This window comes from Scatophagus argus, chromosome 6 (assembly GCF_020382885.2).
Source record: "Scatophagus argus isolate fScaArg1 chromosome 6, fScaArg1.pri, whole genome shotgun sequence".
NCBI lineage: Eukaryota > Metazoa > Chordata > Actinopteri > Scatophagidae > Scatophagus > Scatophagus argus.
In genome coordinates, this window is record NC_058498.1 from 16,482,426 (window position 1) to 16,734,544 (window position 252,119).

Consider the following 252,119-nt stretch of genomic DNA (forward strand, 5'->3'; position numbering starts at 1 on the left):
TTTGGTAGCCAGATTGTCATACCTCTGATTTCATCTTTGGTTTCAGCAAACACTCTCAAAAGGCAGACTCACCTTCTCCAGCGTGTGCCTGGGTCTGTTTGTGTGTGTGTGTGTCTGTACGAGTGCAATATAAGCCACCATCTCCAGACGACTTTGTAAACTTAAGTATATACAATGTAAGTGTCTTTGCATTGATTGTGGCCCTTCCTTGGCGCTGGGGACAAAGACAGTCAAACATTGTAGTACAATGGAGCCATGGGCGGGGGGAGGATCACCTTGCAAACAACAACATGGACTCCATTTTGATGTCAGTGGCAGTTAGGGGCATTCGTGTAAGGTTGTAGGACATCAGTGTGACAAAACATGGGGCGCTGTAGTGCTTCACTCTCTACTGTACTCAGAGTGACTGTTGGGGGGGGGGTTACTCTGCCTGCTGTGGGCTCAGGGGAGGGGAGGGAAAAAGGTCATGGAAGTGTGAGCGGGAGTGTTTAAATGTGGAGCGGAGGTTGAGGGTTGTACACTCTGACCCAGCAGCAACGATTAAGATTGGGGGGGTCAGGTGTTTGCATAGTTCTCTGTGCAAAAGCCACCAACCGGAGCCATTTTTATTCCTCGCGGCTGGTTACATCATCATTAGATTAGCAGGAAATCGTGGTGGGTGATGGGGAAATATGGTTTTTGTTCCACAGGTCTTGTTTTCTACTCCTGCAGTGCACTACAGTGTGGCAGTAAGAGTGCAGGGTGAAATATGACGGCCTGAGGGAGGGAGGGAACCTAATGTGTTTAAGGAGTGTCATGTAACCGCGTCTACCTTTAACGTTGCAGTCAGATTTGGCCCTGATGAGATGCGAGATGGATGGAGATGGAAAATGGAGGGTCGGTGGGGCAGTCGTTTGGCAGTCGGGCACTACAGCTTGTCACATGCCAGAGAGCCTCTTTTCCCTTGACTTTGTTCTTCCTGTCCTCCCCTTCATCCTCCCCACTGGCCTGCCCTCTCTCTACCGTTTTTCTTGTTTTGAAACTGATTGTCTTCTACCATCACAAAGACACTTGGTTCTGATTGATTAACAGGTAACAGAAGAGGGAGAGCACAGTGTGACTGGGGGTGTCTACATCAGTCCCATTGGTAACCTTTGATCCCACAGTGAAATGACACACGTTGCTGTTTGACAGCACGTGTTGACAACATTTCGGGTTGGATTATCGGTTGCCAGGTGGTTCTGCGGTCGGTTGGTCAGTCAGTCAGTAAGAAATGGTTTCAGATTTTCGCATGACAAATATTGCAACCCATAGCAAAGGAACAGAAAAAAAGAAACACTTCCACATAGATACGAATGAGCACACATACACAGACTGAAGAAGAGCATGTAGACAGACGTACAGGTATATTCAAGGCCGCTCAGGCCTGTGTGTGTCCCTCTGATTAACTCCAAGTAAACAGCCCGTCTTTGGAAAAGCAAGACACACATTTCAGGACCCGAGTAAGGACCACAAGCTGAGGAATGAAGATTGAATGCTATTGATTGGGAGGAGAGGAGTTTGACCTCCCCCAGCACACACTGCCCCCTACTGTCTGGATTTATATACATCAAAGAAACATGGGGAAAGGGGAAGGGTTGCAACAACACATGCACACAACCAGTGAATCCAACAGTGACGGAAATTCTAAAAACAAGGACCCCTCCAACGCCTAAAACCCAAATCCTCCCACCCCCTTTTCTTGTTGTTTTGGTAACCAAAATATTCCCCACCCCTTCTCCACCCACTCCCAAGTCTTTCCATCCTCCTCCTCTCCCCCACAAAATCACAGGTCATTCCTGTTGGTTTCTATACAGTTATACAATATCCATGCACAAAAGAAACAAAAAAAAAAGCGCACCTTCTTTTCAACAGGAGGTGCTGGTCTTTAATATTCTAAGAACATCAGGAGCACTTGAACACACCCAGGAACCTTCAAAAGTAACTGTGAAATTGTTTGGTTTTTTTTTCTTTTTTTCAGAGAAAAGACAACTTAAAGGCAGAAGAAAGCTAACGATGAGTAAAAGGTTATTCCTCCTTTGGTTTAACATCAAATTTTTGGTTTAGAATTCAACCCAAATCATAATTTTTGTAATTTTCTTTCTTTTTTTTTCCTCTTTTTTTTGTTTTGTTTTTCTCCTTTAAATGTACCTGCCTTGGAGAGAGCCTTGAACTAAACATCTGAAGTGAATAGCTCTTGCCCCTCTCTCTCTAGTCTAGCCTTCTTTTCTGTCTCTTCTTTTCTCATGTAACCCTCCACAGAAACATTCACAATGTCTTTTCCTTTATGAAAACAGTAAGTACATGCCGTAGCAAAAACAAACAAGAGAACGTACGAGAAAAATGAGCAAACAAATAAAAGGAATTTTAACAGTATAAAGCTTCAAGTCACAAGTTCCAAAACTAACTATCATAGTATCATAGTTTCATAATCATTGTTATCATTAGCAGTATTATTTTTCGTCTAAATTACATAAAGTTTACATGAAAGGTTTTTGAGGTATTTCAGAATTAATTGTCAACACATGCCTACCGAGTCTTAGCACTAGCCAGGGGGAAAGGTCGACTGGACAGACAAGGTGGAGGGAGGACAGAATTTGTGTCTAGAAACTGTCAGTGAGTCTTCCACACTTTTCTTGTGCAGCCTCTGTGCTTGCACGCAGTGGAGAGAGAGAGAGAGTGTGAAACAGACATTTAGTGGTAAGATTTTATAACTACAGCCCTCGGAGCGCTTAGAGCCTCGGCCTTACTACCCCCCTCTTTCTCTGTTACACAAAAATATCTCTGATGCGAGAGAGGTATAGTGGCTGAGAGTCGAGGCGCAGCGGGCGGAGAGAAAAACATAAGAACACAAAGGCTGTGAGCTGCTAGAAGATCAGCTATGCAGTAACAAAGACTGACAGATTAAGGAGTAACATATAATTTTGTTTCAAATAAATAGTGAATAGAAAATGTTTTATAGACTTTCTACATGATAAAGTGCTTGTATTCTAGTGTATCAAGGTGGAAAGTCAATATGGGTGAAAATGCTGACACAGCCCCCACTCTGTGTCCCTCTCTTTAGCCCCCCTTTCTGTCCATCCAATTATGGGTGCATTGTCTGAATGTGAGTGCATGTTTGTATATGGGTGTGCAGCTATATGCATGCACCCTCCTGGCCGTGTGTTTGTGTGTTTGTGTGTGTGTCCAGTGCAGTCCCACCCGTGGTTGAAGGGAAAAGGCACTCAACTCTGTCTGCAAGGTGGCCACCTCCTCCTATGTGGCACGATGCAGTCCGACTGCGCTGTTAATATGAACGTGTGTGTGTGTGTGTGTGTAAGATTCTTGGTGCGTCTGTCTGTTAAAGTTGTGGGCAAAGGGAGGGGGGGGGGGGATTTTTTTTTTCTTTTTCCTTTTTTTTATATGGGAGTGTGTCCCCCTAGGCAGTTTGGGACCGGTAGGCTGCAGTATCTTTGGTATTAGTGGCGGTTTCACAAACCACTCAGCTTAGTGAGGTAGCCACATTGGTTCTCACTACAAACAAATGTCATTTTGTCAGCCTAATACCTAGAGCTGAATTTAGCTATTTGCCTTTGCACAATGAACTGTATACCACAAATCGAGCTCATCATCCTTTGGCGACGTTAACTCACTGCTTACAGCAACGTGAAGTTAGTCAGTACCCCTCAATCAGCTCCTCCACAATGACCATCTCTTATCTAATCTGCACCGCTAATCTGACTACATTGTTGGAAATGCTACAGTTGCATCTTAAGACCATATAGATAACTACTGAGTCCCGAGCTTTACCCCCACCCACCCTCCAATCAAACACAGAGAATCAGCCAGGACATTTGGAGGTCATGTTTTGTCCCCTTCTGTTTTACCCCATTCTTGGGGCTCAGCTTAAAGGGGGCTGAGAGTGCCACAGTTCTGACATGAAATGCCACGAGAGAGAGAGAGAGAGAGAGAGAGAGCGTCCGTCATTTATTCTTCTCTTCAGCAGCTCCCTGTTTTTCTTTTTTTTTCTCTTTCTCATGGGAAATGTCTCGTCTGAGTCTATATTCACACAGAATGCAAAAAAGAAAAAGATACATCCCTTCATTGGCCTCGGTCGTTGCATCCCTCTTTTTTCCTTTTAAAAAGTCCTTCCTTTTTTTGTTTCTGATTTATCAACAAGGTGCCTTACTTATGCACAACAGAGCACAATAGTAACAAGAAATAGAAACTTTGTGTCTATGGTACTAATTAAATACCCGCATCAATATAGAGAGGAAGAGAGAAAGAGAAGGGGGCAATGGGATTAGAGGGATAGAGGAGGTAGAGAACCAAAGATAGAATGAAAGATTTTTCTTCTGCTTCAAAATGTGTCCAGTTATGTGTTGGAGACATTTCCTTTTGTATTTGTAACACACACACTGCATGTGTGGTATCTTTGTCATTTGAGGTTTGGTTATTGTATGCCTTAAAATCTGATTCTTTTTTTCGTTGTTTTACTAAAAAAAGTATATTTTAATTCAGTTAAAAGCTGATTGTTGGTTGCTTCGGCACACACTGCCCGTCGTCACCGTAGCGTGTGTGAACCCTAGTACCATATTCTTTGATTCGCATTAAGGCAGTAAGCATTGGCACTAATTACTGTAGCATTTTGACAGCTGAGTGTGGTGGTTAGCTTTGGGTTAGCTACTGTTAACCCTTGCGTGGGAATAACCAAGACATTTGGTTTGAATCACATGTGGTGACAGCTTTTTTTTTTTTTTTTGCAAACAGATGGGTTGGAAAAATGATTTGACAAAATGTGAAGCCTCCCAAAAATAATGTAATTTAAACCTCCAATGCACCTCAAATGTGTCTGTCTCATTAAGCCTTTCTGTTACTTTTTACTCTGTTGTACTTTTCCGTCCTCTCTTTGTGTAATTTCTGTACTTGTATTTTATGGATTCTTTGAGATTTGGATCGGCTAAAATAAATCCCTGCCTTTGCTAAATCCCTGCGTTTTCAGCATTCAGTTTAACCATCCCCCTCCTCCGGCTTCACCAGTGCTGGTTGGATGAGGAACAACAATAGGATAATGGTTAGCTATTGATCTGCCTTCAAAGAGCTGTGAGGGTCTGAATGTGTTGTGCCATGACTTCTCCTCTGCATCTAGTGGCTCTTCCCTTCCTCTCCTCCACTCTGAGCCCCCATTGCTCTGCTGGATACAGGTCTCTGCTCTTGACAGCAGGGGGCACTGTTGCTCTGCCAGTGCAGGTAGGACCAGGGAGAGAGAGGTATGCTGCTGCTGCTGCTGCTGCTGCTGTCATGAGGCCTTTGTGTCCCCATCTCCAGTGGGTTCCATGTGCTCCTCTTACATTCTGCTTTTCATATGCAGCTGTAATGTAGTTGGCTGGATGCCCGAGTGTGTTGTTGTTGCTTGGTTCTCAGTTATTGATCAGAGGAAAAGCTCCCAGCAGAACAAAGAGCATGTCCAGACATCTCGCCCGCCTCTCCTGTTGGTCAGAGAAACACAGACTCTAGGCTCAGGCTAGGAGTGACAATGACATGTCTCCCTACAGGCCTCCAACATCTGTGCAAAAAATATAGACCTGGGCCTGGAAGACCTGAGTATCTACTGCCGAGCGTCTTGAGTTTCACCTTCAGAAGGGGTCAAGGCCCCGCTCTCTCTGTCTGCATCGATTCATTTTTCAATTCATTAGTTTGCCGTATGATCAGGCTGAGCTGCTCTCTGAAATGGCTGGCCATCAGGGAATACCTTTGGCTGAGGAATGAAGGAGACTACAGGAGGAGGGGGAGGTAGAGGCGGAGAGTTGGAAAGCCTTGTTGTTTTTTTCATAGGCTGCGTTGTTTTCTTTATGACGGCCTTGTGTGTGCAGGATGGGGCTTGGATAATAAGGCTATGTGCTGTTCTGTTGTCAGATTTATTGCAGTTCTTTTCGCCCTTGTTGCTTGCGTGTGCCGGCGTAGAGAGGATGTGAGCAAGAGAGAGAGACTGAGGAGGCGACACAAAGGAGGTGAGTTGGGAGAAAACGCAGAATCAGTGGCTACTTGGGTGGTGAAGGAGGCCAGCGTACATGTCTGGTACCGTCCAACAAAAACATCAAATCTTTGGTGTCTCTTTACTTTAGCAGATGTCATAAAAATGATTTTCTTTCCAAAAAAAACAAAGACAGAATCAATGATTGTCCTTGTGTGAGTAATGCAGAGTGGACCTGACTTCACAGTTCACCTTTAGATTGCGCTTGTTTCAGGTGAGCACTAGAAATTCTGACTGACTAAAAAGATGATTGCATGGCACAAAGGATTTTTCGGGCAGAGGATACATTCAGACGGTCCAGGCCAGGTAGGGTTGTTATATAGACAGGTTTCACAGCCAAATTCCCATGTTGCCTGTTGCTCCAACCTGGTTCCCCGGCCCTCTGATGGTCCTCTCCTCCTCTCAGGCCTTGGAAAAGGTGGTGGCGGATGTGCCCGGCTGCCCGGGGCTGGCACCATGGTCATCGTGCCAGCGGTCCACGCAGCGGCGCCGTGCATTCATGAAGAAGTTGCTGACGGTGCTGAGCTCCAGGCCAAGCTGCTGGGAGATGGTGATCTGCATTTCCTTGGATGGACGCTTGTTCTCCTTGAAGATGGCGATGAGTGTGCGGCGCTGCAGGTCAGTGAACACCAGGCGCTGTTTCTTGGGTGCCGTGTTGCGGTCCTTGTGTTGCTCCTGTTCTTTGCGCTTGCAGGCTTGGTGTGGATGGCAGCAGTGGGAGGGATGGGGATGAGAGTGGGAGGCAAAGAGGGGAAAGAAAACACAAAGCAAGGTAAATATACAAAAGTGACTTATTTACATGATTAAATAAGAAAGACAAAAGGTGGAGGGAAGTGAAGTAACTAAATGTATCATTAGCCAATATTTAAACACATTAAAACTAGTTTATACACCAGCAGAGATTCTACAGCTCCATCTCTATTGCCATATTAAAGTTGATTTAAAGCTAATCCATGCCTCCTGCCCAGTGGGAATATTCCTTCCATCCTGCAGAGTGCAGACAGGGAGCCAGCCTGCGGTGAGAGAAAGATGGGGTGAGGAAGGGGGTGGGGGGGGGGGAGTGGGACTGGCTGTTGCCTGCTAGCTGGAGACACTGCTGTTTGATTCAATATTAATGCAGTTTGAGTCGCAATGGGGGACTGAGTGACTGTTGCACAAAAGTAAGCATTTTGTGTGTGTGTGTGTGTGTGTGTGTGTGCGTGTGTGTAAATGAGAGACAGAGGAGGGGCAGATGCAGAGAAAGAAAAGGTTGGAGAGAAAAGAACAGAAAAGGTGGAGTAGTAAGACAAAGTGTGTGCAATTGTTTGTGTGTGTGTGTGTGTAAGAGCCAAGGAGGGGAGCTGAGAAGAGGGAGGGAGGGGCGGCGAGTGAAGGAGAAAGAGAGAAAGAGAGATATTGACCGACTTTGCTGTAGGAATTGGGGGGTTCTCTGTAGGGACTGAGGTCAGAATCCCCCCCCCAGCAGGTCTACAGTCTGCTACTTCAAACATAGCCCACTGGAGCCCACTCTATTGAGCTCTGAGAGGGTATTTATAACCCACTGCTCCCCCCCACCCCCTTCCCAAACACAAACACTCGAGAGGTGCATGCACCGGCTGCTACAGCCCCTTCCCATACGCAGGGCAATTTTCAAAAGAAAACACACCGAGGGTACTCTCTCACTTTTGGGAAGGGGTCCGAGGGAGTGGTGGGGTTGTAGGCAGCAAACGCAGAAATGAATAGTTAATAGAATGTTGTATTGTGGCTAAGCGTGTTGTAACTCAAAGTGTTTGTAAGAGACGAGTGAAAAGAAGAAGACAGGTGCGGCGTGAAGGAAAAAAAGCAGAAACGGCACCCATAGGTGATATAGCAGTGTGTGTGTGCGTGTGTGTGTGTGTAAGGTTAAGGCACCACCTCTACAGCCACATGTTCCCCTGCTGGCTGGGGATCGAAATCCTGCCAGAACGGACTGTGTGTCCCTCTCAGCTTCCCTACTGTCTCAATAAAACAGGAGCAAATTGGAGGGAGAAAGAGCGAGAAAGATGCCATCCCTGTGGGGTCTCCACCTGCTGCCGTTGGTATTGTTTGATACTTTCATACTCGCCTTCAATAATGTCTCACTCTCATGCTGTGTGTGTGTGTGTGTGTGTGTGTGCGCGCGTCTTGATGCATTTAAGGATGGACTTTTTTTGTGTTCTACTTGTGTGTGCGCATGAGGAGTGTACATGATGTGTGTGTTTGGGGTGGGGGTGGGGTGTGTGTGTGTGTGATTATGCTGAAGTGGCTGGAGCCAAGCAGTGGCGCTGTGTGTCTAATTACAGTGGAACAGAGCCCATTGATCAGCCATTGCAGTCCAATCTGTTTACTACAGCTGTCTAACCTGCACACGGGCCCATCCATCATATTCATATTTCACATCAACACTGCAGCTGTATATAGTTTGTCACACAAACACACACATGCTAATATGCCACACACAAATTTGTGTAAATGCATGCTTGTACATACAGTGTGTATATTAACATTTCATGTGTAATGCTTTGATTTATTGTAGGATTAAGGGTAGTCATGGTGGTGATGAGGAAGAGGAGGAGGAGGAGGATGTCAATTTGTTATTTGGACTTCAAGCTGAAATTATTCACATTGTCACACTGAGTTAAGTGTTTCTCTTTAGAGAAGTTGCTCTATGGTGGTGACATAACAAGCACTTAAATGTCTTTACGTGACACTAACCTGCAGCCACATACTGAATTACAAAATTTTTAATCCAGCATTTCCAGGGACAAACGTTGGCAGGCTGCCTCATGCGATGGCTTTATTACAAAATAGATTCATCAATAAGACAACATCGTCTATGAAAACACTTGCCGGACAGAATCCGCTACCAATATATGATTGTCTTTTTTTGAATTGTTTTGATTACCTATAATCTACACTTTCAAATTGTTCTACAAAGTGGTCAAAATCTATCTCAGCACATAACTGACAGTCTGAGATCATCTAAAATAAAACTAAAACACACTCTAGTTGCTAAGGCCGCTTAAAGTGATTGTAACTGGCAATCAATATATTAAACTGACGTTTTTACAAAAACATTTGCATCCACAAAACAACCACCTGAGCCAGTAACTTCAGAGACACATCAAGCGTAATGTTTTAACTTTACAGTAGATGTGCACATGTGAGGATGCTCTACTTATTCCACATTTGTGGGACTTAACACTGCGTCAGCTCCTCACTGAAGCCGCCACATCTGCTCAGCAAAGACCCGCCATCCCCTCTGACTTTTACTTGTGTGGAAGAGGATTCGTTTCCCAGCAGGACGGCGAGCCTGCACATGTACTGACGGCCTGTTTTGAAGACCAAGCGGGAGCAGCATGTAATGCTGCCGTGCGCTGCTTTACCTCCACAGTCGCCAGACCTCAACATCACAGAACATTACGACAGCGTACAGTCTCTGGGATGCTCTAAAGCAGCGCTGGAGTGATGTGGATTCTCGGTGATTATTGTAAAAACATTACACATTTAATAAGCCTTACGAGGTGTTCTTTTTGTTGTTGTTGTCTACAGATATATTTCTTTTTCTGACACGTCTGACCTGCATTAAGTAGTATTAAATATAACTTAATTAGTGTGCAGTAACTGCTGTTTTTATATCAGACCTTGCTTTTGGAGAAGCTTACCCTGTTTTTCCTTCTGGAGCAGCACAGTTAATATGCTGCATATGGATTTAGTGTTATCTCAGTATTCAAGTTCCTTTTATTTTATGCAGCTTCCAGATGGCCTGACTGCCTTTACTACCCTGCAGTGTGTGACCTTTGTCATCTCCGGATTTATCCACATGTGACCTTGCACAGGTATGTAACCACACACTGGCCTTATGCCTTAAAATGTGAAGTGTTTGATTCTGCATAAATACACTTTTTTGTGCCTATTGTAATGTACACGGTCCAAGTGAAATTAACAGGTAGAAATATTTTGTCTTATTTTACTTGTTTTTTTCTAATTTTGTGAAAGCAGAGGACTTTTTTTACTTTTCACAAATACTCTCGCTGTATTCCCAGTGAGTAAAATCAACACGGATATATCTAGTTACAGAAAGAGGACTCTTCCAAATCTGTGGATGGATTTGTATTTAAGCGGTCAATAAATCTGTGGGGTAAATGCTTGGGAAACTCACAACATTTACATTTTTTTAGGACTTTATTTGCTTCAAATCCCCAAAGATCAAGATTAAAGAGGGGAAAATCTGACTTGATATCCATAAGCGCTGTCCTCCTGTGCTCGAGAAGCACTTCAAAAGTGAGCCAGTGTTTCTGTCTTTAATGTCCCTCCACAACAAGCTCAGACAGTCTCAGCTTCGCCCTCCACCTCCCCGCCTTCTCTCTCCACCGACTAGTCACGTTCCTCCACCCCATCGACCGCTTGCTTTTTGCCGTTTCGGTCGGCAGGTGTCGCTCTCGTCGTGGCCCGGCTGCACGGGGCGCCATAGTGCGCTGCCTTTGCTACAGGCGCTGGATTTAGTAATCAATATCGATCGATCGGTGAGGAAGGGGGCCCTGATTACTGAACCAAGCTCAGCGTAGAAAAGAAAAAAAATCGATCATTGCAGCTTTTAGAGCTACAGTAGGCACCGAGCAGAGAGACGGACATAAACTCATGCACAAAGAGCAACCGGACAAGAGCAGAAATCCTGGTTTGGTTCTGAGTGTTTTCTGAGGTGCACACCCTGCTGCTGCTGCTGCTGCTGCTGCTGCACGGCCACAGAGAAATGTGATTTCTATTGCTCGCTACGTGGAGCTGAGAACAGGAGCTGACCTACTTTGAATGGATCCCTCAGGCTCACCACAAACATACCAAGACTGATTAATGTCCATCCTTGGTTTCATTGTTTTACTGCTTGGCTTCACGTTTTTATTTACTTCTAATCCCGTCATATTATTTCCCCATGTTAATGTCCACGAGTGTCAGTCTAAGGGCCCCGTGAATCCACTCTAAGGGCCACGCAATGTTTTTCTCTTAAACTATCAAATTCTTTAATGAGTGATGATTTTTTTTTTCCAACTTATCCTTTCTGCTCGGGTGAAAATGGTGTAACTTAGACCTATTTCTCTCCCACTGATGACATTAATATTCTTCGCTTCACGACAAACCAAGCGAGGTTAAGAGAAAGGCCCTGGGTGTTCAATATCGATCGATAGATTCGTGAATAATTCGTGTGTGAAATTCAGTTCGTCCAATTAATTATGCCTCGGAGGAGGAGGAGGAGGAGGAGGAGGAGGAAGAGGGTGGTGGTGGTTGGTGGTCACGAAGGGGTGGAGAAACGAGAACACACCAGGAAGGAAAAGCGTGATGATCCGGTTTTCTTCTTGCGGACTAAAAGCCTGAGAGGAGGGGGGCCACAGGAGGAGCCCGAGGTGAATGATCATCACCTGTTTCTGTCCTGTGTGCGCTCTTTACGGCCGTCTCAGGCCGCCTCTGTTCCTGCAGATGTGAGTCCATCTTGAGCATTAATCATTTATTGATCATCGCTGCCCTTCCTGCTCATAATGAGAAAGTCAAACGGCCTAATATCGCGCCTGTAGTGGTGTATGAAATTATGATTACGCATCTCACATGATTCCCGCTCTTTGGTTTCCAAACAGTCCTCTCGGTGTGAGACGCACTCCAGAAGCCCTGTGTGTAAAGTATAGACCGGGGTCAACGCCTGCCGATTTAATTAATTTACCAATAAACATGTTTACCGGTTACGGTTCGTCGCGTTTACACACACAGACGCACACACACACACACATTTCATTGTTGAAAGAAATCCTGTCCTCGCTAATAGTTTTTGCGGGGCCTTTTTGCTTGTAACTGCACTCGTCTCCAGATTGTATGAATGGACAGTTTGATGTTTGGGCTTCACGTCTGTTTATGAAGTAACGTCTGTTCTGCTTCTCACGGGCTGTTGCCCTAAAGATTGATAGCAGCGTATGTGTCCGCACGGCCCTGCGCGGTGCACTGTGGCATTTATTTCACTCTGGCTGCAGGGCAATGCCAAGCTCTGTCTCTCCCCACCTCTGTCTCTCTCTCTCTCTGTGTCTCTCTCCCTGTCTCTCCCCACCTCTGTCTCTCTCTCTCTGTGTGTCTCTCTCCCTGTCTCTCCCCACCTCTGTCTCTCTCTCTCTCTGTGTGTCTCTCTCTCTGTCTCTCCCCATCTCTGTCTCTCTCTTTCTCTGTGTCTCTCTCCCTCTATGTCTCTCTTGCTGTCTGTCTCTCCCCTTCTCTCTCTCTCTCTCTGTGTCTCTCTCTCTGTCTCTCCCTCTCTGTCTCTCCCCCTCTCTGTCTCTCTTGCTGTCTGTCTCTCCCTTTCTCTGCCCCTCTCTCTGTCTCTCTCTCTCTCTGTCTGTGTGTCTCTCCCCTCCTCTGTCTCTCTCTCTATCTCCCCCTCTCTCTGTCTCTCTTGCTCTGTCCGTCTCTCCCTCTGTCCCCCCTCTCTTTCTGAGTCCCTCTCTCTCTCTCTCTCTGTCTCCCCCCTCTCTTTCTGAGTCCCCCTCTCTGTCTCTTTCTCTCTCTGTCTCCCCCCTCTCTTTCTGAGGCCATCTCTCTGTCTCTCCCGCTCTGTCTGTCTCTCCCCCTGTCTCTCTCTCTCTGTTTCTCTCTCTCTCTCTCTGTCTCCCCCCTCTCTCTGCCTCTCTCTCTCTCTCTCTCTCTCTCTGTCTCCCCCCTCTCTTTCTGAGGCCATCTCTCTGTCTCTCCCACTCTGTCTGTCTCTCCCCCTGTCTCTCTCTCTCTCTGTCTCCCCCCTCTCTTTCTGAGGCCATCTCTCTGTCTCTCCCACTCTGTCTGTCTCTCCCCTGTCTCTCTCTCTCTCTGTCTCCCCCCTCTCTCTGTCTCTCTCACTCTCTCTGGCCAGGCCAAAACACTTCCAGCTCAATACCCCTTAATGTAATGAGTGAGAATTGGTGTTAATATACTGATAAAGCGACACAATTTGTTTGTTTGCCTTCTCAGCTGCGAGGCATTTCTTCTCCAGCACTTCAATAACACTCAGCCTGAACTCAGTTACACCCTGAACCAGCTCGCCCACATCCCACCTCAGCTGAGTCTCAGCTGCCTGCCTGCAACATTTTGCTTTTTAACCCTTTTTTTTTTTTAGATTTGATAGATCACCTATCACATGCCACGCATGCGCTGGAATTTATCCTTTTATTTATTTTTTTATTTTTTGCCAAATTGAAGCTATATATATAAAAAAATCCAAACAAACCAGTTTGATGTGCTCTCTCTCTCAGTCAGCTTAAGATGCACAAGATGCACCTGAGAAATATAATTTTATTCAGCTCTGTTTTCACACCGACGTGTTATTAGCAACCCAGTGGTAAACTCAAGAAATTGCGTAGTGCTAAAAAAGAAAATCAATAATCAGTAAAGGCTGCAGCCTGTGATGATCACGCTCCTTATGAGGTTTTAGATAATTAAATGCACTGAGCCATTGAGAGAACCGTATGAGTGAATTTTAACGTGCATCATCATCATCATTATTATTATTTTTTCGCCAGTTTAATAGCAGCCCTGGTCTACATGTGCCACTTATTTGTTTGACTGGCTCCATTGTTAGAGTGATACTCTTATCTGCGATTATCATTGATTCCATTCGTAATTGCTTTGACCAGTTATGCGTGATGTAGCGTTAATGATCATGACGCTTTATTTTGCAGAGGCAGCCGGGCCTCCGGTTCCATTTCCCACAGACAACAGGTGTGGGCCCGCTGTGTGCGCTTTTCTGTCACTTCTGAAATCATAGGGAGCGTCTTCAGGCCAATCAGGCTCCAACTGAATGAGCGTGTGTGACTTCTTCAAATAAATCAACAAAGTAAAAATGGGGAGGAAAATTAGTACAATTATTTTTTTTTAAAAAAAAGGGTGAGTAAATAAACTATTTAAATTCAAGTACAGTTAATTCACATTTAACCTCCTGGTGCGGCGTGGAGGAGGATGGAGAGGCTCTGTGGGCGCTCAGTAGTCACGCATGTGTGGGGTTCATGCGGATGTGAACACCCGTGGCTGCACTCAGACTCACTTTAAGCTTCTTTTAATTCGCTGAGTAGAGTTTACAGACTTTTTTGTTATAAAGCTGCATAAATCTGCCAGGGACTTATTTATAGCGGAGCACAAACGAGGAATTAAAATTAAAAGAAAGTAACTGAACTAGTTGAGGAGGATGCCTCACGATTATCACCGCCTTCCTGCCCTGTGGGACGATCCGGATATCCTAAGGTCACTTGGGTCAAACTTTACCTTCTTCCGTATTTACGTCAGGGATGCTGAGATATACACATCTACACCACAGGATTTTTAAAAAAAATCGAAATACGTTCATACTCTTCAAATGTCAGTGTCACTCCTCTGTTTTTTTCTCATTTGTCGCGGGAGAATCAGATAAAACTGATCTGCAGTCAGATCATGCTGTTTACTCTCCGCCGGGACAGACAGGTTTTCAATATGCAGGAATTTTCTAGATTCAATACAATGCAGTTCTTACTCAATCATGTGAAGATGTTTTTGAATCCTCTTTTATTGCGGTGACATAATTGCATTTACATGGTTTATTTTCCCCGGTGCTAAACAAATCATATTAGATTAAAATAAACAAATCGTGTTTATTATTCTGTCACACGTTAGTCACGTTTACTTAAGGGCTTTTCTTTTAAATTACAGCTTATTATAGGATTTAATTTCTCAAAGTAACATTTGTCGCCGTTTACAAACCAAACTTGTTAAAAGAAAGTTTCTAATTAATCTGTTTATTTATTTGTTTCAGGACAGCTCTAGATTTGCCATTATAAATAATAAATACGTACGTTATATAATGTAAAAATTAATACATCTAATAATAATAATACAAAAAATTATATTTGAAAATTACATTGTTGAGATTGCAGTCTGTAATAAATGTTCTTTTTTTTCTATCAAAAGAAAAATCAACACACACACACGCACACACACACACACACACACACGCTTTGCACGTTTGTTTTTTTTTTTTCAAACATTCAGAAATCCTGAGAAATCTACCTGAACAAACAACAGTCAGCGTTTTCCAATCGGCTCATTCCCATTAAAGCAACAAATTAAACAAATTATTAATGTCGACCACGCAGCAGCGTGTTCGTTATATTTAATAACGTGTAATATAAAGGCTGTGTGCGCTGACATCGATTCATTCATCAATTGATTTCACAGTCGTTTTGTTCCTTTGTTGATCTGTGTGGGGTTGCCCAACCGGAGTTTCGGGTTACATCTGTGGGCACGATATGCTCTGAGTGTGTGTGTGTGTGTGTGTGTGTGGCTTTGCGGTTTTGTTGTGATCGACCCTGTAGAAAGACCTACAGAGGTTCCGTTCAAGCCATCTGTAGGCTGTTGTTTCAAAAAGGCCCGTCGAGCTCCTTACCTGCTCTGTTCTTTTTCACATGACTCAGGCTGAGATGAATCGTTAAATCCAACGAGAGGCCAAACGGCTGCGTACATTTCCAGACAGCATTGCAAAAATAAAAACACGTATTGGCTGTTAAAATCTTCCTTTTCCCAAACTCGTAATGGGACGATTTTTTTTTACTGTAAGAAAAACAAAAACAAATGTATCCCATTCTTCATATTCTCTCCGATAACTGCCTTTTGTTTTGCTTTTAAATTTAAAACAAAAATAAGTGGTTTAAGATCTATCAAGTCTTAACACCTAACAGGAGATTAAATGGCTTCTTGCTGTTTTAGGAGCCTTGCAGTGTCCATTTGGATCCGTGCCTTGTCTCCCCTTTAATTGCGTGGACAATGTCCTTGCCTTGTATTCTTAGACGGCGCATTAAACAAGCCATTATCGAGCCTTTAATAACCGATGGCCTGTCCGGGCGTCAGATAAGCAGCCACTGTACATACAGCTGATTCAAATCCACTCGGACAAATATGTACCCCGTTACTGATTCCCCAAAGTATCAGACTGTGACACGCAGTCCCGAGTTTCCCCGAGTGTTGACATCTCAGGTAGCTGCTCGGTAAAAGCACGAAGGTGTCACCATCATCATCATCATCATCATCAAGCTGCTGGGATAAAGCAGGTTAGACGAAGAGGTGCCTTTTTAAACTAAATATTAGGGCTGTTTTTATGTCAGCTATTTCAAAAAAAACCCCTCTGTATTTCGTTGCAGGAGTCGCAGGGACAGGTATGCATATGAGGAGACAGACCCAGTTTTTTTTGGGGGGGGGGGGGTTACGTAACAGCGGAAGGAGCTCCTGATGTGCTTTGGTCAACATTTTAATTGCACAACAGCCGCCGTGCTCTTTGGAACCGTCACTAGCTTCGACTCTTGCGTCGACCCCTGCAGATTGTGGCGGGTCAAAAGCCACCACAGTATGATTTGTTTGCTCATCAGGCATCTTCACACAGAGACCCACAGAGCCACCACGACACGTTTTTTAAAAAACAAAGCATCTTTGTGCAGGCAGGTTGGCTGACGGATCCTAACTTTAATTACGATATCTGAAATTTAGACCCTTTTGTATTTCGCCTACAAAGTGTGTGTGCGTGTGCGCGCGTGTGTGTGTGTCGGGGGGTGCCATTAACCCTTTGATGCTAGCCGCGTGCATTCAGTCGACTCTGCCAGCAATTTGATTTAAAGGTCATTCTCTCCTATCGATCCGGTTTGGCGAGGGGGCGACGGAGTAGCGTAGGAATTGATCATCTAAAATAGAAGAGACGGTATTCGAGACTGTACAGAGTCCAGACCTCTGCTGCATTTATAATTGCTAAGCACGCCCCCCGTGTGAATTGGAACGAGGTGTGTGTGTGTGTGTGTGTGTGCGTTAAAAGAGAAGTAGGTGAAGCTGTGGTGGGAGACAGTGCAGGCTGCTGCTAATCTGATTTCTATTAAAATTACATTATTTTGAATAATAAGGTCGACTTGGTCAGAGCAGTGTGTGTGCAGGACGGAACAGTGTGGGTGTGGGATGTATAATGAGCGAAAAGAGGTTAACCGTCTGTGAACTTTAAATCGTCTCATGCTGCTAATCCGTCTCCATCTCCGAAACAGAACCCAAAACCCCTACGATTTTCAAGTCAGCATTTGACTGTTTTGACCACCGAAGCACGCGGCGAGGCGTGCAACAAGCCCGCGCGAGATCGTGCGTTTATTAGTCATTCTGTTGTGTGTTTTTGAGGGTGGGCTGTTAATGGGAGAAATGGTGTTGCATGGTGGAGATGGAGGGGGTTGCATGGCTGCATGGCGCAGCTCCAGAGATGGAAAGCAGAGGCCGGGGAATGGAAATCGATACAGATTCAGGGCTCGCCAGATCGGCCTGAACAATGTGGCGCAGACGCACTCTACATCCCGATCACATACACACGGGAGAGAAGAAACGGGGAGGCGACACGTACGCAGGCTGTTGCTGCTGCTCTGATGTTGTCCTGTGTTATGCAGTCATGAAAGTAGTGGGGAGAAAAAAAAACCCTTCAGGAAGATGCAGCCAGCTAGTTGCAGTCGTGGGGATGAACAAATTCATAATGTAGGGTTTTTTTTCTTGAAAGTCCACAGCTGTATATAACGTCCCAGGATACGGTTCATTATGGATATTCATATCAACCCACGACGTGAAGGTTTATGTTGATTTAAGTTGGGCTGATTGACTTTACCCTCCACCACATGCAGCCAGCCTGTACATCGCCGGATTGCAGATAATGATGCAAGGCGTGAGATGTCATTTCATCTGGAATGAGCTACGCTGAACCCGGGATTTTAACAAAATAGCCTCGAGGTATAACCTCAGAAAATGACTGTTGCTCTCCCACCAGAGGATTTCAAAGGCGATGCTTGTACATGTGTGTCTCAGTACTTACAGCACACGTTGCTGCTGTGCTTAACGAACAACGAGGCTCTGAAACCGCAGCTGCCCTGTTTACCCCCCTATCTTCCCCTCACACATCAATTATTAAAGAAGAAATCGATCATTTCGCAGGCTAACATCAAGCCATCTCTTCATGAAAAAAAAAATCCTGTTTTAGATTAACTCGCATCAATCACATCTTAATACCCTACCCAATTAAACCCATTATCCTGGTTTAAATGACCAAAGACGAAGCACCAACCCTGACTATTTTTGTCGCTCCAGAATATTTTGGTGATCATCCCAAAAATAAATAAACACGACCTTAAGTTTGTATCATGAAGCGTCCAAAAAAGAAGGCAGAAATGTCACATTTAAATGGAAACCCCGGTAGGCTTCGTGCTCGACTGGAAAGTAGAGTGCAGGATGGGTGGTGTGATTGACGCGATTGTGGATTGTAATATTGATCGATGGATGGAAGCTGCTGGATGAAATGATGGTGTTTAGGGCCTACAAGAATGCTATTAACTATGTATTGGTAAAACTCCAGTTCACCACCTTGAACTGTCCTCAAAACACAGAGGAGATGCTGCAGCTCGGTGTGGACGCGTGTTTCAGCACCCTGGACAGCGCCTCGAGGCTGACCTGTGAGAATAAACTATGTGCTTCTTCATAATAAATGCTGTGCAGAGAGAAATAATAAAAAAAGAAGAAGCAGGCTGTAACCTCCTGTAGGTAACATAAGAAGATAAAGCTATGATAATTTATACCCCTTTTCTTCTAAGATGTTCTACTTTAGCGTGCATGTGGGTATTGCAGTGATACGGAGGGGAAAGGGCGCAGTGTGGCGCGGATGGGGGATGGGGAGGAGTACTGCTCCGGGATTTGGCCTGTGTAAACGGCGTGCAGTCCATTGAAACATGAATAGAGGCCTCTCCGCCTCATTCTCCACAATGTTTTTCCTCCGTGTCCTGTGGGTCTTGACCTGCACACCCCGGCAGGCACGTGCTCAGGCCATTCAAATGGTAATAAACCAACTGCGCTTTTTTTTCTTTTTTTTGAGGGATGCCATGGCATCGCAACACCGTCACACGGAGCACTGAAGGCGCAGGGGAGGATGTCTGCTACCCCAGTGAGAAACATGTACGTGTGCTTCATGTTGCTGCGAAAGAGCGAGGACATTTTTTTGCAGATATACCAAATGTTTTGTGATGTATTTGATTTTTTGTGCGTGTGTGTGTTTCTCGTCCAGCATCCAGAATGACAGCATAACCCAGAGGCTGATTGGACAAACGAGTCAGAGTGTATTACACACAGCAAATGGAACGCGATTACAGCAAAGAAAAAAAGGTATGCAGTCGCGCTTTTAAATAAATAAATAAATAAACAAACAACAGCTGTCCTATTTCCCCCCTTTTCCGGCTCCCCCATCACCACCACCCTCTGCTCCAGGGGAGACCAATGGGAGAGAGTGCTGAGGCGGGATAATTGATAGATGCACTGGCTATCCTTATCGATCAGGGCTGTATTGACCCGACCAAATACATTGAGATGGAGTGTGGAATTCAACACAGATGCAAAGACGAATTGTTTTCATCGTTAATGCGATCTTTAAATGCCTCCCAAACCTCACTTTACCCGCGTCTTTCTTACTTGTGCAGCTTTACAATGAAGCTTCCTGTTTATTTATACAGTAGCCGACAAATGCATTACGATGCCGAGAAAATGTATAGGAAGACACATGAAGGTTAAAGCTTTTTTGCAGGGTCTGCATATGAAGAACACAATATGTGGGAAAGCCTGTGGGTCTTTGCCCTGGTTCCATTAGGAGATGTTAAGCACGAAGGGCACCCCCCACCCCACCCCCCCAATAAAAAAGCGGACCTGTCTTTGCTCCGTTTTTCCTTCCAGGGCTGGATTGTCATGTGTGTGCTCAGACACTGGCATTTTCACATTAGCTAAGCAGGGCAACTGCATTGATTTGTGTGACTGTGATGAATTTGGAATAGTAATTTGAATTTATTGATTGATGTGGCCGAGCGAGTGTGGCCCAGCCTCACTTTCAGCATCCCTTCCCACCCCCCAACTCCCACTCCCAGCCCACATGCGCGCTGAGGATAATGGTGATTTTAAATGCAATAAGTAAAATGTTGCTCCTCGCATTTACATACGAGTCCTTTGTCATTCTTACCTAACTGGATTTTTCTCTGAGACCTATTGTGACGGCAGGTTAATGCACAACACACAATAAGCGCTGGAAGTCTGCTGATTCAAGGAAGAGAAATAAACATGTATAATCGATATGAATAATAAATGTAATCCAGAATAGGATAATTAATATCATCTGTCGCCACTGGATCAAATTAAGATAAGAGTGCAACCTTAATTTCCATTCTACAACCAAATACACAAACACACACCTTACATATTTAGGCTACCGTGGGCCTGACCAACATTTATGCAGTAGGTGTGCACTGCACAGGACTGTGCCACTCCAACATGTCAATTGGATTGTGAGGGGGGGGCGTTTATCCTGATGCCGGGTGTGGAAGATATAAAACCCCTCAGCCCAATTAGCTTTAACAGCAGTGGCACTTAAAGAGACAATTGTGGAGTGTTTAAATCTTTATTTACCAGAACCCCAGTAAATGCGCAAAGGAACAATTTACATGCCATTAAGTGCTTTTCAATAGGGCATTGACTGGAACTAAAATATGCCACTATATCTGCTTAATTGAACCGTTCGCTGAAATACGACGCAGAAGAGCTGATTGACGTTTGGGAGCGCAGCACGTCCAAACAGGACCTTTACACAAACATCAATGAGAGGGGACCTCTCAGTCACATCTCGGTTATAACACCACTGCGACGTCTCTCGTTTTCATTTGCACCCCGTTTAGCAGGTGGTGAGTGTGAGAGGGTTTAAAGGGAGCAGGGATGGGAGTTCACATCACAGCGTTATAAAAAAAAAAACAAAAACAGAAGAAAACGATGGATGAAAAATGATGAACCGTTCAGAATGACAAAATGGACAGACGGCGAACATTTGTGAGACAGTGTGTCTCTGACTGAGCCGTCCTGTCTGTTATCACGTCCTCACGAACCACAGCAGGCTAAACAACACGGTTTCTCAGTCTCTGAAAACAGGCCCGAAACCAACTTTAGAGACAACATATCCCAGAGTGCAGCGGAGACCACACGGGCCAGAGAAAGACGCATCTGTTTGTGTCTCTGTCTTTCAGCTCCAAATCGATCATTTATCAGTGTGCTACTCTGAAAGAGGACGCCTGGACCTGAAATATTGATCCACAGGAGGTCATGCTCCCCCGACTCTTTGGCCAGGCCTCAGACGATCCTTGTTTGCGACGACGCGCTTATTTGACAGGAGGAGTAACAGACTATTACGTCAAGTTTGTTTGATACAAACGACTCCAAAGTAAAACGAAGGATTTGACTGGCAGTGATCTCAACAAAGTGTCATTTGATTTACTTTTAAAGTAAAATCTGAGCCATGTGATCAATTTTGGTCACATCCTGCTTTGATTTCCTTTGTTTGGTTTCTTTCTGTGTGTGTGTGTGTGAGAGAGAGAGAGAGAGAGTGAGACATGGTGAGAGGGGTGTGTGTGTCCATGCTCTGCCTGTGCGTAAAACCTCTATATGTGCATAAGAACAAACACACCTGGGCGGACTGTTTTTGCACCTTGTCTGCTTTTGGGAAATGCTTCCTCTCTTTTGTTTATAGGACCTCCAGTGTTGCACAGTGTCTGTTTATACTGTCATGGATTGTAGCATCAATCAAAATATAGATTTCCCCCAACATTTAACACCCCAACTGTCGTGATGAAGTTTTACTCGATACAATCGACTAATAACTTCTAGTAATGTCTGTTTGAGCAGCTATTGACAGTCTCGCCACATTGACTTCTAATTGATCCCTCCACATCACTCAGATTGGGAGCTGTCTCCTCACTCACCTGCAAGCCTGAGCGCCGACATCCGCTGGAACTCGGGCTCCTGGAGCCACTTCCACATCCTCCTGAACGTCTCCCGGCCAGACTTGAGTTTACTCCACGGTTTAGGATTCCGCAGCAGGTCAGACAGAGTTCCCTGGGACCGGCACAAGATCCTCTGAGCAAAGATGGCTTGAGGGATGCTGTAGCGCTTGAGCTCTGCCGTTATTCGCTGTGCCACCTCCTTGGTGTTTATCTCCTCCACCTGCCCTGACCCGGCTCCCTGCCCGCCTCCCACCACCGTCTGCCTGTCCCGGTCTGACAGCATGGACCCGTTTGCCTGAGAGTGCGGATGGCTGTGATGGTGTATGCCATTCAAAGATGCCATGAGCCCGGCCCCATGGCCCCCGAGACCCCGGGCCAGGTGCTCCTCGCCTCGGGACAGCATGGCTGCGTGGGACTCGAAGCCCCCCGAGGAGATCATCTTGTCGTTGGAGAGGTGAGCTCCGGGACCGTAGGCGCTGAGAGTCTGCTGGGAGCTGTGCAAAGAGCCCAGGCCGTTGGACAGAGGGGACAGAGGCTGCCCCATGCCGGACATGTCTTTGGGGTAGTGGCTGTAGAGGTTACCCATAGAGGCGAGGCTTCGGTCGTCCCTCATCAGGGTGAAGCTGCCGCTGACGTTCCCGGCTGCGAGTCGTTGGTGCGCCGGATGATGGTGAGCATGTGGGTGTGGATGGTGAAATTTCTCCGAGACGGTGGATATGGGGGGCAGGTGCTGCAGCGGCGTCAGCGTGGTGTAGGTGCTGCTCAGGCTCATCCCGGAGTCGCACGACATGGTCATTGCCGGATGCAGGGGGCCAGACAAAGCGTGGTCTGTGCGGTAGTCCCCTGCTCCCTCCAGTATCGAGGCCATGCTGGACACCATGGCTGACCGTCCGTGCGAGACCAAGTTCCGATGCGACGCCGACGACTGGCGCGCGTGTGGGGAGTTCATTAAGTCGCTCGTTTGATGGGAGTGAGATACACCGTGCAGATTTCCAATGTTTTCCATTGTAAGCTCCATCGTTGAAAAGGATCTTTATTTCCACCCCTCTCGCCACTCTCTCTCGCTCTCTCCCTCGCTGCTCTCCCTCTCTCACTGTCGCTCTATCTCACACTCCTTCCCAATAAAATTTGAACGATTTCAAAGCCAAGCCATTGATTGTAGTTGCCTCTCTGCAGTCAATCCAGCATGGTTTTAAAAGATCGGGTCCCGACCGCCACACAAACTGCGCCGCAAACCTCTGCTCAGTGTGCGTGAAGGTGCGTCTGCCCGGATTTCTCTCGCCGTGGAGCACCTTCCCCTATACCCAAAGCGCTGCTCTGCTCTCTGTGTGTATATTGACGCGCCCGCGCTCATGTTAAGATGAGACCGAGCCTGTGCGCATGTGCGCGCCCCCGCGGCGTATCCTCGCACTCGCGCACTCTGTCTGGGGCCAATCTGACGTCACTGGCCCCTATGTCATGGGGTTGTTCGTGTTGCACACTGGACCTCAAATTCCTGGCAAAGATTGCATTAGACACTTGTTAAGATAAAACACAGAACTGCTATCCTCTGCAGTGTGTGCAACATTTACACTCAGATGGATAAGGAGGACTCGCGTCTTGTTTTCTCTGATAAAACCGTTTGACGCGGCGCCAGCAGCACATGTGATGCCTCTGTTGAAGGTTAAACATTAATTGACATGTGTCACATCGAGGCTCCGAGTGTGATGCGAAAACCACAGCTTCTCCTGAAGAGGTCACAGCTCACATCCTCCGCCTTTATTCTTCTTTATTCATAAATTTAAGATGCTTCTCGATGCCCGCTGAAAGAATTATTTGTAGATGTAAATACTTTAAGAGTTTAAAACATGAGATTCAGCTTCGGACGGCGCGGTTTGACCTTTGACACGTTTCAGTGATAACAAGCCTCCCAACGAAATCACATCCGAGAGCAAGTAAACGGTCAAATCTTACCGTCTTGCCGTTGAGCTTTCACTCATAACTTTTTCTGACAAGTTATTTTCCCTCTTCCTTCAGCAATTGTTAGTGAATAAATCTGTCGAGTTTCATTTCATCGTAGCCTCTAGGCTTTGACCCCGCTGGCATCTTTGCTCCTCGGATTCAAACTCCCTCACAGGAACTCTGCGAGAGTGTTTCGTTCCTTAGCCTCACAAAACTTCTACACGAAACTTGCTGCTCGCTGACGTCAATCCAGGTCAGCAATCCATCAATGTCAAAGTATGTATGGATCAGGAGATGCATCGATAGGTTGGTGCCTTTTGCAGGAGCCCGCAATATGGATGCGATATACAGCAGCACGTCGAGATCGAGGAATTGGTTCGTGTAAAAACAGGCTAACGAATAAGTCACGGCATTTTGGGTGTAAACTGAGCGTGCAAAGCTGCAGTGAAGTTATTAAAATGACGATTTAAACGGCGAGTAAATATAGCTTTATTTATCCCAGGTATTGCTTCCTGTTACGGGGTGGATGCAATGTCACAAGCACCTGCAGGGTTCAGCGCAATATGGCCAATATCCCAATATTCAATTTGTTAGAAGGGACAAGATAATGTTTCAGTACTCAACCTTGATTAAGTGAAGTAGTAGTTTTTGCGGTGTAATGTGAGGTGCTCCGTGCGTGTTTGATGCGTGTAACCAAAACCTGATGAGTTCACACGCATGTGGTCTTTATTGCAAGGTTGTTTTGGTGTGTTATGTCATTTCTGAGTGACACATTAGAGTTCTGTAAAACCGTAGGACAAAGGAAAAGCGACAACATCAACACCTCTGTGACACAGTGGAGTGTGTCTCTGCAAGCGTGTGTGTGTGTGTGTGTGTGTGTGTGTGTGCCCTCAGTAGGCCTTCAGTTGCTCTGTAAACTACGTGAACGGTGTTAAGTGAGAAGCCTTGGCATTTACACCGATGTTATGTAAAAATGAGGCCATTAAGATTTCGACCCGGAGCTGGGGGCGAAAAATAGCCTAACAATCCAGGAAGTGGCAACACTAATCATTTGCAAATTGCATAAAAAAATGTCCCTGACCAGTGTTTACCAACAGTTAGGTCAAGGCCATCCATAACTCCACTGATGAATTGTGATATCAGTGGCCTTGGCACGCTGCTCCTCTCCCTCCCAAAAAATAATGACCCTAAAAACTGTGTCTTTGCTGATTGCCAACGGGGGATGGTGGCTTTTGGCTTGTGCCATCAGGAGAACGGCAGTGTCCGCTTGGGTTAATGTCCCTGTATTGATCCCAGCAACCACTGCTATCGAAAATGAATTACCGAAGCCCGCACAGCAGCGAATCCGTCATCTGTGCTCAGCCAGCCGGCCAGAGCAGCTTATTGGTCGCGGTGGTGATGGATGTTAACTTTCATTGCCGGCTCCCTGCTCCTAATTCACCGGGGTTTACAACCCAAAACAACGCGGTGAAAAGTTTTATACTTTCACCAAGAAGTTGTAAACTTCACATCAGCCACCGCACTCTCTCTCATTTCTTTGTGTGTTTTTCTGCCGGGCTGCCCTGCACCATGCCTGGTCCTGAAGAGCAGGGTCAGCAGGGCGCGGGGAGCTGATCGGTGTCACATTTTCAGTCAGTGTCGTTCTCTTCCGTTTGATGCATCTTGCTCAGATCGTTCATTCGACAAGCCAAAATAAAATTTGAATACAAAGTAAACCCAGCTTCAACCACCCAACCCCAAAAAATCCATGAGTCCGCCTCGAGCTCAGTTTTAATTTGTATTTTAATGTACTGTTTTCGAATAGTTAAATAAGCATATCCTATGGCAAGTACAATATGAAATATTAACCGTGTCGATATCTGCGGTGTGACTGAGGCGATGCCGCAGAGACACGGTGATTTATTTCATATTAATAACAGCGGGCGAGACGATGGCCTCAGCACCACGTTGGCATCGACTTTACATACACACACACACTCACACACACACACCACCTGCAGTGATTGTGCAGCAGTCGTTTTTGTGTGTGTTTTAATTTATTAGTTAATAATAAAACATCTTACACCAAAAAAAGTTATAAGAGCGTATTTTATAATATTTAATTTCATAGGACTTTGATAATTCAGTTTCAGTTTGTTTTCAAGTTACTGAGTCCCTCACCAGGAAAGTCTTTCAGGAGGCCCAAAGCATTTTGTTTTTTATCTTTAAGCACTGCTGTCGTTTGCTGATCAGCTAATCAATGCTGAACCCGGAGCTTCGCTCAATGCATTTCTGAAGGATCGATGGGGCCAAAAATGCATTCAGCTCAAATGTTTTAAGCCCTGTTATGAGTCTGACCCGTCTCAACTGGCAGTTTCGTTACCGGAAACGACCGCAGAGCAGTCAGCTGAAAAGTTTCCAGCAAAAGCTTTTCATTGGCTGGGTAGTGCAGACTGTAAAAACAAATTATCATATAATTATAATTATTATATATAATAATAATAATGATAATTATGGTTGTTGAACGTGTATGTGTACGTGTATTTTTAAAATAATACTGAAAAAATAGTTTTTTAATTCTACGTAGGAGCACGTTTTTAGCACCAGGAGCCCACAATGAAATTTTAACTTCATCAAAACGTCCCTTGTTATTGCAGTATATGCACATGAACCACAGCGTGTGAATGCGAGGGTTTTCCACTGGGCCAACTCTGCCGTACAGGCTTGTCTATTTTCCCAGGAATCACTCGATAGAGACAGACTAATCTTTTCATGACTTCTTGAATGACTCCGCGGCTGATGCATCACGCTTAATGTATTCTAAAGTATATTTACTTGAATCTGGCTATTGGCAAAAGTTAAGTAGCAGTGTTTAGTAATGTCGCATTGATCAGGCCTCCCATCCCATAACACACACACACACGCACACACACACACACACACACACACACACACACACACACACACACACACACACACACACAGACACACACACACTGTTTTGGCCTAGTTGGGGAAAAACTCACAGCATCTGCCTTGTTTGCCTATGGCTCTGCTTTAAGTAACTAACTGTGTGTGTGTGTGTGTGTGTGTGTGTGTGTGTAGGTGTGTGAGGGCTATATAGATAATCATGACTATTCTTTTATTCTTAACACCAGAGATGTCCAGTACAGTGCGGAAAATAAGCTGCAACTTGGCTTACACTAAAACTTTTAATTTATTTCATTTTTCTTTGCGGGAAGCCTGTTTGCTGTGTTGTTTTTGAGAAGCTTAATGTTGTCAGTTTATTTATATTTTGTTGTTATAATTTTTACTGTTACTGCACCTTTAACTTACCGCTTAGCCTTCAGATATTTTCCGCACAGTTTCAACAGGCTACAGGCCAGTTCAGGGTCACCGTGCGTTTTGAACGTTGCCCGTTTGTCCCGTTAAATCTTCAAACTGCAGCCTTCTGTTAAATCTGCATGTTTCGCCGTCAGAGCTCCGGGCCACATTTAAAAGGCCTAAATGTTCAAAAAAAATAATGACTTGCTCATTGAATCGCTGCGTTTGTAAAGCGTTTGCCTGCGGTTTGTTAAGGAATTAGTGTGTTGCCACAGATTATTATTTAGGCGCATTTGCATTTGAAAGCGCCCAGCAATAGAGGACCGTAGTGATCAATAGACCTGGTGCCATATCGATCCATCCGCAGTTTGATCGATTGGCAGAAAGAATTGGGCGCACATGTCTTCTCTGCTCTTGGATGCACTCAAAATAAGAGACAACACACGTAGAAACATAGACGCTTTTTTAAAAATACAGCAGGCCTCTAAAAACATTTAGGACAACAGGTGCCACATGAGCCTGGCATGCACTGCAGGAGATCAATAATCAACAAAGTGAGATGTGTCGTCATATATTTCTATCAAAAATAATTTGATTTAATGCTTTTGGATATATTGGCCTGTTGTAAAGGATTATTTGGGGGGAGAAGCGGCCAAAACGTGCGTGTTTGTTATTAAAAGAAAAAAGACATTTTGTTTTTTTGACATTTTATTTTGTTAGTTTATTGTTTGAACGTATTTCCGCCTGGTTCTGTGACGTTCACAAAGCTATTTTGCTTCACTGTTCTGCCATTTGTCAAATAACAAATGTGTTCAAATAAAGCGCGTCTTCTAATTAATCGAATCGAAAACAAACCCAGTTTGAAACAACAATTTTAAAATATATTATTAATATTATTGGTGTTCAGTCATAAGGAGTCATTGAAGTCCTACAGATTTATTTAGATTTTGTTTCGTTATGTTAACCATAACCATCACTCAGGTGTGTTCACATGATGTCACTGCAATCAATGGAGCTACTAATCACAAACACATTCAATAGCCCATCGATCCCATTGGGCTGGATTACTAAATGTTATGCGGATTAACTCGCTTTTTCACTTTCTTTCGGACACCTTCAGCTGCTGCAGGAGAGGCCTCAAAGTGCCAGCGAGACGTTTCACGGTGCTGACAGCAGAAATGATAAGAAAGAATAAAACTGGAAAATCAAACCTGTTAAAGCGGAGGTTTTGAAGCCCGTCTGATATATAAAATCTATTATTTTATTTTTTTATTGTGGTACATTTAAACAAATTTTAACTCTCAAAAAAAATAAAGTGAAAACAGGAAGTAGAATTATAAAAGACTTATGTGTGAGTAAATAATTCTATACTCTAATTCCCCAGTGTACACTCAATTGTAATTGTGCTTTATTTATTTATTTATTTATTTTGCTCTTTTGTTTTAAACATATCCTATAGATTCACATATTCTGTATAGATGGTTGTTTCAGAACCAGTTGTATATGGCAGATAGATAGACAGATAATCCACATAACTGACAAAACCTCTCCTTCAGATTGATCTGGAAGACTGCAAAGGAGTGAAACAGCTTGGGACTCATTTTCACTGTTTTATCTTGTGTTTACAATCCATCAACTGATGGTCTGTGTTGGATTGACGATATCAGTGCAGTGTAACAGTCACCCACACTAGTGTGTGTGTGTGTGTGTGTGTGCGGGCGGTGAGTGTGTGTCGGTAGGATTGTGTGTGGAAGCATATGAAAATAACTCACAGTTCATGTGGTAGCAGTGGAAATGTTTATTTTTATCTTACATCTTATATGGTCTTGTAAATTTTGGATTCTACGCACACACACACACACACGTCTGTACTTCTGTGCATTTATGTTCTGGATTAAGGTGATCCCAGACTGTAACGTGGATGTATATGATTCCAGCTCTGAGCCGAGGCCCCTCATATCTGTACATTCATTCTGCTTCATGGATTGTAGATTAGAATGATTATAGATTGTAATGTGTGTGTATTATCTCACAAGCTAGTTAAGAGCGTTATTCATTGTTCTTCTCCCCCTGCCCTCTGAGTTTTAAACCACACAGCTTTTTCCCTTCTTAAGCACTGCTAACGCTGGATTTATTAGGCTTAAAGAATAGCCGACACATCTTCCTCAAAGGGGATCAGACATTAAGTGTAGATCAAAAGGATAAGGTCTTAAAAACAGAACAATGCTTCTTGCACAACGCTTATTCTTATTCCCATATGCATGTTAATCCAGGGATTGTACGCAGACCACTTTAAACAGCTTTTTGTTTCACATTTTATTCGTGCATTTGTGCAGAATAACAATTCTCATGACCACTGGGGTTTATTACATTCCCTTAGATTTTACTGTATTAATTTTGCACCAAAATAACACTCTTGTTTTAATTTGTAGTAACACAAAAAGTCTTTGTTATAGTTCTACATTGTTTCAGAGTGACAGTGCTGCAATCAGCAGACGTGTCTTGTTTAAAAGAAAGAGAGAAAAAAAAAAGTAATGTTTATGAGCAAAAATACCCTGCAAGTTATTTTTTCTTTCTCTGTCTCTCTCTTTGGTTTTTCTCTTTGTGTTGTGTAGACCCAAAAAAGGAGGCATAGATAAATTTAAAGTGCAGGCTCACACCAGCATGCGTTTGTGTTTTCACAGAGACGGCTCGCTGTATGAAACAGTGACACAGCTTCAGGGAGAGTGATGGGCTGCTCACTCGGATTTGTAACATCCACATACACAAAACAGAACCAGTGACCTACTACTAGTCATCCTGGCTCCCATATCAAACATTTTTCAGTGTGTTACAGTTGCAGTGAAAAATCCCTCTGCCTGTATAGTTTTGTTATCTTGTAAATATATATATATATATATATATATATATATATCATTATCAGCCAAGCAGTAAAACCTCAAACACAGACTATGAAAGGGAAGCATGTATCAGTCAGAATAAATGTGGAGCCAAGTACAGTTGGCTTTTGCTTAACACCCCCCCAGCACCACCCACACACCCATACACGCCCCACCACCACCACCACCACCCCATCCTACCCCACTTCCTCACACCCACCCACCCCTCCTCTGGTGAAACTCCCACCCTCCACACCCGATAGAGCACCCGTTGCTAAGCGACAGAGGGAGAGATGGATTGAGGAGACATAGTCGATCAATTCTACAGAGAGAGAGGGAGAGAGGAAGGGAGGCAAGGGAGAAGGTAAAATACAGAGGGAGAGAAGAGGAAGAAGAAGAAGAAGAGGAGGAGAAAGAGAGAGGAGAGGAGGGGAGGACAGAATGCAGAGTGATTGCAGTCGTATGGAGGATCCAGTTCTGGCTGAAGACGCTCTTTTGAAACATCTATCTTTGTTAGCTATATCGTGCCTCCGAAAATAAATCCATCTCTGCAGCTGTCCACCCTTCCATCTTTGTCCAAGCGCTTTACTAAAATACTTTTATCACTACAAATTACAGTCGGCACAAACAGCCTGTGTTTAATATTCCCTCACTCAAAAGAGAGTTAATTGTATATTGCATGCACTCTTTCTCTCCGGGCTCCCTCTCTTTCTCCATTAGTCACTGCTGCACACACACACACACACACACACACACACAGACACACAAACACTCACACTCACAAACATGCAGATGCCCAGCACACCACATGCCCCTCTGAATGTGTGTGTGCATGCACGCAGAGCTGGGTGTTGAGCGCATCGACTGAGTATCGATCCCACCACTCACCTCCCTGCAGTCAGCTCTTGTCCTACATAGCATGCCCTGTCTGATTTCTCCCTTAATGGCTTTTATCCAGCTCCAATCTTTATTTAAACTGAAAAGTAGGAATTAGCACCCACTTCTAGCCTAGTCTCTCTTACCTTTTCTTTTCACTGTCATCTTGGAGTGACTATCGGCAAGTATCGGTCCATTGACCCCTCTCCCTTCCTCCCCTGGCTATGACTGCTTTCCCACTCCGACATGTGCAGTACAGTATGTTTACTCGCGCTCCCCCTGGTCTCTCAGCCTTTGCTGCTATTTCTCTATGTGCTTCATGTGCAGATAGGATGCTGTACATTGGAATGAACCTGAAGATTACTTGTATAATTGATTAACTGATTGATTATTCCTTCGGATATTTTGCTGTTTCATTGATTGAGAGTTTGGTTTATAAAATGTCAGAAAACAGTGAAGAATGCAGATGACAAGCTCAAGGCGATGTCTTGTTTTTACCAGACCAACCGTCTGAAACCCAGTGATATTTCATATGCAATCATAGGAAATAAAGAAAAATATGAAACCTTCATGAGAAGACTGGGAGAATGGAAGCAGTTCTAGGCTTGAAAAATGAAATAATTGTTGCCTGTTATGTTTCTGCCATTCACTAATAGATTGAAAACTACATGCAGCTTTCATGAAGTTGGTCTGAAAACAATAAACACATGCACATATAATTGTTGAAGGAGTTGAAATCCCTTTCCTGTGCAATTGTAATGTTGGTGATGAGGCACAGTCCTCATTCTGTGCAGAAATGTAAAGTTTAACAAAGCTTGCACAAGATAAATACAAAATGTAGAGCAAATTCTTTCATGTGAGCACATATAAGAAAGAGTTGAATCCATGCTTTATTCACTGCAGCTCTAGCCAAATGCACACTGTGTTTCTGGGTTACCTGGATTAAATCACTGGTCACTTGTAAATATGATGATGAGGCAACTCAGGTTGTGTTTATATCCTCACCGTGGATTGTCAACAGGGCAGCCATCACAGCCCTCAAATGAGCGGCATTTATTCTGCGCAGACTGCTTTTCGTATTGATGGCCTTTCCTTATTGTGATCAGCCAGCCACAGCCTGGGGAGGAACCCTCTGCGTGCCGTCATCCCTTTCGATTTCATTTGATTTGTAGCTCATAGAGGGAAGTGATGGGAGAGACTCTTATCTTGGCTGAGCAGAAACAAGCCGTACCAAATAAGACACATCGGACTATCTGTGCTGGCACACACAATGGGGATTAATTGATCCCCTAATACCACAGATAAATCAATTCCTTCCTTCCCCCCTGAGCTCTCCGGCCAATTGGACGGCCCCGCCATTTGATCAACAGAGCATCTCTAGCCAATAGGAGGAGGGTTGGAGGTTGACTGACAACACCGCAGAGGTGAGCCCGAAGAGGGGAGTCCATCAGAAAGCCATTGGCAGTGGTGTAGTCAGAGTAGACGGCAATCCACAGAGAAAAATGCACAGAGGTGGAGCATAAAAAGGTTTTAATAGCATCACGGTGTTGTTGTGCAGGAACTCTGATTTAGTGCTCATTTGCAGATGTGAAAAGGAGACAAAGAGCAATAAAACTCCACACAAGTGTGACAACCAAACACCAACATGAGATGAGAGTTCAGATGACATCCTCAGAAACTTCATCAACGTGTCTTTTTGCAGCCATCTTACTGCCAGCTCCACAGAGCTACATCTCTGGTCAAGACATCAGCCATTTTCTCACTGTTACCCCATCTTATCTCCACCTTCGTTTGATCCATCTCCATTAGAGTCTCCCTTACACAGCCCACCACCACCATCATTCTCACTCTTTCACTCCTTTTGTATCTCTCCCACCCCGTCTTTCTCTTATCAGCACCTTGGCATTTCTGTCTTTCCCACAAACACTGTTTTCCTCATACAGCTCATATAATAACAGGCTAAAAATATGCCTTCTTTTTTTCTTTCCAGTATTGATTTTGCCCGTAGCATTGTCTATGGAGAGAGAGGAGAAAGACAGAGGGCGGGAGAGAGAAATGAAGTAGAAACAACTGGAAAAAGAATTACTGTCTACGCATGTGGTAATGCTCTCACCTTTCCTATATTACTTAAGTGGAGAACCACATTCTACTTCAGTGCAATGCCTTTAAATTAAAAGGTAACTGCATTTGCTGAAGTCCTTTCTCAGCTGCTCAGCCTTCACACAGCACCAAAGTGCTCCACACACTGTACGCATTTAATAATAACCCGCTGAAATTAGAGAAACCTTACCATTGCAAATTTGTTCCAGATCAGCTTTTCAGGGAAAATGGTTGGCTCTTTTGGCACTGGTGTGTAATGGGAATGGAGAGAGTTGATCAATAGGCTATTGATCGTAGCTGGCCAGAGTCTGGGGAATTGAGAGTGAGAATAGAGGGGAGTTAGGGTGGGGGTTGGCTCCAGGTTGAATTTTCAAAATGCTCTATTTCAGAGATGACAAATAGTCTATTTGAAAAGAGAGAGACAAAGACGGAGGAGAGCGTCATAAAGAGATGGAGAAAGAGCCTCTGCTTGTTGTGCTCTCCGAGCAGAGAGCTGAGACCTCCCCGTTTCCCAGAAGTTACAGTATTTTGGACGAGAGCTGCTGAACTACAAAGACAAAGGGAGCAGGGACTTCTCATGCTACAGCGGCTTGTGTGTATTCTGGCTAGAAGGGGGAGGGGGGAGTATTGTAAAAACAAATCTGTCAGATCTAGAAGGCAGTGCTGTAAAGAAGCAAACAGACAGATAATTTACACCAGAAACCTGCAAGTGATATTACGTTTAACCTTATCAAATCTAGGCTCAAGCTACAGATCATTTCAGTTCTGAAGCTGTGCCAATATCTGATTTCTTTTGCCTCGTCTTTTCACCAGTTTTAAAAGTGAGACCTATCAGATCCTGGTTTTAAACTCTAAGGCACCCACACAACCATCAGATGTAAAGCTAATGTGCAAGCACAGTTAAATCATCCTCTGCTATAAATGAGACATAATAAACCTGAAACGTGAGTTAAACCTCAAGCTTGGAAGGTAAGCTGCACAGTGGCAAGGCCGTGCAACCCAGAGTGGGGCACTTTATCCCCATCTTCAGACACGCAAGAGGCTAAAAGAGTACACAATATCAATATCTAAATATCAAAATCACTAAAAATCCTAGCTGGTGCGTATAGATGCTGTAAGTATTGCAGTTCATGTGTTCATAAAGCATGTTATTTAAGCTACATGTGAGTTAAAATGCAGAATTAGCCTCTTTCGAAAGTCAGAATAACCACGTGCAGTCATCCTTTAAATTTCCACACGTTGATCAGCAGCTCAAATACTGGCAGGCAAAGGATCTTTGTTAGCATTAAATTAATTTCTCGCTCAATCATGACATGAATGTCAGTCACTTGAAGTCTCTCAGAGCTATTTCTTTAACCTTTTTTTAATATCCCAGCAACGCTGTGACAGCAGTTGCTTACGTTGTAACAGAAGTGAGCAATAAAAGAAAAGGTACCAAAAGAAAGGACATTTTCAGCTAGCATGCCTTTAACTTTGTTTCACTCTCATGTTAACTTCTTTCACAAGAGACCAGAATAGTTTGTAATCAAAAGGGTTCATGAGCAGGAGGCAGGTTAGTTTAGGTCTTTCACTTTTAGGCACAAAAAGAATGTACTTTTAATATATGTCTGACAGACAAAACCCAAAGTTCAGCTTATGAATTTTTCAGCCTATTTGCTGAATACTACTTTCAACCGGGAGAACAGAACCACATAAATGACTTTGAGCATCATGTTAAACACACGTATACAGGCTTGTAAAAAGGGGGAAACAAGCATTACTTGTGAAGGTTGCTCAATTCGACTGCAGGCAATGGAAAGCAGTTAGGGCACTAGTCTGTAAACACCCCTGAGAGGAACCTATATCTCAGTAAAAATTCAGCTGTAAATAATGTATTGAATGCAAACTTAGGGTCCACGGGGAGACATGGATAGGCTCATTACTCTTTTAGTTTGCTGGCCTTTTACATAGTCTGCGCAGCTCTCAACAATCAACTCCAGATGCTCCCTCTCTCTGTTTTGATTTACAGATGCTTTTACCTGCGGATATTGTTATGGATGTAGCGGTATTGTTTTTTTATTTTCTCCACACTGCCCTGAGGTTTGAAGGCTGTTAACACATGCACCCACCCACATGCTCTGTGCCCTCGTGTGTTTGTGTGTGTGTTATCTGGTTATCCGGTAGTCGAGGTGCATATGTGGCCTACGTCTGTGTGCCCTGTCCCGGACGCATTGATCTCGAAGCAGGATGTCAAACATTTTAGCGCTGATCTTGTCCTTGTTATTGCCCCGCACAACCGGGTTGTTAATGCATTAAAAATCGTTTGTCCCTATCTTTCCAAACTTATCTCACCCTACTGCCCCGAGCAACACAAGAATACCCCTCCGTTGTAACATACACACCAGTGCCGCCCCTCCTCCCTCCACCTTCTGTTTCCAACCATGTCCTTCCATCCTCTGTCTCAATCAATCTTTACGACACCCGGTTGCATCTCTCTAATGTTTCCGGACTTGACCGTATCCCCGTTCAAAAATTCTTAATTAAGCCTGTTCTGTATGTTTACCGTTGGGCAAATTACAATCTGACAGGGCTAATAAAACAACACTGGAGCGAGAAGGCCGAGAGGAGCACGTGCTATGACCCTAACCTCTTTCACTTGTCTCTATCTCCACCTCACCTTATCTCCCTCCATCCCCACCTCTTCACATCCGCCTATTTTCTACCTCACAGGTTTTGAGGAGGAAAGGGAGGGGATGGGAGAGAGTAGCAGTTGTTTGGCACCAGTTGGTCAGGGTCTTATATCCACCGCTGTCAACGTGACTATTTGTATTAAATCCTCACATGTCATTATGCTGACATATCTTGGTAAATACCACTCAGCCTTCTTGCTTCTCATCTCTGATTATTAAGATTCATGAACCTGCCTGCCTGCATGTCAACTCTTACAGATATGAGTCATATATCTATGCTCACATCAGCATCTTTCTTCATTTAGGTATTGACTCATGCAGTGTTCTCACATTCTACGATCCATAGCCCACACAGTGTGTCTATTATATCTCTATTTCTGTACAGTTTTGTCCGCTCACTTGAGAACTACCATTTGCTTTATGCTAAAGCATGATGGAGAGGGGAGGCTATGTCACAAGGACCTCTTCAGATGCTTGGTCTAGTGCTGAACACTAGGAAGCATAAAAATAGAAGGACTGAGCCCAGCTGCACCAAATAAAGCGACTTTAGTCTTTCGGCCAAACACATACACAGTGTGTAGCACCACAGGAGTGATGCAAGGAAATCAAATGCCAAGCAGAAGAGTTTTTAAAGACTTCTGCATCCCAAAGCCGTACATCACAGTAATTCTCCACAGGATTTGAGCATGTGGTGCGTTAACACTGGAAATGTGATCAAATGCACAACAGCAAACTCAAACTAGACAGTATACATACTAAATACGGTTGAAGTTTGGGTGTGCTGGCAATGGAATTGAAGGTCAAAGAAATGGAGAAGCTGCACTCAGCCGGGAGAAACAGAAAATAAAATGAGGTCAGCTCAGGAAAAAGAAAAATAAGAAATTTTTCTGACTCTTTGGGAAGTTTAAAGGAGAGTGACATTCTTAAAGTTGCATTTCCTGATAATCTAGTCCTGATCATCTTTGACAGTAGTTCACCTACATCAAACTGTACAAAGAGCACATCCACTAAAGTACATGAAAAGGCTGGGAAGACTTTCACATACAATGAGAAAAGGGCTCTGTTTAAATTACACTTGCTGTATGCTTACTGTCTAAAGAAGGACAAAACCAGAAATTAGAAGAAATCGCACAACTCTTCATGAGTTACATACATGAGTGTTGTGTCCAGCTTGATGGTCCACACACAGATGAAGCCTGACTGAAGCAGTGTTTCAGTGTGTGTGCATGTGCATGACAGCGTATGTCAGCGTGTGTGTGCTCTGCCATTCGTATGTTACACTACACCACCTGACAGGTGCAAAGCCCTGTGGGAAGGCACTGTTGTATCTTACACTTGGCTGAACATATACAGCACATCAGAGGTGTAACAAATCCATTCCTGACTGCCAGAACCTTTCAGAGAGTTTCTGAGCCTGTGAACAACACATCTTCAGGTTTCCACACCTCAGAGCGGATGTGTGTCTGACACACAGACACACATGAAATGTAGCCTCACGCAGAAGTGTGCGTGACTTTGAGGGAAATAGTGGGTATAGACGAATCAGCAGTGTGTGTGTGTCTCTCTCACTCTCTCTCTGCACGTATGTTTCTATGTGAAGCATCCGTGTCTCAATGGCGTCTTTAGAGTGGTTAATCAGAGGAGAGGTTGAGGAGAGTGTCAGAGTGTCAGGCTGGCTCCGGTGAAGAGTCCTCGAGCCCTTTCTCTTTCTGTGTTGACACCTCTTAACCTCAGTCTATCATCTCTCACACTCACACACTCCACTTCTATTGACACTCGCTACCCCGCAGCTCTCCAAAGACCCGAGGAGAATCCACTACAGTGATTGTCCGTGTGAGAGGAGCCTCGGAGCCTGCAGAGAAGAAAGGATTATATAATAATGTGCTAACATACAGAACAACAACATGCGAGCAGCTTTAGTGGTTTGTTTGGTTTCTATGTCTGATGTTTCTGGATGGGAAAAAAATAGAAAAAAGAAACAGAGAGAAGGATAGATCAACACAGTGAAGAAATCTGTCAGCTCTTGACAGAACATGCTGAATCCTCACATGCGTCAATTTGTAAATTAATCTCTCCCTCTTTGTCTTCTCACACCAGGAAGCGTACAGGATCTGTGTCCACTACTGTCACTGGCTAGTGTAAGTGGGGTCAGGAGATCGGGGTCAACCGAGAAGAGGTCAAAGGTCGTGGAGCAGTGGGTCTTGTTAAAATACCTTTTAGCCTCCTTCAGGGATATTATGTAATGGCTCTGGGAATAGGTTAGGTTGCAGGTTGACTGTTTTGTGGTGGAGACTGGATGATATATGTGTTCTGCTTTATGCCAGATGTATATTCATTACCCTTTTTAAAAAATCAGGATGCAAAGGAAGTGCTGGGAGGTCAAGAGGGGTGACGTGCAAGAGGTCACACATATGCGTTTATTTGCAGTATCTTTGTTTTGGAGGATGCATCTTCCAGGAAACGATCATCTTATATAACACCTCAGAAGGTTCTCAGCTCGTGTACTAAGATGAAGGGGTTTTTCCTTTGTGTTGCTAATTAAAATCTTCAGAAGCTTCTCTTGTACAACATGTTTGTCTTCGTGATCTGTCGCACAGGCTCGCCCTGAAGAATCCAACGAAAAACTGGGTTGTGCTGATCAATATATTGGAGACATTTGAACATCAATACAACGAGCGTGCTGCTGTCTTCAATCTTAATTTTTAATATGGTGATAATAAGTGTATTAATTTTCATAACTTTCATTCAATAGCCTTGGAATATGAGTGATGGTGGCCCATTTTTTGTGCAGTGAATATGCATTTCTCTCCTCCATGTTGCCATTGATCACTCCACTGTGCCCCCCCTCCCCCCGCTTTGTCCTCCAGTCTCTCCCTCTTTCCTTGCCCTCACACCACTGCACTGTAAAATTCATCCTTATTCCCCATTTCAGCAGGCTAACTGTGCGCACTACCTTTTATCAGTCCAGAACTGTTGAATTAATAAATTGATATTGACGAGCTATCAGCCGGGGGGATAAATTATTTGGGAGCAGAAGGCTAGGGTCACATGACTTTTAGTACCCACGATTCTGTAATTATTCCCCATGAGAAGAACCAGAGTATGGTGCATTGCCCCCCACCCCTCCTGCTAGAAATGAACAAACATGAACACACACACGCACACACTATCACATGAAGAACTATAAATATCCTCATGTACAGTGGATTGTTGGGGCCATGGGAATACTGATGATCATTGCTGCTATCATAACCGTCACGATACAGGACGTTAGCCTACTGGAGATTGCATTTTATCATCACCATTTACACCAAACTGAAGAAGGGAAACCTCGAACGTGTAGCAGCATTGAATGCAAACTGTACAGTATCGAGCCTTTCCTTACTGTGAGCACGGCTACCTGCTAAGGTGCAATGCAAAACAGTGGGATGAACCTGCAGGAGCTGATGATCGCGCTGTGTAACAAATGCAAATGAGAGGTGCAAACTGGGAGGGAGGTGAGCGCAGCAGATGAAGGGGGCAGCGGATGTGTCAGAGTGCCAATCATGGAAGTGCTCTTGTTGCCCTCCGGCCATCGCTGACCTTTTGACCCTGGCCATGGCCTAAATGTCAAAGGTCACCAACCAGGGTCAGTGCGGATCACTGCAGGACCCTGGCCAGGGATGCATTGCCATGGCAACGCTCTGCTCACTATAGGAGGAGAGATGGGGGTGTTTTGCATTCTGTATGCTGAAATCATGCACACAGAAACACATACACACACACATGCACACCAGGTTGAATCACATCTGTGCTTTTTTTTTTTCCACTGGAAGTCAAGATACCCCCAGTTGGCTTCCGGTGAACTAACACACAGCTGGGCGAAATCCAAAGATGCCTGGCATGAACGCTGGCTTTTCGCATCCACATTACTTATTTGGCCTGCTACAGTAGCCATATTTTATCTACAAATGTAGCTGCACAATCAAATATGTTCTTGGAAATTCTTTAGGTGAATGTGTAATAGCAGATAGACCTGTGTAATATTTCAAATGTAGCCTACACGCTGCATACGATACGATAGGTGAAATTAAAGAAAACCTTACCACATATGCACTCACATTAAATGGTCGAAACGGTGCTGGAAATATTCGCATGCGCCTTGCGTCATCTAGTGGTGGGATCAGAGCGCTTCCTCGGCGCTGCTGCTCGGCTCCTCGGTGCGGCGAAAGAGGGGGGAAAAAACCCCACTAGTTTGCTTTTGTCTCCGGGGAGCTCCGGTCGATGCCTCGTCCCACCATATGTCTGATCACAGCTGCCAATCAACAGGTTAACGCGACCCCGGGGAGGCAGGCACTGGTGGGGCGAGATCAAACAGTGGACCTCGGGGATGACAGATGCAGATGGGAAAAAAAAGGCAATAAAACATTGCTTCAAAGATGGCAACGGTGCACTAGGAGGCAAATTATTGTTAACAGTAATCTGCAGAATAGCGCCTCGCATTCTGATCGATTGACTATTATGGAGCCTTTGAAGCTGAGGTAACGCCAGGCTATTGTTCATGGTGGGACACAACCAGAAAATAGCAGCTGGTTTTGGTTCAACTATAGCGCTTCCTAAGCCTTAAATACTACTTACTTCTATGCAATCACGCTTTCTAATAGACTTGCAATTTGGACTGCTCCAGGCTGCGGGCCTATTGAGAGTTATTCATACGTTCAGTTGCTGCGGCACCATGATGAAGCGGACATTTGTGAGAGGAGGGCAAATAATTAACTGGATAAAGTCGAAGAAATAGCCCTGCTGAGTATTTTATTCAAAAACTTACATGCTTGTCCATTAATTAACATATGCCTGTTTGGTGTAGACTGTTTTAGGATGTATTTTTCCATTTTATCATGATCAATTATTGTTATATTTTTAAATTTTTTTTGTATTTAATAGTTGGCAAAAGCAGAACGGGTATAACGTTTTTGTCATTCTGTTTTACACTTTACAAGTAAAATATAGCGCAGAATTTAATAATTAATCTAACTAGATCGAAATGAAAGAGTTGCACAGACACAATTTAGTGCCACAAACCAAAAAGATTTGTGCTTTACACTTGAATGGTTACCATTTTTTAATTTTTTTTAAAACAGTTGAATTGGTGCAAGTAAGCCTCTAAAAACAGATGAGTTATTGTCTTAGAGCTTTGCAGCTCATTGCTTTAAAATCAGGTCTCAATATCAGCCCGATCAGCTAATTAAAGTGTAGGGTTTAAAGTGTTTAAAGACATATCATTCAAATCATTTTAAAATTTAGACCAAATCCACAGATGCTAAATCTAACAATTCAATGTTTCTCTAAATCCTCTTTAAATGGTTTCCATCAAGAATTCACATGATCAAGTTTTCAGGAAATTAAGGCTATAAATTAAAGCTTTGTCTCATGTTATTTGTATAACTTGTGTGAGCATGACTAACAGTACGCCATGTTTTAACCACTGAGTGAAGGCAAAAGCAGAGATGCTAAAGATTCTGCGACTACAGCAAGTTTCTCAGTTCATCTTTATTTAACAAGGGACTAATTTGGTTACCGGTAAATCATTTCTACAGCATCACTAACGCACTACACACAATACACACAATATCAGGCACAAGCTGAAAACCAAAGCATTTTCCCCCCTTTTTTCCCTGTGTTTCTCTTTGATCTGCTTGCTTGTACAGGTTCAGCCTTCATCCTATGTTGTGTGAACTGCTGTATGTGGAGTCTGCAGTCAAATCAATGAGATACATGTTGGCTAAGGGGAATCAGCTTTGGAATGCTGCTGTAAATGTATTGTATTAAAGCACAGCCATAATGTTTCATGGCCATCTCAGCAGGACTGATCTGCTTACCTCACTCTCTGCTAATCAGGAACAAATCTTTGTGCCCTAATCTACGGCCCCCTGCACCCTTCCGCCCATCTCATTAGATTAACAAAATGACATATGAACACACACACACACACACACACACACACACACACACACACACAGCTCACGACCTTAATTTCATTCTGCTAGAAATGTACTTATTTGTGATTTTGCTTGTTGGATATTAGAGATGTTACTCACAGTATTAAACAGTTTGTGTGTGTGTGTGTGTGTTTTTCACAGGAAAAATTTCTTAATTTCAAATTTCTATTTATACAAAAAAGTATACGTTCATCCAAGAAAGCTCATCTCTCAACAAAATTCACAATAGTTTTGTTGTTTGAATAACTGATGTGTACAGTTTTTCTCAGCAAGTGTTGTAGGAGTTTCATGTGTGTGAAATGTGAACTCTTGCATGTGTGTGTGCGTGTGTGTGTGTGTGTGTGTGTGTGTGTGTGTGTGTGTACAGCAAACATATGCAACCAAATTAAAGCCTTAAAGCTGGTGAATTGAAGAGGATTTGATGCAGAGAGCAATTCATGGGAATTAAGCAAATTAGGTCTCCAATTAGCTGCTGACATTGAATAGGAAGATTTGGTGAACAAAAATTAATTAGATGGATTTGTCATTGTTATAATGAGCATCGCCAGAAAATAACTGCTGTGAATAAGACACGCTCACTCACTCGCGCTCTCTTCAGCTTTATCCCTCTGAAATATTATTGTCTGTTTAGAATCTAATTTCACGTCAAATATTGTCTTATTCAAATATTCGATAATTTGCAAATCAGAAGCCCACATGAGTGGAGACAAACAAACTTCAGAAAAGTCAATGTATGACCTAATCCTCTTAGGCTGCGGACTGTGGATGTAAATGCCAACCTTTGCAAGTCAGAGAGGAATTTCACTATTGATGTGAGAGCCGGACAGGTAAAAATTGACTTGATTCTCATTATGACAATATTTTGGAGTCATCTTATAACGGAACTGCTCCTGCTTTAGAAATCATTTTTAGGGAGTCCCTTTATGATATGTTGCTCTTGTCATTTCTTGTCAAGAAAGAAGAAAGAAGAAGAAAACAAGCCACATGAATCTTAACAATAATCTTAACCACCTTAACAACTGTATTCATTTTGACACTGACTTCAGTGTGAAATTTAGTTTATATTTCATTATTTCAACAGTAGTGTGTTTCTGCCTCAATTGATTATTTTTCTGAACAAATAGAGTCCCTAAAAAGCCCTCCCACTTCTCTCCAATAAATCAGTGTCTCCTCCCCTCCCTCTCCCCCTGCCTCCTTCCCTTTCCTCTGCTTCCTTCATCCCTGACCTCCCGTGGTCCCCCTCTTTCTGCAGCAGCATTTAAGGATTATACTGTGTGATAAGCTTCCCATTTCTTGAAACTATTTTGGATTGCTCAGATTATCTGGCCTCATATCCTCAGGAGTCGGCTTTGGAAAGCCCGACTTTAGTCTCTTTAGGCTGAAGATTTTGCATCCTGACAGATTTGACTAATTAGCATCTAACTCTGGGTGGTATTTTAGCATTGGGCTCACTTTTAGTGCTTTCTGCAGGCAAAGGCAGGTGTGCGCATGCACATAAACACACACACACACACTCATACACACAAAACACAACAGACAGCTGATTAAAAACACCGCATGGTATTGAATTCAGTATGATTTAATGAGATTACAAGAAAACATTGTGTGCGGCTTCATAAGATTCATACATTTTATTTAATCACTGGACACCCTAAAATCAGTTTACCGTTAGTTTGCAGAATATAATGTAATATTGTCCAACTCCACTCTCATTGTCACATCACCTAATGGCATATGCGTTTGCAAATAACACCCTATACCTCCAAAACACAAACTATTCACTCTCAAGGTACAGAGGCACGCAGGCCAGGGAGGAGCCCCGCTTGTTGCTGCATGCCGCTGAACCATGGCCAGTAGAGTCTGGGTGCCAAGCAAGGCAGAGGGAGTGTTTGGACCTGAGGACAGCACCAACAGGTCACTCTGTGGGGTCGGACGTTGGCATGGTGGTAGGGGGAGCTCAGGGAGGAAAGGGAGAGCTGTGCTGCCACCCGGCGAACCCTTCGCCGCGCCCTCCGACAGTGGAAGTCCCCCTTAGAAAAGTCCTGGTAGTTTGAGGGGTGAATCGCCCAGAAGTGGCCCTTACCGTTGTCACTGCGGCCTGCTTTGATGAAGCAGTCGTTCAGGGACAGGTTGTGACGCACGCTGTTCCTCCAGTTTTTATCCTGTTGCAGCAAGGGAAGAAAAGATGATTAAAAGATGAAAACTAAGTAAGAGTTCAACAATGGGAGTCCCCAATTGAAAAAATAACTTAGGTGGCTGTTAAGTACCACTGATCCTCCTCAGGATGTCACATTGTCCTGTTCTTGGCAGGATGTGCGATAGCGTGTCAAGACTGTATATGATCGCAACGCCCTGAGTTACCTTTTTAGCACGTCAAACCAGTGATCAACTTTAATCCATTAGGCTACGTCCAATCTGTTGTTGCACCTGGTAAAGGCAGAGGCGGTTTGCAACCTAGCAACAGGATTACTTTATTTGTGAATTCGCCAACAAGAAGATCATCTAGAGTCCCTGTGAGCACCTAATTGCCTAAACACTCAGACAGATTACCTGTGCCAAGTAGGTCGCTTCATTTGTGAAAATGACTGCCACGTTATTTTTCAGCGACAGAATGGAACACGCTGGCGACTTTAGACGAGACACAGTTTCTCGCTCATGGTTACCTTACCAGTAGGTGTGACAAGTTCATAGAGTAATATGGTCCATTTCATTTGAAAACAGTCCCAGAAACCCAGTGTATGGTAGTTTTTAACCTCACAAAACCACAAAACACCCAATTTGACATTCTGAACTCACAACAACAGCTATTGTTTTCTCACAGTGATAAATACTGTTTGCTGATCTCTGCCTGTCAGGTAAATAGAAAGACAGCAGGAAAGTGATGTGGACACACCTTACTCTTGAAGTACGGGTAGTGGTCCATGATCCACTGGTAGATGTCACACAGCAGCAGTTTCTTCTGCTCTGACGCCAGGATCGCCTTGGAGATGAGTGCAATGTACGACTGGTTGGGTTTGTCCGTGGACTTCGCTGGACTGCTGCTGGTAGCGGTGGTGGTGGTCACTTCCTCCTCCCCCTCCTCTTGTTGCTCTTCATCCCCCTCCTCTTCTTGGACTCTCCTTTCTTCAGTCTCTGCCTCTGACCTCTGTACCCGGTCCTCCTGTAGCTCAGAGTGAATCTCCACCTCTTTGGGTTTAGGATTCTGATGATTTAGCATGTTGTTCGCTGTCTGCTCTGCTGTACGACTTCCTGTCGCTTCTTCTTTAGGACCTTTGACTCCTTTATTGAACAGAAGGTAGTCAATAGTAAAGCTCAGTCCCAGCCTTTCTCTGCCTCCGCCACGGCTGCTTCTGTCCTCCATTGTCATCTCTGAATTAGGATATCTTAGACTCATTACAGAGGCTTTATTGGTTCCAAACTGGCTGTTGAATAAGTATCAGGTGATAAATGAAAAGTGTCTCTTGCCGGAGTCTTCTCAGAATTTTTCTGCGGCTGAATTTCACAGCATAGCCATTTTCTTGCAGGACCCTTCATAAAGTGAGTGCCTCAATGCCCCTCGCTTCTTCCGCCGAAGTCTTACTGTTGACAAGATCACAGATAAAGATGAGCCTCTCACCTGTTGTTAACCTTGATGGGCTCACGAGCGACACAATCTCGACCTGTGGAAATGACGTCAGCCTATACGACTAAATACGGATACTGCGTTTAGTAACAAAGTGTAATTAAATGTTTACGCCTCTCCGATAAACCTGATCAAACTACAGCCAGCAGCCTTTCGCTCCTGAATCAAAGAGATGCGCTTCAGAGTTGTGAGGGTCACTCTATTTATATGACTGTGAATTTATCCCTCACAGAAAGGGGCAAAGAAGGCACAGGGGAGGTCCAGGTAGGGGGTCTCAATTGAGGCGGATTATTTTTATTAACCTAAGCAAATCTTTGTAATTACGGGAGATTAAACACTCAAGATTTAGAAAGACGTGGTGTGCAGAGAATGGATGCTGTAGAATCAAAGGCCTTTTAGATACCAGTGTTATCCTGTTTAAGTTGTTTTGTCCATGTGGATGCTGTTCAGAGAATAACTTCAATTACCAAAGAGCAGTAATTAATGGGTCGAGTTCAGTTATTTGAAGACAAAACACATACAGACTACTGTCCTTTTTTGGAAAGAACACAAATATATAATAAATAATTTATTCCCTGTTGTGGACATGACCCATTTTTAATTTGTTTCTCCATTGACTTCCAATTCTCCAGCTTTTATAATAAAGGAGACTTCTTTGTTTTTTCCCATTGGGAATATTTTCAAAAGGTTTTGTCATATAGAAAACAATACAGTTGATATATAATATAATAATATAATAGAATTTTAGCTACCTTTCAAGATCCATCACAGAGATCAAAATGCCTTTGCACTACTACACTGTGTAGAATTATATTGTTTTCTTTCTCTGAGATTAATATTTTACTGGCTTATTTATTATATATTAAGACTCTTCTACTGATTTTATCCAGGTTTGATTAAACTTCTAAATTTTATCATTTGTGCTGTGATTGTAATGATGTTTTAATGTCAACAGTGAATTGAAGTTGGGTTTTTTTCCCCCTATGATTTAGCTAAAATACTCTTGACTTGTTGATGTTGTTCATGTTATGATACACAGGTTAAATATCTACACACCAGACTTCTGTAAATTACGTATTTGAAAGTTGACATAAACTCTGGATTTCATCTTCACACACAGTTGATATGACTGACATTTTAGTGATTGAAATTTGTACGATGGACAGAGTTCTTAAAATGAAGAGAAGCCAAGGGAAGCAAAGTGGTTTTGACCAACTAAGAGGTTTACTAAAGCACCTAGTCTATCTTAAAGCATAATTTCATTTAACCACTTGAATCCTAGCGTGCCCAGAATTCATCTTTAAGTTTCCCATTAGATCAATGTCACATGAAACTGAGAATTTATAAAACTCATACTCACAAGACTGCACACATATTCTGTATGTCTTTTTCTAGGATTTCAGTGAATTTGTGTCACATTTTCAGAGTATGAAAAATCCAAGATGCTATTTACAGAGTTGTTACATCAACAGGATAGAGATAACAGTAAAAGTATCTGGAGGGCTCTGCTGTGTGCTTTGTTCTGTCAGTTTTAATGGGGGAGTGAATTAACATCACTCACAGTCAGGTGAAATCATGGACCATATTGCCCTCTTCTGTTTAAATAATAGAACATGTAATGCATACTCAGAGGAGAGCACTACGCTGCCTTTACAGCAATAAAGCTTTCTATTGTCATTAACTATATTAATTTATATGTATATATTCTTATGTTCTGTCAATCATAAAAAATTACAATTGTAAAAATAACAAGCTGTATTATAGAGAACATATCAACCTCTAATTTGGGCCTGCTTTTGCGAACTATTTTTATATTGGTTTATGAAAACAACCAAAGCTATATTTCTTCGAGCCTATTTTATGTATAAATTATACATTTATAATTAAATTACAAATTACATTTTCATCAAGGAAAAGAATGGCAAGGCCAGCTGTTCTTTTGAATACACAGCATTGTTTTTATTGACGTTTCACATCCAAGTAAAGCCAAAACAAAGCACACCATGTTATTACATGATACTGCAATTCCTTCAATTGATTTTTGTGTTTCCATGAGGCTATTCTTTGCCACATATGAGGAGCTTCTAGAAAAGCAGGGCTGGATCAGCACAGGGAGTATAAATGTGTCCTCGGCGTACTTATTTCCCTTTTCCTAACGGTGTGACACAGCATGGTATTTGTGTTTTGAACAGGTTATGGCTGGTATATTCTCTGACGTTCAACTGCGTTTCGTTAATTACTCATTTTAATTCAATTATGAGCATACCTTAGACAAAGCATTTACTCCACGTCTTATGGCTGGATGCAGAACCTGAAACGGAATATTTTGCTCGGACGGGAACTGAACGGACCATGCGACCTGGTCCACTTGGCACCCCATACTTTACATCCACGTTGAATTTAAACCGCATGTAAGACACACGTCTACAAAACCTCAATATTATAAAACTGAAACATCACGGGTATCAAAATAGTGTCTCATGTGGTATCATTTATGGACAGTGAGGCCTATTTTGGAAATGAGACCTGTCTCTTAGTGATTTTAAAAAGTTGCACTGTAACTTTAAAGCATTGTGGTCCCGCCCATTTTATATGCAGCGCTCGGAGCTCTGGCAAAACCCGTACTGTGATTGGCTGAGATTACCTGTCTGTCAAAGCTTGCCCTGAGTTTCATTGGTGAAAGACTAGCCGTCGTCTTTGACTCTCGCGGTACTGCTACACGAAGATGGCGGCCGAACTGGTGGAAGCAATGGCAAGTAGAGCTTGGCTAGCTTTGGTTTGGTGGGAAACGGGTGCGGGGTTGTGATTTGAAACTCAGCCCAGTCGTAGGGAAAATGGGGGCTTTGAATGAATTTAGTAAAGAGTCTGTAGTCTTACGAATGTGGCGTATTACATTCCCGACGAAACGAACTAGCTTGTGCAGCTAACGCAGCTAGCCTACTGGGTAATGTTAACTAAGCAAGTGCGTTGGTTTAGCTAGCATCACGCTGGCTCTAAAGGAAGCCACTGAAAATGAATGATGTGAACATAAAAACACTCGGGCGTTTGTTGTTAATGCGTTTCCCGGCATCTTACAATTTGACGTTATCTGGCTTACAATATATGCATGGAGTTAGCCGTTTAGTTTATGGAGCTGTGCACCTGTCAAAATGTCCAGTTGCCATGATTGAATACCGACGGCTCAGACTGCCCAGGAGCTAGCCAGTAGTCAGCCTATTATCGCATACTACACTGATAATGTTCACGTAAGGCTGAAGGAGCTGCAACGTTGTTGACCCATTAGCGGCATTTTTGCCCAAGATATCCATCGGCAGCCCAATGGATAGCCGCGTTGTTGTAATTTTAAAAAAGACAGAAAGCAGTTGGGCCACTGATGCCCAACTACCCAGTGTCAGACAAAGCTCAAGTTTGCTGTAGATGGCTCAGTTTTTTCAAACAACATTCCTTTACCCTGCAGTCAAGTTCGCATCCTCTGTGCCTCTGTCGCCTCTTAAATAATGATCTTCACCTAGGCTGTATAATTTGTCATATGTGCCCAGTTGTGCGATAAACGATTTTACTAAAAGAATTATATAGATATGAAATCTGAACCCATCATGCGGAGTATATAGGCATGTGTAACATTCGATCATTGGGCTGCTTCTACTTTCATTCAGTGTATTACAAAGGTAAAGAGATGTGTTAGATATAGTCTGTCTTTTGCTCAAAGTTTGAAACTGTTGGATAAACGAGTTGAAATGACATGAGATTCAACAGTCAGTCTGTGGGAACTGATTCCTAACATGCTGCCAATTAGTAATGGGACATACGTCAACTGAAGTCCATTTTATCTGAAGTGCAAAAGTTGATTTTATTATTTTAGTTTTTCATTTAAAGTGTATTCAACCTAATGGAACTGTACATAAATCTTAGCAAACATGGAAACACTGCACAAGGCTAAAGATCCCGGTCTCTCTAATCTGTAGCTTGTATCATATACTTTTCAGTTATTTGTGGTAAAACTTTTGTGTTTCCTCTTTAAGATATGACCTTAAGTTTTTAAACACAGTTCACTGTGTCAGTGGGTTGTTTCTGTCTGTGTGCGTTAGATGACCGTAAAGCGTGTATGAACTGCAGTGAAATGCAGAGATGTGGCCTTAAGTTTTAATAGCTGGTGTAGATTGGGGTTTCAAAAGTTTGTTTAAGGGTACATCATTGTTGCAGAATGGGATGATGAAAATAGCTCAGGCATAATGTAAGTGGTCAGAATGAGGAGCAGTGTTACTTCTTACTGTATCAGGCCAATTACAAGTCAGGTCCAGGCTTCTATCAGATTAAAGTGACTAAGGACAGCAGTTAATTTTAGCAGGGATCAAACTGTTTAAGCACTGCTGTGTCATGTTAAATGCTACAGATGAAGTTTAGATAACTGTGTAATCTGTCAAGGACAAACTTGGTAGTTGTGTTTTGGCAAGAACTCAGCATTTGAATTAATGGATTCATTTTGGCATTTTTTTCCTTTCCAGACAGAGCATGTATAAGAACTTAATGCACTGGAGGAATTCCAATTTTATAAACATAATGTACTGGAATGTATTTTCCACCTTGGGTCACACAGGTAGACAGTAATCTTTTTCTCTCACAGCAAATGATGCTTCTCAATTTCAGGCTGTGAACACCATTGAGAAAAGCTTTAATAATTTAGGAAAGAATAAGATATTCTAAGCTGTGACTTGGTCAAAAGTAGAAGAAATCCAAATACATTAGCACTGTGATAGTAAATACCTTTACATTTGAATCAAGTGTATGTTGAAACTTGGCTCTCAAAGTGAGTCCAGACTAGTAAGTCTGTGGCATTGTCACTCAGACTTCCACTTTACAGACTTCATTGTCCCTGTATTGTGTTTCTCATCTTTTTGTCTTGTCTTTCCTTTTTAGAACATGGTCAAAAGTTTTCGGGTCTCTGACCTGCAGACGCTGCTGGCCTCAATGGGTCGCAGCAAAAGTGGGCTGAAACAGGACCTGGTGGGTCGTGCGCTGAGGCTAGTGCAGACTGAATACAGCCCAGAGCTTCTAAAGAACGTCAGACAGCTCTATGAGTCGCGCTTCCCCAAAACATCTGGCTGGCTTGCAGCACGGCGTCCAGACAGCATCTACTCATCCCTTAGCTCCTCCCCCACTGCCACCTCTCAGGGCGCAGACTACCTCAATGGCATTTCCAAACCAATCCCCACACCTGCACCAGAGGTCAAACTGGTGCCACTGCCCTTCTACCAAACATTGGAGACACTGTTGCCACCAACAGAGCTAAGTACGTGTGTATACAGTTTAATCTGTCTCTGTCCTTTATATATATTTTCTCTGTCTTATTATTACATGTTGTATCCTTGTACTGTTTTTATGATGGGTTTTCTCTGCACATGTTTACAGTTGCCCACAACAACGAGAAACTGCAGGACAGTCAATGCATATTTGAGTTAACACCGAACCAAGCAGACCAGATCAGAAATGCAAGGTACAAATATTTCTCCCCATATTTTCGCTATTATTTCTGCACTAGTTTACGGTAATTAACAAACTCTTTACTGATGTTCATTTTCATTTGTGACCTTCTACTTTCGTAGTGAGCTTCGTCCAGGGATCAGATCAATCCAGGTGGTTCTTAGGTAAGTTCTCACTAATTCTCATTGAAACGTAATGTACATGTCACAGTCGTTTAACCTTTTACCTGTAATGTGCTCGTTCTGCCAAAACTGTGCTATTAAGCAACTACTACTTTTCTCTGTTGTAGAATCTGTTACACAGACTCCATTGGTGTTCAGGAAGACCAGTATCCTCCCAACATTGCTGTCAAAGTCAACCAGTCCTACTGTCATGTTCCGGTGAGTTGCTTAATTGCTTCACTTCTCTGAGAAGAGCCACACCTTCAGAATACTAACATGACCAAAGCTTGGCTGCTTTTCTGTTGTGGTCAGAGAATATCCTCAGTCGTTACCATAAGCCGTTTGTTTTCAAATACAGTCAGTGAGTCACTGTCTTGAGTTTGGGCGGACTTGCCACCTCGTTACAGCCAAACTAGCACCATAATGTATGTAGTGATGGATTGGCCATCATAATGTGGATTGATGTTAAATGAGGCAGGAATAAATAATATCCAGGAGGGTTTATTGTGGTTCAAATTGGGCCTTTGGTAGTGACTACACTGGACAAGTAAGCACGATCACTCTGTGTGTAGTTGGGGCTAAATGATATTCTTTTCGAATTTTAAAAAATGAGAGAGAGACTTCAGTATAAAAATCTACAGCTGGCAGTGTGTTTGTGGCGTACAAACAGAATTTATGTGCTGATGTGAAACTTAAACATCCAAGATGAGTGTTTTGCAGGCAAACTGTAAAAACAACATTCAAAAACCAGTGTTGTGAAAACAAAATTTGATAGGGCTAACCCAAATGCGTCAAAACCCATCCTTGAAAGGCACAATCATTCACAAGCAAGGATGGGGTGAGGTTCACCACTTAGTCCAACAGGTTAACAACAAGAGTTTCTCAGCGCACAACTGCGACTAATTTAGGTCGCTTACAATGCCAAGCCACATTCTGCACGCGTAACAACAGTGGGGGTTCATTGTAAAAGAGTGCGAGCACTAGACGGGTCTACCTGCAGTCCAGACCTGACTCACTTTGAAAATGTGTGGTACATTTTGAAACACAAAATACAACCAAGAAATCCCCAGACTGTTGAGTAACTTAAGTTGTATATCAGGCAAGAATGGGAAAGAATTCCACTTTCAAAACAATTGGTGTCCACAGTTCCCAAACACTTGGTGAGTGTTGTTTGAAGAAACGATCATGTGGCATGTACCTCCGTTCCAACTTTTATGAAATATGTTGCAGGCGTCAAACTCAGAATGAGTGTGTAATTATAAAAAACAGGGTTTATTAGTTTGATCATTAAATATCTTGTGTTTGTACTGTATTCAGTTGAATATCAATCAAACAGTTTGCTTTGCATTCTGTTTTCATTTTCATTTGACTCAGTGTCACAACTTTTTTGGAATTGGGGTTTAAATAGATTTTTATGATATATAACCCAAACTTGAGAAATGGCAAATGTCAGAGCATTGTTTGCAGCCAGTCTGTCGATATTTGAATTGGAAACTGTTCAGACCACCTCGGTGACATCAGCTGAGTCCTCCCTTTTCATGCGTGTGCAGGGTAACTGGATAAAACCAAAGGCCCAAGCCTTTGGTTTTAACATGTGCCGAGGTTGAAAGAGCTTTTGAGTCAGTGCTGTTATCTTCTGTCTAACTCAGCAACCTTCATGTGTTTAGACAGATGAAATTTGTCAGGTCATAACAGCTTTGTGGTTGGTTGCAATTTTTTTTTGCTTTGAATATACACAAATAAATACACATAAGCAGCTCCACACGCAGAGCGCAAAAACATTTTCTCGACTGTCGTCTAACATCTTCATGCAACCTGCGCTGCCTCATGGCTTCAAAAGTGACTGCATAACTACCACAATCACAGGCAACTAATTACTCTTTTAAACTGTTTCGAAGCCTGCATTCTGATGTGTGTCATTTTAACAAATTACTCCAAAACAGTTCGGTTAACATAATAGACAGTTCACATAATTCTTTTGCATTTGTCTGTCTGTGTGTTCACAGGGCTATTACCCCTCGAATAAGCCTGGTGTTGAACCCCGTCGTCCTTGTCGTCCTGTGAATATCACTCCCTGGTTGCATCTCTCCAATGCCACCAACAGAGTCACCGTCACCTGGGGAAACTTTGGCAAGGTCAGAGTCTGATGCTGAATGTCATGTTTTGGTTTAGCTCAGGGCCGTGGTGGCAATGGGGAAAACATGGCAGCACACATTTCTTTCACTCAGCAAATCTGTCCAGCCCTTCCTGATAGATTCCACAGTGCACCAGTGCAAGCTGGGACATGTAGTTCCCTGAGTGTTTCATGGGTCCGTGTGCATGGTGTAACTGAAAAAGAAAGCTCTCGAGGGCCAAGAGCTGAACTACATTAATTAGCTTCTTGACTGTTGTCTCCACAATTCTGATCACGATAAGTAGCTCAAAGGTTGATGAAGACACTCAGTCCTGTCTGCAGTCTCTTATTAAAAGCTCTGTGTGCAGAATATACGCCATAAGTGCATTAGTGCAAGCATTAAACTTGCCAGACAACCGATCAACTCTGCTGAGATTTTAGAAGAATGTTTGCCCTTAATCCTAAAACTTTTTTGTAACATACTCTCAATGTTTAGGGAACTATGAGAAAGACCCAGGAGATAGTTAACATTCTTTAATAGAAAGAATTTATGTTTTTGACAAGATGTGTGACTTTTGTATTGGGCCCACATAATGTAAGAAGATGTCTTAAAGCCTTGTGACAAGTATCTTTTGACTTGGGTGTGAGCTTAACTAACAGACGTGGGTGGTGAGACACCTCATTATATTCAATTCAGAATTGATTCTCGGTTGAATGAATGGATAAGGCATAAGGCACTGTCAGTCTTTGTCTCTGGTATACTGTGTGACACTGAGATACAATATGAAACATAACTGGCAGATAAGATAAATGGCCTGTAGTGTTTTCATTTTAAAAAGTTAACAGCATTAATTTATGTATTAATTCATTTGAAAGCACCTCGCAGTCTCCTGCCTGTTTGAGAGTAACAAATGGGGTAGAGGCGCAGTGCTCCACTGTTTTGTTATTTGCATTATGTCTCCTGCAGTGGAGAGCAGCCTCTGTGCTACCTCGTTGGCCCCGGGGAAAACCATTGCTGAGCAAGTGTAGAAGCAGACTGAGCATTGAGTTAATTTCTTTACTGCGGAGTTGGTTTAAGTTGTTAAGAGCTTCATTGTGTGGTGGTCATCTGGACTCATTTGTTACTACAGGTTGCTACTCCACACATGTTGGTCTTTAGTCAAGATGAATTACATGATAACTCTAGCATGTTCACCCTCACAGTTGTGCTCCCGTTTTTTGGTTTTTTTTGATCCATCACGTTACTAGCTAACATTTACAAAATGAATTTTCCTGTAATTCCAGATACTTATGCTGGATGAGGGGTCAACATGGCCTTGCAATGCATTGACTGAAACCCTGAATTACAGTTGCATAGTCAGGAGGCTGATTTGCCTTTGTTTCTTCTTCAAAAAAGCTTAGAGTTTAAATCCTAATAACTTTCTCTTACCATAATAAATGTTGTCTGTTTACATTTTTTAAGTGGTGGTTCACTATGTGTATGTATTGTACTTTAGATATGTAGCCTTTTGAAATAAGTGCTCCCAACCTGCTTGTCTTTTCAGCGGTACTCTGTGGCAGTGTATTTAGTGAGGGTATTCACTGCAGCAGACCTCTTCAGCCAACTGAAGCTCTGCTCTGTCGAGAGTGCAGAACGCTGTCGTGAACGCAGTAAGTGTTGCAAGTGTTGTAAAAAATGTGACTTTGAAATACCGCAAATAGAATCAAAACCACAAAGTGTCACTTCCGTTTTGCCTCTAGAGGTCATCACATTGATCTTTTTGTTATCCGTTGTGTATTAAATTTTACATATTACAAATATATTGGATTAAACTATTATGCCATGTCATGATATTTTGTCTGTTTTACTCATAGTCCAAGACAAACTACGATTTGACCCAGAGAGTGAAATTGCGACCACAGGCCTTCGGGTTTCTCTCATCTGTCCAGTGAGTACATCATCCTCACATTACCTACCTGCACGTTTGCTGTTTCAGTCGTCTTGCTCTGTCAAAGATCCGTAAGTGTTTGTCCTACTATGAACTATGCTTCTCTCTCTCTCTCTCCCACTTCCCAGTTGGTGAAGATGCGGCTCGGTGTACCTTGTCGAGTTTTAACTTGTGCCCATCTTCAGTGTTTCGACGCAGTCTTCTTCCTGCAGATGAATGAGAAAAAGCCCACATGGACTTGCCCTGTCTGTGATAAGCCCGCTCCCTTTGAGCTGCTCACCATTGATGGGTAAGGAGAAAGAGACATGCTCTGGCTCCTCCAACCCCTACACTGTCTTCCTTTCAGTCAATATTTAAAATTTGCACTTTGTGTAATTTTAGCTATCTGCGTGTGAAGCCAGCTTGGAGGGACATTATTCAGGCTGCACAGATGTTGAGGCTTTTTAAGCACTCTTGATGCAAGTTAAATCACGCACAAATCTGCTGTGTTTTCATTGTAACAAGTTTGAATGTTTTGTGTAGCACGAGAGGGTTTTGTCTGATATTTGTGTTTGTACACCTGCTGTCAGGTTGTATTCCAAAATTTTTGATCGTGTATATTGATTTGTCTGTTGATTCTTAAAGAACCAACTTTTTTTTCTTTCATTTTTTTCCCCCCACAGTACTCATTGCTGCAAGTAACTCAAGACACCAACAGTGATTTATTGACACTGTAATGTGCTTTATCACTGTATATGTTCAAAATGTATATCTATAATCAATCGGGTAAATGAGTACTGCATTTAAGCATATTTTATCATTTCCTTCTCATATTTTGTTACTAAGGTTATAGTAAATTCTCTAAGATATTTTCATCTCCCCAACCATTTGGGCGTGTAGTTTCCTGCAAATTCTTAGAAACTGTCATGGGCACTCCCTTACATTCACAACAACTGAATGCATTGTGTGGCTTGCGTTCAGTTTGGCTTTGAGGCATATTTTCATTCCTTTTTTAGATTAAACTCGTGTGAAAGTCCCCTCTTTAACTTATCACTCAAGGTTTCACTATCATTAGACTAATTAAAAGTATATAGAGTGCTGTTTATAGGCAGAGAAATTTGAATAATGAAAGCAGTTCTCAGTTGATGAGGAAAAGCCTATGACTCAAGCTTATTTTCTTGATTTTTTTTTTCTTCTTCTTTGAATAATGTCTTGTTATTCTGTGAAAATGGTCAAGATCATAGAGATATGGTTAACGTGGCAGCAAAGTAATTTGAGGGTTCAGAATGAAAGACGCGACCTGCAGAAAAACAAAAAAAAGTAAGAAATTCAAGCCATGCAGACCTGCTGGGCTCTGGCAGTTGAGCTCTAGTTGTGTGTTCTGTTCCTTTTTATGGTGTGAAGTGTGTTTTGTGAAGCAACTAACCAGCAGTGCTTGTTTCAGACTCCTATCTGAGATTTTGAAAGAGACAAGCGAAGACATCGAGGAGATCGAGTACTTGACTGACGGCTCCTGGCGACCCATCAGAGATGACAAGGAGAGGGACAGGGAAAGAGAACGCAGCAACACACCAGAGTACCCTGTTGTTGATATATGTAAGTGTCGGTTTAACCTCTTGTTACCTCTTGAATGGATTTTTGTTTTCTTTTTCCTGCATTTGCTTGCTGATATGAATCTTTTTTTAAAATGGCCTTTATGTCTGTAGGCATTCCTGAAGCAAACGGTCATTCACCAGCCCACAGCAGCACCAGTCTTACCGGCAAATCTGGAAGCGGTTCCGTGGGGACGGCAGGAGTCACGGGAGGCTCCGCCGTGGCACCGGGTGGTGGGGCAGTGGTAGATCTGACTCTTGACTCCTCCTCTGAGGAGGAAGGTGGCGGGGCAGGAGGAGACAGTGAGGACACTGAGGACAGCGCCGACAGTCCTGCCCCAAAGAGGGGAAGATACAACTACGACAAGGACCTGGTCACTGCCTACTGACCCCGTAGCTCTGTCCCCTCAAAGACTGACACACATACACACACACACACACACACACACACACACATACACGCACACACACACACAGAGGCACGGGGCTAAAACCTTGAGGACAGGAACACAGTAATCCACTAGATGCAACAACCCTCCCTTATGCCCAAACATCAGAGCCTTTCAGCAGCTCTGGTTTATATCCAGACAAAACAAACACACTCAAACATGCACTGTTAATGAATCTTCAGTCTAGCGTGATTAGGATTCCTCTTTGTACTGTACTCCACTGGAAGCAACTCTAACTCCTTTTGGCCAACCATCACCTTGCAGTGAATATCTGTACCGTCCTGCCTCGACGAAAGTGACTGAATGGATCGAGCACCCCCACCACCACCACCATCACTACCCTCACCCCTCTCCCCTTCCTCCTCTCTCTCCAGACTATTCCCTGTCTACCACCACATCTCCCTCTTTGTATTTGACTTGGAACTACAGGCTCTTTTAGCCTTGGGCGTTCAGTGTTTGCATCTCTGATTTTTGTCACATTTGTGACGAACAGGCAAGTTGAAAATGGAAGCTCGTCAGAAGTGTTTTGGTTAAAGGTCAAAAACAACTAGTGGAAAAGAGCGTGATTCATTTGGGGAGAGGGATAAGGCAGAGATATCTGGAGTGTGATGCAAATTTAAACCTCTCCCATTGTGTTATTATTTCTTTGTTCAGAGAGTGAATTCAAAGCTTGAAATGTTTTTTCAGGAATTTATCCTTTTAATTATCAAAGGGCAGAACACAATACTGGCCTCAATGTGTGATGCTTTCCATTTTTATTTTGTCCTTAGATAAAGAGAACCTACCTCAGTCATAAAAACTTAGCAGACTGACCAGAGACTAGCTTAGAAAGAAGAGCAGGACAGAAGAATTTGAGTCTCTCTGAAGCCAATTTTACACTGGAGATTTTGTTTTCCTACATTTTTTGCTTGTTTTATTTTTATTTTTTTATTCCATGCAGCTCTGTTCCCTCTACAGCAACAAAATCTTCAATGGCGAGTGAAGTTTATGGGTAACCAAGTTAGCTGTAGGTGTCAGCGAAGCCAAACATTATGGGTGGATCTGTGTCACTCTGTTCAACATCGCTGCAGTTATCTTGCTGTAACAGGATTATTTAGGGTTTGTATATGGGCAGTGCGTATGGAAGTAAGCATTACGATGAGTGTATGGCAGCTGTGCCAAAGCTGATGTGTTTTAAGAATTCACTGACAGGATCTGGTTATGAGACTTTGGTGCCTTTTTTGTTGAGTGGTGAAGATTGGAGCCCGTTGTTTTAAGGCTAGCTGAGCTGGCCAACCGATGAGACCCAAGTCTGAGAGAAGGTGTTTAATTTCATTTTGGATTCTTCCTTAGATGATTTTTTTTTCTCCCCCTGTAGAGGAAATGGACAGAGAAGCAGAAACAACTCTGTGGTAAAGGACAGTTATGGAACTAAAGTGCTGTCATCCTTTTCCCCTCACATTTTGGTAGAAGTACCGTATTTATTTACTTGCATCACATTAGCAGTCGTTTGTAATAAGTCTACACAATATTTGGCTGTAGTTCTGTACAGATGGGAGCTATTAGTTGCAGAAAGCAGGACACCTCTGCTGTGGTTTGAGTGTTGAGTTATAATTAGTCTGCGCTCATGGCTGTGCTGTTGATGAACACTCCTTTTCTTTTCCTCTGAACGAGTCCAGCTTGGGTCAGAGCCCCATTCAGAGTGCTCTGCTGCGGTAAGTTCAGCGTGTCTGACACAACGAAACTTAATGAAGTGTCAATAAGTGCAACCCCATCAAGCTTAAAGGCATTGATTGGATTACAAATGGTCCTGTCTGGAACGAGTGGAGCTGCTCCAACCAACAATCCCCCTCAGCCTCCTTTCAGTGTAGATAAGGTCACATCTATTTGCTGGAATAGAATTGGACTTTAATTGCTACATGCTGTAGGCTTACAACTAATATTCCTCTGCACCTGCACTAGTATTGTCAGTATGTGATGGCTGCTCCTCAGATAAGGCTCAGTGGGCTGCATGTGCAGGCTTTAGGTTTTATCTTCAGGAAGGCCATCAGCATTTGCTTGAAGATGAGAAAAAGGTTGTTGCTGTGTTGCCAGAGCTGTTTGCACTTTCATCTGATACTTCATCCCAAGTTTATGGCTTATTTATTTTGAAGCCATCGTGTAGTGAGTATTAATCATAGTATCAGTTCTCCCCAGCTGTCTCATGTATGAGAATCAGAAAATTTCAAACTGGAAAAGCAGCGGTCCTGAGATGTTGAGGGGTTTCCCTCTCTCATCATCCCTTTGTTACGGTCTGATCACCGATGAATCCGGTTTTCTTTTACCTTGCTCAAATGCACAGAGAAATGACATCCACAGGTTGATCCGGGGCCTCACTGATAGGGCTGATGACTGGGGGGAAAAAAGTGGGTCAAGTAAAATCTGATCTTCCATTTTTCTCCTTTTGACACATTAACAAAATCAATACATGGATGAGAAATGTTGGAGAATCCATGCAAAATTTATTGATGGCACTTTGCCTGTAATAGATCTGAGTGTGTCCCCGAAACGGATCCTTGGTGTAAGGTGTTATGAAGCAAAATAATATAAAGAAATCTAATACCTGTCTTGAACTCAATTTGTATTTTGTAAGTAGCTGCTATACACATAAAAATGACTTTGTTCATTGGTTGATTCAGTAGAAGGTTATTATTTGAACAGATCTCCTAAACTTTTGCCTTATGCTTAAAGACGAGAGGTGGTGCAGGTTGCTTCTGTGGATCTGAGCCAGATGAGTTTGCAGGTTGTTTGGGAGCTGGAGAGAGCTGAGGTTCTGGTCTTTTTGTAGTGGCATTTCTTCATCTTATAATAATGCATAAGGTAGCATGGGCAGAGGCTTACAATCCATGATGTAAATGTTTTGTTTGTTGTGTTTTTTTATATGTTCATATTAAAAGACAATAAAATTTAAATAATATTTTATTAAGCCTTGAATCGCCTCCAGTTGTTACTATAGGCAAACAGACAATACGATGCTGTTGACTGCAGCAGCACCTGAAGCTGATGGGCTGGGAGGACTGGTTAAGGTGGAGATTGTTATGTCCTGTACCAAAATCTCAGACCTGGGGACACATTTGATGCCTGTTGAGGATAAAACTGTAAAATTTAAAATAATCGTATTCTAACAGCTGTTATTGACGTGTGGAATTAATTAAAATCAGTTCTTAAAAACGTGTCTTCCATTGTTTTTATTTTGGAAAAGTGTCTGTGTTTATTCAGTCGTACAGGATGGGATCCAGTGGGACAAATGCATCACATCTTATTTCTAGCATCGATGTCTGCAGGTGATCTGAAATGTTAGCATCCGCCTCAGCAAACAAATATGTCCTGCATAAACTAATGTTCAGTGAAAATGAGTCCCTAAAGCATCTTCTCGGGGTCATAATTAGCTACAAAATACTAAGCAGATGATTTAAATGTTGAGGCTGATCAGCGTATTTGCAAATGTTAAACATGTCTTTGTCACAGCAGACATTTGGATGTGTCGTAGCAGGAAAAGAAGGTGTTACTTAATAAGATTAAAAATGTCTCTATTCCGATAAAGTGTCCCCTAAATCGTTACAGTGAGCCAGAAGCCACAATACCAGGACCCTGAAACTGAGGCAGCTAAATGGAATTCAGCCATAGTCAAGTTATTGCTTGTTTTTTGTTTGTTTGTTTTCTAACTGTGACCTGTCCAAATGTCTTCAGTGAAAGAGGCCTACTACCCAACAACATTATAGATTGTTTATACACCTCGTCTCATCTGGGCTAAACTGGGATTAATAATAGCTATTATACACACTGTATATTATAACAATCCAAAGGGTTTACAAAGGTCATAGTAAATCAATTTAGGTCCTGCATGCCGCAGGCTTACTGATATTCTGATTATTATCTTACTGATATGAGAAGGCATTTGGGTTAGTGGTCTATGGCAGCACCTTTTTGATTTGTCCCGTTTGTAACATTTATGCTTACTGTGTCAGCTCAAGTTAAAGTTGAGGAAATATAGAGAGGTCAATCAATTACACTCTACAGGGCCATGTTTGGGTAAAGAAACTGCTTGCAGTTAACGCATTGCTTGCATGAACATACTCGAGGATTGAACGTGAATAAAGATGACACTTGATATATGCCATGATAACAGTGACATGATTTACAGACAACATCATTATGAGAATGGAGAAGTACCTATGATGATTTATGTGTTCATAGGACCACCGCAAAGAAAGGTATCAAAGTGTTTATACTGTAATATGTAGCTTCATCTAAATACTCTATAAGACACATCCAGCATAGGAAAGTTTACTAATGTAGATAACACATTAAATTGAGATTTTAAGTTCACTGGTGAAATAAGCTCACCACAGCATCCTTTAGTAGATGTGTCAGTCATGTCACATGATGTTCATCAGCATATGAAGTGCAGTTTCAGAGCACTTTAAGTACTTTATTTAGTATGTTTATTCTTGACCATGGAAACAGCAGTTGACAGAATAATGCCCACCACAAGGACCATTTGCAGCTGGAGCAGATTTTTTTTGAAATTGAAGATTTTTTAAAATATGAAACTTTGATCAATTTGTTGTGGCTTCCTGAGCATTTATGCTCTTGACAGGAATATAAAGGAGTTTACTGTATATTATTAAAAAAATAATCATCACTTGAGCCTGAATAGAATTACTACAGGCTTTGATCATAATAAGCTCAAACAGGCCCACCATAAAACATTATTTTAAATAATTAAATAAAGCAATACAGTTGTAAATAGTGTCTTTTTTTATTCCTGAACTGAAAGTGTTACAGATTTCCTTTTAATCCTATCATCTTCAATATCTATTGTAAATCGTTAGTTCCTGCTTTTTACCACTGGGTGGCAGTAATGCACTTCGCAGCTTGTTTACTAACAGCCATTAAACACATAAGAAAGCAGCTGGGGGTATGTTATGGTAAAACTGAGCTTTCACCTCATTAAAATCAGCATACCAGAGGTGTTATCGCAAACTACAGATGTCACACATCTCCCCTGACATTTCAGCATCTATCGTATCAACTTGTCAGACGGTCTCACTCTCGCGCTATTTATGAGGGGCTCTCCCTGTGGGTGTCTCACAGGTCTGATGCTGCAGCTGCTGCTTCCTGTATTGAAGCACCACCAGCCACAGAAGCGAAGCCCTCTTCGCTTCACAGCCCCACACCCCGAACTGAAACACGGAGGAATTTGTTGCTCGCTCGTGTTGTCCTGCGGAGGGAAGCCAGCCGAATCGTCTCCCCGTGTGGCTGCCGGTAAAACTGTGGCGGCCCTTTATCTTATGAAAGCTGAGAAACGAGTGGCTGCACATTAGGACTCAGACACGCAGGGCACGATTTTTCCAGGAGCTGTTGCTAGCTAGGAGCAGCTAGGCGGCTAGTGGCTAGAAGCAGCAGGTAGATAACCCAGAAGAAGCTGAAAAATAGAAATGCGTTTACTCAGAAAGCTATAGATGCACTGGAAAACGACCTGACTTTTAAAGAGCATCTCGGCATGGTACTATTTACCGAAATAGCGGACTGACATGCTACCGAAAGTACACTAACTTTGCTAACGTTAGCTAACCAAGTTACTAGCCATTTAGAGCTGATCCTGTTGCATTTTCGGACTTGGGTTTCGAGCAAGTGAAAGGCTAGATTAGCACCTTCCTGGTTCACTGCAGGTTATTGCATTATTTGAGAAAGTCGTTTAGGGTAGTTATTGAAATGGCTCCCAAAAGAAGACCGGTTCCCCTGAACATAACGCCCATTGGGGAAGGACAGGCCACCTCCAACACCATTGATGCTGCATCTGAGTGAGTAGCACTGGAATGAGTTAAAATGACATGTGCCGATGTTAAAGAGAATGTCATCCCCATTTACAAGCACAGTATAATGCGTCCCATTTAAATAGCTTTGCTAAATGCCTTATCATTTCTCTCTCTCTCTGTGTGTGTGTGTAACCCTGCTGAACTAACGGTCTCCTCCCCACAGAGCCAACCTCGAGGCCTTACAGAAGAAACTGGGTGAATTAGATCTGGATGAACAACAGAGGAAACGACTGGAAGCCTTTCTTACCCAGAAAGCACAGGTTGGGGAGCTGAAGGATGAGGATTTTGACCCCATATGTGAGTTGGGTGCTGGAAACGGAGGCGTGGTCAACAAGGTCCGCCACAAACCCTCTGGTTTGGTCATGGCTCGGAAGGTGAAGATGATTTTTTTTGTGTTATTTTACAGTTGTTTGTTTGTTGATTTGTTTTTTGTAGGTGAAGTGTGACAGGGAGCTGAAGTAATACAAATTTTTGGGTATTTTTATGCGCTTTAGAGTTTATTATGGTACCATAGCACTGATGTTCGCTTGGTTTGCTGCACCCACGTCTGCATGGAGCCCCAACAACTTGCTGGGTGGAGAAAAGCATCCTGAACGACCCCCTAAATATGTTATGGCCACATAATTAACATACCAGCTAAACTTTGTGACTGACAACATACAGAGAGAACGTCATGTGTAAGGATTAGTTTGTAAAGCAAAATTATTGTATTTACTGAAACCAAAATTAAGCCAAAATAAAGGGAGTCTGGAGGAGGAATGAAGGCAGTGTAAGCATTGGGCCATAGGACCTGGAGCTTCCTCCCTTAAACTGTCAAAGTGCATGAACTAAACTAGCAGTCAGAGCTAAGAAAACTAGATTACCAAAGCTCCACCCTCAAAGGAAGTAAACACAAAATACAGTACAAAAAAGACAAAATTATTAGATGGTCAGTAGGTGTTTTCTGCTAGAGAGAGCAACCTGCTGGTCAGTAGCACTAGAGAGACAGAGAGGAGACATGAACAGAGTGTTTAGCACGCCGTGCACCACAGTTTGAATGCAGCAATAACAAACGCATCAAAACTCACCTGCAACAATGTACAGTTTAAAGAGTTAAGAGCCTTAAATGTGAGCTACAAATAGTTTGGTGAGACCAACACCAAATGGAAAAGAGAATAGCTATTGGATAAAACATCTGGGTCAATATATTGGAATGTGACTGATAAATTATCTAGATACATATCTTTGAGGTCAGTTACAAGCAGTTCCTCAATCACAAACTTTGTTTTGTTTTGTTTTTTTTAAACAAAACTCAATGGAAACCTTATCATTTCAAATATTTCCCTGTTTTTTTTTTTTTTTTTTAATTGTTTGGTCACTTAAAGCTGTCTTCACATAGTGTTGTGTGTTTATGGCAGGTGTTTAGTCTGTGTTCCCCCGTTTGGATCATAAGACAGAAAGTTACTGGGCTCCATGCAGACGCTGTAGCAGCAACTCAAAACAGGCATTAGCTTGTAGACTGTCAGGCTTCTATGTGTGCGTGTTGACATGCCAATATCTCCTGAAAATTCTACAAATAATGAGAAACAATTTAGAATTATTCAGACTTTGTTAACGCGGTTATTGCCGTCTTTAAAAGTAGTCATTCTTCTGTGACAGTTATTGAAAGTATTTTTTTTTAATGAGAAACAATGTTTGTTGAGCTTGCCAGCAGAGCGGACAGTCAAATTAGTCGCTTTTGTATTTATGCCACTACATCCTAACTGAGTTATTTTGAGATGGAAGGAGGTCAGGAGTAACTATTTGTGTTGTGTTGGTCAGAACAGCAGTTTATGGTCTCTTTCTGCCTCCCCCTCAGCTGATCCACCTTGAAATCAAGCCTGCCATCAGAAACCAGATTATCAGAGAGCTGCAGGTGCTGCATGAATGCAACTCCCCCTACATTGTTGGCTTCTATGGGGCCTTTTACAGCGATGGGGAGATCAGCATCTGTATGGAGCACATGGTGAGAGACAAAGGCTGCTGGCAGGGCCTACTACCAGTGAACATAGGATTGATGTGTTTGAATATCAGGATTTTGTCTTCCACTTCCATTGAAATGGAATGTTGCAACATGTCTCTACAGGATGGTGGATCCTTGGACCAGGTCCTGAAGGAAGCCGGAAGAATCCCAGAAGAAATTCTGGGAAAAGTTAGCATAGCTGTATGTAGTTTAATAATTCTTTTACATTTTAGATATTTTGTTCCTGCCCTTTCATATGCTTTTTTTGTTTGTTTGTTTTTTTAAGAAATCTTAAATTTCAAAGAACAGTTTATTAGATTTTAAAAGTGGTTGAAGTTTAAAATTTCCAGTGAAATGAGGAGTCTCAAAACTTGCTACTATTCATGTATTTGCAAATACACTGCTGATTTGTGGGTGTGTGTCTGTTGTGGTTTTGCTTAACTAGCTGTCGTGCATGAGTCACAAACAACAGGACCTGCTGTATTGTACTCAACTCTTGCATCAAGTCCAAATAACCAACTGTAATAATGGAATTACCTAAATAATGTGGTTTTTAATATACCTATAGAGGAACAGCTTATTTTTTTATGTGTATGTATATATAAATTATATATCTATATGTATGTATGTATATGTTTTTTTAATGTTAAATGTTCTCTCTTGTTTACAGGTATTGAGGGGATTAGCTTACCTGCGGGAGAAGCACCAGATCATGCACAGAGGTATGGGTGTTGTCTAGTCGCAATAAGTTCAATTGATCTCAAAATCCCTTCCGCAGCATTTTCAAATCACTGCAGTACAAGAGATATTGAATGTGTAGTTTACAAAATCACACGGTGGGTGATTGACCAACAGCATTATTGGACTTAATGATAATGACGATAATGATGATGTGGGGGTGTATATTTGCACAAAGGTGTGGAGAGCAGTGGTGTGCACATATGTTTGGTAGTAGTGCTGTTCATTAATATGCACAATGCAACATACAGGATTTATCACACAAGCATTTTTTCAGTTATTTGCCATTTCCTGTGAAATGCTTTCATAATGAATAATACTAAAACCAGAGTGCCGTTTTCTACCCGAGGAGTCTTTGACTTCAGATATCCCAAGATGACTAACATTTTGATGATACACCCTTTGTTTTTTCAGCGTTTTTTTAAGTTTCTAGTGTTAAGCACATGACAATAACCTTAGTGCAACAGTTAAGCAATGCCATGGGGCGTTAGACTGTTTCATTTCTTCACTTTTATTTATTTATTTATAAGACAGCACACTTCAACGTTTCTCTAAATGTGCTAATGTTAGTCAGCTGACTGACTGCAGCCAGGTGTTTTAAAACCTCTAGACTAATTAACTGCCATTTCTTTGTTTTTAGTAGGTTTTTTAGTACAGTTTCTTGGCCACTAGGTAGTTAAATAAATAAATCTGAAATATATTAAACATTTTGGTTGTTTACAGCTGGTAAGAGCTATAAAATGTATAGAAATTCCATATGAGTAACCAATTAGGGCAACTCTGTCATGGTCCGGATTGTCATCCTCATTTAGAAATAATATAATGTACGTAGATGTTTTTTGTGAACATTTGTTGTGGGTAATATAATGATTCCCATTCCTTCAGTATTAGTGGTGATTAAATTGTGCTGATGCTTGTGAGGCAGCCAGCAGAGATTCAGACCATGGAAATGTTACACTCTGAACATCACATTAAAAAAAAAAAAGGAGTAGGATTATCCTTGAATTTTCTACTGACATTGTCCTTGCTGCTCTGAAACAGGCTCAAACACACAAACAAAGTGTTTAGGTATGTTTGCTATTTTTTTTTTTTTTTTTGTCAATGAAACCACTTAAAATGCGGCCACATTAACTAGACCGGTTCCAGTCGTCCATGTTCAAATTAGAATTTCTATTAATTGTCTTCATGCTTTTTCCTCCATATGCACCGCATCAACATCTGAAGAGGTTGAGCACGCTCAATACAAGGCAAGCTATTATTTGGAAAATCATAAGTTTCCGATCATAGAAACTTGTAGGATCAAGGGAAAAAACGCCAAGTGAAAACCACTATCTTTGCATTCAGCCAAAATCAGAAGTCACACCATAGCAAAGTCGAAGGCAGACGAGCTTTCCTCAGCAAACCATTGAGGAACTATGGTCGTGTTGTTATGAAATCTTCTGGTCAAGGCAGAAGTCGCATATTGCAGTGAAGGCTCAGAGTTACTGGGTCGGTGGTACTCTAGGACAGTCGTCTGTGAGCTCAGGCTGTAATTGCAGCCTCTCAGATGTGATTATACAGCAGTCGCGCCTTGGTGACCCCTCCCTCTGTGTCTCCATCCATCTTTCTCCTGCTTTTTCCTGCCACCTCTTCCTCAGTGCGTCCTCACGTGTTGGTGGGTCACATACCACAGAGGACAGATTGCAGGGCTCGATCTTACCCCCATTATTTTGCAGTGAAGAGTGGGAAACGTGGAGGTTTAGTCGTATCTATTTTTTTCCTTGCCTGACGAGCACAGCACCACAGACAAAGCTGGGGTGCTGTGCTTTGCACGCTACCTATAGCTGCCACGCTAAACTATAGTCCTGGTCTACATAAATATTTGGCTCAAAGTCATTCTACATATGTTGCAAGAGAGATGTTTTGATTTACAAACGACACTAGCTTCCTTTCAGAAAGCCTGTGGTACTAGGTAGGTGCCAGGAGGGAAATTTGTTGTCAAAGCCGTTTCTCACTTGAGAAACATGTACATGCAGTACATGTGGAGAAAACACCCACATAAAAACTGCATAGCTCAAATTATCAATAGCAAGGTGTTGAGTATGAAAATGAGTCTCACTGAAAACATATTGTACATTTGTTTGTTTGTCCACGTCCCCTCTGTCACAAAGATGTCAAGCCCTCCAACATCCTGGTCAACTCTCGCGGGGAAATCAAGCTGTGCGACTTTGGTGTGAGTGGCCAGCTCATAGATTCCATGGCCAACTCCTTTGTTGGAACGCGCTCCTACATGTCGGTGAGTCAGCTCTCCCCGCCTGCGCCCCCACCTCTTTTCCTCTGGCCCTATCCCCACTTTCCTTCTCCTCTTTTCTCACATTGCTCTTGTTCACTGGCCCCGCCCTCTGCCTTCCCTTCTGGCCCTCCCTCTCTCCCCTGCCAAGAACTGAGGGCTGTGCCCAGGAAAGGGCTTTTTGGCAAAGAGGGATTCAACTGTGCTCACTCTTTCTCGTCCTTCTTTTCCCTCACTCTCAGACACCTGGTGCGTGCAGTGCTGGAAGCTGCTTGTCTGTCCTGTCCTATTCCCATCCCTTCCCCACAAAGCACCACTGGTGTTGCCCTTATATCTCAAATCCCAACTCGCACACCTGTCCTTGCTCACTAAAATAGTCTAAAATAGCTGCTCTTCACTGCCTGCCAAACCCTCCCATCCTCTCTCCTCTTGCCCTCACCACACCCCAATTCTCCTTGCCATAACGCCCCCCCCCCTCCTGCTCTTCCCCTGCCATTATTCTCTCCTTTGCTTCCTGTGCCTTCCCCACCCAGCCCTCTGCCCAACCCTCTCTCCTGCCTAGCATATTGGCTCTACCTGCTCCCTCTGACGTAGATGGTGTGTTTCTCAACAGCCGGAGAGACTGCAGGGCACTCACTACTCAGTTCAGTCTGACGTGTGGAGCATGGGTCTGTCCCTGGTGGAGCTGGCGATTGGCCGCTACCCCATCCCCCCACCGGACACCAAAGAGTTAGAAGCCATCTTCGGGCGGGCTGTTATGGATGGGGCCGAGGGAGAGCCTCACACCAACACGCAGAGGCCCAGACCACCAGGCAGGCCCGTGAGCGGTAGGAAATGCAAACCACTGACAAACACATACATGTAGATTTGTAAAGACTTAGCAGTGACAACATTTTTAAATCCCTTGTTTGGGGATAGATGAAAAAGCTTAATTATGGTGTTATTTAAATTCATCTGTTCTGGCAAAAAGATAATTTGTGTTCGTGATATGTCACTTCGCAGGTCATGGGATGGATAGTAGACCTGCCATGGCCATCTTTGAACTTTTGGACTACATTGTGAATGAGGTCTGAAAAAGCACTGATTTGCACAACATATTCCCATAAACACAGTTCTGTCTCCCTGTGCACAAGCACATTGTGTTTGTTTGCATTAATTATTCTGTTTCTGATCGTTGATTCTTGGTTCCTCCTCAGCCACCCCCTAAACTGCCACTTGGGGTCTTCACCAATGACTTCCAGGACTTTGTGACAAAATGGTAAGCAGCATTTTCAGAGTGAGCTACCAAACAAAAGCCTCCAGCACTCTCTTTTATGCAAAAATGAATAATGAGCAGTAAACAATACAGAATACTGAGAGCTTAAGCTCTACGCTGTATTTGAAGTCATATTTAGACAGCAGTTGGTGTTGATGCAGTTGGATAAACCTGCAACCAATCAGAGCAATGACACATGTGACATATTGCTGACCAACACATAAATATAAACAGTCTACAGCATTCAGAGATGAGCTGTGATGGTGTAGCATCAATACATCTGTGAACACACATACCTGCATACATATTTTGGTGTTTAAGTAACTGATACAAAAAGTTTCATAATCCTCGGGAGTTACTTCGCCTATCAAATTGTGTTCACTGAGTCTTTGTTCTTGCCACTGACACGCTCAGATTGTTGTTCTAAGGGTCTGACAACATTATGGAAAGGATCCATACAAAGATAGACCTTTTTGCTAAAGGATAACTTCTTTTTTGTTTAGCCAGAAACAGCGGTTGCATCGCCCTACTCAAAGCCACCTGACTCCATTGACAAAAACAGTCATTTTACCTTGCGGATCATTATAAAACATACTCCATTCAAACCTAACACAGATTCACTTTTCAGATTTGATCTAAACTGTTAGTCAGAGACTTGGTTAGTTTTTGCACTCTTCCTGTCACTGACTCTGGTTTGGTAGAAATAGCCTTAATTCGTCAAGTTAGACGTGAAAATATTCTATGATATATAATATTCCCGTTCCCAGGCTAGCTGGTTACAGAAACTCGCCTACTGAGATCTGAAATTGTTTGGAAAAATGTGCTTAATCCGTCATCGAAAGTAGCAACTCTATGGATTCTCATGTCATGTCCCATGTAACGTTTTGGTGTCCTTTGTATCCGTAGTTTGATCAAAAACCCAGCTGAGAGAGCAGATCTAAAGATGTTGATGGTGGGTACCTGGACTTCATTTTCATTCATCTGACTATTCAATTACTCTGTTATTATTGTGTTAGTAATTCTGATAGCACAAACAACAGTTTACCTTTGGTTTTCTTTCAGAGTCACACGTTCATCAAACGATCAGAAGTGGAGGAAGTGGACTTTGCCGGCTGGTTGTGCAAAACGATGGGCCTCAACCAGCCCAGTACTCCCACCCGTGGCACTGAGTGAATAGCCCCCTACTGCCCTGGCATACCTCTGGGTCTTGCTTGCATACACATAAATATACTGCACTTACACACACACACCAGAGATCACATACATTGGCACTTTTTTCATCTTGCTCTTGGGTAAAAACCTTTTGGCCTCCCCCTTCATTTATTTCTTCACCAGCAGCAGGGCCGTTTGAGTCATTGTATTGTAAGGCCACAGCTTCACCATGCCAGTGTCAAGAGTAGCCACAGTTCACTTTTCCACAATGCTACAGAGGATGTAAAACACTGAAGGGCTGCCAGAGTGTCAGCTAAATTTGCATTGTTTGACAAAACTTCTTTTTGTATTGTTGAATATTCTGTATTAATCTTTTCTAAGGCAACAGTTAATGGCTTGTGGGACTGTATTTTAATAAAGTAACCTGTAACCTTCCAAACAGAGAGAAATCCAAACCTATAACCTACTTGCAAATTCTTAATTGCTTTTATTGAAGGTGAATGCAAATGTTTTGATTTAAAAATCCCCTTGTCAAACTTAATCATGCTAAAACATTATCTTCAGAAACCTTGCAGTTACCTCCAATATTATAATCAAATTTGTGAGTAGAGAGCTGAGGACAAATGTGCATAGTACAGTCATTTTCACTTTTTGGTAAATGAACGATCACTCTAAAGATCATTTTGTGAACAGAGTCACAAACCAAAGAGAGTACTCATGACTACTAAAGTTTTCCAATGCCCGAGTGTTTTTATTTTGTTGTATGCATATCCATGCAACAGTTTATCATTGTACTTTGGGTGCTTTGATTTATTTCATTCAGTGATCTACACTGTGCTGACACTGTTTCCTCAACATGCATTTCAGTTCATATCCCACACCGTCTCTCTCACACACATGGGAGGAGGCATATGCCAGAATGCCGTTGTTGACATTGAGAAAACAATGATCAAAATGTATTCATGGGATGATATAGCATGGTTTATTATCTTTCTAATACTGTATGTGTATTTTATTTCCCAAGATCATGATGAGGATGATTAGCTGGTGTTTTTTTTTTTTTTTTTATCAAAAGCCTGAATCTCTGCAATGTGTATTTCAATCATGTTGATTAATTTGACTTTTTTTTTCCTCTTTGTTGTTGGTCTGTACTTTCCCCGACGTGTTTTTGATTATGTTTTCACTGTACTGCTACGTGTGGCGTTCCAAGCTTTCTCTTGGGAAACAACCAGCCTTGAGGTGTGCTTTTTGAAAATACTTGGGTTGAAATACAACATGTTTCCTTCAATTTTAACACAGTCAGCTGTGGTAAAAGTATGAAGTAGTACGAAAGGATTGACTGAACATTTTAACCCAGGTCAGTGTTGGTCACATGGTGGTGGTGTTACTTGCTAGCCTGCCGTCTTGCTAGAGCTCTTGTATTCTCTCTGCTTATGGCTGCCCTTTCTTATTCCCCCCAAAATGTGCATTCGTTCAGAGCAAAATGAATGCATTGTCACTTGTATGTGTACAAAGCTATATACAAAAATGACAGGAGTACTATTTTGCAGTCTTAATATACAAATTTTTGATTTATGTAAAAGACAAGGGAGAAGAGTCATTTTATTATAATATAAAAAAAAATGTGTTGGATATGGTTATAATGTGTAAAAAGATTAAAATAAAACTTATTTGTGAATGTACTACAAGTTTTGCTGTCATTAATGTGCATCTTTCTTAAACAGACTGAAGCTGGACCAGAAATTGTAGCGCTCTAGTAAACTTATCTAACCTCTCAACAGAACAATAATAACTGCACAGATAACAACAACTACATTTCTTTTCTTTGTAAATGTGTTAGGCCGACATTGATATGATTGAGGTCATGGTCTTGGTATTTTTCCAAATTCCCTGAAAAAATACCTGGTGGGTATTTTACACAATGATTACAGTCCCTTTGAGTCATTGGGTTAGTTGCTTGGTCAATGCTATTAAATAATTTCTTTTTTTAAAAGGAAAATCACAAGATTAGGTTCTATACACGACAAGCTATGATAATTAGTTAACAGAATAAATGGATTATGAACAGTCTAATTAATTACCGGTACAACATTTTTGAGATTTTCTTGTTGTCAGGTCAACATTTTGGACTCATGACCAAGCATTTCTCAGACCCTGGCTACATCCTCGGTTGTACTGTGTATTTTTATGTTGTCTTTTCCTGGCACTTTAATATTCAGATTCACTGTCAATCTTTAAAATCATAAATCGCAACCTGGACGACTTTGATTTTTCCCAATCAGCGTTCTGAATGTAGCGTTCACGAGACGATCTACTCCTTTCTGATTGGCTGTCCGTTAAAGTACTTATAATAACGTGCAAAGTGCACGTAACCATACCGCCAATAGCAGTTAAGTTAGATTTAATGTATCAACTTAATATTAAATTGACAACATATAGTTTGAGAAATGGATGACCATAGATAATGTATCTAAGTGGAAGTCCCCTTGAATGCAGACTGTTTCTAACTTGAATGAACTAAAATGGTAAGTAGTCTGTTCAATATTGCTTTTATTTACACATTTCAAATAAACAACATTGGATTTAGCGCCATCTTGGTTCAACACAGAGAGGCGTTAACTTATCGGTTAATTTCACTTATGAAAGTCTTAAATGTTGCACAAAATATTTCATTTTTTTAGCTGTTAAAGCCTCACAGACCGCAGAGCGACACAGTTTGTGCCTCATCAATAAAATAAGTCAAGTTTCATGGTAACTGTGAGCCTAAACTCCACATTATAGCCTAAAAGATGGAATGAGTATTAGCTAGCTAAATGTTTACCTACTGACGCCGCGGCTTAACGCAAAGTGCAGGCCTCTAGCCGCCTACTTAACTTATAACTGCTTCAGCTTTTGTTAATTCAAGCTTCAATCTGTCTGGTGTTTCTTTGAACTGCCTCCTGTTTTTGGCTAGATTTAATCAAAGCCATCATCCTGACAGTAATGACAAACACAGATCTGATGTGGGGTGTCTGGAGTTGGAGACGAGCAGTTTATATTGGACTGAAAGGCGACATTGCCATAAAAATGTCTGACATCATCTCAGACTGCCACGGGCTGAGAACAACTAATTTTGACTGGGGATAATCAGGGCAAAACTGAAGAGTAGGCAACTTGTGTAAGTGTAATGCATTCCTATGAAAGTGTACATCCTGCTGTTTTAATTTCACTTAGGCTGGAACTTATCTACCTGCATCGTCTTCACTTAGCAGTGCAAATTATAGCAAGTGGTGATGCCAGACGTCCAAATACTGCAATTCATGTGTGTTTCAGAAGTTTGGAGAGATGTGACTCCCCTGTGCTTATGCGGAGACAGTGCTGAACAGTGCCCTCTAGACAGAGGGTGTGTCACTACTTCTCCTTGCCAAATGGCCCCTTGATTTTCCTGCATGGTTATCTGTGCAGTGCCAAGATAGTGAGGAGCCCTGCTTCACTGTGGGACGTGACTCCTGTAAGACTGGAGCCCAAGGACGACTGTTTACAGGCAGCAACATTATGAAAAGTATGTCCTGTCAAGTGTGGGAATGAAATCCATGACTTAACAGTGCCTTCAGAGGTGTGTTGGTATGGTTTAAGGTGCAACAGAATCATCAGATGCGTCTTTTGCTCCGTCCCACTCCTTGGCACAATGGCTGGCTTGCATTCAGTGAGTGGGCGTATGGGTGGGCGGTTGGAAGTGGCGCAACATCAAGTGCAATAGTTGTAAATTTACACATTGGAACTTGCCATTTCCCATAGTGGATAAAACACTTTTTGACTTAATAATGTCTTCTCTGATGCCTCACCTGTTGGAGCTTGGCAGGTATTATGTGGAGAGAACGGGCAGAGCCAGAAAGTGTATCGAGGGGGTTGCTGGCAGCCCCTACTGTATGTGCTGGAATGTGCCAAGGCTTGCTTTTGGGGTGGGACACCATGACCTCAGGCAGTAGGATGGGTGGGTGCGACTCAGCTCACATAGAAAAGGAAAGCAGTATTGAAAGATGAGGCGGGTGAGAATTGACAATAGTTACAACTCATTCACTCCATAAACCAAACATATGAGTGTCCTTAGACTGCCTGACAGTCACTGTGTAACCACAGAGTAGGAAGACATGGGTTAATAATTCGTGTCATCTCTGATTGAGTTTATCACTCTGACAACTGTCTTTCACTTTTGAGCGCAAAGAAATTTCCACTTTACTTTTGCTTTACAGAGGGAGGAGGGAGAGGAGACTGAGGGGAATGCTGTTTCTTTAAGAGAGAGGGAGAGAGAGTGAGTGAGAGAGAGAGTGAGTGAGTGAGAGAGAGAGAGAGAGAGAGAGAGAGAAAGGGAGGGACCTCTTTGCCCTCCAGAAACCAGGAAGGGAATTGAGTTGATCTGCTGCTGCTTGGTTAGCGCATACGGGGCTTTAAGCTGCACAACAGTGAGAGGGAGAGGAGGAGAGGAGAGGGCTGAGCTAACCCACTACAAGCTTCACCACGGCCATCGCAGGTGAGCTAAAGGCACCCTGCCATCCCCTCGCTGTCTGCCCTGGGCCTGTCGACCAGAGGGGAGCAGGGCACAGAAGGAGAGGAGAGAGGGAGGAATGAGGGAGGGGGACAGAAAGGAGAGCAGGGTGGGGGGGTTGGCCGAAGAGGAGAGGTGGGTCGCAGCAGTAGTCCCTAGTCAAGGTTCCTCTTTTTTTTTAATCCTCCTAAAGTACTTCCTCTGTACTGCTATTTACCTCTGGGGAATCTTGAGATAAAGTTTATAGGATGTGTTCAAGGCATTAACTTTTCAGGCAGGTGGAAGCACTTAGAGAAGAAGGAGGAGGAGGGGGATGGGGGCTCTCAGGAGAGGGTGGGGGGTACTCAACACGGGGAAGGAGATACCAAAAATAATTTTTTGTACAAGCTATAAGCAATTGCAACAACTTTTCGGGACAGTCGCGATTGAAGTGCTCAGTGTGGGGCAAGTTGTGTGCTGTGTGCGCAGGGCATGTTGTAGTGGCATTAGACTGTTTGGAATAGGAATAAGTCATAATTTAGGTCAGGAGTTTTAAATGTATCTGAAATATCACTAGAGTGAGAGCTGACGAAAAAATCCACCTGTGATGTCTGGTTCCTGTTCTGACATTTGGGTCTGAAATGATTTTTTTAAACACGAAGCTCAGCCCTGTTTGATGGCTGGTCTGTACTTTAATACCTGGCAGCCTGCTAGCAACATACTGTAGTGTATAATTCAGCCCTGAGTGCTTACGTTAGAGCAGGCTTGGAGATAGTGGGGGTGGTGTGGACAGTGAGAGCTGGGACTCGTAGTCCACAGCCGGCCACATTAAAGCAGGTTGAATGGGGTTTCAGAACTCTATATCCCAGAGTGCCTTGCCCATGGCCATCCAGGAAAGGGAACAGCCGCCAGCCTATCCCGAGTAGGAGGTGTGGTGAGTGAGCAGCTGTCAAGCCAATGAGAGCAGGGGATGCAGAGCTGAGTTGTGGGCTGAAAACAGGGGGGTGGGGAGGTGGGGTGGTGGTGGTGGTGGTTGGGGGGGGGGGGGGTAGGTGTCTGTTTGTGTGGGATCAGGCAAGGGCTTGCCTGTATGACTAGGGCCACTCGCAAGTTTCCTGTCTGGTAAAGCTCTAGCCCTGCCCAGAGACGGAGGCAGCAGAGCTGACCGGCAGGCAGGGGAGGCAGAGAGGCCAGGGAAACATTTTCTGCCTATTTGGTAAGCACTCCAAAGACATCCACATACACACACACACACACACACACGCACACACACACACTGTGTCCTTAGACTGTGACTGAGAGGAGAAGAGAGGCGAGCAGAGGAAATAAATACCATAGCGTGTTGTGTGTGTGAAGGAGAGTGCGAGAGATGGGGCTTGGTAGAGTTCAGAGTTCTTGACCCAGTTGCAGATAAAGGAGGGAATGGCAAATAGGTCAGTGCTGAATGTAAGGTGCTGCACAGAACACTGCTCAGAGAAATAGTTTTTGTCGTAAAGTTTTCATTCACGTCAGGCTACTTTGTAACTACAGGCATGCAACTCATCGTGCATCGGTGTCGTTTTTGTCTCATCGTGGCACAGATATTCTTTTAATGTTTTTGTCTGACTGCTGTGATTAAATGGCACTGCTGCTATTATTAGTAGAGTGAAAAGATGAAGACAGCTGCACATCCTGCACTGGTGCTTCTTTAGGGGTGTTCAAGTATTTCCACAAAAACCACTGCATCAAATGTTTGCTTGACTGTGGCAGAGCAACCATGTTGATAGCTGACAGAGCACAGGTGGGGTGTTGAGTAATAGTTTGTTTGAGAAACCTCGGTTAAGTGACAGCTCATCTTGCTGAAGGGGAGAATATGTGACACATCTTGTGACAACTGGTTTTCACTGGTCGGGTAAGCTGCTTCTAAACAATATTAAAGTAAAACTTAAGCTCTGCAGAGCTCACTATGCTAGACAACTTGTGTATTTTCTTATTGATTTCAGATTTTCTCAGCTACTCACACCATGGACAATCTTATGACATTTTTTCTCCCCTTCCCCTCGCCCCCTACCTCACCAGCATCTTGCTAAGAGCAGATACTAATCTTGCCTGTCATGTCCTGCTTTGCTTGTGGCTCGTGGTTTGAAGACTTCACAGGAACCCTGACTGCCTTGCTCGATAACCAGATGTATATTTTTTGGCTTTGCGTACTTGTTGAACCCGTTTTTAAACATGTGGGCACGGAGAGGGTACAAGAAGCACAGTAGATGAAGACGCCCAACTGCTGGGAAAGTGTTTGGAATGCTTCTAAGAAGGCGGCAGCAACAAGGTTGATCACATTTTTATTCAGTTCAGTGTCACAGAAAAAAATTAGTCACAGTAAATACTGCCCTGATGCTACTTTGCATGCCACTTCCTAGATACTGATACGCAAGAAAGGTATAGTTGGTTCAAGTAAATTCCAGCAAGAGGTTAAACTAGGACGCCATATGTGTTTGTGTGCGTGCTTGTGTGTGTCTGTGTTACCAACAATAGACTCCAGGGGAATTGCAGGGGACTTCAGTGGCTGTGGGCAGGTCCAAGACACCACCCATCAATTTGGCGGTGAGGCTGAATACAGTTTGATATTCCTGTATGTTTGTGCCTACACCACTATGGCCTGAAACTAGCAGGTTCAGACAGACTGAGAAGACAGGTTGCGTGATGTCGCCGTGGCAGTTTGAGGCTTTATTTTAGAGTGAAATGTTGGCTGTATACAATGCCCTGCATGTAATAGTCATTATGTTTGTTCAAGGTTTTGTTTATGTGGTCAGATTATGTATCGTAGCTGATATAGTGGAATCAAAGTCTGATTTTTTTTTGTGCCAGACAGTGTTTTTTTTTGTGCTGCTACTGTGTTGCTTTCTGTTGGTTTGCATAAGTTAAAACATTTGTCTACAGTTTGAATACTTTCATCTGCCTCTTCCTTGGTGAATGCAGCTTCACTTCCCCCTAATGTTTGGTTCCTCTGGTCAGCTGCTCAGTATACCACAGCTTCCAGCCTGGCTAAGCAGATAGACAGACCCCTCTCTGTTGTTTTTCTGTTGTTGTGCTGAAGTCTAGGGGGAGTAAAGGGGCTTCTTCTGTTCTCTTCTGGGACATTTATTATGGAGAAGCCAACACAACCTGATCAAATTAGAGTGGGAGAGGAAGAAGCTGGGATGTTTTTCAGGGTGGGGGTAAAGCTAATCTTGAATTTTCACACTTCTGGACTTAGATGGTGTCTTTTGGTGATATGTAAATTTGGCGTTTTTACATTGTCAAAATGCTGTAAAAATGAAGTAGTCGAAGCCGGTAGGCAGTATAATGTATTGTTACTACTGATGCTGAAATTAAACACTGTAGTACAGAGATATACCAGTACAAATATAGCTGAACCTGTTTTTAATCTTAACAGAAAGGCCAAATGGTCAGGAAGGGGATATGTGACCAACCTTAAACTGTCTGCACATTGATTAAGTGAAATGGTTTGGGATGAAACAGGAGAGAAGATGGGTGGGTTGCATTAAAGAACAGCAAGATGCAGGAGGGTGGGTGGGTCTGCACAGCTTTGCCTCCTCAGCAGTGAAAAGGGGAAGTGGGTGATGTGGTGGGTACTGTGCAGTGCAGCGTCTGAGAAGGAGATGGAGCAATGATGAGATGAGCGAGGCAGATGAGAGGAAGAGAGAGAGAGAGAGAGAGAGAGGGTCAGACAGTAGGGACAGAGAGAGCGGGCAAGCAGAGAGCTGGTCATCTGATAACAGAGCGGGTTCTGTTACACGCCTGCCACAGACTCACAGGAAGTCCTCCTTCCCTGTTGAGCTGCGCATGCACAAAGTGGCGCAGCCAGGGCACGTTGGGCCTGCAAACTGCCCTACTGGCCAGCGCTAGTTCTGCTGGACGTGGCTGTGTTAGGGTGTAGTGCTGTTTCTGAAGCCATGTGTTGGATTTTGTTACACCTCCTGGTTTGGCAGCACGGCAGTGTCAGAGTAGGAACTCCGAAGATGGATGTGGTTTTATTACAGTGCCGCTTGTGAAACACTACAAGACGTGTTGTGTTGGGACAGAACTCATGGCTTCACAATGAAATATTGACCAACAGGCATAACTGGCATAAAATAAAGAGTATTTTTATGGTAGTTTATGGTTACTATTGATGCAATAATCTCTACTTAACAGAAGCTAACATTATGAAATAAATGAATGATTTCATTTGATAATGTCACTACGCTGACATGTTGAGTGACTACAGAGCTAGAGACATCTGCACAGTGCTAGAAGTTATTAATATTTTGTCTGCTTAATTTACATATGAAGGTGCAAGTATGAGTTGTACAGTATGATGCTATTCAAAACTACGCATTACAAACTCAAAAAGTACCATGGAATTGAATCACCATCTTTATATTGTTGTGACCAAAGTATTTAAAAAATTTAAGTTTTGCAAATCTAATTCACAGCTGTCGTACTGAATTTAATTACACTGTGGTCTTTTTATTCTTTTGGGCACTCTTTGTATTTGCTAGCCTGTGGCTATACTGTGGGTCTGACTGAACAAGCAAGAAAACAAAATATAGACAAATTTAGAACAGTGTGAGAGCTGATGCAAGAAGTAAGAAGCAGCTACAGATTTCACTTTTCCAGGTCCTTTGCTATCTGGCAGCACAAAACATAGACCTTTAGAAGGACGTCATAAAATCCCCTGCTTGCTTCCTCACATTAAACTTTGCCCATCTTGTGGGTGTTTACCTTTCCTCTTGATGAAGCAGGTTACACCAGATAACTGAATGAGATCTGAGTTTATCATTGACATCTGAGTCGAATTCCTAGGCCACCATACGCTCATGAGTTATGAGTGAGCTTGTGAGTTTAGTGCGCTGCCTCACCCACTACCTTTTCACTGGCTTTGTGTCTGTGTTTTGGCAGCACTTCCTGGTTAGTTTCTAGTAAAAGCTGCCAGGCCTAGACCAGCCCTTGCAACTTCAGTTTTATCAGTCGCATGCCCTCTTCCTGCTTAGCTCCTAATATGACCAATCAGGTTTCCTTCAACTGCTGGCAGCAGTGAGTCACTTTGCTGTGGCACTTGTTCAAAATCCACTTTTCCTAGGAACTGTAACCCCCTGCCCATTCTGACTGTCTTGCATTATCTTCCAGGTCCAACCTTGAATTCTCTTGACCTGAGTGAAGTGATTCCCTTGCAAAAGGGCAAACTGGGAGGAGTTGTTGCCATAGAGGCTAGTTGAGATACTGACAAAATGAGGACAAGGGAGGAGAGAGAAATGACAAAGAAATAGTTAGGGAAGAGCAGACAAGGGCAAATGGCCAGCCAAGGTTTTTGACTTGTTGTTTAATATCCAGATTCTTGAGTTGTTTTCAGTCCTGGCTTTGCTGCCATATTTCTGTTGCACTCTAATCTTAATGCAAACACTTGTGATGGTTGAAGTGTATGAATTATTCTGATAGCAGGTGAGCTACTGAATGCATAAAGTCTATACCAAAGTAAATTGGGTGTAACCTGATTGTTCTCTTGTAAAAACAATAAGCTAATAACGCTTAACAAGGTGTTTCTTGTAAAATTAACAACGCCCCTGTAATTCAGTACAGTACAGATTGCTCCCTCTTAAAGTTGAGTTGCTAAGTAGTATTCAGTTATGCATTATTTTCATGAGCCAATCCCTTCTTATAAGATTAAGAAACTACTAACTCAAAGTTTTGACTGCATAAAGACCAAAGGTAGGATATTTGGTTTAATATTCAGAGTTAAACCAAAAGGTTCTCTAAAGTGGAAATATTTTATATATAAATGGGCAATATCCTGGGTAATAGCTTACTTTGTTTGAAGTAATTATTTTTACTGTCATGCTTTTCTCTAGTCCAGTTGTACTTTGTGCTTACTGCTCTCAAAAGGTTCCAGTAAAATAAATTTCCTCGTCTATCTAAGAAACATCAGAGGTCGCACAGGGTTAACAGTTTGTTTCTTTGTATTTAGGAATGATTGGTATGTGTCAGCCGGAGATAGTTTGAGAGTGGAAATTCTGCAGTCCTTTTCACAGATGATACATATCAGGCAAAATAAAACCACTTTTATTGCAACCACTGCCTGGTGTCAACGTATTTGTCGGTGAATGACAAGCAAATTGGGTGTGACTGCCTTGGCGTAGATATTACACACACACACGCGCACACACACACAAAACAGCTTCAACTGAAGTAACAGCAAAACGGAAACTAATTTGCAGAAGATGGTGGTTGGTTGTTTCGTCGTTGAAGCATAATTTTGATATCTGTCCTTGCTGCGTGCAGATATATGGGAAGGGGTAGAGGAACGTTACGGATGAGATGGAGGTGATGAGGGCGGGGATGGGATGGGTGGGTCCTGTGTTAAAGCAGTTGTTTGACTTGCAAAGCAGGCCTGGCTGCTCACAAGCTGGGCATTGAGAGAAGGCCCTACTCTGGAAGTGGAACACCAGGATGGCTGCTGCGCTGTTTTGTGCTGGGCTGCAGGCCTTGTCACCCACAGGCATGAATTAGTGATAAGGAATGTTTCAGGCCATGAGGAGGTGTCAGGATCAGGTTTGTTGCACTGTGTTTCTTCTTTCTTGGTGCTCTTTATTCGGGACAGGTGGCTGCTGCATGCAGAGTAGTCCCTCCATGCTTCATTGGCACTGAATTGAGTTTGTGCATATGTGTGTTTTATCTCCTCACAGCTCAGCGTCTTTACCTCACAAAGCCATGACCCAGGGTCACCTGGGTATGTACCGGGGATAGCGTGCTATGCAAGCCTGCAGCAGAGCAGGTCTAGTGTAGGTGCTGTGTGTCTGTGTTAGAGGAAAAGCAGGTTGGTTGGGGGTCTGGATGGTCTCACACAGATCTGTTTCCACCTGTGAAGGACATGACCTGTAGCCACGTGGTTGCCCTTTCTCTTGTTCTTTCTTCCTTCTCCATCTCAACTTGCTCTGTCTTCCTCTCTCCTTTCTGTGCCGTCTCTATTTGCCTTTGTCTCCATCCCTTTGCTCAGCATGTTCAGGTGAGGGGTTGGATAACAAAATTTACTCATGCCATGTCTAACAATTTTTGAAAGACATTTGCAATATTTGCAGCGGTTTTGTTTTCAGCTACCTATCAAAACTGAATTCAGTTAAGGAAGGAGCGTACAGTACGGAGCAAGAAAACGTGGAACCATTAGAGAGTTTATCATTAATCAAAAAACAATCTTTCAGTACTCTAAAATATGAATTGTGTTATTTTAGTGTCTGCTTTATCATAATGTTTTTCCAAACTGAAAACAATCGCTGACCCATTTGGAGGATCATGATAAGTTTGAACAAACATCTGTTCTTCTCCTTTCTGTCTAATTTAAACACTTTACCTAATTCTGACCTGTGGGCTGACTGACGTGTTACCAAAGGTAGGCGTTGCTTTATACAGTTGAGCCCATGAGAGATAAAGAGAGGAGAATTGAATACAGGTGAATACAGGTAGGAAAGAGGAGAGGCAGCCAGGTTAGTCAGGTTTGGTAGTGGGGTGTAACATTCAAACATACCAGAAGGCTTGATCTGAAGGAATGTCATGCGAATGAGTGCCTAGCTCTTGTAGAAGAACATACTCAATGCATCATCCAAACCCACCTCACCCCTCCCCACGCCAGCTTCACCCCCTGCTGGGTCTCCCTGGCAGATGGGGGGGGGGGGGGGGGGGGGGTTGTGGGTATGTGCATGTGTGTTTCGTGCGCTATTGATGTCTCTGTAATGTTACTGTATTTGTTTCTGTGAGTGTGCTAATAGAAAAATCGAGGATGGCTTGTTCTGCTGAAACCCCCTCCCACTGCGCAGGCTTCAGTCGATCATTTTAATCTCCCCCCACACGTGAGCGAGGGGACAGCCTTTCCTGAAACTTGGCACACAGTACAGGGTGGGGTAACCAGCTCAGACCGGATTGACAACCTCCCTTTTTAATACTGTTCCCTCGCAGCTTGTTGCGTGTCCTCTTCCTCCTCCTGTGGAGTTTTTCCACAGGGTCTGCTCTGGCAGCCCCTGCCACCTCCCTCCCCCTTTTCCTCCACCTCTCTTGCTCTCCTCCCCAGCTCTCAACTGACATAGAGCACAAGCTGCACAGCCCAGTTCCCAGCATGCTCTCTGATTCCTACTGCCCTCTGCCTATCTGTCCTCCACGACCTCTTACTTGGCTTCTTGTGTGAGGGCATGCACACACCCTTAGATGTAGCCATGTATACAAGGACACAGAAACCCAGTCACCTGCACATATAAATAATGTGTACATAAACATCTTCTCATAGTCTTTCCCACACTCATGTTGTTTTAGCAGGCCTAATCAGGCCAAATCATCTCTAACCACCTGCTGATATAGGTTGGTTGTTAACATAGATGAGAGATTAAACATCTGTCAATCATCAACTAACCTCAGTTCTGTGTTGAAAGAGAAAGAGGGGGAAAAAAGACCCTCTTCCCATATGGCACATACCCTGGAACCTAAGACCCCTCTCTAATCATGACTCCAAGAAAACATTAACCGTACTGAACTACAGACACCACAGTTTGATCTGGCAAGGCTGAATTTTTCTAATCTAATCTGGAAAAAAGTGAATTTCCTTAACTTTAAATAGCCATTTTTGGATATATAAATTACATCATGGTGAAGTGTTTTGATATAGGTGGCTTGGGTATAAAAACACACATGCATGAAGCTAACAATTTGTTGGTGTGTAAAAACAGTAGAGAGGGTTGTGCATTGCAAAGATATCAATGAATGAAGACTACTTGTTGAGTGAATTATTATGGATTTATAGACTGAAAACTCATGCGCATAACATATAGTAGGATGGAGAAAATAATATAAACATTTCAACAATTTTTATAAGGGTCATAGTAGGCTGCAGATCAATTAACAATTACCAGTTAGCATTATTCATCAGCCACCTTTATATTGTTAATTGTTATACATCAGTTTCGAAATATTACAGCCGTTTTTACTGTTGTTGCAGTTTGTCTGATTTTGCCAGATGTTGCCATGATCGTTAACTTATAAAATGATTGTGCGTTTTGAGTTGTCACATTTCGCCTTGAAAGCTCATATATCAACATGCTGGTCACCAAACCAGTTTTATAGCTGATAACAATGCTAATTGGTATGCAACCTGATATGACCTAACTTTGTAGATTTTGCTGAGATACTTCAGAGTCCACGTGTGTATTTTGCATACCACCTGTGTGTTAGACTATATGTTAAACTAAAATGTGATCTTTATGAAAGTTTTGTGTATATTGGGTTGTGCTTTTGTTCTGATCCTTTCTGGTGCATATTTCCCACAATGGCAAATCACTTAACAACATCTTTCTTATCTCTCTTTCTTTATCCACATCAAGAATATCATGAACTGATCTGTTTTTTCTTTGTCTTTACCCTCCATCCCATCCCTCTGTCCAACTTTTGTACCCTCAGACAGGCAGACGGACAGACGGCAGGACGGATACACGGGTGGGGGCTGTGCTAGGCGGCTCGGCGGCAGGCTGGTGGAAGATGTCGTCAGGAGCCGGTGGGAGGGGCGGAAGGCGGCTCAGGGGGACAGCCAACAGCGGTGGTGGAGGAGGGAGAGGAGGGGCAGGAGAGGCAGAGGAAGGCCCAGTGGGGATCCCTTTCCCCGAGCACAGCGCAGACATCCTTGGCAGCCTGAACAAGCAGCGGCTCAGTGGCCTGCTGTGCGACGTGCTCCTGGTTACCCAGGATCGGGAGTTCCCAGCCCACCGGTCCGTTCTGGCGTCCTGCAGCTCTTACTTCCACAAGCTCTTCACTTCGGGGGCCACCGCTGACCAACAGAACATCTACAGCATCGACTTTGTGGCGGCAGAGGCTCTGGGAGCATTGCTGGACTTTGCTTACACAGCCACACTGACAGTCAGTCACAGCAGTGTGGCTGACATTCTGGCCGCTGCACGCCTCCTGGAAATCCCACCTGTCCAGGACGTCTGTACGCACCTGCTGGACACCAAAGTGCTCTCCCCGCCGGTACAGGACCATTATACAACTAGAAGTGACATGATATAAAGTTCTAAAGTTAAAGATTTGATCTGCTCTGCCTTAAAGAGTTGTGTAAAGAGTGCTACTGTGAGCAACCCATTGTAAGTGTTGAATGAATTTATAACAAAGCACAGATACAGTGCAGTTCGTGCTGAGTAGATGTGTTGCGGAACTGAATTAACTGAAATTCAAAATGTAGGTCTCTCAGGGAAGGTGCCCGGCCATCATACCGTTCCCTTCATTAAATAGTCAGTATAGTCAAGCTTACATCATGGCCTTTATCAGTCTCTCTCACTATGCCAAACACACGCCCACAGCCTTGGGGTTAGTTCAACACTTAGTCATTCTGAGCCAATAGCATGTGTGGAAGGACAGCATGCTCTTTAGCAGACTACAGACACAGCATATCACAGCTACACTTGATCGTTTTGAAGTGTAGCTGTGATATGCTGTGTCTGAACACATAATGCTCTACATCATGTGATAATCACAGATATGCTTCACTGTCATGGTCACATCATGCAAGGGCAATTCAGAGACACAATCATTCACTTTTGGGTGTTTAATTACAAAGGTCCTAATCTGTAATGCTTTTCCAAACTGCAGTTTATTCTATTTGTAAGAATGCTAAATATAGCAAAACATATATGGGCCCCTGTGCTGCTTTGTTGTTGTTCACATACACGCCAGTTAGCAATATGTTTTGCCAATTAGTTTTTATTTCCTTATTGCACATGCCTGTGCCCACAGGCATGCTAAGTCCCTGGGTGTGCATCCAGGATACCTACATACTGATTTGCCCATGCTGATAGGCTGACTGTTGTAGATTCAGGTTTTCCCAGTCTGCCTGGTGTGCTTTTTTTTATAAATCTATTTTTCTCTCCCCCTTTCTATTTTTTTGTGCAAACTTCCACTAACTTTTTCATCAACTCTCCTCGTTTCTTGACATGTTTCACCAGGCGGGCAGTGAGCGAAGAGATGAAGATGAAGATGAGGAGGGGAAGGGCAAAGGAGGCGGGGAGCAGGGGAACCGGGTGCGGGCCCGGGAGTACCTGGAGTACTTCCAGAGAGGGGCGCACTGGAGCAGCAGCTGCAGCACGCCAGAGCTCAGGGACCTGCCCACACACCTGCACTTTAATCACGGTAATGGAGGTGCCTCCAGCAACGGGGCTTCTGCTGGCCCTGGTGAGTACTACTCTCCTCTGGCCCTTGCTTTGGCGCAGGCCCCTGCACGGGAACCAGAGGAAGAGGATGAGGATGAAGAGGAAGACGAGGACGGGGAGGCGGTGCAGGGTAACGGAGCAAGCCTGGGATCGTCTTACTATCCTCCATCCCAAAATGGGCACTTCTACCTCCCCCCTGAGTCTAGGCTGGGGCAGGAGACAGAGGTGGAGGATGGAGGGAGGGAAGTGATGGCGAGGGAGAGGGGTTCTGCCAGTGCCCTCCTGCAGCAGATGATGGACTCCATCGAGAGGCAGAAGGAGCGTACAACAGCCGGGGAGGAGCAGGGAGATGGGGACGACCCAGACATGGAATTTTACTTGAATTATTTTAACAGCTCACAGCATGAGGATACAGCTTCTGCTGCTGTGACACAAGGAGTGCCACCACTCTGGCTATCACGGGGCAGAACAGGCCAAGAGAGAGTAGGAGGAGGAGGAGGAGAGAGAGGGGTTGGAGAGAGAGGCAGTGGGGGTGGAGGAGGAGGTGGAGGGGAGAGGAAGATGCGCTCCAAGGCCTTCCAGAAATGCCCCATATGCTCCAAGGTCATTCAAGGAGCAGGCAAGCTACCCCGCCACATTCGAACGCACACGGGAGAGAAACCCTATGAATGCGCCATCTGCAAAGTGCGCTTTACCAGGTAAGTCCAATTAATGAAGTGACTACCCCATGTCACATGTACTAATAGTCTTGGACTTGGCTCTGTAGACAAACCACCCAGCAGTGAGACACAGCGCAAAGCCAAGAGCAGGAGTATTAACACTAACCAACTTAGCTTTGCATTAAGGAGGCAGCTCAGTTTGTAAATCTGAATGTTTACCTCAATCATGGTCTTTCTAAGTATACATAGCCAGCTATTTTGAATGTCACATTGCAGTCAAATGCTAATCAAAACAGCATGTAGCATATTCCAGCTCTGAGAGACGGGGGTCAGATGGTTATAAAGGTCTGTTTTATTGAGACAGCCTTCATAGCAAAGTCCTAGAATTTTAACATAGGGGTCCTATAAAAGAAGGCCGGCCATGGTAGTGTTATCTACTGGAGGGCTGCTGTAAAGTGCTGTGTTCTGATACAGAGGGGGATTATAGGCCCTGGGTGGTGCTCTATGTGCACCAATGCTGTAATTTGAACTTTTGATCTCTGGTTATGTTGATTATTGCCCACAGCAGAGTATTTACACCACCCCCTCCTCTCTCTGTGTCACTCCTTTACCTCTCTAATGAAATCTGCCATGTGCTGCTCAGACAACTGTAGCTAGTGGAGCAGCAAGGGGCGTGGGTGCATTTGGTTTCCCCGTATTTAGGAGTCCTGCCTTTTCCTTGAAATCATTCCTTTAATTAATTAATCAGTGGACTTGTGCTGGAAATAGATGCAGCAGGCTAGAAATACCCAGAACCTCTGCTGGCATGGCAGGTAGGGAAGACCAATCCGAATTTGCCTTCGAGCTAAATTCGACCGGCAGTGGGAAGGGGGTATTGTAATCTTAATCCTGTTTGATCAGGGTTAAGAGTGTGCCTCGCACGGTAATAAATCACTCTGTCCTTTAAATAATTCACCTCTGTCATCGTGCCACTTTGTTCCAAGCCTTTGGCCTATGTGCATGTTCGTGCACGCATGTATGTGTTTCTCATCACCAATGTACATGTTTCTTTGTTAATTTTTATATGTTGAGTACGGTTTGTACAGACCTGTCAGAGTTCCGGTTTTGTTTGCTCGTATGACAGCTAATCCACTTACATGTGAGTGTGCATGTGTGTGTATGTGTGTTCAAACAGAGTTGTCCTAACTACGCTTGTTTGTTTAGTAGCCCTCTGCCCTCGATGCAGAAGGGTTAGACGATTAAAGAGCTTGGGAGCTCGAGAGATAGTAAGGACTCGGGTTAGGGTGGGGGTGGTGGGACAAGAGTCAGATGAAGGCCAAGGCAACCAGATAAAGTTTAGTGGGCGGCGCATCATCGCTAAGTAAAAAATGTTCCAGGATATATTGAGATGTCTTAGAGGAGTCAGATCATGGTTTGGTCTCTTGTTTTAACCAGAGTATAACTGTTATGGAGTTCAAATTTTGGGAAATTTTTTCTTCCTTTGAGTTGCTTAGGAGTGGCACCTATTCTTTTATGAAATTCAATCAATTACATCATAAAACCGGGCTGCAAAACCATTGTTGTCTTGCACACTCATCTATAATTCAGTACTACTCAATGATAAAGTCAAGTTTTCAAAAATGATTTTGGAATTGTTTAGCAGCAGAGGACATTAAAGTCTTCATTTTCTATACACAGGGTGCGTGCATTTGTCAGATGTGTCAGCTGTTACGGTGTCGTCCTCTAAGAAAATTTAACAGAAGCTGTAAAAAAGCCAAGTGACACAGTGAACACTGAACTCGCATCAGTCCACAGTTGTGCTCTAGTGTGCAATTACACAGATAAAGATGTAAAGTTTATGGCTTCTCCTCAGTTGGCCCAACTGCCTTCACAGAATAATCGCATTGGAAGAGATCCAAATGAATGCTGTATAATAGAAAATAAAACCATCCAAAGGATATTAAGCTGATCACTGTACATGTGAGAATTAATAATGTGCTTTGAGTTATTTATCTATTTGATCATTACATAGGCTGAAAAGAAAACCTGAAGCTGGCTGTTTGTATTGGGTATATTCAAGTATGTTTGATGCATTCTTTTATCGATGCATTCTGATGTAATCTTGTTTATTCTTCTCCCTCACAGGCAAGACAAGCTCAAGGTTCATATGCGGAAGCATACAGGAGAGAAGCCTTATCTGTGTACGCAATGTGGAGCCGCCTTTGCTCATAACTACGACCTGAAGAACCACATGCGCGTACACACCGGCCTGCGCCCCTATCAGTGCTCAAGCTGCTTTAAGACTTTCGTGCGCTCGGATCACCTGCACCGCCACCTCAAGAAGGACGGCTGCAATGGCATCCCTTCTCGTCGAGGCCGAAAGCCTCGGGTGCGAGAGCCAGGGATCCTTGATGCCCCCCTGGGCCTGCTGAGCCCCAGCTCTGACACAGGTGCTGGTCCTCGTACCATCAAGGGACGGCGGCGCTCGGAGGCATCCTCGGTGGCAGAGGTGGATGGGGCCGCTGTAGCTCATGCACACAGTCCTCACCTGCAGGACTTGGCAGGGGAGACAGGGCCCTGAGACTGCAGGGGCGACAAGGACACTGCTGGACACAGTCACTCTGTACCGCCTGTGAGACAGGCCAGTGAACAGAGAGGAGAAAAAAACATGCAAAGGCAAACTTTAAAAAAATATATAAAACAACTAACTATTCCTCTATAAACCAAATCAGGGTGTCACAAAAATCTAATCTTTATATTTCTTTTTCCTTTTACTCTAGGACATGGAGTAGACTTGCAAGCACTTGAGTCTGTTTATCTGTTAAAGAGCAAAGAACGCTTCAAATCATGCACCCACTACGTCCACTTTCTGGGCCATTTCTTTCTTTATAATATTAGGGGTTTTATACATTGGCATATGTGCGTAGGCAAATGTATGATAAATACAAAGAGACTCTGAGCAACTATGCAGTTGATTTAGATTTTTATTGGTTTTGTCCTCACAGCCTTCAAGCTCTAAGCAAGGTGTCTGTCAAGCACCTTCTGGCTGCGGTACGGGTGAAGCGAGGACAAATCCTCCCAGTGAAAGTCTTTTTCTATTCTTTTGCAGGTCTGAAATGTACAGTTACCATAGAAACAACATTGCCACAATATGGCATATGCAAGGAAAAGTCACCACAATTTTGATGCAACAGTTTTTTTTTCTCTCTAAATGTTCCAGAAAGAATCAGACAAGGGTTTGATTGAAGTGTTGCTTTCTCTATAAAATGTGTTTTAAGAATCTATGGTTTGTCAAAATCAAATTGATGTTGAGTCAAATCCACTTCATGGGGGCTCGTCAATTGCAGGACTAGGGAATACGAGGGGTGCAGGGTTTGTGTTTTTAAAGCACTACCATTGTCAATGTATCTATTGGCTTGACTATGTTGCCTCTTATCCCTCACAACCCTGCAATTTCCGCATTTCTGTTTTCCCTTTTAATTTTGTCTTAAATTTTTTTTGTTGTTGTTATTGTTGTTGTTGTTCCTTTTCGTTGACTGCTTCGGGTACTTGACACTTTATAATTGTATACATGTATATACAGCAGGTGGTGACATGACATTGGTCCCCTCTGAATGCTGAGGTGTACTTATCGGGTTTTTCCTCTTAGGCTTGATGTCATACTTCTCATAGAGTGAAGCTTGTGGGTGAACAAAACAAACTGTATGAATGTTTGATGAAAAAGACAGAAAACATCAAGTCACCCATTTGTCCTAAAGTCAACACTTGACATGTATATTTCCTGCCCAAAGGATGAGGAGTTTGAATGAATGAATGTGCTTAACTTTGTGCAGTTTTTCGGAATCTGTCCTTGTTTGACAGGGCGCGGGTAGCATTTAACCAACCGCAGGTTAAAGGAATGGCAGGGAGCCCGAGTGAGAGAGTGACAAAGAGTACAAAGAAGAGATAGATGAGCACCTTTTTTATATGTTTGCACAGCTTTACTAAAGATATCCAACAGAGCAAGAGAGAGGTATATTTAAAGGAAGTGGGCTGGTGTTGGGGAGGGAGTGAGGGGAGGTTTATGTATCATGCTTATTCCAATCTTTTCGCCCTGGGGACCACACAACCGTGAGGCAACCTGTATGATGAGGAGAGCAATAAATACCTGTCCAAGTTGGGAGGCCAAATAGAAGTGCAGCTGCAGCTGGTTGATGGGGGAGGGGAACAAGGGAAGGGGAGGGGGATCTCACAATGTCTGTTGCATTCCAAAAAATAATCTCCCCCAGCTCAGCCACGTTTCCAGGCAGGAGGGGATCAAATCAGGCCTTTTCTCTCCCTCTCTCTCCCTCCGTAGTCCTCTAATGCCCCCGAACCAGCCTGGAGGGGATATTATTATATTAGAGCCTGGTGTTACTGTGGGTAGGACGCCTGGTGCTGGCAGTTTAGTGCGTGAGTGTGTTTACATGTACGTGTGTTTGTGTACATGTGTGTGCGTGGCAGCCGGGGTCGCTCTGGCCACATCATCACTGTGTGAGTCAGCCACAGCTTGTTCAAACATGCACCCTGAGCTGCAAGCCCCAATGCACTTTCTCTGTCTCTTCCTCTCTCCCCCTCTCTCTTTCTCTCTGTCTCTCTCTCTCTCTCTCACACACACACACACGCACACACACTCAAACACTCACTCGGTCCAGGTATCCTGTAGAGAAGAGGAAAACACCAGAGCTGACATATCTGTTTGAATATTGTCAGTGACTCTACACATCTGGATTTGTTAGTCTTAAAATATCCAAATTGTGTTATTGTGCTCCAAATCCAATGTTACTTACCAAACTGGCGCATTGACCCTCAGAGCAGAACATGCATGTGATTTAGAGCCCCCACCATCACCACCCCTTAATTCCTGCAGTAGTGCTGTCAACTATCAGTCTTTTGCACCTTAATTGGAAAGAGGCAGTTTATGAATGCACTTTGTTACTGAGGAGGGCACTTTTGTCAACGAAACGGGTACTTTGAAACAAACCAGTTGCAAATGAGATCATTCCTTTTGTCTGTCCATGATAGTGAAGTTGAGCTCCTTCACTGGTTTTGTTCAGGTTTTGATGACAAGCTGCCAAAATAAAAAAATAAATAATCCAGACATAGTTCACAGTTCAGTCCTCTAAAAGAGAAGGTGGGTGGGTTCAGATATAAACATGTTGGGTTTTGTGAACTTAAAGACTAAATTAATCCATGTAACTGATTGCACTTGAATTTTGCTGTTAAAAGAAATCTAGTGAGTTGTCTTTATGTCTTAATGTAAAGGGCAGGGGTAGAAGGAGGGGGCAGAAAAAGAAGAAAGGGCACTGAGTGTGTGTGTGTGTTTGTGTGTATGTGTGTATACGTGCGTATTTTTTCGTACATGTGCACAGGCATGTTTTGCTGGCTGGCAGGCTGGAGGGTCTCAGGACAAGCTTGGATAAACAAACTTCGTGTCTATCCCATCTGTTCACCAGCTACTCTCATAACTACACGTGTTCTCTGAGGAACCGCAGTGATAATAGGTTCACTGTACCACAGAAGCAAAAATACCATATTGTAAAGCAACTCATTGGATAGTTGCCTGTTCACTTCACGGCTCTCTTGGTGCATATTTGCATAACTCTTTGTTTACTCTTGTTGGTCATTGTCAGGGGTTGGCTAGGTTCTTGAGAGTTTTACTTTCTATTTCTGCTTCTCTGTTAGGATAAAGGTGGGATTTATTAATGCACAGGATAGCTGGATATGTCTACCCGGTTTGTGATTTCTGTAGTGGTACTCGATATGGACTGCTTAAACCCATTTTGAGCCATCTTAAACCATCTTATGTTCCTTTGGACCTTAATATTTTCCCAAAAGTCTTATTTGTTTGTTGATTGACCAAAGCTTTTGGTGCCCAATCTTAGTTTACTTTAGACTAGAGATATTGAAAGTATATGTATGTAATTTATCCAAACTGGGCCTCCCTTACTAAGCCACACACAGCTGCCCTCCTCTTGAATGCATATGCAGAAAAGTGTGTGAAATCATGCAGATATTTACTTGAGTTCACTTCCTCTCGCTCGTTGTATCCTTGTGGACAATAGAATCAGAGGTCTAAGGATGTGTTGTGTTTTCTGTCTGTCTACACTTGTTTTTCTTAAAATAACATGTGCTACATTATTACATGGCTGTGCGTGTGTGCGTGCGTGTGTGGGTTGGGTTCATGGTTTTGGGATGCTGTGCCAGGAGGGTGGGGTAAATGGATGCTTGGGTGGGGTTAAGGATATAAAGCCTGATAGCACTGGAAATGGTGCTTTAGCTGAGAGAGCAAAAGTTTGCACTAATGTTAAATGTCCTTGTCCTGCTTATGGGAGAAGGGCAGGAGACCTCAGAACGGCCTGCGAGTTTCCATGAGCACAGAGCAGTGTGGTTAATACTCAATGGTCTCATAAAGAGTCCATCCAACCCCTCCATAGAAATAATCACGTCAAGTATATTAAGAAATATACAGACGTCCAACAACAACAAATACCAAAGGAGAAAAAAATGGCTTGTATTTAAGTCATTGGACATTTTAAGCTACCAATCTAATGTTGGATTAATAGAGGTTTGTTATTAAATCTGAAGGCTCTTGAAAAAAATATTCCGCATGTACAGTAACTTAAGATGGAAACTACAAGTGGTGTGAAAACAGCAACTCATGTTTGGTCTTTATATTAGGAAATAGTCCAAATAAACAACATTTAGGCACTTAGAAAATAGCAAAATCTCCAAAAACATTCAAAACATTTGAGTTTGTGATGATCTGATGGCTGAGATGGACTGTGTGCATGTGCCAGAGATACTGAACCCAATTGTTTTTAAATTTCCGATATGAGATTTTATCAACATTTGCTCAGTCAACTGAATAATGATGTGAAATGATAATGTATTTTGATTATTTCTGAAATGGATGACCTCAGTTTACTTTCTGAAAACGCTGAATTGAAATATTCTCAAATTGAAACAGACTGGGAGAGACTGTGGCCTTGTCTGAGCAGCACTAAGTGTTTTGGTTTTTTTTTTCTTTCTTTCTTCCAATGTTTCCAGACAGTCGCATTGTGCGGTGTGGGGCTGAGGCTCACTCCCACCAGGTGGACATTGCAAACATCACAGGCCGCAATGTGCCTTACGTGGACAAGGAGTGACAAAACTCATAAACCCTCATAAAACATAAACACTTTTATTCCCATATTTTCAATTCAAGTTGAGAAATCTGGTTGGCTCGGTACTGAAATTGATCATTTAGTTGTTCCAGCTCTTACTGAATGAACTACCATACTTTGGAGCTGTCACAGCCTTTGTGGATCCACAACTGGTGTGACCTCAACCTTAGCCCCAGACCAAGGGTACTTTGACCCAGGCTACCCTGAGACAGTCTCAGAACACTTGTAAGTGTTTTGGGGCTTTTTTTTTCCGAATTGACCTTGAGATGTTTTTTTTCCTTTGCTGTTATCAAATATTTTTGGTGAATCTATCTGAGAAGGCCATAAAACACAGATGATGAACAACTATGACAACAATTATAACTGTAAATAATCAAACGAAGCAGGACGGGTGACTGTTAATATTGAGATTCAAAGGGGGATTATTTGCTTTTCTTCGTCATTTCCCTGCACACCTGATTTTTTTTGTGTGTGTTTTCCATCAGGCTCTTGATGCACAGCAAGCTGAGCGCAGCATATGCAGTATGGCACTATGCGCAGCGTGGCTCTGGCACTTACACAGACAGCCCTGGGTCCTTCAGAGAGGCAGGCTGCTGTCTGTTGGCTGCTCTCAACCAAGTGGGGACAGTTTGCACTTGGAGTCTTTCTCAGTCTCTGGGGATACAAAGGTTGGCATACAGGGAGGAGGATTAAATACAGGTGGTAGGGGGAGGCTGGATGTTGTTTTCACGGATGCAGTTAGAAAGCCCAGGTGACAGACTTATTACTGAGCACTGGTTCAGTGTTGGTTCTCTAAGCTGGTAGGAATTGCATGGTCACAGTATGATAAGAATTGTAATACAAAGGAGGTCACCACAGATTTCACTTTGGAGAACTGCAACAAGGAGAATGTTGCTGATCTCCGTTGTCTCTATGTAAGTACTACTCAGGTGGAAAATACACTGCTATGCATTGGGTTTCAGTGTCTGCTAAGTTCATGGTATGTCTAATCACCCTCCAAGTCTCTTCTCTGTCTTTGCCTTTCTTGTTCATACCAATATTTGACATGATATTTCCCAGAAAGATAGAAGCAGAACAATTCCCTCATTGTATAGTGGCTGTGACCTGCCTACTTCTCCATTTAATATTGATCCAGTCAATTGTTTGTTAGGGGGAAGGAAGCCGCTGGAGATTCAGTCTTATTAGTCAGACTGTAACATTTTTGAAAGGAGATAGGCTTGGAAAAGCATAGGGGAGGGTGCATGTTCTCCTGCTTTCTTCTCCCATCGCTCTCCCTCTCTCCGGACTCAGAGTCTACATCTTTGTTGCTGACTGGCCTTTGATCAAAGATCACACAACCTCAGCAGGGGAATCGACAGGAGAGAAAGGAGGGAGAGGGGATTGGATGAGATATGGAGGAAGAGACAGTTTCAGTTTTCAGTCACCTAAACCAATTTAGGATACATTCCATAACTTCATACTGTGATTCCCACTTTGGAGTTTTTGGCAGGTGTAAAGGATGTGAGTTGGAGACGACAGGAGGAAATGGTCAATGTTTTGCAGTTGGCTGTTTCAGTCAGTCTGTCTAGCCTCACTATTCTTCTACTGTGTGACAGACAGACGTGTAGACGGACAGTTCAAAAGGCCCCTGGCGTACCGCTATCCAACTGCCTTTTTTCAGCTTCTGCGATTGTAACAAAAGCACTTTGCGAAAGGCCATCCTGATTTTTGTGTGCTTTTATTTTATGGTTATCACTATTGTTAATATTTTGTTGTTCCTGTTGATGTTTTTTTTTTTTTCTCGGTGCAGATGATTATTTAAATGCAACAAAACAATATGATGAAAATGGAAAAAAAAAAAAGAAAAAACTTGAATATTAAATATCTGGATTGAAGGTGTCTAGAGCTGCCACCTCATCTGGACATAAACAAACACATCTCTCTTATACTACCACCACACCTGTTATATGCAGCTTATTGCATAGTCACACAAAGGTGGGGTTACAGGACAGATCTCCTCCTACCCGCTCTCTGCTTACCGTCTCAGATCTTGTTGGGAGAAAGGTCATTTGATCTCATTTTGGGAGACTCCTTTTCTTGAAAAAGAAACCTGTATAACAGTTGCAAAGCTTTCTGAGAAGGCTAGCTGTGCTGAATGTTAAACATGCAGTGTTGTATCCACTGCAGAATCTCTTTGTCTGCAATAACGCCCTGTCTGTGCAGTTAAAGGCTGGATCTGGTATCCATACAGAGCTCAAATGATTATGAAAGACAGATGAAATGGCCAAATGACCATCATGCACTTTTGCAAATCATTAAAGAAAATTTCATTGGCCTTAACATCTATGTCAAATTTAGATTACTGCAGTAGAGTGGAAAGAATAATATTGATCATAATAAACATTCAATAAATCCACGATTCAACGAATGGTTTTAACTTGGGAGAGAAAGAAATATGCTACTATTTATAACAGATTTGTATCTGATCTGATTTGTAACTGTGATTGTTATGATCCTTTGCAGATTTTTGTTTTCCAATGTTCATTTAAAATGGCAGAATTTGTCCCAACTTTCAAAAATGGACATTAACTGTAAATCCACACCGAGTCACATTAGGCAGAAAACGGTTACTCCACTTCTCTCTGTGTGTTAAAACTTTCATCCTTGTTGTACATGTGACCACACACTGCTCTGTTTATCACAACAAGTGTATCCCAAAGGCAGAGTACCTGCTGTGGCATCACTAATTGACAGGAGTGTGGTCCGAAAGTGCAGCGTCATCCAGCGTGTTAACCACAGGACTGCAGCAGCCCTTTTCTTTTTCTACATGATTCGGTGTGGATTTACTCTTTAAATAAGCCCTTTCTCTTCACAGAGGATTTCTTCTTGGCGTAGCGGTCTGTCAGTTCATATTCATTGGAAGCTGCGGGGGGGAGGGGGGGGTATTGGTGATTTTTGGAGAATTTGCACTTTTTGGCGATGATAAGAAATTGTGTTGTATATGAGACCACTAAATCCACACAGTCTAAACCGTATAATTCCATTTTGTGTCTTTTTTTTTTGTTTTGTTTTTTTTTTTGTTCTGTTCTTTTTTTAATATATCCATAAATGTCTGGCATCTGGTTGTCTGGTTTAAAGAATATAAAATCTTTCTATTAAAAACAATGGTTGCAAAGTTTTGCGTGTATAACTTTGTGTTTAATTTATCAAACTTAATGCAATAGTTTGTTACAGTAATATAAAATGATGGTCTTGGTTTTCTATAGTGTAGTATAATGCCATCTATAATTATGACTGTAATTACACTGTAGTTTAGCATGTCACTTTATCCATCAAATAACCCTCTATTGCGGCACGGTGGTGCAGTGGTTAGCACTGTCGCCTCATAGCAAGAGGGTTCCAGGTTCGAATCCCGGTCTGGGCCCTTCTATGTGGAGTTTGCATGTTCTCCCTGTGCCTGCGTGGGTTTTCTCCGGGTACTCCGGCTTCCTCCCACAATACCAAAAACATGCACATTAGGTTAATTGGCTACTCTAAATTGCCCCTAGGTGTGAGTGTGAGAGTGTGTGGTTGTTTGTCTTTGTGTGTTGGCCCTGCGATTGACTGGCGACCAGTCCAGGGTGAACCCCGCCTCTCGCCCGTAGTCCAGCCCCCCCGCGACCCTGACGGATAAGCGGTATAGAAAATGGATGGATAACCCTCTATTTTGTTGCAGTGTTGGTCAAGCTTTACATTACAGTTAAATTAAAAAAACAAAAATCAAAAATGATTCACACAGCTATTCAGTTCTGTATGCATAATGACAGGACTTCTGTGTGGGGTTCATTATATTGTCATGTGAGTATGTATATGATGTTTTCTTCATGTATTGTACCTGATGAAACTATTTAGGGCAAGTCAGTGCTCTACAACAACCACAAGGTGGCAGTAATATCACTGCTATTATCATTTGGGGATGCGGTGAGCCTCACATTGTAGCCACACATCTTTACTGGAGTGTCTCTCTCTCTCTCTCTCTCTCTCTCTCTCTCTCTCTCTCTCTCTCTCTCCCTCTCTCGTTCACTCTATTGCTCACGCACTCACCCTCTTTACTGGCCGTGACAGCACAGATCAAATTAGTATCTACATTTTATGTTCATTTTGTATGAACATGGACGAACACACAGCCGTTCTTACAGTCAAATTACAAGTGAAGCATCACCATATGTTGTGGTGCATACACAGTGTGTTTTGGTTTGACATACATGGTTTGGTTCCAAAGGATATTTACTAAAAGCGGCTAAGATCTTGTTTGAGGATATATGTGTCTAGGTTAGGCCACCTATAGTATTTTTATATCTGATTCGTCCCAGAAGTCCAGTGGCAGACTGCAACCAAGGGCTTGTTGTCACCATGTCTTCCTGTTTGTCTCGCTCTGTCTCCCTGAGGCGATCCTGTGGGGTGACAGAGGTCATAGAACAGCTCATTAACCCCACCCCAACAGCCCACACATTGCTGCAGTCCTCAGGCCCTGGCTACACGCACACACACACACACACACACATTTTATAATGCTCCACTAATAGCAGTTAAGTCGACTTAAGCCCACTCTGTGAGCAGTATGTTTTCAGGGATGCACTATGAGACGTGCATGTGTCTTGCATTGTTGTGTGTCGTATCACTGCTTCTAAATACTTTTGTGCTAGACCCCCAAAATGTGGCATACTAACATTTTTTCTTACCTATGTGACAAATTGCATAGTTTGCATTTTTCTTAAAATAAAGTCCATTTTCAACAGTTGCTATAATACAAATCCACTCTGAGTAATATATATTAGAGCATGTCATGTTTTATTCATTTGTGTTGAACCTGTTGGCCAGATGTCTCGGGGCTCCAAGTCATTAATTGTTATGTTTGTAAGGTATCTAAAACACAGTGGGATATGGTGTTATTTTCCATGTTCAGACATCATTGTTGCAGTCAAAACATATTGGATAAGAGGAACAGCAGCACTTCAGGGGCTGAGAGATGCCTGCGAGCTGTTGTCTGGCGTCTCTAGTCATCTTATTCCCTTACTCTATGCATGTGAATGTGCATGCATGTGTGTATGCATGTGCCTGCAACTCTTTCTGTTTACATGTTTGTCTATATGCTATGCGCAAAGGTGTGGTTTTATAACCTGGCTTGCTTGTGTGCATGTGCAAGCACACCATCGCCATTAAGGCTCACAGTAAATGAGCCTCTTACTGCCCTCACAGTGAACACATGGAGAGAGAGAGAGAGGCTGTAATGTAAAGGAAAACAGTGACGCACACACAAACACACACACACACACACACACTATAGCCTCATTTTCACCAGTGCACACCTTTCTCCAGGGATATAAAATGTCCCTGTCTCTGCACACTGTGGGACATGAGTTTCATCCAAACTAGCTGCCATCCTCAATAAAACCCACGTGAGCAATCTCTGCAGTATAGATTTCCAGTTTCTCTCAGGGTATATTTTGTTCAGATCAGGTGTTTAAACTGCTCAATATGACAATAATTAGGCAGCACTGAAGACATGTGTTCTTTCTTATGATGATAAGGGACATTGACCTTTAACCTGTGCACCCCTGTAGTCGTCCGCCCCAACACCCACCAGTCCCAGTCCCAGCCCCCCCCCCCCTTCTCCTTACTCGGTCCAGCTCCCATCAGGAAGGATGGTGGGGGATTGGACAGGCTTGGAGCCTTGCCTCTGGCCATCTCTCCTCCCCGGAGAACAGGAGGATTGAGGTGCCTTTAAACCACTGCGGCAAAAATGCTACCAAAACCCTGCAGTCATTAATATGCAAAAATGCAAATGAGTGGGTAATTAAGAGCCGGAGCTCTCTGGAGGCTCTTTGATTGCTAATGAATTCTAATCTGCAAAGAAAGGGGGGAGGGGAGGAGAAAAATAGATGAAAGAAATAGAGAAAACAACGAAAGAGAGAGGACTAAACCCAAAAATTTGTCATATCCATAAGATTTCACATCACATTTGTTTGTGCATGCAAGTTTTATTGTAAATTATTAGCTTATTTATACGAGACATTTTCTTGATGATCTGTATACAGGCTGGGAGCACAACAGCCTTCAAAACACATTTATATCAAATTAGTAGCTGGATTTGTTGTATTTCTTTCTCAGTAAATGTCCAGAGCATATTATATTAATGACATGGGTATCAATGGGCAGAAATCTGTTTGTAATGGACACAGTGTAGTCATTGTGTGGATATAGCTAATTAGAGGAGAACATGACAGGCGAGCAGACACTTCTGACCAGCGGCTACCAAAGAAAATAGAAGGTCAGATAATCTTAACAGTGTGCTCTTTGCTGCAATAGCAGCTGTGTGCTGAAGTAAAGGAGATGTCATTTCATCACTTTCGTGAGCCATAACACATCCCCACTACCACTCTAACTCATTCACCATGTCACTCACACACACACACACACACTGCTGTTATTGTTGTTGCAGTGCTCCCACGACACCAACAATCTCTGCTTCCCTCCCCCACACGGGCTCACATCTATCTCCCTTTCACTCCCTCTCCTTCCCCCCTCCTGTCCTGGGCAGCCCTGACATGCCTACTTCAATTGATTTAGAGTCAATTCAGCTTCTGATCTGATTGTTATCATGTGACTTTTTGCACACCTCCCCCTTGATATATGACTACTGTATTATTTTCAGATTAGGGTAGAGATTTTCTTTTTGCACAGGTAGGAAAACTCCTTCTCTACTTTGCACTTTCTCTTTCTGCTTCCTCCCCCCTCTCTGTCTCTCTGTTTCTCTATATCTCTCACCTTCCCATCCTTCATTTCTCTTGAAAAAAACTAAAAAAATAATAACAACTTCAAATTCAACCACCACTGTAGTCTGCTATCTGATCTTTTCCTCAGTTGTACAGTTTGGTGGTGGGGGTCTCAACTGCCTGACTTTGTAAACAGAAAGCTGGCGTTCAGTTCACTGTACCTGAAGAGTGGGTGGCAAAACAGGGGCACCCATACAACTGCACAATAATGGGAATCCAAGATGGCAGGGAGGGGTCCCGTAAAACCACCAGAGAGAGGAAGGCGGCATCTCGGAAAGTCATTGTCAAACGAGAGCAGATAGAAGTAAAAAGGAGTGTTGATTTAGTTTTTCCTTTGCTGAATAGATTGCTGATTTGCTTTGTGTTTGGCTGTCCGTATTGGATCTAGAACTGTGGTGTTTGGGAGGATTAATGTCATGGACAATCCCTCAAACTCATTTTCTATCTCACCGTGGAGCTCTGTGGGAATTAGAGTTTCAGGATAAGGGACAGAGACATTGCATTTTCTACTGGCAATGGTCCCATTTGAGATGAAGTGAAATCTGGGCTCATTGTGTTCCTTTGAGTTTGGCTGTTTTGAATACTTTTTTTGAAATCAAGAAGATATGCTGTCCTCACTTGTACCAAAACAAGTGTCCTGCTCTGCGTATGTTTTCCAGCTATCGCTGAACAGGGATAGCATAACCTTGTGGATTATTGCCTTGTTTAAATCACTCACTCTGCTCTCCCCACATTTTATTGTTGTTTAACATGTTGGAAGTCAGTACGAGTTTGGGTGTTTTCGGCCAGGCGAGCTGTAATAGGGGGAAGAAGCTTGACGGGAGTCAGTTTATCATGAGCACAGAGAGCACAACAGATAGATTCCCCCTGTCTCCTCCCCTTCAGCACAGATAGACTCAGAGCATGGGCACTCAGCCAACACTATCAATCTATCCGCTCCTACCCCCAGCCTCTAACTCTTATTGGAGGACAGCTTCCAAAGGGGCAAGGAAGCATGAATCATAGCCTAGCTATGAGAAGCTGTTATGCCTCTAAATGCACGTGTTGTGGCTCAAAATCACTCCGTTGCTTTGCCTTTAATGACAATCATGCAAGCGATTGTCACACTGCTGTAACAAAGTTGTAGCATTTAGGAGAGGCTGAGGCTGTTCGGGGACAGGGATTGTTGGTCTTGGCCTAGTTTTCTTGTCTGATCAGAAACCTGTGCACCTCTGCCCTTCCCCCACCCAAACCTAAGCCTCTACTATTACAGGCTGTGAGGGGCTCAGTATGGAACGAGGTGAGCAGCTTGCCTCGCTGCCGAGCTCTGTGTGCGTTATGTGTGCTGCCTATACTGTATGTTTACGGGCTTATCGTTGTGTGTGATATAACCTGGTGATGTGGTTTGGCTTGCATGACTGGCTTCCTATGAGCAGGGCAGAATGACACAAGGGGCTAAAGGTGTATAACATGTGAGGGTGTTGAGGCAGGTAGCTAGCTCAAAACCCAGCTATGAGATTGTGGTGACGGTCTCATAGCTGGGTTTTGAATAGAGGTTCAAGCAGTTAGAATCAAAGATGACATATGTGAGGTGTCCACACTATAATGCAGGATTGCCCTCTTTATTTTTTTTCTTTATGAAGCATTATTGATTTAAAAAATCCAAAGATGATTAAGTAATTAGTACACATTATTACACACTGTTATTTTTTGCGCAAATTTATGTAATTCACAATGTTTGTTCATGGTTAGCTGTGTCATTAATATGCAAAAATATATGACCGATTAGCACCAGTGTGCCAAAGATATGCTAATTTTGCATATGCATCTGTCATTAATTACAGATATGAAGCTGGGAATGGATTGAAGGAATCAACGAGGGCATGTGTGACAACATTTCCCCCCATTCTGCCTTTAACTGTCCATTGTGCTATGAACGTATTTTGGGATTATGGCATGTTTGTGCTTTTGTTTGCTCTCTCCTATATAAGAACTTTTAGATTACCAAGTGGTGGATGATCCACAGTTACTGTGGATAATGAAACAGAAATTTAGCATAAACATTGAGCTTTTAAAGATCATTCATGATTTTTTTTCTTTATGTCTGAGTTATTTGGTAAACAAACAAAACAGTGGTCAGCAGAATGCCAATGTTCACATATTCCTAATTAGTTTTGTAACAGCTGAACATTAAATTGTATTGCTTAATATCGAGAATAATGTATTAAAGCAGCTAGATCCCTTGGCTCCAATGAGAAAGTGGCACGACCCTAATTCATTTGCAAAAAAAAAAAAAAAAAAATTATAGGTATGATGGCTATATTGTCCAGAGGAAGATAATGCTAAAACACATTTCTTTGTCTTCAGCTTCCTGTTATACTGATTTCTGCTTAACCTCAGGTAACCGTTAGATTCACTCAGTGTTCATTAAGGTGAAGATCCTCACAATATAAGTGTTTTTTTTTATTCTTTTTCTTCCACCCCCTCCCTCTCTTCAGCCTGGCTGCCCTTGTACATGCTCTCCATGTCAGACCCAGCTGTTACTACAAACTACTTGGAGGGCTTACAAGCCTCATTGCTAATACTGACAACAGCACTATTCTTACTCAAAGCCTAACGTCTACTGGAAAAAGCGAGAATACGAGAGACTTTCTCTGTCTCCACTAGAAATTCATTTCCCCAAACAGATGTTTCCATCTGTTCAAATCTAATCTTTTGATTACTACATTCCTCAATGAAAGGATTCCAAATAGGTGTTAGATAAATAACTCAAGATGCCCTTTCTTTGACAGCTGCGATTATTTTCTGATGCCATGGCTGTCTTGTCTTTTTTTTTCTATACCTGTGCGTGTATGCTTCTCTGTTTGTGTGTGTGCATGCGAGACCAAATGTGAATGTGTGTATGGTATGTTTGTGAAGGTATTTATGGCCCATATGTGCGTTTGTTCCAAGCAGTAACCCCATTACATTCCTAAGACGGTCCATGAGACTAATTAATGTTCTGTGCCGAGGCTTTTCCTTTACCCGGGGGGCACCCAATGGATTATTTTTCTATATGTCCTATTGACAGCAAATCCCCTTTCCCGTTGGTAACCTCTGAGCAAATAGACAGTTTGGGTGCATAATAACTCAAGGCAGCTATGTTGAATTTGCATTTGCTATGTCTCAATTTTGCTACACAGCTCAGAACCAGGACATGGGCATCCTGACCATGTATTGACAGAAAAGGTACTTTAGTCACTGTGGCCTTTGTTGACACTGATCAGTTTGTTCTAGCTGTTGAAATCTTTCTGAATCTCAAGTTTACTGCTGTTTTCTGCCTTTCTGAAATATTACATGTCTGAAGTCTACGACTACACGACTACACAACTTTAATGTAGTTTTGGAGGTTGTAGACTGGAAACAAAGAGGGGTTATCTTCACTTCCCTCTTCTTTGACAAGGTTTGCCCTCAGGGTGAAAACAACAGCTGTCTAACACCTACATACACTTTTCAAAAGAGCGGTTATTGTATGTTTTTTTTCTTGTTAAGGAGGTTGCGTGCAAATAAAGACAGGGTCATCTAATCGTGTTCAACTTCAAGTAGTCCGTCATCATCATTGTGACAGAACTGCATTTCAAAAATCTATCTATCTAGCTATCAGTCTTGTTATTTTGCAAAAAGAAGCAGTGTTTTAATGCTAACACCACACATTTATGTTGATTATTCGGTGAGCCCTCCCTGTTGAAACTCTTTTCTCTGAACTAACCCCCTCAACACACACACACACACACACTCTGTGATCCTATACTCTTTGCTCTCCTCCTCTCCACTCTGCTCTGGAGCAGGCAGTTACTAGGGGTGTGTTGGTCTAATGTTTATCAACCCATCCACAAAAAGTCTGGCTACATAAAAAATAGAGCAAAAACTATTAGCTGATTGCTGTTATTATTACTGATTTACGAGTCAGTTGACAGAAAATAAATGCTGATAATATATTAATTATTTTGGTCAGTTTTCAAGCAAAATGCCATGATGCTTTGTCACATATGATAGTAAACAATATTTTGGGGGTTTGGCCTTCCAGTTAGATAAAACAAGCAATCTGAATGCATTCCCTTGAGCTTTGGTAAATTAAAGCATTTTTTCCCCCCCTGATATTCTGTGAGGAAACAGTAGATTATTCTAAAATATCAAGTGTAAGTAAGTGTTAGTTGCAGAACAAAAGGAAAAAGTGTTTCATGCTTACAGTGACTGATTGGATAATCTTTCTTAGGTCAGGTGACCAAATATTATCCTGGAACCATAAAATGTTTGAAAACATATTTTGATCTTATATATGTACACGTATATGCTTTTTTAGTGGGCCACTACTAAATAAATTAGTGTTACACATAGTTAAATTTAAATGTTCAAACAAAATTTTGATAAGAAGTGAAATTATAATTTGGTTTACATATGCTATTATTATGGCAATGAAAACAAAATAATTTAAAGCCGCGCTTTGAAGACGTTGTTTTCCTTTTGGGGGAAAAAAAGATAAAGTGGACACACCAACCAAAGTATTAAAATGATGTCAGCGGGCATGTTGGAGGCCCCCTCAGCCAGCCTCCCTAAGCACACAGGGAAAGTGAGCGTCAAGAAGAAGGCGGGCACAAGTTAGATTTCCAGCCGTTTACTGGCTCCCGTTGCTGCCAATCAAGCTCACACGCTTTCCTATTGGCTGAGTTCTTTCGCATTTATCGTGCCATCTCGTCAAGCTGCTGCTGTGTAATCGCAGGTAACTTTCTTACGATACTCTTCCGCTGGACGACCTAGTGCTCGCAGTGCGCCCGCATTTTTGAGGATTTCAGATACAGTACTCAAAGCTGAGCTCCGTTACTAGACATCCCCATCGTTTTATCCACTGGAAGACAACAAAGCTGTATTTTTACACTGTAAAAATACCCAGTTTCTCTAAGGCGTTTGAAATCGGACACCGCTGGCATTGAGGCCCTCACTTTTGTGCGGAGGGATACGGTGTTGCGTCTGACAATGTGGACGGAGGTGGTGAAGATGTCTACGAGAAGAATGAAATCATCTCAGTTGTAACAACAAAAAGGAGGACGCCAGATTAGTTACTATAATAGATTTGTTTGCACACAGACTTGTTACATTGAAGCAAACACGTGGGCGCTGTGTGATAACAGGCTTACCGGGACAAAGGGAAGACATCTACGGTCCTCCAATGCGTTTCATGCACTGAGGTCGAAATTCTCTTGAAGTTTTATGTTTTTCCCCTTGCGAGTCTCCGCTTTTCTTTTTACTGTTGGATATCAGACACTTGGAGAGGAGAGGTAAAAACACCTTCTTTTACTTCATGTTTCGGGGGAAGTTGCATGAATTCGATGGGTTTCACTGACACCTATTGTGACGCCTGCAAATTTTGAAAAGTTTTTGGGAATGTGTGGTTAAAGCGGGGGATGTAAGTTTTTGTCTGGTTTGAGGTGGCAAGCCAAGTGTGTGATGGTCTCCGCATCGACCACGGAGAGGAGGAAATTACTCCTTTGTTCTGTAGAAAGACTCGGCTAACGTTAAATGTTAGTCCTGCCTAACAAGCCTCGTTTTGTTTTTAACCGCATGTCTGCGACACTGGCTAGTATGTGTTAGTATAAAATCTTTACGTTGAGGTAATGTTGACGAGCATTTCAGCTAACTTTGTTTGTGGGCCTTCATGTATTTTCTGTACAAGCACGAAACAAACTTTCCATAAAACCCCCTTCAGTAGCCCTTTAAACATTCCTTTATGGAAGTGTCTGGCCACCAGCTAGACTTTATTTTATTGCACATTTGGCAGGAAATTCCTCATGCTCCCACCCCCACCTTCTGCTCCACTCAACTCCCTCATAATGCACGACTTGAACCCTAATATGTGAAAGAAAGAGCTCCGCATTTGTTGCATGAAGTTTGGAGCATTGCTCTTATTCTTCGGGATTACGGTCATTGGACTGGTTTTACACATCTTTTGTTTTCACTCGCAAGACACAGCCGGGGATTATGGTTTTGTTAGTGTTGTGGATGATGTCAACATAGTTCAAAATAAATGGTGAATGGGTTAGTTGTCAGCAGTAGCTTGGCTCTGGATGTGGCCTAGCGGAGATGATCAAATAATGTACATCTTACATCCTGTGGTGCCTTACATGTTCACTGTCATTGTTCTGAATAATTTGACCCAAAGTGGTCGTCATTTATAGCATGTTTCTTGCACAAGACATTTACATTCCTTTCTTTCGGACAGTATTTGAATCAACAGTTGAATTTGGTTTTGTGTTCAGTACGGCGGCTCTTGTTGCCGTAGTAGTAGCAGCAGCAGCAGTAGTAGCATTGACATACACACATGTTATAGTTATTTACCTTTGCATTTAGTGTAACATTTGAGAGGGTGAGTAATAGCAAAAACACGTACGGCCTCTACGGGCAGATTTGCGCTTATAGAAAATGTAAAGATGTCTGAAACAACAGTTATCTTTAAGCAATTACATGTAGGGAATTATGTTTGTTAGACAGGTGGAAGGAACTTAATTTGGCCCTTTTGTTATGTTTGAAAGCCATGGTCAAAACAACAGTGCGTTTATGGTTATGAATGTACATTAAACACAAGTTGTTTTTTCTGGCTGTAAAGCGTCTGTGTAGAGCAGTGGTTTGTTTCTCTGGAGGTGGAGGCTCTTTTGTGGAGAATGACCTGCCTCCTCTGCCTTGTGTGGGGTGACAAAGACCCCTAATCTGCTTGCTTCAAATATTGATCCAGCAGTAGCTGAAGATGCCATTTTGTTACATTACTCTCCTCCATGTGCTCTGCTCTATTTATGTCACTGGTTAAATAATATTTACCCATGTAAAAGAAAATTTTAGTGGTGCATATGGCCTATTTTGTCCTTGATTGGACATCTTATCCAAGAGTTTGGAAAAACAATGACAGCTACATTACTAGCCTATTTACACAACAAGTGTAAATAGGCTATGTGTTGTGTGTGTTCACTTCCTTTCCTTGTCTCAAGGTTACATTCTGCTTGTTTGAGTTCACTTGTGGAACGCACTGTTCTTCCCTGAATTGACTTGTTATTTTCATAAATTTGGAAAAAGGTTTATTACCTTTGATAAATTTGTTTGTTTTACATTCAGTTGGTTCCTAATTTCTGTTTTTCTTTCTTGATGTAAGGTTATATGCTCAGGGTTCTACTTGTTTACATTTTACAACTTATATTTCATCCATTTTTTTGTTTTCTTTTTCTTTTTTTTGATTGCATCAATTTATGCTAGTGCTATATTACAAAAGAGGCTGTAAAAGCACACCACCTGTTGGTTTCCAAGTGCCTCTGTTCCTCCATTCGCTCCCCTTACCACTAGTTCCCTGTGAGGCTTGCAGAACCGTCGCTCAGCATCAGAGAGCGGCCTCGGGCTTGCGTTGGAATGCAAAACACAGGGTAAATCCAGTATTCATGCTCACTGTGTCATTTGACAAGGTTCTTTCTGAGTTGACATATGGTAATTTGGTAATGACGTGTTTGCATACAGTCATTAGCTCTGCCTTTCACCCCTATTTCCTTGGGCTAACAATAGTCCCAATTATGTCTGTAATTGTAAATGTTTTACATCCTCTCTCATGTTGCAATGATCGACATATGGTTGTGTTATTTGCCAGGGTTGCGTAAAATGAAAGACATTTTTTAGAAGTCATTACTTGGTAGTGATTTGACTAAGGGCACAATATTCATTGTTTCGTCATAGAGTCTCTTTTACTAAGATGGGAATGCAATGTTTGTCTGAAAGAAGCATTTTTAGGGAGCCCCTGCTAAACCGTTCGGTGTTAAGTAGCCTAATATTGCCGGTTTCCCTCATTGGTCTGTATTTCTGTGACGTGGTAATACAAGCTGTATGCTTTGGGCAGCTGTGACCGTATAGATGATCACAGATTCTCATATTGTAACTCTTCACAAGATGCACAAGATTTCAATATAATATTGAAAATTGCACAGATTTGATATGTTTCCAATACATTTTTTTGTTGTTTTTTTTTTGTTTGTTTGTTTGGTGTTTTTTTTGGAGAAAAATGCTGACAGTTGCATTGGTTTCTTGAGGGAGACTAACAATTTGAATCATCTTTAGTGCTGTGATAAAGTAAAGGCAGTCTAGTTCAACTCATTCATTACCATCGTCCTCTTTGTTTTTGAAGAGCTCCATGTAACTTCTCTAGTTCCATTAAAATCCTGTATGTGCAAATTTCTCTTGTAGGGATTATTAGAGACTGAAGGGTATGAACGAACAGCAGCAAAGAATGGCTGCAGTGGGAACTGACAAGGAACTGAGCGACCTCCTGGATTTCAGTGCGGTAAGAGTGGGAGAGCAGTCTGGGTGGTTCTGGGTGGCATTGGGAATAAGAGCTAAAGAGAGTGTGATGCAGGTCTGGGTATGTTAGAAGAAGAGAGCTGGAGGTCTGAGTAAGAGTAGAGCTGTCGCAAAATTAAGTTGCCAACTATTTTGATAACCAATTAATCATTTTGATCGTTAGTAAAAATGTCAGACTAAACAATTGATCAATTAATAGTAAAGAATAAATGGCAGATTAACTGCTAATAAAAATAACTGTTGGTGGCAACAGTAAATGAGAGAAGGGAGCGAGGAAAGAAAGTTAGTGGTCAAATTTGCAACATAAATTTTTGAATCTGTTTGTTTTTCTTTTTTTTTTTTTTTAACAAAAGGTAGTGTCAACTCAAAATATTTCCATCCTCCACTCTTGGCATCCAGTGGTAGCACTGTCTGTGTCACAATAAAATGCCGCTATACCTCAAGGTGACTGGTGAAAAATGAGTTCAGTGTTGAAATATAGCTTATTGAGTTATGTAGGTGATGCAAGTAAGGAAGGAAGTGGATCCCTATGATAGAAACTGGTATCCACTGTAAGTATATACAACGAATCAGGAATGACTACAGGAAACTGTGGAAAGAAGGTGGGTTGAGCAGACAGATTCTGCATTTCTTCTTGTTGCATTTTTTTGTGTTTTAGGGAGAGAGACAGATTATTTCAGTAGTATCCTCCAGACATTATCTATGAAGTGGATTCTCTTTGGGTTTTATTTAGCTGCGTGTCATTTTGCTTTGTTGCAAGTCTTTGTTGAGCTTTACACTGATATAAACATCTCATAGGCCCAGTGGAGCTGTGTTAGTTTTTGTTTTCATAAACTGAATAACTGGTAAGGCTAAATTACCAGCCCTGTATAATTATTATATATGGGGCACGACAGGTAACACCAAACTGTGACTCCTAATGAATATTTGCCCACAAACTTAATGTCCCATGAGATTTCTTTTGACAAAGTACAGCTGATTAATACTGAAGTGTTTATACGATATCAAGAGTCATTGACATTTTATGATGTGGAACACCTGGGAACAACAGGACTAGCTTTATCTGTTGAGAGATTTTTTTAAAGCATTGTTGTTCATGAAAATTTTCCATGAAACTCCGTTATAATGACTTGTGATTCAGTCAGGTGCTTTATTAATTTAGCCCTGTTCTCTGCCTCGGTGTCGGTATTTGGAGGAAACCTTGCCTATGACAGAAAAGCACTTCTTGTTGTGAAGGGGGTTTGTGGGAGCTTCTTGTTAGACAGTTGGGTTTGTGTTCGAAAAGCTCAGGTTGATTAGCTGCCAGTTTGTATCAGCAGATGTTCCGTTTAAATATGACATTGATAATTGGGTGAGAAGCCGTCGAACAACATACAAACAAATCCCTCCTCTTTGTTTATTTGCTGGCTGAAAGAAATGCATACTAGGTTGGACACGATATTAAGCAAAACTAAAAATGTCTGCGATATCTGCAACCAGATGTAACGGAAACAAAGATGGTGTCCAAATTGATTATTTCACTGTGTAGACCTGCCCTATTAAATAGAAAGAGAAATCATGCGTGGTAGTGTCAGTTTGTGTCACGGTGTCCCAGTTACAGAAAGGTTTGGTTTGTTTAGTAGGGTTTAACCACGTCACAGAAAGATGCCACGTAGGAGGTATGTAGCCCACACCACAGTCTCACGGTAAAGCCCACAGTGGCTTGTTGACAAACCCCCCAATCAGACTGAATTGAAAGTTAAAGTTCATAGTTGTATATGAAAATACGGGAGAAAGATTTCAATTTCAAAATGCTCTACGTTTGATTTTTGGGGAAAAAAACCCTCATTTTGTATTTTTTTATATAACATGAAGTGATTATTTTTGAAATGTGATATGTGGCATGTTTCATTGTTATGCTGAAAGTAATCTAATTAATGGTGGAATCACATAGTTTTTAAATGGTTTTTATCTCATTTTAGTCTCACCCAAGACTGTAATGCTTGCAAGAGAAAAGAAAAAAAACATACAGCTGAACGACGTGTGTGTGGTGTCATTTAGTCGTGGAAATTGGATGTGTGAAGTGTGCCATCCTTTGATTTGTTAGTTACGGTATCTTTCTTCTTTTATAGATGTTCGCGCCTCCAGTAGCCAATGGGAAGAACAGGACAATGACACTTGCCAGCAGTCAGTTCGGTGGCTCAGGTAAGCTTTGAAGCTTGATATGTAAACTACCAAATTTTAGCTTGTTGTTTTATTTCCATGTGTGCTTTTTAACTGACATTGCTGTGTCTGTGTGGAAGTTTTAGCAAAACAACAAAAAAGTCGCTTAATATTATATCTGTGACTGTCAATAGTCATGTCAAACGCAGAATGCAAATCTGCAGGCCTTTGCAAGTTACAGCTAATGGGGAAGAGCAATAATTTCAAAAGTCAGCTCACCCAAGTCACAAAAAACATTTTCCCATGTAACCCTTGTGTTATCTAGCATACAAGCAGTTTCAGTTTTATTTGCCTGCCATTTGAGATCTCACCACTGCCTCAGTAGATGTAGTAGAGGTAAATTTTATTTGTGGTACAAAATTGCATTTGAAAAGTTCAAACAGCCACACAGATTTTCACAAACATGTGCAGGTTAATTCATAGACTGATGCTGATAAAAGATTTTGTTGGACTAATTTTCTACCAATGTATAAGTGCTGGAAATCGGCTGTGCATCTATTTGTTTATTCATCTATTTGTATTTTTAAGAAATTCCTGCTTAGCGATGTGCCATAGCTTGCTCTGTGCCTGTTCATGAAGTATGAAAATGATCCATTTAGACTACCGTCCTGGCCCCCTAACTGTCTTAAATGTAGCGTTAAGAAACTTAAGAAGTAGACCATAGTTTAAATGTTAGCAGACCTGGAATATTTCTTGTATGAAAAACCGAAACTACAGATTTATTCAAGTCTGTGTGAATTTTAACATTTTTCTGATTTTTCCCTTATTTCTTTTGATAGTCTTTAACTTAAAAGTGCAAAGTATCTGCAGTTAACCTCCCAAAGCACCTGAAGCCTTTGAGGGAGCTTTTTTCCTCTTCCTGAATGTTATTAGTAAGTCGTGTTACTTTCGTTCCTCTGTCACCCTGCCAACCTGGCGTGTGAAATCGAGTCACACTCCCCAGTGTTCCCCAGAGTGAGAACTTGGCCACTGAGGAACAAAGGCAAAAAAAGGGGCTTATGGACTTGAAACGACTCCCCCACCCTGAAGTGTAAAACACTCCTCCCCCAACACGGCACAGGGCTCTTACCCCCACTGATCTGCAGGAAATGGCTTGAATCCGAGACAATGTCCCTCACCCCCAGCTCACTGCCTCTTAAACAGGCCCAGCATGCAGTGAGTGGTCAGAGTGGAAGAGAGAGCTTGTTGAATGGAGGGATCAGCCTGAGGAAAGCAGGATTCTGTTTGTTTCTATTACAACAGGCAATTACTAAGCAGTGAGGAGTTAATTCCTTCCCCCCCTTCTCATGTCCTAAAGTGTGGCCCTCGGTCATTGACACCCATTTTAATGCGATACTTCAAGCTGTCCCATTTAACTCTGGGAGATCTGCAGGTACCCTCTAATAACACTTGAGAGTCAAAATGTTAACATCTGCGGATTCCGGCCGTCAAGTTTCCAGTAGATCTGTGTCATGTTATAACACACGTGTTACAGAGACTTCAGTCTGTGTGTATGAGGAAGAAAACTCTTGTAACTCCCACACACAGACTGTGTGTAAGAAAAAAAATGGAAGCTTAAGACTGGATATACACTATTTATTTATTTCTTTATTTATTCCTTTAATGTAAAGCCTGCATTTGTCAGCAAGACAATCTTAAACCCCAAATAAACCTAACCCAAATAATAGCGTATTATTCCAAAGTATGATATGGCTTTGGGCCAGGAAACCCATTTATTATAGAAATGATGACCATTAAAGAGCCGTGTCCATCTATGACGTCACTTAGGCGGCTTGTATATTCTGGGGCCCAGCAGCGCGGGAACGACAGCGGCAGCCTAGTGGCTCAGCAGACCACCTCTATTCATCAACACAAAAGTGCTCAGAGGGGTGCTAATTGCATTAGGCGTCCTTCTCCCTTCCTCAGTGGCCAGAGTGAGTGTGTGTGTGTGGGTGTGGGGTAGGATGTGTTGGGTAGAGTGGATTTAAGGGAAGAGGAAAGAGGAGAGGATTGGCAAGAAGTGTGGGATGTTTGAGAAGTAGGGGAGGCTGGGTGTGACGGTGTGTGGTGGGAGCTGGCCAAGCCCCCAAGCCTTCGGGCAGGCGTCCCCTCTGTCACCTCTGCAGCTGCTGGCAGCGTCGCCAACCCCCTTCACACACACAAATACACGGGGCGCGACAGGCTCGCTTCCTTTAGATCACAACAAACAACATTGTGAATTAATGCATGTGGAATGGTAGCTGGCTTGCCAGCTATGTGTTTGACTTTTGCACTCGCAGTTGCATACCTGCATGTGCCTGTTGTATTGTGTGATGTATGTCTCTGTGCATTGGTGGATTGTAGTTGGAAAATCTAAGCCCACAGAAAAAGGAAATCTCAAAGGAGAGTGGCTTCCTTCTTCAAATAAATTAGATGTTTTCAGAGCCTGCTGCCGTGAGAAGGCTTTGTGGCTCAGAAAATAAATATTTTTCTGGGTTCTGGTTGTGAGTCAGTATTTGCTCTGCCATGTGACTTTCACTGGAAGTACATTCAGACTAGCCATGCCAAAATCTGGATGGATGTGATATACGTCCAGAGAACCTCTTGTTATCATGCCAGCCCCATGTCTTTTTACATTTCTTATATGCATGTCTAATTGGTAGATAACTCAGAGTATTTTAAATCTTTTTTTTTTCCCCCAGTTTGGTCATCATGTCAATTAACTGTTCAAATGTTGATCACTGACTTCACTGTGAGCTTTATCTTGCTCCAGTTTAATTGTCTGGCATGGATGGCATAGATTTTGATATTAGATTTGTCAGTTATCATGCAACACAATGCCCAAGTAATCTAATGCTGCTTTCAAATAATCTTAGCCATCCTAAGTATGATCTGTGTACTGAGAGGACACATAGTGAGCATTCAAATTTTGCCCAACATCCCCTTTTCTCACAGTTGGCATCAAAATTGTGTAAATGTTGTTACAGAGGTCAACTTTCGATATATCCATCAATACTTGCAGGATATTGATGATGAGCTTAATTGTATTGTATTACTAATGTGATACTATACCAAATTTACGTTGTAACCAAAAGATTGCCAAACCATTGAAAGCTTCTTTTTTGCTTCTTCCAGTATAATGTAAACACAGAAAAACTGTAATGTATTTACATAAGGAGATGTATTGGTACTGATCTATAAGTACCACATTGACTGTTGCATGTCGTCATAATTTACAGGAGCTGGTAACTGCGGTGTGAGAGCTTTGGTTTTTTTTTGTGCAGTTTGTGTTGGACAGTCACACTACTAGGCAGCTAGAGAACTAAAAAGCTCAAGAGTGAAGTGAGTGATGAAATGAGGATGAAATAAAGCCCATATTGGGACATATCTGTGCTTGTCCTTTAAATTTAATTGAGCGTACCGACTCTTAAAGTGTTCAGAGCTAATTTTTTTAGGTCACAGACAAAGGGTTGGTTTAAAACAAAGTACTAAAAATATTTGTACTGGCCAAAATAATTGATGTAGGAGTACATTGCTGACCTACTTTGAATGGTACATATCTCATTTTTACCATTAGTCTTTAAAGGGTGCTTACTTGCTTGTATATGAGCAACACAACAACATAGACAGGATCTAAATGTTACCATCTTAAATTTAGTGGCCAGTGTAGCTTGTGACCCCAGTTCATTTGTCTTGCATTATTTTCTAATTCTGGTTGTCTTTCAATATTGCACATGACAAAAGACAGACAATAGAAAGATCTCTCCTCTGGCATAGCTGGGCTCTCCTAGGCTGGCTGAGCGTCAGTGTCACCTCAGCAGCTCTCCACCTTGTTTTAATTGCCTCCAAGTTAATTACTCCTGCAAGTGTGAAACAATGTTGTCAGACTTATCCTGCACAGCCGCGCTTTCACTCTATTCGCTGCACCCCCGCTGGCCAAATGGAGACTTCATAGGCGGATGAGTGTTGTATTGAAAATGGCTGTGAAGTTACTCTCTTGACTCTACTTGTTGGCATGGTTTGCCTACTCAGTGCAGGTTGTGGTCGACAGTGATGTGTAATTTTGTGGGTTACCTGTTACAGTTTTTAAGCATGTCGTACATGTGAAAATACTTTGTGGTCTACCAGCTATTTGGATCGAGTTGATGTGTCTTGAAGTAGGGGAAAAGGGAAGTTGTTTGAGTTAAAACACATCTATTTTGTTGGCAGGCTGGAAGTAGAAGAGTTCACATCTCTCATGTGAAGTAGATTTTTTACCTCACTAATTTGATGTTACTTTTCACGGCACCAGTCCTTGGCTGAGGTGTCTTCATACAAAGTCTGTCATCTTTAACTGCAAGCCTGTCACCAGTGTCCTGTGCCATTGGACATGCTTGGTGGTGGTGCAGCTCTTTATTAGTGCTGTGGCCTTTCAGGAGGGCCGATCTGACAGTGAGCGAGGCTGATCTTCTGAGGTCCCCTCTCCTCCTGCTCGCCTGATTCTCCATGCCACTGGCATCAGCTCCATAGATCACGGCTGTCGCAGGGTGTGTAGGTGCTTGCACCGCTCTGTTAGTCTCATCACTCATTCTCACTCGTCAGCCAGCCTGCTGATCTCGCCCAGACCCCTCTCACTCTGCCTTCCCTCTTGTTTCCCCTCTCTCCCTCTCTCTCTCTCTCTCTCTCTCCCTCCCCTGTCCCCTTGCTTTCTCCTTCCACCCGCTCACTCTCTCTTTTGCTTTCTCACACACATTTTTTTAATTAGGCAAAAATCAAAGACGAACTATGAATATTCATAAGGAAACTGCATTAATATGCACAATTATGCAAATCAGCATGCAATTAAGGCTTGTGTCTCCAGAGAGCCTGGATAGCATTAGTGCATAAGACAGGGAGAAGGGGATGATGGGGGTATTTTGGAGTTTTCTGCTCCACCAGTCTTTTGGCTGTGTTTTTCCTTTGTGCCACACATTTACGCTTCATTCTTTACCTAAAACACTGGGGTTCATGTTTTGTCTTTCTGCGTTTTGTTTTGTGGTATTTTATGTGTTTGTATGTGCCAGGTTGACTGAGTGGAATTTAAATGTGGGTTAGATGACATTTCATCCTCATGGATTACATTACGGACGTGAATGGTTAATTTTCTGCTATTCAGTGACTGTCATAAACAGTAATGAGTACGCTGAGAAGCTTTTCCTATGTTATTTCTTGCTCTCCAGAAATGATGTAATACTGCATGGCATCTTGCATACGACAGCAGCATTTTTGATCAGTAATGGTAGTCTCTCCTGGCTTTGTCCGGGTCCGTTGTGTCCCCCTAAAGACATTGAATATTTAGAGGAGGACATGGTGACAAGTTCTCTTGATATGACTCCAATATCAGGACATTTCTACATATCTGTAGCAACACACACACAATGTTTACCCTCATTTTGGCGATTGATAACATAATTCACAGCATTAGTCCAACCAGCTTTTTGCTCCTTTCATCTCTACTTCAGCCTAACTTGCTCATTTCCCTGCCTGTAAATATTTACAGTGTGTCTTTTTGCAGCAATAGATGACCGCAGCGGCTCTGGGTCTTGGGGCTCAGCTGAACAGAACAGCCCCTCTTTCAGCCAAGGACGGGTAAGAACTAAATACACACACTCTTAAGTCACACATGAATTTAAGTTTGGAGATCTAAGCATTAACACCAGATGCCATCATATTGTCACACACTCACACATGTTCAGTTAATCACTCTGCCATAGAGGAACACACAGACACACACCCCCTCTCCCCCTACCACCACAACAGCTTAGTACTTTTTCATGCTGTGTGCCATGTTTGATTCGAAGTGGTAGTTTTACTTTCTACCTAATAACCTTGGCTCAGGATCCTGCATTGGCACGCTCTCTGGTAGCCCAGAACCTCTGTGGAAGCCCACTGGTAATTGCAGCTTCACATCCGCTGTAACTGTCTTGGCACAACTCTGTAAATACAAGGAACAGAGGGTGAAATACATGCAGCAGTCTTTGATTACCACAAGTTGATAATTAAGAAAGTCGGTTTGAATCCCTAAACTGATGCAGATTTGTTTGGCATGGATCCTGTGAGACAGAAAAGCAGGGGGAGAGTAATCACTAAGCGGCATAGGTGTGCTAACAAGACGGGGACAGCCTGAAAGAGTGATTCTAATTTGGATCTATGGGTGTGTTTGGTTCTGCATGTTTTTGTTTACATTTTTCTAAGTTTTTCCCTTTAAGGTTACTTTGTGCATACCCATGTTCCCACAGGGCTATGCCGAGGGATCCCACTACAGTGAGCATGAGGGCTTGTCCTCTCCGTTCATCAGTTCAGGAGTTGCAGGTTTGTTGTTTTTGTTGGCTTTCTTCAAATTATTTCTAAAGTGATTGTTCTGTGGCAAACTGACTTTATGAATATTTTATCTGCTCTGCTAGAATTAGTATATACATTTATTTCACCACGTCATGCTCCGTTTTTAAAACCATCATATTGATAATTTGACTGCTGAACATACTTTGTTTTCTGGGAGTCAAAATGTGTATGTGTCTACACGCGTGTGTATGTGTGCGCATGTGCGCCTGTGTTCATTCGTTGAGTGTTGGGGATGTTAGGGCAACGAAGCAGAAACCTTCCCTAGGGTTTTGTCTGGCAGGCAGCTTTATGCAGCTGAGCGTACTGAAAAAGGGGAGGGCATCTCTGGACTTTTTGTACTTCAGAAAACCTACTTTTCATTTGTTTTATCACACACCATTGCCTCTAAATGTGTGTATACATTTCATGGTTTCTCTTGCATTAATAGTCAAACAATCTCTCACTTTCATCTTGCAGGTAAAAATGAGAGGCCACCATACACTCCCTTTGGAAGCCAGGTACGTTGCCATTTAGTTTATTCCTTGAATCCCTCCCCCTCAAGGTTATATGTACGTGAGAGCTAAGTTTGTGTGTCATTGTAAAAGAAGCCCGGTTTTCTCACTTCTCTTTTCATGTTAAATACTGTCTTCATTTCCAAGAAGCGAAGCGGTTTATGCTGTGCTCTCCCACGCCCCTGTAAGTATTATTAGTAAAACCTTGTTTCACTATCTTCTCTCCTCCTAGCCTGGTTTCCTTCCGAGTGACATAGCGATGCCCAGCCCAGATGCTATGTCCCCCTCTGGCCTGAAATCTGGCTCCCAATTTTACCCCTCATACCCCAACAACCCCAGGAGAAGACCGCCTGATGGAGGAATAGGTAAAATAAAAGGACAAAATGCATTGGCCAGATTGTGGGGGACCAGTCTTTTTTTTCTTTCTTTCTTTCTCCTGTATTTTTTATTATTTTGATTTGACTAGGGTTGCAACTAGTATTTTTAATTTCAGTTGACCTGTAGATTATTGTCTTGGTTAATTTTCTGGTATTTAATATTTGTGGAAATGGTAACAATTTCCCAGAGGCTCAAGAAGTGGCTGAAACGATTAAAAATAGTTGATTTTTTTTTCCTAACGATTGACTAATTGTTTCAGCAACTAATTGTACTGTTAATACTTAACTCTGCAATTTGTGAGTTTACACCAGCATGAGTTTTTATTGTTATGTAAATATTTTGGTACAGTTGTGTTTGATATCTCTTTATGTTTTTCTTTTGGTTTTTTGCCTTTGTTTTGGGCTACATTCGACAGATCTTTTTAGTCTATACAGATGAATGCGCAGCAGCATTCATTCACACTGACAGACATACGCATACGCACTGGAACATGCATGCTGCAGCACATTCAGTTTCTTTCTGCTCTGTGGTTAGAATTAGAGCTCACGATGAAACTGTACCTGAACTCATGTAACACTGCCAAATGTGTCTTTACAAAGTCCCTATCTGTGTCTTTGTCTCTCACCTTTTCTGTTTCTCCACTACCTGTATGTATAGACACCCAGCCAAAGAAGATTCGGAAACCCCCTGGCCTGCCGTCCTCGGTGAGAGCTTATTTCTGCTTGCCTTCATCGCTTGCAGCCAGTCCTTTCTCTCTCTCTCTTTCTCTTTTTTTCCTCTAAACACGTTTACCACACACACACACACACAGATACACTTTCACACTGCTTTCCCCACTCTGCTTGAGCAGTTCTGTGACAGACAGGGGTAAAGACCCTCTGCTCTGTCAGAGTCTCAGTGAGTTGACAGTCAGGCAACTTGGGCCCCAATAAACATCATCACTGTGGTTGTCTCTACACTACACTCAAGTGGTTTCAAGTGGTGTTCAGGGTCTGGTTGTCATGTAGACGAGCAAATTTATAGGATTTTGAGCTACTTTCTCAAGTCTAGAGAGTTACCTTCTTCAATGACCCATTTTGAATTACATGTTTTGATATACACAGCAGTCCTGGGTTTGGATGTGTTTCAGGAAGGCGGAATGCTTTAAGGGTTCAGGTTGGTTGGGTACTAGTGGCTGATTCCAGTTCAGAGTTGGTAACATGCCTGGACGTATTGAGCTCAGAGTTTTAACAATCTCTTATTGAGTCTTTCATCTCTTGTTCTTTCATTAGTAAAGTATGTATAAACCATTCAGGAAGTTGTCTGGCTAAAAAGCAAATATCTAAAGTGTCTGGTCAAAGTTTCACTTCTTGGAACATAAATTTTGGAGTTTTACTTCCTTAAAAATTAGGTTATTTGTAATTTTTTGTTCCTTTAAAAGTTAAGTCGGATTTCAACTTGTGAAATGGACTTGATAACTGGATTCAACAGAGTGCTATCAGGCCCCAGTCCAGGCGGTATGAAGTCTCATAGTGCTTTGATTTACTGTACCAAGTGTCACATTTTGACAGTGGGCCCAGAATTCCCAGCAGCTGACGTGTGTGGATGATGGCAACCACACATAGCTGGAAAACAAGTAAGCATTACATGTTTGAATATATACAGAATGAATCTGTTAGTTTGAATACAAAGAATTGAATCAGGCTGCAGTTGCCCACATCATTCTCATTTATAGATTATTTCCACTGGCTGAATTTGAGTCCTGTGCATTGATTACCAGCCAGTCCTTCCATACATTTACACCTTCTGTAGATCACAGATGATTCAGAAGCCTTTTTCAATTTGAATGTAACGTAGGATTTTCAACACAGCACTAAGTCCTATCAATATCTGCTGCAGATACTTGAAAGTTCACCATTGTCTAAAACCAACAGATGCGTGCCAACATAGTGTTACAAATCAGAAAGACCCTACTGGCAGACTGTGGGTTGCTGTTGCTTTTAGAGCCCAGCCTTGCTGCTTGAGCTGCCACTTGGCCATCAATATGAAATACTGCCATTACATAAACATTTTCTGTAACCCAGTCCTCATTCTACTGTAGTTCTCAGATGACATCAGTGACCTAAAAGAAGCTGGGTGTGGAGCCTTTGCATCTTCTCACTTGTGGCATCTGTGTTTCAGCGCAGCACCTTGAAGCAGGACTCAAGCGATACAGGCGGAGGATAGAAATGTTTAAGATGGACTCTTTACCAGTTATATTAAATATTGGGAGTGCATATGCATTGGATGTTGTGAAAATTAAAGAAGGTGTGAAGTTTTCTCATGATTTCATCATCTTGGTAAATGTTGCACAAGTTTTGATAACTAAAGTTAAATGAAAATTAACTCATGACTGTACTGATATTTGCGTGGATGAAGTAGATTCAAGATCACAGAGCCATGGATGTGTAATCTGACAGGAAATTAAGTTACTAGTGTTGCATTCTAACTCTAAGTTTTAGTGTGAGATTAAGTTGCAATAGATGCAAACGTAGCTGGCAGCATTGGTTAGGTGGGTTCATATCAGATCGCCTAATAGTCAATATGGAGATGGACCTGAGTTGGACCTGGTGAAATTTCTACTTTGCTCATTTCTTGACCCCTCATTAATTACAGAAATTCAGAAACCTGTGTTTTTATTTTATTTTTTTTCTTTTTCTATCGGCGCTGTCCTCCACCTGTGGGTGTTGTCGTGTTGAAGTGGCTGCTGAAACCTCAGTGTGTAGACACCGTACGCTGCGGTGACTGCGTAACAGAGTTTGAGAGTGAACATTCTGTTTGGCTGAAGTCCCCTCTCTTTCACTGTCTGAACCTCAGTTATTCCCTGCAGTGTGAACGATGGCCGTGTGGTTTTAATGCGAATGATGAGATGTTTGTGTGTGTGTGAACCCCCCCTCCCCCACTACATCCAGTCCTCCGCCTACGCTTCACCACATGATGGCCTGGGTGGGCCTCCCCCTGTGAGTGACCCAGTTGTGAGGCGCGGTGCTTGCGAGGCCTCTTAGCCTCGTGTCTGAGCCCAGATTAATGACTGCCGATGATGATCCTGTGGTCTTTCCACCCTTACACACTCCCTCCCTTGCTGCTTCTTTTCACCACTCCTTCAACATACTCATCTTCTTTTCCTTTATCTACTTTTGTTGCTTAAAATGAGTAAATGGACACATAATAGCTGCAGTGCAAAGGTCATTTCTCATTTCCCCTCAAGCTCTCTGACTTCTGTAACCCACAATACCTGTACACAAGATCCTTGCCCTAACTCTGTGAACCCTCACCCCCTCTCACCTGCAACTGCCAAACATCATGGAGGAACTTCTCTTCTGCCCCATAGTTGTCCGGTGTACTAATGTGGTTAAAACCCTTGTGGTTGAATAAAGCGCTTTGAGGTTAGTTTGATGTTAATCTTCATCTACTCCCCACCCCTTGTGACAACCCATGTTGTTCTAGTGTAGAGACCTTTACACGGTCATAACCTGAATTACATTAAACCCCTATTAGTTGAGGATTTTAACCTAGAAATCCCCTTTCTTCCTGAGAATACAATTATCCACCAGCACCACTCATTGTGTAGTTCTCTGTTCCCATCTAGAGCAGCAGGATTCACTCGACATTGTTCCCTGTGAAAGAACAACTCAAAGCCTATTGTTAAATGAAGCCATCTCCGTCATGTTTTCCCCTGAATTAACCATGATCATTTTAAATCCCCTGTTTCCTTCACACTCCCCTGGTCATATCAAGCTTTGTTTAAGTCATTTAGATTACCTTCTCCTGTCCCCCCTCAACACCCCTTATCTCTCTACCCATTTCATAAATCATCAGGGCCTTCATTTTTCCCCCTCATTTCTCCCCCCTTGCCCCCTTCACCACCCCCTACCCACAGCAATATCTCTCTCTCTCTCTCTCTCTCTCTCTCTCTCTCTCTCTCTCTCTCTCTCTCTCTCTCTCTCTCTCTCTCTCTTCCCCTTTCTCTCTCTCTCCCCCTTTCTCTCTCTCTCCCTTTCTCCCTCGCTGTCTGGATCCCAGCCCCCATCTCTCTCCCTCTCTTCGCTCCCTCTCCTCAGCCCAGCTGCCTGTGGAGTTGGATGTGGTCCAGGAACAGGCAGATGGCTCTGTAATTAGAAGTGCATCTCTCCATTCCCTTTCCACTTCTCCCTGTTAAATCAAATTACAGAAAAAATCCCTTCTCTGGATTAGCATTCTTTGCAGCATAGCCTTCGTTCTCTTTCTGTGTTCCTCTATCTGCTATGTACCACAGAGGAGTAGAGGAAAAGAAGGACTGAGTGGTTGCTGATGGTGTCGGGGAAAACTGAAGGCTTCTCATGTCCATGGCTCTGGAGCACAGAGATGTGTCACTGACAGCCCGGCATCCATTTTTGTTAGCAATATGTATGTAAGGATGTGTGATTGGACTCTTTAAGGTGCTAATAGAAAATGTTTCATCAGAGCTGTCCATTTTCATGTTTACTTTAATTCAATCCTCTGTTGATACCACACAGAATGTGACAGTGCTAGTTTGAGGGTATTGATGGTGGAGTGTTCGTGGGTGTGTGTATGTGTTGGCTCACTGAATATATGGTATGTGTGTGAGTAGATACTGAGTGTGTTATTGGGAGGGGCTGCAGGCCAGGCAGTGCGATGTCACTTATGTCCTGGGAGGTAGAGGAAGTGCTCACTGTGCACTGGGATTCAAGCCGTTGCTGTGCCCAGCGTGGCATGGCCGCTGTGTTCTCCTCCACAGGCGAGGAGCCGGCCTGCCTCCACAGCCAGCAGACTCCCTTTTGCCATCTTGTGGCAACTTGAAGCTAGTGTGATTAAAGGGTTTTCAAAAAGGAGGTGGATTGATAGCGTCCTACTTAGTTTCTCCTGATGCTCATGGCTGCATATAACGTCATCTTTATTTTTTTCCCAACATAAAAATATTCATGTTTAAGTATATAATAGGTCTTAGAGAACTTTCAATCCAACTGCTCACTGTCTGCATGTTTGTTTAGGTGTATGCCTCCACATCTGGTGATGAGTATGCCCGAGACAATGGAGGATATCCCGGTGCTAAGCCTGGAGCTGTCTACCCTGGCTCTTTCTATATGCAAGGTATCCTTTATCGTAATATCACAGAAGTGAACTTGTTCTGTAATACTATTTCTGAAGGTTTTTTTCATATTTGCAAACATGTCTGTGCTTTTCTCAGAAGACCCCTGGTCATCTTCTGGCTACTCTGCCATGCTGGGTAATTCTCCTCACATTGGACAGCCAGGGTCCTTCTCTGCAATTAACCCACAGGACAGAATGGTGGGTAGAAATGACCTTTATCCCGTTCTTGTCATCTTTATCCCATCTTTGTTTTTTTTATGTCTTTGTAATTGTTTACATCTTCCAGTGTTGCTTAAAAGGAAATGATGTGGTAAACTTGAAGGAAAACCTTTTCATTGAGAAAAAAGATGTTGGCATTTGCTCTTCAGAGGTGTCAGTTCCGAATTAATAAACCTTAAGCTCCAACACAACACATTTATCACATTGTTTTATTTTTCTGTGAGGGTGTGTTTGTGCCTTTATGGAGCTACTTGTATCGCTTCTCCACAAGTGTCAACCCCTGTCCCTGTCCCCACAGAACTATCCTCTGCACGGCAGCGAAGTCAATGGCTTCCACTCAGCTCCCACCACTTACAACCACACACCCACCATCAATGGAGATGCCATCATGGGTAAGGATCTTTGTAAGATGAACTTATCTCACCAGTATCTTGGACCCATCTGTCAGATTCGGCTCCTATGGTTGTTTGATTTTTTTTTATTTATTTATTTTTTTTACCCGACCAAAAGCAAATTAATGGGTCATCTGACTCAGATTATTTATTTTGTCTCTGCAGCCAACCGAGGTACCACAGCTGGCAGTTCGGGAGATGAAATTGGGAAGGCTCTTGCCTCAGTGAGTTCTACTCTGTTTGTTGTTGTTTGGGTTTTGTTTTGTTTTTTGTTTTTTTTATTAGAGCTGGCCAATACAAAAAAAATGGATACAATAATTTTATTGTATCCATTGAATTTTATTTCCTCTAACAAAATTAATATCTTTTATGTTGTGTGAAGAAAGAACAAATAACTGCAAATTCAGCAAAGGATGGTGAAGCCAACAAAAATGAAAATGTTCTGTCAGTACTTCAGCATTGCTTTTGTTGTTCATGGTCTGATGCAAAACAGATGAATGTTAATTGTAAAATATGCTGTAGAAACTTCCAAATAAGGACAAAACAGTGAAATTTGCAGACTGAAAAATTATTTTATTATTTGTGTGTATACATAATTTTAAACCACACAAACAATTCTTGAGTTAATTTTGTGGCAGCTCTACCAGAAATCCAGAGCTATGAAACCTTTTCAGGCAGACAGATGTCATGTTTTATTTGCTCAATAATGTTTAATTGTTCTATTGATAAATAATTACCAACTTAATTATTTGCTGGAACTCTCTGTTTCTATTAATGAATGTTTTATGATGTCATATGACTTGACATAAATACTGTGATTAATATTGAATGATAATGTTGTAGTGACTTTTTCTGCCGTATTTTCCACCACCAGTTTACCGTTTGACTAAATTGTACTTAATGCCAGAATTGTTATGTATTCTTGCTGTGTGCCATAACGTAGGGTTGTCTTTGATCAATTCATTTAGATTTACCCGTCGGACCACAACAGTAATAACTTCTCCTCAGCTCCATCTACTCCTGGATCTCCTCAGGCTATTGCAGGTACAGTTCAATTCTCATATGCAGTTAAAATGAGCATCAAACTGTTACCCCTTGTGCATGATTCAAAATGTTATGTAGAGGTAATAATCTCAGACTAATGTCAGACTAATCTTACACCCCAGTATGAAGAAATCTGCATTTCATAAACACTTTATTCATTCTCTTCCAAAAAAAAAAAGCACCTCGTCTCAATTTGCATCAGTTTGATACTACCTTCCTTTGATGTAAAAGTCATATCAGCCTAACAGCTGAGTAAATTTTGCCAATCAGAAGGTTGGTAAACTGAGATCAAGTGGTTTTATCCTGTGCTTTATTCTCACTCTTGCAACTACAAATTTGGATAATATTTCAGTTTCAGCTACAAAATATCTGCATCAGTCCAGTTAATTTAACTTGTTCAGTTTGATTGCTGCTTTGTTTTTGGCACACACAAATGAATCGGTTGAAATTGTTGGAGCAGAGATGACTGTCTGCCTGTCTTTAGCACAGAAATGTGACTGTGACTGATCTCCATCTGCTGTTAACTTAAGAACTACCACCATACACTGACCCAATACTTGTCTGTGCAGGGGCTCAGTCTCAGTGGCAAAGACCAACCACACCCAACTATGAAGGGCAACCACACGCACTGGTATGTTAAAACGTTTCTCTGCTACATCAGAGCTAATGTGAAGGTTATCATAATATATTCTTCGAGCCTTTGTACCCTTGTTTTAGCTAAGGGGACCGTAAAGTATAAATGAAATGCACTGTTTAAATCATTCAGTTGTTTCTCAAAACAATTGTATTTGTATTTTGTTGTAATTGCATCTATAAGCTGTGTCTTATATTTTGTGTGTCATCTTTCAATCTAAACGCATGCCTCTTTTATTTATATAGCAGAGTAAAATGGAGGACCGTTTGGAGGAGGCCATCCATGTACTGCGTAACCATGCTGTGGGCCAGGGCCCTGGCTTAGAGGGCGCCCACTCCGACATGCACAGCCTGCTGTCCTCAGTACACAATGGGGGCCTCGGGGGCCTCTCTCCAGCTTTCCCCAATGCTAGCCTTGCCCTCAGCAACAGACATCCTGCTATGGTGACTCACCTTCTCTGCTCAAATCTTGTTCCATTTTTGTGTGTTTGAAAGAGACTTTGATATTTGATTGTGTATGACAACATTATGAAGTAAACAAAGATGTTCATTTGTGTTTTCAGTTAACCTCATCATGCACATAATACCTCTGAAGTGTTGATAGATATTACATGCATGGAAACTCTGAATGGAGTTTGTTTTCACTCATCGTGGAGACCGAGATACATTGGGGGAAGCACTTGATCTTTTCATCAGCAACTGCTGAAGATACTGTCATTTGTGAGGTTAAAATAAACACACCATATGCAGCATGGCTAAAAAGAACCATGACATGTACAACGCTCTGATTTATTGAGTGTGTGTGATAATTTGAGGTTGACTATGTCTCTTGAAATTACATTCTATTTATATGTTGCACAACAAATTGAAGAAATTAGTTTTGCTTGTTTGAGTGACAGAAAAAAGTGAAGAAAATAAAAATTACATTACCTATGTTCATTACATTGAATAGTAACAGCACTTGTCACAGTATCATTTGTGCCATCTGCTGGTCAAAATTGGAAGCAGTTGAGTAAAATTTTAAACATTGTTTTTGGTCTGTTAAGTAATGATTAGAGAAAAATATGTATAACATCACAATATAACATACATAACATTCTTTAATTAGTTATATCAGTAAGTGTTTTGTTGGATGGTGTTGTTATAAGTCTCTTCCTGTGAGATTCATGTCACGGTTCTCTGTGTTCACCAGCAGGGAGGGAAACACGATGAGCCCACAGGCCTTCCACCCAGCAGCACTCTTCTGCATGGTCATCACGCATCCGGACCCACACCACCAGTTGGCCAACCGGAAAGCTTTACCAGTAAGTTCAGCTACATTTCATGTATGTTGTTATTCAGTGAAACTGCAAAAAAGCATGTCTTGTGCTTTGTGGAATCGGCGTACTATCTGGGTATTTAAATCAAACATGTCTTTGTACATGTATTAGAACATTGTCCTGTATTTTCTGCTCAACTTCATTAGCTTTCAACATTTGTCAGTTGTACTACATGCCACCCCCTTAGAGAGGTTTCACTGCTTTGGTTCATATTCCTCACATCCATGCGTTTGTCCTTAGGTCTCCCTGGTGGTATGGCCCGCTCCACACACTCCTCCAGCAGCTCCGACATCAAAAGAGAAGAAAAAGAGGATGATGAAAACTCATCTGTTGCAGACAAGTCGGAGGATGAAAAGAAGGACTCCAAAGCAGCACGCAGTCGAACAAGGTAAGACGCTTCTTACCATTTTCTAATCTTCGCACTTTCAACAGCATGAAAACACAGTTGTATCTGATTTTTAAAAAAAAAAAAAAAAACTTCAAAAAATTATTTTATCCTGTGAACATGGAGATTTCCTTGATGTACTAGCCAAGTATTAGAATATAATGAAACCCTTTTGATATTGGAAATATCTGCTGCAAGATTCCACATTTCAGCTGTCCTGTGTGTCCCACTGATTGCCCAGACTATGTTAGGTATTTAATAATGTTGAAATCCCCCCCCTTCCCTTCATCTCACGTTTTCAGAAAGGAGGCGTTTACCCTCCAGATGCTCTCTGGCCTTTCAGACCAGAAAGATGAGTAAGTTTCTCCAGTGTAGAGGATAAATTTCTTGTGCTTTTTAGGCTCTTGCCAAACATCTCTCAAAGCACATGTTCATGAAGCTGATGTCTAAAATCTGACATTTAATTGGTAGAATCATTGTGGTAAAATTTCATGACATTGTGAATTTTATTGTCTGTGACCAACTTTCAATATTTCTGTACTTGTGTGCTCTAAATGAGTTTTGAGCTTTGAAAAGGAAAGGCAAAACAATTAAAAGAATACATTTGCTGTCAATAAGACGTCATAATTTGATATCATAAACCACATTAAATCTTTTTTTTTTCTTTTCTTTTTTTTAATGACCAAAACGTGAAGACTGAAGCTACAGCTCAGTTTGGCTTCCGTTCATGAAGAACATCATTTGTTGTTAAAACGTGGCAGCTGTAAATGCGCACATGGCATAGTGTACTATTGAAAGTGAACATGTCCAACTTTTGTGCAATACACATTTTTATCAAATGATCATCTGAAGTGGGAGATGTAGCTTCTTGGATAATGTTTTGTACAGTATTTACTTTTGCATAGAATGTGTTAATCTTCTCACGTCCTGTTTTTAGTGCATCTGTTCAATACAAAGCTCGCCTCTGGGTGTACAGACTATTGAAGCTAAATTCAAAATAGCTAAATTCTAGACCTGAGGTAGCATGAACAGTAGAAACATCCTCCTGCCTGTAGCTTCATCATTTCATGTCCATTTGTAATTAGTCCAGAAGAAGATGACGAGGACGTTCCCCCTGAGGTGAAGATGGAACGTGAGCGGGAACGGCGAGTGGCTAACAATGCCCGTGAGCGTCTCAGAGTACGAGACATCAATGAGGCGTTTAAGGAGCTCGGGAGGATGTGCCAGCTGCACCTCAGCCACGACAAACCTCAGACCAAACTTCTCATCCTGCACCAAGCTGTCAATGTCATCCTCAATTTAGAACAACAAGTCAGAGGTCAGTCAACCAGCTGCACATCATGGATGGGAAGAACAGTTACCTCCAATGAATATGCAGTTTAATATTTTATACTGAGAGGGCTTTTCTTGTTTTCTGTTTTTGTCAGAGCGTAACCTTAACCCCAAGGCAGCATGTTTAAAACGCCGTGAGGAGGAAAAGGTGTCTGGGGTGGTGGGTGATGCACCCATGCAGCTCTCAGGAGGCCATCCTAGTATGGGAGGAGATGGCCACAACCCAGTTAGCCACATGTAACACCAGGTAAGCCTTGAAGATTGGCTGCTGAAATAATTATTTTGGATGTAACCCTCAGTATGCATGTTACCCACAGTTATATTAAAGTTAGAATCCTTGAGATTTTGGCCCTGGTTGATTTGGCAACACCCATGGCTACTGGTGTGGTGTTTATTTTTCTGTTTACAAACTCAACTTATTTTAATAAAGAAGCAAGTACATAATTGGTCTTCTTCCATCATATCATGAGCAGTCCGTCTGATTGAACGGTAACAACTTCACTGTGTTCGGCTGTGTGGATACCATGATGAAGAGCTGGATGTTGCAGCCTGCCCAGAGCTGACAGCTTGCTGGAGCTGCTCCTTCTTTTGTTCCACTAGTTCCTGTAATATTTAATTAACTGGCAGAAAATGCTGAAATGACAATTGTCTTGTTCTGTAAGTGCATTTCTGATGAAGGATTGGTGTCTGCACTAACGTTAGTGACTAATTAATTGCGTTTCTTGTGACTGCTTTGTGATAATGTTAAGCAGTGGTTTGCAAGAGCAGTAATTTCCCATCAGTCCCTAATGCATGCATGTGAATGGCAAACTCTGCCAGAAACAATGACAACTACCATGTAAAAATAAGTTGTTTTTTTTTTTTTGTTGATGTCTTCGTCATATAGGAGCACCATAACATTGTTTTTGGTCCTTCCCTTTTACAGATCTGGTGGTGTTTCCTTGGCTGTCAGAGGATGTGGCCTTAACAGATTTCTTCCACCCATTATTCTCAGTGTGTGTGTGTATATGTGGACATGTCTGTGTATTGTCCGTTCAAGTTTCAAGATGCACATTCACACACTCTTACACACATGCATACTGCCAAAACTGACACAGCCTGTTTGTCGCACTCCCAACCATGACTACAAGCTCAAATGTGAAGAACTTTTTTTTTTTTTTTTTTTTTTTTTTTTAAGTTTTACTTTGTTTTATACACGTAAGATTTTTTTTTCTTCTTGGTTTCCACAAGATAATGGAACACCGGAGTACTTTTTTGTGTCCTGCCACAAATTGGGACTTCACACACTGCCGAGAGGTGCTCTTGTGAAAGAAAGGAGACCTAAACTAACACAAATTGAATCAAGGATTTGTGCCTAATTGTTACATGTTTTCTATTTGACATTTAAGCAAATTGCTTTACTTGTGCGGAACATTAATTGTGAGGGATTGCTTATGTGTATGAGCAATTATTTTTGATGTATGTCATTCCCAGCGTGATGGTACAGTCTTACATATGTTATGTAACCAAGCCTAGAGCTGAAGTTGGATTGTCTAAATTCAGTGACCTTTCCTTTATCTTACAAGCAAAAGTTTGTGGAAGGCGACGGGAAGGTCACAAAAGGAAAGGTCCGAAGTTTTGACAGTCCAAAAGCAGCTTGTGAAAGACGGAAACTCTGACCCAGAGGCACTCTTTGACTGAAGGCCGGTCTTGTCCCTCAAGACATCTGGAGACTTGGAGTAGAAGACTGCTTCCTTGAAGCTTATGAATTATCCAAGTGGTAGAGAGTCTGTCAACCACAGAACTGTTCTTCCCATTTGTTGCCCACAAATTCTAGAGTTACTCCAGTAATCCCTTGTTATTGGTCTCAGTTTCTTTGTACTGCTTTAACCTTAAAGCATATGTAGACAAGACAAAGCACAGATGTAAAGGTTTAGGCTGGAAGTTAAGTGTTGACCTGCTGTGCATTTCAGTCCCTTAAAGTCTTGTGTAAAAGCCATTTGAGACACTTGATAAGTGATCAGCACCACTTAGTGCTCTTACTTACTTGAAATGGTTTACTGACAATGCCAGCAGACTTAACAGCTCAAGTTTTCCCCTTAATCGATGTTCTGTAAAAGTCAAAAAAAAAAAAAAAAAAAAAAATCTGGTTTCCTTTGATGCAGGGATCTCATCATCAGTCCGCAGTTTGAAGCAGACTAGCCTTTGTGTAACGGAGGCTTTCTTTACCTAAATAAGCATTCCCACTGAATTACAGCCCCTCCAATTTGTTTCTTACCGAGAGAAATATGACGTGTAAATTCCCTTCATACATTACTCTGATATGTTTCATTTTTTCAAAATTAAATATATATAAAAATATATATTTTTTGTTAGTCTATACATTGTAGATTTTTTACATAAATGGCAATATTAGTTTGAAGTTTAGAGTGTATTGTAGATGAGCTGAATAAGGGGATATTTGACATTTAAATGAAATTGTTCAAAAAATTAATTAAAAACTGAACCAGGATGGCAGAGGACAAGGGTCAACAGATTACAAATGTTGAAAGTGTTTTGTGTATCCTTTATTCCAGTTTTAGTTGTAAGGCTTTTCAGCTACCCAAAATTAATTTCTTTTCTTACCATTTTAGGGGTATGTGGGCGACGTTTGTACCACAGTCCTGTTGAAGTGTTCTTACTTTTGCAGTGAGGCACTGAGGAAAAATGTGGGAAGGGATTTTTGTCTCAAACAGTAATTATGCAACTGGTTTTTGAATGTAGCTATCATACAAATGTCTATCACCTGCATTTTCAAAGTTGTGTTCCTGGGTTTTTGTTCAGTACAGTATAGTAGTATTCATTTCACCTTTTTCTAATGTCTGCCCTCAACCAAGTGGCTCGCCGTGTGCAGCTCATTTTTTAGTAGCCTGCACATTTATTTTGGGGGCGGACGTCGGTATTTTGGGTGCAAGGTAATGGATAATATGGAGAACAAAACAGTGTTATTGTGATGTTTTTCCCATGTCATGTTGTGAATGGTTTTTACCAACATGTAATCACAAATGGGAGGTAGAGCATTTTGTGTGTTTTAATTTCTACAAAAAGAGATGAAGAAAAAGACCTATACAAATCAATAGTGTGGCCTTTTCATTCTCAAGACTTAAGATGACATGATGGGAGAGTGATACCTTATCAGTGCCTGAACTTGTATTTTCATTTAAGACAGTTTTATTTTGTGAACCATATCATTTCATTTATCATGGAGATTAAAGAGGTACTTGTTCATTCCCCCACCCTCCCTTCTCCTAATGCTTTTTTCAGTTTTCAGGAAGAAGTTTAAATGGTATAAAGAGATTTTCTTTCAGTGTATCTAGTTAAATAAATAAATGTTACGTAGATCTTGTTTAGTTTTTATTCCTTTTTTTTCCTAATTATTCAACTGGATTATATTGTCCAAACTGCTGTTTTAGTCAAGGTCATGGGTCCAGGTCATGAGTTTTCTTTCTGTCTGCCCAATATTGCTAAATCAGTTGACATGACAGGGTTCAAGAGATGCTGCTTTTGGCTCTGATTGTCTGCTATTGATGCACATTAACATGTTTTAGTGTATGTGTTGCTTCAGTTTTGATGTAGGGAGTGAGTTTTATTTTCCATAGTAGCTGGAGCCTCTAATGAGTTTGAGCATTTAAAATTTCTGTATATCGGAGTGCAAGCCCTTTGCTGCAGTGACTCTCAGTATAATTAGTCTCCAGTGACAATTTTCACCTCTGACCTTTCACTCTTCCAGCTCTTTTATGACTTTGACAGTGACTTTTTTGTGAGAAGTTCTTACTTCTTTAAAAGAGTTGTATTTGAAGTTTTACTTTTTATTATTACAAAATCAATAAGTGTATTGAATATCACAGCTTTGTTCCATGGGAAGATCTGACTTGATGTCATTTAGTATTCTGTTAACATCCCATTAGCCTACAAGCTACGTACTCAGATGATTTCTTTGGGGCAACCCTAATTTGTTAACACGAGTCTTGACAAAGACACAGCCTGAAATCTGCACAAAAACAACCCGAGTGCTGCAGGAGCACATAATGTCAACTTAGAAACAATTACAATATTATGATGGAGAATGTTCAGTTGATGGACTTGAACTTATTTTGGTATAAGAAAGCAGTAATAAAACACTTGCTTTCAGCAATTTTGTCATATCTTTGTTGAACTAAAAAGGAGGGAGACCATTGAGTGTTAAATACATTCACAGGTACAGAGCCTAACAAGATGGAGTGAGGACACTGTTCTGCAGGGTCCTCAGAGGGCCTCACTCAATCTCTCTCTCTTTCTCTCTCTCTCTTTTTATATACGTATACATATATATATAAATATATATAGTTGAGAACTGTCCTGTATATAACAGTAATGTAGCAATAAATGTGCCATTTTTAATAACAGATTATACCTTTTCCAATGTCTGGCTTTTGAATATTGTATACATAAAAAGGAAAATAAAGGAAAACATTGTAATAAAGGGTTTATTGTAGTTCGGGAAATGAATTTGTTCATATTTTCCAATGCCAAACTGGCGATGGAGTAAATGCGATTGTGCCATTTTTTATGATTCTGCAACCAATCCACCGCATTAAATTCAAGACAAGATACAAGTTACTTGTATTGATTTCATAAAGTCAACACTCACAGGTCTGGAGTAATGGCTCAGAGCACACGGATTTTTTTTAACTGCTCCGTGTTATAAATAGACGTATGAAATGGTGGCCTAAAACGACCCTGCGCTGTTGCACGCAGCCCGTTTGTTATTTTAAACAGGCAGGAGAAGAGGCAGCCCAGGGTCCTTCACGGCTATCTGCGAGAAAAGTAAATGGAGTAAAGAACTACAACTGAGAGAAGATAAGGATGATCCAGAAAGTGCTCAATAAGTTCATCGGTACCAAGTACACATCTATTGTAAGGACGTGGTAAGTTAAATCAATAACCATGGAGGAGTACACTCTGGAAATGTTTTTCGCGTTTTTGTCATCTTCAAAGTGATTCTATCAACGTCTCTGTGTCCTTCTATGTGACCTGTTTGGTTCACTAGCTAACTCTAGCTTAGCTTGCTTGTTTATTTTCTACGCACTCAGCTAGCTGGGGGAGTTAGCATAGTCTCACTACCTAAATAAATATATCGAATCTGTAATTGCTAGTTAGAACAAAATTCTTTTAAATTTCGAGACATGAATATTTGACCAATTTAATAAAATGGTTATCCTCATAATAATATAAAGTCAAAATCAGTATCAATGAATGATTCGTATATATCTAATATTTACTATTGTTAGAAATCAGCAGGTGCATTAAGGCACTAAGATATGTGTTTATGTTTGTACTTTCTTCCTCAAATATGTTGGTTTGCTTTAAAGTGACCACCGCTAGAGTATATAAGTCACTTGTAATTGACAGCTGATTGTTTTTGTATCAGCATCTTGAGTGCACAGCACAATAATTGACCTTGCAAAGTGCACGCAGTAAAAAACCAGAGAACCACAGCTGAAGAGTTATTTATAAAGATTAGAATAAATTAAAAATGAGTACTAGCTTATCAGTTATCAAAACCTTTTTAAACTCTGTTTAATGACGAATTAACTTTTACACATACACAACTGAAACAAGTGTTCAGGCTAATTGTGGTCATCGGTAATCACAAACAAAATGAACATATAAAAATTGCAGCCAGGCAGCACATCTTCAGAAGATGAAGTGTGCATGCTGAAACTTAAAAGTCAGCCTGACTGAAGTATCTCTTGTGAGATCGTTTGAATTAAGGAGTGTAACTTAGCAAGTTGCTCTCAATATATTTGTTGCAGTTGATTGTGGGGTTAAAATTCTTATTTATGAGTTGCATTAATTTCTTTCATCTAGGGTGCCAAATTTGGTTGCCTGGGGAACAGTTGGCGGAGTGGCTCTCATCCACTTCACAGACTGGCGATTATTTCTAGACTATGTGCCATACATTAAAGGGAAGTTCATCAAGGATGAGTAAAGTCCTATACAACTAAATTGTGAGTGTACTGTTTGACTGAGCTTTTATTCACACACTCAAAGTGTTGCAAAGTTCTCTTAGATTGCTCAGCTTTAGCCCCGCCCATGTACTGCCGATAACATGCAGACAGGTGTGGACAATGACTGGTGTTGAAACCGGACATTCAAATAAACACTCTCAGTATTGACTGAAGTTGCTGTCACCTTGCTGACCCTTGGTAGTTTGTTGGAGCTCTCCTCATGAATCTGCCTGATCGAAAACATCTACAGTGCTCATTAATCACCGCTTACTGTAGCCTGTAGGAATAATGTGCCCAGAGATCAACCTGCTGCTCGTAAGCTTGTTAGGTGACAACAGTGCAGGCATAAAGGCATTATGCTTCTGTCTAATCTAAAGCTTTGCACAGGGGTCAGACTAGTTTAAAAATAAACACTAGGTCAGTTTATAACAAAATAAAGGCTCAGAAAAAAAATTGTATTCAGCAGAACTTGCCCAACAGATTTCATTTGTATCAATATGAATTTTGATTGTTCAAATGTATATTTGTGGTGTAGTGTTTAGAGCTTGACTATAATGAGATGTCCAACTAAGATGATTTTTGACTCTGTTTGTAGTTATCAATAGTGTGGCCATCTTCTTGTTACTGACCATTGATCAAGTATAAAAATAGTAGTATAATACTAATGAGTAAGCCGAATCCTAGACAATAATCACGATATCCAACCTGATGCCCACTGCAGACTTGATATTTTGAAACCTAGTTAAAGTTTACACACACTCACACACACTATTCCAAGCCCGGTGCCTCTCCTGTCATTCCCCTGAGCCCGTACCTGGATGTGGTCTTGTCAGAAATCCAAAGGTGGTGCTTATTCACACATTCAAACACATGTGTTTGTATACATTTTGCTAATGAATGGAGTGTGTGTCTGCCTACAGGACCAGAGCTTGGGAATGGGCTAATGGGTGGAACTCTTACACAACACGAACTTAGAGAGATGCCCTGGCTCAGCAATCTACTGAGGGCTGCTCTGGAGTTCGGACAATTGGATGCACTGTGTATAAATGCTGTTCTTTGTTGAGTTATTTTATGTGAATAAATCTCTAATGTACCCTAAATATGTCTATTTATTTTGCAAAATTCGAGCTATTGAAATTCTTTGTTTTAACCTGCTCACCAAGGTGGTTTAAAGCTGTTTTGTGTTCGGTGCTTCATGTGCAAGCACAGTATGTTTTCAGTAAAATTTTCCAAGAACTGTATGTCCTCAAATAATGTTAATTTTCTCCGGCATGGATCAGGTGCAATCAATCCTGGAATTGTAGACCTGATATTTGCCAACAGATAATGACAATTTGTACTGTAAAAGTATGGCGAAGTAAATTTATGATTGAAGAGGACGCATATGTGAAGTCTCTGACAGCGTTATTCCGAGTGTATGTCGAGTTACATATTTACCGAGGTATTACGGGGCTGGGTGGTTTGGCCTTGCATTATACCCAGTTTATCAGCCAGACTGCGAAATTTGCGTGGATAATGTCTTTCATTTCTCCATCGAAGGGGGAGGGGACTGAAAGAGGAGAGGGGAGAAGGGATTTAACATAGCGAGAGGGAGAAAACGAGATAGTGTCTTCAAGATGGATAAAAACGAGTAAGTACATCATTTCAGGGGGAATTAACCACCAAGAAGGGTATTAATCGTAACTGTAACGTTTGATACGCAATGTGTCGTTTTAATAATATATTTTGAAAGTGCTTATCATCGATTAACAGATGCACTCGTTGGTCTCGCATTTGTAAATTGCAGTGCTGTGGTCTTCAGCTAGGATGCCGGTCCTTTTTTTAACATTACTGTAATATATGGTTTCATTTTCCTGATATTTACTGCTAATGTTGAATTAACGTTGAGCATGGAGTCGCTGTAACGTACGGCGTCGACAGTGCTATTTCGACACAGATTTTAACCGCACAAAGCAGATTATATTTTTTGGTTCATCGTTGTTACGTGCATAAAGCCACCATAAATGCATGACATGCTTTTTCAAATGGTGTCTGTGTTTAATCAACAAGATCTACTTTGCTCATTCATAAATGCCGGCTCCGAGTCTGAATGACAACGGTAGGCATTGTGGTGAAACGGCTCTCCAATTTCACGTCGCTAGCTTACATGAAACTTTCACATTTTTATTACTCAACGAGCTACAAGTGAAGGGCGATATTTTATTGCATCTTTTATATGTAATTATTCTGCGGCGTCCACAAATGTTGTCATTGCATCAGCGTGATTGCTATTTACGGTCTATTTGTAGCAGCAGTCAAATTTATGTTTGCCATACGTTAACATTGATGTAGCGCTCAAGGTACATAGAAAAGAAACCATTACTTCCGGTAAAATATTTCAAAACCGTTCAAAAACCGAGCAAAAAAGTATTTTCAAAGTCCTTACTCTAAATTTTCTGTTTCTTGGCGGGAATCGTCTTCACATGACCTCTGTCTATTATTCAAGAAGTCAGTAGTGGAGTGGAGTTAATAGTGAGTTACCATTATTTTATCACTTTTCCTAATTTAATAAATTTATAAAAGTAACTTGGTCGTAAATCGCATGGACATTTAAGTTTTGACGTTGTATTTCGATTTTATCCGTGATAATATTGACATGACAACAATTTTAGAAAATGTACATGATTTTATACATTAAGCAGTTACTGGGCTCTTATGTTTTATATTACCTTAATTTATTTAGGTAATTCCTCTGATATATTATTTTAAGGGAGACCTTAAGATAGAGGATAGATTGGAGAACATTAACGTATTCCAAACAAATTTATAATGAATTTTTTTCAAACTGTAATTTTAGAAATTGGTGTTCTAAATGTAATGTCGAGACTTCTAAGGAGCCCTTTGAGATAAAATTGGATAAAATGATCTCGCATGTTTGGTATGTTTAGTCAGTGACCAAGTTGTGCTTTTATTCTGAAGTTTGGACCGTCTCACTTCCTGACTCGTCCTGGCTGCCTGGCAGTGTATGGACATACCCGCGCGCGTTCCTATGTTATCCTTGCGGATGTAGCCCTCGTGCCCAGACGAGACAGGCAGGTAGTGATGTGGCTGAGGTCCGCGGCGGAACGATCTACGCGACGACAAAGAGACGAGATGTTGTTAGCAGGGAGATCCCATTAACTGAGGGCGCATGTTGTGATATGGTCGTAACAAAAGCGTAAGAAGCGATAGGCCTGCCACCCTAAAAAACGACACATTTCCTTAAATACAATCTGATCATTAACTTTTAGTGGATTTATAGGCTACTCGCGTGGGAAATGGAGAAGAAAAGGTGGGATTGCACTGCTCTCCCCAAGGGCTGGAAAATGGAAGAAGTGACCAGAAAGTCGGGTTTGTCAGCTGGAAAAAGCGATGTCTATTATTTTAGGTACTAAACGAACGAGGCTTTGCAAAAACTCAGTAGGTGCACAAGACACCAAGGTTGCGGACGGAGACAGAAAAGAGTATGATAAGGGGGTCGGAGGTTGGTATAAAGTTTGGGAGCCGGCCAGGCCAGCTCCTCTCACAAGTGTTTGGATAAGGAGTCTGTTCAACCGTGCAGGCTAGTAGTAGCAGCAGCAGCAGCTCACGCCTGGGAGGCCTTTGATGAATAAAACTCAGTGTCTTCACAGTTAATACTCTTTATTTCCAATTGAAGTGTATCAACAACGCCAGATTTGTTTTCATTTAGCAGAGGAGAAGAGCAAGATGAGGAACAGAGGCAAGAGAGGGGGGAGGCGGGTCGGTTGTATAGTCTGTGGTAGGCTAACTGTACAATCATACTGGTGTTAACTGTGGTGTGTGATGTAAGAAACATTTGCATGAGTTACTAGCACGTATCCACCCACAGTTGTTCCTTTTGTTGGCCATCGCTCAGGCTAAAGATATTGTTGCTCCCACTAGTGGAGCTGCAATGTTTCCATTCTGAAACATTTGGTCAAATGTTAGTACTGCCATGTTTGCATTGTGTTCATTGTTTTATTTACAGGTTAGTTTTAAGGCTGTATATACAATATTGTTTGGTATGTTGTATAGCCATATCTGCTCAAGATACTAAAATGTGCAGCTTGTAATAGATAACAGGGCTTAGATAGAATATTCATCAAAGATTGCATCCATTTCACAAAGTAATGTGATTTCAGTGTCATCGCCCAGTTGAATGTGCTCTGCTTCTGTTTACTTTTGACTTGTTGCATGTTGTTTGTAATATTTTGTTTGTTGTGTGTGTGTTTTTTTAAAGCGTGACTTGTTTCTTTAGTTTCCCTCCCTTCGTCTGTGTTTGTCTCTCAGTCTTGATGTTTTTTTTTTTTGTTCTGACTTTTTTGTTGTTTTGTTTGAGATGATATTACTATAGTGGTTTTTCGTGTCTCTCCCTCCCCGGCAGTCCATCTGGGAAGAAGTTTCGGAGCAAGCCTCAGCTGGCTCGTTACCTTGGTAACCAGATGGACCTCAGCTCCTTCGATTTCCGCACGGGGAAGATGCTCATGAGCAAGTTGAATAAGAACCGCCAGAGACTGCGCTATGATAACAATAACCAGAACAAGGTGAGCAACAACGGGCAGCGCATGGTGGTCTGGACCGTGTTTTTTTGCAGGGCAACAGTAATGGTATTGTAGAGTGGTGAAGTGTTAATAGATCAAACACTGCAGGTGGAACTCTGTAACAAAATCATTACATGCAGACTAGAGTGACTTGTCTAACTGGAAATTTTGTTACATCTTCAGTAATAAACTGCTGTAGTCTAATAGCATCATGAAGTCTTTTCCCACAACAGCATTATGTATATTGCTTCTCTAACTTAAATTATTGCAGACAACTACGTACTTCTACATAAAATAAGATTTAAATGTTTAAACAAATTCATTGCAGCTGGAGAGAGACTTTTGTAGGAGCAGTTTTGTTTTTTATGACAGTTAACACCAAACATTTTTTTTTAATTCTCTTTTCGACCTAGAGACTCTCAGATGGGTCAGGTTTTAATGAATAATTGATGGCTGATTGTGTTAAACTTAATACATCAGCACACCAGGTGGCTATGTGTTGATGAAAGGTGACAACAGTAAAGTTATGTCTTTGTCCTTTCAGGCTTGATTTCACATACAGGATCATTTCAAGCTAGCTGACTTGAGCCCTGACGCAGTACGCTAATCAGCACTTGTGTGGTTCCTGTAAAGTTTCCTGTTCATCCTCACCTCCTCCTCTGCGTTTGATATTTTTAAGGGCAAGCCTGACTTGAACACGTCGCTTCCTGTCAGACAGACAGCCTCCATCTTTAAGCAGCCTGTTACCAAGGTTACCAACCACCCAAACAACAAAGTGAAGACAGATCCTCAGAAAGCCGTCGACCAGCCTAGACAGGTGAACTTCCACCTATTTCTGTTGGTATCACCCCATGTTAACCTGAGCCACATGTTATCTGATACCGTTACTTCTTTTGAACTGGATGAACCGGGTTTGAGTTTGAATATGTTAAAGGTCTGTGTGTGTGTGCGTGCGTGCATGTGTGCTTCACTGGCAGCAGCAGCAGGATATTTTAAATTTAAGGCAGCTAATGTCACTCTATTTATCTACAGCTGTTTTGGGAGAAGAAACTCAGTGGTCTTAATGCTTATGACATTGCAGAGGAGCTGGTCAAAACAATGGAGCTTCCAAAAGGCCTGCAAGGTGATACACATAAGTTAGACACAGATTCTTCAGACCAAATAAACAGCTTGTATTTTGAAATGTCATCTTATTTTTCTCATGTCAGAATTGCTCATTTTTAATTTTTATAACTTACAGCCAATCCTGAGTGAGTTACAGCTTTAATGTTTCTGCAGAATATCTTATAATCACTCCACTCTGTCCCTCAGGTGTTGGTCCAGGCTGCACAGACAAGACTCTCCTGTCTGCTATTGCCAGCGCTCTGCACACGAGCGCTGCTCCCATCACCGGCCAGCTGTCTGCGGCTGTGGAGAAGAACCCTGGAGTGTGGCTCAACACGGCTCAGCCGCTGTGCAAGGCATTCATAGTCACTGATGAGGACATCAGGTGGGCGATCACAGAACACCTCCCCTCATGGATCACCCGTTGGTGTTTACTGTGTTAGATCCTGATTGTTACTTGCTCAAGGCCAGTATCCAACAGTCAGTCCAAAATGCAGTTCCTTTTCTTCCTTTGAGCAAAGTGTTTTAAGCATAATGACAAGTATATAAAAAAAGAAAAGCTGAGTTGCAAAGAAATTCCAGAGAAATCTTCCAAATTAGAAATGGCATCAAGGATTTCTTTGTCGCTTTTTGTCACCCTTGATTCAGCCAACGATAACAGAGTGGAGTCTGTTCAGAAATCCCACAGTCCACAAGGAGTGACCCTGTAAAAACACACCATCTGTTGTGTGCTGATTCAGTGGCTGTTACAGGCAGCTGTAACTGCCAACTGTAACAGCTTCCTGTTGGGTTCATGTGTAGGAAACAGGAGGAGCTGGTGTACAGTGTGAGGAAAAGGCTGGAGGAGGCACTGATGGCAGATATGTTGGCCCACGTTGAGGAGGCTGCCAACGAAGGAGAGGCTCTGAAGGAGGAGGGCAACGGCAGTGAAGATATGGAGAGCGTATAGCACAGGTTGGTTAACGGACTATTTAGGCCTGAGAGCATATGTGCTGTGTAGTGTATGTATGAGCTTGTAGTTCTGTCCCACCTGTGGCTCACACAGGAAACTGACTCATGAATTGAACGTTAAAGTCAATTTGCAAACAAAGTAAGTCTTTGTTAGCTTCTTGCACTTTGAAGACAGATCATGAATTGTTACCCAGTATTAGCTTCACCCTAGTAATTGCAATAACGTAGACAGTATGTCTGTTCTGATTGTCTGTCCCTTCCTCCTGTAGAGTTTTGTGAAGTCCGGGTGGGTTTGTTCAAAGCCTGCACACATACGACCATGAACAGTAGGAGCCCTGCAGCATTCCAGCCCTGGTGAACTGTCCCTGAGTATCTGTGTCCAACTTAAACCTTCACCTGACTTCAGCCAGTCCCATCCAGCCTGAAGTCCTGTGTACCCCAGAGGGAACACCTGGGAGTCTTGTATAACTCCACCAGATAGGACTTTTGACTTCAAGGCCAATTTAAACACTCTGAGCTCCCCCCCCCTCACTTGGACATTTTAAAACATTTTTTAAAAGAAGTTGCAGCAAATAGACTTGCAAATATTAAAATGAACTTATCTCCAGTTTGTCAAATTCAGTGTTTGGTCATAAGTGTATTTTCTACTAAAAGGCTTTGAATGGTTATGAATTATTTGTGACAATCATGTCAGATCCAAACATTTTATGTCAGCTTCAGTTCGACCTGGGTGCTTTTGTTTCTGGGCCCATTAGAGATGAATGTTTTGTATTTTTGACAGGTCGTTTTCTTGTATTTTATGATGCACTACATGAGTAGTCTGACACAGAATACATCAACTGTCTTTTCTAGTGGAACCTGTTCACATCTAACTATACTGGCTTGAGCTAATTTAAATGAGTGCTGGTGCCAACCTGCAGGTGGCTGATGTTACTAATGCACATGTTCTTGTCGTCCCATGTCCTTTCATTAGAGAGTCTGTTTGTCTTGCTATAATTTCAAGGAAAATATTGTCTGTATTGTCAGGTGTTTTACTCTGAGTCATTTTTGACCAAAGAGGAAACGTCATTTTTAAGAGAAGGGTGTAGGTTTACTTATGTGTAACTTAGTCTGCTTCATCTTTTACTGTAAGCGACTGTCCTGGCTCTGCTGTTGTAAACATGAGGAAGGTAAAAAAAGAAAAGTACACATGATGGACCTCAGTGGGAGAAAAATGACTTGAAACCTCTTTCTAATGTACAATTTGTACTGTTTTAAACTGTCATAATCATCATAGGTGCTTACTGATGTTGTGAAACATTGCTGTTTAGTGCCAAGGCTTTGTTTTGGTCAGCTTCAGTCCACTTTCTATTTTTTTTTTTTCCCATATGTGTCAATGTTACCACACACATGCTGCCTCCTTGTAGACCCATGCACAGAATTGGTGACACAACAAGTTACAGTTAACGTTTAGTTTTAATGTCTTTTCATTTGGTATCTGAGGAATAATGACTTTGTATTTTTTTTTTCTCTAAGTTTGATGGTGAATAACACCACCAGCCCAAATCATGAAATTCCCTTCTCAATATCAGCAGGCTGATTGCTGAAATGAATTTGATTGTATTACTTATTAAAATGAGTCTGTATGTCATTGACTCTCCTGATGCTGTGTCTTTACTGCTTTCTTTTAAAGGTACTGAAACTACTTTGTACATTTGCATTTGTAACTGGGGTTAAATGTATGGAAATGCATCTGATCAGGGGCCAGTCTATATGGCAGTAATGATTCAAACTCCGCTCATTCAATCACTGCATCCTCTTGCAGATTAACTGTTAACTTGGCAGTCCTCCTGCCTCATTGTGGGCCAGGACAAAGTGCAAAATACTGTCACCAGCATGCATAGTGGCTCTGGGGCAGAAGTGTGGAGGACGCAGACCCTTCATGTAGATGTCACCCCTTTTGATTCCTTCTTCTAATTTTTCTTTTTTTTCTTTAAGAAAAATGATGCCCTCTTGAATGCTTTAAAGTAGTCAAAATGGATTCGCTGGAGTTATACAGCAAGGTAAGACTGATTTGATACATTTTATATCTTTATTTTCTGCAGTTTATAATGATGTATCTCTTTAACATTTGGTATGTGCTTGTCAGTATTTTCTATGACTTTTTTTCCTGATGGTTATGCGCTCTTAAGTTGGTTACAGTTAATGATAGATTGTGATAAACTGCAAAAATCTGATACTTTTACCCTTCTGCAAACTAAGTGGTATGTAATGTTTAAAACTGTAATAGTATGCTTTCAAACTTAACTTGTAAATAGGCAAATAATTTAGATCCGTTAAAAGAAGATAATGGCTAATCCATCTAAGTTATTTAAGAGTAGGGTGACCAGTGTTAATTTTTAACACTGTTTAGGACCTTTTTATGCTGATGGCTGACAAATGTCTTGTCTGGGTGGGGCCAGGAAGTGTTACATCTGCCTGAGCAGCACAGTATTATTTACTCAAAATCTCTTCTTTCCCAGACTCTAAATGGGTTTCATACACATTGAGTATGTTCAACCTGTAGTATCTCTGTTCTTCTTTATTATTCAGACTGAATTTTTACAGTTTCACAAATTACCTGTGCCTTTGCTAGGGGGAAAGCGTGTGGATTCCTGACCCAGATGCAGTTTGGATGTCAGCGCTGCTCCTCCAGGACTACAGTCCTGCAGACAAACATCTCCTGCTGCAGCTCTCTAATGGAAAGGTGAGATGCAGTATAGCAGCATCACGGTCCTCATCCAACAGTGCCAATGCTAAACGCTGTCTGTCGCTTTAAATTTTCCACAACGAAGACTCCTGACTTTCCTCTCAATTGGTAGGAAGTCCAATACCCAGTGGCGTCCCCCTCCGACCTCCCACCACTGGGAAACCCCGACATCCTGGAGGGGGAAAATGATCTAACAGCTCTCAGCTTCCTCCATGAACCTGCTGTCTTGCACAACCTGCGGGTTCGATTCCTGGACTACAGCAGCATTTACACATACTGTGGTGAGCACTGAAAGGGCTAAAGCAGACAGTGATGACCTTCCAGCTAACAGTGAGGCAACATGAATGACAGAAAGTCTTTGAGATTTGTGCCAACAGGCAGCTCCTGTGTGCTTCTGTCTGCATGATAATAGCTCATAATGTCAGCTGTATTACAGCAGGTCAAAGGTTGAGCCAAGGAGGCAACTACACATCTTAAACCAGTGGCAGTGAAGGCACTACCACTGGTTTAAGATGTGTAAAACTCACTCTGTCCCTTCATTTGTATAGTTTTGTCATGAACAATGACATTTTTTTTATTTTAATCCCTATAAAATGGCATAGGTTGTGTGTTTATCTTCACTATAGTTATGAGTAATGTGTGCTTGGTTTCATTTTAACTCGAGGTTGATATAGTTGGTTTTAAAAATTAAAAAAGAGAGTTATTACATGAACTCTTCTAAAATGTTACAAAAATTTATATTTTGAAGTACATTTTCTACACGGACAAAATACTTACTTTATATGACCTTATGAAAGATCAAGTCAATCAAAGCCACACTCTGGCGTCACTTTCTTTTCCTGTTCTTCCAGGTATTGTGTTAGTGGCCATCAATCCCTATGACCAACTGCCTATATACGGAGAGGAGGTGATCGATGCTTACAGCGGTCAGGACATGGCCGACATGGAGCCTCACATCTTTTCTGTGGCCGAGGAGGCCTACCGCACCATGACCAGGTCAGAGGTCACAGGCCAAGGCTCACGTTATGACAACCACCTTGCTGACCTTTCAAACTGTAGTTGAAGTGTCTAAAGTATAAGCAAGGGAGTGAAGGGAATATTGTAACATGACTTCACTATTTATGATCTGAGAGACACCCCATGTGTGTCTACAGGGAGGAGAAAAACCAGTCTATCATCATCAGTGGAGAGTCTGGCTCGGGGAAAACAGTCTCAGCCAAATTCACCATGCGATACTTTGCTGTGGTTGGAGGAGCAGCACAGCAGACCAGTGTGGAGGAGAAGGTTCTGGCCTCCAACCCTATAATGGAGGTAATAGGTGGTTGGATAGTTTTGATAGTTTGATAAACGGATTTTCCCATCAATTGTGTTTTTTGTTAAAGATATAAACTTTTGTCTGCAGTCTATCGGAAATGCTAAAACCACTCGAAATGACAACAGCAGTCGTTTTGGGAAGTACATCGAAATTGGCTTTGGCAGAAAAGGGGACATCATTGGGGCAAACATGAGGACATATCTCCTGGAGAAGTCAAGGGTTGTCTTCCAAGTAAGCCATTTAGCCAGAATGATGATGTAACCATTTTTCACACATAAGAATCTTTCATCTGTTAAAAGGGGAAATTTACTCCTGCCAATATTGAACACCGTCCCTGTATATTTATATGGATGTCAGGCATCATCAGAGAGGAACTACCACATCTTCTACCAGCTGTGTGCCTCCAGAGATTTACCTGAAATGAGATCCTTTAAACTTGGTGAGATTACACCAAGACTACACTTGTTTTCCATTCATTATGTCCACGAAACATTTTATGTTATAATGCCCATGTCTAGGGCTACAGCTAACTACTCTTTTCATTATTAATTATTCTGCTGATTATTTTCACAGTCTGTAAAATGTCAAAAAAAATGAAAATAAAAAATCGTGGAAAGTTGTCATCTCAGTTTTCAGGAGCCCAAAGTGACATTTTTGAAAGCAGCAAAGAACAAAGAAAAGCAGCAAATCCATTAGATTAATGAAATTGGAACTAGCTAATCTGTTTGACATTTTTGCTTGTAAATGGCCAAGATGACTAATCAATTATCAAAATAGACAGCTTATTTTCTTTCAATCCACTCATGGATTAATTGATTAATTGTTGCAACGCTATCCGTGTTGCATGCAGTCAGACTGTTTGTTTTTTTGTTTTACTCACAGATGCACCTGAGTGTTTCCGCTACACCAGCCAGGGAGGAGAGATGGAGATTCCTGGTACTGATGATTTGTCAGACATGGAGCGCACTCGCAATGCTTTCACCATTCTGGGTACATGCACACACACACACAACATTTGAGGATTCATCTGTAGATTCAGGTGACTGGATTATGCTCTTGGTTATGAAGATAAATTGTCAGTGTATCTGTTGAACTTGCAGGTGTGCAGCCTGACCAACAGATGGAGCTCTTCAGGATCCTGGCAGCTGTTCTGCATCTGGGAAATGTCAACATTCAAGCCAGTGGGAAAGCTTCTGACAGGAGTTACATTGATGTAAGAAATGTCTCCTCTCTCCTGCAGTGCTGTAGTTCTTCTATAAACACATTTTTTTCTCTCTTGTTCAGGTTTACCCTCTGTTTTTTCTCAGGCAAACGATGGCTCTCTGGCTGTCTTCTCCAAGCTGTTAGGAGTAGAAGGACCTCAGATGGCCCACTGGCTCTGTCATCGCAGACTGGTTGTAGGGGGGGAGATGCTGGTCAAACCCATGTCTGGTCAGCAGACTGTAGAAGCCAGAGACGCATTGGCCAAGCACATCTATGGCCAGCTGTTTTCATGGACTGTGCAGAGGCTAAACTCTGCTCTGCGCTCCCAGAGGGGGCAGGTCAGATCCTTCACAGGTGTGCTAGACATCTATGGGTGAGTCATGGGCCTTGTTACACTGAAAACAAAGTGTTTTTATGGTAAAGTTTGTTTAATCCCAATAGAAACAGTGTTAGTATTATACAAGTTAATCTGACGAGTCTTTTCTCTCGGAGCAGGTTTGAGACCTTTGACCGGAACAGTTTTGAGCAGTTCTGTATAAATTACGCAAATGAAAAGCTGCAACAGCAGTTCAACAGGGTAAGTCATGTGACAGGGAGACATCCTATGCAAGTTAATGCATATCTTAATGTGCATGTGTGGTATGCTCATAGTATTGTGTACTTTCTTATCAGTGAAAGTTCCCAAAATCACATTGTTTTGTTCTGATTCAGTGGAATAGAGTTTTTTTTCCTTCCTCTAGCCTTCTGTTTAGAGTCAGCTGTTTTCTGTTTGTCTCAGTCTTTAGGTTTTTATATTTACTTGTTTGTGTGCGTCTACAGCACGTGTTTCACTTGGAGCAGGAGGAGTACATCCGGGAAGAGCTGGCCTGGAGCAGGATCGAGTTCAGTGACAATCAGCAGTGCATCAATCTCATAGAGGGGCAACTGGGCCTGTTTGATCTATTAGACGAGGAGTGCAGGGTCAGTCATGAATGTCCTTCTCTCACCTGCTCAGTCTCAGCATGTGCAGATTAAATGTCAAACCATGGATCTATTTTGTCTTTTTTAAGTCGGTGGTTTGATGTGTTAAGCTTTATGTGTCATCAGATGCCCAAAGGTTCAGATGAGAGCTGGGTGCGCAAGCTGTGTGACCAGCACCTGAACAGCAAGCCCCACCCTCACTTCCGGAAACCTCGGATGTCCAGCAGTGCCTTCATCATCCTGCACTTTGCTGACACGGTTAGTAATTTAGTTCTCCAGTTAGGGGCCTCAGTAAAAACAATTTGTAATCACAGAATGATGGTATGTAGTATCACTTTTCCTTTTTCATCAGGTGCAGTATGAATGCGAAGGCTTTTTAGACAAGAATCGAGACACAGTCTTTGAGGAGCTCATTAACATTCTCAGAGCCAGTCAGGTTGGCATGCATGCAGTATTAAATTTCATGAATTTGTTTATCTTCTATGTGACCAGGGCATCACTAACTTGTTTCTGTGTGTGTCAGTCTGAGCTGGTGGCAGAGTTGTTCCAGCAGCAGGGAAATGTGACTAATGGAAGTGTTCGCTCAGGTAAAAGGGCCACCAGAGAACATAAACTGACAGTGGGCTTCCAGGTGAGCTCTAATGACCATGTCCGTGTGACTTGTGGACTGAATAGAGACTTTGCCTTTAACACTGTATGTTTTGTGCTTTGTTTCGGTGCCCGTCAGTTCCGTCAGTCCTTACAGATGCTCATGGACACTCTCAACAGCACCACGCCTCACTATGTCCGCTGCATTAAGCCCAACGACCTCAAACAACCTTTTTTGTACGTCTTGTTTGGCTTGCGCTTCATAAAAGAGTTTATGCATTTGAGTTTGTCCAATGAGCAGCCCCACGTAACAGCCTTGCTTTGTTAGGTTTGACCCCAGGAGGACAGTCCAACAGCTGAGAGCCTGTGGGGTTCTGGAGACAATTCGCATCAGTGCTGCAGGTTATCCATCCAGGTGCTGAATATTTCCTAGACATTCATCTAACTCTCTGTAAGTAGAGGAATAGACCAAAAAAAAAACTGACCAGAACCACCATGATTTCTGTTGAAAAACTTTATCCCCAGATGGACGTATGAGGAGTTCTTCAGTAGGTACCGCCTTCTGCTTCGAGGTCCTCAGAACCAGGAGCAGGCCCAGGCCTTGTGCAGACAGGCCCTGCCTGAGCTCATCCCAGACCAGGACCAGTACTGCTTTGGAAAGACCAAAGTATTTTTTCGAGCCGGTCAGGTGGCTCTTCTGGAGAGGCTGAGAGCTGAGAGGCTGCGTGCTGCTGCTGAGATCATCCAGAGTCGAGTCAGAGGGTGGCTGGCACGAGTTAGATACACCAGGATCTGCTGGGCAACTGTCACCATACAGAGATACTGCAGAGGAGCTCTGGCCAGGCGGTGAGGATGGAAAAGATATTTGTGTGTCTGTCCTAACCTGTGGTTTATGTGTCCTCTCCCAGACTTTGGAAACGTTTGGTTGTAGCAGGAAACTATGATGATCCAAGTTAAGAGGGTTGACCTTCAGTGATAGAACATTTTATTCAATTGTTTGTATATCTTTAAATAAAATAAAAGGGAAATAGGTGAGCTATGAGATTTTTTTTTTACATTGGACTATAATGTCTGGAAACTAGAAAAATAGTGCATGGCCTGACAGCCCATATCTTTAAATCAAATGTTCTGCTTTTTGTCATTTGGGCTGCAGGTTGGCTCTGACTCTGCGCTACTCCAAGGCTGCTTTAGTAATCCAGAAGACCTACCGCATGGTGGTGGTCAGGCAGTTGTTCCTCATGATCCGACAGGCTACTGTGACCATCCAGGCCTTCACCAGAGGCGCACTGGCACGACGTAGATACAGACTGGTCAGCATTTTGTCTTAACCTTAACCACCACATCAGTAAATCTTTCAATCTTTGTCACTTGCCCATTTTGATCTGTTTTTATGTCACTTTTTCTTTAAAATTGCAGTTCTGACCTGTTTAGAAGAGAGAATAATCAGTTTAAGTGGACATAACTTGAACTGATGAAAAACATAAACCCTATTCTCCCTCCTCAGGTGGTGGCGGAGCGTGCTGCTGTGTTACTCCAGGCGAGAGTGCGTGGATGGTTGGCGAGGCAGGCGTACAAGCGAGTGCGTGCGGCGGTGGTGTTCATGCAGTGCTGCTTGCGCCGCAGAGCAGCCAGGAGAGAGCTGTTGAAACTAAAGACTGAGGCCCGCTCAGTGGAGAGATACAGAGAGCTCAACAAGGGCATGGAAGTCAAACTGATACAGCTGCAGCTGAAAGCAGACCAGGCGGTGGGTGAAGACAGTTTGATCCTCTGATGCCATGCCCTGCAATGTGTGTGTCAAGAGGACATTTTCCTCTCCGTTCTCATAATTAAGTTGTGTACATATGTCTCCAGGGCAGGGAGAGTGCGGCTTTGAGAGACACCCTGCATGCAGAGCGAGAGGCCGCCAGTGCCGAGCTGGAGGCTTTGAAGACAGTGATACAGGAACTAGAGAGCGAAAAACTCGAGAAGCCTCAGCCCATCCCCATCATCAGCGAGATCGAGGCGGAGGAAAGGAGAAGAGCCGAGGAAAAGGCTGCCCAGGAGATTCTTCAACTCAAACAAGTAGGTCTACTAACCCAAGAATAACCTGACATATTTCTAACTCTGCTGGTGATGATGTTATTATTAGGAAGGAAGAATACCAGTTGGCTCCTAATAAACATTTTCTCCTCTTAGACCTGCTGCTTAGACCTGATTTTAATTTGTTTGTTCTTTCTCATTTTTTAAAGGAATTGCAAGCCCTGCAGAGAGAAAAGGACAATTTTTGCAGAGAGACAGAGGATCTGTCTGCTCGCCTACTTGAACAAGGAAAAGCACAAGAAGGTAGCATCATACTTATGTGCTGTCCTTCACAGGTAAACCCTTAGTCTTCATTATGTCTTTGTTTTGCTGTTTTTCTTTGTGTGTGTACAGAGTGTATGCGTGAGGCTGTGTCTCAGGCGAGTGCAGCTCTGAGGGCAGAGTTGGATGAGGAGAGAAGAAAGTATCAGGGTCTCCTGAGAGAGTTCACCAGACTGGAGCAACGATACGACAACCTCAGGGAGATGAGTCTGCTCACTGAGGTTCAGAACTACATCTGCAGATACACTTCAATTCACTGACAAAAGCACCATTTTGGTCTAGAGCTCCATCTTGGTTTCTCGTCACAACAGCGCACCAAGGGCCACAGTAGGACAGACTCCACCCAGAGTCTCAGCTTGGAGCCTCCATCCCCGACTCTGCTGTCACCCCAGTCCCTCACCCCGCTCTCCCTTTCACCCTTCTCCTCTGCCTTCCCTTCCCCGGAGGAGGTCCGCAAGGTCAGCGTGACATCTCCCTCCTTCGAGAGGAGAATCTGTGCGTGGAACTCTGAATCACCAATGGTGAGAAACTGTAGGAGAGACATTGTTGAGACACTCAAGTATGCTGGAAAAACATTTCATGAGAAGTTTTTTTGCCCCCATGAATGATTGTTGATGTTCAGTGTGTATCTGAGTACTTCTTGCAGCTTGCAACATAATCTTATTTGGTCACAGTGAGTTCATGTTTGTGCTGACAGGACCACCTGATGGAGCAGATGGATGTGGCCAAAGATCCGACAGTGAAGATGAAAGGAGAGGACTTGGCACATGCTTATGATGCTGTGCGAGTGGCCAACAAGTCAGTCTACTCACTCGTTGATTTCAACTAGCCTCCCCTTCATTTTTATGCTGTGATTTGTATTTGGTGGGTGAATCTCTGCTCCCTTCTGCGTCAGGTTTCTGGAGAGCCAGCTGCGAGGCCAACGCAGTCAGTGGGAGGAGGAGGTGGAGGCTCTGAGGCGGCGGCTTAGTGAAGTGATCTCTGGCTCTTCATCTGCTGCACAGCGACAGGTATCAGCTTATAAAGGCAGTCATCTCTGGTGCATGAGGGGTGCTGCTGAAAGATTGTTCTTATACTGAAAATGCTGTATGAGTCATAAGTCAGGACACAATTTGATGTTGCATCTTTTCTTACGCTGAACATATCATGCTCCCACGTTCCCCAAAACCACCAAGAATCACCACTCTACTGAAAGTCTTCTTTTCTGTGCATAAACGAACTGCAGGAACTACTGGAGGCCAGAGAACAAGAGTGTGTCAGACTAAGGAGAGAAGTGAAGGAGCTTAAAAACATAGTGTCACTGAGACGAGTCCTGACACAAGGTAAGATCTCATCATCTCTGAAGGCACGGGACAGAAGCACTGCTGTTGTCACGTAAATGATTGACGCTTTAATTCGGATTCAGATTTTTCTTCATCACTAAAAGGATGACATTTATAAAGTATGAAGGCTTCACTTCACAATATGTAGAAAGGTTGAAATCATTTACTTGAAATACTATAGCTTCTCTTAGTTCTCTTAGTGCTGCTGTTTCAGTAGCTTGTGTTGTCACATTTTTCCTTTCCAGTTCACCCATCAGCTTTCACCCCAGAGACGACCTCCTGTCCGTCGCGACCGACGCCAGCAACAGTCACTGGATTACTGGAGTGTAGGAAGAGAGATGAAAACAAGCTCATCAAGAACGTCATCACAGGTGAGCCTGATCCCTGTCCGCCTTTTGTTTTTTATCCTGGAGGGGTATTTGAATTTCGGGAATTTTTCAAGTGGAAACAACATTTTACATAGTAAACCAGAATGTATTAATTTATTCAGTTCATTTAGTTTAGAATGTGTTTTAACATCATATAGATCAGAGCCATCCTAAACTTAGATACATGTATTTCTTTAAAGATTTGTCAGTTTGGGTGGTTAATTCTTTTGTTTTTATTCAGTTTCAGGGTGGTATTATGAGAAATTAAAAAGCGTTATGATGTATACCAGCAATCCAACCAACATGTGGTTTCATCATCAGTTAATCTGCCGATTTTTTTCTGATCTATAAAATGTCAGAAAATAGTCAAATCACATAAGACAATTATAAGTTTGGAACAAATTGTTTGATTTTTTTTCCCCGAAAAAAAAAATAGTGGCTATTTTAAGCTCTAATTGTGTCTCTTGCAACAGTTGTAAGGGCGCTCTTAAAATTCTCCTAACATTTTTGTAGTGTTGCCTCCGAGTACGATGTGACTGTTTATGTTTATGTTTACTGTCACTAACCCGTCATTATCCGACCAATGTGACCCGGTCATCTTCTCTCTGCCATCGCCGCTCTTTCTGTCCGTGGCCCAGACATCCGTGCTGACGGCGCCCTGTCTCTGCCTCCTGGTCTGTCTGCCAGCGTGCTCTTCCTGTGTGTTCGTCAGGCCGACTGCAGCGGAGACCAAACTCAAGCCCGCTCTCTCTGTAGCGCTGCTGTCACGGCTATGAAGGCAGTTCTGAAGGTAACCTGACTTCTGAGTCTGCCTGGTGCACCATATGGTTGAGGTTTCATGCATAAGGGGAGATCACCTCCTGTCGTGTGAAGCTGTCAGTTGCCGCGAAGCATTGACAGCTGACTTTGAAACACTCTTTTAATGTCATTGTTTTGTGCCATGTGTGTGTCTCACCCTGACAATCAAGAAAGTAAACCGCCACCTCACACACACATATACAAAACACTCACACACACCCGCACACTCATAATAGCTGATCTCCAAGTAACAATATTTTCATCTGATCTTTCCCGACAGAAACATAGTAACGATGTAGAAATGACAGCTCTGTGGCTGAAAAATGCTTGCCTGTTTCACGATCTGTTGACCCAGCACTCCCCAAAAAAGGTAGGTTATTATTTTATTATTCTATGTTTGACAGTGTCTCTGTGTCTAGTTTCTGATGTACTATGTCCTGTAGAATCAACAGGACATAATCTTTGTATTAGATGGGGATGGGGATGATTGCTGACATCTACTGACATATTAAAAGTCTTTGAATCTATGAATGGATGACTGGATTGATCACTTTTCAGACCCTTGACTCAGATGAACGGGTTCCACTGTCCACTGATGTAAGTGACTTGATCCGAGCCTTGAGTGACCTCTGTATCCAGGCCTATCAGCAGCTCCTCTCCATCACAGAAAAACGTCTTCAGAACATCATAGGTACAACCACAATGAAGATGATACTGACGCTCTCAGTGCTAACCCTTCAACTGCTCCGCTTACCTTCCTTCCCTCCTGCTCCCTCTCTCATTCAGTTCCTGCACTGTTGGAGAGTGAGACCATCCCAGGCCTGTCTGGCTCTGCCATAAAGTTGGCAACATCCAGAAAGCGAGCAGGCTCAGACCCCAGACCCGCAGGAGGCGACACTCCCACTATGGCGGCGGTGCTGAGGGAGCTGGGAGCCCTTCACGCAGCTCTGTCCCGTCAGGCTCTGCCCCCGTCACACATGGAGCAGGCCTTCCACCAGCTCACCTACCTCATCTCTGCCACTGCTCTCAACAGCCTGCTGCTGAGGAAAGACATGTGCTGCTGGAGTCGCGGCATGCAAATACGGTAGAAATATTCACAGGTCAATGTACATATAAGCAACATTTTTCACAACATGTAAAAGTATGTGGCTTTGAATTGCACTTTACTTGCCATCACAGAATATGGCTGTGGTTGGCCAAGCTATACACCACGAGGTGCTAAAGTATTTTCAATATGCTTAATACTAAGACAGCTCAGTCTTCTGTGAAGTATGACAAAGAAAAGCAACTAATACTCACGAGGGAGAAACTGAAACAGCGTTTGGCATTTTTTGCATGAATAAATTCCTGAAAAGATCATCATGCATTTGATTTATGTTAATTCAATTTATATAGCTTAACGTACTTTAATTCATTTATTTTCTTTCAGTTTAATTTTTGATTGACTTTAATAGATTTTTGCTTTAAATCAATTTTGGCATTCATTTTTAAAACTAGTTGATACACATCCTGACTGTATAATGCAATTAAACACCACAGCCTCAGCCCCAGCAATGCCATTAATACCTCCCTGAAACAGTATCAGCATTGATTAATTGTTCGTATGAAGTAATATTATAGCTAATGTGCATATTGCATTACCATCTAACTGTGTTTATATTGTTATGTGTGTATTACATTATTCAATCTGTCTTTTGTCACTAAGCTATAATGTGAGCCTCCTGGAGGAGTGGCTGCGGAGCCGAGGCCTGCAGGCAGGGGGCGCAGTAGGCACACTGGAGCCCCTCATCCAGGCAGTTCAGCTGCTGCAGGCGGGGAAAAAGACGGAGGCGGACGCACAGGCCCTTGTTCAGACCTGCACTGCCCTGTCCAGCCAGCAGGTGGGTCTCTATCACCATTTGCCCTGAAGAGAGAAAAAAAACTGTTGGCCACTTCAAGCTTTTTGACTGTATGCTGGTATCTGTTTTGTTCTGTTTGGAACAGATTGTGAAGATTCTGACCCTGTACACCCCCCACAGTGACCTTGATGAACGAGTCACACTAAATTTCATCCGCACTATCCAGGTACTGTCTGCAGCTGCAGCGTGTCGCGTGTCAGTTCGAGTTCAAGGTGGAGCGTCTCTCATGTCAGTGGTCTCTTGTCTTTGCTCTTGTAGGGGCTTCTCAAAGGCCGCTCTGACGGTCAGCCGCCGCACCTCCTAATGGATGTGAGACGAGTGTTTCCTGTCACATTTCCCTACTCGCCTCCCCCCGTCCTCCATGCTGAGCAGTTAGTCATGCCAGACTCCCTCAAGATCTCCTTTCTCCGCAGAGTTTAAAAAATGAAACAGGATGGCTCCTCGGTAGTGCCTCTTTGCAGCAAATACATGAATGTTATAGGTACATGAATGCCTCAGTACAGTTTGACAAAGGAAGAACGAATCAAAGTGTTTTTTTGATATTTTATTGGAAGCAGAAACACGATGAGACTGCAGTCCCAGTAACCTCGACCCCCAATAAGAACAACCAGAATAAAAAAAACCCCAAAAATTAGAAACATCTCGTGTATAAAAAAATTCTCATGCGAGTACTTTGTACCACTACACATCATCAGTAATACATATTTATATATTCACAAACATTTGAAAAATAGAAAACAATAATGAAATATCAAAATAAAGGAGACGAAAATTGGCATCGAACATCAAATAATTATGCGTGCTGGCACAATATACATTTTTTTTTTGTTTTTGTTTTATTGTTCCTTTCATGCACCCTTTCCGGAAGTACGGGACCGGCGTCTGTCTGTGTGGTCTGCTCAGCTAGACAGGACAGATCATGCATGTCTGTTTGCTTTGTGTGTGCTTTTCATTGTGCTTCTAACGTTTATCCAGTCCAATACCCCCAACACGCAAACTTATCCTCTGAAGGAGGAGGAATTCCCTCCACTAGAGCATCATTGTCAACAGCAATAAATAAAGATTTTTTTTTTCGTGGCATCTCAAGCTATGTGACAGTTGTGTACCTGCTATTTAAAGTTAGTAAAAGACTGCAGACGTCCCCTTCAATAAAAGACCCTTTACACACCAGAGAGGAAGACAACATGTTTACATTTTGTTTAGTTGGATGGGTTGTTTTGCCATTTGTATGCTAGCTGTGTATTTATTCAGCTCTTAAATCAAGCCCATTAAATCACCAGGTTTGTTCAAATTGCTTGTTATTCATCTCCAGTGTGTACACGGCCTTCCGCTAGCTTTCAGTAATAGCTACATATCCAGAATGGGCAACCCCCACCCACACACACACACACACACACACACACACATACACACACACACACACACAACTCCCAACTGCCCAGTTACCCGGAGCAAAATTTAAATCTACAAAAGAGCAGCAAACTTCACTCCACATAATCTGATGTGTGTTTGTTACACCCGAGCTATTTACAATGTCAATCAGCCAATCTCTCTGTTCCAGATTATTTTCCTCTGCTGAGAAGCTGTACAAACAAATTTCAGTCTCTAATCAGCTCTACTACAGCTGCGATATTTGGCCCATTACAACAGAGACAGCATTTACAACATATCAGACAAACACTTGTGCTGATATAATAAGAATAATCCACTATGTAAACATTATAAGACTGCTTCAAAAAATGACTCATCCACATAGACTCTTATAGATTAGATGCATAGAGTTCAGTTCGTACACCTTGTTCAAAAGAGGGGGTCCATTAAATTATTCATTTACTATGAAGTGCTTAGGGGGTAAAGGTCCTTGTCAGTGGCAGCTCAAAAAAGAGACAAAACTCCCTGTTATTATTGGATTTTTTGTTGTTGTTGTTTGAGTCTGAGGACCACATTATCTCCTTGCCTGGGTACTTTTTTGTTTGCAAACATACTTACTTCTTATAGATAAATAATGAGAATAAAAGTGGAATTAAGAGACACGCTGCAAAAAGAAAACAGTCGATGCAAAATTCATATGAAATTGACCCTTGGTTAAAGAAAAAAAATTAAATGTAGGGTGAACTACAAGCCTTGATGCGCTTCTAAATCTTCACACTACATCTCTACTAAACCGTAGGTCCAGACCACACCGTAGACCCGGTGTGGTCTGGATCTGCAGCCCTTTAGCAGAGGTCCCACATCTCGGCTATCTGGGATCAGGGTCACAGCATCTGCAGCTGGATCATTAGGGATCATGGGTGGTAGATCATCACTGATTTGTGCTCTCCTTAAGGTGCAGGGTGTGTGGTTTTGTAACCGACATCAGTGTTCTACCTTGGAGGATGTTGCAAAATAGCATCCTGGGGACTTGTTGTTTATTATCTTCTTAGATGCAGCTTTTGATTTGGATTTTTTTTTAAGAGATGGTTGGGTGGCAGGCAAGTTTATCTCCTATTGTGCACCTCTCAGGGTTCTCAGGGAATGTTTACAGTAACAAAAAAACATTGGAAATAACCACCACAAGATATAAGATGCATCCTGCATCTTATATCTTAAAAATGCAGGATGCATCTAAAAAAACACATTTAGAAAATCTGATCAGACCCCCGCCCCCCACCTCCACCAAAAAAAACAAAAAAAAACAAAACAAAAAAATAAACAAAGGATGCTGCCATGTGATGGCTTCCTGTGATTAACGTTTGTAAGTAACAGGCAACACAGGTGGCTACATGAGGTCAACATTAAAACAGGTTACAAACACACTCTCACACATATGCTCTGATGAATCACAGTGCTTGAAGGCGTGTTTTCATCAGATTAATCTCTCTATACAGTCTCTATATAAGACGCAGACATACTGTATGAGGGTCAACAAGACAGAAGGCATTGAGGGTGTCAGGCAGTGTGCTCTGTTACTGGGTAGACGGACATAAAGACGGACAAAGACAATCTCTCAAGTACAGCGCGTCAATCGAATAATCCTGTATATAACTTTACACATGTCCTTCATATATTATATATTATGATATACATTTAAATATAAATATAATTTGGAAGAAAGCAATAAATAAATATTAAAAATTACCATAACTAAATAGTGCTTTGTTCCCAGTATGTGTTCCCACCTGATATCTGGAATGTTTGAGGCCTGGCAGCCGTTTTGTTGTTGTAAATGGGTCAGTTGGACAGTTGGTCCTGTTGTGCTTAGGGCTGGTCTTGGCATATTTCAGTGATCATCTGTTGGCACTTGCGGTCCCTTCTCTGAGCAGGGGCGGGGAAGGGAAGGGACAAGAGGAACTGGAAATGTATAAGTGGTAAAGTAAAAAAGCAGAGAGAAGTGAGGGAAAAAAAGCCAGAGTTAGCTAGCTATCAGACATTTCTCAACCTAACCAGTCAAATGAGGTGTGCGTGTGTGTGCGTGTGTGTATGGCTCACCTCTACAGACAGAGGGGAGTTGATATACGCTTTATGATTAAACTCTATGCATTGTTTAGCAAAAGAATGGCTGATTATATCTGTAACAACAAAGACACTGGCGCCTTTTGGAGAAAATTAGTGATGATTGGTTTAGCACTGTGTCCTTTCTACTGAAATGAATGTATTTACAGCACTGGATGTGTGGTGACTTTCGTCTTATCTGTGCTTTTACAACACTGGATCATTAGGGCAGTGGCTAGCAGTGGCTCCGGGCTCCGGGAGAGCTCCAGGGCTGTAGGTGGCAATGTTTGATTGAGCTTCAGACGGGGAGATTTTAAATTCTGTCATGTCTCTTAGCTGCGGCCTTCCTCTGCAGAGCGCTGGTCTGACTTGAGCTTGACGAACTCCTTGGCCACGTCATCATTGTTGCGTTGGGAGAGGATGCGCAGGACAGTGAGCCCCGTCTCGTCCATGTGGATGCGTTTACCCAGCGGCAGCCAGCAGGCGACACTGCCCTTAGAGGCCATGTCCTTCAGCTGCAGGACGGCCATGCCCACAGTGCGGTCCTCTCGTGCGAAGCAGTAGTCCTTCACACACACCTGCAGCTCGTAGCACTCAGGGCCCACCTCGTTACTCAGGGTGCTGCGGTGGAGAGGAGAGTTAGCAACAATCTGTTTACACGTGGTAATTTTTTACAGCTTCAAAATAAAACAACAAATCATCATCAGCATTGTTACTCACAAAGTGAAGGTTTCGTTGTATTTAGGAGCCCAGCTGTTGTTCTTGGACTTAGTGGCATACTTCCTCTTCTTGTCACTGAGGTGAGGGCCAATGATGTAGACCTCGACAAACGGTCGGAATATTCCCTGCGTCTGCCACCTCAGGTCATTGGCAGCCACCACTGAGATGGAGAGGGAGAGATGGAGAGAGACGAGACGGAGGGAAAGAGAGTGGGGAGGTGTGTGTGAGAGAAAGGAGAGAAATTCATGCGGAGAAGGTGTGTGAAAAGTGAGAGAAAGTGTGAGTGAAAAGAAAAATTCAGAACAAGTAATAATGTTAATAGGCCTCGCATTCAACTCCTTGTTGAGGTAACAAAAGGGGAGAAGTGGGATTTTATTTCATTACAAAGTCATATTTTTCTTTGGCAGCTAAAAAGCAGTCACACATCAGCTTTTATGACTCACCACATGCATCGGCTTGTGCCTTTGACACTGGAAAATTACTACTAACTTCAAAGCTCACACTCATTTAATAATTTGTTTTTTTCAGGTCATGCCAGGTCACCTTGGTGATCAATTATAGCCCTGATATTGTATACTACAGCCACCCGATCTAAAAAATCAACAGGATGTTCTGGTCATGACTTAGGTTGGATCTATAAAATGGCTGAATCGCCTATGCATCCATTTCCTTTGGGGGGTACAAGCCACATTAAATTGCATTTTGATTTAAAAAATACAGTTTTAAAATTGTGGTTTATGAACTACTGAAAACATTTCGATTGTTTCCATTTTTTTATGAATTTTTTCTCGTTTGTTTCAGTTATACTGTTTTGGTCAAAGGCACATTCGAAGTAGCAGTTACGTTAATTTCACAAAAATAAACAGGTTGTTTGTCGCATTGAAAGAATATCGATAGTTTGAAACTGAACTTGACTGGTCCACATTTTGACTTAGATGGATGTGTTGACACGTGAGCTCAGTAGTCACAGCTTTTTCTTTTTCCCTTACCTTTGACTGTGACTTTATGCTCTCCGGTGTTGGGGTGAGTGAAAATCTCCACGTGGATGGACACCTCTCCAACAGCATCGTCCACCCCAGAGCCTGACGGGACCGACAGAGAGCAAGGGTCTTGTCAGTGACTTTGAATTTGGAAACATGGACTCCTGTCACAGACCAAACATTGACACAAAGCACTGCGCCGTCTAATCCAAATTCAAATTGTCCTCCTTGAGAGGCTACAAACCAGTTCCATTTCAATTTGACGTGGGCAACTGAACATTGAAATGGATTTGGCTATAACCCTTTGAATATCACACAAAATGGTGACACGGGAAGCATTTCTTCATGCTAAACTAAACACTCTTTGTAACAGTAGGACTTAAGGCACAGTGATCTGCTTGTGCATGTGTTGTGGTCTGGAAGTGGACAATCAAACAAAGCCGCTATGAGTGGGCATAATAGTATAGATAGTCATGCCATTGTCTGTAATGCCATGTATCTATCAAACATTTACTGATGAACTGACAAAAACATCTTGCAGTAGCAAAACATCTCTCAACAACTACAGTCCAGGGGATAACTTTTGTACTGATGTGAAATCAGTCCTTCAGTGAGGTTATCATTAGACACTGTCTGAAAGGCCTTGGTACAGATTCAGCAAATTGAGAGGTAATAATTTGGATCCAGCGAGGACAGTAATTTGTGCCCACTCATAGATGCAAGGTGTCTGTTAGGATGCAGGGTGGTTAGTAAGAGGCAGAGAAGAAGACAGGAGAGAAGCTGGAGAAAGTGTGGATCCCCCGACATAGATCAGCTCAGGACATGCTCAGATGGATCGAGACAGGTGGACACACCCATTCCTTGGTAAACACTTTTACCCAAGCATGGTAAGAGGAGGGATGAGGAAGGAGGAAGGGCCTATAGAGAGAGAAGCAGATCAGCCTCTCACATCTGTCAGTGAAGGAAGATATGAACGATACCCAACTCTCTAAATCAGGCATCTCAAACTGGTCCACAGGAGGGCCGCTGTGGCTGCAGGTTTTCTTTCCAACCAAGTAGCAGCACACCAGACTTGACTCATTTAATCAACTGATCTCCGTCTTCAGACAGCTGATTGGTCAAACGGTGTGCTCTTGGTTGGTTGGCACAAAAACCTGCAGCCACACCGGCCCTCCTGTGGACCAGTTTGAGATGCCTGCTCTAAATAAAGCATGTCTGGAGGGCTCAAATTCAGGTCAAGTTCGAATTCCAGATTCATAGTTTTCAAATATGTTTTTACTCTACTGACCTAATATTTTCATTATGTTTCTGCACAGAGTAGTTTCACTGTTTTGGTCTGCCACATGCCTTTCTGTGCTAGAAGAGGGACTGAGATCCTGAGTTTACCATTGAAGGATGTTTTTCTTCATGCAAAATTAAAGTCTAAGGATAGAGATGCTGTATCCAGGGTTGCCAAACCCTTTGAGGCAAATAGGTGATTTTGGCTGTAATGAAAATATAATTCCAATATTCTAATGAATGTAATTAAGTTTGCAAGTGGTTGAAGTCAAATGTTTTATTGCATTTAAACTGCAAATATCACATTGTTTTGAGGTGGTCCAGCATGTCATTCAAGATAACTCAGCTGTGGGCTTGGGCCTAAGTTTGGGGCCTGGGGTCCTCAGCTCTGTACTTTAAACTATGACTCCACTCAGACTCCAGTGTCTTTTGTCTATGGATGGAGATGGTGGGCAAATCTTTCTGTCTTTGTCTTTTTCTATGTGGTTTTGTGCTATATGTGAAGAAGAGGTTGGGCTCAACATCCAACTGCAGAAGGATATAGTGACAGATGGACATTAATTTTCAATGTTTTAATTAGTGTCTTCACTCTGCCGACTGTATCTTTGTGGCGATGACCAGCAGCTTGTGTGTGTGTGTGTGTGTGTGTGTGTGTGTGTGTGTTTTCAACCAGCCGCCCACTAAAACTAGGTGTCTGTGGGAGTTAGACAGCAGAGTGTTCCTGGCATGCTGCTCTCTGCATCTCTCTAGGCAGCATTATGAGATTGTTGGTCTCGCTGCCAACAGGACCAAAGAGAGCAGCAGTCATCCATCTGGCCTTGTCTACTCTGTGGAGGACGTCCATAAAAGATAAGAAAGAAACTTTTCTGGCTGGGTGGCAGGAAGAAATTGCCAAGAAGATGCAGGCTTTTTTTTCCATTAAACACTGCAATTAGAGGTGCAAATGTAGTACCATATTCACCAGAATAGACATTAAATCTCAAATTTGTACTGTGAGTTTGCCAAAGCATCACCCAAGCTCACGGCATATTCGAAAGTGAGCCTCAGTTATTTCAGTTACAAATAATGCAGCTTGTAGCCTGCAGTGTGTAAGCATGACGGTTGTCATTTATCAACAGTGGTAGAAAAGTCATAAGAATAAATTCCACTGAGTTTAAATCCGTAATTCTGTTCCAATCATCAAAAACTATGAAGTGAAATCTGCTTGGCAGGAAGTTAATTTGCATCCTTGTTACAGTCAAGGACATCCAGCAGCTGGCTGGACTACTACAGACACACTACTTGGTTTTCTAAATAGGACTCCACCACAGGAGCAAAGAAAGACCATAATAATTTGAATTTATTTCGTATGCAACCGAATACCTAATTGTGAAATTTCTGTCCTATCGGGTTACATTCTGTCAGTCATGTGAGCCAAGGCAGCAAAGCTCACACAGGTGACTGAAAGCCTTGGGCAGCTGAATTTTCTTTGTGTTTGTGTTTTTGCTTGAAATGAACTTGAAATGACATGCTGGAAATGTCAAAGAGAACTACTCGGACCACACAGATTTAAGCCGAAGTAAAATATTTCATTGTTATCCATTCAGTGTTTTTTAAATTTCTACATGATGTTTTCAGTGGGGGTTAACAATCCTAATTCCTAAAAGTTCTAACTATTATGGTCATTCTTTGTTTCCATACTCTTGTCCATAGGAAAACAACACAACTTGGTATGCAATATAAGTGTCCTACTGGAACCTTAACTGTGGTACACACCATGGCTGTCTGAGAGACTGCCAGTGTGCTCGAGTTTGTGCACCATCAAATGAAGACTTTTTAACTAAGTCAACGCTCAGACGCTGAATGCATCATCCTGCGTATTTGTTAGTAAGAGTCAAATCCTCTGATACTAATCTAAAGTGACAGAAATCAGACCACCTGACCTGGAGGGACTGTTTCTGATTGGCTCAGTCTGTGGAGGGGAGATGAGCTGAGCACCCTTTTCTCGTCACTGCTGTAGGGAGGGCTGCGCTGCACGTGGGAGCGCGCGAGAATGTGTGAGTTTTTGTATGTGTCCATCCTTGTCTGTGTTTGTGTGTGTTGACAGTGCAGACAAGGACGTGGAGCCCTCACGGACAAACTGAGCCAACCAGCCACCATCATCTTCAGAATAATCCTGGTCCTCTTCATCAGCACCTTTCGTTTCAAACACAGCGGGAGGGGTGGCAACGTTGGGGAAAAGGATTTCCTCTCTCTTTTCCTTGCTGGAGACAGACAATAATCTGATATACTGATGCTTATGCTTCAACAACCTTTAGGATAGTCTCAGTCAGTCACATTGGCTCTGCTCAGCCTCTCATCCACGTGCACACACACGCACACACACACACACACACACACAACCCCCGGGCTTCTCTCGGTGACATCATGCTGGATCAGGACTCCTCCACACTTTAATGCATTTCTATTCTTTTTTTTTGTATGATGTCAGCACATCATGCTTTAGTGTCTGCTCATACATACTGTCCATTGCGTATGTATTCAGCACTGTTCCATATATACAGACATCAGTGTGTACATTACATGCATGAATGCATAAAGTCTATGCTCTTATCGTTGTGGTGGGCATGTACAGTAAGTGTGTGCAAAAATGCAAAGATAGAGAGAAAAAGAGAGGAAGTATGTTCAATCAGTGCATTGCATTTGTCTGTTGGGATGAGTTTGAGCAGGCAGGGGAGTTTCAGGATGCACATGGGGAAGTGGAGGGTGGAGGGAGTTGGGCTTTGGTCTGGAGGCTTTTTGGTGGTCCTGGGTGTCTCAGGTCCTGAGCCTGAGTGCCACATACCCTTCTCTGGGTAAACATCCTCACTAGTGGTGAACCTCACCCCCTTCCCGCCGAACACTGGCCCACAGACAGGGCGGAAGGAGGGTGTAGACAGAGAAAGGAGAAACACGTAGAAATATGAGGTATGCAGAAGCTGAATTTAAGAATCACAGAGAAACAGACCAACATTTATAAGTTCCTAAGGATTACAGAGATCCTGATAGATAAATGGATCAGTTCTTTAATTTTTCTGATTTTGCTGCATCATGCAAAGCTAAAATAGATCTGCTTCATGTACTTAGGTATGCTCCAAAAAGCACATGGTATTTTGCTAATTAATTTTTAATCTACCATCCACTCAAATGGCATTTCTACCAGCGGTGCTCAGGGACACTGTGTCAACATCAGTGCTTCCACAAGGATGATGGCTGTTATGTAGCCATCTGACAGTAGGATGGAGGCTGAGCAACAGAATCAAAGGAGCAAGAAAAAAAAGGGGGGGGGGGTGTATTTATTTTTTCATTGCAAATGAGCTGTCAGATCATGTAAAGAATAGTCTGTGTTTCCAGAGGCGGGCTACCAGGAGACTCAGCATTTCAGAGCAGAGAGAAAATATTGTGCAGTTACAGCCTCAGCTTCATGCTCTACAAAGCGTGAGAGATATTTTCAGGATACAGAAGTCAGTGTTTGGGAAACCCTAACATCAACAGACGAGTGGAAGACGCTGAGTAGAGAACATAGCACAAATGCAGAAACAGTGATCTCAATCCAAGAATTACATAATGTTAGAAATTAACTGCACACTTGGCACACAGAGATACTGGAAACAAAGGGAATCAAAAAGGCAAAGAAAGAGAACAAAGTCACAAAGGGTAAAGAAAATTAGGTTACCTTGAGCGTTCTGTGACTGGACAAAGGTCTTAATGAGTTTGTCTGTCGCTTGCGTGTACAGGGACAGAGCATAGTGCAGAGACTGGAGGTCAGGACTCTTCTCCAGGAAAGTCTTCTTCAGACCCACACCACCAGCATGGAAATATTGCTAATGTACACAAACGGGAGAACAGAAGACTGTTACCTTCCAAGATACACAACAACACAGAACTGCAACCACTGGTTGATTAATCAGATAGTTGATTATTCTATTAGCAGACTGACAGGAAATTAATTACTATAACAACTATAAACTGTTGTTGATTAATGGTTAATCCTTATTTTTCAAGCAAATGCCAAATGTTAATGTTTCAGATTCAAAAATGTTGGAATCAGCTACTCTTCTTTGACTTTCATGATAGTAAATTAAATGTTGTTGGATTTTGGACGGTCAGACAGTAGGTGGTTATTTAGTAGTTGGCGGTGAAGAACTCGGGGAACAGTTATAGTAAGTGGAGTCTCTCCCACCCCTGCTGCTGAAGCTTTTAACTCCGTCATAGGTGTCTTGGTGGCCTCTCGGTTTGTGAAGATGGCCTCCTCCTAGCAGATTTACACGTGTCATAGTCCTTCCATTTCGTAATGAAGGATTTAACAGAACTGCAAGGGATGTTCAGTGACTTGGATTTTTTTTTGTATCCATCCCCTGACTTATACTTTTCAATAACCTTTTGTCATATTTGCTTGGAGTGTTCTTTTGTCTTCATGGTGTAACTGTAGCCAGGAAAACTGAATAACCAGTGACTGGACCTTCCAGACACAGATGTCTTCATACTACAATCACTTCAGACGCATTCACTGCACTCAGGTGATCTCCATTTCCCTAACTGTGAGACTACTAGCACCAACTGGCTGCTTATGTCAGTCAATTTAAATGGGGTGAATATTTATAAAATCACGTATTTTTATAAATCTTATAGTAACTGACATTACTTTGTGGAAATCTATTTTCACTTTGTCATTAAAGAGGGTTTTTTTTTTTTGCAAATTTTTGTCAAAAAAGACAAAAAAAATATATTGACTGTGATTCCATTTATAAAAGAAATACAAGGGAAAAACATCCAAGGGGGTGAATGCTTTTTATAGCACTGTATACTGTCCTGCCACCAGCTTTTAGAAATGTCTGCTAAATATTCCTATGTTCTTTTTTGAACTACTTTTTTTTCTTTTTTGCTTCTCCTTTTTTTTTTTTATTTTCTAATTAGGTACATTTTTTTTCACGTTTAAAAAAAGGTCCAAGGAGGAAACAGGCTCTCAGCTGAGAGTCTTGTTTCCACCATGAGCACTGATTTTATTTGCAGCTAACTGAAGCTCTGTTGCCATTAACACAGTGATTTTCAATATTTTTGTAAAAGAAAATGCTCTGACATATTTTCCTACATTCGGACATGAAAGAAAAATGTGTTTTCTATAAGCTAATTGAACAAATCATAGAGCTGCAGAAGCAGAACTACTTTTACTTCTTTATATGTCGCATCCTTTTAGACATTTGTATGCAATTTTTGATTTGTAAACCCAAAGCGTATACTGTGATTTAATGTGATTTCCACAAGTCATACCTGTTCACTGGCAAACATTTAAGAGGCTCCTAACAGTGACAGTGTGCACATGTAAAGTTTACCTTGATGGTGTCCAGGGCCAGCTCTATCACAGCACACTGCTTAGGTGTGAGCGCTTTGGCCTCCTCACGAACCATGTGCTCCTGAAGATGACAACAAAAGGAGCACAGACATAAACGGCCGGTCTGTCCTTTCATTTGCCCTATGTCATATTTTCTAAGCAATTACAGTCTTGACTTGAAGCAGCGACACCAGGCCCAGAGCCTAATGGTGTAGAAACATATTGTACCTTCAGCTTGGACAGCTGTCCCAGCTCCTTGGCAGCATTAAAGATGAGCTGAGTGCCCTGGAAGAGGCAGAAAGAGAAGAAGAGAAAGAAAGACAGATAGAAGAAAGGTGGAGAGAAAGGAGAAGAAAGGACAGAGGAGAGTATTATTATTATCATGACAATGCAGTTCAGAAGAAAACGGCTTAGTGTCACACAGAGGACAGCAACAGTTCTCACACACGCATTCATAAACAGCCACTCTAAGCCGATTTGCAGGTGTCAAGGTACTTTTTCCTTCAAGAGTTGTTATCACATTTATCTGTGTTTTATTAATTCCAAAACATTACACTCCGCTGCACACACACACACACAGTGAGACATATCAGTATGAAGAGAAGGGAAAGTGGCTCAGCTTGTAGTGAGAGCAATAAAGAAGACATAGTCATGCATTCATGAACACACGCGTGCAGGCACACACATACACACAGGTGGCATCTATGCAGTTGCACTCTGTTCTGCACAGGTATTTACCGGAAGTCCAACCCAATGCAAAAGTAAAATATATCACTAAATGCTGACGAGCACCTTCATATCTTATCTTGGGCTACAGCTTTGCTTTGGAGCCATGTCATGTAAGAGAAATCCAGCAGCCACCCTCCACTGCTCCAGTATGTTAGACTGACAGAAAATAAGGTAGGCAGTTTTTTGCAGGGGCGACTGTGATGAAAATAACCGCTTGATGCAAAATATTCTGACCCTGTAAGCAGACTTTTTGTAACTAAAATGCCCAAAAATTGCAAGCAAACCTTCACTTGCTTACAGCTTTCCCTGAGGTAGCTCAGCTGCTTCAATTTGCATTGCTTCTTGCAGCTGAACCTTATTTTTTTTCTTTTCAGTGTTGCTCTGCAGCGACGTAGATAGCAACAGAGTGAAGTTGTTAGAATCCAAGTGAGATTAAGTGACGGCTGAACTCCTTGACGCCTTTTTTTGTGGTGTGTTTGAGCTTCAAATGTCCATGCATAGATTAGACTGTATGATCTGCGGTGAGGCTGGGACTGTAGGCGACTACTGCTACAGCATTTCACAGAATATAAACAGTGCTATAGAGGAATATTGTTTTAAAAACAAGAGCGATAAATCAATATTTCCACTGCTTTGTTTGACTGGTGAGCTGAGGGAGAGAGACAGAGACACGGAGAGAAGACATAGAGGAGAGAGACAAGACACACTGATCTTAAGGGGTTTAGTCCTTACATCACTGTGAGAAGCACTCTTCAGTCTCCCCTGGAAAGAGAGCATGTGGTTAATACTTCAAGCAGTGGCAAGTTCCCCCATTTCCACTTCACTCACTCACTGGCAAGAGAATACGCAACCCAAAGTGCATATGTTGCTTTGCAAAATGTAAAACGGCTACTTGTCACCCCCAGAGATTTCTCCTGCTTTATATTGTGCTAAATAGCTTGGCGTCCAAAGCAACAAGAACTGATTTTGTGCCTTTGCACAAAATAAACAAAACATAGTTTGGTGTTGGTTAGCAGAGTAAGAACAGCATTCACGCTGCCAGTAGTAAATGGATGCCGACAAGAAGTGCTTAAAAATATGCAGGTGATATTTGCTTTCACTGCAAAGTGTTCAAATCCTTTTGGACAGTCTCAAGTTGCCGTGTCATTTTATGGGAAGCTGCAATTATATCATCACACCATTTGGTCTGATTAAAAAAATAAAATAAAAATAAAAAAGACAGAGCCAAACTTTACAGAGCCTAAATCAGGAGATGATTAGCTTATCCTAGCATACAAGAGGTGCAAGTGAGAAAATCTTCCAGCACCTTTAAAGCTCACTAAAGAACATCTTTATTGTTTGTCTGATCCGTAAGACTCAAAGAAGGATGAAGGCTGGCAAGAAATAGCACTTAACGTAGTGAACGACTCCCAGAAAATCTTGCCAATTTCTGTTTGGATTTTAAACAAGATATGACATATAACTAGTTAGTCAGTTATACAGGTGCTGCTCGGTGCATTTTGAATGAACTGCCATCCTCTACTTCCAGTGTTTAAGCTGCTAAGCTAACTTCAGTCTCATGCTCTATAATTAAGGCACAGATATGAGAGTGGCATCAATCTTCTTACGTAACTCTTGACAAGAAAGTAAATGAGGGTATTCCCTGAATTGTCAAGCCATTCCAAATAAAGATGAGATAAAAATCAATATGCCTTACAATTTAAATCATTAAAGTCCTAACTCGACACTCGGCACCCGCTTTCTGCCTAATAACTACTTTTACTTTTGATACTTTCGGTGCATTTTTACTCATATTACTTTGTACTTTTACTCTGTGTGCTTGACAGGAATTTTTCTTGGACCAAATCATTTTCACAGTGTAGCATTGCTTAATTTACTTAAGTAGAGGAATTGAATACTTCCTCTACTATTGGTTACAAGTGATGTTAAAGAATAATTGAGCACTGAGATCACACGAACAGAGAACCAGACATCAGTTCTGTTCAGTAGAAGAACAAAAAAAAACATATCACTTCCTGTGTGGCACTACTACATTTGTTTTGCCAGTGTACTATGACATAGGTCTTGTTAAACTAGATACTTGGTTATATCTTGTAGTCTAAAAGTCATCACATTCAGTAGTGCTTTAAGACAATGACAGCATTTTGTTTTTACATAGTACATTAAATGCACCCTTTTAGACCAACATCAATTCAAACCAATAACGTCTTATATGAATAGGCATTCTGTGCATCAGGACCAACTACTTAATAGCAACATTACAATCATCATAGTAACAACAGAACATGAAATCAACCCAAGACAGACCAACATAACAGGTCTGCACAGACATACAGTACAGTACAGTGTTGTACAGTATACTGAGAGAAGACTGCAGTGTTGAAATAGATCAGATGCAAGCAACAAACCCACATTGGGTGGTGGGAGGGAGGGGCAGGACACAGTTCAAACAGGTGGGGAAGATGGGGGAGGGCGGAGGTTTAGAAGGAGGGAAAAGGTCTTGGGGCAGGACACCAGATACCAAGCCACCGAGAGATCAGCGTCGCCCCACCAGAGTCCCAGTTAAAGGACACAATGCATGAGAAGAAACAAGGCAACACCAGGCGCAAAAGAGGACTATCACTTCCTGTTCGAGGAGAGTGTCCAGGGAGAGGAGACAGCAGAAGAGGGGGACATTGATTGGTGGAGACTGTTGAGGGGAGAGTGGGACCTATCAGAACCAGTCAGGAATGCACCATGCTTCTGTCTTCTCAAAAGAGAGACAGTGTTGGAAAATAAGAAGAAGAAGAAATGAAAGCGATATGGGACAGATCTGAGACGTGAGGCTGTGAGAAGGGACAGGGTGAGATGTGGGGTAAAAAAACAGGGGAAGACTGCAGCCACATATAGCAGAGAACCAACCACCGTGGACGGACAGACAGACACACACGCAGGAGTGCTGTACTTACAATCATCTGTGGAGGAAGAGCGGTGGGAGCGGGATGTAATAATAATCACAACAACAACAACAACAACAACCAGAGAGAAGGGTCAGTCGAGCTGCAAAGAGCCCCACATCAATCAAAAAACACAAGTTTGGGCCCCAGAGCTGGAGGGACATGGATCAATTGATACCTGACTTAAGCCCAGGTTGAGTACTGGGAGAGAATTGAGAGTGGTCATCGAATAACTTTACTACTGCAGAATTTCTTAGAATATAGCAAATAAGTATTTACAGCAGCAACTTGAAATGAAAAATATGTGATATTATGTGATATTTGCACACACTGAGAGCTCACTATGTTCTCTTCTTTATATTCATTTTTTTCTAATTAGATGAACTCAAATAGACAGGGACTAATTGTACACCTATGGCTCAACCAGTACTTTTGATATAGGCTAGTACCATATAGGGTAACCTGAGAATAATTGCCACCATCTTAACAGTGATATGAGGCTCTTTAGTTAATAACCGAACACAAATAAGAACACATATATCCAAAACGAAAGAAAACAAAAGGCTGCTTTCCAAAATGTATGATTCTTTTTGGAAGTGGGCCAGATCCTCTAAAAAAAACAAAAAAACAAACAAACAAACAAAAAACAAGAAAAAAATCTGCTATTCTGTGGTGAGTTACTCATAAATCAGGAATTTCTCCAAATAATTGTTGGCTGACATACTGGAGAGCAGCCATGAGCTTGTGTTAGAATGATATGGTGCACTCCTTTTTTTTTCTCCCCCCCAGTTTGTTTCATCTTGATTGTTTGGATGAATGAAGGCACTGGGGGCGATGTCAAATATAATGTGTGTAGGGGTTAAGAAGTTGATAGGATGCCATGTGGATGTGATGCAAAAGTGGTTTGATCTTTTGTTTATAAGAGGGCCATCTTGAATCCCAACAGGCACAAAATGTCTGCCTTTGTATTCTCCACCTCCTCGTCCTTTTCTCTTTTGACATTGCCTTGGCAGTTGGAGGTGTGTGTGTGTTTGTGCATGTGTGGGTGTTTGTGCGTTACATGTTTGGTACATATTGTTCCAGTAATGTGCATGTGTGAGTCTCTCTGTGTGTGTATATGTATATATATATATATATATGTCTGTTTATCCACACTAAAAATAAACGTCAATCCTTGAATGTATTGCAGGCACAGTCAGCAATGAGTGCCAACATAACGTGTCGTTATGCACTATTATTGTGTAGATTTGCAAGGCTGTATGTGTATTTGCAGGTCTGAGAGCTCTCACCGTTTGGTCTGTGAGCGGCGGCAAAACGATGGTCTTCTCCATAGTGTTCATCACTAGCTTCCACAGCTCCTTCAACACACGTTTCAGCACCGTCTTCTCACAGATCTTAGCAAACAAAGTCAGGCTGGCAAGAGGGGGAGGAACAGAAGGCAGGAAGTGGAGATGAATAATATGCAGCAGAAGGAGGCAAACACTGTTTTCCTGAGGATAACAACTGATGAGAAAGAGGAGATTGAACAAAAAAAGGAGGTGGCTGGTTGAAATCCCCGCTTGTTGAGTGATAATATTAGCTCGACACAACCAATGCATGACTGAGGTATTAAATAGTAGAAGAATAGCATTCAGCATACCTTCAAACTGCACTGAGAGACAAAAACAGACATCTATGAGTTTGTCTAACCCTGAGTAAGTCCAGTAAAAATAATAAAATGCCTTCAAAGCTGAACCCTTTTAGAGCCCACTAGAATGGCAGACTGCCTCACTTGCTGTCCAGGAATTCCATAATGGGCTGCAGGACATTGTCAGCATCCTGGGCCACGCTGCTGGCATTTCCCACATTTGAGGTTCCCTTCACCTGAGCCAAAATGTCTCCCATCTGCTTCACATTCTCCTCTATGTGAGGCTGGAAACTACAGAGGAAAAATGCAGAAGTGCTTAATGAAGTCAGTCTGTCTGAATGTACATCACAATGATGTCAGAGTGTGTTTCTACCTGACAGAAAAGACCCTGCTGAGGTCATCCATGACATTGTTGAGCTTAACCTGCAAGTCTTTCAGGATATCGCTGGCCTCCACACACAGCTGAAGTACATACGTGGAAACACACACAGAGGCGGCTGGAGTGATTGGGCATGGGGTTTTTGTAGCAATAATGACACTGATGATATTTGGATTAAGAACACTTTCAACTTTGACCACAGACTAAAATATGCAGACAAAATTAAACTCCAGTAGTTTAATTTTGCCTGCATATTTTAGGGGGTTTGACAAATGAAACTTGGAGGGGGACAAAAAAAAAAAGTTATTCACTCACATCTTTTCCACCCATGGCTTCAAACATCTTCTCCAGCTGAACTCTCAGCTGTTGGATGTTGTTGATCAGGATGCAGGGCTGAGGACAGAAAGATGACACGTGTCTATTTGAAACAATCAGTGCTCACTAAGACACTTAACAAGTGGCTCAGACTTCATGTTCTAAGAGACCATTCTTACAACAACCATTCAGTTTATAATTGGAACAAAAGTGTGAAACTGAAACTTTCGAGTTCTTTAACAAGTCCTTGACCACTCACCACTTTCTCCATGGTGACATAGTTGGCAAACAACTTGGAGATGATATCAGCATAGGACAGAAGTACATTGCTGATCGTCTGGAAACACATGAAAGAGCATTTAAAATTAAGTTGTTACCCTTACTAAAAACTACTTTTACTATATTTACAGGGTACAATTTGAAACAAATAATCGGGGCAATTTGACCGCATCCACCTTAGCAAATCTCTTCATGTAATGTCCTACAATCTGTGGATCTGGACACTCTAGCTTCCTGATGATCTCAAAGCTCTGGTTGAGTTGGGAAAACACGTCCACCACCGAACAGGAGAACAGAGCATGTTCTGATGTTACCTGGAACTGTAGGGCAGAAAAGGTATGTGAGAAGATTAAAAACCGGGAATAATATAATGGGGGAAAAGGCATATGTGATTAAGGATCAGTGGAGTAGAGAATCCTGGATTCAAGGGTTGCTAGCAAGATGTGACCTCTGGCACATAAGACCATACAGATGGACCATTAGATGCTATATTAAACTGGAACTTTGATATCTTTCACCACCTGTACAGCCAGTTAGACAGCCATCCAGTGACAGGTGGGAGCTCCTGTCTGTCTCCTGATAATTGGCTGCTGGTTAGAGCCTGGTCCCTAATTGGCTAGAGGTGAGTGTGTAGGTGCTCCTCTGGGGAGTCTGGATAACGAGGTGAGGGCAGCTTTCCTTGCAGTCAAAGCTCTGGAATAAGGCCATTAATTCACAATGTCCCGCTGTCACAGAGCTATCTCCCTCCTTGAGTGCATGCATGTCTCAACAAGATTCTTGAAACTTCTGAAGCTTTTCAAAAGAGTTGCTTTATACAGCAAAGCACTTTGCCTGAAACATCCTCTTAGTACAAACACGCTTTCTTTGAGTCAACGTCTGTGTCGCTGTGTCCACGGGAGGGAAGGTGAAACTTTGGCTGATAACTTTGAGTGTGACAGAAAAAGTACAAAGGACGGATTACAGTAATTCTGTCTGAACAACAGCGACTCAGCATTTCCAGAAGAGTGGAAAGGAGATAAGGAGTAGAAGAGCTGGAAACTTTTACCCCATCTTTTTTGTCTCTCTCCAAAGCACCGTGCAGAAAGTCCCGAGACACTTCCTCATTTTCGTCCAGCCACTGAATGACAAATGGCTCAAACCACCTATGCAGAAGATATATGAATATTTATGATGAAATGGGAACCCAAAAGCACACAATTAGGATTTAATCTAAATTGATTCAGGATTTCATTTTTGTTTTTGCTATAAGTCCGATGTTGTAAAACGTGCGAGTTGCTACGCACGCAGGATATTCTGGCACTCTGCTCTTGAAGAAGGGCAGGTCTTTGCAGTATTCGTTGTACAGCCACTTGACCTTGAAGTGCAGGTTCATGTAATCTGCGCTCTTGCACAAGCGATTTTTTTCATGTTCTGAGAGAACGAACAAAGCAGACAAATGCATGTTCAGTAAAAAGGACATTTCTCTCCCGGTGTTCATGCTGGCATTGTAAGCTTTCTTTTGAAACTAATTTAGATGTGAAATATCTGTCTGGCTGATCAAGATCAGCTGCAACTCAGAACCGTGTATGATCAGCATAATTCTACACTCGATGAACTTATTCAATGGATGATGATGAACAAGTCATCAGCCATCATCATCATGATCATCATATATAATTCAATAAGTATTTCCATTAAGGCTTATAAATGGTATCTCCCAAATCATCTGGCCAGTTGTCACAACAACTGACACACGTGACTAAAAGCAAAAGTCTTCCCACACCTTCAGCTGGTGTGGCTTACCACATATTAACATGTGATTGCTCAGCTACTATAAAACCATCTATTTGAAAGCTTCCTACCAAGTTTCATCCAAAGTACGGTCAAATAGTAATTAAAACAGCCCAGCTCATCCACTGTATTTATAACAAAAAAAATAGAAAATAAAAACAGTAAAAGATTATTTAAACATAAATATCATTATGAGATACAGCTAAATTCATATACTGCTCTGTGTATCTGTGCATATTTGGCTATTAGTGTAAGTAGTTTATTACATTTATCTAAGGAGTCCTCGGCAGTTCGACAAGGCTCAGTCAGTTCAGAGGCTCGGTATATTACTGACTTACCCTCCATTGCATACTTCATATCCTGAGCAAACAAGTTCCACATCACTTCAGCACTGATTTTACCCACGTTGAGCTCCTGGGGAAATCTTAATGGAGGAGAGAAGGAGAAAGGCTTACTCCACATACACTTAGAGAGAGGAGGTATATGAAACCGAGCAAGCAGATAAGCCTGAAAGAGCCTGAAAGTGTATGATTAGAGGCAGCAAGAGAAGCTGTGAGAGAAGAGACAGAGTAAATAGTGTAATGTGATCAAATTAACATGTAGGAGGAGTACAGACACATACTGGTTTAGGCAGGGAGTGTAGGAGTTCTTGTCCTCCTCGATAATTGAGACAATAAGTGTGATGAGTTTAGACCAAAAATCCAGATTCTTGATGCTGGGTCCCTGCTCCTCCGGAGGCACAGCACCCTGTTTAGCCTGGAAAGGCAGTCACACAACTAGAGTCACAATAAGGAGAAGTTTTGCATGTTGGCGACATTGTTTAGTGCGTGAGATCGGCACCTCTGGCATTAACTGTTACCCCGCTGAGTAATACTCATATTCAGCCAAAATATGCTAATTTTCCTCGTCATTACGATATATATAGTATAGTATTTTAGACAATACTGCACACACCAAAACTCTACTTAATATGTTGGATAAGAGTGCAGTTTTTTAACTGAGTGACCATTCAGTACTCTTAATGTGAATTTTACTAATGGTGTTTTTTAATTGTCTGAGGCAGAGAGACAGGGGGAATCTTCAGTATGTCCTTAATTCAACAACTCATACATATTCAACATTTGCTGCTCAAACAGCTTTAAACAGACTAAGAGTGTCAACTGTCTGGATGACTTCTTTGAAACAGCTGAAGATGCTCTGCAAGAAAAAGAAAAAAACTAAGTAGAGCACCGCAGGGGCTGAAGAGTGAAGAATGATCTTGCAGAGATCTCAACGAAATATAGCAACGTCCCTCAGGATGAAATGTTTTATTCAAAAGAAAAAAAATGCTTATTTGAAATTCAGGAGGGAGTCTGAATGGGGCTGGCGCTTTAATGAGGACAAGTTCTAGAAATCCCTGTTGAGAGAGAGAGCAGGAGTGATGGATAGAAGAGCCTGGCCTAGCCAGACTGAGAGGATGATGGGAAGTCACCACACAACACTGTGGACAATACAGAAATCAGGCAAAGAATGTTCCGGATGATTTATTAAGAAAACTGCTGGCCAAGTTTTAAATGATTAGTGAGCCAACTCCATCAGTGAGTTAAGAAATGATTTATCCTGCTGGTTAGTTCTGAGACAGTGAAACAAATCACAGCCAAGGGAAAAGAAAAGTAAATCAATCTATGGCAAAAGCCCCCCCACCCCTCAAAAAAACAAACTTAAAAATAGTGCTTTAGTGCTGAACAGACAATACAGAGTAGAGCCACGACGATTTCTCTTTCATTACAGTGTGCAACTTCTCACACAAAAGACATTGAGTCACACAGACACAGACATTCGACAAACTGCTGCTTCTTACCGGGTCTGTCTGATACTCGCGGCTGTACAGCTCATGACAGTTATTAAAGATGTACTCGTAGGTGGAGTTGAGACAGGCTTTGACACAGTCCTTCACTACCTGACTGGCTCTGGGTGGAGACTGAAGCTCTTGGACCTGAAAACACACACACAAACATACAAAAGAGACAGAAAGTTAAATCAGTCAAGAGATTAATTATCCAGTTTATTACACTAGAGAATTGATTATATTATGTCTCTTATCATCTTGATCTGAAACACAAATAAAATGTGATGGTTCATTTTAAGTTGTATATTTTGAACTGTAAATATATATAATTCTGCCCCCCCCCCTTTTTTGCAGATAAAATGCATTGCATACTATGATACTTTTACAGACAGAGATGAAGGATGGGCTGGTACCTTCATTCTGAAGAAGGTGATACTTGTGAGGAGGTCCACTGTGGACTTGAGGTCTTGCAGCCTCTCGGGACTGCTGGCAGGGAAGTTGTTCTGCAGTGAGATGGGGGGGGCAGAAACAGTGAGACACAACAACACACGGCATCACATCCACCCTCGTCCGGTGTGTGTTTGTGTCTGTGGGCAGGATCCAGCATGGCAGTACAATTTCGACTGCAATTTCCAACACTTGTTACTGTGTGGGTGTGCAGTGTCTCCCGAATGTGTCTGTGTAGGTTTTAGAGGAGCTGTCAGTCTAATTAACACGTCCGCCTGCTTTGTTTTTACTGGTTCGCACAAAGAGAAAGAAAAGCACAGGAAGGGAAGCACAGTAGAGAAAAGTTCTGTCGTGCAGTTATTATAAGCTTTTCTAAAAGGAGTGCAAACAGTAAGGTGGAGAGTAATCTTACTCTGTACATGGAAAGGTCAATCCTCAGAGAGTTGTGAAGCTGGTCCAGAAGTTTGACAAACCGCTCTTTCTGTGCACATTACAATACAAGATGACAGACTTTAGTATTAAGAAACATTTGTGTGTTTCTATACAAAGACCAAGCCATTCAGCACCAAATGGGCATACTGTAACACAGGAAATTATGATCACAAAAAAAGAAAGAAAAGCTGGTCTGGAGTTTTTTCCTTTTTAAAAGGAAATGATTATACTGTTGTTTTTCTACAAGCCTCATTGTTGGTTTTAATGAATGTAACTGTGGCACCTGCAGCATTTACTGATTCTGTTAAAGGTTTCAGGAGTGACTCACGCCAAAGTTAGAAGCAGCAAAGCGGTCAGAGGCAGAGACGTTATTTGTTGCCTGAGTGGTGTGAGCGTAGTAGGCATTGATGTTAGCTAGTAGGGTACTCATCACTGCTGGCACACCTGGGCACATGTACTTAGATGACAGGCAGGCAAAGTGACTGCAAAAGAGAGATGCACGTGTTTGCAAACACAAAATCGCTTACAGATTATACAGAGAAAATAATATTAATCAGAAGTCGGGCTTTCAGACAGTAACGCACGTCATGGCCTGATAGATGGACTCCACTCCATAACGCATAGCAAACTCATCTACAATCTCCTGGGGAGTCTCCTCAAAGTAGACCTTCCAGGCATCATCGCCTTTGGCATCAGGGATCTTCACCACACCGTTGTTCTGGATATCTGTCACATAGTGGAACAGGTTCTACAGAGAGCAAAAGTAAGAAACTGTTAGAGAGCACATGGAAGGAGAAGTGCTGAAGAAAGAGGGAGTGAGAGGAGACACAACAGAGAATGCAAAGAAAGAAACAAAAAGAGAAATGGCAAAACATTTAAAGACTGGTGGTTTAAAAAAGCGCCTGAGAAGTGATACGTGGTGATTAAGAGCGTTGTCATGTTGGGGATATGGGGATATATTTGTGCTTAGAGAACAGGAGGAGTAGCCATGACGTGACAATCAAAAGTGCGTGACCCTGCTTGTCCGAGTTTGTGTCTTTATTAGCCAGCATTTGTTCTTTTAGAGCTGTACATTTGCATGCCTCTTAGCAGTAATCAAAGTTTCTTCATGTTATTCTACAAAAAAAGCAGATTACAATGAACGATCTGATTGTCTTTAAATGGCTCTGCCACACGAAGAGCCATTAATAAACTACTTTATGAGGCCAGCATAAGGTGCTGTCTTGACTGTTCAACCATAAAGCATTATGCTGTAAAACATTCTGAGTTGGCTGTGTGGTTTATGGCCACTTATGTGCAGCAATAACAGTGGTCATTTGTCTGTTAAGGTTCAGCTAATATGAGCTGTTGAGTAATGGGCCGAGTAATGACTCCATACAAGGACGTGATTGGTCCACAATCAATCAGCAGAGTTTTACACACAGTGCCAGACTAGAAATGTGTCTGATGTCTTATAGTGGTTTTTATCTAATGAGAGCAAAGCAAACTTCACAGAGTATTAATCCAGATTTCGTTTGGAATGGATCCATTATGACTGAACATCATTCAAGTAAATTAACCTGTTTGGTGTGGCTCATTAGCATGACTTTGCACAGACAAACACAGTGGTTGGAGAAAGTACTTACGGTAAAAGTGGCAATGCAAGTTGACCAAATATTTTCTTTAAATGCCCATTTTGCCATTATTATGGATATCCACACGCAATAAAGACTGGAGTACACAGTTTGCATAACGTTGGGCATGTTGTTATGCATACAAACAATGAATTTACTGCAGACTGGGCCTTTGAGTAAAAGCACGGGAACAAGTATGAGCTGTAAACTGAACTAAAGTCTAAAAAATTAAAGCATCAACATGCTGTATGTGTTTTCATGTTTTCAATGGGCCTGTATGAAGGGTCTTAATTTTTAATCTGAAAAAGCAAAAAAAAAACAACAGCTGTGTAGAGAGGTGTAGTGGAAGAAGAGTTACAATATTACAATATTACTACAATATACAATAAGATGTAGTAATAGAATAACGGTAAAAAACCTGATAAAATGGACACATAGAACACCAGCACATCAGAACAGTATTTAGTAAGTACAGCTCTTAAATAGATGTTTGGTCAAACACACACACTGTGAGCTTACTTCATGCAAACAGGTGTACTGAACATGATAGGGGGCGACTGTCTCCTCTCCCTTGATCTCCACATTAATGTGCATGCGGATAGCTCCAGACACAGCTGATTTGTCTGTGCGCTTGTCTGCAAAAAGCACAAGACAAACAACAACACAGTCACCCCTGTTTATAGGTGAGACATATAGCTGCAACGTGAGGTGAGCTGATCATGGCAGTAAGAAGCTGTGGTACTGATACAGTGAGGTGGAGTTAATAATTCAGCTCACCCAGATTGTACCAGACGTCCATCTCTCCGCTCAGAGTGCGGACCTCGATGATAGTTTGCCCGAGGAAGTCATCGGATTCCCGCTTGAACTTCTGCTTCACACGAGACTTAATGTCGTCGTCCTCGTCCCACACACGCACCTTGATGCGGTCCGAGGAGTTGTGACATTCACTAAACAGACAGAAGCAGGGAGTCGGCCACAGGGAGCAAACACAGTAGTTACACTGACAGCTGGCCAAAAAGAGCAGATGAGTTACTATCATGACTCATTAAATATCCAAAGTCTGCAGCAAAAAATACAAATCTAAATACATTTCATTTAATCTGCATAAAGCAGATGAAATGTTTAACTACATCAGCGTGACAACCAGAGCTGGAAGGTTCAGCTGAGTGAGAGAAAATGAATCTATAAATACTGATATTCAACTGCAAATTTCTATTTTTTTTAATCATTATAACTATATTGTTTTTGAATATTGTTCGGTCAAAACAAGCAATTTGAAAATCATGATTCATTTTAACCAGTCATTTAATACTACTGCTACTTTAATACTACTACTACTACTACTACTAATTATTATTATGATAATAATAGTAGTAGTTGTAGGAACAAATAACTGCAATATTAACTGACTCTTACACATGTCACATATTTTTCAGAGATTCTGACTCACAAGTTAAACGTCTCCTCCCAGACAGGGTTGAGGTTGCCATAGATTGTCTTGGTCCTCTTTTTGGTCTTTCCCACCTGGACGGTGACATAAGGATCACTGGAACCGGTTTTATCCTTTGCTTGTAGACCCTGGGCACACAACACTACGGAGAAGGAAAAAAGGGCAAGCAAGTCAGCTACTGTGGATGCGTATTTCAGTAGATGTGAGGACAAAAACCTGTTTATACAATCACACTTACGGGGACAAGATGCAAGTCCCCACAGTGTAAATCATTAAATATTGGGGTGAAGACTTGCTTTAAGGTTAGGTTGAGGTTAGGGTTGGATTAGGCAAGTTAATGTTTATTGTTATGGTTAGTTGGTGGTTAAGTCTCCAGGAAATGAAAGGAAGTCCATGTAATGTCCCCGAAAGTGATGGAAACAAGACTCTGTGTGAGTGTGAGTGTGTGTGTGTGTATTCTTGTGCGTGTTTGGATGCAAACAGATGCCTCTTAAATCATCTGATCTTCTGCTCTACTGCCCCACAAATGCCACCTGTGCTCTCTTCCAGCAAGCGCTGGCTTGTCTCTTTTTATAGACACAAACACCTGACATGTGCCTCCTCCTCAGACTTTGACGTTGACAGTACTGGTCAGCTCCGTTCAAAGCTACTGTACTGAACTAATTTGACATCACTCTCACCTGTGATGCTGATCTTGGCTGACCATTTAGAGGTGCCATCGAGCACGCTCTGCTTGATCTGCTTCATTTGGGTGACGTGGGTGGCCTTGATGACGCCGAACACCTCCTGAATAAGTTCAAAGATCTCAGGCTTGTTCCTCTCGCGGATCTTCATGCGGTCTTTAAGAACCATGATGATGTTCTGGGTTCGGTCCTCCGCACCGTGTTTGGAGCTCTTCTCTGCTGCTCCTGGTTATTGTGAAAAATAAGACGAAAATCAAAAAGATGAGATGTGAGAGCAAACAGAAATGGTATCATATGAGAGGTGCTTAAAACAAGTTGATTTACAGTTGCCATAGACACATTAATGACAACAAAAACAGAACTGCATGGAGGATAGATTTCTACAAGTTGTGGAAAAAGCTGAAACTGAGATTTCAATTTAAATTACAACACAGAAAAGAAGACTGCGTAGGTGATGAAAGACTTGGCCATATTTCATGAATGAGAGGCGGACACATTTGCAGAGCTATGAAATGCTGAGTATAAAGAGAGCTGGATGACAACGAAAGACAAATGGCTTTTAATATCCTCTCAACAAAACAAGGAAAATAAGAAAGTAGGAGTGAGAGAAGGAGGACTTAGTGCACTGACAAATAGAGAAAAGAGGAAATAGATGGACTGGTCAGTTTGTTATTATTAATAAAAGAAAAAAAGAACTGACACAGCAAGTGTAAAACATGAGGTAAGAAAATAGCTGTTCAATTCCTTTAAATATTTTATGCTATATTTCAGCTCCTTTTCTCTGAACACTATTTGAATACAATGTGCCATCTAATCATTAGCTCTCATACAGCTGTATATCTCAGAATATTATTGCCTATAAAAAAAAAAGCAATTTTAGGCTGAGAGGTAAATATATATATAATTACACATTTAAAGGCATCAAAGAAATAGGCTTATGAACTTTCTTGCCAAGAGTTAGATGAGAAGATCCAGACACCAGAGAGCCTGGCTCTGTCCAGTAATGATAATAATAATAATAATACAAAAAAAAAAAAACTGCGTCAGTATTAAAGCTCCCTGATCAACACATCATATCATTTGTGTATGTATGTACTGAGCCAGGCTGTTGTTTCTCCTTGTTTCCAGTCTTTAGTTTAAGCTAACAGTCTTCTGGCTGTACGTTTATTTAAGGTACACACATGTGTCAAGACGTTTCGCATATTTTTTTAACCCAATATTTCATCAATGTTTTATTGACTAAAGCAGGGGTAATTCTTTCCGATACTGTGCTTACTTTGCAGACAATCAGCATTGAGCAGATCTTGACACTTCTCGTGGCATTTGACTCCACACTCTGTACAACGCATGCCCTGGCGAGCGATCCCCCACAGCAGTCCCTCGCACTCGTAGCAGTAAGTGGGCGTGGTGGCTGTCCACACCTCGAAATTGTGTGGGGTGGTGCAGGAGATGGGGTAAATGAGTGCCTGAAGGGTCTTCTTGTAGACATGACTCTTCTATAAGAGAGAAGTACATCGTCAGCAGAGTGTTGAGAATGGTGTTTTTTTATGGCTAGAAATTAATATTACAACTGAGCACTGACCAGTTCTTCATTATGCAGGGTGCTGGATGTCAGGGCTGAGGTGATGCCTGCCTTCCTGGAGTTCTGAACCAAAGACTGAGTGGTAGGAGAGAGGAGGGGTTAGTTTCTCTCAGCTCCCACCTCAATATTTTATCCTTTCATCAACACAGATGTCAGTGCAGCCCATGAGCTAACGTGTATTACTGTCTGTTGAGCAATTTTCCCCTGAATTGGCACAGCAAACTACAGTCTACTGCCTACAGAATTCAGAGTTTTCCCTCTCATACGAGTAATCAGTTTGCTGTTGAGATGAGATACCTAGGAAACCTGCAAGTGTTCTAATAGTAAAAGGTGTTGGTGTTACTCACCATAGCCTGTGGCCACGTAGTGAAGGCAGGAAGAACAAAGAAAAGATTTATTATTAGAGAAAGGCAAGAAAATGTGGAAGTTATTTCCACGGAGAATTAAAAATGGAAAAGAAATGCTGAGAAATGATGCGTTTGTTGTGTCCAGACTGTGATAAAATAAGCATGAAGATCCACAGTATGAGCATGGAGGTACAGTCCAACAGGGTGAATCTACAGCTGGATGAGGGGCCTTTAATAGCAAGGACGTCAACCAGACTTGAGTATTTAACCGCTGAATGAAACAGTCCGTGATCACTGCTCATTCAGCCAGGACCAACGATGTCCGATCGGTTACCTGGGACACGAGTGTGCGAGTCGTGCGAGTGTGTGTCTGCATTTGTGAAGGTGAGAGATCAAGAGAGCCCCCACAACAAGGTGCACGTTTGCATTTACAGCAACAGTTTGACATTTTGATAAATGGTGTAAACTTAATTTGCTTTCTGTCAAGAGTAAGAGAAGTTTGAAACCCCTCTCTGTTCAATGTAAAACTGTAGCCTTCTTCCATTAGCTTAGCTTAGCATAAAGAGGAGAAACAGCTAGCCTGGGTCTGTCTGAAGGTATTAAAATACACCTACCAGTACAACAAAATGTCAAATAATTCTATTCAGGTTTTCTTTAATTTGCTAAAACATGATACTAATGCAAACATAATGTGTATCTAGCCTCCTGTCATTTTAACAAAGATGGAAAATTAATAATGCCATCCAGGCTGTGTAATAGTACATGACTCTCTAAGTGACATGGATGAATGAATTATAGCTCTCTCCAGAGGATTTATATTCCTCACAGTCTTATTCCTAATGAGGTGGTGTCAGTTAGGCATGGGGACGATGGCAGAGAGGGATAATGAAGGGTCTGTTGTATGACAGCATCGCACGGACGTCCTTGTCAGTCAGAGGACACCTCTGATCTCGCCTGTGGCCCCTTAGCCCTGCAGCTCACCCTGTCAGACTGTAACAGCAGGGAAGTATTGTCTGTTAGCAGAGTGGATATAGTAGAGTTGGCTAAAAGGTTGAGATGAAGATGAGTAAAAGAAGGATAAATGACTAAAGAAAAGATGGATAAGGGAAAGAGAGCAGGATGAGAGAGGACTGCAGAGCAGGTCATGTAGATGAGAGCCTTGTCTGCTGAGTGATAGATGGACTGGGGAGATGTGAGACACTTAGTCAGGGGTAATATAAAGAGATTAGTGGGGAAACTCACCAGATCTCTGACCAGAGGCATAGCTTTCCTCTTCCTGAGGTCTGGCATGCTGTCAATGCTGTACAGAGCGCCACCCATCCTGGAGACAAAACAAGGCAAAATGCACAGAGCAGGATTCAACACCAGCTACTATTTCAGCTACAGTTGTTTACTAGACCCTGAACACGACGAATCAATTAGACAACAAATGCATTCAGACATTAAGGCCAATGGCTTGCCTTCCAGTTGGTAAGTTATAGATTTTCATTGACCGTAGTAGTAGCAGTGTCATGGTTACTTACCCTGCTGATAAAAGCAGAGAGGCAATGCCAACACTTTCTCCTCGGGCCTTAACAGAAAGAGAGAGATGAGATGAGAAAGAGAGGCAAGCAGGGTGCCATTAGAGCTGTAGCTGGAAAAATGTGGGAAGCATATCATAATAGTCTCTATATAGCACTTTTGTATTGTTCTTTATACTAAAAATAATAGAATTTCTCTAGCAGCTGTTGCCACAATGATTGCAAATGTTCCCCTGAGTTGACAAATGAATAATACAACAGTGGTGCTAGTAGGAGATAGAAAGAAAAAGAGGGCTATTAGGACAGTGCTATAGCTGAGTTGTGTCTTTCTGATTGAGTGCTGTCATTATTGACATTATAAGCTTCTCCATGTTTGAGAATCATAGTAAAAGTTGATTACAGCCAGATGGCCACCTGTGTAATCATTCATCTGATTCTATCTGCTCTATTACTGAAAGACATGTTCTTTGTCTGCCTGCCTGTTCAAAGAGGGACACACAGCACTGGTGCTCACGTCACACTTGCGCACAGAAATAGTTACTGATTGGTATAAACGGCAGGCTTTGAAAATGAAATGTCGCAGCCTCACAGCAGTTTCCTATGCGTTGCTTGGCTCCCCATAGATATCTATGAGCTGTGCAGGACACACACACACGGTATAAATTACACTGGTTAACGCACCACTGGCCACACCCACCTGAGTGTCTGCTCCTGCCATGGGTAATCAGAATGGACTACATGCAAATCACTACGAGGATGGCAAACAACTGAAAAGAAAATAATGAAATGGCAAAACAGTACAAGGGATAAACAGAAACTATAAAATAAACACAAGGCAATATAATCCAGAGCAACTAATAACTGGGAACAATGGTGGACCAGTCAACAAAAACTGGAAAAAAAAAAACACAGTAACAGTAGCACATGCAGGGACTGATGTCAGTGAGCTCAAATACTAGACATGAATTAAAGCAAAGAACAACAGAAATGACATATTAAACACTCTTATGAGCTCAGGCATTCACCTGGAATAAAAACACTTTGCACTAATGCACACCTACGTGCACAAAGGCACACTAAAAACACACTCATACACACAAAGGCTGTACCTCTTGCAGCTGCAGTCGTACTCTGCTGAAAAGTCGAAGCCAGTTGGCTTTGGCTCTGGCAGGACCAGGTTCCATGATTTCCCTCTTTGGGAAGCTAAAAGTATGATTGAAGAAAGAACAGCACTTTGAAAAAAAAACACTCATGTACTGTATGTGCTACCATGTGCTCTGTCAGTTAAAATAGTGAATGTAATGTAATCATGGAGATAACTAGCGTTGCTTCAAACTCATTGACGGTACAAACCAATGATTTTGTTTATTTTACTTGACACAAGGAGCACGACACAGCCTGTGAAAGTGGCTTTCTAAAGTGTGAGAAAATTTTTATGTATCCCTACCCCTTCCCTAGAGACTGTTTTCTGTGTTCTTCTTTTGAATAGCTGACTGTATGAGCCTCATGAACGAACTGCCAGATGAATGCCTTTGTGCCAAAATGTGGCTAATGTGGTGTTGACAGTGTGTGAAAGCATACTTTTCGTTTATGAAAATGCTGAAAGTGTACAAACGGTGTTCACCTTGGAACAGGCGGCTCCTCTGTTTTCTCTTCAGGAGCTGGAGGGACGCTCTCTGTTGTGAGAGGCTGCTCAGGGGGTTGAGGTTCCTCCAGCAGCACCTCAGACTTTGACTCAGGCTTCTGGGGCTCAGTATCTGGAGCTGGGACCTGTGATGTAGTATTGGGGGTGGGTGTAGTGGTAGTAGACAGAGTTGGTTGGGCGGGTGCAAAAGGAGGCTTGATGGATTCTGCACCGTAAGGGGTCATTTTGTCCCCCTGTGTGATTGGAGGCAGACCGGGAGCTGTGCTTGGGGGCTGGAGCTGATCTGGGGCTGACTGTTGCTGATGCAACGACGTCTGCTTCTCCAGTGGTGGCCTGGTGGAGGACACACCATCAGAGGGTGGCATGAGGGTGGGGGCAGTGCTTGTGGGTGTAGGGGTGTATGGCGGCTCCTGGTCTTCGCTGAGTGTGCCGTCAAGTGGATACATATCTTCATCTTCCTCATATGGCATCTCCTCCTCATCTTCATAACGGTACTCTCCATCCTCGCCGTACATGTCACCCTCCTCTTCAGCATACAGCGCCCCCTCTTCTCCTCCATCTTTGAGGTAGCCTCCTTCGTCACTGTAAGCGCCTTGGGGGTCCTCACCATCCCAGCCAGGGGAATCCTCTTTGCCGTAGCTGACGGAGGAGTGGCAGGAGTGGTAGGAGTCATTTTCATCGTAGAACTCCGAACCTCGCAAGCTCTCGCCATCCTCGGGAACAAACTCCTCACTGAGCTGAGAGCTGCCTCGACTCAACTCGCCTGATGAAGCGTATCGACTGTCTGTAGGACTGAAAGGAAGGGAGAGATTTATAGACACCTGTTACATAAACATGTCCACACAGGTCTGAAGGTAAACTAGAGGAGCTCCCACACTTACACAAGAAGGAGTTTGTCACAGTGACACTTAGGGAACTTGTTGGGGCCAGGGAGGGAGACAGCTAACCATTAGGAGAAGAGGACTTTAAACCAAACCAAAACTCAGATCAGGGGGGTTTAAGCTAGTAGTGCATCTATGTAACTGCAAGGGGAATCATTACTATGGATACCAGTTCACACGCAAATTAACACAGAAACGCACACCATAGAAAAAGATATAAGTAGACCTATTTAAATGAACGAGAGCGAACCTGGAGAGGTCGAGGGTAATTTATTAGCCTGGCAGAACAAAAACAGTCCCCTTTTGCAGGTAAATAAGTGAATAAAATTTATTCACAATGATGAATGAGGCTGTTAGACACCGAGACAGACCACGAGTCAGAGAGAGATTTATGACACATGCAAAAACAATTTTTTACACACACACACTGACACCCACTCACACTTTATTGTTTCGTCCCTATTGATTACAGTCATGTTGGTTCAGTAACGCATGGTGCAGAAAAGTAGAGAACTGTATTTCGGCTTTGGGCTGTGAGCCAGACAGAACACACAAGTGCAGGTGAATGGACACATACACAGTCAGTCACAACACCCCTGTTCTTTTCTATTCATCATCTACCTGGCTATCTCATCTGACACAAAGACTGAAACAAACAGTGACAAATGCTTTCATAAGGTGTGAGTCTAAATACATGTCTGCCTTCTTTCTTTTGCAAAAAGAATAAAAAAAAACATGGAGAAGCTAAGATAAAAATGAAAGTAATCTGTCTTGACCTCTCTTCTAGGGTCTCATTATTGGGCTGAGGGCCTTCTGCTGTCTTGTAAGTGGAAATTAAATGTGTATAATTACCGAGAAGAACGGGACACCCAGAGTAAGACAGGGCTCCTCTTAAAGTCTCACATACAGGATGAGGCTGTAATAACAGGCTGTCGCCACAACAGATTCTCACATGCTCACTAACACACACACACACACAGACACACACACACACACACACACACACATTCACACAGGCGCTTCCACAACCAACAATTATCCACTCTGTCTCGGACTGTTACAAAAAAATGGACACACACGCATCCTGTCAATCACTTGCCCACATAATCACATACATCACATACATAAACAGAAAACTGCGCAGAACTTACAAGAGTTTAACAATGGTGAAGATGAGCATGATCATTTGTGATACTGATTTGTGACTCTTCACCAGGAACACAGTAAATATAGATGCAGGACCAGTAGTTTCTATAAAAAGTATAGAATATACATATACAGAGATAGGGTAAGAGCGCATGCATGCAAGCACAGCGAGCGAGGAGGACGGGACAAGTCCACCACTGACGTCACAGCGAGACGGAGTCACAGGCCGGAGCAGGTGAAGGAAGAGGAGGAGGAGTTGCAGAGGAGGTACAGAGACCCACCTATCGGACAGTGAATGCCTACTGTCTAGAGAATACTGACGACTGGTGCGCCGGCTCGACCCTGAGCCTGAGTCGATATCACTGCGCCCGTTGGTGGCCGAGTCTAAACTATCATAGCGTCTGGTAAGAGGAGCAGGGAGGGAGGTAGGGAGGAGGGGAGAAGTGGGAGAGGAGCATCAGTAGAGCTCAGTGCAAATCTTTCAATGAAAGCTCTAACCAAACTGAGCATCTGCACTGTCCGGTTAAAGGATGGGTTCACAGTTTTTCAAGCCTTTCAAACCTTAAAACAACAGTCGGGTGTTTGTGTGAACATTGAGGCATGTTTGGCTTGCTTCATTTCTTCTCTTCAATAAAAGATTTCTTCATATTGTGCTCACAGTGTAAGTGATTTGTGTCTACATCCACAGAGACTAAGACTAACTGGAATATATCCAACTTGATTTTGTCCCCCATCACTTAAATGGGAAGTGCAAAGGAGGGGATCTCTTAATGGCCGCTTTGAGAGGGAGCATTTATTTCATCCATCTAAATGTGACCAAATTAAAAGGACAAACTTCATGCTTCAGCATTTCTGAGCAATGCATGAGTTTTGATGTCCAAAAGTGTTCAGAAATGTTGTCATATCCAGCAGTTCATTTATTTTCTGTACATCAAGTTAGCGCAGAAGAAATCACATGGGGTTCCTGATGCACATATATGTACAGGCGCGCACACACACACACACAAAAGATAACCACAAGTGCCCACTTCATACGTGACCTGTATACAAGAACTGCGTGCCCCAGAATGCTTGTATACACTGAGGCCAGGGTTATTCTCTAGAGGAGGAGAGCACAATGGGAAACCGTGTTACCATGTACAATACAGTGGAACAAAACAAGGCTGCAGGGGCTGAGTTGTCTCAGGGCTAAATGCTAAATTCCAAATGGAGTCTTCACTAAGGAATGTTTGTTTACGATTGGAAGGGTCCTATTACATTTAACAGTTCCTGTCTGTGGGTGTTTTTCTCTTCCTGTCTCACCAAAACAAAGCCTTTCTCCCTGTTGCTGATACATTCTCACAGCCTGTCAGGGTAATCTTATGAAAAAGGAAACCAATTGGTGTCAGTTGCAGCTACCAGGTGGCTTTAGGGTGCTTGATACCTCATGGCTCTGTGGTCGTAATCCAGCTCATGGATTTCGTCGTTGTACGAGTGTCTGTAGTGCTGGTGTCTCATGGGATATTGGTGCATGGAAGCGTTGGGTTGGGAGGTCGTGTAGAAGGGAGGCGGGATGCTGTTACTGGTCTCACTGCGGTAGTCGCTGTCCCTGTCGTCCACGGCGCTGTCTGGATCCTCGTCTGTTTGCACAAACACAACAGGAGATGCAACAGTGAGGAGGTGAGACAAGAAAAGGAAATTTAGTTTAAAATGCTTTTCATGTTTTAACCAATGAAGTTTTGATTTCGGACAGTTTGTATAAAACCAGACAGAGTTTGAATCACTGAACAAATGCTAAACTGACTTTCAACTACATTGCAATGAAGAGACCAAAGATGTAAGTTTTGTTTCAGAGGTGGGGACACAGTGACAAAAAAAATGGATTTTTCTTTTTAAAAAATATATGCATTTGTTGGTTGTGTTTTTAGTAATGACAATAGTAATGACAGGATAACAAAACCGTGAAAATGCTATGTAAACCTAAAAATATTTTTTTATTTCTTTTATGGATATCTGATGCTTTCTGATGGATAGTTGTTGTGTGTTTTACTACAAATAACATGGTCTCCTTACTATCTTATCTAATGCCCACTTCAAACATCTTTTTAGGAGATTATTAAGTGCATTACATAATGTCTGCACATAGCCCACAGGTAGTGTCTGCAAGTATTCATATCAGACTGCCATCATACACAACCACCTCCAGCAATAAGATAAAATATAGCCTCAAAAACTCAGGCCAAAAAAGTTTGTATTGCACTTTATGCACCAGTCACTGCTTCTAATTGAGCTTGTTTCTTTGAGTGCATGATAACTGTGGAAAAAAACTGTATGTTTTCTCAGCATACACCATGGAATTCGTTTTACTGTAACTTTATTAACAGTTTGACTTTCAATTGATCAGGAGAAAACACATATGGGCTGAAAGGAAGTTCAGGCAGGATGTGTGGTGAAAAAAACATCTATTTTTGTGGCAGCTAATGGTCTCTGAGGAAAACTACACAAGGAGATCATTACATTAAGTCAGTCATGGACAATAAATACAGAGTTACTCCAAGTCATTAGCAGCATGAAAGAACAAGGGCATGAAAGAAACTTACTTTGCTGATCTCCCCACAGACTCCAATTACCTGCAAGGATATAAAGGATTGGAAAAACCAAATTAGGTTTGGGCCACAAATTAAACACATCAGCAGTATATAAAGCCAGTTAAACAAACATAAAGAGATTTGCAGCCCTGAGAAAAAAAAAAATTAAGATATAAATATGCGTGCAGTGTGTTCATCAGTGTGTATGTACATGTGTGCAAATAAGGACAAGGATAAGGTCTTTGAAGAGGCTAGGATCAGAATCAGCTTTTGTGCAAATGCTGCTGGCCTTGGTGCTGCTAAGTAAAGAAGAACAGAAAATACACACATGCTGGTATCATCTCTGCGTGCACACACACACACACACACACAAGCAGCATACCAGTAACCAAGCCCTCTGACCACAGATTTATACTATACACACTTGTCCACCTGCTCCCTGTGTCATCGTCATTTGACAGACTGACAGACAGACAGTCAGGCAGACAGGGTGGTGTGTGTCTGACAACCCAGCGTATGTCACTTCACATTCTTCACACTTATAAGTCATTCCAGTGTTCTGTCAGGCTTGCATGCATGATTCATCACATCAGCTCCCCTTCCTCCGTCCCCTGCTGGGGGAGGAGGATGTGGACGTAGAGGCGGCGCTTGATACTCACAGCACTGTGTGGATGGAGCATGGAGTGGGCGTTCCTGTTCTTCTTGATAAGCATACTGAGGAGAAAAAAAACCCACATCTCAGAAGATAATATCCAACACTGTCTTCTTTTGTTAATAATACTGAGTGTGGCAATTCTGCTGTTATGAAAGAAGATATTATCAAGAGGAAAGAAATAAACAGATGAGGAATTTGTGACAGATGGTACACAGAGAGTGATTTGGCTCTTACATCTTGATCTCTCATGGCATTTAGTTGTTCAAGTTTCTTGGCCCAGTATCTGGCCTCTTCCTCTGGAATGTCTGCAGCAGACAACAAAAGCACTCGACATCTTTAGCTTCACAGCACATCAGGTAACTCATGTTGCGTCGTTTTGCCAAAGACGTGGACAAGAAAGAACTTGTCTTGAAAGTCGCAACATTGAAAGCAGTCTTAGCGCAGCATTAAGAGTAAATGAAGTAGAGTTAGCATTACTAGATATGGTACCAACAGCAATAATGATAGTCTGACAGCTGCTGTATGTAACAGTACTAGTACTAAATGCTAGCTACTGTAGAAATTGTATTTTCCTGTTTTTTACACGTTATTTCAGAATATGCAGTACAAAAAGAAGCACCAGATGGAATAAATACGACTATGCTGAAAAGTCGAACCTAGTGGTAATTCAAATCGGGTGTCGAGCAGCAGCCGGTGAAAGGTCGGGTCTTTCGTTCCACAGATTTCGTTCTCAGCCATGATCGCATTGGAGTCCAGGGTCAGCCACTGGCCTGGACCCTCCTGGAAAACGCAGAGGAAGACGGGCAGAGACTGACTACAACAATATTTACTGCATGATGAATAAGCTTTACATGTGCTTGAAGACCATCTTTGTTCTGAATCTCTCTCCATATCTTACCTGGTCAACAGTGTAGAGTAAAGTGTAAAGTGTGATGTAAAGTAATGAAGTGAAATGGAAATTCACTCTGATTAGCAGGTCATCATTAGCTTTGACAAGAGGGCAAATATCTTAATTGCCTCACTGTGATGACAAGACTCCCAGAAGTCACTGTGCTTGTTTGAAGCACATGAAACCTTCTCATGAGACAACTTGTCATTTTTACATTTCTGATACAATTAATGATTTTTTAGAATTGCTATATTTCTGTACTTCTGTACTGATTCCCTCTTCTTCCCGTATTTGCACTGAGCTAATCGCCTCCTGGCTGTGGCTTCATACTTGACCCATTTTCTCATCTAACTTTTGGCAACATAGCCAGTAAGTATATTTCTCAAAATGCTGAACTATTCCTTTAAATAAAAAAGACAGCGTCCTGTACCTAACAGAACACTATCACCACTGAGAACCATCAGCCTGCAGCCAAAAAAAATATTTACCGACAGTACCTGGCAGAAATCTGACAAAAACCCGCTCGCTGCATCGTCTTGAAGTAACAAAATGTGTCCACTACGTCATCTTAGTATCTCATTTAACCAAATGGCTTATTTAAAGAAATCCAAGTCCTTGTCACAAAAATAACAAGCCTGATAGTGAAATTCATTATTGATTATGCCAGTTATGGTATATTTACAAAAGCATCAGTAGATGTGTTATATTATGCAGCAGGACTATAAATAAATGAAAACATCATGCAGTGGGAAATTTCTATCAACAAATATTGAAACATTAAAAACAAATCTGTAGCACTTGTTGACTAAACTAAACACTTTGAAAACAAAATGGAGCCCGTGCAGTGTTAAGCCTACTAAAATATTACTTCCCCTCTGTCACCCATTAAAGTCTCCATCACCATCAAGTGATGTCCATCAATCTCATGCTGTTTTATTTCATATTGTGCACTTACTCACTGTTTGTATATTTTTCATATATGCACACAAAACAGCTATTGATCAGCACATAGCTGACAGTAAGCAGCCACATATTTAAAAATGTGTGAAAAAGAGAGGGAGGGAGGGGGGTGGTGTACCTCATTGGACTGCCGTATACTGCGCAGAGGGATCCATAAGGTGCCCACCATGGTGTCCCAGATCAGACCTTTATTCCATACCTCCACTGTCAGGCCCAGATCCAGGCGGTTTATTTCGCTGGACGTCGCGGATTAAGAAAAATAGAAATGGGTTAAGAAAAAGCTGTGGAAAGAGAGCGAAATAGTACAGAAAGAGCTGAGTGGAGGAAAGGCTGCATGTAGACACCTCACTGCACAAGGGGATTTCAACAGAAATACAGTCTGTGCCATCAGGAGCTGAGCTTAAATCTGGTGATGGATATGCACTGTGATTCAATCTGCTAAGGGAAATGAGTCATTCAGCACCAAGATGGAAAGAGCAGGTGATTGTCAAATAGGCTGCCGGCAGGATATACGTACAAGAGAGGGAGCACAGATAGGACAACGGCAGAGGCCATCAATATTTCTGTATGACAAACAAAAATGAACTCTATGCCTCCTTTTTCCAACAAGCAAGACTCATACACAGTCCATATAGCTGGTCTGGAGTAGCTACGACGTGGAAAGTGATTACAAATCTGAGTGGCAGATTATCAGCTCAGTAAGCATCTCTTATTGTCTAACAGTTCCCCTTCTCAAGCCTACTGGCTGTCTGTCTTAAGTGAATCAAAACATAATAATAACAGCTTTGATATGAAAAGGCATCTTTCTGTTTCCTTGGGGGCTGAGGGAGTATTCTGGCAAACACAAAAGGGAGAAAAAGTAGAAGGACATCTAAAGAGAACGCGAAGGCAGGATGTGCTGGGTTTTTTCTCTGGTTTGGTTTAAAGATAAAGCTATAGTAGATTAAACATAACAACGGTGAAATGGTAAGTCTTTTTCATCATTTGTGCTTGCCATTTTATTTTTCTTAATAAGTCAGCTTTGTGGAGTTATGAATTGTAATGAATCCTGAAGAATCCCTCTACGCTGGGTGTAGGAACTCTGCTGGAGCAACTCAAATAGCACAGGTGTTATGTTATCCGTCACTCTTCAAAAGGAGAGAGACAGCGAGGAAGCAAGAGGAAGAGAGCAAAAATAACTCCTTCTAGACGATTTAAATGCCACAGCTGACCCTGCTGTCCTGTGTGTGCTGAAGAACTGAGCCTTGGAGGTGACATCTCTGTTTGTGTCAATTAACAGTATTCGTTCCGTATTTATTTGATAACCATTTACGGACTGGCCCCTCCATCTGATGTTCACACTAAATATACAACCATAACTGCAAAAGTAAATAGATTACACTTTTGAAATGCTTTGAATTAGTCAAAGTTTAAATACTTGAAATTTCTTGCATGAAAGTCTATTTAATAATACCTCCCCTCTTTAAGAGTGAAAAGATATGTTTTATCCATAAAGCTACTGTGCCAGTAGAGCCAGAAGAAAAGCAAGTAGAGTTGAATACTAAAAGAGTACACTGATTTAGCAGTGCATCACTGTAACACTGTCACATGGAAGGTTTTACAGAAACAATCAAAATTGATGCAGCAGAACCAGGTGTTTATTAACCAAGTATTTTTCTTCTTTGTCAAAACTTGGCACCTGCATTACCCACAAAGCACCTCAACTGCAAACACAGATTTGGTGTTGCACTAGTAGTGGCTAGTGTAGCCTCAGGCCACTAGCCACAGAGAGACATGGGAGGGGCTACTGAGGTCTGGTACGCTCTTTTCTTGTCAGTTCAACACCCTCGAGATTTTCTTTAAACTTGTAGTCTTCAGCCCAAAATAACTTTGACTTATGTGACATCACTTGAGGCAGTTCATTAAATTAAAAACCCAGCTCGCCCTGGGCACACAAAAGGTTTTACACAATGTGTTTGGCACAAGCACTTTCTAAGTCCTGTAAACAGAATTAAATGTATTAAGTTAGTTCCCCCAAAACTCATGGCTCAACTGACACTTCCATTTGATTTATCTATTGGCTCCTTTCAATCGAAATTTTCCCTGCATGTGTACTGTTGTTTGCCTGTGGTCATTTCTCCTCCTGGTTACTTTCAATGGGACATATGGAATGGGAAGCAATTGTCTGGAAAAGCCCTCTAACCCACAATGACAACTTTGTGGGTCCAAGGGACAGTGAAGCGACAATGCTCTTTAAAGGAGAAGGCAGTAAGAGGAAAGAATGAGAAAGGAGCAACACTATATAAGACATGAGAGAGGGCAAGAAGCACTCACAACATGAAATCCTGCTCCCAGCATGGCTGACTGCCACGCACGGCGATGGTTGTGCTCTTAACATTCTGCACTTTAAGGGTCACGTATGTGTTGAATTTTTCTGCAATAAGTAAAATACAAATATCACAAGTCATTCTACTGTGCATGTGTGTTGAAATGAAACAACCTGATTCAGTAAAAAATGGATGTTATCCACAGGTCACAGGTCATAGCTCACCTTGGGGTCCATCAAGCTTGGCTTTCTTCACTGCAAACAAATGAAAAAAACAAAAAAATGAACAGAAATTAGTCCAACCATGAACAAAGTGAGCTAAAACAAAACATTTCCAAACCTGCAAACAGGACACTTTTCATGCTGCAAGTTCAGCAAATCCACAAAGGGGTTTTTTGTCTCCTCTTTTGGTCCAGGTAGGCCTCTGCCTGTAGCCCATGTGCATGAAAGATTGGTTGCTGGTGATTGACATGAGCTTGGCATTTTAGAGAGAACAGGATGAAAGGGAGGAGGGAGTCCTGCTCTTTTAAGCCTAAGACTCTCTGTCCTCTTTGGGCAGAATGCCACGATCTCAATATGAAAGACTGCATCTGTTCAGCGGGATGTCAGGACCTCTGAGTCACAGGGTCAGAAGGACAGTTTGTGCAGGTAATGCCAGTTAGGAGAGCGGCCACATGTGTTGTTGTCTGAATGATGTGTGTGTATCTATACCTGCATGGTGGACCACAGGGGGTGGTGGATAAGAGACGGCGCAGTGTTGCTTTTTGTTGGACACAATAGACGAGGCTCTGCTCAGGGGCTCCTACCAGCTCCTCCACACAGGGCCCTCTGAAGGTACCAGACTGACTTTTAAAACCAGTGACGTCAAAAGCCTTTTCATTATTCATTCAATCCAGCACCCTGTCGATGCCCAGCATCTCTATATTAAGCAGTGAGGTATTAATATTCAGAGCAATCCCTGCTGAATGCTTCTTTTCACTCATGTTACTTTTAAAGAAAGAAATACATGGAGTAATGTAAAATCAATCTAAATGGACCTCAGCAACAAACAAAGAAGGATGACTTTATAATGCATGACCTACGGTCCAACTCTGCAATATAGAGAACTACATGTGATTAAATCAAGAGAGTAATAAGAGTGATGCTAACAAAGAAACACATTCTGAGTCAGTTTCTTAGTCAGTGACAGCAGAGCAAGCATGATAATCATTATGTACAAATTGGCTTCTAAAAATAGCATCACTCCAGCAAACCCTTGGGATAAAATATCAGTCTGATTCATGAGGCAGGTGATGGAGTAAGTGGTCTGGTCGAGCTTCTCTGCTTCTTAGACAGCTTCAAAGTAAATTCCCCTTCCTGATATTTTAGCTGCTTAATTCTGACGAGGCAGTCACGCCTAAATGGAAAGCAAAGTCCCTTTCCATGGAAGCACTGAGTATACAATTGACAAAGAGATGTTCAAATTAGCCATTTCTTTGTTTCAGATGGACAGGAAATGACAGCTGCACTGTCCTCTTCACACCATCAGCCCAGTCAACAGTCCTCACTCCCCCTCTCACTCAATCACCCGCTCCTACAAGCTCCCCCTGCCATGTGGCGAGCATGCACGTGTGCTCCCTTTCTATCTCTTTCTCTCGTGCTCCATTAATCTCTCTGTGCAGCCGGATGCGGGCAGAGCAAGCTGCATCCCCAACACTAAAAATAACCACTTCAGTGTGACAGGGGTGGGGGGTGCCGGAAGGGGGTGTGTGAGTATGAGGATGGGGGTGGAGGGTACTTACAGCTCACAGGCATAAGACTTAACTGCAGTTGCAGTTATAACAAGTAGGAGGGAGTGAAGGGGAGTAGGTGAAAAAAAGAGTCTTTATTATCTGCAAACGCTCAACAGAAAATATTGAGTATCTGCCACGAAAATTACAGAATCTCATTTTCTCTTTCTTTTCTTGGGAAGATTGGACAAATACCTTCATTCACGCCCTGGTTTAGAGGAGCTAAAGGGACTTTTTATTTCCTGAGGTTTTCCAATCAAAAGCTTTCAAAAAGCCCACAGTTCAGAGCAATTATAATGACAGCAGGAAGAACAATATAAACCTGCCTTGAAGAAACATTTAAAAATTATGACAAGAAAGACTCAAGTGCGCAATTAAGTGAAAAACAGTTACGAAAATTGAGAGGTCATTACAGTATGTGGCTGTGTATTCACCCACTCGCTGCCACATAAAATTTAGACACACACCTGCAGTATACATTTGGGAATATAGCATTCATGGCGATTAGAGTAAGACACAAGAGGAGTCACTGAAGACTGAATACCTAGTTCACACAGATTAGCTGAAACATGCAAGAAAGATTAGAAACTGAAAATGTAAATATGCAATATGAGAACAGTGCAGACTTACAGTACAGTATATACTGACGGATACAAAGGCCATATATAATAGTATATGTAATCTTGTAATCTTATATGTAATCTGTAGAATATAAATGCAATGATTCTATTTACTTTGCTGTATATATTTCCTCTAAAACACAACTGATCTTATTTCCAGACTCCCAGTAACCCTAATCATTATTACGGTTATGCAGCAGGTTTTTGAAATGGTAATAAGACGCAGGCCAAAGATATCTTAGCGCTAAATTATATTCATTTCTAATGTTGGACTTTCTGGCTTCTTTTTTCAAAAAAATCTCCTCTAATGACGTGAATACATATGTAAATAGTTTTAAATAGATGCTTGAAAGGTGCCTCAGTGAAAGAAGGTGACACTAATGAGGATGTCTCTCATGGCTCACTCGTATAAAGTTAGAATGCGTGAATTGGCACCTCACCACAGGGGGTGACAAGCAGAGGATGGATGCCGGATCTGAATAAGCTTATTCAGCTTCTGTGGCACAGGCTATCATTTCAAATGCTACACCTGACATCACAAGACACTGAAGTAGAGTATGCACACATCTCTGAGCAGGCAATGTCACATAGCTGCTACAGCAACTGTTTACCAGCCCAGCTCAAGTTACCACATCTTTATTTCTTCTTGTGAAAAAATATCAAATCAATATAAATCTAGCTGCAGGCTCACAACAAGGATCCAGAAACTAATGAGAAAATGCCAGCAGAGACGTAAAATAGCACTGGAGTTGTATGCCAATAAAGCTTTAGGCCATAAAGGGACCACCGACTAGTCTGAATGCCAGTCTTGACATCTGTGCCATCGGCTCTAGCACCTGTATCAACAATATATCAGCTTCATCATAAACACTGCAGGCCTGCTCAGTCCTCTCTGAAGAAGAAGAGGCTTGAGGAAATCACATTTCCGTCTTTCCTTCACTGCCCCCCAATGAATCAGAAACCATATTTATCAAATGAGTCAGAGTAAGACATGAGCTCTGGCCATAAGAGTGTATGTTACAAAATTTGCCTCTGATCACAGTCCAAGTCCAAAAGGGGCAGAATCCCATTGTTCTGTGCCATTTTTGTTAAAAAGAATATTATTTTTCTTATGCCATAACTCAAATTGCAGTGAGCTGAAATGAATTAGGTCCCCTAACTGGAAGTGATGGTTAAATGAGCCCATTGGCCCAATGGTGGTGCAGTAAATAAGGTGCAAAAAAGCACATTTGGAAATACGCCAATTTGGGGCTTTAATATCAGCCCATTGAGCTGCTTCCTTCTGTTGAACGCAAACAGGCTTGACATTCATCTGTATGTTTAGGAGTTATGAAGGAGCTGTTACTGATTGTCACAACTTGGGAAACTCATTCCTGTTCACTGAGGATTTAAGAGAGCTGTCGATGGCACATGAATTTCATTTTAATGTTCTGAGTGTCAAAAACACAAGGAGAACCTATTGCTAAGAGGCAGTGCAAAAAACAAAAAAAACAAAAAAATGGATGCCACATGATTCCAAAGACAGGATTTCCATGTGTTGAATGGTTTTACCTTTTGGTTGCCAATATGTGATCTGGAGGTGACCAGATATTACTGAAAAGGTTACAGGAAATCCCCCATGACGATGGTATTTCATTCCCATGATATTTGCACAATCCTCTCAGCGTCTTTCCTCTTGCACAGTGAAACTGAAACTTCGTTCTTTGCATTGAACCCATCCCTGACAAGCAGTGGGCAGCTGGTGACAGACTGGTGACAACACCATAGGCTTATTCGAAGAAAACGACACCATCAGTAAAGTGCCAAAGTACACCATCAGTAACTGAAGGAAGATACAGTGTGATGACTGCAGGCCTTACGGAGCTACAGTAGAAAACCAGTTTGGGCACCACTGGGAGTCCTGAATAATTCAAAGACAGCACAGGTTGTTATTACACCGCTCAATCAATAGGAGAAATATAATTAAAGAATGCTGCGACCAATCACCGATCACGTGGCTTGAAGAAACATCCTACAGTAAAGAAACCCGTTAGGCTCCTGCACACGCCTATTTTTTTTGGCTCCGCGCTATTACACAAGGAAACTGACATGCACTTGTTTGATTTACAATCAAATAATAATATCGGCTTTTTAACAAGAAACATAAAAAAACACCCCACGCTTCTGATACACAGGCACAAACCGAGAGTGGATTACATCTTGTTTTACTATGTTTGACAGCGCCTGCCAGAAAGCATACACCTACTCCATAGATCGATCCGGTTGTAGCAATGCCAGGTCTTGTCAAACCAAACCGGGTTGTCATCCGAGACAGTAGGAGTGAATTATTTCAGGGCTAATAACAGCCAGGAGACAGATTAGAAATATGCAAAATCGCCAAAAGTGCTCCAAAAGTACTCGCCTTATCAATGGGATTTGCATTGAATTGCCAATTAAGAGCGCACCAAATTTTAACACATCCAAGTGCAACATGTCCATTCCAGACAATACTGATAGATGGATCGCTATCCTCACAGGTGAATCCACAGAAAGGTGTAAAGATTAGACGTGGAGACCTTAAAGCCGCTCACACTACAGCAGGTCGAGGATACGGACAGCAAGTCGTGCCAAGACGTGGATTAGTAGTTGATTTTCTCTTACCTCCAACACACAGCAATGACATTTCTTATATGCGGCTTTAGCACAGGGTCCAGCTTCTTGACCAGCTTCCGAAATTGAGCTAATCTGTGCAATATGCAGCCTGGGAGTGAATCGATGGGGCTGGAGATGGAGAAACCTGCCGTCGCCAGCAGAGGAGAGGCCTGGCAGGGGTTCGTTACGCTTGACAGAAGAAAAAAAAAAAATCTTCACACTTCGCGAGTGAACGCCAGCGCCGCAATCCTCTGCACTTTTTTTGTTTTTTTAATGGCGTGTCTGTCTAAATTTGAGACTCTTCTCGCCTCCCCGCCCTCTCTCAGCTCTCCGCTGCCCAACACACAGCCATCTTGTTCAGCTTCAGCACCACCGCGGCTGGGGACAGCTTCTGGCAGTGACGTCAGAGCGGCGGCGGTGTGTGTGTGTGTGTGGGGGGGGGGGGTTGTGGAGGGGCGGAGATGCTGAAACACCTGATTATTAGCCACTCCCTCCATATTTTAACACACGTTTCTCCAAAATGTCCTGAGAGATCCTCAGTTGGTATCCTCAGATTATCAACATGAAGGTATTCAGTGAACAATATGCTGATAATTGATCGATTCTGTGAATACTACACCGCCCTGCTGCGAGGGGAGCCCCAGTGGAGTGTCTGGGTAATAGTTACTTAGCTGTGGGTCAGTTAAAAGATTTTCATCTTCACATATACTGACAGCGAGACTGGCAGTTATAAAGTAAGTTGTGGAGCCTATCTATATCTAGAGAAGGCCATCAGCTCCCCCTGCTGGTTCACGGCACCCACTGCATCCATACAATCTCTCCTTTAAATTGAGCTTTTTGCACAGAATCACGTTGGAAATATTTTCAGTACAGTTTAATGAACATTTCAGAAAATACAAATATACCTCACAAATATATAATACTCTGACATGTGAAACTGTTTTTCCATTTAACTACCTGCATCTATCAGCGTAAATTCAAACACGTATAACCCAACATTTTATTTTCCCACTTTCTAGTTTTTTTCTCCATGCATTCTAAATAACACTACATGCACATTCCCCACCCACCAAATGCCAAATGGCATTTATTGTAAACTGAAAATAATTGAGCTTGTCATTTTGGACAGGTCATCAGCCTGCAGTAACTGCTGATATACACAATAGGGTAATGGTGAGTCCAAATTTACTTAACTGAAGCAGTTCAGAAGATAAAATGAAGTTCCTGAAGAGTAAAAACCCTAAACGCTGCCACAAAGATTTACAATCACAAACACGCATGTGCATGAATACATATTCATAGAGAAGAGGCATGTAGACATGGGCTGTGTGTGTGTTCATTTGAAGTGTTTGTACCGTTGCCTTTACTACCCTTAAGATATCCACATGCTCTGCTGAATGGCACTGACGTACCACCCAAGCCTGTTGTGCGCCCCCCTCTGGTGCAGGAATGAAAGGGTTTCCCATCTGAAGTCCTCTCATAACTTCTCACTGACAATGAATTAAAGCATGAAGTTAGGGGAAAAAGTATTTGAAAAATCTAAATTAAATCAATGGGAAATCATGTAAGACTATAGTCTAATAATAATGTGGATAATTACATCAACCAAAACATATCCCAGCATCATATAGAAGGAAATTTCTGATTCCGAAGCAAGATGCAGTTTTACAGATTTGATCAGATTTGGCAAAATTAATTATGATTGTCAGCAAATTTTCTTTCTCTAACAGCTACTTAGGGGTCATTCTGACAGGGTTATCATCACCTACTGTATGCTGTAAGATTCTCTTGTCTAATATATCCATGTGTGACATGCCTATTGTATTAGCTTTTTCTTTAAAAAGAAACAGGTAGCATTTTACAACAACGGACATTATGTTTAGGCAGTTGACGGAGTTCAGTGACTAGCTTGCACCTTTCATATGAGCAAACTTCACAAAAGAGCAACCTCGGTTTCAGATAGGAATAAGAAGATGTTCTTGCGTGAAAAAGCGGAGAGGGTCAACACACTGGGTTACGGCGCCCAGTCTTGTTTTTCTATATATATGTTTTTACCCTACCAGGTTGTGTTCGAGAGATGGGAGGACCAACAGCGGATTTTTAAAGGCTGATATAATAATGTTACACTGTAGCAAAAACAAAAAACAAAGGTAGTCTGAAATTAACTGATTCTCAGACATACCGTAGAAATACCTAACTACATGAATAAATAAACCTTCATCATTGAACATCAAAAATCCAGGTGGGAGTGATTTTTTTAAACCAGTGATTCCAGCTAAGAGGTTATCTGGTGGAGGCTGCACAGCCATCGGCCATTATTGGAAATAAGTTTCACTGATACCAACAGTTTGTGAAACATCCTATCCGTGTTAGTCTGCCTTTATTAGTTACCTGTCCAGATGAGAGAGGACTTCGCAGAGCTGGGTGAGCAGGGCACGATGCTTGTGAGGGTTTCCTTCCAGGACTCCACTGAGACGAGTTAGATATGAGTCCAGGTTCCCAAGAGATGCTGTTTCACCCGTACCTGTTCAGAAAAGACTCAGAAGAATTACATCCACACATCCACGCAAGGTGAAACATCATGGAATGTAAGCACTGATATGGCAATCCGTTCTAAGAAGAACTGGTGTTACTGAGAGCAGTAATAAATGCTGACTGTTGTTAAGGCCCAGTGGTTTTCAAAGTGGGGTTGAGCATGAAAATATAACCTTACAGCAAGAGATTTATCGGGACTCCACTAGTTCCACATTTCTTCTCAAACTACCCACAGATAAGTGACTGCTGACCTGGCAGGGGGACTGATGACAGACTGTTGACCAGCGTGTGTTTAACAGCCAGCAAATGTTGGTGAAGCGCCTGGGTTCGCTTCTCGTCCAGACCCAGTTCAGCTTCCAGACGCTCTTTGGCGTTGTACATGTCCTTAATGTGGCGCTGAAGCACTGCATTCTGCTCCTCAAACTCAATGTTGGCCTTACGAAGCCGTCGCAACTCGGCTTCTCGTGCTGAAACGATAAGGAGGGAAATGAAACGGGATTTGATAAATGAGTGAGATTATGTTTCACATGAAGTATTTATTGCCAGATGGAGCTTTCTTTGCAGTTTCAGGAGATCTGTGAAAATATCCTGCACAATTTTTTCTAAGCTGTAGCACCCAGTGTTGATAAAGTGAGGTTATGATACTTCAGAATGAGCATTTCCTGTTTTCAGTTCTTGTGTTACCTTTGTTCTGATCAAGGAACTCCTCTGTGAAGATAGGTATGTCGAATCTGCTCGAGAGGTCAGAAGCCTAAAGAACATCATCAGACATCTTAGCTGTATGTGAAAATAACAATGAAAAACATACAGTGACAAGATATAAGTGTGTCGCGTACCTTTGATAAAGATGACTCTGAACTGGTGCTGGTGATGACAGATGGAGTGTCTTCTAAAAGAAAAAAACATGTATATGCATATTACAGCTCACATGACACAGTGATGAGTAGTAAATATACAGCATCTTGCTATATGCCCTGGAGATGTGTTGGTTATTCTTAAAAAATAGTAGTTATCAACCTGGCATATATTACATAAGCAAAGATCAGCCGTCACCTTTCTTGATTCTCTTGTCTTGTATCTTAGCACTGGTGATTTGATAGGCTTCAGTCTGCTGATATTCCTTCAATTCCTGCGCATACTGCATCTTCTCCCGCTCTGCCTCATCCAGGTAGCGCTGTCAGGACACACATAAGGTCGTGCTGCTTTACTGAGGGAAAAACTCTGTCTTGTAACGGACATGTGCTTGATCATTTGTTTTTTGTAAACCTATAATGTAGTTCATTTTATCATAAGGAAATCTGCTGGCATGCACATTTCAAAAGCAACCATGAAGAACATCACTGATGAGAAGTATCTTTATGAAAGTAAACAAGACAGATGATAACGACACAGCAGCAAAACTCAAATACAGGGATGACACCTGTAATTCTGTTCTTGACTGTGGTTTCTGTGTGCCAGTGTGGATACCAACCAGCTGGCCCAGCAATAAAGCATCATTAAATATCATTACAGTATTCACAGTAATGTGTGGTATTAAATATATTATGTTAAACAATACATATAAACGTGCATCCCTGCAAAATTTGAATAACTACCTGTTTGTCATTCTGGGCTAACCGTGTCCACTCTGCTCCAAGTCTCTTCGTGATTTCTGGGAAAGGTAAGTCAGGGTATTTGGCCCGCATATGTTCTCGACGTTCGTTCAGGAAGCGGACATATCCTGTCACCGGTGCCTTGGGGCCATTCGGTAGCACCTTCTTTCTTTTCTTCCCCTTCGGCCAGCCTCTCTTCTTTGGCTGCGGAGAGTGGGAACAACACTCTCATGAAGGCAGGAGTCACTCACCTGTGCAACACCTCTCGCTCAGTGGAAAACAACAGACAGACAGGATGCAACTCACTATGATTTTCTATTTCAATTAACATTCATATTATTTTTTTTAATTATTCATTTGGTCAGCAAAATGTCACCTAATAGGCAATGGGGAATGGGTCTTGTCCAACTGAAACTCAAAGAAATTCAGTTTACCATCATAGATAAATTATAACATTATAATCTTTACGAAGGTAAGACTTATTGCAAGCTTGTTGCATTAACGTTAACAACTTTTAGCCATCTAAAAACACAAAACAAAAACCAGATTAATTCCTTACACAAAATGGTCAACCAAATCTCTGACTGCTAAACTGATTAGTCTTAGTCCTTCCAACTAAGGAGGCAAAAATCCTGTTGACCCTTGTCGGATGTAGCGGTGCTCACCTCCTCTTGCGGATGGTCTGCTGAATGTGAAGGTTTGGGGTGCTGTGAAGCATCACTCTGCTCTTGTTTGATCCCTCCCATGATCTTCGTCCGTGCAGTTGACTGTGCAAGTGTTAAATCCGTTAGGGTTATGATGTAGGAAGACGACGGTGTAAAATAACACGAAAGGCGACGTAAAAACAAAAGTAAACACAGCAACAGTAAATTTCAGTATTGTCTTCCTTGTAAGACAAACCGCTTCTTCGGCTAACCGGACTGCTAGCAGTTCAGTGTTGCTAACTGTTCGCACTGTGCAGTTCACACACACAACGGCCAACATCCAGCCTAAAAGATTATCCGACCCGCTCACTCTTAACGAGAAAAAAATAAATACAGCAAAATATGAGTCTGTGCACACAATAATATTTCCCCCCTTGGCATAATGTTTTTATTGATTTATTTGTACTTTTTTTTTTTTTTTTTTTAGAAAAACGTATTCTAACTCACCCGATAACGACTTCCTCGGTCAAACAGGAAGAGAAGCCTGTCTATCACCTGATTGGTCTGCACGGAGAGTCGTGATTGGTTGACTGGATATCCCACCCACTCCGCTGTTAGGAGACTTGTCCGTGAAGTATCTCCAAATTTTACTTTAGTACAGCACTTGAGTAAATGTTAAATTATTACTTATACCTCTCACTATCGTTAAGGAATTCTAACTATTTATATTACTGAAACTAGTTAAATAAACGAAAGAGCAGAACAGTGGCAGCACTGTTAATACTTTATCAATTCAATAAGGCGTGTATTAACAGTGCTCCATTTTATTTTCTTTCTTATTATTCATTACACGTAAGATACATAAGTACATGAGCACACATATGTAAGTAATCTCTATTCTACGTTTTGTTTTACAGTTGACTAATGTGTTCATGCATACTTTGTTTTGTTAGTAGAAATGGCCTTCATTTTGGTTCCGTAATGCAATGATGGCACGAATTTTCACACCGTAAAATGGCAGATAGAATATAGCTAGATAGATCGACATAAAATATAGCCACCAGAGAGCGATTTCAGATAGCCTCTGTCTATTTGGAAAGTTAGCGGTCATGAATGTTCGCTGCCCTCCATTGGTCGCAGAGAGGAACTGCAACGAAAATGGTTGTGGTAACCTTTACATTTCCGCAACTCAGAATTCATTTCAATTAGATCCAAACCTAGGAAAGAAAACACGAAAGCATATAGTCTACCAGTAGACCCTCATTGATCAAATTATTTTCTGCCAAGCCCTTTCAGAATAAAACTACTTTTTTGTCAGCAGCAATTTACAAAGGAATTCTGTGACTGTTGGCTTACAATCTTGTCTGAGTTGCTTTAAATACTCATGAAGTTCATGGTTTATTGCCTGGGATACACACTTTAATGCAAACTATAGCTCTCACATCATCAGGATTGAACTGGACCTGACAAGCTAAGTTGCAGGCAGAAACTCCACTAGCTTATTTGGTTGAAGGATAGAGCATGTCAAGTACAACTTAGAATGGTACATAATATCTGGGGTGCAGAGACCAATAGGAACCGACATGGTTATCTTCCTATTCTTTAAGGTTATGTTAAAAAAATGTAATTACTTAAACTTCTCACATTAAAATAATGTAATCACAATTCTCAATTTGAAGTCTCAATTTAAATGATGCTTGATATTAAATGATTTTGATGGTAACTGTGTTGACTTTGTAAGTTGTATGAAGAGCTGCAACCAACTATTTCCTCAATTAATTGTTTAAGAAGAAGAAGAAGAACCAACTTTATTGGCAGTATATATATTTTTAGTTGAACACACACGCAACACCCGGCAAATTACATGCAGTGAAACACACACAGGTGCAGTGGGCAGCATCAAGCGCCCGGGGAGCATATTGGGGGGTTAAGTGCCTTGCTCAAGGGCACATCAGCCGGCTAATGAAGGGGGGGGGGGGGGGGGGGGGGGGCATTTTATCGCATTAATCACTCCACCACACCCAAATTTTTCCTGCCCGTCCGGTGGGGGAATCAAACCGGTGACCCGCCGATCACAAGCTGCTTCTCCAACCTCTATCTAGGTCCTTCAAAAAGTATACAAGTATAAAAACAAAAAATTAAGACGGGCCTACTCACAACTGCAAATGTTTGAAATTTTAGCTTAAAACAATAAAGTCAATCTAACAAGTAATTCTGTTGATCTGCTCTTGAACTACTAAATGTTTCTTGCTCCATCTACCCAGTCACCTGGACTTCAGTATCTTTAAAAGGAATGGAAATACTTCTTAATCCACTACATCTGTTGTGGCCTGTATTTTGATATCCTATGCCACATGTCACACACAGTCAAACAGGTTTTGGCACTGGCATTGTTAACCCTGAAGTAGAAACAAACTTTAAGTAAGGAAGTGAGGCTGTTCTATCGGTGAGACCCATTGTCTGTAAACAAGTCATGTCCTCGTTCTGGCCATGGTATAAAAAAACACTGGGCACAATTCAACTTGCTCCTTTAGTACAAAAGTAATTCTTATACTGAAGACACAGCAGACTTTAGCCACTTTCCCCACACACTGTGCACCTTGGACATTAACTCACTCAATAAAAGCATCATTGTAAACTTTCTTATCAAATCTGAAGTATACAGCACATCTTTCTACCAATCATAAACATGACCGTAGAAAAGATTCTAAAGTGAAAAAGCTGGTGCCATAAAAACAAAAATGTAAATGAAGACTTAAGTCTGCAGCATAAATTAACCAGTAAGCAAGGCTACAAACATGGTCTCACTGCTTTAAATGATCTGAAAAGGCACCTCAGATCTGGCTCATTTATAATATAAAATTCAAGTGTTTGAGCACCTTGCCCTGTTACCTTTAAATGTAGCCACCACAGCACAGTAGAAGAAAGTGCTCATTTCCACATTTCCCATAAAAAAACAAAACAAAACAAAACAAAACAAAAAAAAAAAACTTAAGAACTCAACTCAAACCATTCAAGTTTTTATTTTCCTTTATTTATCGTTTACAATTTTTGTAGATGTTTATTCATTATTGTCAACCCTTTTGGCAAATAGTGCTCACTGTGTTCTGTACAGTCCGGTCCCACAAAGTAGACTTGATGTATTGAGAAGGGAGGAATGAGGCAAAACCATGTGGGGTCTCAGGCTTTACAATTTGTCCAGGTAGTTGTCCAAGGCTGGGACACCTTCCTTAAGACCCTTGCGTTTGCGCGTCTCCGTCACAACAATACCAGGCTTGCTTGTAGGGTCCATTGGGTCTCCAGGGAGAACCTGCCAGTGGTCGAACACACACTGTGGGAAGGCCTGACCACCAGTGTTGGAACGAAGGTCAGCTGTGAAACCTGGGAATGGACAGAGCAAAGTAGGTTTCAAAAATGTTCTGTCGAGCATCCATCACATCTGTGTGTGTGTGTGTTAGCTAGGCACTTTCACTGACATTATGCATTTAATGTTTGCTACTTGTCTTAACAAGCACAACAGATTTCAGACTGCCATTTAGATTGATTGCAGGACTGCCAACATCTGCATTACACTGGCAGCTCTCCTTGTTAAATCAGGACTTACCAAATGACTCCATGACAGGCAGGTAGGCCTTGGTAACACGCATGGGTGTTCCCGCCACACTGATCTCCTCAAACACGTGACCACGTCTCCTAGTTAACACACCGTAGATTCCACCCACTGCACTTGCAGGACACTGCAAAGTAGAAAGGCAATATTGATTCACAGGCAATACTCAAATTTGTTAAGAGACCGGCAACTCAATGACAGGATATTAACTTTGGTGAATGCCTCCCAAGTAAAAACACTGTTAACTTGGTCACTGTGACAAACATAAGCAAGGTTTAAAAGTAAAGGAATTATTCACAGGGCTCACCTCCACTCTGCAACTAGAAAAAGCAAAATACCAACCACATGTGACACTTACTTGGATCTCCACCAGATAAACAGGCTCCATCAATTTGGGTTCTGCTGTGAGTTCGCATGCGTAGAGAGCTCTGCGAGCTGTGGGAATGATCTGACCACCACCACGGTGAATGGCATCTGCATGAAGGGTCACATCATGGACGTCGAAGCGAATGGCACGCATGTTCTCTTCACAGAGGACACCCTAAAGACAACATTGAGACTTCAATTGTAGATGAAATGGATATCCAGTGATCACTGTGTGAAAGAACGCACAATGACTTAACATTATAGAAGATTCTACTAGAACCCCAGGATTGCAATGAAGAGTGAATCTGCCTCCCTTACCTCCTTGACTGCCCACTGGAAACCAGCCACAACACTGTCTTTGATCTCATTGAGGTACTGCACTCCCTTGGTAACATCCACCAACAGGTTGGGGCCATTTCCATCAGGTCCAAAGCACCAAATCTTTCTGGCCTCGGTGACATCCCACTCGAACTTTTCAGCCAGGTAGCGGGCACGGGCTTTGAGCTCCTGGCGAGCACTAACATCACCCTTCTCAATGTCTTCTGCCAGGCCATCTTCGAAGGGACGAGCCTTCATGAACAGACGGTTGTGCTTGTTGGGTGACTTTGACAGACACATAACGCTTGATTCTGCGCTGACAGTCTCTCTGTAGGACACCACTGGATCAGATTTCTAAAAAGTAAAATACATGTTAATACATAAATGTTCACCTGAGGGGATAACATCAAAATGACACTAAATGAGTGATTATGTGATCCTTTAGCTCATTAGTACAAACTGATGATTTACTGAATTCAAGTTGACTCAAATTTTGCTTTTAATCACCTTGAGTGGAATGCAAGCATGATCCTCCTCCAGATCCTTCAGACAAATCTCCAGATGTAGCTCTCCAGCACCAGCAACGATATGTTCTCCAGACTCCTCAATGATACACTGCACCATAGGATCAGACTTTGACAGACGCTTCAAACCTTCCACCAGCTTGGGCAGATCAGCAGGGTTTTTGGCCTCCACAGCAACTCTCACCACAGGGCTGACACTGAACTTCATCACTCTCATGTTGTGTGCATGTTCGAAGGTGGTGATGGTTCCAGTTTTGACAAGGAACTGGTCCACTCCAACCAGACCCACGATGTTGCCACATGGCACATCTTCAATGGGCTCAACGTAACGACCCATCATCAAAATGGTCCTAACAAAGAACAACGTGCAAACTTAAAATGTGACTGATATCCACCAAACTGACTTCACATAACTGAAAACCAATAAATATCTATTAAGTGCTCGACAAGCCAGATGTTGAAACCAACCTCTGAATCGGCTTCAAGTAGAGGTCCTCCTTCTTTCCAGGGACATAGTTTGGTCCCATAATGCGTACTTTCAGGCCAGTGGAGACGCTCCCAGAGAAGACACGACCAAATGCATAGAAGCGACCTTTGTCACTGGTGGGGACCATCTTTGAAATGTACACCATCAGGGGAGCCTTGGGGTCACAGTTCTTAATACCTGATTGATAATACAAACAAAGAAACCCCCACGACAATCAATACGAGCCACATCTACTTGACTGCCCTCCCAAAGTCTCAGCATAAGCAGTCACTGAAATTATACATGTGCTGTATATGTGTAAACTTTATATTCCTGCAAGAGTTAAGTAAACTTCATACCCATGGCAGCCTCATCATCTCCAGGTCCTTCATACAGCAGCTCGCAGCGGTACTTCTGGGCAGTGACGGGGGAAGGCAGATGGATGGTGATCATTTGCAGAAGAGCCTCTCCAGCAGGAAGCCAGCGACGCATCACAGCCTTCAGGAGAGGCTTGCCCTCTTTGTCCTTGTCCTCAGCATCCAACTTGATATCCAGCTTCTGGATCAGTTTGGCAGTTTCCTCTTTGTTGAAGTTCATGATGGCAGCAAACACCTAAAAGCAAGTTAATCTGAATCAGTAGACTGCAAATCAAGGATGTTCAAAGTCTGGGTGGGTGACAGCCCCACTGCTTCTGTGCCCTGCTCAGACAGAATGTTATCATCACTGGTAAGTCAGGTCAAAGTGAAGAATGTTTAAGTCATCACTAGCAGGCACACAATGAAATTTACAAAATGTTATTCTTTGTATAATGTTGATATATTTTGTACATGCACTAGATCCCAGCAATATCAAAATTAAGTCTAGTTACCTTGAAGATGGGGTCTAGGATAAGAGCAACAAAGGTGCGGGTATATTTGGAGCCATCAGCTGCAGTAGCAGTCTTGACGAACTTTCCACCGACTGAGTCGAAGTATCTAAAACAATAACAAGACAAAGGTCAGCAAAACCACTGCAAAAGGCCACAATACTGTTAAGATTATTTATAAAAAAAAAAATCAAAATCAAAAAAATCAAAAATGAAAGAAGTCATTTTAGGTGCTTCTGTCCCTCTAGCATAAGTTACCTCTCAACTACCCAGCCTTGCTCACCAATCACACACACTCAATTTGGCATCCAAGCTTTCAGACTCACCTGTCACCCCACAGCTTCTTCATCATGTCTTCCACCTTCTTGCAGTGCTCAGCTGGTGTCAACTGGCTGTTTCCCTTGGCAGCAAACTTGGCTGCATACATTTCGGCAAACTGCTTCAGGGTGAAAGCCCAGCCATGGAGTCCAGAGCCAAAGCCAACTGTACCAACGACTGGATCAACCTAAAAATTGATGACACCACACATCAGAATATTAGTGAATTTTAAGATTTTTTTATTTCTCCCCACTACAATCTTTAATTTTGTTATGTTGACAACTGATAACAATTTTACTTTGACAAGATATTTCTGTATTGTGTGTCCAATGTGTTGTGCTTAAACAACAACTCATACAAAAAAGTTCAGACAGACACTCACCATGAGGTTGCCCATTGGTCCATTTTCATCTTCTCCATAAGTGGAGATGATGACATTGACTGTCTCAACAATACGCTGGAAAGTCTGGTAAAGGTCTTCAGGTTCAAGCTGCAACTCCAGCAAGGCACGGTCCATCTTGTTCATCATCAGGACTGGCTTGATACGCTCACCAATGGCCTGACGGAGCACAGTCTCAGTTTGTACACAAACACCTGGCACGGACACACAATGAGAAAAGTCAGTCCACAGGAAATCAGATTAAGAGTTTAATTTCACACATGTAGTATATATGAACACTGCTATTTTTATTTACTAGACAAACTGGGTGTCGGATTATATTGTAGCACATGTATATCTTAATACGAGCAAATCTGTATACAAGTGAAATTTCCAACAAAAACATTTTCACCTACTTTTATAGTCCATACATAATTAAACAGAATCATTTTATTTTTACATTTTATATGCATCAGATAAAAAGTTGCAATTGGCACTGGTGTTGCTGAGGATTGTTCAGCTATGTCCTTACCAGACACGCAGTCTACCACAACCAGGGCTCCATCGGTGACACGCAGAGCAGCAGTAACTTCAGAGGAGAAGTCAACGTGTCCTGGTGAGTCAATCAGGTTGATCAAGAAACCAGCACCATCCTTTGCCTGCTTAATGAAGGCCAAGTCATTTTCACTCAGCTCGTAGAACAGGGAGATGGCGCTGCAAGTCAAGACAAGTCATTAGGCAAGTCAGATGTGAAATGTAGGAATTTAAATGGCATCACACTTTGTGTTCAGTGTAATATGTAACATCAAATTTACATGTTATTCAAGTGCAAAAGAGTAATGATTGATTGAAACAATAAGGCCATCAACAAAAATTGTTAACTGTCAATTAACAGTACCATAGCTGACAACATAAATATCAAATTTGGAAAACAGACAGTAGAGCTATTAGTGAATTGACTATATATTGATCTTTTTGTGTAAAAATGGCAGAGCATTTTTTTCACATGCATGTCCACACCACCTTTAATGTAATTACTCTACTTATTAGCATATTTCAGTCAAGACACTTACGTAGACTTGATGGTGATGCAACGTTCCTGCTCATCTTTCCGTGTGTCTGTGAAACGGGTCTCTCCAGCACGAGCCGAGGCAATGATGCCAGCCTTTGACACAAGCGAGTCTGTCAGGGTTGACTTTCCGTGGTCTACGTGCGCAATCACGGACATGTTACGGATGTTGGCCTTCTTGTCCATGATGGCACGGATCTGGTCGACGGTAAAGTTCACCTAAGGAGGAAAAATCAATTTAGAACATTCACATAGAGACGGAAATCAACACAAAAGCACACAGACTGAAAAGGAGCATTTTTTAAAGAAAACCCTGCCCATGTATCTACTCATGCCAAGTTACAGCCACTGATGTTCATGACTCTATACATTTCTGTACACAACTGTCATTAATGAACAACACTAACACAAACTACTCCCACAACATATTAAAAATGCCACCAACTTAACGTGTTTGGTGCTTCCACCCCGAGCTCGAGATCTTTCATAGTTGACATCGCAAAATGGCAGTTTGTTAGGTTTAATGTTTGCACCAACACCAAGGGGTCAGGCTTCGGCAGCAAAAAATACATGTGGTTTTTTTTTTTTTTTTTTGAAAAAACTGATTAGATTAAGGAAAAGATCATAATTCAGTTACTGTAAATATATTCATTATGTACTGACTAGTGAACAACATGCAGCAGACAAGGTTAGGGTGGATGGGGGAGACCAACACAGCACTTTCTGGAGACCTGATTTTGATAACCCTGGAGCAAAGCTATGGTCAACACTAAACGTGATTATTGTCCTTTAGATTATTCGTTAACAACAATCTACCGTATCTATGACCAATCACATCACGATCTTTGGAATACTAATTAGGTAGATAACGTGTTGTGCCAGGAACAATGACACAACCGTAGCTCCAGGGCGTTGGGTGTCCGCCATCAACATCACCACAGTGGTGACGTTACTGTTATCTACATTTAGCCGATTCTCTTTAACAGCTACATGTGGCGTCTGTCAATCTATCCACTGAATAATAATGATGACCAAGTTGTCAATGTCATCAGTAAATCTTTAATAAACACGAATTCAATCAAGCAATACCCGGCATAATGTGTCGGCACAAACGGGCCACGTGTACAGACTTTGATACTATGCTAAATGCTAACACTGGCTTGATATTCAACTCGCCGGCCAGGCCCGGAACGAGATATGCCGGCTATAATTCCTCCGACTCGTTGAAACTTTCAAGATGAGTCTACCCCACCGAAGACAACATATGTGAAAACACTCGTCTGTCCTAACACAGTACGTTCATATCGGCAATGACAAAATTGTTCATGTGAGAACAGTCAACGATGGAGCAAAAAGCAGCCGCAGTAAAAGTTAGCTAACAACGCAACACCGTAATGTCACCCAGCCATTTCCATTTTTAAATCGACGTCAGTCGGCATTTAACCACTTAAAACTGCCACAAATATTTCAATATAAATAAACAACCAAAGAACTTCGTAAATCCGTTTCGCACTATTTTACACTCTCATTAGGGATAGCGGTATAGATGACAGAAATGGCTGCCATTTTGATCAAAAGCATAACCCATATAACTGTCATGTATGTAGCATAGCGCCGTAAAAATCATGGCTGATAAAATATTAATACTGTCACTAAAGACCCCTTGTATTCTCGACTACTCATATATTACTCTAGGAAATGTGATAAACTCACCATTTTGACGGATGGTTTTGGATTCGCTTTAGCGGCGAAAAGAGACAGAAAATTTTACGCTGCCCACCTCACGAGGGCATAGGCAGGGAAGAGGCCGCTGACGTCAGAAAACAGCGCTTTATAAGACGTGCGTCATGCTCGTGCGTCCGCACGCACTGATATTACGCATGGGGCTCAGAATGTCTTTTTCAGTGTTTCTGACAGATCAAGCAACTTTTGCTGTTTATGCCCACGAACGCAAGTTTATCTCAAAACTTGCTTATGGATTAAAACTCAAAGGTTTCATCATCACTTAAGACTTTGTTTATTGTTGCCACGAAAATCTTTAACAGCACTAAATCTGTTTATGGGAATTACACTCTAAATCCTCCTGTATAGGATTGTGTAAACACATGGACTCTTTAAGGATACCACAAGGAATTTGTAAATCCACCGATGATGCCTGCAATAGCTTTGGAACATGTTGTTTTCATTTTTTTTTTCAATAATATAATTCATAAATTAAGAGGGAATTTTCAGGTTTCTTTTGGTGTGTATCCTTTGCTTCAGTAACAAAGAGAAAAGAATAGCCAGGAATAGCAGCCAAATCCATTTTCACACATCACTGACAGAATAAGTATTTCTCTAATATTTCAATCTTACAATTATTGATTAGGTAGATAGATAGATAGATATACTTTATTGATCCCAGGCTGGGAATTTACAGTGCAGCAGCAGCATTTAGCATTTTGATGATGCCATGAAAGAAAAAAAGAATAACCTATACATGTTAAAATAGCAATAAACAAAGCAATATAAAAATGTATATACAACAAATAAGCAGTGTTGAATGTTGTGCAAAATAAAATACAATTTAAGATGCAGCGACCAGAGTTTTAGCTGCTGTTATATAGTGTGATGGCATGTGGCAGGAAAGATTTCCTGCATCTGCCCCTTCGACAGTGGAGCTGGTGGAGAAGGTGCTCTGCTGTTTGTCTACTGTGTGATGGAGAGGGTGCTGATCATTGTCCATGATGAATAACAGTTTATTCAGCGTTCTCCTCTCCACCACGGTCTCAAAAGACTCCAGCCTGAGATCAAGTACAGAGCTGGCTGTCTTGATGATCTTATCAATTCTGTTAGTGTTGCTGACTCTGATGCTGCTGCCCCAACACAACAGCAAAGAAAATGGCGCTTGCAACAACAGACTGGTAAAAGATCTCCAGTATCCTGCTGCACACGTTGAAGGATCTCAGCTTTCTCAGGAAATACTGTCTGCTCATCTCCTTCTTGGACACAGCCTCGGTATTAGGCTATAACAACACTGTCTTAAGTCAGACTTCAACAAATTGCCTGATTTCAGTTTATACAGCACTTGCATTCACATCAGCTGTGATGTTATCATTTTTAAAAATAGATTCAAGTTGTATGTTAGAAGTGAAAAAAAAATTAAAAACAGCAGAAATGTTTCTCCTTTGACATAGTAATTGTCAGAAGACTTGAACCCTGAAATTCAAGCAGTTCGTCAAGGAAAATAACAGTAAAATAACAAAGAAAGAAATGCCACTAAGCCCAGTTAGTGGCATTTTTTAAAAAAAATCCTGCCTTACCCACATAATTTGTACATTTGGACATCTCTGTGCAATACTGCTTTTAAAAGCACTTACTGGGAAATCTTGTTGTGTAACATTTATTAGTTTACTTACAAATGTCACTAAATCTAATCATAAATTAGCTATTAATTAAGCATTTATTTTTGTCATAGGTTGCTGTATCTGATCATTTTTGTATTTTTTAGACCTTTCAGTGAAATAAATGCAAAAATAACTAATACAAAAACAAATAAACTAATGAAATGAGTTGTGTTACATTCCATCAATGCATTTTAATTGCATTTGTATTTATAATTATTGATTTATAAAATGCACTTAATGAAGCAGCACAGTGGCTAAATGGTTAGCACTGTCACCTCACAGCAAGAAGGTAGTTGGTTAGTTCCAATTGGTCAGTTTGGTTCAAGGTCTTCATGTGTGGAGTTTGCATGTTCTCCTGTGATTGCAAGAGTTCCTTCTGGGTGTTCTGGCTTCCTCCACCATTTAGAAACAACAACAACAACAACACTCTCTACTACTACTACTACTACTTCTTCTGAATTACAGTCAATTATTTCACATCATGTTGTCTTCAATTATTCCAGCAGATGGTGCCCCAGTTTCACTTCCAGAAACTCCTGCTTTCAGCACTCCAGTCCCATCAAACACAGTTAATACACAAGTGTTTAATCAAGTTGATAATTTCACCCTATACTGAGTGCTGCAGTGATTGTGTTGCACTCACAGAGATGCTTAAGACAATAAGAGAAGGTTAATTTTATCTTCCTTCATGAGTTCTGTTGATGTGATCAGTCTTATTTATGTCTTCTCAGATCAGGCTGGAACTGGTGCATCATTAGTCTCCAAATTAACCTAACTGAAAGACAAATTTATTCTTCTACATTTTTCTTTTGATCTAATTGAACCTTGTTTGTCTTATAAACAAAGCTTTCTTTAACTGTGTAGATCACATGTGCAGAGACACAAAGTACAGGGGGGTGAACAACAAAGATTTGTGAGTGCTAACAGTTTGGTTTGAATACAGTCAGGAAAAATAGGCTGCAGTGTATGGAGTATGTGTGATGCCCACTAATGTGAGATCACATTTGTGTGATATTTTGTTACTTTTCTAATTATACATTGTCAGTGTGCTTGTAATATTGCTATATCCATGTCCTGACAATAGGTGGCAGCATGAGACTTTAACCAAAGGCTATAGCTGCAGGTGCACGAGTTTCCCGTTTCCTGTGAGTACCTGGATGTCTCATTTCAGGTTAGTAAGGTGTACAAAAACAACATGAATGCCAGTCTTGAGCATCAGCACACCAATTGAACTTTTTTAGTTTTGAGCAGGAACCATTTTTAGATGATTGTAAAAGCCATGGTGTGAAAAGAGAAGAGTAAAAAGTTGGGTGGCGGTGGTGCTAATTTGCTAGTTGATATTAGTTAGCTCTTGTAACTTCCTGTATATCGTGCTTTAACATGTGTATACACAGCTGATAAAGGGAAAAAGAAAATTAAGTGTGTTTCAATTGGTTTTGTGCGACTAAACTAAATGCAAAACATACTGTTCTGTTTTTTTTAGTTTTGTCAGAAGATAGGGCTGTGAGAAACACTAAAGGAAACATCATTTACCAACTGAAAACAAAAGTCCAGTTCCTTGAGTGCAGGTCAGTCTTCATAAGTAGCTGCTAAACCATTTTGCATAGCGAATTTATTCATTTAAGTGATAGTGAGAGTATATCAGCAAGTAACGACAAGTAAATACGGGTACCCGGTCAGAATCCCTAACTCAAGGACGTACAGAGAGTAAACGAGGAAAAAGAAAAGACACTGGAGGTTCACAGAAAGAACCAGAATCTCTGATGAGTGCTGAGTTTGGTAAGCCTTAAGGCTGAACTTAACACAAACACACAAGCACATGCCTTCAGTCAGTGTATCTTCATGACCAGTAAGATATACTGCCTGAGGTGAATAACTATGTGGTTAAACTTGTGTGAGGAATGTGAATAAACACAGAGGATCCTTTGATCATACTCAGGTGAATAATGCAGGACAAAAGTTTTCTTTGCTTTCTGTCTGAACACAACAAGTCTTGCTTGGTAGCTTCAAGCTAGATGGGCGCATTTCAGAAACCATGCTTTATTTGGCATACAGTGGTTCTGTTCACTAATTATTATGCTGTTAACTCTTTTTTTTTTGAAAAGGCAGAAGTTTCTTAGAATGACACCATTTCCATTAACTTTTAATACAGTACATCAAAATATGCATCAAAATATGTTACTGGAAACACAGCTCGTGAACAATTTAAAGAAACTTATATTTCTGTTGTTCTGTTGGTACAAACCTATGAACCATCTGTGGTTGTTACCAGCAGTCAAGGCTGCATGCAGTGGAAATTTTCATTGCCATAGAAAATACAGTATACGTGCATAATACCAATACACAATACCAATGCATGAAGAATGTCCTTGACCAAAGTGCTGCTTATAAGTCAGTAGTGATGAATTAAATTGCCTCTACTTTCCTCTGAAAAAGTTTCTCAAATTTAACACTAAAATCTTCCACACATTTAATTATTGATAAAAAACATAACTTTTTGGCAGAAGAAATTATTTGTTATTATTATGTCTAAGATTTCTTTGACAGATGCAGTTTTATATTTGAATGTTGAAAGTCAGCTGTGACTTCGTGGCACGGATGGATTGAGGAGTCAGTCACAAGAAGTCATAACATGATTCAGTCTTTATTTCTGCAGGGGGTAAACAACAAGCAGAACATTATTGTGTATTTATGTAAAGGCATTCACTGTATTCATCTCCATCTCAATTCACATGATAGACTGACCGCTATGTGATGAATTGCATGGACTAATGTCACAAAAGTGCTCCTTAAAAAGCATGAAATTATTCCAGAAGAGATATTCAGAGAGGAGACTGGGGTATAATTAGAAAACAATTAGGCCTAAGATAGATACAGACACACATGCATGCCCAAAAACACAAACGTGGTTATTTAATCAAATTTGACAATATTAATGATCTGTGAGAACAGGAAGTAAAATGTGTAAAATTTTGTCATTTAACGCCATTACACCTGATCCGCTTGCCCAGTGTTGTGCTGCAGCTCTCAGCGTGCCGTCATATCCTAAAACACTCACACTGGGTGATTGACAGGGAGAAGTGGCAGGCTGCTCAGCCTGAGTAATTGACTATGGATTGAAATGACACCAAACTTTAACAGGGATGATGTGATTTCTTCCACAGTAACCATCCCTGGGAATGCGTCATGTGAAAATTCAAAGTTGTTGTGCTTGGTTTAAGAAGAGTCCATGTTTTGCTGGTACTTTGTGTGATAGAAAGAGACAGAAGTCTGACATACCGTGTCCACAGAGTTACTTCAGTCTGATCCTCAAAAATTCATGCACCCTGAAAGTCTTCAACAGCTGTGATTTATACAGAGTCTGCCCTTCTCTCTTTTTTGCTCCCTTGCCTTGCTCCCTGGCCCATTTACTCCTCATATAAGAGCCCAAACGTCACATACAGACATCAGTGGTGTTTTAATAACAAGAGCTTGAAAAATACTTCTGAATTTTCGTCTGAGTAAACACTGAAAGAAAGAGAAAAATATTGTCACATCTCAGTGCTTGCATCACAACAACGTTTAAATGATGGGCACAAGAGTCCTAAAATACATTCAAAACACATTTGTGCTTTCCAAGGTATGATAACAACATTATAGCAAACATCAAGAATGCACTATAAATAATAAACTAAGTAAATAAACAAACATTTGTCTCATCATATAACAGAGCATACACACATATAACAACACCTGCATTCAATTCCTATTGTTTCCAAATCTAGAAAAAAATGACTGTTTGTATGCTTTTTGCTTGTAGTCAATCATTACTACTTTGATCTAGTGCCACCTGTCAGTGGCTTGTGTTTATGTGATTGTGGCATTTGATAGAATCATTCATTTGTGTATTTGTCAGACTGAAAAAAGTCCAGATATATTGCTTACAGATACCTCCCAGCTGGAGCTATGAGACAGTGCACATTTGTGTGTTTTGAAGGAGTTGGACTTTTTCAGCTGGATACTTTTAAAATCTTGCCCTTGCTGATTTCTCCAATGGGACTCCAGCTATGACTATCAGTTTTCCCCCTAATAGCTACTACCACAGTTGATGTAAATGAGATGGTCCTCCCAATAAGAACAACTAACTACATCAGTTGTTTCGGTAAGTGCACTGAAATGACACATTTTGTTCAACTGAGAAAGTTGTTCATTGCTTCCAGCTCAATTCCAGCCACTGGTCAACGTTGGATTTTTAAAGCATGCCCATGATTGTCCCATAACCTTAACCCTGTTCCATAACCTTTTTATTTTTGTAACCATGATGAAGAAGCTCACCTAGGCAATACTAGCCAAAACTACAATCCCCAAAATTTGCTAGAACTGTCAGTCACAGCATATTTTATTAAACGCAAGAGATGTGTGAAGCAGAAACAGCTCAGACACATGATGCTGTTTTGCTGTCAGATCAGAAAACACGTCTGTCAGTCATTCTACAGGCCCTGGATGAACAACGTCAGACCTACTGGTTTATCACAACATTGCCCATAAAAAATATAAGACACTATGAGAAGAGCTGAAAGAGATGAAGATTTGAAACTAGAACCATATGCTGCAGCTTGGAGATGTGAACACTCTATCTGACGGGGAACCAGAAAGAGAAGCAAAACTGTACGGCAACCAAATATTTTTGAGTTCAGGTCAACACAGCTGTGTACAAGTGCCTTTTAGAAATAGCTGATGTGTGATGTGTGATTCCCCCTAATGTGTTAGAAGTCATCTAAAGGACAGCTTTGGTGATCCTACTGCTGTCCACTGACCTTCCAGCGCATCTCCATCAAGCATGTAATCCATATTTGTGCACTGGGCAAACAACACAGTCGTAGTTTTGTCAGTCGTCCAGTGTCAGGTGAGACAGGCTAGAGCCCCATGCACAGGGTAAGGATCAGTGTGTTTTTTATGACTAACTACAGTATATAAACAGATAATCTGAGATTAAATGCTTGCATTCCTGTGACTGCACTTAAACCCAATACTTGCTTGACACTTGATGTGTCAGTGATTACTAAGGCCTGAAAAAAGTGTAAGCAGCAGCACTAATTGCTGATCACAACTCAATGACAAAATATGTCTATTTGTCAAGTAGTTATAAAAATTACTCATATAAGTCAGTTACTCATTTGGTAAAGACACACCGGTTCACTTGCACATAGCACAAGGGAAAACTGTCTCTGTGACTGAGAGATGCTGCACAACCACAAGAAAATGCTTGCTTTATTTGAGAAAAGATTAAGATAATATTTTATGTGTGTGCGTGTGTGTGTGCATGTGTGACTTACACTATAGATCAAGCCCTGTTTTTTGGGTATGGCCCGTGCAATTGGGAACTAAATCCATTTGTCTCTGACCCCAACTCATTCTGTAGTAACTGAAATTCTAACTGAGGGTCCATATGCAGTTTAATATTGCTTAAAGCATAACCTCCACAACACATTCAGGAAGATATAGGCTAGTTATATTATCAAAATTTCAAAACTACTGTTAGTTTTTGTATTTTTCAGCTGTGCTATTTGAGTAAATAATTTATCGACTGACTAGAAGCTGCAATGTATAAAACTATCTGTTGTTGCTAACAGTCAGGGTTACATTCAGTGTAAGTTTTCATTACCATAAAAACATGATAGATTAACCACTTTGTTATAAACTGCAGGGACTGGTGTCACAAAAGGGCTCTCTATAAAGCATAAAATTATCCAAGGGGAGATATTCTGAGAGGAGAACCAAGGTGAGGTTCCTCAGGAACACCATTATAAATCAGTTGGGCCCTATAAAATGTGTGTGTGTGTGTGTGTTGCTCAGTTCAGTTGTTCCATGACACTGCTGAAGTCCTCTGGCTACTCAGCCAAGGTGCTTGTCTCTCACACCAACTGAAATTCTGACTGAGGGCCAGTGTGACGTTCACCCTCTTCACCATACTGTACCTGTAGCACCAAGTCAGCTTACTTGGTGCGCACAGCAGTGCACACAGCATTCAGTAGCGTGGAGTGCTCCACCAGGTGTGTCTTGGGCCACTACTGGCTGCAAGTAGTAGAGGAGTCAGCAGTCTATGGATCAGTCAGCCAGGATGGGGCCTTGAGCAAAAAAAAGCTATAAATGAATGAATTAGTTAAATGCTAATATTATACCATACTAAGAGTATTTACTTTACCTTTTCTTATTAAACATCCACAGTACCAGTTTGAAATGCCGCCTTGCAGATTTATAAGGTGGTGTTTATTACCATGTTGGGACTCAACCTCCTCCTCCTAATCTGCTGACAGGAGCTGCACGAGTTGCAACTGGAGTTGCGATTTTTACATCTTAGCTTAAAGGTCGACACCAATCTTCATTTCATTCTAACTGTGACAGCCAGTGCCTTAATTCATATTGCTTTATCTCAGCTCATTACCTTGAACGAACAACTTTAATACTTGTTTGTCCCTGCCAATCTCTCTTCTCTGCTCTGGTAAAAATAAATAAATAAATAAAAATTGCCAGTGGTGTGAAAAATTATGCTCAGAATTAAATGAAGATGCTTTGTTGCAGAAGAATTATATAATAAACTGAATTGTATTTTGTTTTTCATACAGCTAGTAAGTGCAATGATGTTGTTTGATGCATTAGCATGAAGTGAAGGCTGCAGACTGGTGGGAGCAGTCTGCTGTTGGACTGTGATCCCCGTCTGTATTTTGACAGCTGGGTCCACCAGAAAACTTTCAAACATCTTTTATGATTAAAATAATCAATTTTGAGGACTGAATGCCTTGGGGGAGGCATGGGCAGTATTTTCCACTTTTAGAGCGACTGCATCATACTTTTCACTGCTGAAAGTGCTTTACTGAATGGATGACAGTGTCACTTCACCTGACGAAGGTAATGCTTTCAGTCCTTGTTGCCGTGTCCTTTCTGTGTTAATGCATGGTTCTTCTGGAATATTGTGGTATTGTCCCATAGTCTAACAGCTTAGAGAAACTGGAGACTCAACAAACAACTTGACAAATTTCCATTTAACTCCCTAAATGATGATGTTTGATGTTATATATGTTATTTGTAGAAATGCAGATGTTATCATGACAAATCAGCTGAACTCCCCATGTGGGACTGGAGGAAAATCCAATACTTGGCAGCTAAGCCCATGCAAATCAAACATCACTTGGAAGGGAAATGAGGGAAGAGAAAAGAGACAGAGAGGAAAGGACTGGAGCCAAGAGAGAGGAACTAAAAAACAGACAAACAGAGAAAGAGATTTCAGAAAAAAGATGAGAGAAGAGATGAGGAGAGAGGGAGAATATGAAACAGTTAGTACAAAGGTGTTATGTCATGTCGGTGCTGCCGCTGGAGGCAGACTGCTCGGTTAATGGCAGCAGGTGCCAGTGGTTGGCAGCTTGTATTGTCTCATCTCGCTTTTATTTTTTTTTGCTTGTGGGCACATGACTGAATGGAATGGAAAGGCAATGACATTTTGAAAACAAGCCCAAAAATTCAAAATGACTAATGACCCAGTTTTGGCAGGACACTCCAAAGCACTTACGCATGATCAGAGGTAAAACTGCTCTGTGCTGGCTGTTATATCGTTTTGCTACAGGAAGAGCGGAGGCACCCGACTAGGTGAGGAGCTGTATCCTTGGCATGGTGCACTGCTCCAAATTGCCTCTGAGTGCTGTGCAAAGTTCAGGATATTTCAGCTTTGCACAGCCTATGAGATAATAGCTGTATGTGATGTAGCCAGAAGCGACACGTGCAAGCAGGAGAGGCAAAAAGTTACCGAGGCAAAACTCACACTTTTAGAGTATCCCGAACTCTGTAACATAACATTAAACATTACACACGATCTTGCCAGATAAAAGTAATCCATGGCAAAAAAAACAAAAACAAAACAAAAAAAAAAAAACAGAACAAAAAAACAGATTGGGCTACCAAGTTTGTGAAAGTACATATACTTTATTAACATGGCTAAATCCAGTTCTAAACTTAGCAGTTTATGAACATCAGCTATGCCAGACACACACAGCGACAGGGGCTGTGACTGCATCATATATCACAAGCACAGATAAATATATAACAGTCGGTGACCAGAAATGTCAGCTTAGCAGCAGTAAATCCCATCATGTTGTTACATAGATAATCAGATTTGTTTATGCAGAAGAATTATGAAAGAAATGATAAAAGGATGACCCTGGCTCATGGTGAATGAAGAGCTAATTTCTTATCATCTAAAGGCAGCTTGCTCTTTCAGACAGGAGTGCCAACAAAAAGGCTTTGTTTAATTTTGTTCACTTTTAGTGGACTAGTATGTTTTTTTTTTTTGAACAAATGTTATTCAGTTGAAGCTATAGTGCTCCTGTTGGTATTGCAGTGGCACTCATATCGAGAGTATGAAGTTCAGGTTTATGGGGTATCACATGACAGAGAAGTCTGATTAAGGAAGCAATGTCACAGGTTTTATCGTGATTGTATCATCGCAATGACAACGCATTGCCAATAGCAAACGAAAGGCAACTTGGAGCCAGCTTATTCGTGGATGTGAGGGGTCGGGGTGCTGAATGGGCTGCCTCAAAACTGGCACTGAAAAAAACCTTTATTGATTAAAGGTGACGCAGACTCACAGCAGAGAGAGAGAGAGAGAGAGAAAGAGGGAGTGTGTGAACATGGAAAAAAGTGTGAACATGATACAAACCTCCATGAATCATACTCTACATTTCTGTGGTTTATCAGTGAAGTGTTTGACCTCCACAGCACCTGCTCAGTCAGGTGCTGCGTTGACATACATTTTGTTGGCGTTTAAGTTTGTGGTCTGCTCTAGTCTGAGACATTCTCAAATTGTTGAAAATTGATGTTAATAACTCTAAGACAGAAGTGACGGACGTTCTCTCAGCACTCCCAGCTGTGACTGACTTCCAGCATCCCTGGGCTTATTGGAATGTCAGGGTTAAACATTCGCCCAGAACTGAAAGCTGCTGACATGCTGACTTAAAGCCAGCTTTTGTCAGTGTTGAAAGGGGCTTCGAAGTCATGTTATGCTGTGTCAGTTGACGGCAAATCTGCCACACCCTTCACATTTCAGTGACCTGGTTTTTCAAACGTCTTCATGCTTGTATTCACTCTTTACATTGGTATGAGCTTTGTGACTGTTGCTGCCGAATCCCATATTCTACCTGTTTTAGTTCTGCTCTCTTTCTATATGGGTGCATAGGGGCTTAATTTCCAATATAATTGCCATTGGGGGGATTTATCACAATGCTGTCTGCATGTTGTCATGTTGGTGTGTATTCCATGCTGTTGTGCTTTATAACCAATGCAGGGATCATAAAGAGTACAGCTGAACTGCATTACCGTTTCAATTTCAGTTTTCATTGTCTGGTATAATAAAGTTGTTCCTGGCTGGAAGATTTTCAGTTAGCTTCAAAAAAGCACAAATTAATGTCAAGGTCTTGGGTCTTGTCTTACTCTCTCTCACACTGGTGCTCCATAATCACACCAGTTCAATAAACATTAAAGTTCACTCATGTGTCTTATTGAATAATCTTATAAAATCATTTTGTTTGTTTGCTGATCACATGAAGACAAGTAGGGAAATTGTTCAAAGTACATCAAGTGATGTAAGTTTAAAGATTAAGTAAGATGTTTTTTTTATACACGTGCTAAAATGTTTCAAGGATGGAGCTGCAAAAAAGCCTCAAATCAAATTTTGATTGCTTATAACCTTGTCCATTTAAAAAAAACATACAGTATATGATGAATATAACAAAGGAACTCTGTGATGTTAACCAAGACTATACTTTGAGGTCTCAGACTTCACCTCTGGTAAACCTTTGATTACAAAGCTTGTTCAAGTAGGAGAAGCTTGATTCCAAGCTCGTATTTGTTTGTCTGATGTTACATTCTTACTTCTTTGTTATACATGATTAGAATTATTTTAGATTAGGAAACTGTGACATATCATGATGATGATACGACAGGTGACTTTTTAAAATTAATTATTAGACATTTTTCACCTTTGCTAGATAGGAAAGGCAGACTGGAAACAGATTAGAAAGAAGACTCTGGTATACAGCAAAAGACGACAGCTGGAATTAAATCAGTAATGTAGCCGTGGCCAACCATTCAGCTACCAAGGTGCTCTGATTTACTGAAACATTAACATTTACGAATGCATTAAATTTCTTGAGATAATTAATAATTCTAAATAATTTACAATCATTTATAATAATAATTTTCAAAGAACTAATGTATACGTGGAACAATTAATGTACTGTTTATCGAGGATAGTTCATACCACATGGGTGGCTGTTTTAGTGGCTATGATTCTTACTTGTCTCATGAAAGTAAGCACTTATGAGCTGTTTTGTCACCTCAGTTCAAATGTTTTGGGGGTTGTCCTCTGATTCCCCTGGAGAGCACTTAGCGCTCTTACACTGTTATCATGTCAAAAACATCTAGTTTAAATGAAAGTGCCCTTGTCTTTTATGGCTCGCATGGTGCATGATAAGAAATTATTTGAACCATTGATTAATACCAGATAGACAAAGAAGAAAAGCTGATAGATTCATCCTGAAGATAACAATTTTATCACTCTCTGCTGCCATGGAAATAAATTGATTTACCAGCCAGATAGCTATCTGAACAACATGTGACAATGTGCTGTGAGGCATCTTCTTTTTTTTCTTATCTGACTATATTTATTTTAAAAAATAAGAAAAATAGAACAAAATGATTAATTATTATCAGGCTTGCAGGTCAGAACACACAGTTCTTTTTCTAATGACAACATGACAACCGATTGTTGTTTTGTGTCTCTGAGAATTGGTCTGAACATTTTTTATTGTAACCATGCAGGGAAAGGTACCCAACCTCCAACTGCTTCTCTGTTGGTCACAGCGCATCTCAAAAAAGTTACCGCATGACACATGTGTACATGGGGCATTTCTTTTGTGACAAGGCATGTGGCATCCTGTTTTTCCGAAAAAGAAAGCACTCAGTTTAGAGCAGATCTCTGCCAAGACTTAATAATACCCCACGTTAGCTGTTGTCCTTTCACCAACAATGTCAGGCTGATGACAGATTCCTTACAGACAAACTGTAGATCAGTGGCTCTCAAACTGGGCGGAGTGAGGGGGTGGGTTTGGTGGATGAGATAAATTAAAATATTCAAAATATATATAAATATATTAGAAATATCAACAGCTTCTAAATTTAGCTTTCTCGACAGGAGTCATGCTCACCTTGTCATGATTTCATGATTTACTGTCATCTAGTGACACTAGGCATACTTCTCCCTGTTGCCACAAGTATAAGCAAAAGAGGAAAGTCACCATCCAAGCAATTCTGTGAAATTTAAGCACAATTTATTTCTAAATAGATGCTGAGTACAATGCTTCAGTAGTTAAAATAAGAAAACATAGTAAGACTAAACACCTAAGTATGCCAATTGAAAGGTTTAGTCTCATACTGAGTTGTATTACTATTCCAGCAGCAGCATTTTTGTGTTTGTTAAATTTTCAGTTGTCCTGTATATTTGATATTGAAATCCACAAACTTTCAGAACAACTTGTTTGCATATGACACAGAGAGGTCAAACTCATCATTTTTCCTCATCTCCATTGTTGTCTGGGAATGATAAAGTGATAGCTGTTCTGATCCTTTAGCAGCAAGTGAGACCTTTCATATGAGCAACCTCAGGGAAAAACACACTTTCAATTTAGCACTGTTTCAAACACAGCTATTCCTTTCCTTAACTGTGCAGTTTATACAAGGTGGCAGCGTTTGGAGATATGTCTAGTGATCACGCCCTTTATGCTGGATTTTAAGAACAGATCATTTTCAGACTATTTGAAGGTAATATCTTGGAAAAATTGTTGGATGTCAGTCCCAAATGACTGAAGGCTTATTTCAAGTCTCTGTATTTTGCTGTCACATTTAACAATTCCCAAAGGATAAATACCTTGTACAAGCAGCAAAGATAACAGTATCTATTGACAATAGTCTCAATAAACCATAGCAGGCTGAGGGAAAGTACAAAACACTGTGACTACATAGCAGCATTTCATTGCAATGTGACAAAAGTTCTTTTGATATGAAGAACAGTGAAAGCTAAGATGCACCAAACCTTACAAGCTGATGATTTTTAGCTTTGAAGAAGGATGTAAACATGTTTTATATAACAAAAATACAACAAACTATCATATTGTCTAACCCCCAATATCTGTCACCATCAAGTAAAAATGACATTTCAAAGGCTCCAATGTTTAGATGCAGTCTGCTCTCTTCTGAAGCTGTCCTGAAAGCTCTATTCAGTCCAGTTCTATTGAATGTGGCCACTATATAATGTGAGTGAAACAGTCTCTGAGAGACATTCTCCTGTGTGGATGATTTCATTCCACTGATTTACTGGCCACATTTGGACAGATGGCTTAAGCTTCTGGGAGCTGTGTTGTATTTCCCATATTTAGTTTTGGACTGGTTATCAAACCATGCAGTATGCATACAGCTCAAGAAATCAGAAGCATCACTGGTGTGAAGAAGAGTAATCAAGTTTTCTTCCTGAGGATAAAAAGAGAGACCTTGCTGCTCCTTTTTACAAAATGCTGCTGCGTGCCAGCTGCTAAAACCCAAAAGCATAGAACAGATGAAGGATATATCCCTGGGGTGAGCTAGCCGAAGAGTGCAACTGTTCAGACAAAGAAAAAAAAATCATTAATTCTGACTTCTGCTAGTCAAAGAAAAAATCCATTTCATAGTAAAAATGTCAAGTCAAGATAGGTCAGCAGTTCCTGTGCTGGGATACAAGGTGAAATCACATTAAAAGTTAAAGAAATGTTAACATAGGTCCAAGTGCTGTCTTCCCACTTAGCTCAAACAAATGGGAAGTCAAAGTAGTTTTCCACAATCCTCATTACCACCTGTTATTATTACCTCCACCAAGGAGGTCACATGTTTGGTCTGGTTTATTGTTTGCCCATTTATTTGTTTATCAGCAGGATCACAGGAAAACTATTGGCTTGTTTTTCATGAAACCTGGTGGAAGGCTTTAGCAAAAGCCAAAGAACCCATCAAATGTGCATGCACCCCCAAATCACAAGGCAAATTAATTTTCACTTTCACTTAATGACTAGGATTTGGCCAGTCCCAGCTGACACCGGACAAAGCAGAACAAGATCAATAAAGCTCAACAAAGTGAAGTCAGCAAATGGCAACCTCTACCCTTAGACCTTCAGATTCTAGGATCTCAGGACTCAGGACTCAGAAGAACCTCAATATGGACAAAACCTCAGGAGATACCTCAGGATAGATGATGTTGCATGTACTGAATATACAACAGTTTACAGTGGAACACCACAGGCTCAATAGTTCTGTTAATATTTGCAACTTTTATTAATTGAGTATGGACAGATATGGATGTAAACTGCAACTGAGAGACATGTTTTTCTTGGTAAATATATTTCCAGGCAAAGACGCGTTGTATTCAAGAGGGAGTGTGTGTGGCTGCACAGAATATTAGGTCTTATCATCGCCAGAGGGTTCAATTTTTACTTAGCGAGGCAGCCCACACCATCCTTGACAGGCTAAATAGCAATTCTGTAAGACACTTACCAAGAACTCTAGATATCTATTAATAGCAAATAACATCCAATACAAGGTTGTGCATGCAGAGAAATTTCAATTTTCTCATGGCAGGCACTCAGGGAAATGAAACCCCTAGATACGCAGACTGACATGCTTCCTCTTTACCAGTGTTTCTGCTCAGATAATAGAACTTGTTGACACTGGGATAAATTACAGTCACTTTTGTTGTTGGCCATCATATGTCTATCTCTGTCAGTGCTTTTTTTAATGAGTCCATTATGCATAACAACCCCTTTGCATTTAAACAAACCAATCATTCTTGAAGCGTGTGAAATAAAGGGTTATGAGAAAATTGTCGCAAGGAGGTTGACTCACCAGAAATGTGCAGCGCTGCTTTTGATAAATGGTAATGTTTTTGATCCTTGGCACCATGACAGCCATTGATTAAGTGTCCTTACTAACAGGGCATCAGTCAAACATGGCAGCACTTTGATATTGTCAGTTTATTGCGGCTTTAATCTACACCCTCTCTTGCAGTTTTGTTGCAGGGCCAGCAGCTTATATTGGAAAAGACCACAAGTTTCTTTTGAGGGTCACAGTATGTGATGTGTCATGGAGGGGTGGAAACCAGACTTTTGGATTCTTAGATTGTGAAAAATGACTTCTTAGCTTAACTGATCAGAAAGAACCAAGGAAAGGCAATACAGCAACCCAAAATTTGCTGTATTGCTAAAAAATTGTAACTCCTAAGTGATGCCTTGCAGTAAAGCTTAGAAGAGGCTGCCTCTTATTTTGAAAACTGTAAAACTGATTGAATTAGACTGACGCAGGTGCACACCAACCACCAACACCCTCACCACTTCAGTAGATAACCAAATTCACCTGAAGTGCGTGGTGGTGGTGGTGGTGGGGTAAAATTCTTTTCCACATTTCCAGCTTTGAAGAATGTTTTTTTATTGAATTGACATCCTTAGGAAGAGAGAAGGAGGGACAGCAACTTGCAGTTGGGGAACAGGCACCTGTTTGACAAATAATAATGCAAACAATGACAAACAAAAGTCATGCTTTGATAAATACAATGAAAAATAAAACAAAATAAAAGGTAAACAATTCCTAGAATATAATTTTGCTTCGGCTGAAGGGAGAATTCATATCACCTCTCACATAATATTATATGTCCTTTATCTTCAGCTGTAGCCAAACAGTGCCATGCATTTTACATTTTGAACACAGTCCAACACAATAGATGGGATAATTGAATCTTGTTATTACTACCCATACAAACACAGAACACAATTGCTTTCTGTTTGTTCAATACTTTATTGCTTTTCAATTTTCTTAATGAATTCCCTGATCAGCCATGCAGCCCTCTGTTCTCCTTGCCTCTTTTCTCCTGCTGCATCTCCTTTCTGTCTTTTATGCAATTTAATAAGCTACTTTAATCTCACGAAATATCATTTGCACAGAAAAATCATTTCCCACATTTTCATATAGTCCAGATTAGACAGTGGATGAAGGTTTTTTCTCGTCACATTACTTGATTGTGCTGCTCTCTTTTTTTGTTTTACAAAACACTGACTGTTATCCTAAGGAGAAGTGTGTTGACATTATGAATGTTTACATTCTTAAATTTAAAGTGCATCATTTAATTCAAAGCATCATTGCCAACTAGAAAGATTTAGCCAGGATGAAAGCTCCCACTCGGCTTGCAGTGTTGATTTAGTGCTGATTAGGATGCAAAGCAGTTGCTCATTAAACTTTCTTGGGCCTATTTTTCTTGTATTAATCAGCATACAAAAACAGCTCACATAACTTTCTCAGGACAAATGCAGTTTAATATAGAGACGGATACAGATAAAGATACAGATAGAGCTATAGATACAGACTGAAGTACAGCCGAACTGATCAATTGCTTAATCGATTAGTCCATTGAAAATAAGTGGTTAATCATTAAGTAATTTTAAACTAAAATAAAAACCAGCTTGTCTAATGTGCTTAGTAATTAGAGGCTTTCTTTTTGTATAAATATTCAACAGATTAAACCTTTGCATTTGTAGCTGTTATATACTGTATGTATACAGAAAACAGAGTGTGCAATGAAACACTGCAAACAAAATCAGATCATGGATAGAAACATCCTACAGTAACTCAAAGTAATTCTGTAAAAAGCAAAGCAAAAAAAAAAAGAACAAAAAAAAGAACAAAAAACCTAAAGCAACTTACTTCTTCTCTCCTCTCCAGTTAACACAGAGCAGTGCATTGCACAGCATAGTCGGCTGATCCAGTTTCTCTCAGTTGCTCAGGAAAAACACAGAGTGCTCTCCAGGCATAGTCTCAGCATTCTCTTTTCAGAGATAAGAAGCACACCCACAACAAAGGCAAGACTCATGTGTGCCCACTGAAAACCACTAAGCTGTATTTTTAATCCCCTTAAAAAAGTTTCGGTATGAGTGTGTGTGTCTGCCCGTTTGCACGTTTATTTATTGTTTATTTTTCTTCATTTTAATGGCCTTGTTGTTTTACAGAATAATACAAAAAAACAACACCAAAAAAATAAATAAAACAGAAAAACAATCTGTTACCTGCTTACTAATATAGGCATGAGTGACAAATACGTCTGAATCCCTGAGCTGACAATGGATCACAGCTGTAGTATTAGCATGGTTAACAAATCAGCTTTACATAATGACTGTGAAATAAGAATATTCATCCCTCGCATAATAACCTAGACAAGATAGATAGATAGATAGATAGATAGATAGATAGATAGATAGATAGATAGATAGATAGATAGATAGATAGATAGATAGATAGATGGAATTTGATGCACAGTAACAAAATGCCTGACCTACATTGCAGGGCTTTCAGTCTCTGGAGGAATCTGACTTGTTAATCATTCTTTGTTATAGAAGCCCCTTGGAAAACCTCTTGCAGAGTCCCATCCTTTTCTGAAAGGATGGAAAAACGTGGTAGGGCAAAGGTCAGGAATCTCAATGTTATCTGTGTGAGTACAAATTGAATAAAGTCTGCAGCTCTTTCAATTTAAAGATCAGATGTCCTGCCTGCCTCTCCATGAATTATTATTCATTATTTATTTTTCTTCTATTTTCTCACTGGCAGCATTGACACACTGTATCACACCAAGGACATCTAAAGGGCATATTTATAAATTAGTTATTGTCTCATCCATATTAAAATCAAAACAGGTCTTGTCATGAATCACACTCATTCACTTTTCTGAAACATAAGCACCATCTGTGCTATCTGGGGTGACAGCAGCAGTGTCTTCAATATTTTGTCAACACCTCAGTTCATCATGCTATAAATATACAGTAGGGTTGATAGTTAGAAAACATATTGTACACTGATTTACCTGTAATGTGTCAGTCAGTCGATGTACCTGAGCATCTTCCTTTTGTTGAAAATCGGAATGCAGCAAACTTGGATTGAGCCAGTAAGTAGGTCAGCATCTTTGAAACACAGTATGGTAACAAACAACACATGCATCTCTGAAGGACTGAAAATAACCTTGAAATGTTCAGTCTTTCAGATTTCATTTAACAGATTATACAGGAAAACTCTATAATACTTTCTCCTTGCAAAGTGGTATGTATGCTTGTCAATATACTGTGTGAATGCTTCCAGCGTTAACTTCAGATTTTGAACCTTAATATCTTCAGAATATTCTTTTACATTCAGTAGTTTTCCACTAACAAAATCAGGCTTTTAAAGCATATAATTTGACAAGACTATTTTTAATAATATTGTTTTTTTTGCTGCATGTATACAATTTGTCAGTTTCTCAGGCATCCAACCATGTCCTTATGGAATAGAAAAGGGCGATGTTTCTTTCAAAACTGCACCTTTCTTGATTTGCACAATCTTTTAAAATATTTGTACTTTATGACACATTTTAAATGATCTAAAAAACATGTCTCTTGCAATTAACCACCATACATATATGTACAAATTTTTATGCTGTTAAGTATAAATGTTTATACTTATTTTTTTAAATACTTTTAAGTATAAAAATCTGTATACAAACTGGGAATACCAGATGGGGAGAGACTGTGCCTCTGTACTCATCATTGTTGAGATACCACCCACCACTGTCGTCCACAGAGCCTTGCTGCTAGTGCTAAATCTAATTATATTTCCACAGCATAATCACTTTTGACATCTGTTAGGTGTTGTGCACTGATACAAACAAGATGACAATATGACAAGGTGTCAAAAAATTAACATTCATCTTTCATACCTGACAACCATACCTCCATGCATAAGAGGGTGATCTGTGTTAAATTCACCTCCCTTCTCAGTTTTAGCCTGGTGTGTGAGATAATAACAGCCCCAGTTATGGATGACATGATCTGTCCCTGGCTAAAGCTTTCTTTGTCTTGACCCAGGCTTCATTACATGGCAAGAGAGAAAAGATAGAGCTTGACACACTGGCTGGTATTTGGACTAATCTATGTTCCTCAAGGCTGGGTAAGATCATCAGCAGCAGGGAAAGGTCAGCAAGACTGCAGTGTTCATTCCTGGAGTTGTTGCAACCTTAAACACTTTTTGTCAAATTAATGCAGGTCATTGCGTTCAACTAAAAAGCTATTACCTTTATGGCGATGCCAGCCTGTCTGCCAGCTGCTTGATTCACCATTTGGGTTCATCTTGAAGTATCTCAACAACTACTGGATGGATTGTCATGAAATTTTCTGCAGATATTCATTGCCCACAGAAACTGAATCCTTTCACATTTGTGGTTTGAAGTGAAATGCCACAATAAGTACTGGATGGATTTCTATAGTATAAAACTGTTTTAACTTTGATGATACTTTGCTTCTATCTGTTGCTACTAACAACATTTTAATTTGTCCAGGATTTTCCTTCCTACTTTTAACTGTTACTATTTGCAAAAAATATCACTGAGCAAATGCATAATTCTCATCTTGTTGGCTGACACATTGACTTTCGTGTTGAGTCTGAGACTTCCTCATGTGTATAACCTCCGACTTACATGGGGAACACTGTGATCTATTTTCAGGATGCTCACTGAGCAACACCATAATACAGCCTCCCTTTATAATCTACAGGGATTTCAGGTACACAGAGGAGATGCTTGGTAATTCACTTGCTTCCTCTGGGGGACAATAAAAGAAATCTGGATTCTTGAATCTTATCTCTCAGTGGTGCCTGTAGGATACGGACGTCATGCAGGGTGCAAAGCTACCAAAACACTTGAGCGACTCAAGCAATGAGTTAGACAAGTGAGGAGAAAAGAAAAGATTTTACTCATAAGTAGGGCTTATCAGTGGAACGAATGAGTCATTAAATCTATGTGGCCATTGTGTTACTGCTCTGATACAACAGTGTATTTATGCTCTCTCTCCCTTCTTAGTTCTGGTAAAGTTAACCACAAAACAGGCTTTAGTCTCAAGCTCTTTGTGTAGGCAGCAGCAGCATGAGTGTCCCAAATTTGCTAGATGAAAATGGCAGTGCACTACCTGAGTGAAGAACCCCTAGCAGAAAATCTGGCAGAATGTTAGTCATGACATGTAACAGGTGAAAAATAAAAACAAGAATCACAAGTGAAGCCTTTGCCAGAGAAGAAAGCTGTGAAGGTTGTGAGAAAGAGGGAGCCTTTGATCAGCACTCATGAGGCCTCTTAATTGTCAGAGAGTAAATTCTGTTGCTTTGGGAAGAAAAAAATGAATTCAGTTATGGACTTTTGAAGATATGGGTGTGACTGTGCAACTGGGTATGACCAGAAAAAAATGGGGTAACAGTTGATTTAAAATGTTCACACTCTTCCCTGTAATGTTCAAAAAATATCTCAGAAATGAAGACAACTCACACAGGGAGTAGGGTGCTGCTTTGAATGATTAATGAGTTATGACCCGAATAATTTGTGGTTTGGTGAGTTTGAGAAAAAGAGGAGAGGGCATATTTATTTATTAGGAACATAATTCTCATTTAAGAGAGCTGTTAGAGATAAAACTCTGTGTTTAGGGGGTTTAAATTGCAAGAGGGCAATAACTTTAATTAGGAGATAAGGGATGATTGTTATAATTGAAAAACAATGAGGCACAAGGAAAAAGGATAAGAATAACAGAGAGAAATAACAAGAGAAAAATGTGCATAAACATGGGTTTGTACAAACAGCTACACTGATTTATAGTTGGTGGAGTCTCATTTGTTTTTTTCTTTCACCAACAGCCTCCTTGTGCTCTGCTTCCTAATTGTTAATTAATAAGCACCACACATTTCCAGCTCTCAGATCTCTCACATAAACTCTGTTTTTCTGTCTTTGTATAATGTTTAAAAGAGACATTTATGTTTTAAAGAATATTTGAATTATATATTATATATTTTGAATTACCTTTTTGTGGTAATAAAGGATGGTATACAAATAAACATTCCTTTTATGAGCTGCCCAGTTTGCTGCCTTACATCTATAGATAATCAATTAGCAGCATGGGGTCTCTTTCACCTTGGAAGCTTTTGATGCAAACTACATGGCATTAACTCGCTATGTGTCTCACCAGCTTCTAAATAATCCCGTCGTTGAAAAAGTCAACTCTGCCTCCACAGAGTCTAAGCCTGTGCACCGGTAATGAGGGACAATTAAGTATTCTAGAGATGCGAGTGTCGTTAGGCCTTAGAGAAAGGTCAGCGCCAAGGGTGTCGCGCAACCTTCTACTACCACTTCCTGTCCCAGAGGAAACTTGGATGAGTATTGATCAAGTGGCTTAACATGAATGGTAGTAAACTGCATGTTTATTAGCTTACTGCAAGTCTATTAGCTTACTGTTAAAATTCACTGAACTCCTGCTTTGAAAGAGTTTTGTGAGGAGTTTTGATTCTAATCAAATGCTTTCCCTTGTAAGAGAGAAAGTGACAGAGAGGTGAAATGATGCGTTGACACTTAGATACTGTATGAACTCAGATGTGAGTGCTTTCTGAGAAAGACAGTTCTTTGAATTACAGCCTAAGAATATCATAGTGCAAAAGATAAATCTGACAGTACTGCAATAAAATAAGAGCTCAAAGTCTTTCTGCTGTCTTGGCTTCCCTGTGAGTCAGCCAGTCCTCCATGTTCTGCCCTACAGGTGTCTTTTCCCTTTTATTGCTCAAAGGAAGTCTTTGGTTCATCTTCTCCCAGGTGTTGATTATAACATATTTTAATATGTTAAAATAAATTTTAATTTTAAATGGAATGCTTGTGTTTGATTTCCCCTTACCTGTGATATGTAAATATATTGATGTCAGTCTAAGCCGTCTCCTCTTATCATTCTCTTTCTCTTTTACGAAAAAAAGATGAATTGAAGGGAAGTTGTATTCTTACGGCAAACTAAGCTGGTAAGGGCAGACAGTACTGTGCGAAAATTATTTTTGTCTAAGCTTACCCACACACAAATAAAGAGGTGCAGCAAAATATAGGTCAGGTGTAATTTAAAGAAAAGCAACCATTGTATTCTATTTTCTGTCTCAGGCTGCTGCCTAGGGAAAGGAGACCTATTAAGGAAAACACATAAACACTAAACAGTTTTTCTCTGCGTGGCACTTATTCATTATCATTTTATGAGCTTTGCATAGTGGGTTTTCATTGCACTCCATTTGGCTGTCAGCCAAAGTGCCTTTCAGCTGTTACTGGAATGAGGCTGACCCTGAACATTTTTCAGTAGATTGCGCAGCGGGGTTTACAGGATACACACACTGAAGCTACAAATTGTGCTGTTATGGGTGATTATAAGAGTGATCCTTCACAGCTGAGAGTGAAGACAACAGATGAAAGGTTTAAAGATAAGATCCTGGTTTGACACCACTGGCCCTTAATGTAGAATCGTGAAGAAGGCAGAATTTAAAATCCTCTTATACCAGGCCACACAAACTGGTCTGACTCTGCAGGAGGTGCTCCTTGTATTTAGTTGTATTTAGCTCTTTGCATAAGCAGGGTGGACCACTCTGTCAATTAAAAGTTACCTTATAATCACGGTCAAAAATTACAGTAAGCACTGTTATTTTACGATCCGTGTCCTGAATAATGAAGTTCTCTGGGATTCAGAGTCAATGGTGACAGTCAATAGAGTTTGACTCTGCTTAGAAATGTCTGGACATCCAACTGCTCATTCAAGCCTACAGCCATTCTGGTTGTACAAGGTCATTCAAGTCACTGATTATGATTTTAGCTGAAAAATATTCAGTTCCTGGCCTGGCCAGATTATCTTTAGGGGACCTGCGGCTCCAGAGCCCCATGCGGGTCTTTCATCCCTCTTCTGTGGCTCCTGTGGCTAAGAGAGGGTGAGCATATTTTGGGGAAAAATGGTGTGAATATATAATGGACACTTTAAAATTTAAATTGATTTATTTCTATTTAGTCAGTTTTTTTTCTTTTTGTAATAGTTATTCCTTTGGAGATTGTGGTGCTCTTGTGACATTAATGTAAAACTTGTTTTAATATTTTGTCAATCAAAATATCCGTCATGTCCTGGTTGTGACACTTGTTGCCTCCAAATAAGTGACTTATTTTGGTCTGAAAACATTTTTAATGAAATATCTTTATCATTATTGCACTGTTTTAGCAGTCTGTTCATGATGATATTGGATGATAAAAATAACCTTAATTCATAGGAAAGTGCAAATATTAAACAATAAGAAACCTATATAAATATTATTTTATTTTAGTTTTAGTTTTATTTTAAGTCTGGCCCCCTCTGCTTAGAAATGTTTTGGCACCTGAACAAATGAATATTGTTCAGGAGTGAACTCTGCTCTGGTTAAGCATAAGCTTTATGTTTATGTAACCAAATAAAAAGCACTCCATCATGTTATTTAAGTAGTAATGTTATTAAAATTTATTTTCACTGTATGACATGTTTGACTAAAAGTGAAAAATTCTCAAATTCTCATTTTACTCCAGCTCATCAGAGAAGATTAAGGAAAGCTATTGAATTAATCTGACAGCTATTATTGCTAATAGCACATTTGTCAGCACCCTGTTTGCGGATTATTTGTGCAGCACAGTGCTGATTTTGTCAGTAATTGGAAAGGTGCTGCACAAACACAGAATGAAAAAATTAAATCCCATTAATAAAAGTGCAGGTAAGTCATCATGCAAAGCCCTTCTGTCTATTGCTCTACAACACCATTTGTCCCACTTTATTTCTAACTATTTTAGATTCATTCTTAATATTTAGACAAAAAATGTTTTTTAATCCCAGTGGTGTTTTAGTCAGCCTTTCAGCCTTCATAGTTTTAGTGTAGTTTTACTCATTGACAATTTAATCAACCTTTAGGCAAAATATTTGGTTTAAAGACATATAAATACCTGGATAGTAACCAAACTGTAGTGAAGCCAGTGTTAGAGACAAACTGCTTACCATCTGAAAAGACCTGAAACCTCTATGTCATCAGCAACTGCCTGACATTTTGGTCAGGTTGTTGTATAGGTTGTACTTGTAAATACTACCATTAACGACTTCTGGGGTGTTTTCATTTTGTCACTTTCGGCTTCAGAAGTCGGAAAACAACTCGGAAAACAACTTATGAGTACAAATTGAATGCAGGGAGACTAATGCAAAGTGTAGAGCAGACTACTCGGGGCATGAATGGCTGAGCAGACTACCAGGGGAACAAAGTGGCCTGAAAAGACACCACAGTGTTTCAAATTTGTATCCTTAACTAACATTACCACATTAGGAATTAGTTGACTTATCAAGGCACCAATAACAGGGTGGTGACCTTCAAGTGTCTCTTCAACTTGGTTTTATTCTTTCCACGTAATTTGTAGACACAGGGCGTCTGAATTCACTACACTGCATTGTGTATCCTTTCTGTCAAACTATAAATTGTATCCAGAGATCTCTTCTTTTTTCCCCCACCAAACCCCTTTTGTTTCATCTTGAAGCCATCATGATGTTGTCATTAACTCACTGTCAGATTGGGTCGGCATGGGAATCGCTCCACAAAGGAGATCGAACACAAGTCGGTGACAGGGATGCACTGGTTATAGTCTGAAAATGAGACTAGATGCACAAGGGAGGAAAATATCATACATTTTTTGAATGTGTGAAAATCTAAATTTTCAGTACTAACATTTTAGTCCCATTTGATCTTGTCAATGAAAACAAAACATACATTTGATCTTAGTTTTATTATCAAAGATCTATTTCTCTTCCAGGTCTCACCGTAAGCGAGCATACTTTTGTCACAGTGTCACAGTATAAATGGTATATATGGTAACAGAATTAACAATGACGTCAAACAGTTCAAGCTGTGAGCTTTTAATTCAATATTTACTTAGTTTGATTTACAGTGTGTCAATTTATATAATTTTCAATTGAAACATCGAAACAAATGTTCTTTATAAAATCATGATGACTGTTACCATCATGAAAGCATACAGAGAAACATGTTCACATAACATCACATCATTACGTCTGTCTGTTATTTACTCCTTCCATGTAGGTGTAAGAGAAATTGTTGTGTAAGAGAAGGAAAGGCTCGTATTGGCTTACTGGACTGGACTGAATGGCCTGGATGAATATATTACACAGATACACAAATCTGCTAATTTGATATAAATTCTAAATTATTCATAATGTTATTCAATCTGATACAGCTACAACTATGAGAAAATTTGTACCTATATATATATATATATATATATCATATTTGTGTGTGTCTGTGTGTGTTTGTGTGTAGTCAGTGGAATCAAGAAGGAGTTTATAATATGCTCTCACTGATTTACTGCACAGGAGCATAGATCTCCTTTCAATCATCTCAATTCCTCAGGTGTCCTTGAGGACAGCATTCATCCCATCAACTATAAACTTGTTGGACTGAACCCCCTGATGTATTGTGCCATATTGTCTTACCTTGTAAAAGGACAAGCAATTGATTTAAGTTCTTGCTTCTAATGTCTTTTTCTGTCATTTTTTTTTCCACAAATGTCACTAACGAACCTAACAACTGTTGTACTATTCTTTGCTTGATAAATAAATTGCAGAGATGTTTTACAGTGCTTGACCTTGCCATTTGCTTTTGTTTTAAACAAATATATAGCATCAGACTTTTCAGTTACTTATCTCTTTGTTGCTTTTAGGATACAGGGAATACAACAATTCATTATCACTTTTTAAATTATTAGATTAGGTTTAACTTCTTCCTGTTTTCTTTACTGTATCAAACAGTGTACACAACTACACTACAGAACGAACACAAACGCAGGAACTGGCCAGCACACTGGGTAACCTCCTCATATTTTTGTTTCTTTCTGGGGGATTTTTCAACATATTGGTCATGATTTACTCTTCTTGTTATCCAAATAATTCCATCAAAAATTCATAATCAGAGAGTGTTGAGTGTAAAAAATGGCTAATCCCACTCATGATGAGGATACTGTGAAAAATGTTAGTTGAGTTTTACTATTTGATTTAAGTGGAGGTCTGATGAAGGGCCTGATTGCTCAAACTACTAGAATCTCATTTATGACTGACATCTTTACATATTTATGACAAATTACTAGAGAGAGCACTTGCACTGCCTGTCAGAAGGAGAGGGAGAGAGAGAGAGAGAGAGAGAGACGGACAGACAGACAGACAGACAAAGAGACAGAGAGACGGAGACAGAAGTCATTGTATAGCAATTGTATAACAATTTGCAGCAGAATAAATTTAGGAGCATGCAGTGAAAGTGGGGCACATCCCACAGGGTAGTCCATTATGATTATGTTGTTTCATAAGCCAAAAAGATATTTGATCTTCTGTGTTGACAGGGCTGAGACGAATGCACCATCATATCAGCTCCAGATCCATTGTACTATAGGCAGTTTTCACATATTTTACTTCGTGAGTTAGTTATCCAGTCCTTCAATTGCCCTGTCACTGTAAGCCAGTCATTCAGACAGTTCAGTTCAGACAATCAGACATCCATCTGAACCAGCACTAGAACAGGTGGTGCCTCGGCCACTTTGGTCTTGCGACGCAGTAGATGAGTCAGACTTCTGAAGGATGGTGTGGCATGGAGGAGGAGCTCCTTGAGACCTGCCCGAAACTCCCGACGAATCAAGCAGTAGAGCACAGGGTTGAGGCAGCTGTTGGTGTGTGCCAAACACACGGTCAAGGGGAAGGCATAGGCTTGCGCATTGTAGAAGGCCTTGCTGAAGGGCACAAGGTCAAACTTTATAAGCACTCCCCACAGTGTCAGTGCCTGATTGGGAAGCCAGCACAGAAAAAAGGACAAAACCACAATGACAATAGATTTGGTCACTTTGGAACGACGTCTTTGTCGGCCTTGTTCAATCTCTGGGCCAGCTGCACCTGTGATGCGTCTGCTGAGGATCAAACGCAGAAGCAGCAGGTAGCAAACGGTGATTATGATCAGTGGAATAAGAAAGCCAAGCAGAACTTTTTGCAGCTGGTATAGACCCAAAAGAAGCTGTGGATCCCAGCTGCCTGAGTCTGGGAAGCGCACTAGACAAAGCTCCTCATCTGACACCTGGGCACTGGTGGAATAGATGGCATGAGGCAAAGTTGCCAGCAGAGAGACAGCCCAGATGCCCAGACTTGTCCACTTCGCTCTTGTAGCTGCCGCCCGCCGACTGTGCATCTTCAGTGCAGAGGAAATAGAGTAATAACGTGCCACGCTCATCGCTGTGAGGAAGAACACACTGGCATACATGTTCATGGTGGTGACGGAGCTGATGATTTTGCACATGACGCGGCCAAATGGCCAGCGGAAGTCCAGGGCTGTGTCCACTGCCCAGAAAGGTAATGTCAGAACAAACTGGAGGTCCGTGATTGCCAGTCCCATCACAAAGCAGTTGATGGATGACTGCTTCTGCCTGTAGCGTGAATGCAACAGATACAGAGCCAGTACATTTCCTACCAGCCCGAGTGCACAGACTATTGAATAGACACATGCTATCATCACACGTACTACCAGGCTGGAGCTGTCTCCTTGCAATTCCATGACAGATTCCTTGGTGAGGAGCTGCAGCCAGCAGTGCAGCGACAGGTTGCTGGTGGAACGTCCACTACAGTTTCCAGTGTTTTCCTCCTGTAGTAGCTGCTGCTCACATGGCTCTGGAGCCAATGTTTGAACTCCAGTCTGATTCAGCTGCATGGCTGGACTCTCGTGCTCACATATCACCTGGCACAGCAAAGTTAGACAGTTGCGTTACAAAGGAGAGAGGAAAAAGATTTGTGAAGATGGCATTTTGAAGAGTCCTACTGTATCTGTGTCAAGTTATCTCCCACGGCGCTACAGATGCAGTCCTCTGCAAGGATTATCCTATTCTCCTCTCTCCACGACTACTCACATCTCTGCGCGCCACGACCGTTTATAGGTTCCACGTGAACGCGCAGAGCTCAGTCGCGCGGTCGACCCCCTTCTCCTCACCAACCAGATCGTTGGACCAGAGCGAATTCACGCTCTGATAGCCGCAGCCTCATCAAAGTCTCACAGCATGTCCGTCAGGTGAAGCTTAATGTATTTTGACACGGCACTGGCACCTTTAAGATAATCATGTTTGTGCTGCGTCGCTTTTAAAGGGAAGCTTTGGAGACAACGGCGCGCGTAAAATATGCAGAGATGTGGAAAGAACGCAGGAGCTGAATTCCGACTCTGCATTAACACACAAGCCTGTTTTTGGTGTTCTCCCTTCACACATCTGACGAGGATGTGCAGGAGAAGGCTCAGGGGCATAACATATAGAAAGTGAACCTTCCCGGAGGCTTTTTTTTGTACAAAAGAACAATGGAATGGGTGTATTGCGCTCTGAGTATATATTTCATTATAGGATAAAACATTCTCCTTGCTGCTACTTTTTAAAGGTGAATCGAAACATGGTCAGGTGCAACTCTGCAAATTGTAAATACATCACTAAAATAAACCGCCCTAATGAGCACACTGAAAATGATGATGTTATCATTATTATTGGTATTGTAATTGTTATGCAGATTGTTTTTGTACATGACAAACTACCCTAAACATATGCCCAATTTTTGTTCTTACTTTTGTATTTTTATGCAAAAAATATTTTATTTTATTTTTGTTTTATACTATACTAATGAAATATGAATGTGTATCTGCGATCAAAGTACAAACATATTTTTTATCTTTATACCCACTTATATCAAGTAGATTATAAATATTAAAGATCAAAAATCTGCGGTGGTATGTATATATATGTATATATTTAAAATATTTAATTACAAGCAACATATACATATACAACATATTTTTAAAATGTTTTTTGACTCGGAATTGATTTACTTTGCATTATGCAAGCCTTCCTGGTTTTCCTGTTCATCCAAATCGTAATAATATGCTTCCTCATCACATGTGCTTCAGAATCACTGTGGTGCAATCAACATTCACTTTCTTTCAGTTCTCGTTGGCTTCCAGCTGGCATCAAGTGGGGGAACATGCTAGGCCACCTGTAGCTTTTGTCATATTTTCCCACAACAAAGCTGGTAGTTATCACAGTGAGGATAAAAACAGTTTTAAACAAAATGGAAATGTCCATAAACTACCTCTACAAGTTTTGAATCTCTTCCGTTGTATGTAAGTAATCCCTCCCTGTAAGTTTTTGAGCAAATTAAAAAGACATGACTGGATGCAAAAAATTAATCTGCACTGTTTTAATCCCCTGCGACCCAGTTCCTGTCATCTTAACACCCTTTAAACCCGCAAATGTGCAAGCACTGACAGTATGCCTGGTTTAATGTTCTAAGCGTTCAAATCTCTGATGTAGAATAAATCTGCCAAGGCTGCTTATGAAGCACCTGATTTTTCACAGGTTGCATACTAACCCGGTTTAAATTTTCTCCAGGCTCTGAAGGACACCTCACATTGTGATCAAAAGGTGGATAGTAATTTCTAGGGTTGATGGAAATTAATGCTTGTGTATGTAATTAAGTTTATGCATTGTAACCCCAGTTTGGAGCAAGAAAAGTGATACTGCTGTGGGTGAGGAAGTTTAGTGAAGTGTGAATAAATGTCAGGGAAGGAGAAGATCGTTATGGGTGTTTCTGGAATTTTGCAAAAAATGAGGGGTTCAGCTTTTGAGAAGCTCTGATCTGGGTCAAGCAGACCTCTTTGGGAGGTGCTGGCTACTCTGGGAAATGATCTGTCCTTTTTTTCTTTTTGTCACTGTTTTTCCTGTTGTGGCAAGTCAAAATGTCTACAGTGTAATCAGCCCACTCTAGCTGCTGCATAGCAGCGAGTCCAGGCCAGGCATTTTGAGGAGGAAGAAGAAGGAGGAAGACAAATTCAAAATAACAGAAGGTCATATGGCATGGTGGCAAAGTATATAGAAGATCCATCACTCATCTTAAACTCACAACCTTTGACTTTTGTCATAACCTCTCTCACACCAATGGCAGATTGTGATATTGCGATCATGCTGAGCTACACAGAGAAAAAGGAATATCAGAGGCGCTCCACACACATGATTATGACAAATACATACAGCAGAACAACCCAGACCAAAATTATTTAAAACTTCTCAAATTAAGAATTTCTTTGAAATTATGTGTCTCTAATGTCAGGTCCTGCCCTCCTGCTCTGTATGTTTCGGATGTTTCCCTGCTCCAACACACCTGATTCAAATGAATAGATTGTTATCAAGCCCCTGCAGAGATTGATGACGAACTGATGATGCAGGCCAGGGGGTCACCAGCAGAATGTCTGAATAGGTGTAACATGTTCATTCTGCATCACCTGGGCGAGAATGTGCAGTATTTATTTCTAGTTATGTTTACACTAAAGCATTTTCATAGACTGTGGGCTCCATTTTTGAAAAGATAAAATCTCTCTGGTTGTTTGTGGAGGACAGTCTGAAGACAGAGTGTAAACAGAGCAAGTGTGGGAGGAGGTAGGTTTAATTAGTTTTACAGTTTCTGAGAAAATTCATTTCTCCCCAGTTGGGACTAAAGGTCGGTGAAAGTCATAGCTCCTTGCTGTAGTGCCACTGTCAGGTCTATTAGTCCATAGTGTCTCTTGAAGAAGTTTGCCTTGGATACTGGACCAATGTGCAAAGTTTTGTTTATTTTCAAGCATGACAAATTTAGTTTATTTTCATGCACGAGAAGGCAGATTTCCTGGTAGGAAGAAGAAGAATATTAATATTGGCAATTCCCTGAGGGCGTGGACCCTAAACAATAAAGCTCTGTTGCTGTGGTAAGCACAGGGCTGGAGGGACAGTGTCACATCTAAAGAGAAGACAAAGACCACAGGTATTCGTTGATGTGTCACACTTCTATTTGCTGGTAAGAGGACAATGCAAAAGTAGGGAATGATAGCCCGTTCCAAGGTTGCTGTGGCTTGTCGTGATTGATGATGCGAATTTAAATTCAGTGAATGACAAAACTGTTAAAAAGGCAGCGTCTGATTAACACAACTTTTTGCGGTGACCTGCTGTCTAACTGACCCATGAGACAAGGATGTGTCGTTGGCTGTCCATTCATCTGCATGACAGGATCATTAAAGAATAAGAGAATGATTAGATGGATATATTTTGATGTCTGTTTGCCTGGAGCGCTGACTGTCTCCTTGAATGAGTTGAAGTAGCTTGCTATCTTGTCCCAGTGGGACTAGAGATGATGCTAACTGAATACTAACATGTTTTTGATAGAATGTAAATGTTGGAGTAAACGGCTACCACTTCCTAGAGCTGGCCTCGGGTTCACAGTCAGGATCACCTTGAGAATGATTAGCATTCAAGAGTGGAAAAAGAATGATTTCATAGTGTCAGCTGTTAGGCTGATATTTGGTGTAGGTCTAACACTGGGGATGCAATTCTGCTGTCAGACATTCATTTATGGCCAGACACAACATCAGTCCAGAGTGCTATTTAAATGTTCATTCCTTTTTTTCCGTGGGTGCCAAGAGAACCCTTTTCTTTCTGTCCTTATTCAAAGACGACACAGTTGAGATTTCTATTATTTGTTCTTTGAAAGTATCATTCCACTTGATAATTTAAGAGAAACACGGAAGTTCACATTGGAATGGTGTGCCAGACCTACCTTTAAGTCCTGTATTTGAGCTCCTTGTTATGTTTCTGCTGCTATTACATCTCTGTGTTTAGACAACGCTGATATTTGTACTTTTAGCCTTTGTAAACATTGAAGTAAACATTGTGTGACTCAGTTATTCATGGAGCTTTTTTTAGGTACAGTTTCAGTACTAAGTGGAGCTGCAGCTGTAGGGTGACACAGTGTCCGGTTAATGGGACCTTCATTTGTTTGCACTGTGTGCACGATGTGTGTTGACTCATCCTTAACACCACCCAAATAAACCTTTATCTTGCTGCAACCGAGCTGACTGGACTGTTTTGTTCAATAATGTTCATTTATATGTAGATTAAAATCAGCCTTACAGGAACAGAACTTTGTGCAGCAGTCATATATATAACCCGTCTTAACTCTGGAAGAGTTATAAATATTGTTGATTCTTAACCACCTCTTTAAGTCGAAGAGTGTGCCAATTATAATACATTGCGTCTAAATTGCTTAATTAGGTGACTGGATCCAAAGCTGATTTAAAATGCTTCCTATTCACAGCAAGTTGTTTTCTCTGCAAACATTTACAGTACTCGACCTGCCTACAGCTCTGACACAGTGATTAGAGGCAGAAATAATTGCAGTGACATCCACACATCTTCAGATGTCTGTGGTTCAGAATTTATTTAGATTTAGATGCCCTAGTGTTTGCAGCAGTATTTTTTAAAGGCTATCCATGCTGCTGTAAAAATGTGCTGCCAAGGTAATTTTTTTTGGGCAACAAAACAGCTACACCTGAGAAATATATGTGAAATTCTCCAGAAATGTCACAGTGCTGATGATAATTTTGGCACAATCGCTGTTGAAACAGTTGTTATTTTATTCATTTGGAACCATGTTCAATCTTGGATGTGTTTATTTCACAGACTGTTTAAACTGAAAAGCCTGCCTGGACAAAGTCAGTCTATTTACAAAGCTCACAAAATTGTGGTAGTTTTAACAGACAAATATATAAGAAACATGTATGAGTTGACTGTATATTTTTCTGTTTGCAGTTTGGTTTTCTTCTTATTGGCTGTGGGTGGAGATCTAGCTCATGCTGTTTGTCCCTTTTTCAGGCACTTTTTTTTTCTATGAGAAACATGTTGGCCCAACCCTAACCCTAACAACTGACACATCAGTTGCGGTAGTAATACTGTGAGATGCAGAGTAATGACACTTTGCACAGCAGCATGCAGCTTGTCTGCAGGAATCATAGTTTGTTTGGAAACTAGTATTACATGATTGTATGATGGGTTTGGGAGAAGCCAGAGGCAAATCTCAATGATTGTGGACTGTAAATGTAATATAATGCAAATTTACACTGTATGGCTCAAATATTTTTGTGTTTGGAACCTGCACTTATGGGCCCTATAATTTGTTTTTTTGTAATTCATCATTCATTTGTAATTCATGTTTTGCTTTTCTAGTTCACGCCATTCATGCCAGATCATAATGTGCAAAGATATGAAATCATTACCACAAACCAATGGCAACAAGTGAGTGACCAATTTCCTTAGTTATGTAGGTTCTCTGCATGTTTCATTGAGTCAAAGAAGAATTAATTCTGATTCGCACATTAATCACTCATACTGACTAATATAACACTGTTATAAACTATTAGCTACTATTACTAAAGCATTAAGATTTCCCTTCAACTAACCCCTGAATTAAGTCCCATATAGAGGTGTGTCTGGTTACTTTTTTCTATATAGTGTATCTCTACTAGATGTACAATATCTATCATGCAATTATGTAACTCAGTTTCCTTGTAACCAGTAAATAAGTAAGTAAACCCTCATTATGTGGCAGTTCATCTGTGTGAGGGTGATGTCACTGATAATTTCCTTTGCTAGTATGTGCTTTGTGTTGAGAGTCAGCGATTGCCCATGGTTTATATTTTGGCAGTTTACGGTGTGCAGTAAAGCTGGAAAAAGGTGGCATTGCAAGACTGCTGAAAAATTGGTAGCAGTTAATAGCAGCTGTGCAGTAATTTTTCTTCAGGGGTTAATCTAATTCTTTAACAAAATTAGTTCAACAGAAAGCAAGTGTTAAAACAGAAGGTGACTCTTTTTGAAAGACACTTGGTATTCCCACCATTCCCATGGCAAACTAAACTCAGCAGGTGCTGATCTATGCATAGAGGCCTTCCAAGTCCACAGGGATTTGGTCAATCCAAGAGATGAGTCAAGCTGCTGATTAAAGACCCTGGTGGTCAAGAGACTTTCACCCTGATTAGAGAAAATTAAACAAAAAGGGGCCAGAAAGAAAGAAAGAGGAAGGGAGACAGATGATAGAGACAAGAAGTCAACCAGGTCAAACAGGTTGACACAAAGCATATTGCCTGTTTATAGGCAGGCACAATGCACTTACTTTCATATAACCTGACGGATGATGTTATTTTATTGCTGATATTTAAATTAATAAGATATCATGTACTTTAAATTAGTGGTTTTACTGAATATCCCCCGCAGACAATTGATACTTAATACTTAATTTGCACATAAAAACCTGGTACAAGCCCACAGTGCTGATGTGACAACAGATTGAAATTACAATAATACAGTGCTTCATTAATCACACCCAAAATTAAAACAAATACGAGAATCCAAGTTCCAAAAAAATTCATGAGTTTTATGGTCCCCTCAAGATTAACTGTAATAACATTGGTGATCATCTGGTTGAATTTTGAAAATACAGTACAGAACAATTCTTTGGTTCATGACCAAATTCGAGCTGTCAATGTGCTAATTGGCTAATATTCGCAGGCTAGCACACAAAACTATTATAATCAACACACTACAGAATAACCTGCTAAAAATTAGCATGTTTGTCCCATAATTGTGAATAGGTTATGTTGCCATACTGACGTTAGCAATTAGCTCAAAGCGATGCTGTGGCTAAATACAACCTCACAGAGCTGCTAGCACGGTGGTTTGTTGGGAAAATGTGAAGGAAGGGGGTTTGTCCCACAAGCACTTCTTCTGAAGCATACTGATGCCTTCAGGACCCTGACAACAATGGTTTAAAAGAGCACCAATAACTGAAGCATTTCTTGGTGTTGCCTCATGCCAAGTTTTACATGAAGACACTACACCAGTGTCAGCTGACAGCTAATCTATTCAGTTAATTATGACTTAACAGTGTCTGGTGGCCAACTATGGGCTTGATGTGTCAGATCCATTAAGAGAGTCAGAGGAAAGCTAATAGGGACTAGTGGGGGGTGTAAAATGTCTTTAATACATGATGATAAAACAGGTGGTGATAAAACAGATCTAAAATGTTTCCATGGTTAAAGCTGTTGCTGATGTTACAGCTCCATATCAGCAAATGTCACAAAAAAATGTGCTTTCGGGGAACATTATTGCTGTTATTATTGTAATAGTTTTTATAAAGTCTTCCAGTTTTATGATGAATTTGTTTTGATGGGAACCATAGTGGTGGTATATTTTTGTTTTTACTTAGTCAGTTACAAATACTCAGTTTGTACTGTGGATTATTCCATTACAAAATTGAATCTCCAGTCTTCTCTTTAAGTTAAGTCGAGCAGACCCAAGTGGCTCAAGGAGATGAAAGGGGTCTTTCATCACATCTCTGTGTGGTCTGCACTGGCTAGCCAGACATGGGGAGTGCTGTGGACATAAGCTGCAGCTTGTCTTCAACAAGTAAATATATCAACATGTTGATTATTGGGTAAGAAACCTGAGTCATGAGATAAGAGGTCATCTCTTCCACCTTTGGCCCAGTTTTCGGTCTCTCTCTGTAAACCACACAGTACTCACCTTTTGAGGGGTTGCTTGTCATGAAATTGGATGGTATACTTTCAGACCCTGTCAAGGAGAGCCACTTTTTAGTCATTAAAGCTCTAAAATTTCATATAAATATTACTACAAAGGGTTTCAGTCTGCTGATCTCCCTTTGGCATCTTTTATTTGAGGCATTTTTACCCATGAATGAGCCTTGACAACATCCAATCAATTCCTCAGTGAAACCATGCTTTCAAAATCCTTGAACATTTTACAAATTATCCATTTGGATCAAAACTGTACACATCATCACAGCTCCATTTACCCAGTCTGAAACATACTAATTTACACAGGCATTTTATCAAAGCCAGGATTCAAACATGCAAATTTAACTTGACAAGCAATTTCAGCTTAAGATTCAAATTCATCTAATGATGTATAAAACAGTATCACAAATAAGGAAAAGGCACACAGATATACTAAGTGTATATTAAAGACAAAACAGGAATGATTAAAACTTAATTTCCCTGTCTGTGTAAACAGCATCCCCAGATATTTCCCTGCTCTACCATTAGGAGGACGGGTTGGGGAATTCATGAGGGCATAATTTATTCATTCTTTTTACATGTCATCAGCATGTGGTCGCAGCCTGGCAGATCGGTGGGGATCCAAGGTCAAAGTGGCTATGTGACCAGTAATTGGGTCTATGTGAAAATGACCCATTTGTTCTTCCTGACTGCTGTTCAGAGACACGGACTCCAAACCGGACTGGTCTTGGTTCACTCCCAGCTTTCCCATCAGTGCGTTAATATCGTCCAATTCCCGCTCTCCTGGGAAATGCCGGTGCAGATGCTCTGATTCATCCTCAGCGGGGAAAGGTGGGTCACTGAAGTGCAGCACACGGGAAGCCTGAAGGTTCTGCAGGGACCGTGACTGGACTGTGAGAGTAAAAAGATAACCAAGTTCAAGCCTCTGTGGACATGCAGCTCTGCTTATATACTGTGCATCATTGACATCACACCATTTAACATTTAAAGCAGTATATAAGATATAATTAATGGTTTATAAGATATTACTTAATGTAG

At 41.6% G+C, this 252,119-nt stretch overlaps 14 protein-coding genes, 2 long non-coding RNA genes and 1 other non-coding gene across 33 annotated transcripts in view; 9 read left to right on the top strand and 8 right to left on the bottom strand.

The window, feature by feature from the left end:
• Window positions 1-5,913: 5,913 nt before the first annotated feature.
• Window positions 5,914-6,644, top strand: LOC124061223. Its single transcript, XR_006843700.1, has 3 exons — window positions 5,914-6,008; window positions 6,246-6,337; window positions 6,438-6,644. It is a non-coding gene; the product is annotated as an uncharacterized LOC124061223 (long non-coding RNA).
• onecut3a (one cut homeobox 3a) lies at window positions 6,434-23,036 on the bottom strand. Its single transcript, XM_046392862.1, has 2 exons — window positions 21,844-23,036; window positions 6,434-6,726 (listed from the first exon to the last, which is right to left on the bottom strand). The coding sequence occupies exons 1-2, from the start codon at window positions 22,880-22,882 to the stop codon at window positions 6,434-6,436; spliced, it is 1,332 nt and encodes a 443-aa protein (XP_046248818.1). The 5' UTR covers window positions 22,883-23,036.
• LOC124061222 lies at window positions 9,738-38,175 on the top strand. The gene is made up of 4 exons (XR_006843699.1): window positions 9,738-9,867; window positions 18,933-19,012; window positions 19,122-19,219; window positions 37,730-38,175. It is a non-coding gene; the product is annotated as an uncharacterized LOC124061222 (long non-coding RNA).
• Window positions 38,176-43,195: 5,020 nt separating this feature from the next.
• Window positions 43,196-45,252, bottom strand: foxq2 (forkhead box Q2). The gene is made up of 2 exons (XM_046392636.1): window positions 44,504-45,252; window positions 43,196-43,772 (listed from the first exon to the last, which is right to left on the bottom strand). The coding sequence occupies exons 1-2, from the start codon at window positions 45,002-45,004 to the stop codon at window positions 43,395-43,397; spliced, it is 879 nt and encodes a 292-aa protein (XP_046248592.1). The 5' UTR covers window positions 45,005-45,252; the 3' UTR covers window positions 43,196-43,394.
• Window positions 45,253-47,845: 2,593 nt separating this feature from the next.
• Window positions 47,846-60,124, top strand: pias4a (protein inhibitor of activated STAT, 4a). Its single transcript, XM_046392102.1, has 11 exons — window positions 47,846-47,984; window positions 50,150-50,522; window positions 50,642-50,726; window positions 50,836-50,877; window positions 51,003-51,093; window positions 52,881-53,009; window positions 54,532-54,637; window positions 54,842-54,915; window positions 55,044-55,204; window positions 56,339-56,490; window positions 56,601-60,124. The coding sequence occupies exons 1-11, from the start codon at window positions 47,958-47,960 to the stop codon at window positions 56,873-56,875; spliced, it is 1,515 nt and encodes a 504-aa protein (XP_046248058.1). The 5' UTR covers window positions 47,846-47,957; the 3' UTR covers window positions 56,876-60,124.
• Window positions 60,125-61,914: 1,790 nt separating this feature from the next.
• Window positions 61,915-71,852, top strand: map2k2a (mitogen-activated protein kinase kinase 2a). The gene is made up of 11 exons (XM_046392206.1): window positions 61,915-62,760; window positions 62,939-63,149; window positions 64,613-64,759; window positions 64,880-64,957; window positions 65,427-65,478; window positions 67,645-67,769; window positions 68,377-68,590; window positions 68,766-68,830; window positions 68,960-69,021; window positions 69,925-69,970; window positions 70,081-71,852. Exons 1-11 carry the CDS (start codon window positions 62,672-62,674, stop codon window positions 70,189-70,191), a joined length of 1,200 nt encoding a protein of 399 aa, XP_046248162.1. The 5' UTR covers window positions 61,915-62,671; the 3' UTR covers window positions 70,192-71,852.
• Window positions 71,853-73,499: 1,647 nt separating this feature from the next.
• zbtb7a (zinc finger and BTB domain containing 7a) lies at window positions 73,500-96,847 on the top strand. Of its 3 annotated transcripts, none has more exons than XM_046391695.1 (4): window positions 73,500-73,711; window positions 84,131-84,694; window positions 85,666-86,567; window positions 88,653-96,847. In XM_046391695.1, the coding sequence occupies exons 2-4, from the start codon at window positions 84,209-84,211 to the stop codon at window positions 89,086-89,088; spliced, it is 1,824 nt and encodes a 607-aa protein (XP_046247651.1). In that variant the 5' UTR covers window positions 73,500-73,711; window positions 84,131-84,208; the 3' UTR covers window positions 89,089-96,847. The 3 variants fall into 3 exon arrangements, with proteins under 3 accessions (XP_046247651.1, XP_046247650.1, XP_046247652.1); XM_046391694.1 differs by lacking the exon at window positions 73,500-73,711 and adding an exon at window positions 74,536-74,680; XM_046391696.1 differs by lacking the exon at window positions 73,500-73,711 and adding an exon at window positions 75,744-75,890.
• Window positions 96,848-105,222: 8,375 nt separating this feature from the next.
• tcf3b (transcription factor 3b) lies at window positions 105,223-125,144 on the top strand. The gene is made up of 14 exons (XM_046392011.1): window positions 105,223-105,779; window positions 108,715-108,811; window positions 110,940-111,012; window positions 116,522-116,595; window positions 117,246-117,318; window positions 117,805-117,845; window positions 118,072-118,204; window positions 118,875-118,921; window positions 123,227-123,326; window positions 123,424-123,524; window positions 123,844-123,937; window positions 124,103-124,161; window positions 124,906-125,010; window positions 125,050-125,144. Exons 2-14 carry the CDS (start codon window positions 108,737-108,739, stop codon window positions 125,077-125,079), a joined length of 1,005 nt encoding a protein of 334 aa, XP_046247967.1. The 5' UTR covers window positions 105,223-105,779; window positions 108,715-108,736; the 3' UTR covers window positions 125,080-125,144.
• Window positions 125,145-133,365: 8,221 nt separating this feature from the next.
• On the top strand, window positions 133,366-135,758 carry LOC124060743 (cytochrome b-c1 complex subunit 10-like). The gene is made up of 3 exons (XM_046392018.1): window positions 133,366-133,575; window positions 134,519-134,658; window positions 135,579-135,758. The coding sequence occupies exons 1-2, from the start codon at window positions 133,514-133,516 to the stop codon at window positions 134,637-134,639; spliced, it is 183 nt and encodes a 60-aa protein (XP_046247974.1). The 5' UTR covers window positions 133,366-133,513; the 3' UTR covers window positions 134,640-134,658; window positions 135,579-135,758.
• A 382-nt stretch (window positions 135,759-136,140) lies between these two features.
• On the top strand, window positions 136,141-142,906 carry mbd3b (methyl-CpG binding domain protein 3b). Of its 5 annotated transcripts, XM_046392013.1 has the most exons (8): window positions 137,690-137,854; window positions 137,939-138,064; window positions 139,061-139,220; window positions 139,897-140,034; window positions 140,250-140,340; window positions 140,529-140,706; window positions 141,123-141,275; window positions 141,542-142,906. In XM_046392013.1, the coding sequence occupies exons 1-7, from the start codon at window positions 137,838-137,840 to the stop codon at window positions 141,268-141,270; spliced, it is 858 nt and encodes a 285-aa protein (XP_046247969.1). In that variant the 5' UTR covers window positions 137,690-137,837; the 3' UTR covers window positions 141,271-141,275; window positions 141,542-142,906. The 5 variants fall into 5 exon arrangements, with proteins under 5 accessions (XP_046247971.1, XP_046247970.1, XP_046247972.1 ...); XM_046392015.1 differs by lacking the exons at window positions 137,690-137,854; window positions 137,939-138,064 and adding an exon at window positions 136,141-136,288; XM_046392014.1 differs by lacking the exon at window positions 137,939-138,064 and having other exon boundaries at window positions 137,686-137,854.
• A 106-nt stretch (window positions 142,907-143,012) lies between these two features.
• On the top strand, window positions 143,013-155,777 carry si:dkey-110c1.10 (unconventional myosin-Va). Of its 3 annotated transcripts, XM_046392008.1 has the most exons (35): window positions 143,013-143,314; window positions 143,887-143,997; window positions 144,113-144,281; window positions 144,852-144,996; window positions 145,155-145,311; window positions 145,403-145,546; window positions 145,673-145,754; window positions 146,198-146,305; window positions 146,416-146,528; window positions 146,623-146,891; window positions 147,014-147,095; window positions 147,338-147,478; window positions 147,605-147,736; window positions 147,831-147,914; window positions 148,002-148,109; window positions 148,206-148,303; window positions 148,395-148,481; window positions 148,592-148,912; window positions 149,220-149,376; window positions 149,571-149,810; window positions 149,918-150,127; window positions 150,295-150,388; window positions 150,479-150,627; window positions 150,718-150,927; window positions 151,104-151,204; window positions 151,302-151,416; window positions 151,632-151,728; window positions 151,974-152,099; window positions 152,735-152,886; window positions 153,175-153,264; window positions 153,453-153,585; window positions 153,681-153,978; window positions 154,600-154,774; window positions 154,878-154,958; window positions 155,051-155,777. In XM_046392008.1, the coding sequence occupies exons 1-35, from the start codon at window positions 143,288-143,290 to the stop codon at window positions 155,210-155,212; spliced, it is 4,968 nt and encodes a 1,655-aa protein (XP_046247964.1). In that variant the 5' UTR covers window positions 143,013-143,287; the 3' UTR covers window positions 155,213-155,777. The 3 variants fall into 3 exon arrangements, with proteins under 3 accessions (XP_046247964.1, XP_046247963.1, XP_046247965.1); XM_046392007.1 differs by having other exon boundaries at window positions 147,831-148,109; XM_046392009.1 differs by lacking the exons at window positions 153,681-153,978; window positions 154,600-154,774; window positions 154,878-154,958; window positions 155,051-155,777 and having other exon boundaries at window positions 147,831-148,109; window positions 153,175-153,263; window positions 153,451-153,575.
• A 1,765-nt stretch (window positions 155,778-157,542) lies between these two features.
• Window positions 157,543-201,348, bottom strand: unc13a (unc-13 homolog A (C. elegans)). Of its 9 annotated transcripts, XM_046391997.1 has the most exons (44): window positions 200,606-201,348; window positions 195,802-195,831; window positions 195,585-195,684; window positions 193,390-193,507; window positions 192,079-192,202; window positions 191,657-191,727; window positions 191,427-191,481; window positions 190,780-190,809; window positions 189,624-189,819; window positions 188,482-188,601; window positions 186,153-186,965; window positions 185,638-185,731; window positions 184,532-184,578; window positions 184,251-184,329; window positions 183,009-183,014; window positions 182,662-182,736; window positions 182,356-182,575; window positions 181,077-181,304; window positions 180,397-180,538; window positions 179,724-179,893; window positions 179,466-179,581; window positions 177,918-178,081; window positions 177,662-177,815; window positions 177,314-177,382; window positions 176,868-176,957; window positions 176,467-176,601; window positions 175,249-175,382; window positions 174,965-175,050; window positions 174,140-174,266; window positions 173,902-173,998; window positions 173,033-173,176; window positions 172,837-172,914; window positions 172,578-172,655; window positions 172,257-172,345; window positions 172,028-172,174; window positions 171,546-171,669; window positions 170,269-170,274; window positions 168,053-168,082; window positions 166,820-166,876; window positions 166,593-166,673; window positions 164,936-165,083; window positions 159,973-160,065; window positions 158,984-159,143; window positions 157,543-158,884 (listed from the first exon to the last, which is right to left on the bottom strand). In XM_046391997.1, exons 1-44 carry the CDS (start codon window positions 200,625-200,627, stop codon window positions 158,596-158,598), a joined length of 5,436 nt encoding a protein of 1,811 aa, XP_046247953.1. In that variant the 5' UTR covers window positions 200,628-201,348; the 3' UTR covers window positions 157,543-158,595. The 9 variants fall into 9 exon arrangements, with proteins under 9 accessions (XP_046247953.1, XP_046247958.1, XP_046247954.1 ...); XM_046392002.1 differs by lacking the exon at window positions 188,482-188,601; XM_046391998.1 differs by lacking the exon at window positions 170,269-170,274.
• Window positions 201,349-201,453: 105 nt separating this feature from the next.
• Window positions 201,454-205,961, bottom strand: hmg20b (high mobility group 20B). The gene is made up of 9 exons (XM_046392012.1): window positions 205,875-205,961; window positions 205,389-205,490; window positions 204,727-204,927; window positions 204,185-204,305; window positions 203,968-204,020; window positions 203,816-203,882; window positions 203,383-203,598; window positions 202,988-203,120; window positions 201,454-202,086 (listed from the first exon to the last, which is right to left on the bottom strand). Exons 2-9 carry the CDS (start codon window positions 205,467-205,469, stop codon window positions 202,074-202,076), a joined length of 885 nt encoding a protein of 294 aa, XP_046247968.1. The 5' UTR covers window positions 205,470-205,490; window positions 205,875-205,961; the 3' UTR covers window positions 201,454-202,073.
• Window positions 205,962-208,379: 2,418 nt separating this feature from the next.
• LOC124060653 (elongation factor 2-like) lies at window positions 208,380-215,148 on the bottom strand. Its single transcript, XM_046391865.1, has 13 exons — window positions 214,996-215,148; window positions 213,287-213,501; window positions 212,746-212,927; window positions 212,217-212,428; window positions 211,843-212,021; window positions 211,520-211,625; window positions 211,011-211,263; window positions 210,654-210,849; window positions 210,169-210,535; window positions 209,662-210,015; window positions 209,336-209,518; window positions 208,972-209,104; window positions 208,380-208,748 (listed from the first exon to the last, which is right to left on the bottom strand). The coding sequence occupies exons 1-13, from the start codon at window positions 214,996-214,998 to the stop codon at window positions 208,555-208,557; spliced, it is 2,577 nt and encodes an 858-aa protein (XP_046247821.1). The 5' UTR covers window positions 214,999-215,148; the 3' UTR covers window positions 208,380-208,554.
• On the bottom strand, window positions 211,352-211,419 carry LOC124061275. Its single transcript, XR_006843721.1, has one exon. It is a non-coding gene; the product is annotated as a small nucleolar RNA SNORD37 (small nucleolar RNA).
• Window positions 215,149-241,001: 25,853 nt separating the features above from the next.
• On the bottom strand, window positions 241,002-243,963 carry rxfp3.2b (relaxin family peptide receptor 3.2b). The gene has a single exon (XM_046392019.1). The coding sequence runs from the start codon at window positions 243,366-243,368 to the stop codon at window positions 242,166-242,168; it is 1,203 nt and encodes a 400-aa protein (XP_046247975.1). The 5' UTR covers window positions 243,369-243,963; the 3' UTR covers window positions 241,002-242,165.
• A 7,238-nt stretch (window positions 243,964-251,201) lies between these two features.
• Window positions 251,202-252,119, bottom strand: part of creb3l3a (cAMP responsive element binding protein 3-like 3a) — a 7,556-nt gene continuing 6,638 nt past the window's right edge. The window contains exon 10 of the mRNA XM_046392536.1: window positions 251,202-251,972. Within this exon, the coding sequence (XP_046248492.1) occupies window positions 251,656-251,972 (317 nt within the window). The 3' untranslated portion in view covers window positions 251,202-251,655. The remainder of the gene's footprint in view (window positions 251,973-252,119) is intronic.

Bases quoted from the DNA above. Each gene is read 5' to 3' on its own strand.
- mbd3b (XM_046392013.1), top strand. The intron at 140,341-140,528 runs GTGATACACATA...TCTGTCCCTCAG, and splicing joins GCTTCCAAAAGGCCTGCAAG to GTGTTGGTCCAGGCTGCACA. The intron at 140,707-141,122 runs GTGGGCGATCAC...GTTCATGTGTAG, and splicing joins GTCACTGATGAGGACATCAG to GAAACAGGAGGAGCTGGTGT.
- map2k2a (XM_046392206.1), top strand. From the start codon at position 62,672: ATGGCTCCCAAAAGAAGACCGGTTCCCCTGAACATAACGCCCATTGGG. The intron at 63,150-64,612 runs GTGAAGATGATT...CCTCCCCCTCAG, and splicing joins GTTTGGTCATGGCTCGGAAG to CTGATCCACCTTGAAATCAA. The intron at 68,591-68,765 runs GTAGGAAATGCA...GTCACTTCGCAG, and splicing joins ACCAGGCAGGCCCGTGAGCG to GTCATGGGATGGATAGTAGA.
- foxq2 (XM_046392636.1), bottom strand. From the start codon at position 45,004: ATGAGTCTAAGATATCCTAATTCAGAGATGACAATGGAGGACAGAAGC. The intron at 43,773-44,503 runs GTGTGTCCACAT...TTGCTGCAACAG, and splicing joins ACCCGTACTTCAAGAGTAAG to GATAAAAACTGGAGGAACAG.
- onecut3a (XM_046392862.1), bottom strand. From the start codon at position 22,882: ATGGAGCTTACAATGGAAAACATTGGAAATCTGCACGGTGTATCTCAC. The intron at 6,727-21,843 runs GTGAGTGAGGAG...ATCCACACCAAG, and splicing joins GTCGGCGCTCAGGCTTGCAG to CCTGCAAGCGCAAAGAACAG.
- unc13a (XM_046391997.1), bottom strand. From the start codon at position 200,627: ATGTCATTGCTGTGTGTTGGAG. The intron at 173,177-173,901 runs GTAAAAGTTTCC...TCTGCCCTACAG, and splicing joins AGAGAGACAAAAAAGATGGG to TTCCAGGTAACATCAGAACA. The intron at 172,656-172,836 runs GTGAGTGGTCAA...TTCTGTCCTCAG, and splicing joins ATGTCACCATGGAGAAAGTG to CCCTGCATCCTGATCAACAA.
- pias4a (XM_046392102.1), top strand. From the start codon at position 47,958: ATGGCGGCCGAACTGGTGGAAGCAATG. The intron at 51,094-52,880 runs GTGAGTTGCTTA...GTGTGTTCACAG, and splicing joins AGTCCTACTGTCATGTTCCG to GGCTATTACCCCTCGAATAA. The intron at 55,205-56,338 runs GTAAGGAGAAAG...TGCTTGTTTCAG, and splicing joins GAGCTGCTCACCATTGATGG to ACTCCTATCTGAGATTTTGA.
- LOC124060743 (XM_046392018.1), top strand. From the start codon at position 133,514: ATGATCCAGAAAGTGCTCAATAAGTTCATCGGTACCAAGTACACATCT. The intron at 133,576-134,518 runs GTAAGTTAAATC...TCTTTCATCTAG, and splicing joins ACATCTATTGTAAGGACGTG to GGTGCCAAATTTGGTTGCCT.
- LOC124060653 (XM_046391865.1), bottom strand. The intron at 212,928-213,286 runs GTAAGTGTCTTG...CTTGACTTGCAG, and splicing joins TGCATCACCATCAAGTCTAC to CGCCATCTCCCTGTTCTACG. The intron at 211,626-211,842 runs GTGAGTCTGAAA...TTATTGTTTTAG, and splicing joins AAGAAGCTGTGGGGTGACAG to ATACTTCGACTCAGTCGGTG.
- si:dkey-110c1.10 (XM_046392007.1), top strand. From the start codon at position 143,288: ATGGATTCGCTGGAGTTATACAGCAAG. The intron at 146,306-146,415 runs GTACATGCACAC...TTGAACTTGCAG, and splicing joins CAATGCTTTCACCATTCTGG to GTGTGCAGCCTGACCAACAG. The intron at 154,959-155,050 runs GTACTGTCTGCA...TTGCTCTTGTAG, and splicing joins ATTTCATCCGCACTATCCAG to GGGCTTCTCAAAGGCCGCTC.
- hmg20b (XM_046392012.1), bottom strand. From the start codon at position 205,469: ATGGGAGGGATCAAACAAGAGCAGAGTGATGCTTCACAGCACCCCAAA. The intron at 204,306-204,726 runs GTAGTTATTCAA...GTGTCCTGACAG, and splicing joins TAGCCCAGAATGACAAACAG to CGCTACCTGGATGAGGCAGA. The intron at 203,121-203,382 runs GTCAGCAGTCAC...TTTTCTGAACAG, and splicing joins GTCATCAGTCCCCCTGCCAG to GTACGGGTGAAACAGCATCT.
- tcf3b (XM_046392011.1), top strand. From the start codon at position 108,737: ATGAACGAACAGCAGCAAAGAATGGCTGCAGTGGGAACTGACAAGGAA. The intron at 117,846-118,071 runs GTACGTTGCCAT...CTCTCCTCCTAG, and splicing joins ACACTCCCTTTGGAAGCCAG to CCTGGTTTCCTTCCGAGTGA. The intron at 123,938-124,102 runs GTAAGGATCTTT...TTGTCTCTGCAG, and splicing joins CAATGGAGATGCCATCATGG to CCAACCGAGGTACCACAGCT.
- rxfp3.2b (XM_046392019.1), bottom strand. From the start codon at position 243,368: ATGCAGCTGAATCAGACTGGAGTTCAAACATTGGCTCCAGAGCCATGT.
- zbtb7a (XM_046391695.1), top strand. From the start codon at position 84,209: ATGTCGTCAGGAGCCGGTGGGAGGGGCGGAAGGCGGCTCAGGGGGACA. The intron at 84,695-85,665 runs GTACAGGACCAT...ATGTTTCACCAG, and splicing joins CCAAAGTGCTCTCCCCGCCG to GCGGGCAGTGAGCGAAGAGA. The intron at 86,568-88,652 runs GTAAGTCCAATT...TCTCCCTCACAG, and splicing joins TGCAAAGTGCGCTTTACCAG to GCAAGACAAGCTCAAGGTTC.